The following is a 256,428-nucleotide window of genomic DNA, read 5'->3' as shown; positions in this document are numbered from 1 at the left end:
TGATAAATAAGGCTCATTATCAGCACTAGGTAAACCTAGATTTAACAGGTACTCAGTAAATCCTGTCTTTTCATACTCAAATAAAAATGGGTTGAGTCCTTATTCAAGCACTATGGGAAACCCAACATGCGCTTTCTGGGATATCTGGGAACATACATTTCCCCTGAGCAACTCTTAAACTAATTTCCTGTTTTGATTGGTTCCAGTTTTCTTCTCTCTTTTCTTGTGATTGCCTTCTTCTTTCTCCTCCTTCCTCCTTCAATTTCTTTTTCCTCCTTCCTTCTTCAACTTTTAAAAAATTATGAAATAACTCATAAATATGGAATATATGTAATTTATAGAATTTTTATAAAACATAAAAATGAAATAAAAACCTATATACTCAGCTTAAGAAATAAAATATTGTCATTATAATTAAACCCACTTTGCCCTTTCCATAACACATTACCTATCTCTCCTCCAGAGACAACCATCCTCCTGAATTTTATCATCTTTCAAATTTGCTGCTTATATACTGATATCTAAAATATGTATTATATAGTTTTGCTTGTTTTGAATTTTTTTTAATTTTAATTTTTAATGTAATTTTAAATTTTTTATTTAAATTCAATTTAGATAACATGTACTGTATTATTAGTCTCAGGGGTAGAATTTAGTGATTCATCAGCTGCATATAACACCCAGTACTCATTACATCAAGTGCCCTCCTTAACGCCCATCACCCAGTTACACCATCCCCCTACCCACACCCCCTCCAGCAACCTTCAGTTTGTTTCCTAGAGTTAAGAGTCTCTTATGGTTTGGCTCCCTCTCTGTTTTCATCTTATTTTATTTTTCCTTCCCTTCCCATATGTTCATCTGTTTTGTTTCTTAAATTCCACATGAGTGAAGTTGTGATAATTGTCTTTCTCTGACTGACTTATTCCACTTAGCATAATGCCCTCTAGTTCCATCCATGTCATTGCAAATAGCAAGATTTCATCCTTTGTGGTGGCTGAGTAATATTCCATTGTATATATATACGCTATATATATATATATATACATGACTTCTTTGTCCATTCATCTGTTGATGGACATCTGGGCTTTTTTCCTATTTTGGCTATTGTGGACATTGCTGCTATAAACATTGGGGTGCAGGTGTCCCTTTGAATCTCTGTTTGTATCCTTTGGATAAATACCTAGTAATGTGATTGCTGGGTTGTAAAGTAGCTCTATTTTTAACTTTTTGAGGAACCTCCATACTGTTTTCCAGAGTGGCTGCACCAGTTTGCATTCCCACCAACAGTGTAAGGAAGCTCCCCTTTCTCTGCATCCTTGTGAACACCTGTTGTTTCCCGACCTGTCAATTTTAGCCATTCTGACTGGTGTGAGGTGATATCTTATTGTGCTTTTGATTTGTATTTCTCTGATGTCGAGTGATGTTGAACATTTTTTCATGTGTCTCTTAGCTATTTGTATGTCTTATCTGGAGAAATGTCTGTTCATGTTTTCTGCCCATTTCTTGACTGGATTATTCATTTTTGGGGTGTTAAGTTTAGTTCTTTATAGATTTTGGATACCAGCCCTTTATCTGATATGTCATTTGCAAATATCTTCTCCCATTCTGTAGGTTGCTTTTTAGTTTTGTTGACTGTTTCCTTTGCTGTGCAAAAGCTTTTTACCTTGATGAAGTCCCAATAGTTTATTTTTGCCTTTGTTTCCCTTGCTTTTGGAGACATGTCTAATAAGAAATTGCTGCAGCCAAGGTCAAAGAGGTTACTGCCTGTGTTCTCCTCTAGGATTTTGATGGATTCCTGTCTCACACTGAGGTCTTTCATCCATTTTGAGTTTATTTTTGTATATGGTGTAAGAAAGTGGTCCAGTTTCATTCTTTTGCATGTGGCTGTCCATCTTCCCAGCACTGTTGGTTGAAGAGACTGTCTTTTTTCCATTGGATATTCTTTCCTGTTTTGTCAAAGATTAATTGACTGTAAAGTTGAGGGTGCATTTCTGGGCTCTCTGTTCTGTTCCATTTATCTATGTCTGTTTTTGTGCCAGTACCATGCTGTCTTAGTGATTAGAGCTTTGTAATATAGCTTGAAGTTAGGCATTGTGATGCCCCCAGCTTTGGTTTTCTTTTTCAACATTCCTCTGGCTATTCCAGGTCTTTTCTGGTTCCACACAACTTTTAGGATTGTTTGTTCCAGCTCTGTGAAAGAAATTGATGGTATTTTGATATGGATTGCATTGAATGTGTAGATAGCTCTGGGTAGCATAGCTATTTTAACAGCATTTGTTCTTCCAATCCATGAACATGGAATGTTTTTCCATTTCTTTGTGTTTTCCTCAATTTTTTTCATGAGCGTTCTATAGTTTTCAGAATACAGATCCTTTACCTCTTTGGTTTATTCCTAGGTATCTTATGGTTTTTTGGTGCTTGTTTTGGATGTTGTATAAATAATATCATATTGTATTATTACCCTATAATTTGATTTTAAAATTTTAACATTTTATTCATGATAGTCATCCATGTTGATGAAAGTGGTTGGAGTTGATTCATTTTACCTCAAATGAGGGGCACCTGGCTGCTTTTGGCTCAGGTCATGATCCCAGGGTCCTGGGATTGAGTCCCACATCATGCTGCTTAACCAGCAGGGAGCTTGCTTCTACCTCTTGCTCTTCTTCTCTCTGTGGCTCATGCTGTCTCTCTCACTTGCTCTCTCTCTCTCTCTCAAATAAATAAAATCTTTAATATAAGTATCTAAATGTATGAATATATCCATTTAATTTTCCACTGTCCTATCAACAGATATTTGGAATATTTCCAGTTTTTCCTTCTATAACAAACAATGTTGCTTATATACATCTCCTGATAGAAACATGTACCAAAAAATTGTAATCCTATGTGATAGGATTACTGAGTCCTAAGAATGACTCAAATTTACAAGGTAATGTCAAATTACATTCCAATGTATTTATATCAATTCATACATTTACCAATGATATGACTTCCTATTGCATCACATGACCAATACTTACTATTTTCACTCTGTGCAGTCTGAAATTTTTGGCCATTATTTCTTTTTTCTTCCCCTTTTACTCTCTCCTTTCCTTCTGGGACTCTCATTATGTGTATATTGTTGTACCAACTGTATTTGCAGTGTTCACTTTTGAAAAAATTTCACAAGTAAAAGCAAACAATACAGGCAGTATATCAATAACCTATAAAACTAGTACAAAGGTTAAAAGAGAAAAGTAGTAAAATCAATTTATCTGAAGAATTAATTAAGGGACTTACAAAATAAAAAATGTAAAATATGACATATACATAAAACATGGAAGAGGAGTAAAAATGTAGTGCTTTCATAATGTATTCAAACTGAAGGAATCATCAACTTAATATAAACTACTCTATATTTAAGATTTTATATATGAACCTCATGGCAACTGTAACCCCAAAACCTATAATAGATACACAAAAAATAAAGAGAAAGTAATCCAAGCATAACACTAAAGAAAGTCACCAATCACAAAGGAAGAGAGCAAGAGAAGAAAGGAATGGAAAGGAACTACCAGAGTAACCAGAAAACAGTGAACAAAATGGTAATAAGTACATATCTATCAATAATTACTTTAAATGTAAATGGTCTAAATGCCCCAGTCAATGAGACACCTGGGTGTCTCAGTCAGTTAAGCATCTGCCTTTGGCTCAGGTCATGATTTCAGGGTCCTGGGATCAAGTCCTGCATCAGGCTCCTTGCTCAGCAGGGAATCTGCTTTTCCCTCTGCCTGCTGTTCCCCCCTGCTTATGCTCTCTCTCTCTGACAAATAAATAAAATCTTAAAAAAAAAAAATAAATGCCCCAATCAAAAGACATACGGTGGTAGAATGGATTTAAAAAAAAACAAGACTCATCCATATCATGCCTACAAAAGACTCTCTTGAGCCCTAAGGACACATACAAATTGAAAGTGAAAGATCGGGTAAAGATGTTCCATGCACATGGAAGTTGGGGGGGAAAAAGTTGGAGTAGCAATACTTATATCAGGCAGTATAGACTTTAAAACAGACTGAACAAGAGACAAAGAAAGGCATTACATAATGATAAAAGGATAGATCCAATGAGACAATATAACAATTGTAAATATCTGAATAGATGCCAAAAAAGCATTGACAAAATTCAACATCCAGTTGTGATAGAAACTCTCAAGTAGGTTTAGAGGGAACATACCTGAACATAAAAAAGGCCATTTATGGTAAAGCCACAGCTAACATCATACTCAATGGTGAAAAACTGAGAGCCTTTCCTCTAAGATCATGTAAGATAAGGATGTCCACTCTCACCACTTTTATTCAACATAGTACTGGAAATCCTAGCCACAGCAGTTACACGAAAAAGAAATAAAAGGCATCCATATTAGAAAGGAAGAAATAAAACTACCACTATTTGTAGAAGACATACTACATATAGAAAACTGTGAAGACCCCACAAAAAAACTATTAGAACTTATAAATGAATTCAGTAAAATTGTAGGATAGAAAGCTAATATATAGAAATCTGTTGCATTCCTATACAATAATAAAGTAGCAGAAAGAGAAATTGAGAAAATAATCTCATTTACAATTGCACCAAAAAGAATAAAATATCTAGGAATAAGTTGAACCAAGAAAGTGAAAGACTTATACTTTAACAACTATAAGACATTAATGCAAAAAATTGGAGAGGACACAAAGAAATGGAAAAATATGCCATTCTCACAGATTGGAAGAATTAATATTGTTAAAATGTAGAGATTACCCAAAACAATTTACAGATTCAATGCAATCCTTATCAAAATACCAATTTTTTTTCAAATAACTAAGACAAATAATCCTAAAATTTTTATGGAATCACACACAAAACAAACAAACAAACACACAAACCAAAACAAACAAACAAACAAACAAACAAACAAAAACCCAAGTAGACAAAGCAATCTTGTGAAAGAACAAAGCTGGAGGTATCATAATCCCAGATTTCAAGATATACTACAAACTCTAGTACTCAAAATAGTATGGTACTAGCATAACAATAGACACATAGATCAATGGAACAGAATAGAGATCCCAGTGGGGTGCCTGGATGGCTCAGCTGGTTGGGTGTCTGACTCTTGATCTCATCTCAGGGTCATTAGTTCAAGCCCTACATTGAAACAAAATAAAAACAACAGCAACAATAACAGCAAAACATTCCCTCAAAGGAAACTCCAGGTCAAGATTGCTTAACAGATTAATTCTATCAAGCATATAATAAAGAAATAATACTAATTCTTTATAGACTCTTTCAGAAAAATTGAAGAGGACAACACACTTGCCATTTCTTTTATAAGGCCAGTATTATCCTGATACCAAAATCAAAAAAAAATTATAAAGAAAAAGAAGTATAGATTTAGTTTAAATATTTATTTTTGTAAATCATATCCAGCAATATATAAAAGAGATAATAAACCATCATAATTTTTTTTAAAAGCCAGATGATTATCTAATTATGTTCAAAGCCAAGAGCTAAGGAATGTGGCAACTTCCAGAATCTGGAAAAGGCAAGCAAAGAGTCCCTAGAGCTTCCAAAAGGATTGCAGACCCACCAGTCCATTTTAGATCTCTGATCTGTATGACTATGAGATATCAAATAAGTGTTGTTTTAGGCCACTAATTTGTGGTAATGTGTTACATCGTAAAACAAAAACAAAAACAAAAGCTAGTATAGATTTTGGTACCTGGAAGTTGAATGCTACCATAACAAATATCTAAAAATGTGGGAGTGACTTGAATCAGGCAGGGAGGAGAGGCTGAAAGAATTTTGAAGGGCGTGGTGGTAAAAGTCTATATAGCTTTGAGTAGACTGTTTATAGAAATATTGATGTTAAAGGTGCTACTGTTGAGAATTCAGAAGAAAATGAGGAGCATTATGGAGAGATCCTAAATTGCCTTAGAGGAAGCCTAAATCACCACTTACAGTTTTGTCCATTTCGCTTTGTATATTTTGAAATTCTTTTATTAGCACCTAGCATTCCTTAAATGGAATCTTTTGTGATAATATCATTTTCTTTTGAGGACTTATAAGAAATGTGGACATTAAGAATGTTACTGGTATGAGTTCAGAAAAGAGATGAGTATATTATTTATTTATATATATTTATTTATATATATTTCCAATATATTATTGGAAATTGGATGAAGAGAGACCCTTGTAACACAGTGGCAGGATTCAGCAAAATTGTGCCTTACAGTGATGTGAAAAGCAGAACTCATAAATAATGAACTGGGTATTTAGCTTAGGAGATTTCCAAGTTAAGCGTTGAAGGTGTTTCCTGGTTTCTTCTTTCTGCTTATAGTAAAATGTCAGAAGAAAGAGACAGAATTAGGTAAGAATCATAAGGCAAAAAGGAAATAGGACTTGGTTTAGGAAGTTCTTGTCCTATCCAGATGGCAAAGGATGCTAAAATCCAGAGATGGCTGCTGAAAGCATGGCATAGAAAACAAAATTATGGAAGTTTGGCTTTACAACCCTTTGCTGAGACCTTGGAACGATTAAAAGTTCAGAACACATGAGATTAAGAACATACCTTATGGGTCTTCTCAGTGAAACCAGAGCACCTCTAGGAAGCTAAAGACCATTGTCTCTCAGCCATCTTAATAGAAACCAACTACAGAGAAGGTGTTACCTCAAAAAGATCTGCATGTAGCTCTTGCCAGTGTTGTGAATCTACTTGAGATACACAGGGCTCTTGGGAATTTTATATCAGTAGAAACACTTCCTGCTTGTACGGAAAGGCAGATGTGTACAAAATGGAAGAAGTCTGTCAGATCCTGGAAATTCTACAGGAATCCTGAAAAGGAGGCTTATGAAACTACTGATCTGGGAAATAAACAATGACTGAAGATGGAACCAAGAGTGCAGAGGTGGGAGCTGAGAGGTCAGATGGCAGGGCTGAGGGACATGGAATGTTATTCCCAGTCCTTATAGCCTAATCAAGGTTCCTCGGGTAGAATTTGCCCACCTGGATTTCAAAACCACATTTGACATGCGACCCCCTTTTTACCTTCCAATTTCCCCTGTTTGAACTGGAAAGTGCGTAACTGTTATCCTATATTTGTCACACCATTGTATGTTGGGAGTGTCTCTGAAGTTTCATGGGTGCATAGAGAGAGAGGAGTTATATCCAAAGAGTTGTATATAACAGAGCATACCCAGAGCTTCATCAACATCTGACTTAGATGATTTAGATGATCAGATTTTGGATTTTTGAACTGTTGCTATAAATGGGATGGAATTTGGGGGACCTTGGATAGGAGTTAGTGTATTTTGCATGCGGGATTGGCATGGATTATTGGGAGCCAGACTATGGTAGGCAGACTTCTAAGAGTGACGCTCAACAACCCTCACCCTTATATATTCCCCTCCCCTTTGAATGTGGGTGGAAACTGTGATTATAAAGAAATATTACTCTCATGGTTATTTTACATTATAAGCAAAAGAGATTATCCAGGTGGGGTTAATCTAATCATATGGGGTTGTGTTTTTTGTTAGTTAGTTAGTTAGTTAGTTAGTTAGTTAGTTTGTTTGTTTTTTGAGAGGAAGAGAGAAAATCTCAAGTAGGTTCTGTGTCCAGTGTTGAGCCCAACTTGGGGCCCAATCTCACAACCTTGAGATCATGACCTGAGCCAAAATCAAGAATTGGACACTTAACCAATTGAGCCACCTGTGTGCCCCCATATGAGCCTTTTATAAGCAGGATTTTCCTTGATCATAGAAAAGGAAGTCAGAGAGGCTCAAAGCATGAGAAGGATTTGACGTGCTTGAAGATAAAGAGAGCCATATGATGAGGTATATTGGTGGCCTTCAGAAGTTGACAGTGGGGCTCAACTGACAGCCAACAAGAAAATAGGGACTTCATTCCTTCAACTACAAAGAACTGAATTCTGCCAACAACCTGAATGAATTTGGAAGTGAATTCTTTCCCAGAGGCCCCAGATAGGAGCCCAGTTGGGCCAACACTTTGATTTCAGCTTTGGGAGATCCTAAGCAGAAAACCCCGTCACGCTATGCCAGACTTCAGATGTAAAGATCTATGAGATAATAGATGGATTTTGTTTCAAGTTGCTAAATGTGTAGTAGTTTGTTATGCAGCAATAAAAATAATACACTATAATTGTTTATTTGTCTATTCATCTGTTTCTCCTTGCTGATCTATCAGGTTTCATTTCATGTCTTTTGAAGTTCTATTATTAGATGCATAATCATTTAAAGACCGTTATGTCCTCTTGATAACTTGATCCCTTTTTCATAAAATATAAAATGACCCTCTTTTGTTATATTTCTAAGTACTTCTTGAGTTGTTTTCTAAAAGTTTTATATTAGTTTTGTTACTATGCAATTATTATTATTTTTGAATTGCCATTATTTTTTCTTTTTTGACCCATGAGTTATTTAGAATTGTGTTTTTAAATTTCTAAACTTTTTTGTTTATTTTATTTTGTTTCATTGTGGCCAGAGAATATGGTCTATGTCAGGAGTTGGCAAAATTTTTCTGTAAAGAGCCAGATAGCATATAGTTTAAGCCTTGTGGGCCAATCAGTCTTTGTGCTACTATTCAACTCTGATATTGTAGTGCAAAAAGAGCTATACATAAACAAATGAGCATTACTTGTTCCAATAAAACTTTGTTTACAAAAACAGGTAGCAGGCTGGATTTGACCCACAGACTATAGTTTTCTGTGTTTTAGCCTGTATGATACCAGTTAGTTGAAATTTGTTGAGATATGCTTTTGCCTAAAAGAATGTACATTTTGCAGATGTGAGATCAACCTTCTGTATACCCAGTGGGTGAACTGTTACTTTAGTGTTACTTATCTATTATTATCTATTGATTTTTATTGATTTTCTATCAATTACTGAGAAAGATGTGTTAAAATATCCCATTATAATAATGATTTTGTGCATTTCTTCTTATAGTTTTGTCCATTTTGCTTTGTATACTTTGAAATTCTCTTATTAGCACATAGCATTCCTATAAATTGAATCTTTTGTGATAATATCATTTTCTTTTGAGGACTTATAAGACAAAAAGCATACCTAGAGTTAAAGAACATTAGTAAATTTTAAAGTAAAAAGCATTCTTAGAGTCAATTCTCTCATCAGTGTTATCTCCTTGGTGTGTTAGAATGGCTTATTCCAACTTGTGAGATCTGATTTTTAAATATTTAGGAGTTTTATGAGCTGGTTGTTAAAACACTGATAACCTGAAATCAAACATGGTAAGAGTATTTACACCATAGAACTTGGCAGATACTACAAATTATATGTGCAAGTATTTTAGCAACCACTGAATCTAATCTACTCTATAAAACTTCCATTGAATTTTCTCTCCTTTAAGTAAACTTGTTATTGGAGGAGGCAAGATGGCAGAATAGTAGGGGACCTCGTTTCATCTGATCCCTTGAATTGAGCTGGATATTGATCAAACCATTCTGAACTCCCATGAATTCAACTTGAGATGTAAGAAAAAATATATCTGTAACTCTCCAAGTAAAAAAGCAACTGCTTTTTGCAAGGTAGGAGGTGTGGAGATGTGAATCTGCAGGGAGATAGCAGAAGATAAATGGAGGGGGGAGGGAGCCTCCATAATCTGGCTGCAGGAAAGTGGTATAACCCTAGAGGACAAAATCAGAACCTTTAGAAATCTGCTCCAGTGAGAGACATCCCTAACTGAAAGGGGCTCAGGGGATAAAAAGGGCAGAATTCTAGGTGGGTCATTATGGACTCAGGATCCCAGGAGTCACATAATGAATGGGGGTGCCTGGACTGGTAGAGTGCCCAAGCAGTAGAGCGAGGAAAATGGTTACGGTCAGCGAGTCCGGTAGGGGACTCTCAGCTTGGGTCACCATAAACTGTGAGCTGGGTCAGTCAGGTGACCACTGTCTGAGTGAGCACCCTGAAAAGGACTGGAACGTGAGGGCTTTTTGCCATCCCCGGGGAGGGGCAAAATATACTATGAGCAACTATATGCCAACAAATAAGACAATCTGGATGAAACAGATGCATTCCTGGAAACTTATAAACTACCAAAACTGAAATAGGAAGAAAAAGAAAATCTAAACAGACCAATAACCAGCAAGGAAATTGAAACAGTAATAAAAAAACCTCCCCACAAACAAGAGTTCAGGACCAGATGGCTTCCCAGGGGAATTCTACCAAACATTTAAAGGAGAATTAATGCCTATTCTACTGATGCTGTTTCAAAAAATAGAAATGGAAGGAAAACTTCCAAACTCGTTCTATGAGGCCAGCATCACCTTGATCCCAAAACCAGACAAAGACCCCATCAAAAAGGAGAATTACAGACCAATATCCCTGATGAACATGGATGCCAAAATACTCACCAAGATACTAGCCAATAGGATCCAACAGTACATTAAAAGGATTATTTACCACGACCAAGTGGGATTTATTCCTGGGCTGCACGGGTGGTTCAACATCCACAAATCAATCAATAATTACATTAATAACAGAAAGGACGATACCCATATGATCCTCTCAATAGATGCAGAAAAGCATTTGACAAAGTATAGCATCCTTTCTTGATTAAAACTCTTGTAGGGATAGAGGGCACATACCTCAATATCATAAAAACCATATATGAAAAGCCCACAACGAGTATCATTCTCAATAGGGGAAAACTGAGAGCTTTTCTCCTAAGGTCAGGAACATGACAAGCATGTCCACTCTCATCCCTGTTGTTCAACATAGTACTAGAAGCCCTAGCCTCAGCAATCAGACAACAAAAAGAAATAAAACGTATCTGAATTGGCAAAGAAGTCAAATTCTCACTCTTGGCAGACATGATACTTTATGTGAAAAACCCAAAAGACTCCACCCCAAAATTGTTAGAACTCATACAGCAATTCAGCAAAGTGGCAGGATATAAAATCAATGCACAGAAATCAGTTGCGTTTGTATACACTAACAATGTGACTGAGGAAAGAGAAATTAAGGAATCGATCCCATTTACAATGCACCCAAAACCATAAGATACCTAGGAATAAACCAAAGAGGTAAAGGATCTGTATTCTGAAAACTATAGAACGCTCATGAAAAAAATTGAGGAAAACACAAAGAAATGGAAAAACATTCCATGTTCATGGATTGGAAGAACAAATGCTGTTAAAATAGCTATGCTACCCAGAGCTATCTACACATTCAATGCAATCCATATCAAAATACCATCAATTTCTTTCACAGAGCTGGAACAAACAATCCTAAAAGTTGTGTGGAACCAGAAAAGACCTGGAATAGCCAGAGGAATGTTGAAAAAGAAAACCAAAGCTGGGGGCATCACAATGCCTAACTTCAAGCTATATTACAAAGCTCTAATCACTAAGACAGCATGGTACTGGCACAAAAACAGACATAGATAAATGGAACAGAACAGAGAGCCCAGAAATGGACCCTCAACTTTACAGTCAATTAATCTTTGACAAAACAGGAAAGAATATCCAATGGAAAAAAGTCTCTTCAACCAACAGTGCTGGGAAGATGGACAGTCACATGCAAAAGAATGAAACTGGACCACTTTCTCACACCATATACAAAAATAAACTCAAAATGGATGAAAGACCTCAATTGAGACAGGAATCTATCAAAATCCTAGAGGAGAACACAGGCAGTAACCTCTTCAACCTCAGCTGCAGCAACTTCCTGCTAGACACATCTCCAAAGGCAAGGGAAACAAAGGCAAAAATAAACTATTGGGACTTCATCAAGGTAAAAAGCTTTTGCACAGCAAAGGAAACAGTCAACAAAACTAAAAGGCAACCTACAGAATGGGAGAAGATATTTGCAAATGACGTATCAGATAAAGGGCTGGTATCTAAGATCTATAAAGAACTTACCTAACTCAACACCCAAAAGACAAATAACCCAGTCAAGAAATGGGCAGATGACATGAACAGACATTTCTCCAAAGATGACATACAAATGGCCAACAGACACATGAAAAAATGCTCCACATCACTTCGCATCAGGGAAATACAAATCAAAAGCACAATGAGCTACCACCTCACACCAGTCAGAATGGCTAAAATTAACAAGACACGAAACAACATATGTTGGTGAGGATGTGGAAAGGAGAACCCTCTTACACTGTTGGTGGGAATGAAAGTTGGTGCAGCCACTCTGGAAAACAGTATGGAGGTTGCTCGAGAAGTTAAAAATAGAGCTACCCTATGACCTAGCAATTGCACTACTGGGTATGTACCCCAAAGATACAGATGTAGTGAAAAGAAGGGACACCTGCACCCCAATGTTCATAGCAGCAATGTTCACAATAGCCAAACTGTGGAAGGAGCTGAGATGTCCTTCAACTGATGAATGGATAAAGAAGATGTGGTGTATTTATACACACACACACACACACACACACACACACAATGGAATATTACTCAGCCATCAGAAAGGATGAGTACCTACCATTTACATCAATGTGGATGGAATAGGAGGTTACTATGCTAAGTGAAATAAGTCAATCGGAGAAAGGCAATTATCATATGGTTTCACTCATGCGGAATATAAGAAATAGCACAGAGGATCATAGAAACAAACTGAGGGTTGTGGAAGGGGAGGTGGGTGGGGGATGGGGTAACTGGGTGATGGGCATTAAGGAGGGCATGTGTTGTGGTGAGCACTGGGTGTTATACGGAACTAATGAATCATTGAAAACTACATCAACAGCCCATGATGTACTATATGTTGGCTAATTGAATTTAAATTTTAAAAAGTGAACTTGTTATTGAAATATAAACATACATACAGAAAAGTTCCCAATCACAATTGTTCAGCTCAATTACTTTTCAAAAATAGAATATACTCATGCAGCCAGCACGTAGATAAAGAAAGAACACTTCCAGTAACCCAGAATTCCCATTCTGTTATTACCTCTCACAAGTAACCTCTATCTTTTCTTCCAACATCACAAATACGTTTTTAAACTGTATATAAATAGAACCATATAGTATATACTACTCTTTTGTGTCTGACTCCTTTTGCCCAACATCGTGTTTGTAAAATTCATCCATGTTGTTGCACTTCACTGATTTGTTCATTCCCGTTGGTGTTTTCTGCTATTAAGATATTCCAGGGTCACCTGGGTGGCTCAGTTAGCTGAGCGTCTGCCTTTGGGTCAGGTCATAGTCTTGGAGTCCTGGGGTCAAGTTTTGCATCCAGCTCTCTGCTCAGTGGGGAGTCCGCTTCTCCCTCTCCCTCTGCCCTTCCCCCGCCCCGGTCGTGCTCATGCTCTCTCTCTTTCTCAAATAAATAAATAAAATCTTTTAAAATGTTCCACAATTTATCAGTTCTACTATTCCAATGTTTGGGTATTTAGAATAGAGCTATAGTAACCACTTGTCTACATATCTTTTGGTGAGATATATATGAATTTCTGTTAAGTATATGCCTAGAAATGGAATTTTTGAGTCATAAGCTATGTATGTATATGTTCAGTTTTAGTAGACAGGGATGAACAGTTTTCCAAAATGGTTTTACCAATTCATACTTCCCAGTACTGTATGTATTCCAGTTGCTCCACATCCCTGCCAAAACTTGGTTGTAAATAATTTTTAATTTTAGTTACACTATTCTTTCCTTATCCAATTTCTGCTTAAGTTTCAAATATGTTTATAAGTTTAAGGATGTGTACGAACTATGGGTAGAGAGTTTGTGTGTAGATTTTGTGTGAAATTCTAGGGGAAAATTCATAATTATACATGATTGTATAACACCTAACAATTTACGTTCCTGGCTTTTACATAAATTTACAGATTTGATGTTTATAACAATTCTATGAGACTGAAGGAGTTTCTTATTATCCCCATTTTATTAAAGAGGAAAGTAATGCTCAGCACATCTGTCATGTGCACAAAGACCAAGGCAAAGCTAGACTCAGATCTTCTGAGAGGTCCTCCTACGCACTTTCCACTTCCCTCTCTGACTGTCCATATCCGTGGACTAAAGTAAAATCACATGCTTCGGTAGTGCCGACAAGCTTGACTCTACCATCTGGTTTATTATAAATATACATATTTTGAGGAAAATATTGATCTGCCAAAGACTCTAGACCCTCAAAGATCACCAAGATAGATAGGAATGGTCTACCTCCTGATATTTTTTATTTAATGAAAGAGTCACAGGCACCTACACAAACATGATAGACGTATATCTGACAGAGAAGGACTTAGAATAGAGAATTTAACTTGGAATTATGCTGTTGAAAAATTCTACACAATTTACTCAACAAATATTTGAATGCTTTTTATGTGCTGGGCCCTGTTTTAGGTCTTGGGATATAGGACGAATAAGGTAAGCAAAGTCCTACTCTTTAGAGCTTAGCTTCTAGCAGGAGAAACAGAAAAGGAGCAAATAAATACAAATACATATTATAATGATTTGGGATGGCCATAATACCACTAAAAATGATAAGGAATAAATTATAATTCATAAGAATTTTTAAAGCTTGGCAAAGGAGAATTGCTACATTTTTTAAAAGGCAGGGAATTCATTTTCCAATTTAAAGAACAGTCGATATGTGCAAATGGTGAGGAGAGGAGACTCATTGAGAGGAGACTCATTGTGAGGAGAGGAGACTCAAACAGATGTGGCCTGAAACAGGCAGGACCTCTGGGCTGAGGGCTGGCAGATGGAAACAGGTAGCTAAAGGACAAGCAAATGAACAGAGTTGAGAAAGCTAAAAAGTAAGACTGTTTTTTTTTTTTTAAGATTTTATTTATTTATTTGACAGAGATAGAGACAGCCAGCAAGGGAGGGAACACAAGCAGGGGGAGTGGGAGAGGAAGAAGCAGGCTCATAGTGGAGAAGCCTGATGTGGGACTCGATCCCATAAGGCGGGGATCACGCCCTGAGCCGAAGGCAGACGCTTAACCACTGTGCCACGCAGGCGCCCCTAGACTGTTTTTTAACAAGAGAATAATCATAACCTGTTCTTGGAGAAGGATGTAAAGTATCTACCATTGTAACTACGAGTTTTCTGTTTAGCTGAATATAACCTGTAAAAACAGTGTCAGATTAGCATTCCCCGAGCTGTGTATGTCACTGAGATAGGTAGCCGAGGTATTTTCTGAGTACAAGCATGAACATTTTTCCTTTTATGGGGGGAGTTTTTTTTTTTTTTTAAGGATTTTATTTATTTATTTGAGAGAGAGGGAGAGTGAAAAGTAGAAGCAGACTCCCCACTGAGCAGAGAGCCCGATGCGGGACTTGATCCCAGGACGCCAAGATCATGACCTGAGCTGAAGGCAGCTGCCCAACCAACTGAGCCACCAAGGTGCCCCAGGAGGAGTTTTATACTGTCTTAAATCAAGTTCGTCAGAAGCATTATCCCAAGACAAGGATTTGTGTGCAGGTGATTTATTAAGGAAGTGCCTCTGGGGGAAGCTAGTACTGAGGAAGGTGGGGTAGGACTTGCAAGGGTACAGTTGAAGGCAAATTTTTGCAAAGGGTAGCTTCAACTTGATCTCCCAGGGGAATTCTGACAAATTGTCCAAATCCAAGGTAAAGAAACAGGACATTCATATTCCCATATCTCTTAGGCATTGGTTAAATGCCACCCCCAAGGACAGAAATTCCCTGGTATTGGGACTCCGCATGTGTGGGCAAAGTGGCTTTGCTCTCTCTAGGGCAATTTGTCAAAGAAAAGTAACACGTGTTGACTGTTGGAATCAAAAGCACACCGAATCCTACAGAGCACACAAAATGCTCAAAAGTGATCTGAGGGAAACACTGCCCACTACAAAAGCTGTTGGGAAAATGTAACCAGCACACCAAAGACCGAACTTAATTTTTAATTTTATTTTTTATATTATTTATTAGTATTTATTTATTTATTTATTTATTTATTTATTTATTTATTTATTTTTAAGTAGGCTCCATGCCCAACATGGAGCTGAACTCACGACCCCAAGATCAAGACCTGAGTTGAGATCAAGAGTCAGATACTTAATTGAGCACCCAGGCACCTCTGAATTTAATTTTTTAAAATGAGCTATTTAAAAGAATAATGTCAAGTAAATAGTGGCATAGATGATACATAAGTTAACAATTATTAAATTGGCATAAAGATGACTACAGTTTGGCACATGCTGGCTTGGTTATCTGTTTTCATTTATATGGTACATTCAGGTATTGAGTTTCCATCTAGTAATGGGCTTCAATCTTCTTTGACTTTTTCCATGCCCTCCTACTATTCCAAGACAGTGCTAATTCCCCCACCTCTGTAAATGCCTCAACACTATGTGTATTGCAAGATTTTGCACTTCCTATATTGCATAAAAATTGATTTAATATCCCTTCCCTAAAGACTTTGTGAGGTTCTTAGGGCAATGACTGTACCTTACTCATCTCTGCATTTCTAATGCCTGGCTTCATGCCTGGCTTACAGTAGGTATTCAGTAAATGTTTGCTGAATGGATTAATAAAGTAATCCTTCATAGTCTGTGGAAACTCTAGAAAATAAATTTTATCTTCAGTATAAAGTTTGTATCTTGTATTAATTAGACAAAAGCAATTAAAATTATAAACTACCACTAGTGTGCCAATAAAAGTTATTGAGCCTCATCAGATAACTTTTACATTTGGCACAGAAAAGTTCTTACCTGAAAAAGGAAACTTAAAACTTTAGTTGAGAAAAGCATTCTTGATTAAGAGCACTTGATTAAAAAGAGCTCATTAACGAAAAACAATACAATTTTTATAAGGACTAAGCTCCTTTTATCTTGCCTTGGTTTGGTTTCACGCTTCAACAAATAGCACCTTTTGGCAGTCACGGCTCCTTGCACTGCCAAATGCAGTATTTGTGGCTGGTCATGCCCTTCCTTGACGTCACTCTGGAAGAGGTCATCAGCTAATTAGCTGCATAAGCTGGTCGCCATTATTGCTTCCAAACTCCAAATGTAGTCTGATGGAATCACAATGACTTTCAAAAAATGAGTTGATTTTTTTTTCTTGAAAGCACAAAAATGCTTCTTAGAACATTGAAACTTAGGACAATTATAATGGAATGTATCTGATTAAAGCTGACCTGTAGATATTCAGGAGAGCAGAAAAACTTGCTTGGATAGGATGAATACTCTTGGCTTTTTCTCCAGATCGGACATGAAATAAATGTCTGTTTTTCAGATTTTAGCTTCTCCCTCTTCAATTCCCAACCCCCAGCAATAGAACTGACCCTTAAACAATGTACGGGTTAAGGACACCAACCCCTGCACAGTCAAAAATCTGTGTATAAGTTTGGACTACCCAAAAACTTAACGGCTAATAGCCTACTGTTGACTGGGAGCCTTACCAATAACATAAGCAGTCAGTTAACACATAATTTTTGGGTTATATGTATTATATACTGTATTTGTACAATAAAGTAAGCTAGAGAAAAGAGAATGTTATAAGAAAATCATAAGCAAGAGCAAATACACATACGGTACTCTACTGTATTTATATTAAAAAATCTGCATATAAGTGGACTCAAACAGTTCAAATCTCTGTTGTTTAAGGGCCAACTGTATATCTGCTGTTCTTTCGTATGCTACCTACTGCTTCTTCTCACAGACTTGGAATCTGTCATCTAGGCTCCTGTATGCACATTTCTTTAACTTTTTTCTCTAACAGTCAGCACATTCACTCTGCTCCCTGCCTGCCCCCACCTTCAGGAGTCTTGCACGTCCTGTTTTCTACTTGTGGAGACCATGCCTTTGTTTTTCAAGGAAATACCTAGTCAGTTTGGAATCTGTCATTTATATCTATGTCAATCTTTGAATGACCAACCTTTTAATCTTTTCAGATTAAAATTGCTCAAAGAAGCAATTCTGGAGGTGCCTGGGTGGCTCAGTCGGTTAAGGGACTGACTCTTGATTTCAGCTCAGGTCATGATCTCAGGTTTGTGAGATTGAGCCCCACACGGGCGTGGAGCCTGCTTAAGATTCTCTCTCTCCCTCTCCCTCTGCCCCACCCCACCCTCCCTCTCTCAAAGGAAAAAAAAAGCAATTCTGTATGGATTTTATACTCCATTACAGACTAGAAGGGGAAGCATCATAGAAAAAGGGAGATTAGTTCTGAAGGGGTCCTTGAGTTATAGCATATGTATTTTACATCTTATTTCCATGTCCATTCCTCTTTCTGGGAATGAATTTACAATGTAGAGCTTTTAATTTTAAAGATTTAAAATTTAAAAAGGGTCAACTAATTCATGATTTTAGCCAAAAGCTGTTACAAAATACAATATACTCTTTAAAGTAAGGAATAAACCACAGAATAAAGCCTTGAATTGTGGGCACAGAACTTTGTAACAGAATTCTCATATTTATTTGAAACACATACTCACCTAATCAAAATGTCACAAGGAATAAGTCACTAAAGTTGAGCTCCATATTTGGAAAAGGGACTATATTAAGTTCCCTCTGGTTTCCCTCGGGTGTCCAGAATGACACTTCAGAAATTTGTTGAAAGGAAGTCTTTTTTTTTTTTTTAAGATTTTATTAATTTGACAGAGAGAAACAGCCAGCAAGAGAGGGAACACCAGCAGGGGGAGTGGGAGAGGGAGAAGCAGGCTCTCCGCTGAGGAGGGAGCGTGATGTGGGGCTTGATTTCAGGACCCTGGGATCATGACCTGAGCCGAAGGCAGACGCTTAACGACTGAGCCACCCAGGCGCCCCTGAAATGAAGTCTTATTAATATTCTTGAGGCAGTTACTATAAATGAGAGCCTCTTCAGATCATAGACTTTCATACAAAATAGTAATATACTCTGAGGAAGTAACTCAGACTTGATGAAATTTGTTCTTGAAAGAAGTGATTTCTACTAACTAGTTTAGTGACATAGTTCAAGTTATCTCTGTTTCCATATCTGTAAAATAGGACTGCCTTGAAGTGTTATTGGAGGTTAAATGAAATAACATGTAAAATGCCTTGTTGAGGTTAATAAGATAACATACAAAACATGTCTGGCCCACAGTGAGCACCTAATATAGGTAAGTTTCCTTTTTTCTTCTTTCATATTGCATCTTGAATAGTCCCAATGCACATGTGACGGTTGCAGACACATCAGCAAAACAGAACAGAGTGAAAGATATTCCCCTTACTCAGGCGCTCCAAATATAGCCACTTACTGTACTAAAAATACCCTACCACCCTTTTTTGTTAAGATTTATGATCATCTTCTTATACCATACTCTATTAGCTAAAGACCTTTGGAGAAGTTTATGGTCCAATTTTAATATTAGAAATAGATACGTTTCTCACAAGCAACTAGTTTGTGTTTTTCATGAACTATGAATTGTGTAATTGATCACATTTCTCTCTATGCATGAGTAGAAAGCTTAGAATCAAATTTGTTGCTTAAGTTTAGCATATAGTATAAGTATATAGAAATTCATGGTATATATTCTTGCATTAATTTCTTTCCTATTTGATATCTCTATCAATTTTTTTCTATTGCAACATATTTTTACCTACATTTATTTAATGTGATCTTGGTATATTATACATTTCTTTATAAGCTGTCTTAAATCCTGGAAAGAGAATGAAAGACACAGAAAAAATATATATATATTTATAGATATATAGATATATCTCTCTCCAAAGCCTTATCAATAGCAACAAACAGCTTCATTCTCCTCTAGTTTGGGCACACCCTTGTCCCAATAGTTTGCAACCTATTTAAGTTTCACTATTAATAGCACACACTACATAAAATAATGTAGAAAAGGGAAAAACTTTCAACAACTGAAAAATATAAGCATACATGAATTTAGGGGAAAAAAAAGGAGGTGAGTATTACTCGATGTATATATTTTACAGAAAAGCTATCAAGGAAGCTGGATAAATCTTAATATAGAATCTTTGTATTCTATTAAAATTTACACACATAAAAACAGATTTCAAAACTGTTCATTTCCTGTTTAATATTCGAGTAGTAACTCAAATATGGTTATAACTTATCAACAGAAACATAATTCTGAACTACAGCTTGCTCTTGATAGAATGTTATGTTTTATTGGGATTTATGAATACATTATTCTTGCAGATGATTTAATTATATAGTCTTGCCTGTTTTGCATACAAGATTTCAATAAGCAGGACTTCCAGCATCACAGGGGTTCAAAATGAAGCATAAAAGCTGTGGTTAAATTACATAAATAATAACTTCTTGCAGTACAAAAGCCAAGTATATGATACCTATCTCCAGGGTGTCTGCCTACTTGGAATAAAATTGTCAACATTCCTTTCTAAATGTGCAAAGTAAAATTTCTTCTTAAAAATTGTCTCAAGGGGCACCTGGGTGGCTCAGTCTGTTAAGCATCTGCCTTCAGCTCAGGTCTTGATCCCGGGGTCATGGGATCGAGTCTCACGTCAGGCCCCCTGCTCAGAGGACAGCCTGATTCTCCCTCTGCCTCTCACCCTGCTTGTGCTCGCTCTCTCTCTCTCAAGTAAGTAATAAAATCTTTATTTAAAAAAAAGTATCTCAGAATTGAATAGCATAGGGTTTTGACTTCCTTTTAAAGTACTGGAATTACCAGACACATTTCTATGTCTTGTTCTAGAGAAGTATTACTGTCACGCGTATTTAATTCCCTTCTGTGAGTAAAACAATGCGCTGGAACCTTAAAGGGGAAAGCTGGAGTGAACCATGAGATACATAATCTGAACGCCCTCCTGTAACAGAGGAGAATGAGGGCCAATAAGATGAGAGTAATTTCCCAAGGCTGCACTCTAGCATCGGCATCATTACTCACAGATTTTATGAGAGTCCTATCGAAATCTTGGTCAGAGATGATAATGGTTGCCGCAGGGTTGAGGACAATGTGAGACGCATAATCCCTCTATGAAGAATTTTATCCTCTCATTGACCCTCTAGCTCCCATATCTGGCATCCTCACCCGGTGGAGAATACTGTGGTCCTTGGGTTGAAATGTTATGGGCCCACAACAAGAATAACATTAGTTGTATCTCATTCTTCTGAATACTATTGAGTATTTCATTTAGAATCATTCAATTTTTGAGTTGAATGGTGACTTAGGCAGCTAGTCTAGTGGTTCTCAATCTTGGCTACAGAGTGGAATCACGTGAGCAGCGTCAGAAATCACCGATGCAGCTGTGCCCCACAGATTCTGATTTGATTGGTTCCACGTGTGATCTGGCGTTAGGCGTTGAAAAATATCCCCAGATGATTCTAATGTAGCTCTGACGTAGCCTGACTACTCCCCCGCTCTCCCCCGAGTTCATTTTGTAGATAAAGTGAGAGTCGGAGCGTCAGAGACTTGCTCATCACCAGCTGGTAGTGATGGTGAGCTTACAACTTCAATTCAGCCCTGTGTTCCTGACTAAGAAGCAGATCCAGTGAGAGAAGGTGAGATTTTCACCAACAGCACTGCTTGCGGCTGCCAGAACACTGCATCTGTCCTTGGCGCTCCTAGAAGGACACACATGACAAGCTTCCGTTTTTGGGTCACGACATCTCTATGAGGTTAGCATGAATTACCCTCATTTTATTGATGATGAAATTGGTGCTCAGATAAATGTTCATAAGCCCACATAGTTGTATTAGGTTCTATGAGAGCTTTTGAATAAAATTCTATTATAATTACCTCTAGAGTACGTTCAAATTACCTTGTTTTATTATTAGAAACCATATCCCTGTCTCAGTACTTAAAATTTAATTGATTCCCAGCCTTACTCATGAATTAAATGAAAAAAAATTCTTAAAAAGAGAAATGTATTATTGTAAGAAGGGTAAACACTTTTACCTTCATGATCACGTATGGTTAACAAGATTGGGTTTTTTTATGCCAATAATTTATTTGTAATGACATCCATATAAGAGGATTTTTCTTATAGTAAAATCTCATAGGAAACATAAAATCTAATGGGAAATATTGGATTAGCATGACTAAAATGCGTGAGATCATGTGTGAAAAAGATCATACATAAATAACTACATTTGTAAAATCCTGTTCTGAGAGTGGGAGGTAATTATGGTTTCACTGGGAAGGCTTGTCTGAGTCAGCATTGACCTATCAGCCCATTGGCATTTGGAATCCTTTTGGCAGAATGCCCCTCTCCCCACTGGATCTGTGGCCAGGGCCCCGCACTGGAGCGGGGAGGGGGACAAAGGAACAATGCCTTTGGTTGATGCGAGGCAGTGAGTACATAAAAAAGGGCCACCGTTAACTGTGTAATTCATAGTGACTCACATTCTGACCTCAGAGGAAACTGTCACATATTTCACACTGTTGCTTCTAACATCTTTTAACATCATAAACCTAATGATTATTGAAAATGTGCCACTTGGGGCAGGCAACCACTTTCTCAGCTTTCCAGTGTCCTTCCAATTGTGGACCAAACCCCAAAACTAGTGGGCTTGTTCCTCTTTCAGCCCCTTCAGAAGCCCCTGGCTGATGGACAGCCCCCGTGCCTACTGTGGAGGGTAATTGTAATAGGTCATAGTCTTGGAGATGGGACAAGCTACCGGTAAAACCTGCTACCCCAATCCTTTGTCCTTCTATAGTAAAGGTGAGAGTAAAAGGGCATAAGAATCGCCTCTTTCACTGATATGATTGGTTTCCAGAATATAACAAAATGAATGCATTTATACATAGATATATGGATATGTAGATAGATAAACAATAGTCCTCTCTCTCAATCTGTGTGTGTGTGTGTGTGTGTGTGTGTGTGTGTGTGTGTGTGTGTTCCTCTCTCTTAGCAAAGAAAAAAGATTGTAAGTAAATACATTAAGTCGGTAAGCATTTTTTTGTCTCTGGGCAGCAAATGACTTTTTCCCACTTCTTTGTTACTGTGCTTTCTGAATGTTCTGTGATGAGCTATTTAATTTATATTTACAAAAATAAAATATAAAATATTTTCCTGTTAAGTATAAACCATCTTATCCCTTCGGTCTGTGGCAAACAGTCTAATTAGCTAAAGCACTAATTTACCTTGAAATCAAGAAAACGGGTTACTTAAGCCCCATTTCTTCACAGATAAAATGAAGAAATGAGTTAGCTAAGAAAGTATATTTTGAGAAAACCGAGAAGTGTAAAAAGATATTTCTGGCTATAAAGAGGCAACATGAGGGATCTTGGTGATGATGGAAATGTTCTGCCTTGACTGTATGGATGTCAGTATCCCGGTTGTGATATTGAACGATAGTTTTGCAAGATTGTACCACTGGGAAAAATTGAGTAAAGGATATATAGGATCTGTCCATATTAACATCTTAGAACTGCATGTGCATCTACAATTATATCAAAACAAAAAGGTTAATTTAAAGAGGTCCCTAAAAGGCATTGTTCTGCTATATCTTAGATGCGTTAAAGGCAGAAAGTCTTCATCGTTTTAGCCATCTCAGAGTCATTCTGGAGTGTATATTTAATATTCTCTCCTCACGATTTTCATGATAAAACTTTTTGTTTCATTGGCCTTTAACACTTTAGGACACAGAAATACATTTTCAAAATAACTTGAACGACTGGAAAAATATTCTGTCAAATGAGAACATGTATTCTTGAGAGCCAGTTCTCCGTGGGTCTTTTGCATTTCTGCATGTCTTGTGAGCGAGGCACTGACTGCTCTTTGTTCAGGATGATCTCTTCAAGGAAGTTTGTTTAGCGAACAGCCTTGGAAGATAGAGTATATCCTTTCAGAGCAAAGGACAAGCATGCTTATTGCCTGTCTAAAAATCTGTAGGTTCCTTACGCTCAGAGTTCCTCTCAGTACACAACCCACTGTGTGAGCAGGTGTCATCTGGACCTCTTGGTGTCACTCTGTAGGACTTGGGGCTCAGGGAGCTACTGCAAAAATACTGATACTCAGGCTGCTGCAGTTACTCTAGGTAATAAATTGCCCTTTGCGTCTGACCCAAGTGTTTCATGTCTTCTACCAGCATCTATGAAATTGTACCAGGTTAACTTGTTAACTTGCAAGTAGGGTAAATTCTTAGACCCTTAAGAGTTCTTGACAGTTTTGGTGATGAGAATGGGGTACTGAGAGATGTGACTTTCTGGATGGGGGCCTTGTAAGCTAGTTAATGGGATCTGAAGAAAGCCCATGGGAATTGGCAGGAAGCATGTTCATGCAATTTTATGGTCAACAAGATAATAAATGGGCTTCTGTTTTATTTCCTGATAATGAGGGGAAACTGGGAAGGGGGTGAGAGATGAGAACCTGAGTCGTTGTCTTAGTAATGGAGCAATGCTTGTCCCATATTAAAGTGAGGTCATCAAAAAGGTCACAGCTATGTGAGCCATGCTCAAGTCAAAAGAGGATACAAACCCCATGATCCCAGAAAACCATGTGGCTGTGGCTGCAGAGTCAAGGGTTCCCAAGGCTGTGACAAATGGTACCAGCCATGAGGGTATCACTGCCTGATAGCACTGTGAGGGCCAAAAGCAATGAAGTTCATTGGATTGAGCAATGAGATACTCCACATTGTTTGAAACTGCAAGGAAATGAAAAGCCTTGTTTAATGGACAGAGCCACTGTATTAGTCTACTCAGGCTGCCATAACAAAATGCCATAGACTGGGTAGTTTCAACAACGGAAGTTTATTTGTCACCATCCTGGAGGCTGAGAAGCCCAAGACCAAAGTGAAGGCTAATTAAGGGCTCTTTTCTTTGCTTGCAGATGATTATCTTTTTACTGTGTCTTTACATAGCCCTTGGAGAAAGAAAGAGAGCTCTGGTCTCTTTTCCTCATCTTATCAGGACACTAATCCCATAATAGGGGCTCCTCCTTCATGACCTTATCTAAACCTAAATACCTCCCAAAGGCCCCATCTCCAAATATCTTCACACTGGGAGTTAGGGCTTTAACATGTGAAGTTGGGTGAGACACAAACATTCAATCTATAATAGCCACTCTCTACCTTCATGTCCCCTGATTTCTTCCTCCTCGTCTACCTCCTTTTCAATCACTTTAAGGAGAGAAACAACTAGAGGTGGTGCTTGTATATACATATAGTGGAATATTACTAAGCCATAAAAAATGAGATCTTGCCATTTACAACAACATGGATGGACCCACAGGGTATTATGCTAAGTGAAATAAGTCAGAGAAAGAGAGAAACCATATGATTTCACTTATATGTGGAATCTAAAAAACAAAAATGAACAAACAAAAATACAGAAACAGACTCATAAATACAGAGAACAAACTCGTGGTTGTCGAAGGGGAAGTGGGGGAGATGGGCAAAATAGATGAAGGGGATTAAGAGGTACAAACTTCCAGCTATAAAAGAAATAAGTCACAGATGTGATAAATACAGCATTGGGAATATAGTCAATAATATTGTAATAACATTGTATGGCAAGAGATAGTAGCTATACTTATTGTGATGAGCACTGAATAATGTATGGAATTGTAGAATCACTACGTCATACACCCGAAACTAATACAACATTGTGTGTCAACTATATATATATTTTTTGGCATTCCACACTTTTTAATACTTAACACATCAAAATATAGGAAATCAGTGAGCAACTATATTTTAATAAAATAGAAGAGGCCATATACTCAGTCCAAGGATACTAGGGTTTGGGGGAAAGGGAAGAACTTGAAATGTTATGGCTTTGCTGGATATGGGTGTCCAAGTTAATATCCTATCTGGTCCTGAGGGAGGAGGGGGCTCACAATTCAACTGATGGAATTTGGGCAGTAGGGAAGGGAGACTAAAGGGGTCTTGAGCCCAGGTCCTTTGGGCCGATTCAGTGGACTGCCATTGTGGACCCACTGCCCAATGTATCATTGTTATTGATGTTTTACATACTTGTATTATAAATGTCCATAAAGTCCAGAGAGGATCCTCCTGAAAGAAAAGAGCCACATTTAGAGAAGCGCTAGTGGAACAAGTACATTGCTTCTCAGTCTACCTCTCTGATCCTCCTGGGTGATCCAACAGAAACAGTATAAAATTTCAGGAGAGAACAGTCTTGATTAAAGAATTTAAAGGCAGCAGTGATTATAAGAGATGTAACATCTCAATATAACAGTCCTGCCAGTGAGAAAAGCTAACAGGAGCTGGAGACTTCCAGTAGATTATTGCCAACTGAATTCAGTTGTTGATCCCATAGCACCAGCTGTTCCAGACATTGTGACTGTCATTGAATCCATGGCAGAGACCAATGGCACTTGGCATGCTGTCTTGGATGTTGCTAATGCCCTCTTTGCCATACCACTGGCACCTAAGAGTCAAGAATAGTTCCCATGCATATTGCAAGGCCTCCAATATGCATTTGCAGTATTCCTTCAGGAGTACCTAAATTTCCTGCCACTTGTCACTGGTGGGTGTGCAGAATTTAGTGCAAATGCCTCCACCTGTGTGTCCAAAGTTTTCTTTACAGGGATGACGTCCTATTGGTTGGCAAGTAAGAAGCATCAGTTGTTCTACTCTGTGGGCGGAAATCAAGGGCATTTTCATAACTTGGGCCAGTTTTCCTCTTGATGGAACTAGTTATATTTTTACCGACTCTTGGGCTGTTGTCAATAGCTGGACACCACTTTAAAAACTACAGACTATCAGATTAAAGACACCTGTCTTTGGGGCTGTGAACTGTGGAAACAAATTATATGGCTAATGATTGAACTGTCTGGGTCCTTCACATAGATGCCAACACTAAGGGCCCATTCTCTGATGAAACTAGCTGGGATCAAGCTGCCGACCAAGACTGCACATCCCAGGTTGTTGCCTGGATCGTCATATTGGACATGGCAGCACACGCACCATGTGGTACAAAGCAGAGGACTCTGCTTCTGATGCAGAGGCCACCATTACATGACAGGCCTGGGATTTCTGCCATAAGTTGATCCATTTGCCTTGTGGTGACAAAGGTCACGTTGCATTACTTCTGTAAACTCCTAGCAGATTGAATAAGCTGAATCTTTGATTGTTTTAGGGGCAAATGGTGATGCCTCAGCATTACTGACAGTTTTTCAGGTAATAGTATTGCTCTTGTAGTCTGAACAGCTGAGTCTGCCCACACCACTGTGGCCCTTGGAATTTATCTGTGGCAACTTTTTGGCTTTCTGGATAATTATAGTCTGATGACAGTGCCTTTTCTATCACAAAAACTGTTCAATAGAGGCTGATAGTCAAGATATTCAATGGACCTTCCATGCTCCCTATAACACACAGGCATCTGATATCATTGACCAAGGGGATGGCTTCCTCAACACTCAGCTCAAACATTTCTGACTCAACCTACCTCACATCCTCCAGGTTCCTCCACCTGTCTAAGGCAGTTTGCTAACTGAATTGGCTGAACTCAGAAAGTGATCCTCTCCCCTAGGCTGCTTCCTAGTGGCAAGGAGATCTTTTTTGGAAACTCAGGATTCTGCCCTGACAATTCTTGAGTATAGTGCATCTTTCTTTCCCCTAAGAGAAACCCTAAGTCATGATGGTGGAGGAGTAGGGGATCTAGTTTCTTCTGGTCCCTGGAATTCAGCTGGATAGCTATCAAATCATTCTGAACACCTGTGCACTCAACAGGCAATCTAAGAAAATAATCGTTGTCATTCTACAAATAGAGAAGTGACCACTTTCTGCAAGGTAGGAGGTGCGGAGAAGTGACTCCGAGGGCATTTATGGGAAGATAGACTGTGAGGGAAGGGAGCTGCTGTCAGCCGGCTACCCGCAATTGACGGCAGCCGAGCGCAAAATGGGAACTTTTCTAAGTCCACTCCGGTGAGGGACAACCCTGCCTGAAAGGCACTCAGTTGGCGAAGCTAGGTGTAATCCTAGGTGGTCTCAGGATCCCTGGGGTCACAGGAAGAATGGCGGTGCCTGAGTGCGGCAGAGCTCCCAGGCATCAGAACGGGGAGGCCGGCGGCAATCAGCGAGCCCAGGAGTGGGCTGCCGGCTCAGTTTGCCATGAACGGCAAACCACGGCAGGGGCAGGTGACTGCTCTCCAAGCAGGGGCCCAACAAGTGGCAGACTGGCAGGGGCCCACCCCCTTCCCCAGGAGGAGCAGCATGGGAGCGCACCACAGGACTCTGCAGGGTTTGGAGACTCTAAGCGGGGTCACGTGCCTGGGATAGAAATGCTCCGTCACAGGCTGGGTGAGCACGGAGTGCAGACAGAGACCAGGGAGACAGGAGTGATTGACTGCTTTTCTGTGAGGGCTCACTGAGGAGTGGGGGGCATGAGCTTTTGGCTCCGGGGCCAGAGATTGGGAGGCTGCCATTTTCATTCTCATCCTCTAAAGCAGCTCGGAAAGCCTTCAGGGAACAAAAGCCACAGAGAGCAAACCAGAGCTGCTTCCTTAGCCTGGCCCCTGGCAAGGGTGGTGCAGTTCCGCCTGGGGCAAAGACACCTGAGAATCAGCACCGCAGGCCCCTCCCCCAGAAGATCAGCAAGACCTGATCATAGATCATGGCGAACTGCAAAACTCCAGTGCTAGGGGAAAATACTATATAGAATTTGTGGTTTTCTTCTCAGGATTCTTTAGTCTATTGATTTTAATATTTTTCTTTTTCCTTTTCAACTAATTTCTTATTTTATCAACTCTTTTTATCAAGTTTTTAAATTTTTCATTTTACAATTACATCCTATCCTTTCATTGTATTTAATTTTATTTTTGTATATGTATAAGTTTTTCTTTCTTTACAGACTTGGGATGTAGTTTCTTCCAACAAACAGACCAAAATACACCCAGAATCTAGGGTATTGGTATGTTCTCTTCACCTGTCTGATTATATTTACTCTTTCTTTCTTTCTTTCTTTCTTTCTTTCTGGTCTTTTTTAATTTCTATTTTTACAGTTACATTCTATCCTTTCATTTTATTTAATTTTATTTTTGTATATGTGTAAGTTTCTCTTTATTTACAATTTTGGGATGTAGTTTCTTCTAAAAACAGGCCAAAATACACCCAGAATCTAGAGTATTGCTATGTTCTCTTCACCTGTCTAATTATATTCTTTCTTTCTTTTTTTCACCTTTTTTAATTTCTATTTTTACAGTGACATTCTATACTTTCATTGTAGTTAATTTTATTTTTGTATAAGTTTCTCTTTCTTTACAATGTTGAGATCTAGTTTTCTAGCAAACAGACCAAAATACACCCAGAATCTATTGTATTGGTCTGTTTTGTTCACCTGTCTGATTATATTCTTTCCTTTTTTTTTTTTTCTTGTTGGTTTCTGGTCTTGTTTGATTTGTTTAGTGTATAATTCTTTGAGGTTGTTGTTGCTATTGTAGTGTTTGGTTCTCTCATTCATCTATTCTCTGAACAAAATGACAAGATGGAAAAATTAACCTCAAAAAAGGGAACCAGAGGCAGTACTGACTGCCACGGACCTAATTAGTATAGATATGAGTAAGATGTCAGAATTGGAGTTCAGAAAAAGGATAATAAAGATATTAGCTGGGCTTGGAAAAAAGCATAGAAGACTCTACGAAATCCCTTTCTGGAGAAACAAAAGAGCTAAAATCTAATCAGATCAAAATCAAAAAGGCTATTAATGAGATGCAATCAAGAATGGAGGCTCTAACTGCTTGGATAAATGAGGCAGAAGAGAGAACCAGTGATATAGAAGACCAAATGATGGAGAATAAAGAAGCTGAGAAAAAGAGAGATAAACAACTACTGGATCACAAGGGGGAGAATTTGAGAGATAGGTGATACCATAAAGCAAAACAATATTAGAATAATTGGGATCCCAGAAGAAGAGGAAAGAGAGATGGGCAGAAGGTACATTTGAGCAAATTATAGCTGACAACTTCCCAATCTGGGGAAGGAAACAGACATTCAAGTCCAGGAGGCACAGAAATCCCCCCCTCAAAATCAATAAAAATAGGTTAACACCTCAACATATAATAGTGAAGCTTGCAAATCTTGGAGACAAAGAGAAAATTCTGAAAGCAGCTTAGGACAAGAGGTCCATAACCTACAAGGATAGAAACATTAGACTGGCAGCAGACCTATCCACAGACACCTGGTAGGCCTGAAAGGACTGACGTGATATATTCAGGCTGCTAACTGAGAAAAATATGCAGTCAAGAATACTTTATCCAGCAAGGCTGCCTTTCAAAATGGAAGGAGAGATAAAAAGCTCCCAGGAAAAACAGAAACTGAAAGAATTTGTAATCACTAAAACAGCCCTGCAAGAAATATGAAAAGGGATCTTTTAAAGGATGAGAGCCTAAGAGTAATATAGACCAGAGACAATATACAGAAACAGTGACTTTATAGGTATTACAATGGCACTAAGTTCATATCTTTCAGTAGTTACTCCAAAGGTAAATGGGCTAAATGCCCCAATCTAAAGACGCAGCATATCAGATTGGATGAAAAAGCAAGACCATCAATATGCTGTCTGCAAGAGACTCATTTTAGAACCAAAGACACCTCCAGACTGAAACTGAGAGGGTGGAAAACCATTTATCATGCTAATGGACATCAAAAGAAAGCTGGGGTAGCAATCCTTATATCAGACAAATTAGATTTTAAACTATGGAATGTAATAAGAGATGAGGAAGACATTATATCATAATTAAAAGGTCTATCCAACAAGAAGATCTAACAATGGTAAATATTTATGCCCCCAGCATGGAGCAGGCAATTATATAACCAATTAATAACAAAACTAAAGAAACACATTGATAATAACACAATAATATTAGGGGACTTTAACACCCCACTCACAGCAATGACAGATCATCTAAGCAGAAGGTCAACAAAGAAACAAGGGCTTTGGATGATACACTGGACCAGATGGACTTCTCAGATATATTCAGAGCATTTTACCCTAAAGCAACAGAATACACATTCTTCTTGAGTGCACATGGAACTTTCTACAGAATAGATCACATACTTGGTCATGAATCAGGTCTCAACAGGTACCAAAAGATTGGGATTTTCCTTGCATATTTTCATACCACAATGTTTTGAAACTTGAACTCAATCACAAGAGGAAATATAGAAAGAACTCAGATACATGGAGGTTAAAGAGCATCCTACTAAAGAATGAATGGGTCAATTAGGAAATTAAAGAATTTAAAAAATTCATGGAAACAAATGAAATGAAAACACAACTGTTCAAAACCTTTGGGATGTAACAAAGGTGGTCCTAAGAGGGAAGTAAATAGCAATACAAGCCTTTCTTAAGAAACAAGAAAGATCTGAAATACAAAACCTAATCTTACACCTAAAGGAGCTGGAGAAAGAACAGCAAATAAATGCTAAACCCAGCAGGAGAAGAGAAATAATAAAGATTAAAGCAGAAATCAGTGAAATAGAAACCAAAAGAACAGTAGAACAGATCAACGAAACTAGGAGCTGATTCTTTGAAAGAATTAATAAGATCAATAAACCCCTGGCCAGATTTATTAAAAAGAAAGGAGAAAGGACCCAAATAAATAAAATCATGAATGAATGAGGCAAGATCACAACCAATACTGAAGAAACACAAACAATTATAAGAACATATTATGAGCAACTGTATGCCAACAAATTTAGGCAAACTGGAAGAAATGGATTCAGTCCTAGAGATGTATAAACTACCAAAACTGAACCAGGAAGAAATAGAAAACCTGAACAGGTTTCAAAAATCTCCCAACAAACAAGAGCCAGGGCCAGATGGCTTCCCAGGGGAATTCTACCAAACATTTAAAGGAGAATTAATACCTATTCTACTGATGCTGTTTCAAAAAATAGAAATGGAAGGAAAACTTCCAAACTCATTCTATGAAGCCAGCATCACCTTGATCCCAAAACCAGACAAAGACCCCGCCAAAAAGGAGAATTACAGACCAATATCCCTCATGAGCACTGTTGCCAAAATACTCACCAAGATACTAGCCAATAGGATCCAATAGTACATTAAAAGGATTATTCACCATGACCAAGTGGGATTTATTCCTGGGCTGCACGGGTGGTTCAACATCCACAAATCAATCAATGTGCTACACTACATTAATAACAGAAAGGACAAGACCCACATGATCCTCTCAATAGATGTAGAAAAAGCATTTGACAAAGTATAGCATCCTTTCTTGATTAAAACTCTTCATGGTGTAGGGATAGAGGGAACATACCTCAACATCATAAAAACCATGTATGAAAAGCCCACAACGAATATCATCCTCAATAGGGAAAAACTGAGAGCTTTTCTCCTAAGGTCAGGAACATGACAAGCATGTCCACTCTCACCCCTGTTGTTCAACATAGTACTAGAAGCCCTAGCCTCAGCAATCAGACAACAAAAAGAAATAAAATGTATCTGAATTGGCAAAGAAGTCAAACTCTCACTCTTTGCGGACAACATGATAGTTTATGTGAAAAACCCAAAAGACTCCACTCCAAAATTGTTAGAACTCATACAGCAATTCAGCAAAGTGGCAGAATATAAAATCAATGCACAGAAATCAGTTGCATTTCTATACACTAACAATGTGACTGAGGAAAGAGAAATTAAGGAATCAATCCCATTTACAATTGCACCCAAAACCATAAGATACGTAGGAATAAACCTAACCAAAGAGGTAAAGGATCAGGACTCTGAAAACTATAGAACACTTATGAAAGAAATTGATCACGACACAAAGAAATGGAAAAATGTTCCATGCTCATGAATAACAAATATTGTGAAAATGTCTATGCTATCTAGAGCAATCTATACATTTAATGCAATCCCTATCAAAATACCATCAACTTTTTTCACAGAGCTGGAACAAATAATCCTAAGATTTGTATGGAGCCAGAAAAGGCCCCAAATAGCCAAAGGAATGTTGAAAAAGAAAACAAAATCTGTGGCATCACAATTCTGGACCTCAAGCTATACTACAAAGCTCTAATCATTAAGACAGTATGGTACTGGCACAAAAACAGACACATAGATCAATGGAACAGAATAGAGAACCCAGAAATGGACCCTCAGCTCTATGGTCAACTCATCTTCAACAAAGCAGGAAAGAATATCCAATGGAAAAAAAGACAGTCTCTTCAACAAATGGTGCTGGGAAAATTGGATAGCCACATGCAAAAGAATGAAACTGGACCATTTTCTTACACCACATGCAAAAATAGACTCAAAGTGGATGGAAGACCTAAATATCAGACAGAATCCATCAAAATCGTAGAGGAGTACACAGGCAGCAACCTCTTCGACCTCAGCCAGAGCAACTTCTTGCTAGACACATCTCCAAAGGCAAGGGAAACAAAGGCAAAAATGAACTATTGGGACTTCATCAAGTAAAAAGCTTTTGCACAGCAAAGGAAACAGTTGACAAAACCAAAAGACAACCAACAAAATGGGAAATGATATTTGCAAATCTCTTATAAGATAAGGAACTAGTATCCAAAATCCGTAAGGAACATATCAAACTCAACACCCAAAGAACAAATAATCCAGTCAAGAAATGGGCAGAAGATATGAACAGACGTTTCTCCAAAGACAACTACAAATGGCCAACAGACACATGAAAAAGTGCTCAACATCACTTGGCATCAGGGAAATGTAAATCAACACCACAATGAGATACCACCTCACACCAGTCAGAATGGCTAAAATCAAGTCAGGAAACAATGGATGTTGGCAAGGATGTGGAGGGAATTCCCACTGTTAGTGGGGATGCAAGCTGGTGCAGCCACTCTGGAAAACAGTATGGAGATTCCTCAAAAGTTGAAAACAGATGTCCCCTACGACCCAGCAATTACACTACTAGGTATTACCCCAAAGATGCAAATATAGTGATCCTAAGGGGCACCTGCATCCCAATGTTTATAGCAGCAATGTCCACAATAGCTGAACTGTGGAAAGAGCCCAGATGTCCATCAACAGATGAATGGATAAAGAAGTTGTGGTATACATATATACAATGGAATATTACTCAGCCATCAAAAAAAATGAAATCTTCCCATTTGTAATGACACAGCTGGAACTAGAGGGTATTATGCTAAGTGAAATAAGTCAATCAGAGAAAGACAATTATATGATTTCACTCACATGTGGAATTTAAGAAACAAAACAGGAACATAGTGGAAGGTAGAGAAAAATAAAATAAGACAAAATCAGCGAGGGAGACAAACCATGAGAGACTCTTAAATATAGGAAACAAACTGAGGGTTGCTGGAGGAGTGGAGGTGAGCAGATGGGTAACTGGGTGATGGACATTAAGGAGGGCACGGGATGTAATGAGCACTTGGTGTTATATAAGACTGATGAATCACTGACCTCTACCTCTGAAACTAACTATATGTTAATAAATTGAATTTAAATAAATTTTTTAAAAAAGAAAAAAAAGAAACATCAGGGTGTAGCAACATACTGGTCAATACTTCTGGATATCTTCACATATCATACTTGGGCATTGCTCAAGTATTCCATGGAGCAAACACATGCCACCCAAATGGGGACATGGACAAAAGGACAGGTTGAACTGACTGCTATGAGGCAGTCCCTCTGAAAACAAGGATTAGATTCAATTACTCTACTGCCAAGAAAAACCTCTCCAACCAGGAGATGATGTCTTAGGCACTGTCAACTATGGTAGTCATGAATCAACTGACGTAGATTCCATTTGAGTCACACCAAAAATTATGAACGCTTTCTAGGCCACCATGCGCATTCCAGAGACTGTAATTCTTATGTAGAACCCAGGTATTTACTTGCCCCCCTCCTGGAAATATAGTGACATGCACATTAGTAGCAGTCATAAAAGGTCTTCAAGTATTTACAGAAAACCAAAGCCCTGACGATATCAGTTCACTTCAACTCACTGGCCAGGACTGTTAAGGATCATAGAATTGCCCAAGACTTCCTCTGTTGCAATTGGTGATACATACTGCTGTACTTGAGGAGTGCCTTCAGCCAAGTGGAAAGGTCAAAACAGAAAGAGGAAGCCACCTGCATTTCCAAGGTTAAAACTTGATGGTTTACAAGACTTGTTCAACTTGGGCCTGGGATTTTGGGGGGTGTGGCTGAGGTCAACATTGTAAGTTGGGCTCATCCTGATGCTTGGAGTCCTGTTAATAGTAACTGTAATTAAATGCTATACAAGACAATTGTTCTTTTTTTTTTTAATTTTAATGATTTTTTATTATATTATGTTAGTCACCATACAGTACATCCCCGGTTTCCGATGTAAGGCTCGATGATTCATTAGTTGTGTATAACACCCAGTGCACCATGCAATACGTGCCCTCCTTACTACCCATCACCGGTCTATCCCATTCCCCCACCCCCCTCCCCTCTGAGGTCCTCAGTTTGTTTCTCATAGTCCATAGTCTCTCATGCGTCATTCCCCCTTCTGATTACCCCCCCTTTCTTTATCCCTTTCTTCCCCCACCGATCATCCTAGTTCTTATGTTTCATAGATGAGAGAAATCATATGATAGTTGTCTTTCTCTGCTTGACTTATTTCACTTAGCATTATCTCCTCCAGTGCTGTCCATGTTGTAGCAAATGTTGAGAACTCGTTCTTTCTGATAGCTGAGTAATATTCCATTGTATATATGGACCAGAACTTCTTAATCCAGTCATCTGTTGAAGGGCATCTCGGCTCCTTCCACGATTTAGCTATTGTGGACATTGCTGCTATGAACATTGGGGTGCATATGGCCCTTCTCTTCACTACGTCTGTATCTTTGGGGTAAACACCCAGTAGTGCAATGGCTGGATCATAGGGTAGCTCAATTTTTAACTTTTTAAGGGACCTCCACACTGTTTCCCAGAGTGGCTATACCAACTTGCATTCCCACCAACAATGTAGGAGGGATCTCCTTTCTCCACATCCTCTCCAACAATTGTTGTTTCTTGCCTTGTCTATTTTTGCCATTCTAACTGGCGTAAGGTGGTATCTCAGTGTGGTTTTGATTTGAATTTCCTTGATGGCTAATGATTTTGAACATTTTTTCATGTGTCTGTTAGCCATTTGTATGTCTTCATTGGAAAAGTGTCTGTTCATATCTTCTGCCCATTTTTTGATTTGTTTATTTGTTTCTCGTGTATTGAGTTTGAGAAGTTCTTTGTAGATCTTGGATACCAGTCCTTTATCTGTAGTGTCATTTGCAAATATATTCTCCCATTCCGTGGGCTGCCTCTTAGTTTTTCTGACTGTTTCCTTGGCTGTGCAGAAACTTTTAATCTTGATGAAGTCCCACAAGTTCATTTTATCTTTTGTTTCTCTTGCCTTTGGGGATGTGTCATGAAAAAGGTTGCTTTGGCCGATGTCGTAGAGGTTGTTGCCTATGTTCTCCTCTAGAATTTTGATGGATTCCTGTCTCACATCGAGGTCTTTCATCCATTTGGAGTTTATTTTTGTGTATGGTGTGAGATAGTGGTCAAGTTTCATTCTTTTGCATGTAGCTGTCCAATTTTCCCAGCACCATTTATTGAAGAGACTGTCTTTTTCCCACCGGATGTTTTTTCCTGCTTTATCAAATATTAGTTGCCCAAAGAGCCGAGGGTCCATTTCTGGGCTCTCTATTCTGTTCCATTGGTCTATGTGTCTGTTTTTGTGCCAGTACCATGCTGTCTTTGTGATCACAGCTTTGTAGTACAGCTCGAAATCCGGCAAAGACAATTGTTCTTATCCTCCGTTAGTGAGACTAATGAGCATGGCTGATGGAGTGGTTTACTCATGGGAAATTTACCAGAAGCCAAGATCATTGGGTGGAATGGTGGCCCCCCAAAAGACATGTCTCTAGAACATGTAAATGTGATTTTTTTTTTAAAGCAAAAGAGTCTTTGCAGATAATTAGGTCAAGAATCTTGAGACGAAATCATCCTGGATCATCCAGATAGTCTCTAAATCCAAAGGCAAATGTCCTTATCAGAAACTCACAGAGGAGAGCCACAAGGAAAGGGGAAGGCTGTGTGTGATGGGGGCCAACTGTGGAATGCCGCAGCCGCAGCTAAGGCACACCTGCGGCCACCAGAAGCGGGAAGAGGCTAGGAAGGTTTTGAGCCTTTGGAGGAAATACGACTGTGCTAACAGCTGAATTTCAGACTCCTGGCCTCCACGTGAGAATACATTTATGTTGTTTTAAGCCCCCCAAGCTTCTGGTAGTTTGTTAGCATACTCTCAGGAAACTAGTACAACCATGTCAAAAAGAGGTTTGGAAATTACTGGGAAATATTTTTCTGTGAGTATCTCCTTTTTCTGTGTATCTTGCAAGCAAGGCACTGACTGCCCTTTGTTTTAGATTATCTTTTGGAGGAATAGCCTTGGAAGATAGAGATAGTGTCTCCCTTCAGAGCAACGGGCAGGTATGATTACTGGCCCATAGAGAAAACGTGGGTCGCTAAGCTCAGACTTTCTCCCCTGTGATGCAATCCACCATGTGTTCCGGTGTCATCTGGCTGCTCTTCATCACCTGTGAGGATTGGGGCTTGGGGGACCGGTGCAGATGCTGATACTTCGGCTACTGCTGTTACTGTGCAGAATAAATTATCTGCTGTCCGCAGTCCCAGGAGTTTCATATCTTCTGTCAGCATCCAGGAAATTGGCAGATTAATTTGAGTTTGAATGTAGGTGAATTCTCAGTGTCTTCACAGTTATTGACAGATATTATTCTTAGATCTTCTGTAATTAGGCTGTGAGTACCTCTTCAGCTCTGTCCCCACCTCCTCTGAATGCCTCATTCAATTCTCTCCCCTCTCTTATAATTCTCTAAAATTATGTGAACATTATTCACCAAAGAAGCAGATAATCTGTAAAGAGATTGATTTATTATAATACTTTATATTTTCATCAGTTAGTAAATGGGAGTAAAGAAGAGGGAAATTCTTGCTTTTGAAAATCTGCTGAGTCAAGCAGTGGAGACATTGCCGAACATGTGAGCATGACCAAATTTTAGTATCTTTACAAAGTCATATGGAGTCAAGAATGCTTTAGTTAGAATATATCATCTGTACTTGTCACCTCAAATTAGATGAAAAGCTGATTCGTTGACAACTTTTCTCGAGGCAAGAGACATGTATTCCACTTCCGGCCTCCGCCAACAGCCCCAGAGAGTTGAGATAAGGAGCTGTATCAGTGCACGTTGAACTTTATGAAATGACTAATTGGTGCCGTTTGTGGTTAAATGTTGTCAATGCATCATATCAACAATCCTGTCATCATCCAAAACGAGGCAGAGAAAAGAATAGGAGGAACGTTTTAGTTAACAAGCCTAAGCTGGTCAGAGAAGGCTGGAGACAAAGTCAGGAGGCTGTTTAAGCTCATCCCCATGGCCACCCACTCCTCTTCTCCGTGTGGCACCTCTTACCAGGACCTTCAGCTGCCTCTGGCTGGCATCCTCGGTGCCAAAGCTCCGGGCTCCCCCAGTCCCTAGGTACGTCAAATGTACCTGTCCAGCACTTTCTGCGTTGTCCCTGTTGCAAGCAAAGAGCACCCCCATTCATCCTATCTTGCTTTCCGATTCCATCGCGCATGGAGAGCCCCAGAAGACCCAGGCAGGCAACATTATAGACTGAAAGCTGTTTGCCTAAACCTGAGAGACTGTATCTTTGATGGGCTGAGTTGAGAAATAAATCTCTTTGTTGTGTACACCCTGCCTTTCACTTTGAAGAAAGTATCATCCCTGCTCAGCAATTCTCGAGGAGAAAAGAGTGGTTTCCTTGAAGTGCTCTTATATAATCTCCGAGATAAGGACTCTTGGTTCCAGTGTAGGTCACATACCCAATTGGGGACACTTTCTGAACTGGGCAGGCCTGGGTCACAGGCCTAATCCTGTGGCCAGGGTGGCCAGTTCTTTTGGGTAGGGGGTGGGTGAAAGGGTGGGGGGTGGAGATCCTAGCTGGATTCAACCATAAAGGCCCACATCCAAAGGCTTATGTAGGCCCAGCTCTGATATGGCTGGGAGGAAGCTGGGTGCTTCCACATCTAGACACGTGAGGGCTTGGGGAGCTCACCACTCAGTCAGTCACACAGCTGGCTTGAGTTTAGTCCACCGATCTCTGAGCTGTTGGCCAATTTCTGATCACTAGTGTCTGGGGAAAGCACTTTGCAAGACAGACCCGATTCCAAATCATGCCAGGTCAGGTGGAACTGTGTCCCTTATCAGCCTCAAGGGGGCCAGGCCCTTTGAGCACTGCGGACTGTTGTTTTCTGCATCTTACATGGAGCCCATTGACAGTCATTTGGGTGGCACAGCAAATAGGACACTCATTCTGCCACGCCCACAGCCCTGCCTCCAGCAGGTGTAACTAATGATTCAAGCACTCTCTCCCACTGAGCCAGAAAGCACCTCAGAATCGTTTTCAACAAAGTCGTCCCGCCAGTCACTCCTGGTATGTGAGTTGGTATCGAGATGAGACCTACTTGTTATCCCTGCACCAGGCTGTCACAAGCCAATTAACGAATGACCTGTGTTTGCCATGTCTTGGCCATATGAGAAATTTCCAGTAGTAAAATTGCATATAGACTACACCAGAGTGAAGCTCCTGGGTGGCTCAATCAGGTAAGTGTCAGACTCTTGGTTTCAACTCAGGTCATGATCTCGGGGTTGTGGGATCGAGCCCTACGTTGGGCTCTGGGCTCAGCGGCGAGTTTGCTTGAAGATTCTCTCCCTCTGCCCCTCCCCCACTCACGGGCATGTGCGAGCTCTCTTGCGCTCTCAAATAAAGAAATAAATCTTAAAGAAAAAAAACCAGACTACATCAGATTGTGCTGAGCATTGCGAAAGAGCCTCTCTGAATAAGGCCTTGGTGAAAATGCATACTGGAATGATACATAACCTTTCAGGCACTACAGTGTTAGTCAAGCTAATAGATATCCAGTAGTTATCTCGATATTTTGTAGCAGTCAATACACACATGATCTTTCCAGATTCCCTTATTTAGGGATGAATAAACTGAAACAACAACATAAAAGTAGGAAGAACATGGCCCTGAGGATGCAAAGCAAATTCATACTTTAAAGGAGATTTACTATAGGAAAAATGGAAGTCAACTGTGGAAAGCAGCTTCTCTGTGATCTCAAACAATTACCAGAAAATACTAACTTTATTATTTTTTAACTATTTTACTTATTTATTTGAGAGAGAGAGAGAGAACAAGCAGTGGGGAGGGGCAGAGGGAGAGAGAGAAAAGCAGATTTCCCAATGAGCAGGGAGCCAGATGCGGGACTCGATCCCTGGACCTTGAGATCATGACCTGAGCTGAAGACAGACGCTTAACTGACTGAGCCACCCAGGTGCCCCATGAAAATACTAACTTTAAAAAATGATATGGGAGATACGAAAGAACAACAAATAAGGATGCAAGTTGAGACAAGGTAGAGCTGGATTAAAAGAACAAACCAAAAGTAAAACATATGAAGGCAAGACAGGGCCTCACTGACAGTGTAGAAAACTGAATTTAAAATGTAAAACACAAATTTAAGAGTCTTTCCAAAAAACATGAAGGCAGAAAGATGAAGACATGGTGATGGTTTGAACGAAACAATGAACAAACTTCAGTTAATGGATATATATACGGACCTGTACTAGGTCCAGATAGTTTTATCAATGAGCCTCAAACTTTTAAGGACTCTCTATTATGTCTACACCGTCTTGGAGAATAGAAAAAAGAGAAAGTTTCCCCAACTCATCTTATGAGACTACAAAGTTTCTTCATATCAAAACCAGACCATCACAGAAAGAGAAAACAAAGTCATAAGCCAATTTTACTAATAAACATAGATTTTTAAAATTCTCAATAAAATGTTAGTAAATCAAATCCAGCAATGTATAAAACAATAAGACATCATGACCAATACAAGGATGTAGGATGTTTTAACATTAGAAAATTAGAAAATATAATCCAACACATTGTCAGGTTGAAGATAAACCATCTCAGTAAAGCAGAAGTTGCACTAGATGAAATTCAGCATTCATTCATAATTTATGAAAAAAGAAATTTAGTCAACTAAGACTAGAAGGGAATTCGCTTAAAATAATGAAGATATTAATCAAAAATCTACATCACACATAATACTTAATGTTGAAATGATAAATCTTTCCTTTTAAAACTAAGGTACAAAAATGCCAAGTAGCAACATCTATTCAACATCGCACTGGAGGTCTTGGCTGCACAGTAAGACAAGGAAAACAATAGAAGGGCCTAGAAAGGAAGAAGCCAAAGCATCATTATTCACAAATAACATTAGTTTCTACATTGAAAATCCAAGAGAATCTATAGAAAGATTATTCAAATTTAGTAAACCCGTTTTATGTTATGCATGAGTATGCCCATGTGTGTCCAGTGGATATCAAATGCCTTCTCTCTGCCAGACATGGCGCCACATGTGGCATAGCAAGTGGAGAAGAAAAGAGATAGAGACCCTGCCTTCACAGCTTGCAACTAGTGAAGGAGACAGGCAGTTAGCAAAAGGATAATAAAGTGAAATAAGTGTTATTATGGGGGAGAATTTGTAGCAAGAGCCTCTAATCCTATGTAAAGAGAGGAAGGGGATCAAATAAATCTTTCCCAAAGAATTGATAAGTGCGCTGGAATTGAAACGAAAGCTGAAAAGCACTAAGGCAAAGAGCCTGGGAAGAGCATTCTAGCAGAGAGAGTGTTGGTCAGACATGTACCTAGCAGAGGATGGTGAAGAAGTTCCGCACAATGGACATGGGGAGACAGAGGAGAGGTGGGAGCCCTCAGTGGGTGAAGGGCCTTGGAAACCATGGGGAGAAGTGTGAGCATTATCCTAAGGGCAGTGGCTGCCATCCAGAGCTTTTGAGCAGCTTGAATTTTAGAAAAACTACTCTGGCTGTAGTGTGGTGAATGAACGGGGAGAGCGTGTGCCAGACTGAAGCTAAGGAGACTGGTTTGGAGGAAATCGCGATAATCTAGGTAAGAGACCATGGTAATCTATGCCAAGGTAGAGGCCAAGAAGAACTGCATAGGTTTGGATATATTCAGAAGACAGGGCCGTAGGACTAGGAGACCAGTCGGATGCAATGTGTGAGGGTGGAAAGACATTCAAGCATCTTGCTAGGTTGTACCAAAGACTGGAAACAAATGCACTCAAATGTTCAAATTATCTATTAGTTGTAAACTTTTGGATAATTGTTGTGTTCATCTTTATATTCTTTATTTCCTAGTTTTGTTTTACTTTTTTTTTTTTTAATGTATGCTCCAGCTCAATGCAGGGCCTGAACTCACAACTCTGAGATCAAGACCTGAGCTGAGGGGCACCTGGGTTGCTCAGTTGGTTAAGTGTCTGACTTCAGCTCAGGTCATGATCCAGGGGTCCTGGGATCAAGCCCTGTGTTGGGCTCCTTGCTCAACAGGGAGTCTGCTTCTCCCTCTGCCCTCTCCCTGCTTGTGCTCTCTCTCTTTTTCTTTCTCTTGTGTTCTCTCTCTCTCAAATAAATAAATAAAATCTTAAAAAAAAAAAAAAGACCTGAGCTGAGATCATAAATAACTATTTTCTTGTTCTTAACATCTAATCCTTAGGACTCAGCTCTCTTCTAGGAGAACTATTACAATGCATACTCACAGAACGATGGGTTGGCCGTGTGCTATTCTCCCATATAATCTATTTTGCTTTCGATTGGTAGTTACTGACGACAATTTGTAATTCTGAAGGACTACATGGTGTGAAAGCTGACAATTAATATGAAAAAGTGGGGAAAGCCCAGGTTTTGCAGAAACAGGGACCTCTACTGCTTACCAGCTTAGTAGTCTTGGGAAAGTCACCGAATGTCTCTGGAAATACCACCTCTCACACTTTCAATGTCAAGTGTACTAATGTGTGTGAAAGCACTTGTCGAACACCAGACAGATGTTAGTAGTTACGTGGCTCTGTCTACAGGTAAAGTTCAAACACCTTTTTTATTTTTTTTATTTTCAGAAAATAAGCAAAAATATATTATTGTCATCAATATGGCCAGCTTTTTAGTGAAGGAGGGATATGGATTTTTTTAAGATTTATTGATTTATTTTAGAGAGGGAGAGAGAGAGCATGAGCAGAAGGGGCAGGGGGAGAAGGAGAGAGAATCTCAAGGTGACTCCATGCTGAGCAGTGAGCCTGACACAGGGCTCGATATCACAACCCTGAGATCATGACCTAAGCTAACACCAAGAGTTCGTGGCTCATGCAACTGCATCAACCAGGTGCCCTGGGATATAGATTTATATTTAAAATAATATTTTACATATTTTTACATAATGTACAATTCTCTGTGTTCCATCTATGTAATTCTTTCATAAATTCACTAGATTAAGTGAAGTAAAGCCAACTATTAAATCAGGACAAGAAGTCTTGCAAATCTTCAGCACACACAGAGAAAGTTATCTAATGGAAAACCTCATCCTTTCACCCATTACTCCTCTCAGCCTATTTTGTGGTTCATACTAGGTATTCTGAGATGATGGCTAAAACTCAGTAAAGCTGGGGGGAAAGAACCAGAGGAAATTTTATCCGTCAAACTTCATCATTTCCTGATGTAGGATGACATACACTTTCAATTAACATGTTCCCTGGGAAAGTACAGAATAAAAAAGAAGCAAGCACTGTATAAATAAATATAAAGTGCTTTTTTAAAATTTTATTAAAGGTAGGTTTCACCTTTTCAAATATCCAGACTGTGAGCTGGGTCTCAAAATCTTCCAAAGCTATTTCCTCCCTTGCACAAGAAAATTTTAAAAGTAGCAGCTGCTGAGGCCTTCAAAGCCCAGGCCCAGGGATGCCTCTCCTTGCACCAGTCAGTCACCAAGGGAGACGAAGGACCTGGAGGTGCCAACTGACTCTTAGCAGTGGGGAAGGTCCAGGGCTGGGCTTCTGGGACAATGCAACATCTTTCAATTGGCCTTTGGGGGAAACAAACAGTTTTTTGCCCTCTTCTAAGACCAGGGAGGCAAAATTCCATTGACCATTGTTCCTAGAATTCTGGCAAGCAATGGTATCCTGCAGGTGCTCATGCAGCCTGCCTCATGGGGACATTCAACCAGGAAGCGGTCCATAAACAGGACAGAACCACACAGGCACAGCAACGTGAGGAAAACCCCAAGGAATCGGTCAACACAGACATGATCTTTCTTTCATAAGCAGAAATGTTCCTTTGGATTTCCTTTCTCAGGGATGATTTAACTTCATCTATAATTCCTGTCTCTATCTCTGCTTGGGCAGCCATGTGAAAATAAGTCAAATCAATCTATTAATATGGCCATATTAATTGTATCCTCATCGATGGCCTTCTTGCCCATAATCTACTTGGGTAATTTGAAGAAATTATTTTTCTTTTAGTTTCTTTTTCTGATGTCTTCCTCTGACATTTAAAAAAGTATTATTTATTTACAAATAGGAATCGTTTGCAGATGGCTTTTTTCCCCCAGAAGAGAAATTTCTAGGATAGGCTGTAAATTAGGATAATCAGACACACTAGTTCCCAGAGATGAATCTCGGGATTTTAAATATTTGGGGGACTTTACTTAGGGCTCTTAAGACCCTCCAAACTATGTCTTCATCTCACCTCTATTTTTAGGCTTCGAAGGGTGAAGACACTTGTCTATAAAAAGTGAAATGGGATCCGAGAGAACTAGATGTCAGTGGGTCTCCAGGAGAGTAGTCTGTAGAACATGAGAAGGCCAGTCACATGCTCAGGCAGTGAGTCCAGGCTGTTTGGCTGCAATTCAAGCAAGCGTGTCACTGGCCTGGAGCCAGAAGCATGAGCTGCAGAAACCATTTGCACTTTGGACTGATTGGAAAGTGCGGGTGGATGTTGAAGCATGCACATACAGGTCACCTCTGCAGGACTTGCATACACTCTGCTTGGAGTCTGGAATCACATGCTCTTTTTCTTCCTATTCAGTGAGCTTAGGCGTATTCCCATTTCTGTGCTTCAGTTTTTAACAGAAGATTTGGCACAATTCCTCAATTCTCATACTTCACGGCAAGAGAAGTATTTGCATAGATTTCATTAATTTATGAGCTGAAAAACCATATAAACTGTTTATAGTTCCTTTAGTGAGACTTGAAGTTGAGAGGTGACATTTTGCATGCATCAGAGGCCCAAGGAGTAAGTCCTTCAGGTTTGATTTCTCTGTTTTACCACGTCGTGACGGAAAAAAGGGGCAGGATTTTAAAAGCACAGGCTTTGGTGACAACTCTACTGCTTATCAACTGTGAGATGTCTGGTAAGCACCTCCTTTATGCTCACTGGCTTACTGGGGTTAACAACTCAGAATTTCCTTAGGTTAATAGGGAGGTTCTCCCAGTAACAATAGCAGGCCAATGATGGGCAGTCAGTAAATATTAGGTTCTTTTCCTTACCTTCAATTTTGACCCGACAGTTCTGAAAAATGTTATTCCAGCCCATTCATTAAACGAAAACCAAGTGATCCTTTTTGAACACCAGAAATGTACAAGGGTACAAACACAATCCCCATCATGTACTCGGTATTGTTCGGCACAGTGAAGAATATTTAAAACTATAAAATATATAAATAATACTTACAACTCAATAATCAAAAACAACCCAGTCATCCAGAATATGTAAAGAATGCCTACAACTTAACAACAAAAACCAAACAATCCAATTAAAAGATGGGCAAGAGGGGCGCCTGGGTGGCTCAGTCGGTTGGGCATCTGACTCTTCGTTTCAGCTCAGGTCACGTGAGATCGAGCCCCACATCAGGCTCCATGCTCAGTGTGGTCTGCTTGTCCTCCCTCTGCTCCTCCCTCTGCTCTCTCTCATAAATAAATAAAATCTTTAAAAAAATAGGCAAGTGATGTTATTAGACATTTCTCCAAAGAAGACAACTAATAAGCACAAGAAAAGATGCTCGACTTCACTGGCCATCAGGGAAATGCAAGTCACAATCACAGTGAGTTACCACTTCACATCTAGGATGATTATCATTAAAAAAACAGGCAAGAACAAGTGTTGGAAAAGATGTAGATCAGTTGGTATGCCCATACACTGCTGACGGGAATGTAAAATGGGGCATCTACCTTGGAAAACAGTTTGACATTTCCTCAAAAGTTTAAATATAGAGTTACCATAAGACTCAGCAATCCTACTCCTGGGCATATACCCAAGAAAAATGAAGTACTGTATGGTGACTAACATAACATTAAAAAAAAAAAGATAACTCAATGCAAAAGTATCTTTAAGAACCCCATTCAGGAAGTTAAGCTTGACATGTTGTTTTATCAGTTAATGATTTTAGAGCTACAGGTGTCTATTCAAGCAAAGTTCTATAAGAAGTTCCATTAATGACATTGGATTCACTCTTAAGTAAATGGTTAAAATACAAAAAAAAAAAAAAACAAAAAGGAAAAATGAGAACACGTACACACAAAAACTTGTACATGAATCTCCATAGCAGCATTATTCAAAAGACCCAGAAGTAGAAACAACCCAATGTCCATCAGCTGATGAATGGAGAAACCCAATGTGGTGTACCCATGTAACAGAATATTATTTACCAATAAAAATGAGTGAAGTACCGATGCCTGCTGTAACAGGGACAACCCTTGAAGACATTAAAATGCAAGCTATCCATAGCAAAAGATTACATATTGTGTAATTGTATTTACATAAAATGTCTGGAATAGATTAACCTATAGAAATAGAAAGTAGATTACTGGTTATCTAGGGTGGGGTTGAGGGAGGTTTGGGAGAGTATTAGTTTCCTAGACTTGCCATAACAAAGAGTCACAAATTGGGTGGCTTAGAAAAACAGAGATTTATTCTCTCACAGTCCATAGTCAAAGTTAGTCAGTGTTGTCACAGGCCATACTCCCTCCGAAGGACCTAGGGATGAAAGGTCCTAGGCACCTACAAAAGAATCCTTCCTCGCCTCATCTAGCTTCTGGTTGCCTGCAATCCTTGGCTTTCCTTGGTTCGCAGAAGCAGCCTACCAATCTCTGTCTCTGTCTTCACATGGATTCTTCCCATGTGCTTGTAGCTCTGCGTCAGAGTTTCCCTCTCCTTATAAGGTCACCAAGTCATGCTGGATTTAGGGCCCACCGCAATCCAAAGTGACCTCATCTTAACTTGACTACATCTGCAAAGACCCTGTTTCCAATTAGGTCACATTCATAGGATCTGGGGGTTAGGACTTGAACATGTCTCTTGGGGGACACAATTCAACCCACAACTTGGAGAAATAGGGAGTGACTGTTGATGGGTACAGTGTTTCTTTTGGGCATAATGAAAATGTTCTAAAATTGATTGTGATAATGGTGGCCCAACTGCAGGAAAATACTAAAAACAGTTGAATTGTACACTTGAAGTAGGTGAATTGTTTGGTATGAGAATTGTATTTCCATAATGCAGTTATTTAACAGCTAAACTCTATAACATGGTCCCTGTCCTCCTATGGTTTACAGTCGAATTAAAAAAACCAGTTCATTCAGATGAAACAAGTGAGCAACAGAAGTCACAATGCGATGAAATGTCATCATGCAGCCTGATGATCGACCCGGTAGACGCCCAGAAAAGAAGATGAAGGAGAGCAGCAGCATCTCAGAAAGCTTCACGTGGTATCTTGAAATATGAGTAGGATTTAAAATTACTTCTTGGGAATTTAGAATGGCTAAAATTCCCCCACTGCTCAGTGCTCTTTGGTCCCCAGCTATTTACACGGAGGGTCTCCTCGCTCTGAGCACCCCTCCCGCACTGTCTCTTAGGGGCCCACCTCTGGTTTTGCTCTGGGTCCCAGTCCCAGGCGGTTGTGGAGCCCCCGCCCCGTGGGATGGTCCACACCTCCCTCCCCCACCGGGCGGGGTGTGTGGGGGGAGGTGTGGACTTGGCGGAAACGGACTCGGTTGTGAGTCAGTTGAGCCTGGGAGAGTGGTTTGTTGGTCAGTTTAGATGCTCCACTGGGAAGAATCAGAGAGAAGGAAATTCTCTTTGCAAACCTGCAGTAAGGAGCAGTCGGGGCGCGTCTCCTGCCAGAAGCGGGGAGGGGGAGGGAGGGCCGAGTGGGAGGGAAACGAGCGGTGGGGAGAGGAGATTGGAGGAAGGCCAGAGCGCCGAGCGATTTCTGGAGGACCCTCTGGTTGCTTCATTGTGGACTGAAAAGGATTCATGCACCTGGGCTGAGTAAAGAAGTGTTTTTGCATCATTTTCTGAACTCCGTATGGCTACTAGATGATTTTCTTTCTGGGAACGGCCTGTGCCTTGCAGACCCGCCAGAGGCCCTAGGCACCGGAGAGCTCTCGCCCGCTTACCTGTCTGTGTTTCCCGCTAGACCAAAAGCAACCTGAGGGCAGGAGCTGAGTCTTGTTCCTTAAGTGTCTCTCGGGACAAAGCACTGCTCCAGGAGCCCTGTGGCCCTCCATACTTGACTGAATGAATGTGTTAGTTTATATCTAGCTCTTAAGCCCTGATTCTTCGTTTTACTTAATACACCCAATGAATACTATCTTAATTGCTGAACAAAAAAGTAGTGAGTACTTAGAATATTGTGAACATCAATCTTGATAGAGAGTGATCTTCATATATTGCGCAAAGGTCAAGTAAAAATTAAGGCAATACATTAATAATTCTGTTACTTATTTAATCATTTTAAGTAATGCTGTTAACATTATCTGAATGCCTTCTGCATCATAGTATATAGGATATTTTTCTTCTATCATGTTATATCAGGTGTCTAAATTCCCTTTCCTTTCAAGAAATATTTGGGGCATTTTATACCAAATAACATATGAAACTGGCCAGTAATTCTTAAACTTCACTGATCATTAGAATCCCAGGGATGTTTGTGTAAAATGTAAACTTTTAAGTCCCACTTCTAGAGAGTCTGATTAATGGGTCTGCGGAGGGGGCTGGGAATGAGCATTTTTAACAAACACCTCCAGTGATTCTCATGTAGGGGTGACTTTGAAAACCGTTGCATTAGAATCCCCCAACTGAAAATGAGGATCAAAGAGAAGAAAGCATATAAAAATGATAGCTGAAGGGGTCAGGTCAATGCAGTGTCTCTAATGCAGCTTATTTTTTTCGAGGTTGTTGGCAACTCTTGCAGAAAAAGAAGAGAAAGATGATAATTTACATGCTTCTCATTATTGGAAAGGTGAAAGTGTACTCTTCCTTGGGGGAAAAGTGTTTTCCTAATACTATATCCTGAAAAACATTTTTTAGACATGGTCTTTCCAGAAGAGATGCCCAGGCTTACTGCAAGGCTGGGCACGGAAAGGGGTGTTTGCTGGGTGGGAGGTTGTTACCAGTGGCTCCGCTCACAGGAATGCTGCAGCAGGCGCAGTGATAAAGCCAAACACAGATAAGTGCTGTTCAACAAATATTTATTTGCCATTTACCATGTGCCAGACACCGTATGAAATGCTGGTGAAACACAGTAAGATAGCCCTGCTCCTGAGAGGCTGATGGCCAGTGGCGCCAAAGGCTGTGAGCTGAGCGGGCACAGCTCACTGACAAGAGGGCAGAGTTCACGTCTAGGAAGTGAGCTCGAGACTGTCTGGAGAGTTGCCTGACCCGTGAGCAGGAAGTGCCCAGCAGCTTGGACGGAGGCCGGAAACTGTGCCTTTCAGGAGCGTAAGCTTTTCCAGTGGGTCCTCGCGGCAGCTCACAGAATCAGGGGCCTGGCCTGGCAGGAGCGCCGCCAGGTCAGAGAGGGCACCCTCAGTGATGATGTCTAGCGTGACTGGTCCTCCACACGAGTTAGGTTCTAGGTTAGGGAATAGGAAAAAATTACATTTAATCAAAATTCTCTTACAAAACCCCGTATGTTGTTCATTAAATAAAGCATACATATACACAACATATATAGACCTATATGCAGTATTTGGTAAATAGCACATGCGCAAAATAAAATTTTTACTTATTTCAAGTTATGCCGTTTAAATAATTTCCCTTTTCCTACTGTTGAAGCCTATGTTTGCTTCGCGTAACTTAAAATCATGTATGATATGAAATGGATGATATCTTCAACAAGATTTTTCCCTTTTTTGCAACAAATACAAAAAAACAGACTCCCGTCTTCGATAAAATCTGAATGCTAAAACTGAAAGTAAGGTGATTCTAGCATTGAGTTCATGGGATTTACAGTACAGTGCTCTGTGGGCTAACTGGACTTAAGGTGGAAGTTAGAGCACCTAGAGTAGCTGAATTCTAGATTCTTCATTCCTATGACATTCTCCAAATAGTGCCCCTTTGCAGGGCTCTTCGGAAGAGTTTCCGGCAAACAGTTTAACCACTCGCTGCCTGACATCTGCCGGGCTGGTCTTCTCCATTTCTGATTCAGGTCAGTTCCTTGAGGAAAACAAAAGAGGAGATGGTAGAGATGATGTTCACGTAAGAACGTTGTGGAGCCCAGCTTATGTTTTTGCCGGAGGAGAAAGCTATCCCACGTTCACAAAAAAGGTGGCCACACAAATATAGATTTTTCGCAGTAGCTCTGGGCCCACCTTAGTCCCTAAATACATTTTACCCTGAAATTCTGAGTTCGTCTCCCTCAGACAAGGAGGAAATAGTTTTGGAGTTTTGGTCTAGAAAACATTTCAAAATAGATGGTACTTGTTGCCCGCAATAGATTGAGAAGAACGTCAGGAGCAGTTTGTCTGTGATGAGCAGCGTGACCCACCTCATACGGCCGAAAGAATAAATTAGTCATAAAATGTATTCGGTTTCTGACCCTATTTTGTCTCCTGTGTGTTTGCATTCCGGGCCTGGGTTCTGGCCCCACGTGCACACCCTCCCCGCCACCTGACCCTCAGCAGTTCTTGTGTTCGGGTCCTCCCTTTCAGGGCTGACAGCTCGTGGTGACCTCACTTTGCTCAACGGCAGATAGAGGCCAGCTCCTTTGAAGGAGATCAGCTATGAATGGAATTCCGAGACGGCATTGCCCCAGAGAGCTCGAGTGACAGATTGTACGTCTCGAAGATACATTAGGCCATCATGGAACAGTTCTGTTACTTCATACTTCTTAATACAAATTTTCCATGTGCCACATTATCTTATCCTGGCAATAATAGAGTAGCTTTTAATTGTGATTTGGCTTATAGAGGGGGTTGGCTTTATTATGTAATTTGAGCAGATTATGGTCTCAGTTTGCTTTCATGCTTGCCCATTTTTACCAAGTTTAAAATGTACATTTAGGTTGGCTGCTTTTGAAGTCAGTCTGCTGGGCCAAGGCAATGGTTTGTATTTCTAGGGCACCTGCTTTGAGGTGCTCCTGGGTCTTTACTGATAAGCCTCCTGGGGCACTCTATTTATTTATGTATTTATATCAGCGCAAGGCTCGAACTCACAACCCTGAGATCAATACCTGAGCTGAGATCAAGAGTTGGACACCCAATTGACTGAGCCACCCAGGCCCCCCAAGGCTACAGGGGCAGTCTTAAGGCAGAGTCTTTCCTGGCATATAATCCAATACATACGCGAGACTAGCGCATCCCAGCAGGGGTAGGTCTTTGGCAGAAGCGATACAGGGCAGTTCTAAAGCTATAAGCATTTTTCTAGGTTGCCATCACTATCGCAAACACTTTGTAAATAGGGCATGGCTCTGGCCTTCCTACAAAATAGTGAGCCCACAATGTCCATCGATTGATTTTTGATTGGCTTGGAAATACCAAATTGTACTGGGCTCATTCTGGAGCAGACAGAGCTCCTGAAAGCTGCTAGGAGGTGGCACAGGTTCCTCAGGGGTGGGGATTGTCTGTAGACCTATGTGCTTTGCACTTCAAAGGGGAAATGTTGATGTGAATTAAATACTTGGGCACTTTTTTGTGTGTGTGCCATATCTGCCACTAGGTCTTTTACATATCAGTTCACTGAACCTGATGATTGGTCAGATCAGATGATAGAACCTCTGATAGATCAGGAAGCTGAGGCTCGAGGGGCGCCTGGGTGGCTCAGTCATTAAGCGTCTGCCTTCGGCTCAGGTCATGATCCCAGGGTCCTGAGATCGAGCCTCCCCCCCCCCCCCCGTCAGGCTCCCTGGTGAGTGGGAAGCCTGCTTCTCCCTCTCCAACTCCCCCTACTTGTGTTCCCTCTCTTGCTGTCTCTCTCTCTGTCAAATAAATAAATAAAATCTTAAAAAAAAAAATCTTGGGGCTCTGGGTGGCTCAGTCGTTAGGCGTCTGCCTTCGGCTCAGGGCGTGATCCCGGGGTCCTGGGATTGAGCCCCACATCAGGCTCCCTGCTCTGCTGGGAGCCTGCTTCTCCCTCTCCCACTCCCCCTGTTTGTGTTCCCTCTCTCGCTGTCTCTCTCTCTGTCAAATAAATAAATAAAATCTTTTTTAAAAATCTTAAACAAAAAAAAAAAGGAAACAGGCTCGAGAAGGTTGGCAACTTGCCAGAGGCCATATACCAGGAGTTGGCAGAGACAGCATTCAGGTCTGGGATTGTCTCCACATTACCACATCAGCCTGTCCATCCTGGGAATATTATGCAAAAACTATAATTACCTTAATAATTCCTATAAGAAACTAATGAATTAAAAAAATTATGTTTTTATGTGTGTGGATACATAGATGCTTAGTGCTTGTTCTCCAAATGTTTTCTGTAAGGTTTTAACTCAAATGAGGCGTTAGGCATGAAAAGGTGTTCAGGCCTGAATTCTACCCTTTGTTTCCCTCTCCCTTGAGGCTTGTCGCAAATAGAAATGGTAGATGTAAGGATCAGCGGTTGAATGTGGATCAGAGCATAACATTTATATTAATTGACGGCTTTAAAATAATAAATGGTTTTCTATGAATAAATGGCTGAGTGGGGTTTCCAGGAAACCACGTTGGAGAATAAGGCCTAGCAATGAAGCCTGTTGAGGTATTCTGCTTCCTCCCTAAATCTAGACTTTTGGGGCCCACTCCGTCCACTGCCAAGAACCTCAAGCTGGTGTCATCCTCTCAATGGACAGAAAGGAGAGGAAGGAGGGGAGAAGGAGCACTTTATAGCCTGGGAACTGGAGGTGAGAGGGAGGTTACAGGCTGCCTGATGGCCAGCAGGCCCAAGAGGGCCACAAGCTGAGCACCTGGGACCTGGGACACATAATCCTGTCTTCTAGTAAGGTAGGGCTCCGGAATGCCAGGCGCTCACTCACCATATGAGCCGTCCCCTCCCCAGCAGGGGAAGGACAGCAGGTGTCCTCCCTCCATGCTCCCCTCTCAGGCAGAGAACAGCAAATCCCGTCCTCTTTGGAAACATGAACAGGGATGATAAATGTTCTTGAGCATTTGAGCTATGTCCAAAGCATAACTGAAAACCAGAAATAAACAAGCAGCTTTGAGCCAAGATGAGGTCACAGTGACAATCTTGTTATCCAAGCAAACTTCTCAGGCTCAGAGGGTTTCAGAGCCTTGCGAGTGTCTACCCAGAAAGAGGGGACATCACAGCATTCTCTCGGGATCAAGTTTGCCGTAGTATTTGTTTGCTATAAATTTATATTCCATTTGCTCTTAAATTTCCTTAGTTTTGGCAGTGAGGTATAGTGCTCTATTGGAAAGTAGTGTCCTATTTTGTATGAAATGACTCCAAATATGTTATTTTACTGCTTACTTTCCATCGACTTGTCCAATCTTCAACGAGGTGTGTCAACATAGCAAACACCATTACAGCTACTGCTGGGTCACTGTAGCCAAAGGAATTTCTGTTTTTGCATTTTATTCATGTGGTGATACAATTTTCTTTCTTTTTTTTTTTTAAGATGTATTTATTTATTTTTAGAGAGAGACAGAGAGTGTGAGCAGGGGGAGGGGCAGAGGGAGAGAGAGAGAGAAAGAGAGAGAGAGAGAATCCTCAAGCAGATGCCATGCTGAGCGCAGAGTCCCGTGGAGGGGTTAATCCCAGGACCCTGAGATCATGACCTGAGCTGAAATCAAGAGTCAGTCACTTAATCAACTGAGCCACCCAGGCGCCCCATTGTATGGTGATATAATTTCCTATAATAATTGCAAGTTTACATCATTATTCTTGCCAATTTGGTTCTTCAGCTCACTTTTCCAATAATACAAAGCACCGATGTCATTCATTAATTGTATTAGCTGCCGTGTACGTGGTGTGTACTGTGCTCCGGGCACTGTTTTCTATACTGGATTCATTTAGTCCCCCCACGATCCTTTCAAGTACCTGCTATATTGTTAGCTTCACTTTACAAATGAGGAAATCAAGGCAAGGAAGATTTTGAAAACTATTAGTATTTATATCAAGAGATGGGGATATAGTCTATATTACACACACACACACACACACACACACAGTCTATTTTTCCTCACTAGCCAAAAGTGTGTGTGTATATTAGATTTTATTTCCCATGCACCCCCGACCCCATGTGTGCATAGACTCCCTCCCATTATCCACCTCCCCATGCACCACCAGCCTGCTATATTCTCTAAAATTGAGGAACCTACTTTAACACATTGTAACCCAGAGGTCATAGTTTACATTAGGGTTCACCTTGGTGTTGTAATTTCTATGGGTCTGGACAAATGTATAATGTCACGTATCCACTTTTACTGTATCATACAGAATGATTTCACGGCCCTAAAACTCCTCCATGCTCTGCCCGTTCACCGTTCCCTCCCCCTAACTCCTGGGAACTCTAACCCCTTTTTACTGTCTCCATAGTTTTGTCTTTTCCAGAATATCATATAGTTGGAATCATACAGTATTTAGCCTTTTTGGATGAGCTGCTTTCACCTGGTAATATTCATTTAAGGTTCTTCATGCCTTCTCATGACTTGATAACTCATTTCTTTTTCAGCGCTGAAAAATATTTTATTATCTGGCTGTACTACAGTTTATGTATCCATTTACTTACCTATCGAAGGACATTTTGGTGTCTTCCAAGTTTTGGCAATTATGAACAAAGCTGCTATAAACCACATGTGCAGGTTTTTGTGTGGACATGCATTTTCAGCACCTGTGGGTAAGTACCAAGGAGAGCAATTGCTGGATCGTGTGGCAAGAGCCGTGTTGTGCTGTCAAAACCCACCAAACGTCTTCCGAAGGGCCTGTACCGTTTTGCATTCCCACCAGCAATGATTGACAGTCCCTGTGGCTCCACAGCCTCCACAGCATTTGGTGTCGTCAGTGTTCTGGTTTTTGGCTATTCTAATAGGTGTGTAGTGCTAGCTCATTGTTGTTTTAATTTGCATTTCCTTGATGACACATGATGTGAAGCATCTTTTCAGATACTTATTTGCCATCTGTGTATCTCCTTTGGTAAAGTGTGTGCTAAAGTGTTTGGCTCACTTTTTAATTGAGTTGTTTGTTTTCTTATTGTTGAGCTTTAAGAGTTCCTTGTATAGTTTTCATAACAGTCCCTTATCAGATATGTCTTTTGCAAATATTTTCTCCCAGTCTGTAGCTTGTCTGTCATTCTCTTAACAACATCTTTCACAGAAAAGAACTGTTTCCTTTAATGAGGTCCATCTTATCAAGTCTTTCTCTCATGGATCACGTTTGGTGGTGTTGGAGCTAAAAATCGTCACCAAACCCAAGGTCATTTGAATAGTCTCCTGTGTTATCTTCTAGGACTTTTGTAGTGTTGCATTATACGTTTAAGTCTGTGATTCATTTTCAGTTAATTTTTGTGACGAGTATAAAGTCTGAGTCTAGATAAAAATTTTTATTTTTTTGTTTCAACATCATTTGTTGGAAAGACTACATTTGCTCCACTGTAATGCCTTTGCTCCTTTGTCAAAGATCAGTTTACTAGGGGCAGCTGGGTGGCTCAGTCGGTTAAGCGTCTGCCTTCGGCTCAGGTCATGATCTTGGGGTCCTGGGATCGAGTCCCCAATGGACTGCCTGCTCAGCAGGGAGCCTGCTTCTCCCTCTCCTTCTGCCCCACCCCCTGCTCGTGCTTTCTCTCTCTCTCTCAAATGAATAAATAAAAATATATTTTTAAGAAAGATCAGTTAACTATATTTAGGGAGGTCCATTTCTGGGCTCTTTATTCTGTTCCATTGATCTGTTGGAACCTGTTCTCCCACCAGTACCCCACTGTCTTAATTACTATAGCTTTATAGTAAGTCTTGAGGTCAGATAGGGTCAGTCTTCTGACTTTGTTCCTTTCCTTTATGTTATATTGACTATTCTGGGTCTTTTGCTTCTCTGTACAAATTTCAGAATCGGTTTTTCAATAGCCACAAAATAACTTGCTGGGATTTTGATTGGCATGGTGTTGAATCTATACGTAAAGTTGGGAAGAATGACACCTTGACAATATTGAGTCTCCTATCTATGAACATGGGATATCTCTTCATTTGTTTAGTTCTTCTTCAATTTCTTTCATCTTTGATTTCTTTGAAATTTTCCTCACATAGATCTGGACATATTTTGGTACTAGGCTAATGCTGACTTCATAGAATGAGTTAGAAAATATTCCCTCTGCTTCTGTGCTCAGAAGGAGATTGTAGAGAATTGATATTTCTTCCTTAAATGGTTGCCTTTTGTGTGTCTTTTTATTTTTTTCTTAGCTGGGCATGATATAATGGGAAAAAGAAACTGCTGTAAATGGGCTTTTATTAAGCGGTGGTGAGGTGTGGGAGTAGGGGATGCATTCTATTGTGCTATTATTAGCTGTCAGTCTTTCCTGAGCTTGTGACTCTAGCTGTGAACTTCAGGAGCTTCTTGGTCATCTCCATCTTACCCCTTAGGTGGAACAGGATGGCTAAGAGTGGGCTGGAGTTGAGTATTTCCCTTCTTGCAGGTCAGTTAGCCTCTGATAAAACTCAGCAGATTAGGCTGTGTTTAAATAATTTTTCCTGAGCGCAGACCTTGTAAGAAGAGCAGAAGGCTCTGGCATATTTCAAAATGCTTCATTTCCCCCTTTTTCTACCAGAAGTAGAGGGGATTTTCTCTATTTCGTGAGAACCTATTAGAGCTCCAGGAAGTGAGATGACAAATTGTGACACTTCCCCCGACCTTGTCCACACTGAGACTTCAGCAATTTGTCAATTACGGGCATACCTTGGAGATGTTGCAGGTTTGGTTCCAGACCACCACAATAAAGCAAACATCACAATAAAGCAAGTCAAATGAATTCTTTTGGTTTCCCAGTATATATAAAAGTTATGCTTACCTTATACCGTAGTCTTTAGTGTACAATAGCATTCTGTCTAACAAACAATGTAATATCTTAATTAAAAAATACTTTATTGCTAAAAAATGCTAATCATCATCTGAGCTTTAAGCAAGTCATAATCTCTTTGCTGGTGGAGGGTCTTGCCTCAATGTTTACGGCTGCAGCTGATCAGCTGGTGGTTGTTGAAGACTGGGATGGCTGTGGCAATTTCTGAAAATAGGACACTAATGAAGTTTGCTGCATTGATTGACTCTTCCTTTCACGAATGATTTTGCTGTAGCGTATGATGCTGTTTGACGTCATTTTACCCACAGAAGAACTTTCAAAGTTGGAGTCAATCCCCTTGAACCCTGCTGCTCCTTTATCAACTAAGTTTATGTAATATTCTAAATTCTTTGTTATTGTTTCAACAATCTTCACAGCATCTTTACCAGGAGTAATTTCCATCTCAAGGAAACACTTTCTTTTCTCATTCATAAGAAGCAACTCCTCATTTGTTCAAGTTTTATCATGAGATTGCAGTAATTCAATTACATTTTTAAGTTCCACTTCTAATTCTAGTGGGTTATTTGTCTTTGTTTTTGTTTTTGCTATTTCTACCACATCTGCAGTTACTTCCTCCACTGAAGTTTTGAACCCCTCAAAGTCATCCACAAGGGTTGGAATCAACTTCTTCCAAACTCCTGTGAATGTTGATATATTGACTTCTTTCCATGAGTCGTGAATGTTCTTAATGACATCTAGAATGGTGAGTTTTTCTAGAAGGCTTTCAATTGACTTTGCCAAGATCCATCAGAGCAGTTGAGTATTTCACTACCCATGGCAGCTTGTAGCCTTACAAAATGTATTTCTTAAATAATAAGACTTGAAAGTCAAAATAGCTCCTTGATCTACAAAATAGATGTTGAGTTAGTTGGTATGAAAACAACATTAATTTTGTTGTCCATCGCCATCAGAGCTCTTGGGTGACCAGGTACATTGCCAATGAGGAGTCATATTTTTAAAAGAAGGTGTTTTGTTTTTGTTTTTATTTACTTATTTATTTATTTTTTTGAGCAGTAGTTCTCTACCGTGGGTTTATAATATTCAGTAAAACATGTTTTAAACAGATGTGCTGTCATCTAGGTTTTGTTGGTCAATTTACAAAGCACAGAGTAGATTTCCCATAATTCTTAAGGGCCCTAGGATTTTCAGAATGGTAAATGAGCATTGGCTTTTACTTAAAGTCACCAGCTTCATTAGCCACCAAAAAGAGAGTTAACCCATGCTTTGAGGCTTTGAAGGCAGGCATTGACTTCTCTCTAGCTTTGAAAATGCTAGATGGCATCTTCTTCCAATAGAAGACTGTTTCATCTACACTGAAAATCTGTTGTTCAGTGTAGCCACCTTCATGAAGTATCTGAGCTGGAGCTTCTGGAAAACTTGCTTCTGCATCAGCACTTGCTGCTTCACCTTGCACTTTGCTGTTATGGAGCCAGCCTCTTTTCTTATACCTCATGAACCAACATCTGCTGGCTTCCAGCTGTTCTTCTGCAGCTTCCTTCCCTCTCCCAGTCTTCCAAGAATTGAAGAAAGTTAGGGCCTTCTCTGGATCAGGCTTTGGCTTCAGAGAATGTTGTGGCTGGTTTGATCTTCTATCCAGACCACTCAAACATTCTCCACATCAGCAATAAGAGTGTGTTCACCAGAGTAGCACATTTAATTTCCTTCAAGAACTTTTCATTTGCATTCACAATTTGGCTAACTATTTGGTGCAAAAGGCCTAGCTGTCAGCCTCTCAACTTTCCACATGCCTTCCTCGCTAAGCTTAATCATTTCTAGCTTTTGATCTAAAGTGAGAGACCTATGACTCTTCCTTTCACTTAAGCATTTGGAGACCATTGTAGGGTTATTAATTGGCCTAATTTCAATATTGGTTTGTCATGGAGAATAGGGAAGCCCAAGGAGTGGGAGAACGATGAGGGAAAGGCTGGTCAGTAGAGCAACCAGAGCACACATAAATTTATTGATTAAGTACACCATCTTATATAGGTGTGGTTCATGGAGCCCCAAATAATTACAATAGTAATGTGAGAGATCCCTGATCACAGATCACCATAACAAATACAGTAATAACGAAAAAGTTTGAAATAGTGTGAGAAATACCGAAATGTGACACAGTGACATGAAGTGAGCAAATGCTGTTGGAAAAATGGTGCTGATAGACTTGTTCGACACCGGGTTGCTACAAACATTCCATTTGTAAAAAAAAAAAAAAAAATACAGTGTCTGTGAAGCACAATAAAGTAAGGTGCGATAAAGTGAGGTCTGCCTGTACAGTTTTCGTACTGTGGTGCTGGTTTCTGTGGAAGCTTTCCCTGTGGACTGCTGCTCCAGTAAGTTGTGATTCTCTGTAGCCATCTGTCAGTCTCTCCAATTTTGGAGGCAGCAGTGTGCCCTGTTCCCTTACTTCTCTTACAGATCTAAGGAGAGTTGTTAATTTTTCAGTTTGTTCAACTTTTTACTTGTTGTTAGAATGGAGTGGCAACTTCCAAGCTCCTTTCATGCCAGATCAAAACCAAAGGAGATTTCTTAGTTTGGTTTCTGTCAGCTGAAATCAGTGGAGATGGAAAAAAAGTAGGAACTCAAGTTTTGAGATGAATTCTTTTGAAATCTCAGAGGTCTGAATTTGAGCAGAAGTTATTGCATTTCTTAGCCTCTAACATATATTCTATTTTATCTCCAGGGATTGGTGTGATTTCAGCCTGCCCCTGGGGGCATGAATCTGAATAAGACCAGCTCTCAGTAAGATCCCTGATGGGAGCAGCTCTGAATGGTCTGATCCCATTTCAAATAAAATTGACTGGAAGAAAAAAAATTGACTGGAAAGACCTAAATTGTCTGTCTTTTATCAAGTCTTTACATTCTTCCATTATCTTTTTTTTTTCTAAAGATTTTATTTATTTATTTGACAGAGAGAGAGACAGCCAGAGAGAGAGGGAACACAAGCAGGGGGAGTGGGAGAAGAAGAAGCAGGCTCCCAGCGGAAAAGCCTGATACGAGGCTCAATCCCATAATGCTGGGATCACGTCCTGAGCCAAAGGCAGACGCTCAACAACTGAGCCACCCGGGCGCCCCTCTTCCATTATCTTCCGCACAGTATTTAATGTACTATCTCCCTTCTGCAGCTCTGTCCTTCTACTCCAATTTGGCCTGATTCTTCTCCAGGCCAGCTGCCAACTAGTACTCTGGAACTTCCCTTCCCTGTACTCCTCGGTTGGACGCACCCCTTTTCAAATCCCACATCTTCTTGTTTCTTGTTTTATTCCCTTGTTTACTTGAGCACATCTTCCCATTAATTCTTTAGAAAAAAACTTGAGAGGGGCGCCTGGGTGGCTCAGTCCATTAAACATCTGCCTTTGGCTCAGGTCATGATCCTGGAGTCCCAGAATCGAGCCACATCAGGCTCCCGCTCAGTGGGGAGTCTGCTTCTCTCTCAGCGCCCACCACTGCTGCCCCCCCTCCCCCGCTCATGTTCTCTTGCTCACTCTCTCTCAAATAAATAAATAAAATCTTAAAAATAAAGAAAAAAGAAAAATACTCGAGAGATAGGCTTTCTGAGCACTTGCAGTTCTGAAAATATTTTTGCCTGTATTCCATGTAATTGATAGATTGTTTGGCTGCAGAGCTCTAGGATAAGAATTATTTCCCTCGTACATTCTATGAGAGCTGCTTAAATGTATACCTCAGCGGCATTCTCTGCTCTTGCAACTAAGCGTCACCGTGAACAACTGCTTGAGTGGAGCCCTGGAGGTGGGAAGAGATATGCAGGGCTGTGGGGATCCAGTGTGGTCGAGAGCCTGTACTGGACGCCGACCTTGACATCCTCCAGGCCAGAAAGAGTTTGAGGCCTCAGAAAGGTGCCTGAAGGCAAGGGTCAGAGCTGCAAAGTTACTGGAGAGAACTTGGCTTATGAGATCTATAGAGAAGAGCAAAGATGAAAGGGAGAACAACTCAGCTGACTAGGGTGGCTGGGTTGATCCAAAAAGAGAGACAGAGGCAGAGAGAGACTGAAAGAGACAGGGAGATACAGGACACCTAGTGACATTTGCATTTGATATAAACAATGAATAAATTTTTTCATAGAAGTATGTCCCATGTAATGTATGTTATCTGGCAACCCGACAGTGAGCACAGCTGTCCTTGGAAGGACTTGCTGGTCTTTCTGGCCCTCAAGAGTGGCCGGTGACTTAATGGGTGAGCTAAAGCCTCTGTGTCTTTGAGGCTAGAAGAACACTGACCTTTGTAGCTGAGGAAACTAGGATGCAGGAAAGCCTGGGTGAGAAACAGGGTTTTCCAGCTGATACCTTGTCTATCCACAGGGGCAGAGAGCACTGAGCCTTCAATAACCCATGGGATTGCTTAAGACTTGGCCCAGGGTGAATAATACTGCCGATAGGCAAAGTAACAACCAAGCCAGAGAGGGAAAGAATGCGCCCAGAACCCTGGATAGGCAGCTGCCAGCAAAATTGAATGGCTGGAAGAGTACGTGACAACTTGAACCAAAAAAAGAAATTAGTGCAATCAAGGGGCTCCAATTAGAGCATTAAGCTGCTATAACTGGAACTCAAGAACATGATTTTTTTAGTTTAAAAATACAGCAGATATATTGAAAAAGAGTATGGCAACTACTGAGAAGTCAACACAGGCCTGGAAGAGCAAGTGGAAAAATCTCTCCAAACAGCAAAAATCTAAAGACAGAAACCATCAGAGCAAATCTGAGAGCCAGAAGATAGACCCAGAAGTTGCAATGTATAAATAAATAGGAATTTCAGAGGGAGAAATAGCAATAGAGAGAGGAGAGGCGATATTTAAACTAATAAGTGAAGAAAAACTGGCAAAACTAAGGAAAGCATTCGGATAGAAAGGAATGTTTGAGTTCCAAGGGGAGGAGCTACAAAAAAGGGACAAATGTGACAGACCTCAGTAAAATGGGCTAATTCCAAGGATAATGACAAAGTTCCACAGTCTTCCAGATGGGAAGGACAAGTCACTAACACTGAAAAAAAACCGGACGGACTTCAGATTTCTATCTGCAACTGTGAAATCAGAAGACAGGAGGATAATATCTACCGACAACTGTCCGTGTGGCCTAAAAAACAAAACCGAACCACGTGTTCCTAAGGAAGCCCACTTTAAACAAAGAGGTAGAGGTTGAAATTTAGAGGCTGTCCAGAGATATCATCAGATAAATATAAATCAAAAGAAACCAAGTGTGGCAATAGCAATGTTAGAACAAGCAGGATGAATATTGACATCATGTAGTGATGAAAGGCAAATTTACAGATAGGCATAACAACCATAAACCACGTTCACCAATCAATATAGAAGCTAGATATATAAAGCAAAACTATTAAGAGAATCTAGTAAAAATACAGTTATAATAGGGAATTTAATATACCTTTTTCAGAATCAGCTAAATCTAGCAGCCAAAAAAAAAAAAAAAAAAAGGAAGAGGAAATAGAATAAAACCACCAACAAATTTGACCTAAAAGATGTATGGAACATTACATCTCATAACTATGGTTTTTTTTTGTTTGTTTGTTTTGTTTTTTTTTTTTTGTATTTTAATGGAACATTTACAAACGTTAGTCTTGTCTTTGGTCCAGAATAATATCTAGAATATCTAATATCTGATTCACAAAAGTAGAGATTTTATAGGCCACATTCCCTGACTGTAATCCCCAAAAGGGGGAGGGGATAAGTAATGAAAAGGGGATACCCCCAAGAAAACCCCTATAATGACTTGGAAATTGAGAACCAACATCCCAAATAACACTTCAAAATATAAATACCACTTAAAATATAAATAAATATAAATAAAATGTACTAAAATGATAATAAATATGTAAACATATAGTTTTATATAACTATAAATAAGTAATATATAAATAGAACCAAAATTACCCAAACTATCTACAAAGCAATAATGGAGAAAACTTCATACCAAAACATATATGACACAGCTTAAACGATTCCTATTGGGAATTTTTATTCTTAAATGCTTTATTATTAAAGAAAGCAGAGAAAAATAAATTTAGAACTCAGTCTAAGAAATTGGAACAAGAACAGCAAAATAAACCAAAGAAAAACTTGAAAGAGTGAATAAAGATAGAAAATAATGAATAGAAAACAGTCGGTTAAGTGTGAGACTCTTGATTTCTGCTCAGGTCATAATCTCAGTGTCCTGGGATGAGCCCTGTGTCCAGCCCGTCCAGCTGTCCAGCGGGGAGGCGGCTTTGAGGATTCTCTTCCTTTCCTTCTGCCCCTCCCTCTGCTCACGCGCACTCTCTCTCTAAAATAAATAAATAGATCTTTCAAAAAAAAAAAAAAAAGAAAACAGCTAAAGTAGAAAAGATAAGTACATCTCAAAGTGGATTCTTATGACAGACTCCCCTAACTAGATCAAGTCCCAGCCTGCAGAAGGAAAATGCAAAGAGAGCTCACGAACAATGGCGTAACAACAGGCTTAATTGAACTGGTCTGGCTGACAGCAGTGCCTCAGGAAACAGCTATTTTCTCCCACCACTGCCTCACACATTTTTTTCCCAGAAATATTTCCTTCCTCTCGGTGACATTTCCAGGAGACCCTCTGACTTTTCACCCACTTTGGAGTCTGAAAACAGTCCCACATTCAGATATTTTGTAGATGGATCCAGCCTAAATGAAAACCTCAGTATCTCTTCCCATTCAGTGATTTTCCAGTCTTCCCAGCTCAGGTCTGATTCACTGACCCAAGCCCTGCTACCTAGCGGTATTATGAAGAGAACATAAGCATGCTTTTGCTGTCAGATGGTGGAAATACCATTGTAACCTGTCCCCCTGCCTTGTTGTGGGGACTGCTGTAGGCCACCTGCCTCCTCCAGACTCTTCAAGGAGAAAGCTCCAGCGTTATATTCACAAGTGAGCCTCACACTTCAGGAGACACAAGTCAAGCTCTCCTGACACTCCTCCTGGGCTCTGCCCTGGCCCCACAGCCAGGGAGAGAAATGCCAGCTTCCTTTCTATCAAACAACCTTTCCTACAAATATATTTCTTTTTTATTTTTTTAAAGATTTTATTTATTTGTTTGACAGAGAGAGAGAGAAAGAGAGCACAAGCAGGGGGAGCGGAAGAGGGAGAAGCAGGCTCTCCATTGAGCAGAGAGCCCGACACAGGGCTCGATCCCAGGACCCTGGGATCATGACCTGAGACGAAGGCAGACGCCTAACCGACTGAGCCACCCAGGCGGCCCCCTACAAATATATTTCTTAAAGCTTGCTTCACTTGGTTTGTGGTGGGAAGTGAAGGAAACGAGAGCATTCCTTGGCATTCCCATCTAGGCTAGCAACTTCTGCCCAGCAGATTCTCTTCAATCCCACTTTTGAGTTTCTAGTCTTCTCTCTGACCAGCTGGAGGACTATGTTGAAGTCAGCGATGCCGCGCAACTAGCCATGGGAATAACTGGTTAATCTCATGCCGAAATAGGAAAGATCCAATGGGGGAAGGAGGGCTGCTGTGCAGTCCAGAAAGGGATATCAGAATCTGTAGGGTGAAGAAGGTGTCCCCATGGAGGGGTGGCCAGGTGTGAATTGTCAGAGACCAAGCAAGGTAAGGAGTGTGTCTGAATGGAAGGATTCAGAGGAGATATCCCAGTGTAGGATATCAGGGCACAAGCAAGGTGAGGAGGGCTTCTGCATAGAAGGACATCATGGTGGAGGCTCTCAGAACATTTGGGGTGAGGAGGTGGCCCTCACAGGGGGTTGGCCTGGCCCTACCAAACTTAGGCTAGGCAGGGAGGGTATCCTGTGTGGGGAGCAGGATGGCAGAGCACACAGGTGGAGTGAGAGGATTTTTTTTTTCCCAAGGAGGAAGTGCCAACATAGGGTGTGGGAGATTGATTATATACAGGAGGATTGATCAAAGAAGTAAACATACTGAGGGAAATGGGAATCAGGTGGAGGGAGTTACAAATAAGGAAAGGGAGAAAATAGAATCAGCCCTGCAGTACTGATTGAAATTGGAAGTATCTTGAGGTCATGGACTTCAATATATATAGCTATAGAAATAACTACAGATGCAAATGTGTGTGTGTATTCCTTATAGGTCCACTGAGAAGGTCTAGGGCAGGATACTCCTCAAGCAATGAGCACAGCAGAACTAGGATCTTAATTTCTGAAAACCATTCTCCACTGAAAGGAGCCAGAGCTCCTTGGAGAAGTGAGATTCTAGGACTAAGCAGAAGTTCAAAAGGAACCTGGAACATCTTATAGTGCCAAAAAGCAAAGAGAAGCTCAAGGAATTTGCGGATATAGCAAAAAGATACAGAGGCCAACTTGAAGAGATGCTCACAAATCTGGGGCAAATTAAAGACCAAAACAACTAATGACAGAAATGCAAATAATCCTTTGAATGAAACTGCAAACCGTGTATATGTATATATATGTGTGTGTGTATATATATATATTCATATACATATGAGTACATAGAAAGTTTAATAAGAGAATATTTATTTAATCTCAAAACACTCCTTAAGAAAATACTACAGAGAGAAAATGTAACTTTACAGTGCAGAAGACTGGAAGACACTATCTTAAACAAGTCATCAAATTGGACAACACTAGAAACAACTCATGTGCCACGTGAGAGGATGCCTGGAGAGGAGCACCGCATCTCTCCTATGGATTTTTTTCCCAGAGGTGCATCCCCTGACTCTAATAATAAGGAATAGTTTCAAACCCAAATTACACAAAATACTAGCCTGTAATCTTCAAAAGAATCCAGGGATGAGCGGCACCTGGGTGGCTCAGTTGGTCAGGTGTCTGCCTTTGGCTCAGGTCATGATCCCAGCATCCTGGGATTGTGCCTTGTGTCCGGCTCCCTGCTCAACAGGGAGTCTTCTTCTCCCTCTGCCTCTCCCCCTGCTCATGCTCTCTCCGTCGCTCTGCACACACACAGACACTCTCTCTCAAAGAAACAAATAAATCTTAAAAAAAAAAAAAATCCAGGGATGAGAAGTTATTTCCAAGTTGAAAGAGATTAAACAGGTATGATAGGTAAATGCAATATGGGATTCTGAACTAGATGGATTTTTACTTCAAAGGAAATTATTGGGGATTACTATTATTGTTGTTAATATTGACAAAACTTACTAGTGGTACTGTATGATTATCAATGTCCCAATTTTGGTGTTTGTGCTGTGGTTATGGGGGAAAATGTCTGTGAGGTGATGGGTCATCATGTTGGCAACTCATTCTCAGATGATTCAGGAAAATGAAAGTTCTTGATAGGTTTACTTGCAATTTTTCTGTAAATTTGAGATTGTCTCAAAATTATTTTAAAGATTTATTCATTTGTTTTTGAGAGAGAGTGAAGGGAGGAGCAGAGGGAGAGAGAATTTTCAAGCAGACTCCCTGCTGGTCATGGAGCCCGACATGGGGCTCAATTTCAGAGCCCATAAGATCATGACCTGAGCTGAAACCAAGAGTTGATGCTCAACCAACTGAGCCACCCAGGTGCCCTAAGATTATTAAAAAAAAAATTTTTTTTAATTTAAAGTTATGGAGAAAGTGAAAAAACTACCAATTGGGAAAAATACTAGCAACGCCAATGTCGGAGAAGTAGCTAATATCTTTAACATACAAGGGGCTCTTATTAAACTGATATGATAAAGACTAACAAACTCAAATAACAGAAAGTCAAAATGTGAATGATAAATAAAAGGAGGTTACCTCAGTAGTTGTGAGGGACATGCAATTTAAAATATTAATCAAATACCATAAGGCATCTATCAAAATGATAACAGTTTTAAAAAGTGGTAGCCAGAAAGGGTGATTTGAGGATGTGGAATGAGTATTTTCATATACTTATGGTAGAAATCTAAACTGTTAAGTGTTCATGGAATGAATCTGTGAATATCTATTAAAAATAGGCATGCCACTGCAACGAGTAGATAGATAAAAAAGTTCTAGAGATTTAATATACAGCATAGTGATTATAGTCAACAATACCATATTAATAAACTTCTTAAAGTTTATTCAACTTAAGTTTAATTAAACTTAAAGAGTTACTGAGAGACTAGATCTTAACTGTTCTCTACACAAAAAAAAATAATAATTATGTGACATGATAAAGGTGTTAGTTAATGCTACTGTAATAGTCATATTGCAGTAGGTAAATGTGTCAAACCAACACTTCAAACTTACATAATGTTATACAGTGATTCTATCTCAACAAAAACATTTTTTTTATAGTACATTCCCCGTGACCCAGAAATTCCATCCTAAGGAATCCATTCTCTACATAAGGACACAGAAACAAGAACGTTTATTGCTGCTTTGTTTCTAATTACAGATGACAAATTGGTGCATTAATAGGGAACTATTAATAGGAACACGATTGGGACACAGCCATTCCAAGGAAAACTATGCAATAGAAGGAATGTTAGCTCTATGCCTGCTGACTAAAAGGGATTCCTATGTTACATGTTTTAGAGACAAAAAGCAAGATGCAGAAAGATATATAAGATACAATCCTATTTTTAAACAAAGTTAACTTCCCAATGTATGTGTGTATTTATTTTATGTATGGTTACTTGAGCCTGTAGAAAGATAAGAAGCATACCTACCTATATACCATATATTGGTTTGGGAGAAGGGGTGGATACAGATAAGGAGAAGATGAATTTTGATGGTATTGCTCTGTTTTGACCAATTTCCATTGCTCTACAGGTAAGTCTTACCGTCTGGGTTGATTACCGAGACACTAGCAGTCTGGTAAATTAAATTAGAAAGACTGCTACTGTTAAAATAGTCAGAAGTCATAGTCTGTAGATCTACTCCCGGGCCCCAACTGAGAAGGCTGGAGCCTGAAAAAATCAGCAGTTGGAAGCAGGACAAGATGCTTGCTTGTCATGCTCAGAAGAAAATTTCTGAGAACTGAGGGCCAAGAGAGATTTAAGCTAAAACCCACAGGTGATGATTATTTACTAAAAGTGGTGGGGAGGTGGTAAGGAAGAGAGGAAGACTCCCAGTGTTGAGTCAAACATCAGAGCACATTGTAGGCCAAGAATGTATAAAGACTTCGATTACTTTTAATGGTTAGAATCACGTAAGGGGAAGATGAAGATGGGCTTGGAGCTTGGCAATAGCTCTGAGAAGTGACATTGCTGACAGAGGCGGTGTGTTTGGGTGGGCCAGTGGTCTTCTCCTCCTCCCACATGGCACTTCCAAACCCTCACCACTAAAAGATTTGGGCAGTTCCTAGGGGTGCCTGGGTGACTCAGTGTCGGTTAAGTGTCTGACTTCTGCTCAGGTCATGATCTTGGGGTTCTGGGATCCAGGCATGTTAGGATCCCTGCTCAGTGTGTGTGTGTCGGGGCGGGGGGGTCTCCTTGTCCCTCCCCCCCTCCCCCTGCTCGTTTTCTCTCTCTCTCTCTCTCCCTCCCCCTTCTCCTGCTCTCTCTCTCTCAAATAAATAAATAAAATCTTAAAAAAGAAAAGATTTGGGCAGCTCCTGGTGCCAATAGAAAGGGAAGAAAGATGAAAACAAACAAAAATGATAAACACAAGATTTAAAAATATAGAATTCTGCTGTTAGAAAAATGCTCTTAAATATCTCAATGTAAAATAATCCTGTCAATCCTAACACTAATATTAATACTAAGACTAGTTAAGCTTTACTGAGGTCTTACTAAGTGCCATGTAAATACACTAAGTATTTCGAATGTATTCTCTCTCTCCTTAAAAGATTTTATTAATTTATTTGTCAGAGAGAGAGAGAGCATGCATGAACAGGGGGAGCGACAGGCAGAGGGAGAAGTAGGCTCCCCGTGGAGCAAGGAGCCCAATGTGGGACTCCAACCCAGGACCCTGGGATCATGACCTGAACTGAAGGCAGATGCTTAACCAAGTGAGCCACTCAGTTGCCCCTGTATTCTCTCTTTTAAGAAAGCTTCACAACAACCAGTGAGGTAGGTACCATTATCTCCCTTCTACAGATGATGAAACTAAGGCTGACAGAAGTTAAATAACTTTCTTAAAGTCACGTAAGTAAAAATTCCCAGAGCCAGGACTCAAACCCAAGCGTATCTGACTCCACAGTTAATTATTCTGTTTGTACAAAAACCAATATTTATAATCATGGCCTGGAGTCATCCTGAAATGTTCATTTCCAGACTTTTTATTTCAAAACTCAAGGAAACTTAACCTATATTTCAAATATTTTCAGCCAAATAAAACTGGGTTTCCCAGAGTGACCCGTACTTCAAGGATTCTGGATAGCTGAAACTTTAACTGTACTTTGTAGCTTCTTACTAGATTTCAGTAATTACAGCTCTGCAAATTGATTGAAATTGAGTTGCAAATAAAATTTTTATGAAATGCTATAAAATATATTGGTTGTAAATTTTGAGTACTACATAAATTTTATCTATTGCATTTCCTTGCAAACTTCATTTTTTTAAAAAAAAGCCTTCGAAATGTTTTTGGCAGGATTTTTTTTCTAAAAAATACTTCAGTATGGACTTTTTCTTGGCAATCCATATGATTTCCTGAAGCTCCTGCTGAGTATAAACTTACTATGTAAACATAAAACTTGATTCTTCCAGTAAAAGCATCAACCATTTGCAAATGCCAATAGGCTTTATAAGCAATTTGCAGCCTGTGAGGAAGGTCATCCTCTTTTTCCATATTTTCTCTAATGCTTGTAGTATGGGCCACAGAACACTTAGTAAGGTTATTTGTGAATTCTTTGCTTCAAGGCTTCCTGACCTTTTGACTAAACATTCCTTTATTTTCCTGGGGTAAAGAATCTGATTTAAAAACTCTAGCCAGTTTACCTGATCACATTTCCTCCAGTATGTCAACTTAGCCATAACTGCTTTGAACATCTAACCTTTCCTTAACCCCCGTCACATTCATACAACTACACATAACAATATATACAGTTCCTTTTCATTTATCAAAAGAAAGAATCCTTGGGGAATAAAGATTTGACAGCTCTTGTTACAAGATAATTGTAATACTTAAAAAAGAAAGAGAGAGAGAGAGAGAGATGAGACAGATGGTGTACACTGGAGACATGTGGAAGTTTGCTTGAAAAATAGCTTCAGAAATTCAATTGAGGCTGAGCAGAAATTATGCAAATTATCATTTTTGCATAAAAGCATCATAGGAAACAAGGAAATTATCTTCATCCTTAGTCTTCCACAATCTTGTAGAACAGAAATATGTCAACTGGACTGATACGATCTTGGTTTCCTATTTTTAAAAACTCTATAACAGCTTGTTCTGAATTACAGAGAAAAGAGATTGTTTTGAGTGAGATGATTAAAAACATTATCTTCTGTATTGCTACATTTAGGTCTAATTCATTAATATCAATCGTTAATACATTTTTTGATGAGTCATTCAATACTTTTATTACATCATATGTAATTTACACGGAGAATGTTTTCTAATAAATTTATTGTATTTCATCAAAATAAGTTTAGTGGCATAAACTGATGATGGAAATTTAATTTTAAAGATTATCTTTATTACTTGAACAAATTTTTCTTTCTTTTTTTTTTTTAAGATTTATTTATTTATTTTACAGAGGTGGTGAGGGGCAGAGGGAGAGGGAGACAGTCTCCAGCAGACTCTGCATTGAGCATGGAGCCCGACGCTGGGCTCAATCTCATGACCTTGAGATCAAGACCCTGGGATCACTACCTGAGTCGGATTCTTAACTGACTGTGCCACCCAGGCACCCCACTTCAACAAATTTTCCAAATTGCCCCTTTAAACTTTGTTTGCCTGATTCACGCATGACACAAAATTTTAGAGAAAGAAAACATGTACAAGAAGGTATAAGAATAGAAATTCAAAGGAACAATGTGAAGGTTGGGGTGAACATTTTGGTGGTACAGGTTTAAGGCAATGAGGGGCCGAAAAACAGTAAGGAAACTGATGTCAGCAAAAGAAGGAGAACCACTTAACTGCATTCAGGCAAATTTTTGGAAAAATGAGTTGAAGCATAGTATGATCAGTACCTAGTGTGATGATAATTATGCTTTTAAAATCATGAATAAACACATTTTATTTGGGAGCAAGGAAGAGAGAAGGGGAGGCAGTAGCTATAGACAAAAGAAAGTGTTATGATGGGATCATTTCTACGCATTGTGAAATCATACAATATAGGCTTGTACTTGAGTATACATGTGAATTAGGGTGGATAAATTAAGAAAGATCCACATCTTCTGCTCAGTATTATAATGAAAAAAACCTGGGTCATGTGTTATGAGTCTCTAGTGAATTCAAGCACATGTCTGTGTGTGTGTGTTTAAACTGGCCTATTTAAATGCATTAGAAAAGTCAACCTTTATCTTTAAATTTGATCAGAAAAAAGTCTGAAAATTGATAAATAATCTTTAATATATAAAGATAGATTACCAGGAAAGGTTATGGAATTTCATTTCCCAAAGATGGTTAGATAAGGTGATGGATATTTATCTACTCTCTCTCTAATCGTTGGGTTAGGTAAAGTTTGCTTAGAAGCAAAAAAGACCACTTGAAGGCTTAAACTTTGAAAATGATAATGGAATTTGACAAGAGAGATCATTTTTTAATAGAAAGGAAGAAATCCAATGACGTTTTCCTCATGCAGGTTAAATTTTTCTTTGTCCCTGGTCAGAAAATATCAGGCGCATCTAGTTTTCAGGCATGTTTTCACTGAAGTTTAACAGTATTGAGCAACAGGACCTTCTGAGGCTTGATGTGGGTGACCCTGGTCATGTTTGGGGTCTTAGGGCAACTTGGACCCAGCCATGTGTGTTTCTCGGGCAGATTGATATTTTGGCTCCCCTTTAAACTTCTTTCTTTAAAAATCTGTCCAGTATGGGGCGCCTGGGTTGCTCAGTTGGTTAAGCGTCTGCCTTAGGCTCAGGTCATGATCCCAAGGTCCTGGGATTGAGCCCCACATTGGGCTCCCTGCTCAGCAGGGAGTCTGCTTCTCTTTCTGCCCCCTCCCCCGCTTGTGCTCTCTCTTTCTCTCTCTCTCTCTCAAAGAAATAAACAAAATCTTTAGAACATTTTTAAAAAATTAAAAAAAATATCTGTCCAGTATTTATTAAGAGGGGAGACAACACTGCATGGTGAAGTACTGGGGCAGTGAAGAGGGGAACAGACTGGAATGCATGGAGGTGGAAATACTCAATGGTTCTTCTGTTGTCCCCAGAAAACCAGCAGTGGTTCCAAGCTCCCATATCCTTCTCAACAACACCAACGCTCTAGAGGGCCCTGTAGAGATGAGTTTCCTTGGTTAATGCCTGGGATACCTCCCTTTTAATGTGCCTCTGGGTGACTGTAGGTTAGCATTTCTCAAATTGTCGTCCCAGCACCACATACATTAGAATCACCCGATTCTTGAACCCCTGCTAGACCTACTAAGTGAGACTCTCTAGCAACAAGGCTGGGATGTCTGTGTTTTTAATGAGCATTGTAGGAGATTCTGATTGTGCTAACCCTCAAGAACCAGTCCCTGAAGGCCCGGCTAGAGAGCGAGTCAGCTTAGAGCACTGCAGCCCTCCCCAGGTACTCCACTGTGGAACAGTTCCTCAAATATTCAGACCAGTTTCAAGAAGGCTGGAGGAAGATTCAGTTCAGTTACCTCCCACTCATCAGTCTTTCTCCCTAGCATCCATCCTGATTGAACTGAAATCTTTGGGGAGTGTCTATAAATACTCCATCTGCTCAGATTTTCTGCCAGACAGTGGAGTTTGCACCACCTTCCCACTCCTGTAGACCAAAATAACTTCTTTGGGCTTGCCTGCCTCTAACTGATAAAAGCCCCTTTTCCTGACCACTGGGGTGCTTCAGGACCACTAGACTCTTCACAAGAGGAATCCAGTGCCCTTAGATGTCCCTTATGCAGTTTGGATGGAGATACATTTTTCATGCTAGAAAGAACCTTAGAGATAATCCAGTTATGTGGAAAAAGGGGCAGATGTACATAGAAAAGGAGACTGGAAACATTTTATTGAGCCCCACTACGTGCCATAAAAGTGCTGAGTTATATTTTTCAATGAGTTTTGTCATTAATTTTTTATGATAAGCTTTCAAAGTAGATAGCATTATATGCATTTATATAGATAAGGAAGTTGAAACTCAGAAAATTAAGGAAATTTTGCAAAGTGGATCCAGGATTGAATCGATTCTAATAAAAAATATATATGTGTATATATATTGAGAGAGAGAGAGAAAGAGAGAGAGTGGGCATGTGCCGTGTGAGTGGGGGGAAGGGGGAGTGGGAGAGGGAGAGAGAATCTTAAGCAGGTTCTACACCCAGCACAGAGTCCTATGTGGGTCTCGATCTCACAACCCTGAGATCATGACCTGAGCTGAAATCAGGGACATTTAATCGACTGAGCCACCCAGGTGCCCCTCTAATAAAAATAATATTAACCATCATTTATTAAGTACTTACCATGTGTTGGACATAGTTCCAAGCATTCTATTTTTATTAACTTATGTAAAATCTCCACAAAATCGCTGAGGTGGGTAGTAGTTTTAGGCCCATTTTACAGAGCAAACTTGGGCACAAAAGACTAGAAACTTGCCTGAGGGTTAGTAGATGGAGAAGCCTTTGATTCCAAAGCTCTCTCCAGAATCAAGTACTCTGGAGAGACTGAAAGCAGGGAGAGTATTTACTGTTCAAATAGAAGATAAACAGTCCTGAAATAAGGGTTGGGAGAAGGGGCAGATTTAAAAAGCACTTCTGATGATCTCTGGATCATTTATCTGTGGGGGAGGGAGGACAGGGAAAAGGAGAGACTGGAGATAACTCTGAATTTTCCTGCTTGCTTGCAGAACGAAGTAGATGGTGACTAAGACTTAGAATGACGACAAACTGGCATTGCTTTTATGTTCTGTGTTACATAGCTGGTATTTAGCTTTTTCGTCAGCTTAACTGAGAAGAGAATCATGTGTCCTTCTTATCTTCTACATAAAAAATTATTGACTGATAGATTATAAGAAAGACTCTCAATGGAATTTGGAATATTGCCTGATTTCCTATCTGTGGGGCAGTGAAGCACTAAGTATATATGTAGCTTTAGGATGGTAACACATATAATTCTACATTAGATTAATTCTTTATTTGAGACTCATTCACTGGTACCCGCATGGGTTGGCTGTCCAGGCTACAATGGTAAAGAGGGCAGACCCAGTCCATGTCTTCAGGGAGCTTATATTCAGGTAAGGAAGATAGGCAATAAATAAGAAATCAAAAAATGAGACCCTGCACAGTATTATGAAGAAGGCAAAGTGCTGTGGTAGAGCACGATGATGCAGGGGCCAAGTGACACAGGAGCTCATAAGATGGGGAAGGTGCTTGATTTTTATTCCAGGTATGATAGAAAGAAGTTGATGAGGTTTGAGAAAGGGTATAACGTGATCTGTGATGCATTTTTTGTGTCTTGCTCTGGGTGTCACTACATTCAGGGCAAGAGTGTGGGGACAGGAGTGGAAGCAGAGAAGCTGGTTAGGAGGGCCAGAGGCAAAGAGCGATGGTGGCTTGAATAAAGGTGCAATGGAGGTATTCTTAGGATAGCTGGTGGACTTGTTGATGGAGAGGGATGGAGAGGAAAAGTGAGAAATCAAAGATGACCCCTAGGTTTCTAGTTTAAACAACTGGGTAAATAGTGCTTTCATTTCCCAATGTCGCAGCAGCTGGGGGCCGGATAAGTTTTGCAGGAAAATGATCAGACACGTATGAATATGCATGTGGAAGCGTGATCCCAAAGCTTACAGAAGAGTGCTCTGGTCTGGGAATTTAAAAGCCTGATTTGTGAGATAACATTATCACTAAAAGCAATAACTGCTTTACACCTCATTTTTTCCCATCTGCAAATGGGGATGATTATATCTATCTTCACTGCTTCAGAGGGATGCCTAGAAGATAAATGAGATAACATATATGAAAGTACTTTGAAGTCTTGGGAGGATCAGAACTGTAGTAAACGAAGCTATCATTACTGTGTACAGGGTGTATTTATATTTTTCTTGTATCTACTCAAAGTTACAGGGGCCATAAGCATATTATGCTTACTTTCTTCATGTTCAATTCCCAGAAATGATGGATGAACATGCTTCTCTTTCCCCAACTGTTCCTTCCCTTCTAGCGTTCTCTTGACAGGATTTTGCAAGTATTAGTGTTTTCTCAAACTTTTCACAGGCCGTGGGAAGGAAGGATTTTGGCCGTTATAACTCTGCCAGGGTAATTTTTGGCAGATAATGATAATGAGATCTTTCTTTAATAGAGATGTACAGATTACTAAGAACCGGCACATTATTTCATTGACTCTTCCAAGAACACTCTAAGAAAGGCATTATTTTTTTCACCATTTGACAGAAGAAGGATGGCTCAAGAGTTTAATTTGCCTAAAACTTGGTTTTACAGCTAGAGTAATTAAGGCTAATAGAAGAGCTGTGTTCTGCAAAATATAGTGAACTAGCACCAGGGACATTCAAAGAACTGCAGCCATGTGCCAGATACTATTCATGGGATGTGTGTGGGGGCTTCTTTGATCACTTCAGTCTTGGACACACTGTCTTCAGTTCTTTGGTAATGGGTGTGACTACTGATTTTCTTGCCGAGTTTCAAGAGCTGCACCATTCCACCAATGAACTTATATACTGTTCTCCGTAAAAACAAACAAAAAACCAAAATAAGAATAAATCAAAACAAAAATTGTCCCTTGCTCTCCAGAGTAATTACATGATTAACAGTGTCTACTTTCCCCTGGGAGCAGATACAGTACGCTTGGTTTTGCCTGAGGCATTTTGTAAGAAAGGGTACTTGGAATTCAGAGACCTGAGGTTGCGTCTTGGTTCAACATGACTGATTGTGCAACCTGGGGATGAAATGAACCTCTTTGAACTTCAGTTTTAAAAACCGTACACTGCATATATTCATATTTATCTGTTTACTGACTATAATCTTCCAGTCAGCCCCACTTTCATCTGCACAGGTCCAGACACAGAAGTATATAGGCTAAGTAGTCACTTCCAGAGTGCCTTATTTGTATATTATTGGATTAAAAATTCTCCATGCTGTTCCTTCCTTCCCTTGCTTTCTCATCTCAAATGCGTGTATATTTGCTCACTTCTAACAGAGGGGGGAGTGGACTGTTATTTCTGGTATTCACACATCTCAGCATTATTAATCTATTTAGAACAAAGCTAAGGAGGGATGAGGTCTGAGACTGCAGTAAGCATTGAATTAATGGATGTAGAATTTAGCACATACAGTGAATGATCGATAATTATTAACTGTTACCTTTTTTTTCTTGCTTAAGTGATCTCATTGGTCTTGAGTAGTTCAGCTGTGGCTTGGGTGGAGACTAGAGAATAATCTGGCTCCCCTTCAGAATGTCACCCTGCTTGCTCGCCTGGCAGGGATTTCTTGCGTAATATCTTTAACCCCTCTTATTTTCACATAGATTCTGCACATCTTGGAGGAAGGGTATTTGGGATAACTTTTTGTAAGTTGATGGGAAATGCAAATAAAATTATGACAACTTTGAGATAATGATAAAATTTTAATTTGTTTTCCCCTCTGAATCGAGTCTGGAATACAAACCTCAAAACCCGTGGACATGTTTTTCAAATCTACATTTCAGAGTTTACAGGTGTGCGCCTGCGGCAACCGAAACAAAGATTACAGTGATGGTTATGGCTGCCTCCCAGGCTCAGATAAAAGGCGCCTCTCAGCTAGCTCCACGGTGCCAGCTCACCTGGGGTCAGACTTTGAGTTTTCCCCATTTAGGGCAGGTATAACAGTAAATCCCCACAACTGTTTTCCTCGTCTCTCTCCCCTCCCATTTTGAGTTTCTGGGTCAGCAATCCTCCCAGCTGCCTCGGGTTTGTGCCCCGGGGAGGGAGCGTGGTGCCTGGTGCGGGCGGAGCAAGGTCGGGCGGCGGCGGCCGGAGCACGGGCTGGTGGACAGCTGCCCCGGGACTGTTTCCACGCTGATCCAACATGTCTCTCTCGGACCTAGGGGTAACAACACTTAACTCTCGCTCTACCAAGTGTCTCCGCAGGCCTGGGCGAACAGATGCAAAGGAAAGTGGGATCAGTTCCCGCCAGGGCTGCTCCCGCCCTTTCCCCGGCCCCGGCCCCTCCCGCGCCGCGGCCGGTCCCGCCCCGAGTCGTCCGTCGGGGCCGCCGGGCACCACTGGGCAGGAGCAGGACACTGCCAACCCCTGCCCCGTGGCGCCTTCCTTCTTCACTCCGCCGCCACTCCCAACGCTCTCCCCCTCCGGTTGCTTCGTTTTTCAGGCGTGCTTCCCTCAGGGGGAGGCGTGTGCCCCCCAAACCAATTCACCTCACTCGCTCCTGCGGACACCGCTTCCTGGACTCTCGGCTCTCGCAGCGCCCCCTCAGGCCGCCGCCCCCATCGCGCTCCCGGGGGCGGGTGGGGACCGCTCGCAGGTACCTCAGCGCCAGGAGGAAGGCGCGCCGGCCCCGCAGTTCCCGGAGGTGCCGCGCCCGCTCCGGGGGGAGGCGCTGTGGTGCGGGGCCGCCCCCTCGCGCCCCGGGCGCCCGCAGCGGCTCGGCCTCCTCCTCCACCTCCTCCTCCTCCTCCTCCTCCTCTTCCTCCGCCCTCCTCGGCTGGGAAAGTGGGAGGTGGCGGCGGCGGCGTGTGTGTGTGCGCGCGTGAGGGGGGCAGCAGAGAGGAGTCTCCGGGTGCCGCCGCGGCGTCAGAGACACTGCGAGCGGCGGGCGCGGCGGGGCCGCGTCTGCATCGGTCTCCGCCGCCGCTGCGGGGCCGCGAACAAAGAGGAGGAGCCGAGGCGCGAGGTAGGGCGCGGGGCCGCGCGGGGAGCCGGCGCGGGCAGACCCTCTCGGCGGAGGAGGAGGTGGTCGGGGCGCCCCCCTCCCCTCCGCGCTGGTCCGTCCCTCAGTCCCTTCACCCTCGGGTCCTCCTGGGCCCGGAGCCGGGACGGTGCCGCGGCCTCGCTGCCTTCTCCCGTCAGGAAGCTGCCCGGGCTCCGTGCCGCGGTCTCCCGGGACGCAGCCCAGCACTCCCTGCTCTCCGATGGCTCGGTCTCTCTGGGGACTCCCGCCTCATCTCTGCCGCGTCATAGATGTTTCCCGAAGGGTGGCACTTTGTGGGGCTGACTTTCGCAACTTAAGGCTGCGGATTTATTTTTAAGTCCTTGAAAACTTCCAGCAGTCGTTCGGGGGGATTTCTGTGCCCGGCCTGACCCAAAGGGTGGTGGAGAGGAGGCTGTTGAATGAGATCCCCATTCCGGCACTGGCCGGGCCGCCGCCGCAGCCTGGGACCCTCCCTTGCCCCTTGTCGCCGACACCTGGCTCCGGGGTGTGTCTGCGGCGAGCGGCCGCCGCGCCTCCCTGCGGGTCTGGGAGTACCTGTGCTTGGCAGCGTCGGAGAGGGGCGCAGCCCTGGGGCTCCCCGCTTCCCGACTCTGTCAAGAACAGCTGTTAAGGCTTCCATCAAAATCTTTTTACCCTTTTTCTCCTAGGCATTCCCGTTTACATTTATTTTGGTGGTAGGGGAGAGCGGCGCAGTCACCGGTTTAAATGCTTTTTCCTGAATGGCCCCATTTTCATATTATGCTCACAGTTTTCAGTCCAGCATTCCATTGTCAAATTCTTTTGGTGATAATTTTGCCAGATTTTCTGAATGGGATTAGGACAAGCTGTTCAGAAATCCGTTTCAGAGTTTGTCAACCACTGCCCTGAAGGGTGTTTTTATATTTCAGCTGCTTTCAAACAAATCTTTAGTTGTGTCCTTTAGAATTGTCAGCCTTCGGCTCATTTTGGTTGGGCAAGATTAAACAGTTCTATTTTTAAGGCCAGCGAAGAAACATATGTATTTAATATTGGGATCATGTACCACAAGTGATCACATGAGGCATGGTTTCTTAAACACTAAAGTAGCTTAAAGATTGGGAAGTTTGTTGGGTTTAAAAGTAATTTCAGGTAGAGGAAACTTTCAGTTGCTTCTGTTCAGCTTCTCATATGAGTTGAGGACTTTATTAAGGCAACCAATATCACTTTGAGAGCTGAAGAAATTATGTTCTTTATTGCATTTCATAAATCCCATTTTATTGCAGGAATTCTGTATAGTATGTGATAGCTATTTCTGCACAGTGAACTCCTAGGTATCTTTAGGGATTAATTTTGAATTGTTTAAAAAGCCCATTTTGTTTTTAATTGTTGACTTTGGAGTTCAGGAACCACATTCCAAAGCAAAGCTGCCCTATTCAGAGGAAGCACTTTTGTGTACTTTTTGGTTCTTGGCTCCTCTGTGAACCTTTTCCCCAAATAACTATACTAATTTTCTGTCTTCTCTCCTCCCCCTCTCCCATTACTCCAGAGCAAAGTCTGAAATGGATGTTACATGAATCACTTTAAGGGATGCTCACAACTATGAAAATTTCTGAAGCTTTTTTCTCAGTAAACTAGATAAAGATGGATGAATCTGCCTTGTTGGATCTTCTGGAGTGTCCTGTGTGTCTAGAGCGGCTTGACGCTTCGGCAAAGGTCTTGCCTTGCCAGCATACATTTTGCAAACGATGTTTGTTGGGGATTGTAGGTTCCCGAAATGAACTCAGATGTCCCGAGTGCAGGACTCTTGTTGGCTCGGGTGTTGAGGAGCTTCCAAGTAACATCCTGCTGGTCAGACTTCTGGATGGCATCAAGCAGAGGCCTTGGAAACCTGGCCCTGGTGGGGGCAGTGGGACGAACTGCACAAATGCATTAAGGGCTCAGAGCAGCACTGTGGCTAATTGTAGCTCAAAAGATTTGCAGAGCTCCCAGGGCGGACAGCAGCCACGGGTGCAAGCCTGGAGCCCCCCGGTGAGGGTGAGTAGCCTGCAGAAGCAGTTTGGTGAATAAAGGTGGTGACAACTACATTTTTTTCTTTATGCTTTAGCTTGATACTTCCTAAATCAGTTCATTGCTAAAGAAGCCAGATTTACTGAAACAGATAGGAAATTATGCCTCAGGATTTTTTTTTTTTTCCTTTTGGAATGAGAGTGCATGTAAATAACAAATTTTTGTTTTTAAAAATTCTCTCCACATGGTCTCTATTACCTTTTAAGATAAATTTTGGGAAACAGGTAGCAATTATTCACTGAAATCTAAAAGCAGTTTTTTGGTACCCATTTTAAAATGGATATTTGGTGTGATTTTCCCCTTTTTCATGGAATTGGGAGAACCATAATTATGTATATGTGTGTACATATATGATATAAATATGTATGTGGGTGAATCATAAGTAGGAAATTAAACCTTAATTTTTATGTTGCATTGAGCTATTCTAGCCATTCTCTTGGTTTTATGAATGCACAGCACAGAATTTACTGGTTGGAGGAATTCTTAACAAATCATGGCCACAGGTAGCGGAGTTTCGTTGCTGTAGCAACGAAATGTCATTTAGGACTACGGTGTAACAGAGAATCTAGCTTTATGTTGGGTTTTGCAGGGAGTGAAATGAAATGTTTTCATCAAAATCATTTTTCTTGGGTTTTGGGTTTGGGCTGAAATAATTTTAAATGAAGCTAAATATTTGGACAGTTACCATATTTTAAATTCCTAGAAGGTAAGGTATTGTGAATAAATCTATATTATGTTGTGGATGATGGCATTCCAGTAAGACACATTTTTTTCATTTTTGTAAAAATAAAAAGTAGTTATGGGCATCAGACAACTAAAACAATTTCATTTTTGTTGGAAGAAACAATTTCAATAATTGGCCAAACTGATAAAATATATTTTTAAGGAAGTTAATTTGAATAAGAATTTTTTTTTTCAAATATTCATGGTAGACAGTCATAACTGACTTCTTTCATATAGTGCTAAAACAGCCATTGGGATGGCATTAGATAGTATAAATTCACAGATGTGAATATCAGAGGCTATACCGTTCCCTCACTTCCTTCTCAAGCTCATCTTTTAAAACGATACAAAGTATTTATATCACTAGATGGAAAATAGGAAAGGCTTTTAATTACTAGGAAGCAATTTCTTTACTAGGCTATCAGGCTTCTTTTGATTTGTATTTAATTATTATTATTTTTTAAGATAGAACTTTGGGTTAGGGCGGTTTTCTTTGCATATTTGAAGCCTACGTATTGTGAGGTTGGTCTGCTTATAGCACTTTTCTTGGGTCTCCTTTATTTTATGGAGTTTACTGGTGCATCGACTAGTGTATAGAGTCATAATATTTTAACCTCACAACCAGTGATCAAGTTGGTCATTTCTGAGACACCTGACCCAGGTCTGCTTAGCTTAGTGAGGGGGTTGATTTGCTTCTCTGGAGATTTTGTTTCCTTGTTAATTAGACTAGGGGAGTTGTAGCTTCTGGCTATGAATGGAAGTATCTTAGTTGTTGACACGTTGCTTTACCTGTTGTGAGGAATGCATTGAATGTTTGATTACTGATAAAAAGGAATTTAAGAAAAGGGCTTAAGCATTTAACCTAATGTCCTTTGAATTTTAAGTTTTCTTTCTAACACAAAAATTGACTATGTAATGCTGTAATGTTCATTTATTTCAACTGCTAAGCTCTCAAAATTGAGCTTCACTTTTCTCGGGTAAATTATTTTGAGATTTTGATGATGATACTGTTATTTTTCTGGCTTATATGAATTCCTAATTTGCTTCATGTTTTTTTCTCTAGCAAGGAAAATTATTCACTGAGAAGCCCTGGTGAACTTGAGTCTTTATAACTTGGATCAAATAGTTGAGGTTAATAGAACAGAAGGTGATATCTGTTACTTCAGGGGGTGTGGAGACACACAGAGCAGAGGACAAAACAAGAAACAAAATTACTTAGTATTCTGAGTTCATGCAAATGCTGCAATACTTATAAAAAGAGCAGTTTTATTTTCTATCATAAAATAATTTCTCATTAGCAGTTACTGGTACCTTTTGCTTTCAAGTATTCAAAACAACCAGGGTTGCACAAATAGTTCAAGTACCTGAAAGATAAATACATGTCAGAAAATACTCCTTTTAAGAAAGAAATCTATAACATATAGACATGTGGAGGTTGTAATGCACTCCTTTGGACACTTTCCTGAGGTGAGTGACCATAATAAATCCCAAACATGCATTCTCCTCTCTTAGATGTTCTGACACAACCAAATGGTGCATGAGCCTGTTGCCACATGTTGCATAAAGCTGAAAGTGATAACATGTGGAATGTTGCTTCAGCGTATTAGTTATGTTCTATGTTCCATTAGATTGTGACCATGTGGCTCCCTCATGCATTTAGCCGAGGTAGATTGAGTGTTATCAGCAGATCTGAGCATTTCCAATGTGTGACACAGATCTTGTTCCCAGAATTTTAGTGTTTCCTGCCTAATATGAAGGAGAAAATGAAAAAGTGTTTGGAGTCTCCATGGGAATCCATCAGTTCTTTACCCCAAGTAAAGAATTCCTGTTGGTTTTAGGCCAAAGTTGAGCGGTGGAATGAGCTACAGGGAGAGGGGGACTGCAGATATCTGTTTAAAGGGACTAAAAATACCTGCACAAAATAGATAATATATTAAAAAAATATAATATACATGCAGAATTCCATATGGAAAACCTATTTAAGTAATTTCTATAGAATTATGACATAGAACAGTTAAATTTCTGCTCTCTATGAGTGGCTCCATTGGTTCAAGTTCTATTCATATCTGTGCACCTATCTGTCTGTCTAGGAATTATTAATGATTTCACACTGCCTCTATCTCAAAGTGAGTTTATTCAGCAAAAATAGATCCACATAACCACTGATTTACACTAATTCATCCTTTGTTTATTCTTTCCTTTAGCTAGCAAATATTTATTGAGCACCTGTTGGGTGCCAGGCACTGTTCTAGCTGCTCAGTAGATAATGATGGATAAACCAGATACAGATTCCACTTATGAATTTATGAGTATGTGTCAATCTTGTGGGAGAGACCCACATTAATAACATAATAACAATGCAAGTATGTAATTAAACTTGGTAAGTGTTATGACAGAACGCTAGGGGAGAGGATAGGAGAAGGACCTGTGTTTAGTGTGAGGGTAAATGTGTGTGTGTGTGTGTGTGTGTGTGTGTCTGTGTGTGTGTGGTGTCTTCAAAAGCTTCCTTGAGAAAGAGGCATTTGAACTGAGATCTTAAGGATAAAATGATATTAATTAGTTGAGAGAGGGCTGGGCAGGTGAAGGAGCAGGGGGAAGTGTCTTCCAATGATCTTGATCTGTAGTGGGACAGGGTATGGATCCTGTCTTGAAGAACCAGTGTGAGGTGAATGTGGACTAAGAAAGGGACAGGGGTAGTGACCTGACATGAGGCCTCAAGTGCAGTAATGTACAAGGCATCAAGAGCCACCACAGGCCACAGGGGGCTAAGGGCCAGAGGAGTGGTATAGCTAGTAAGTGCTCTTCATTTGGGATTAGAAAGATGAATCACTGGGACTGAGACAATCATCAGGGCTCAGAGCGGAAATGGGAGTTTGGTGTCAAAGGACTGAGAGAGAAGAAATGGAATTTGAGGGGGAAAAGTGAAATTTCCTTCTGCAAATGTAGAGTATGCTTTCGTTTCTCTATAGCTACACTCATCGCTTTCTCTCCCTTTCCCTATTGCTGACTATTATGGGCTGAATTGTGTCTAACCCCCCCCCCCCATTCATAAGATGAAATTGTTTCTCCTAGTACCTCAGAATGTGACTGTGTTTGGGAAAGAGCAACTTTAAAGAGGTGATTAAGGTCAAATGAGGTCATATGGGTGGGGCCCTAATCCACAATATGAGTGGTATTCTTTTTTTTTTTTTTTTGAGAGAGAGAGAGAGAAGGGGGGAGGGGCAGAGAGGGAGAGAGAATCCTAAGCAGGCTTCATGCTCAGCGCGGAGTCTAATGTGAGGCTTGAACTCATGACCCTGAGATCATGACCTGAGCCAAAACCAAGAGTTGGACAGTTAACCCAGCCACCCAGGTGCCCCATGACTGGTATTGTTATAAGAAAGGGGATTAGGACTCAGGGAGACACAGAAGGAAGACCATGTGAAGACTCACAAAGATGGGTATCTGCAAACTAAGGAGAGAGGCTTGCAGAAGAATATAAACCCTGCTGACGCCTTGCTCTTAGACTTCTAGTCTCCAGAACTAATGAAATAAGCGTCTGTTGTTAAAGCCAGTCAATCTGTATTACTTTGTTAGGGCGGCCCCAGCAAACTAATACACTCACTGTGCATGTACTCCTAAAGGTCATCCTCTGGAAAGGCCTCAGTCCACTGCCGGTCCCTTCATCCTGGTTTCCCCAAAGACCTGCAGTGGTCCAAGCCTTCTGTGCGCTTTACTCTGGATGTGCAGTAACTTCTTCTTCCTTTTTTTTTTTTTTTTTTTTAAGATTTTATTTATTTATTTGACAAAGAGACAGCCAGCGGGAGAGGGAGCACAAGCAGGGGGAGTGGGGGAGGAAGAAGCAGGCTTCCAGTGGAGGAGCCTGATGTGGGGCTCGATCCCAGAACGCTGGGATCACGCCCTGAGCCGAAGGCAGATGCTTAACGACTGTGCCACCCAGGCGCCCCTGGTGTGCAGTAACTTTGAGAAGTTCCCCCTCAACTGCCCAAGTGGCCTGGCATAGTTTCATAAAACAGGAGGTTTATGTGACAATAAACCAGAAACACAGAAAATTGTAGGTTGAGAGATGGAAGTGTCAGGAGGAGAGAATTATTACTACTTGTTTATCTCTCAGGTTCTTCTGTAAGTGGAGTTTGGAGAGGGTGCTTTACTGGACATTGTAGTATCTGAGGCATTACCCAAAGGACAGGTGGCAGAAAGAGAATTGAAGGAAGGGTAGGGAGAAAGTCAGGTCTACAGTGTGGCTCCAGGTAGGGGGTGGGAAACCAGTACTATGAATTGCCCCATTGGCCATCTTTAACCTCCAGTCAGTGAACAGGTACCTGTGGAGAATTTTTTTCTGGCTCGGTTCTGTGCTATGATCTGTCCCAGGACAGAGGTGGCTTTAATGCATGTTTTGTTGAAAAAGAGTTTACATTATGGGGAGATAAAACACAAGAAACAACAAATAAGGCAGCATAGAGTGAAGCTATGGGATAAGAAATGGAGTAAGTCTCTGTAGTGAAGTTCATTATTGTGGCCTCTGGATTAAGTGTCTGGTCAGAGAGTGGAGTGAGTGTGGATTTGGAGGGACAGGGCAGGACGTGCTTCCCTTCGGTGGAAGACTCATCCAACACCGACATAGGAATTGATGTCTTCATTTGGTGGTTTGGATGAGGGAGACGTGTGGCTGTTTCTGAATGGCTGAGTTAAAATAGAAAATTTTTTGCCAATGTCTATTGCAGAAATTATTGATGTCTTTTATTTATCATTTCATTCTTGACCTTGCTGTGCCCTTATGTGCGTCCTATCCCTGACTTGACTTTATTCCGCAGTCAGGCTCAATGGCTAGGGCTCAAGAGTGAAATTTGGAACTGGGATAGAAGGCAGGGATGGAAATCAGTCTGCAGTGCATACTGATTAGTAATTAAAACAAGAAATGCCTAATGACTCTTTTTTATATTACACAAAGTATCATGTGACCATTATCATGTAAATTTTGCAACAGCCCTGTGGGGTTAAGTACTATTATTTAAAAAGTTAAAAAGAATGTAAATTTCAAAATGAGTTCCTGTAAACATTCTGGTGGTAAAAAAAAAAAATCAACAATATAGATGTATAATGTTATGCGGTGTGTATATCATTCCACATCTCTACATATACATTTGTGTGTGTATATATGCAGTTTTTTGTTTTTTTACATATGTGGAATTTCATGCTCTGTGTATCTGATGATTTGATAGTACATTTAATATATCTGGGAAACCTTTTCATGTCTGAGCACGTATATCTGTCTCATTAAAAACACCACACCTGTTTATTAGGATATAATACACATGCAGATAAGTGCACCTATTTTAAGTGAACAACTCATTGAATTATCATGCTTCATTCTTTTTAAATGACTAGGATTTTTCTTCCTATTTTAAAAATTAAGGTAATACACGCTCATAGTAAGAAACTTAATGGTGAATGAGGATGTAAGGGAGAAAATCAAGATTTCTAATCTCTCCATTCTTAATCTCCAGGAATGACTACTGTGAAGAGGTTTTTTTTTTTTGTTTGTTTGTTTTTCTCAGAAAAAAAAATTAATAGAAATAGAATGACATTATATGTGCTTTTCTGCAATTTGAGATTTTCTGTTTAATGATATATCTTTCGTAGCTTTCCGTATCTACTCTCACTCATGTACAAGAGGGCATTCTGTACTATCATTCTCATTTTATGTATGTGGAAAGGATGGCAGAAAGGCAGAATAACTTGTTCTAGGTCTCCTAGCTAGAAAGTAATGGAGATAGGGTTCCACCCTACCCTGTCTGATCCCAAGATCAGACACACACTCTACTGAAGTGACAGACATTCTTCCTGGGTCTTCGTGCTGCTTATAACAGGGACAGCTTTTAAGTGGAGGTACTTGTGTCCTTACTGTCCTGGCTGTGCTCACTGTTGTTGTTTTAAAGGGACAGATGAAGCTCAGTGACAGTAGACCAGGAAACCAGACCTTCTTTAGCTTGGTAGATGGAGGAGTGTGGTTTGGAGGTCAGAGGTTGTGGCCTCTTGCTCCAGTGCTGTCATCAGCTGGCTGTTTGGCTTTTCTGGGCTTTATTTCTTCAGCACAGAACTGCAGAACCTTAGGTCTCCCAGCTCCATGCAGGGAGTCGCGGCGGGGGTGGGGGATGACAAGGATTGCTGAGTTAGGTTCATCTTATATTTTTCAGAACCCTTTGTGGTATCTGGCGCATAGGATGCACTCAAAAAGAGATTTGTTGAATGAATGTTTATTAGTTTCTTGGAGCTGCTATAGCGAAGTACCACAAACTGGGTGGCTTAGAACAACAGAAGCTTATTTTCTCACAATTCTGGAGGCCAGAATCTGAAATCAGGGTATTGGCAGAGCCCTGCTCTTTCCGAAACTTTCAGGGGAGAATCCTTTCTTGTGTCTTCCTAGCTTCTGGTGGTTCTGGCAGTCCCTGGTGTTCCCTGGCTTGTAAATACAGCAGTCCAGTCTCTGCCCCCATCTTCACATTCCTTCCCAGCATGTCTGTGTCCACATTTCCCTCTTCTTATGAGGACACAGTCATTGGATTAGGGCCTACCCTAAACTAATACGACCTCATTTTAACTTGATTACATCAGCTAGACTGTATTTCTAAATAAAGTCACATTCACAGGTATTGGGAGTTAGAACTTTGAACATATATTTTTAGGGGACACAATTCAACCCATAACAGATTAAATGAATGCAGGAATGAATGATTGAGTGATGTGAATTCTAATCAGCTTCTAAGGATCCTTACTGTAAATTTTCTCAACAATTTATCTGTCCTTAATCCCTTTCTTTGTGCTATTTCCTCACCATCTATAAAAATGGGTTGACACTTTCTCTACCGATTAATAGGTAGCCTTGTAGATGAATGCAAGAATTGACGTGCAGTTTGAAAATTATAAAGTCAATGCAAATGGATGTATTAGTAGTAGTATCATTACTATAAAAATGATCAGTCTTCAGAAGGAATGTAATATCATTTCTATTTGGGTGACAAGAACTAAATAATTGAGAAGAAATTTAAAAGATCACAATACAAATGTAGCGCTATGCACGATGAGGACACTTGCTCAGTTGTTTTGGTCCCTTACCTGTGAGAAATGATGAATGTTCATTCTCTGCGGCTAACCCTGGAGGGTTCTTTCCCTAATCCTGGGGGTTCTTTCTGCATTTTCCCCATTTTGATTACCATTCCCTCAGCTCTTATTTCTCCTGTGACTGACTGAAAGAGAGGAAGGGAAAAGGAGATTATTTTATTGTTGCTGGCTGGACAGAGAAAGGGAGGAAAATGAGATAAAGTTTAGCTTTGCTTTAGTCATGAGTCCTTGCTGCTGTGCTTGCTGCTCTCTGGAAAGTCCCACCTCTGCCACTGGTTCTCTGGCTTCAGCCCCCCACCCCGAGCTCCAGCCTCTGCTGGTGTGGAACCTCTGTAGTTTGTTCACTTTTCTGCCTTCTAGCCACCTTGCATTGTTCTGTCATGCAACCCTGGTCTGCGTTTTCCAAGTGGCTAAGAGGGGGGAAATGGAAGAAATGTTGGAATAGAAAGGGGGGGGGAGGAGAGCAGGACTCCTGTGCCATTCCATTTCCTTCCTTGAACTATTTTCCAGGTTGCATTCACAAATTGCTCACTTGCCCCATAATTTGACTCTAGGCTGGGGAAAAGGAAAATTAAAAATAGAAAAAAGGTAGGGGCAATCTGTTAATACCTGCCTCCACTTCACTATTCCAAAAATTCCTGGCTCCTCTTTGTGCACCTCCATTCCTGAACTCTCCTCCTCCGCTGGGAAGAATTCCTGCTTTCCCCCACCACCGTCGGGCGCTCGCTCTGCTTATTAATCCATACCCTCTCCAGTCCATTGCATTAATATGGTTTAAGTAAACCTGACACAATACATGGAAAGCCTTTTTCATTTTGGGGTCAAAAGACGAATGATTTTGTAATTCACTGTCTAGCAGGGTTCTTTATGAGGACCCACAGTAGTAGGGCAGCGTAGTATATGTAGTTAAACTAGTAGGAGGAATACTTGCGATGGAAATATTACGTATAGCAACATAGTATAGTGAGGAACTCAGGTATCCAATCCGATGTCAAGTCAGGCAAGCCTCTCTTACATAGCAACACAGGATAGTGAGGTGTGCTTGTGATTGAGACACTACACCTGGAAACAGCTTTGCTAGTAAGGCTCCCTCACTGTGGAACTTAGACCCCTCAACCTCCCGAAGCTTTTATCAGAAAGAATGTGTCTATCTCTCCACCTTTTTTTTTTTTTTTTTAAATTTCAGAGACCTTGAAAGTAGTAACCTTAAAAAGAAAAAATCTGAGCCTCAATCACCCTTCCTGTGGTCCTGCAATCCTTTGTAGTCTATGTGCCTGCCAATGCTTAGTCAAGAGGACGGTAGCAGTTGCTTCGTGAATGGTGACATATGGGTATCTGTAAACACAACCATGTTAAAGATAAATGTGTGAGTGGGCTCTTCCGGGGTAGCAGGGAAGGGAATGGAGGTGCCATTTCAAATGGTTGACAGTAGCAGTTAAGTAGTAGACTATTTGAGTTGTGAAACGTGGATAAAAGAGAGTAGGAGGATGTGCAAATGAATTAAGTTATATTAAATATAGTGTAGAAAGGCAAAGACTGTCAGGTTTGAGCATTTTTCTGTTAGTCTAAGGAAATAAAAAAATTCCTAATTTTTATAAGACAAAAATCCTTTTGAAACAGTGTATATTTATTATTTATAATGTTGCAATGAATAAACAGGAGTAGATTTTCATTATTTTAAGATGTAGTGAGTGGTCCTAAGCAATGAAGAATTCCACAGAAATAAAATTGAAGATTATAGGGTGCTCCATATCTAGTTTTAATTTATGTGAGGGATGCCCCTGCCCCCCATAAAACAATAGCAAGTAGAGTAAGAATATCAGTGTGTGATACTAATACCCGTGGCATCTGTATAAGATTCTTGGAAGTGTGTTTGAGCACTAATGTTTAAAAGTTGAACATTGATTTGTTATAAGGAAATACAGTTCCTCTAGAGCTAAAAACATATGTACACTCCTAATTACATAACTACTTAGTTTTTAACGAATTTTAAAAGTTCTTTAACACATAGATTAAATATTATATGTAAAAAAGTTAAATTTCAAGCAAATTTTTATTTGCTCAGCTTATTCAAAGTGACAGGTAGTTAGCAAATCTCAGTTTTTCCCCTGTTAAGCTTGTGTTTTAAGCACACTTTTGATGAATTATTTCTAGTATCTCATATGTTTTTACTTTTTTCCTCCACAGTTTAACGCAGCTGAAGAGCTTAAGTCTATAGGCTAAATATTTTTGCCATTTTTGGTGGGCCTAATTATTTTCATTCAGCATTAGTATTTCATAGTACATGATACTATGTGCTGGAATTAACACTTTCATTTTTCTCTGTTCATTTTTATAAAACAAATCCAGAACATTAGATGATATTAAAAACCTGAATTCTGTTGTACAAGACAGTGATGCAGCTGAAACTGGAGTGTTTAATTGAAAGGCACCATCATGTGACAGCTCGAAATGTGTATATATTCCAAGAAAGTCCCACTCCGATGTCAAAAAAGTATTGGGTGTCAATGTAGGAGTATGAAAATGTATGCTGTGTAGAAGTTGGGGATCACCTACATGGTGACGAGAATGATGGAGACCTGGTTTCTACTCCTGGCTGTATGACCTTATGCGGGTGATTTCTCTTTTATAGGCTGTGGTTTCCTTTTGCAAAATGAGGGCTTGTCTGATATCCAGGTTCCTTTGCTTCCCTGACTTTTTTGAAATAATTACACCAGCAAAGGCCACTTTGACATTGAACATGAACAAACTGAGGTTGGTGTCTGGATGTCTTCTTGGTACGATGAGGTGAAGGGTGCCTCTCAAAGTCACCGTGGACACCAGACTCTCATATCCTTTGAGAAGCTTCAGGGCTGCCACGGGAACCTTCAGAGCAACTGCCAGATAATCTGGGAGTTGAGATGTAAGGCAGAACAGAAAAGCAAGGACAGGGTAGGCAGCCTGATTTGGGATCAGGTCCAAGCAGGGCTGGTTTGCCTGATGGGCTTCTTCTCCCTGAAATAATCTACTTCTGTTACACCTGAATATTACCTTCATGTAGTCATCACACCGCCTAAAATTCTGACAATTGGAGGTTGTTCACGTATTAAAATGTTCTGCTCTTTGGAAGGGTAAGAAATCATCGAAATATGTCGCTTTTCCCATTCTTACTGATTCGAGAACACCCACTCTGATGGACAGGATCCTTTATGCTGAAAGGGGGAGATGGAAGGAACTGTGCTTCTCTGAGATCAGACAAGCCTGGATGAAGGGAATGCAGTGAGGGGCTTAAATGGGGGTGACCATGTAATTTATCCTCTACACTTTTGAGCATGAAGGGATGCTTTTGATAATTTTGCAGAGTCAACGGGGGTAAACTGGGTCTGTCTGGGGCGAACAAGGCCATATGGTCATCCTAGCTGAGGGCAGTGTGAGCAAGCCCAGGAAATAGAAGAAAGTTTCATCAAGTATGGGGAAGATGCCAAAGAATACAGAAGCTCTTTCAAACATTGTCAGGCAAAATGCAAGAGAATTGATTTCTTCCTCTGAATGCTTCTTTCTGTGGGCTCTGTGGTTTTTGCTGGAGAGAAAATGTGATGTAGTAGGAAAGGCAGGGGGTTTAGCATGAGGCAGACCTTCCTCTATTCTTTGTTATCTGTGCGGCTTTTGGGCATGTTACTTCATTAGCTTAATTTCTTCATTTGTAAAATGATGAAGATTTGCTTTCCAGGGTTGTGAGGATTGTATGAGATAAAGAATGTTAAGTGCCTAGGACCTAGTTAACGACATTCAATAAATGTTAGTACCTTCTCTTTTTTCTTTTTCCGGAAATTAGAACTTTGTACCTTGTATCAGTTATATTATAAAATAACCTGTGTGCATTTGTGTGTGTGTGTGTGTGTACGCGTTTGCACGTGCATGTGAGCATGTATAGTCTGGTCATTTAATTAATCCATATTTACAATGTTAATGCCACGGGAGATTTTGTTCTCTTTTCAACAGACAGACTTTAGGTACACAAGCTGTTCGTCAGTTAGTGCTTGCACATGATGCTAAATATCTGGTTTAAATCCTGCTTCTACCACTAACCGTGGTGTGACACTGGCTCTCGAGGCCTCATCTGTGAAAGGAGAGGGTGAGCAACATTATCTCTCATACCTCTTCCTGTTCTCATCCTATAAGAGACCCAGCCAGCGGAATTCATTGTATGTTAGACCATCTGTGACTGTTTTCATTGCCTGCCTTCCTTCCTTCCTGCCTTCATTCTTGCTGTGGGGAAAATAATAGTTCAAATAATGTAGAAAACTGATCTTTGATTTTGTTCTTTGCTATAGTATTAAAAAGACTTAGATCTCTAAAACTTCTGTAAGGGAAACTAGATATGCTTTGTAGTGCAGTCTTTGTTCAGTGCACTAATTTTTAAAAATTAGTGTTAGGAAGGATTTTTATGCCCTCACATGGGTCCTTTAATGCCACCGTTGGATATAGAACGTGTGTGTGTTTTATTCCTTTGTGGCTGATTTTTGTTTACCATTCGTACCCTTTCCTGCCCCTCCTTCCGTAGAGCATCAAGATTGTGTTCCTTAAGTAGATATTACTGGTCTGTTTAATCATGTTTTCATTATTTTTATATCTCCTATCTAGAGCAACTTATTGCTATTTTTATGTGATTAGAGCCAGCTCTGACTAAATAAATGCATTTATGTAACATAATTTTCTGATGAATTTTTAAAATGCTGCAACAGTGAAGAGCCTTGCTATGCTTCAACTTTAAGCAAACGTGTATTTTTTTTTTTTAATGGAGCTTCTATTTATAGTTAAAATATTCACTTCCTGAGTTCGAAGGGTAAAAAAGGACACTGAGTGAACATTTTATGAAGATGGTCATCTACTGCATTTAAAAAGCCTCTCGAAAAGGGCATTTCAAAAACTGGTTGGTAACTTATTCCTGTGACTTGCAAGCTTCATCGCCAGGAAGTTCCTTCTTTTGTATCAAATACAAATCCCTGTCCTTGCAATTTAATCACATTCCTCTAGTCTCATCCTTAATGGAAAAGAAGTGCTCCCTTGTATACTCTCCTTCGTAACCTTGCATGCGGTTGTGCAGCCAGACCTCCTCCCTTAGCCATCTTTTATCTGGCCTAAATAACTGCATTTCCTTTACATGTCCTCTTAGGACTCATTTCCTAACATTTTAATCATTTTTAGTCGTTCTCCTTTGGACGCTCTCCAGCTTCTGCTCATCTTGCTGGGGTTCAGGTCCAGAATAGCTCTTAGCATGGTAATAAAGTTCTGAATAGACCATCACACTGTGGAAGGCTATCACATGATCCTCCTGAGCATGTTGCTTGTTTTTACTTCCTGATGCTACATATCTTTAAAAATAACTCACTGTATTGCTGGTTCATACTTTGCCTAGACCCTCAGTTTCTTTTATATGAATTTGCTTTCCCCCATCTCTTATATGAGTTTTTACTGCCTTACTAATTGAACTGCCTCCTGTTGTTCCTGTAATCCTTATGGTAGCATCAGCAATTCGCAGCTATCGACGGGAACAGAAAAATGTCAATTCAAAATGCTATCTCTTTAATAGATATTTGTAATTATACGGATGCTTGATCTTAAACACATATATAACCTGTTTGTCATATTTGAGTATCCTCTGTCCTTATTTGGTGTTTGATTGTTCTCTAATTAATTGTGTTTTAGTTTTGCCTCCTGAACCAAGTTGTAGGTAACTTGAGAGCAGGAACTCTTATATCTCTTTTTCTGTTCTTTGCTGTTGAAAACTAGGTGTTCAGTTCAGTAAGCACATCTTGATGGGGTTGATAGATTCTTCGCATTCCAGAATCCCAAAGTTCATTTGAACACATTCACATCTTCGTAAGAGAGAGTGCCTAACCACATGTATATTTTTGGTGCACTTAATCATATTCAGTTCTCCGTTATTTAAGCCAGCAATGAAAGTATTACCCAAAGGCTGGGTAAACCCTCATGAAACTTGGTTGTAATTGGATCCTGAATAACAGTTCACTTGAGGGTGGCCCTCGAAACATTTGTGTTACACCCACCATGGTGGTCTGGAAATCATGTTTTCCTGGTTTATTAGAAAGAATTTTCTGCCGAATTGAATCAGAAGCCTTACTAAAGTTAAAATACGTGACCTGTTATCTCCTATCCCCCAAGCACCTCATTGTTCTGACATAGAGGAAAATGGAATGGATCTAATAGGAATTAGCTATCCAACAGTCATGTTGATCTTTACCAAACACCTTGTGATTTCTCTACTTGCATATCTACTTTTGGAATGCAAACGTTATATGTAATAAAGGCCTCTCTTTTGATGCAGATTATCTATATACTAAGTAATTCCTGTGGTAGGTAATCCTATGGATGGTAGGAAGCACAGGTAATGATGTGGTTTATAATAGCACTTCCACATTCTAATTCCCATAAGAGGCAACATGCACATTCAAAATAAAATTAAAATTCTTGAGAATGAAGTGGAAAGGAGGGGAGGAAAGGCAGTTAGGATAATAAATTAGCCCCAAGTGACTCTTTCCAATTCTCAAATTGTAAGTCAGCCAGCTATGATGTGAAATATGACAAGGACCCCAGGCTCTCTAGGTCAGATATCGGCAAGGCTGATATTCTGTGATTGCTGATGTATCAAATATTTAACTATAATGCATGAAAATACTGGAGTTATTATTAGTTCTCTCAGGAGACCTAAGCTATGTGATACCTACAAATAAGTAACACTAGGTCCACCCAACATTTCATGATGGATGAAAGAGAATGGCATATCTTGAGCAACAGCAGGTTAGGAAGGCTTGGTAACTTTAGAAATGTGTCACGCTGTGGTTTTTAGGTATGCAGTGAATGAAGAGCTTTGTGTGGAAGGGGTAAAAGTGCTCTGTGAATACTTATTATGTAAATTTGTGTGTGTTGCTAGGTTTATGTATGTTTCTTCTTTGTGATCCCAGCTTTCTTTATTTCCTGGACTGAGAGGCAAGTTTATTTTTCACATTAACCTGATATGTAAATTGGTCAGCCCCCGCTGGTGGCTTTTTTCTCCTTCCAATTTAGTGGTGTCAGGTCAGTATCTGGGCAGGGGGTACCCATCATTAGCAATTAGCTAGTGTCTTGTCTGTAAATGCAGCCATGCTCTAAGCCACCCAGCCCTTCTGTAACTGGGGTTTTTTGACCAGCTTGGGATTTATTTAACATGGCTTAGTTTAGTGATATATGTTGAAATTGAGAATGTATGAAAACAGAGATTGTGTTTAATGCATGCGTGTTATCAGTCGTTTGGTACACATTTCTTCTCTGTGTCTGGAGTGAAAGGTCACCATTTCTTGGCACTCTTATTAGACATACTGGGATATTAAACCAAAGAATAGAATAGGTGGGTTAGATTGAGGCCAAAGTCGATTTATAGTTTGATACTTAATTTTCCTAGTCGAGTGTCATCTGGCAAGTATGCAGAGTTGCTAATTATTGGCAGCCGTGCACTGGATAATACGGTCTGCATCGGTGGTGAGCAGTTAGATTGCAATGATGTATCTGTAGCTTTAGGATAAAAATAGTAGCAATTTTAGTTTGACCCCAAAATCACTTTCGCATGGTCATGAAATCATTTTAAGAGCTGATCTGGGACACCTGGGTGGCTCAGTCAGTTAAGCGTCTGCCTTTGGCTAGGTCATGATCCCAGGGTCCTGGGATCGAGTCCTGTATCAGGCTCCTCGCTTGCTCTGCGGGAAGCCTGCTTCTCCCTCTGCCTGTGGCTCCCCCTGCTCTTGTGCGCACACGCTCTCTGTCTCTGTCTCTCGCTGACAATAAAAATCTTAAAAAAAAAAAAAAAAGCTGATCTTATGGAACAGTGTATATTTGGATTCAAGAAAATAAATACTTGACTATCTGACCTTAAGGGAAAATATGTAACAAGATGTTTTGTGATCTTGAGTGAACTAATCAGTTGAGCAAACTAATGAACTTGAGTAAACTAATATTTTAGTAACTCTGTTCTGTTTGTTGCATCTGGGTTAGCAGTGTATGAATTCATTCTGTTCTCAAATAACTTGTTTTGCATTGATATCACTGTTTGAAAAAGTAAGCTATAATAAATCTCATAAGCTGGAAAACTCAGCATGCCTTAAAATATGAAAATGCTAGGCTTCCTTTTATATACTGAAACATGGGGTTAATTGCCTTTATTTTCCACATCTTACAAAGTTCTTGAGTCTCTGGACAGCATACCAGAGTCCTTATTTCTTCAGATATGCAATCTATCATTTACAGTCTCCAACTGATAAATACCTTTATTTGGCACGGACACATATGATCAAAGGTGATCTGAATAGTGTACAGGTTTGATTAATGAATACACTAGGCTTTTCCTTAGGGTTTGAACAAAGAATGGTATCACAGTTTTGTTAATAAAATAGAGGTTAAAGATTGGAACTGTTTCTAGTAGACTCTGCAGCCCTAAATCATTCAAAAGTAATGAAGCAGTTTTCTGAAAGAGATTGTGTTTCCCTATGAAGGAAGCCACCTTTGTTCCATGTCACTGATGCATTCTTTATAGGTGAGTTCACTCTGCATTGCTGATATCTTTTTCCTTTCATAAAAGGGAGATGTGGACCGCTCCCAGTGCATTCCATTTCTCACAGTCCATAAAATAAGGCTTAAATGTACCTGTCCATTAAAAGCTTTTGAAGGACGAAAGCCAACCTCAGAGGCTTTGTGAACCATGAATTGACAATAAAAGACAGTATGCTTCTGTTTTTCAAATAGCCTATTTAAGGACAAAAGAACTATTCACTCCTACATGACTTTCATGTAGTTATAATAAAAGATAGGAGGATGGTCATCTTGTTTTGTGCATGATTTTAAGGCTGCTTGACTGAGATTATTTGAAACAATAGTTTTCAATTATTGGAATGAATAAAGTCACTGAGAGGGATGTGTGGTGTAAAGTATATAAACATCTTTCTGTTTCTTTAGACAGAATTAAAGTTAAGAAGTTAGCTCCTCAACCCCTGCAAAATCTAAAGGGTTAAAGCATTTACAGAGTATCAGATTAAGCTTTAACTCTTGGAATAGTTTCCTGACTAATCTTCCTCTTCCACTTGTGTCTCCTAGAGTTCTTTACATCTCAGTGTGAGATGACACTCTCTTGCTCGAAACTACGTAATGACCCATTAGATTGAAACAGTATAACTGAGCCATGTCTTTTCCTCCACCTTATCTTTTAAGCTTATATATTTAGCTTCAGCCATCCAAGTTTTCTTGCTATTCATCAAAGCACCAAGACCTGGGGCCATTTGTACCTGTTCCCCGTGGAACCTGGAAGGAATGTCTGCTTTTACCCAGATTTCAGGATGGCTTGCTTCTTTACCTCAGTTTGACTTCTTCTCAGATGTCACTTCCTTGGAAGGGTCTTCTCTGACCACCATATCCAATCTTCTAGTCCGATAGATTTATTTTTCCTTATAGCACTTATGTCCATTTAAAATTACGTATTTGTTTACTTTGTCCTTCCCCATCCCCTGCCACCCCCCCCCCCCCCATAGACAGTAAGCTCTATGAGGGCCAGGACTTTGATTAAATTTATCACTGTCAGTATACCCAGGAGCTACAACACTGCCTGGTACAAAGTAGGCCCTCGGTAAGAATTTATTTAATTAACAAATTGGTGAGTGAATTTTACTTGATACATGTTGGCCTTAGTAACTCTGCAAACTTCATGTTGAAAAAATAATGGCAAATGGGAATATGATTGTCGATCATTCAGATGGTTAAGTTAGCACTGAAAATTTTTATAGAGGAGTGAATTAAAGTGTCATATTTGCTTATTTGGTAATTCATTTTGTTTTGTTTCATGAAGGTAAATATGGAGTGATTTAAAAAGTAATCTTTCTATGAGCCTTTTTTTTCCCCCCAATCCGAGAGATGAGCAACATGATTTCACACTATAGCACTCTCTCTGTTTTTAGCTTTTGGAAATGAACGCACACCCTTTATAACTGAAGTGTCGGTGTACTTTAGTACTCGTACTTTTAAAGCTACCTGGAACACCAGATAATGAGAGCATGGGAAGGAGCACTTTTTCATATATTTCTGCAAACTCCTATGCTTAACATATTCTTTAGAAGAGAAGTGACATTGTTTTCTGTACCTAAAACTGTTTAAGGAGTGGGTGGAAACACCTATTAATCTTGGCTGTGTCGTGACTTGAGAATATTTCCTCAGGATGTTGTGTAGATTCAAATTAGCCTACAGGTATCCGTTTTTTTCCTTTGCAAAATAATACTACTGAATCGTGGGTTGATTCTGTTGGGTGTCCTGAGCCTGTTGATTAATATCAGAAATGAAGTTCTTTTTCTAATCTAATCATGGCTATGTGCATTATATGTAAAATTCACTTAAGTGTCTCTGTAGACACTCACAAACATGATCATAGTCACCTGTTTCACCAATTGCTGTTTTTAAATCTGCATATGTTTTTTCTAGCTTATTGACATGGAGTCAGAGCCTGCTGAAAACTTATTTTTCCCATTGTTGCCCTATGTGCATCCGATACAGGAATGGATCTTTGTGTTTTTTTTTTCACTAACAGATAATTCTGTGTTTTACCATCTATTGATACACGGTCTGCTTTCCACTTAGAATTAGAGGTTGTCCCCACTCTCCACTAACGATTTTGGGGCAGTTCTACGAGGTCACGGTACAGGGGCCCTAGCTTGCACGTGCAGTCTTGCCTCACATGACCAGACTGTATCCTCTGTTAATCACTGTCCCCTGAATCAGGTACTCACCCCTAATGTTACTGTGGATTGTCCACCATTCATTCACTCAGTAAATATTTACTTGGGAGAAGATCCTTGAGCGAGTTTGACCACCTCTCCTGTTCACCCACTGAGGTCTTTGTCTAAACTATCAAGCTTGCTTTTTTTCTCTCTTCACTTTTTTTGTTTGCCTGTTTTTATCCCTCCCTGTTATCCACTCCCAAATCTCCAATTTGAGTATCTGAGTCTTTGTTTTATAGTCATCCCTGTTTTCCCAGTGAGCACATCATGTCTTAATGTCCTTTTTGAAATTCCTTAACTACATTTGACTTATGGTAGAAAAACCAGTGAAGAATAAAGCACATGGTAAAAAGAGGCGTTAATAGTATACGTCTCAATTTTTCTGCAAAATGGAACTTTATCTCCTTCTAACTTTCCTTGTTAGAGGAAGAGCTGTGAAACTATTCAAGTTTTTCTACAGCAGTCTTAAGAGGATTGTCATATTTACCAGGGATTATTGTATAGATGAAAGAACTTGAATTAGCTTTTAGTTTCAGAGTAAAATAATTTCTTTTTTTTTTTTTTATTTATTTATTTATTTATTTATTTATTTATTTATTTATTTTAATAATTTTTTATTATATTATGTTAGTCACCATACAGTACATCCCCGGTTTCCGATGTAAGGCTCGATGATTCATTAGTTGTGTATAACACCCAGTGCACCATGCAATACGTGCCCTCCTTACTACCCATCACCGGTCTATCCCATTCCCCCACCCCCCTCCCCTCTGAAGTCCTCAGTTTGTTTCTCATAGTCCATAGTCTCTCATGCTTCATTCCCCCTTCTGATTACCCCCCCTTTCTTTATCCCTTTCTTCCCCTACTGATCATCCTAGTTCTTATGTTCCATAGATGAGAGAAATCATATGATAGTTGTCTTTCTCTGCTTGACTTATCAGAGTAAAATAATTTCTAGTTTAAATGACTTAACATTAGTCGATCAGACCTAGTTAACATAAGTTTGTGTCTCTCTTAAAATAAAAGTTGAAAAATTAAATTTGTTCCTTGGTAATTTGATTTGTAGGAAGTGGGGAACAAAGGATTCCAAACAGGGCTTTTAAAATCAGTTCTAATTAATTGCGTGTGCAGATGCATCAGCTGAGATTGGGAGGCAATTAGTCTAATTATGTTTAAAATACAGTTGCATGCTTAAATAGATAATCACACCCTCAGGCCTGCCTATCTTTTTCTACTTTCTCCTTTAGGCACGTAGTGAATTTTTTGGCCATTAAGCATGACCTCGGCAGTGTCTGTGGAGCAGAACAGAGTGACAGAATGCAGATGAACACGATTGCACATTCTCCTAGCTTAGAGTTTGATACTTCAGGGATAATACCTGCACAACACACCTGGATAGAAAGATTAAACCATACGAGGGAAAATTTATGTTCTCTAGCTAACCACTCCCCTACACTACCGCCAAATCTTATTTTTGGAAAGCTGAGCTCTCTTTATGAAATCTTTTTTTTTTGTACTCCAATTTGGAGTAAACTATAGCTAAGTCCTATTCTGAGTGTTATGAAATAATGTGAGTTTCAGCGTAAAACTTGAATAAGTAACACCTTGCCTAACCGCATACCGTTTGCATGACTCAGTTAAAGGCGAGGTCAAGGGGCCAGGTAGAAGTGCCATCTGGGTTTCTGAAGTACTTTCATACCTTTCAGGTCTTCAGTTGCCGCTGCTTACAATGGATGTGACACCCTGACAAAACTGTTTTTCTTTTCAACTTCAGCAGTTGATATCTGTACAGGTGAATGAACAGGGATGTTTTTCCTGCCTTTCTTTACAAACTAATGTGACGATTTTTCTCTTCAGTAGATTCAGTTTGATTGGAAGAATCTTTCGAAGGTGGTCTTGTGTAAATACTCCCCTATTGCCCTTCCTTTAGTTTCTGGTAGCATTAAGCATGATTTATAGATTGCATTTTCATTTTATAGGCTGTCCTGCAGTTACAAGACTACAGTCTTTATTACCATCCTACCACAATGATTTTGCTTTTTCTTTCAGCTACATTTGCTGTATTTCTGACCATATTATTTGTAGCAGAAACTGAGGTTTACTGTCATTGCTATATTTATAACTGAATTGTGTGGTTTTTCTCCACGTAGGCAAAAACAGGATCTTGAGGATAGATAGCTAGTGATGTTAGGCCAGTTGGAGCTTTGTTTTCTGGACTGTATTTGCTAAGCCTGGTATGAGACCACAGCTTACTTCATCTGTGGCTATCAAAGTACAATGGAGTTAGGTGAATGATAGACAAACTTAGATGGAGATTTGAAACACGAACATTTGAATATGTAGATTATTGCTTTTTAAAATTTAATTAATTTTTTATTACGTTCAGTTAGCCATCATATAGTACATCATTAGTTTTTGGTGTAGTTTTCAATGATTCATTAGTTGCATATAACACCCAGCGCTCATCACATCATGTGTGCTCCTTAATACCCATCACCCGGCTACCCCATCCCCCAGCCCCCGTCCCTTCTGTAACCCTCAGTTTGTTTTTTGGAGTCCAGAGTCTCTCATGGTTTGTCTCCCTCTCTGATTTAGATTATTGGTTAATATGGCTTGTGCTCTGACTCGAGAATGCGCCATCATTAGGGCCTTGTGTTCACATTTCATGCATAGACACAGGCTTAAGCCTAAGTAGATTTGTTCAGAGGGGACCATGCCATTTTACTTCTTCTCTTGAGGTTACCCTGTGAGAGTTGGTAATTAATGTTGTGTTTGAAGAGTTTCTTCTCCCTTTAATCTTTGAAACAAACTACTCTTCTTACTATGGTAAACATAAGCCAGTTGTTTTAAAATTTAGACCAATTTAGGCATTTGGTTTATAATAGATAAATGTATTATTTTAGCAGATATTTGATGCTAATCATGCTATCGTTATGGTGGAATAGCTGCTAATAGAATATGGGTATGTTTACTGTAGTGTATTCGCCTCTGTGCTTTAAGTGATTTATATAAGTATGTAACCTGTGTTTTTGGATAACCTTTACTAAACACTGGGTGACTCACATTTTTTGGTTTTTTACAGTTTCAGTATCTCTTTTCATGCTGAGTCTTATGTACCACTCTCTTTGTTTCATATTAATAAGATGTTAAATAATAGCACAATTTAAGGATGTTAAAGGGGTTAGGAGATTATAAAACCAAAACTGAAAACCATTGACTAAGTTTAGAAAAGCTCAGTGCTGCAGGGTTGTCCTTGTGTCTTGGTTAAATTTGTGCAACTCAGAAAAAAAAAGCACTATTCTGTCCTATATATTATTTTATTAGATATCTTTCACATACATATCAGTTTTCTTAAATATTTCCAGTATTTCCAAATATTTCACTATTTGGGTAGTTAGCACACTGGATTTTGTGTTTCTTTCTCCTTCAAGTAATGCTGGTTATAGTTAGATGAATTTAAATTTATTAACTTATGGTCTCGGAAAATTTAGATTGATTGACATTCTGGCATTGGCAGTATAGTGTATTCTTGAGTCCACAAAAAAGATGTATTGTGAAACTCTAGAATTGGGTAGAAAGAGATCATCTGTGTAGTGGCTTAAAAAAAAACTGGGAAGAGCTTTTACAAAAGCAGCAGGAAGTACTTACTGAATCAGCACTGGTCCATTGTGTGGAGGGGTTTGCAGATTTCTAATTAAGCCACTGAATACTTACAGTCCTCAATTCACATGGAAAATTTTTAAAATGGTGGCGAGGCGCGTGCACGTTCATGTGTTTGTACAGGGCAGCTGCTCGTAATGACTTGATAGTAAAAATTAGAAAAAAAATAATGTATGTGGAAACAGCAAGAGAAATTGAAATAGAGTGTCTTTTTATTTTTTTTAAAGTAGAACAACAACCAAAAAGTCACTCCATGTAATTTTGAGATCAGACAAAGGGATGGCCAGAGCATAATAGGAGCATGTAGAAGCCTGTTGCTAAATCAGAAATGAACAGGAATGCAGTTCAAAACCTCATTTACTACTCTTTAGTCTGTTGCCCTAGAGACAGACTTAACATATTGACTTTGGCAACTCTAGGGTAGCCTGCCATGTCTGCAGTTATTTAAGTGAAAATCTGAATTTGTGACTTAAAAATATAAGTTTACTGTAGTCAGTGCAACCAATTACCTTTGTGGTTGGGTGGGAATTTCCAGGAGGTTCTAAGTCATCTTATGGAAAATAATGAAATAAATAGAATATAGAATAAAGAATTCTGATTCTAAAAAGTTCAAATAGGAAGAGACAGTAAATGAAAGCAAGACTTACTGAAAACCTAGTGCAAGAGCTGTTGAGACTGATTTAAATTTCAGGCACCATCTCACTTTGTAGCATGAATGAGGTAATTGGAGAACATAGATAACAAAATTAATAGTCAGGGGAGTGCTTAAAATATTGTTTAAAGATTAAAATGAGAGTTAGCCTAGAATGATCAAGACCCCATCCAGTTCTAATTTTAAACGATTCCTTAGAGCAAGTGAGCTTTTCAGCTTTCTCTTACACCAACTCTGCCTTGCCTTCTGACATTGTTATCATTCTGTAGTTGCAGTGAAAATGACATTTCAAAGATTTCCTTGAAAAACACTAATCCAACTAGGGATTGTTTAAAAAGTGTCAAATGAAAAAAAAAATCATGGAGTTGGGAGAAGGGGCTTGAAGACTGGACAGCTGTAATGGAAATGAATTCTCTTCCCTGCAGTGCTATTTTTCAGGACCACCTGCATCAGAAACACCAGGCTGCTTATTTAAAATGCAGATTCCTAGTCCCAACCCAGAACCATTGATTTTGATTTCCTGGGGCTGGGACACAGGAATCTGTATTTTGAACAAGTTCTTGTGCACACTTAGCGTTTGAGGGAAACCACTTCCAAAATGTAAATGCAAATCTTAGCTATTAAGCCACACAGATTTAATGTTTCAAATCTCTCTTTCTTCTGAGTATGAATTTAGAAGTGGTATTTCATCCTAAAAATACTGCTTAATAGAAAAAGATTACATAGATGCTAGAATTTGGGCCACTGCACAAGTGAGGTGCCTGTGTGGGGAGAAAAGTTTTCATGAAAAGCAGTTTTATGTTTGTGACTAAATCACACATCAGATTAATGATTGAAATGGTTTTAGGGAGAATGTTTTCCCTTTGAGGAGAGTGACAGAATCATTTAGCACTATAATTTTTACTCCTCTATTAAAAAAAAAAGTATTCTAATTGAAATAGAAAAACACTTGAAAGAATCAAATCCCTCCTTTAATACCAAAGGATCCTATTTATAACATTTTGGCATTTGAGCATTATTGTTCATATATATCATCTTCAGATTTTATTCTTTTTTTAAAGATTTATTTGAGAGAGAGAGAGAGAGCGAGAGCACGAGCTGGAAGGGAGGGGGAGAGGGAGAAGCAGACTCCCAGCTAGGCAGGGAGCCCGATGCGGGGCTTGATCCCAGGACTCTGGGATCATAACCTGAGCCAAAGGCAGACGCTTAACCAACTGAGCCACGCAGGCGCCCCTTCAGATTTTACTCAAAATATGAATGACTGAAACTCAAATGACCTGAAACTTTATCTCTTATTTTTTAAAAACAGTTTTTGTTATGATGTTCTCTGCTGTTTAACTACTTGGTTAGCAGACTTAGGGACTTAAGCCATTAGGGCAGAGAAACCCACATTGACCATGCCAAGGGTCAGAGGGCTTTGTAGGAGGGAATTACCTCCGATATCCCTGGAAGTGCAATATGTATTCAGTAACTACACTACCTGGTCAAGTAGCCCAAATGACGTTTCAGCAGGATCTCAGCCTGTGCCTTTGATTTGTCATTTTAGAAAGATAGCCACCTTCTTCTTTTGGTTGTTTAGATGCATTTCTGGAGCAGCTGACCTTGGGCCCTAATTGAGGACGTGCTGGTTTCCTCAGGGTCCGCCCAGGTGGAGCTCAGGTGTGCCCCTGTTGGCAATGAGCCTGTGCCAAAACACATCCCATTTGCTTAGATGCGTTCCAGCCCTTCTCTATACCTAAGGCCTTTACTGTAGTGGATAATTTAAAACACAAACAGAACCTGCACAAATCAGGTCAACATTTCTATATAGAATTGGGGGTGAGGTTCACTACTTATTTGCTGAGGGGTGAATTTGTTGTAGAAAATCTATTTAAGCTCCTTCTAAATAGTATTTAGCATGTATTTCCTGTGTTAATTTAAATGTTTAAGCTTGGTCCATTTCATAGACTTGAGCAGCAGCATTGATTTAAGTTTTTTAGCCCCTAGTAAACCTTTAAGGAGAAGACTTCACTTCAAGAAGGCCTCCCTGCAAGGAGAGGGATGTTTAGATGAAGTTCAGTTAGGTCTTGTAAGCACATGGATCATTGTAGTGAGTGAGGTGCTGGTGTACAAGTGAGTTGGGTAGTGAATAAAACGTGTTAATATCCTAAGTTGAATCGTTTTTTAAACTGCTTTTTAAAGTGGCTTAATATAAAACACCTTGAGAAGTTTTGTTTTTTTTTTAAGATTTTATTTATTCATTTGAGAGAGACACACAGAGAGAAAGAAAGACAGAATGAGCAGGAGGGTGTGAGGGAGAGGAAGAAGCAGGCTCCCCACTGAGCAGGGAGCCTGACGTGGGACTGGATCCCAGGACCCTGGGATCATGACCTGAGCCAACGGCAGACACTTCACTGACTGAGCCACCCAGGCGCCCCGCCTTGAGAAGTTTTAATTGACTTGGAAAAGTTGCTTGTCTTAGGATTCCACTCTTGTCTACTTTGGGTAGATCTTAATGATTTTTAAAGAAAAGTTGTTCATTGATAGCTTTTGTGTTATCATTTGTAGTTAATTAATGGCAGTTATTCTGAGTACTTCTCTCAAATGATGTACTCATTTCATTCATATAGGAAGGTTTGATGAGGTGGGCATTGCTAAAGCTCGAATGGTTAAAAGTTTTAAAACTTAGACTGCCTTTTAATTTTTTTGGAAGTCTCTGAGCAGTTATATAATAAAAACACATATATATGCATTGATTGAGGAACAGTGACTCGTTCCAAGGTTGATCCTTACAGATGTCTCTTTTGTTTTCTGAGCAACACTTGTGACTCAGAGCTCACTTCATTAACCTCTCATTATTTCCCTCTATGCTGTGTCTTGTGTAGTCTGGTGTAAGAATCAACCAAGGCCAGTGCTGAGCAGTTAAGCCACTTTTTTGTGAAAGTGCATGCAAGACCCCTGTGTTATCTTGAAACCGGAAAAGGACGAAGGAGGAAAAGAAAGAAAGACTAAGCTTGGAAGTTATTTACCTGTCAATTTTTATGCCTGAGATAGTTAAATAGCCTAAAAATCTAATAGGAAGAAAGGAGTGGGGGAGCTGTAAATGCTGCTTCTGAGTAATGGGGTGCAGAACTAAATGTGAGGCAGGAGGGAATAGAAGGAAGATGGTATCATGAAAGAATTCTTTGCAGCATTCCATTACCACGGCCAACATGCTTTCAGAATGGAAGTGAATATTCCCTAAACTAAGAAGCCTATAAGAATTTTTTTTTAGCAGTCAGATGATGGGAAGAGTAAGCCCTGGCAGCGTAGGTGGCTGAGTTGTGCCAGAAGATGGGAGGCAATGACTTGTTTCTGGTGAAAGGAGTGTGGAGCTGATTCTTGACCTTTGTGCTGTCAGATCTGATCTTGAGAAGGTCGTTTCACCCTGATAGACAACAGTCCGTCATTCTCCGCTTCTTCTACCTCACAGGCGTCTCTTAGGACGGAGCTGTAGGAATGTACTGTGTGTTAGGAACACAAGTGTCCCAGAGATCCATGGTTTTGGAAAATGGGAAGGCAGCAGAGAATCTATGGCAGCTTAATATTCTGTCTTTTTCTCAGTGGTGAAGATGGATTATGGGCTACTCCATTTGGCCAGGGCCAGAGTTCCCCACAACCTTCCACACACCAGGACCCGCTGTGGGCTCCCCTCCCCGTGCTGTGATGAGTTTTACCTGTGCAGGCTGGATTTGGGCTGCTGTCCCAATTCTGGACAAACTTGGAGATAACACTCCAGCCTCAACCTTTTTTTTTTTTTTTTTACTTCCAGCCTCAGTATTGTCATTTCTTACCATTCACACTGTCAAAAAAAAAAAAAAAATTACAGTGTTTGAGCATTTTTCTAGAGGCACCCTGGAACGGCGGCCAAGGGCTTATAGAGGTTGTGTCCTCCTATTGGCTTATCTCCCTGTCCTTATCTTCAGTCTCTTGTCAGACTGTGGTTTTAGCTTCCCATCTTCTAGTTTCCAGAAGAGGAAGTTTCTACTACTTCTGCATTTCTTCTCCTTGACCTTTGACATAAGTCTGGAGTATCTAGGAATCTCTGGCATTTTTCTCTTTTCTTTCTTCTGACTTCATGCGAATTCTGTGTATACATGAATTTTTTTTTTTTTTTTTTTCTGGAAAGAGGATCCATACACTTTCCTCAGACTTTCCTAGGGCTCCTTAACCCCAAAATATTAAGAACCACAGATCTCAAATAATCTTATTTTCTGATTAACACTGTAGGGTATTCTCTCTCTGCAGTCTTATTACTAATTCCTTATCAGTAATATATATCCATCTGACCCTCACTATTTTGTATCCTCCTGCAGACCTTTCTGGTCTCAGGGCACTCCTCCTTAATTTTAAATTTTATTTTATTATTTTTTAAAATTATTATTTTTTTCTTAGGGAGAGAGAGGGGTGAGGCAAAGGGAGAAGGAGAGGGAGAGAGAGAATCTTAAGCAGGCTCCATGCCCAGCCCAGAGCCCGATGAGGTGCTTGATCTCACTACCCTGAGATCATGACCTGAGCCGAAATCAAGAGTCAGACACTTAACCAACTGAACCACCTAGGTGCCCCACTCTTCCTTAACTAGCCACAACCAAGCTTCCTGGATTTCATCACTCTACCTGTGACTTAGCTGGATGTATCATTCCCTTCCATTAGCCACATTCAGGGCTTTCTAATTCATATTTGCATTAAAAAATACGTATAACTCCACATACACATTTTATTATAGCAGCCCCCTGACTAGGTTATTTTTTAGTAGAGTAGGATATTTTTTCAGCATGTAAATGCAGTTCTTTTCTACCTTTAAGAAAGTCTTCCTCTGTTTGCTTCACCAAAATTATGTCTTCAGAATCTTGTAGTTACAGCATGCTAGTTGTTGATATGGGCAACCATCTTATGGGCAGGTATGATCATTTCCCCTCTTGGAATCAGTTTTAATTATCCCCTGAGTAAATAAAAAAGTACCTGGTGAAAATTGTCTTTGAATGATTATGCTCTTTGCAATGTTTCATCATTCTAAGCATACCCCCTTCCTAATCAGATCATCTTTACTGTGTGTCTAGGAACATTCCAAGTTGGTTTTCCACATCACATCACTACTTTTCTATCTGCTTATTCTGTCACTAGCTACTTGACGTCAGGTGCTGGTTCATTAGTAGACATTACTGTGCATGTCACACAGCCAGTTGGCACCACAGTTTTGGCTCCTTCTGATGAATCTCTTTCTTGTTGGCTGGCAAATTAAATCTGTTCATTGAGATGGGTGTGTGTGTGTGTGTGTGTGTGTGTGTGTGTGTGTGTGTTTGTGTTTATATGTGTATTACTGGCAGAGGATGGGACAGAAGCAAAAGTTAGGAGGGTTAAATATAATCATCTGTCCTTTATTTTCCTTATTTTTCCTTTTATATCATTTTGTAGCAAGCGGATCATGGGCTTTATTATTCAGTTTTTATGCCTGTCAGTTATTTGTTAGCTTTTGGGTCTGTCTGTTTAGCATTTTATTATTGGAATAATAAGAAATAATATTTGTATTTACATATCCATTCCTCATATTGTAAAGACCTGTGACCATATAAGTTAGCTTGCATGAAAGTATCTAGGGTAAATAGTGGGTACTTACTATATGCTGGGCAATGTTCTGGGCCCTTTTTTAATTCTTACGACAACACTATACGATAGTTGCTATTATTATCACCATCTTACAGATGAAGTAATAGATATAGAGAGGTTAAGTAACTTGTTTAAGGTCACACATCTAAAAGTAACTGTATTATTTAGAATAGGTTAAGCTTTGGGATCGCCTGGGTGGCTGAGTCAGTTAAGCGTCTGACTCTTGGTTTTGGCTGAGGTCATGATCTCAGGGTTGTGGGATGGAGCCCTGCATCGTGCTTCGTGCTCAGCAGGGACTCTGCTTGAGAGTCTCTCTCTGCCCCTCCCCACCCTGTCCCCCCCATACTTGCTTACTCTCTCTCTCTTAAATAAATAATCTAAAAAAAAAAAAAAGAATAGATTAAGCTTTGGTACAGTAGTAGACAACCCTCAAATTTGAGAGCCTCAACACAGCAAAGACTTATTTTTCACTCATGATGCATGGGCAACGTGGGGTCCCAGGGGGCTCTCCTCATTGTTGTTACTGAGAGACCCAAGCTGACAAAGGCTCTGTCGAAACTCATACTTTTAGGAAAGGAATGGGGAGTTGAGCTTTGGCTCTTAGAGTTACCTAAAGTGACACATTTTACTTCTCACCTTTCATTGTCCAAACCCAGTCACTCGGCCATGACTCCATTTAAAAGAGGTAGGAAAGTGCAGTCCTGCCATGTGCCCAGAGGGAGAAAAGAATTGGAGTGTTTGTGAACAGCCCCAGCAATTATCACAGTGGTGGAGCCAGTCCTGGAAACCAGACAGTCAGGCTATAGACACTGTTACATTATTATAGCACAGTGACTATAACTGTAAGAAAATACATGACTGCTATCCTGAGGCATGTATTGACTAGAATAGTTTTGTCACTTAGGATGCAGAAGAAATGTCATTGAAAGAAATTAAGTAAAATTTCCCTATAATATGCTCATTATCATATGATTTATAATTATTAATATGACATGCTAGTATATGAGATGCAGTATAGCATAATAGGTGAGAACATGGATTCTGATTTAGGCTGCTTGGATTACAGTGACAGCTCTGTTAGATTTCCTATGTGACTTTGGGCAAGTTACTTAACCTCTCTGTGTAATTGCTTCAAATTTAAGTGGGAAAAGTAGTAGCACCTATCATACAGAGTTATTGTACCATCAAAAGCGATTTTTTTTTTTTAAAGATTTTATTTATTTATTTGACAGAGAGAGACAGCCAGCGAGAGAGGGAACACAAGCAGGGGGAGTGAGAGAGGAAGAAGCAGGCTCCCAGCAGAGGAGCCTGATGTGGGGCTCGATCCCAGAACGCTGGGATCACGCCCTAAGCCGAAGGCAGACGCTTAACGACTGCACCACCCAGGCGCCCCTCAAAAGGGATTTTTAAAATTGTGTGTGTGTGGTGCTATTAGAATAATAAGTATGAAATACGTAATAAATAGTGAATAGATGCTACCTACAGTTTTTTTATTATGATTTTTGTCATGTTACAGAATAAATGGCATCTCTAAAAACTTAACTATAAACAAAATAGTTTAATGACTAGGTTCGTCTGTAAGGATATCACTGTGTTATGTAAGCCAGATTATCATAGTGCTTGGGTACTGTTTAATGTTTATATGTTTTCATTTGTATTCGTTGAGAATTAGAACAGTGTTGTACTGAGTATTATTTCCACAGTAGGATTATAGGTGGAATCCTGTTTTAAGAATATCAACATAAAAGAACTTGTTGATTTGGTTATTAAAAATATCTTTGCCCAGCAAACCTAATACATTTGGCAATATGTGGAGACATTTGTCGTATTGGACTGGGGGAGATGCCAATCTAGTGTCTTAAGGCCAAAGATCCTGATAAACATCTCACAGTGCACAGGACAGCCACCCTCTCCAACCAAGAATTATCAGGCCCAAATGTCAAAAGTGGCAAGGTTGAAAAACCCTGACCTGAAAACAGAACTCGATATATCGTGGATTGCTCTAAGTAGAAAGAATCCTTAGAGTGCAGGTGGATTCCTGTTGTGGTGAATACCATTGTAATGACCTATTGGAAATAGTATGAGGCTATTTCCAAACATTGCCACGCAGCTCATTCTAGCAAAGGTGTGCTGTGAGGTATAGCAATGTCCGTTAAATGAGAAGTCTAGTCTTAGAAATGTGTTAGTTTATCCCCATGAAAGGAGCTATTAGGATATCTCTGTATGGATGTAAAAAGTGTTCTTCACCAGAAGTGATGTTTTTTAGCCACCTTGGCAGGATATTTGAAGAGTTTTGTGTTAGTTTGCTTCCTGGGAGAACTGGAAGATTGTGGTACTTGATCTGAGATCTTTCTAGATCAGGCGTCTGAGCTTTGAACCATGGACATCTTGGGCTAGATAATCCTTTTTTTGTGAGGGTTTGTTGTAGGATATTTAGCAGCATCCCTGAAATCCACCAACTAGATGCCAGTAGCACCTACTGCTCTCCTCCCTATTTCCTCCCTATCTCCTCCATCTGGCCAGTGGCAACGGTAACAAATTTGGCATTGCCAAATATTCCCTGGTGGGATGCACCTAGTGAAGAACCTCTGTTCTCAAGTAATTGGGACGAGGACACTGCTTTCTCAGGAGCGTTCAGGTCTACTAAATGCACAGGTTTAACAGAGTGAGGTAGGAATGGGGGGAAAAAACCCCAGCAATCCAGGAGTACTTTTCAGCTTTAGGAATATATAGAAAATCAGAATGATAGCTGGAGAAGATTTCAGAGTACAGGATGGGGAAGCAGATGGTAACTAGCAGGGACAGAAGATGTTTTATAGTGGCTTTGGGGCAGGGGTCAACATAGAGAAATCAAAGGGGAAGGAGGGACCCTCAGACTTACCTGAAAGCTAGGTTTTCAATTATGTCCCTTAATGAAATGTCAGCTTGTAAGGGCAGAGCTGACAAGTATGAAAGAGTAATGGTTCTGTGAAGTAATAGGGTAGAGGGAGGTGGTTTGCTGATTAAGTTGCTCATTATCTGGAGGCTGTGAAGAAAATCAGTCAGTGAATTATGGTGGTGAAATACAACTTTTTTTTTTCCCAGAAGCCAAACCACTCACCCCCCACAAAAGAACCTAAAGTAACCAGGTTTGTTTTTCATGACTTACAGTGACAGTTCTTGTTATTCAATGAGTTGATGAGGTAAAATCTAATACAGTGAGTTAATAGATTTAAAGCACTTCGAAGAGTACCTGTCCCATGGCAACCTTTCCATTCCGTTAGTTATCATCAGCTGTTCAAATGAAAACCATGAATCATCGTATTCAATATGGTCTTAATTTTAAATTATTTTATTATAATAATGCTTTGAAAATTGGTAATTCTTCTGTGATATATAGCCTATGTGTTACCGTCCAGAAAGTCAGAATAGTAAATTAACCAGAACATCCCATTTACCGACTATTCTGAGGAAACCAGAATTTTGTTACTATCATCTGCTGCCTTTTAAGACTTAATATATACAACCAGGCAGTTTCCACCTTTGATCAGAGTTATAGATTATATGATGTCTAGAGTTTATGGATTCAACTAAAGTCCTGCTTAATTGTTTGATGGGCATGAACCTTATTTGGGGGTTTGTGTTTCTCACTGAAGAAGGGTAAAAAATACCTAGTGGCAGTCAACTTTCAGGATTAAAGTGCAGTTTATAAAAATTTGCTGAATCAACTTCATTTTGTACAGCTGTGGTGTATGTGCCATGCCGTTTCATTCAGAAAGTATCTGATTAACCAAGTCCAGTTCATTTGCCCCAGCTAAACCAGGTTGACTACAACTCTGTAATATGACCAAAGTTTGCCTTTTAATTTCACGGGGTTGAGGAGAGAGGTTCGGTGGAATGAGAAGACCTGGATTCAAGGAGCGTCTTAGCTGTAATTTTGTCATCATTATGGGACCTTGGGCAAGCCTTTTGATCTTCGTGAAGCTGTTTCTAACATTAAATATGGCAGTGATAAAGCCCACTCAACACAGAGTTTTTGTAAGAGTGTTCTAATTTTGAAGGCACTGGGAAAATCATGAAGCCTGTTGACTTGGTCTACCTGTTTTTTCTAGTTTCTACTTCTATTATTTTTCTATTATTATTTACATTGCTACAGTGACCTTTTCCAAATATGGATCTGAACCCCTGTTTACCTGTTTAAATTGCTTCAGAGCCCTCTCTTGAACAGAGACTACAGTCCAGAACTGTTAGCATAGTCGAAAAGAGCCTGTTGGTTTTCACACACACTTACTCTCACCTCACAAGCCCTCACTAGTGCCCTCATTGGCTCTCCGCTGTGTAGACCACTCTAAGCAATTATTGCATTTCTGTCTTTGTGCGGCCATCCCCTCTACCTGCCTTTCTTCCCCTGACCAGCTCCCTGGCCTGGCACCTGTCTCCCCTCAGCAAGGACGTCAGGCCTTTCTTTTGCCAGTACTATGCCGTAGATATATTTCCATTCTGGAATTTTTTAAACTGTTGAAATCTTTTTGTTACTTTTCTTCTAGACTAACAACTTTTTAAAGGCAGGACCTGACACTAATATATCTTTGTATTTCTATTGTCTGAAATAGTGCTCGATATGTAGTAGATATTTGAATGTGCTTGAAAGAATCAATAATTGAAGAGAGATGGTTCAGGCAGAAGTAGAAAAAGGCATTGGTTTTTCAGGACTCTGATGGGAACAGTAATGGGTAGTTGGTGGTTACGGATAGTTGGCAGTAAGTATCCTGTCTCAGCTTTGGGCAAAAACTAATGTTGGCAATTTAGATAGAATCTTGGAAAATTTATTTTCCTTTTTATTTATGAATAACAAATTTAGGGCAACAAACATGGTCAGATAGAGTGTAATAAAAACAACAGTAATAGAGTAACAAGACACATTTGTTGAATGCCACGTGTCAGTATTGTTCTGACTGCTTTGCATATTTTGACTTAGTTAATTCTCATAACAGCCCCGTGAGGTAGGTGTCATTGCCCTCTCCCTTATATAGCTGAAGTAGGGTGGGCACTGAGAAAGTAAGCAAGCCTGGGGCACACAGCTGCTGCGAGGCAGAGCCGGATCCCACCCCAAGCCCTAGAGTGTGTGGTCTTCATGCTGTATCTTATCATGTCACAGGAGCAGGGCACTCAATGATCAAAGACATCGTTTGTCAACCCATTGAGCCTTGTGTATTGTAGATCCCATTTTAATAGAATTTTATAAAGGGGGAGTCAGTAATATTTGAATAGTTAACACTTAACTTTTTTTTTTTTTTTAAGATTTTATTTATTTATTTGACGGAGGGGGAGCAGAATAAGCAGGGGGAATGGCAAGAAGAGGGGGAGGGAGAAGCAGGGTCCTGCTGAGCAAGGAGCCGGATGGCAGGGCTCGATCTCAGGACCCTGGGATCATGACCTGGGCCGAAGGCAGTCAGTTAACCGGCTGAGCCACCCAGGCTCCCCGACACTTAACATTTTAAGATTAAAGTTGAAATTTTATTTTAGATTGAAATAATTCTAAAATTTTGTTGAAAAACTTAGGTGAAAACCATTTGAAAGAAATTTCCTATCTCTTTAAAATTAGCCTCAGCTTATTTTAATTAAATATTAGTTTTTATTAACTCAGTGAATGAAGGAAAAACACCTTTGAAGTGCCTTTTATGAATGTGTTGTGTATATTTAGTGGATGGGACATCCGTGGCTCTACTTGAGGGCCAGCATTTTGAAGGAGATACATTTCGACTATTTATAAACATGGTATGGTCTGTTTAGACTTGGATCATTTAAAGTCGTGTTGAGTTAAACATTATTTCTTTTAAATGACCCACCCATATAAATACGATTAGAGGCTGCAGTACATTTTCGTATTTGTGTTGTTTCAAGTAAATCTTAATCATAGATGCAATTTGGCATTGATTCTACCTTTGACATTTCTACATACATTTCATAAGCTCTCATGAGCTAAACTGGGGTTGGTTGTGTTCCCAGTTGTGTTGAGAATGCTCTCAGTGCTCAATAAGTAATATTCTGTGCAGATATTCTCTACATCAGTATTCTCTTCTCACTTTCCTGCCTCAGCACAGGATATTTATAGCAGTGTCAGGAAAACTTTCTGAAAGCAGGTTGAACAAAGTTAGAGGTTTCAGTGTTTTGGGACTTAAGAGTTTTAAAAAGTTAATGTGCATTGTGACCCTCCCAGAGGGAGGCCACGGCATACATCCTTTTCTAAATGTAAATGACCACAGATTAGGGTTTTTTTGTTTTGTTTTGTTTTTTAGAAGTATACTAATTTACATTACCAAGTGTTCATGTAACACAGTTTGGGGAACAAAAAAATCATCTATTTTAGAATAGACTATTACTATTTAAATTGCTGTTTTGAAGATTCAGAAATTGTTCCTTTGATTCTTATCTAAAGAAAGTGGCTATGTTTTATACCTGAAACTGATATAACATTGGATGTCAACTGTGCTTCAATAATAAAAATTTTTTAAAAAGTGGCCAACAGAAGTATTAGAAAATTGATTTGAATATGACAAAAGAACCATTCTTAATTAAATTCAAATACTTTAACCATTTTATGTAAGTCTCTTTGCTTAATAAAAAAAGAATTGTAAAGATGAGTCTATTTTCCCACAACTAAAGTTGGAATTAAAATGTCATGATTTATTTTTATTGGAAAGTACTGACAGTTGAGACGGAATTCAGATATCTTTGGTTAACTGAATGGAGACCTTGAGAATTTCTGGAAAAACTCACTCTTTTGAGATAAAGTAAAATTAACTTAAAAGAGTGTAGCCATAGGTCAACCTGCCTATAGCAGAATGAATTACAACTATGGACAGGAGCCTTAGGACCTTTTCTAGAATAAGCCTAAAATGAGATCATAGTAGATATTAAACTTTGTGAACCTAAAAGAGTTGGGGATATTGTGCTTTTGCTGTCCTATTTTTTAATCAAAGTAAGATATTTTCTGGTTTACACTCTTTGAACCATCTGTTATTTCTTTCAAGAACAGATTTTTTTTTTAAATAAAATTTTAACACTACAAAGTTATAGGAGATGTTTATGGAACTATTCAGCAGAGTTAGTCTAGAATTCATAAAGCTGAACAGAGAAATCTAAAGAATTTTGTGCGTTGTGGATATGGTGTATGTCTGTGTGTCTGTATAAAAAGATAAAATGGTATGTGTACCAATGGATGATTACAAATTGTGGCAGGCAGGATAATGCCCCTGTCCCCCAAAGATGTCCACGTCCTAATCCTTGGAACCCGTGAATATGTCGTTACCTGGCAAATGAGAATTAAGATTGTTACTCAGCTGACTTTGAGATGGGGAGAAGATCCTAGATTATCCAGGTGGGTCCAATGTAAGGCCCTCACAAGGGCCTTTAGAAGTGGGAGAGGGAAGCAGAGTTAATGCTAGGTGAGAAAGACTCAATGCTCTGCTACTGGCTTTGAAGATGGAAGAAGGACCTATGAGCCAAAGAATGTGGGCAACCTCTATAAGCTGGGAAAGGTGAGAAAATGGATTCTTCCCCAAGGCCTCCGGAAAGGAATGAAATCCTGCCGACACCTTGATTTTAGCCCAGTGAGACCCATTTTAGACTTCAGACCTCCAGAACTGTAACTTAATAAATTTGTGTTGTTTTAGTCCGTGAAGTTTGCAGTAACTTGTTACAGTAACTTGTTACATACATGCGTTACATACATGCGTATGTATACTGTAATCTGTTTTGGTGGCTCCCTGTGTTTGAAGACCACTTGATTTTATAGCCTGTATTTTCTAGAGCAGATTTTTAGAAGATACACGTTTAGAGTCTATATGTATTCAATGATTATGTGCTTACTGCTCAGGGAAACAGTTTGGAAAGTAGAATAGTGAAACAACTTATTGCAGATTAAAATTGGAATGCATTATGTTATACGTTTATAGGAAATAAAATCCTTAATAAAGTTCAGATCAGGCCTTTGGGATTTAGAATCACTTTATGACTCCAGAATTTATGGAGTTCCCTTCATTGACTCTTGTGGCATTATTTTTCAAAGTTTTTCTTAAGAATTTTCTGAGAGGAGGTATTTGGGGATGCAGTTAGATTCTGCTCAAGTATCCGGAGATGGTATGTTTCCAGTGGGAGATTGTGTTGTAGCTGTCCCATTGCCCTTTGATACACTTCTTAAAAGTGGCTGGGTTTATCTTGGTGGCATGGTTCTGCTTCCTGTGGATGTGGTCTCTACTCTCAAGTTGTTTCCAGTCCACTGGTGGAGAAAGGCACACAGAGAGAGTAATTATAGATTAATATAGGAGTATAGTAAAATAAATAATGCATGGGTGTTATGGAACACCCGGGGATCCCGGCTACCCCTGCAAATGTTGTTTCAGAATATAAAATGCTAATTCAGATTTAGAAAGAAACATTATGCTGCTTTGGGCTCCATTACAAGTTGTAGAGCCTAAATTCCAACTTGACACCTGACACCTGTTAAGAAAACCACATACTTTTGTAGCCATGGATGGTCTCCATGAATCATTTTGCCATGTACCTATCAGTGAAAGATGAAATATTTGGTGACAGATACAGTTTTTTCAGCAGGAACATTTTAAAAATATGTGAAATAGGGAGCAGTTTGTTTATCATCTGCCATGTCAGATCTTTTTAGTGTTTAATAAATTAAGAGTTCTTTGAAAATAGGTTATTGATTGATGATACAGTCTAGTGAATTTTTAATTTTTTCCTATTGTTATTTCGTAATTGTGATTAACTGAACTCTCAGTTCTGTTTTTTAAACTAGTTTGGTAATTGAGATAGTACAACTTAGGTAGGTTTAGAATTGGGGTAACTAATGCTGTTTTAACTCATTCAGGATATCACCCATTCATAGTTATTATAGGACTCTAGCTTCACTGGTAAGTTTGGCAAAATGTATAAAATATATTTACAAAGATACATTTTCATTATCTCTGGAAGTTTCCTATAAAATTGATGGTACATCATGGCCAATTACTTAAAAAGCTTCTGATCTAAAGACAGTTGCTTCTGGCTTGTGCTTTTTCTGTACTTTCCTTTTTGGGGGGAGGGGTAGTTAAATGAGATTAGCAGAGCTATGATTGATTATCTCATTAATTACTTAGCTTTGTACTCTGTTCTTTCCTGTTCCTTTTTAAATCAAGCTCCATCAGATTTTTTCTCATTATAGCACTCTTATATTTTGCTTTTCAATGCTATGGAATGGTGGTGTTACAGTGACTTGGAAAAAACTTGGTATATAGACACAACTACAGTAAAAAGCAGAATTTTTTTGATTTATGAATTTGAAACTGAATTGTAAATGTCAAGTGATTGAGAAAGACAAACCAAGTAGGAGTTTAAATGAATTTCAGAAACAAAATATCCTGTTTTATATAGAGCATGCTAAGCGTTGTCTGGAAGGTTATTCTTCATTCATTTACCGAAAATACTTAACCACCCACCTCTCTCATTCATGTCAAGTACACTAAACAAAAGAGATAAACTGTGAGTCACAACATTTGGTTGTTCTGATGTCACGACATTAACTAGAATAATGGCATTAGTCAGAATATTGATTCTTCTAGAGTGATTATTGAAAGTGTGTTGCTATCTATAGCTTTATTCCTTGTCTCATCAGTCACCTCACAGTTTCACATACTGTTGACACCAGTCTGTTACCAGCAGAGGGGCTGTCAGCAGCATGGTGGCCACGATGGGTCACGGGCCTCACCGTTTTCCCTTGTTTGTGGAGGAAGAACTGTCCCTTCTCTTCTCCAAGGATGGCTCTCTGCCCACCTCTTCTGTTACCTTGTTCCTTAGTAGATGGTGTCATCCTGTAATTTTAGTCTCTCCCTTTGCACTGGAATTCTTCTCTTTAAGCTCCTTAACTTAATTCTCACTCTGAAGACACATACACACATGTGCACTCACACAGTTCCTCTCAGCTCTGCTCAAGCTACCACCCCTCTTATGTCCTTCCTTTTATAACCAAACCTTGACAAATAGTGTACTCTCATCTGTGTTTCCTAGACTGACTCACTTCCGTTAGCACTTAGCAGTCACTTTCTCTCTCTCGGTGAAACTGCACTCTTGGCAGTTCCTGATGCTTCTTAGTCACAAAGTCCTTTGGCTTTTTCTCAGTCTTTATCCACCCTTACATCCGTGCATTTGACCTTGTTGCACACAGCTGTGTTCTTGAAACGGCATCTTCCTTTTCTCTGATCGCCACATTCTGTCCCACGGTTTTCTCTGCCGACCTCTGTGGTGGTGGTGCGGTTTCAGACTTGTGACTTTAGTGGTCACCATCTTGCTGATGACTCCCAAATAGTGATCTCTAGTCCTAACTGATGCTTGAGCTCTGGTCCCACATATTCAGCCGACTTTCCTACTTGTGAGGTTGGCCAGCACTCAAACCCAATATATCTGAAGCTGATGCTGGACATACTCCTTTTCTTCTGAAACCCTTTCTTCTTTCTCCACGATGCCCAGCTTTGTTCATGGCCCTGTCAAATCTCTGTCACCCAGAGTGGAATCTCAGGGTCCACCAGTCATTAACGGGCACTGCCTTTGTCTCTGTGATGTCTTTTGGATTCACCAGTGCAGAGCCTGTTCCCTTTACCCCTAAGGATGCTGGAACTGGCCTCATTCTCTGACTGGTCTCCCTCTTTTCAGTTTCTCCTTTTCCCATTTAGTCTGTACAGTGCTATTGGATCAGCTGCTGAAAGCATGGAGAGCTTCTTTGGCACCCTGTTGCCTACAGAATGAGACTACATATCTTGGGCTAGCTCTCTAGGTCCTCAGTGATCTTGTCTCAATTTCCCACAACCTCATCTTTGATTTCCCCTCTTCAGTATTCTGCTTCAACTGGGTGAAGCCACATAAGGCAGATTCTGATGGCTCTGTCAGTAAAATGCCCCTGATCTTGCTATTTTTTAGCATCTCCACTATAACAATCCGAGTCCAAGCTGTCATAATCTCCTGGATGACTGTAGTAGCTTTGTACCTGGTAACCATGGGGCTACTTTGGTCTCTTTTATACAGTAGACAAAGACATCTTTTCAAGATGAAATTCAGATCATAGCTCTATAAAAAGAGACAACATGCTATTTCCTATGTTCCCAACTCTCTAGTGGCTTCTCACTTACACGCAACAAAATCATATCAACTATTTATGACAACAAAGCCACACAAGATCTGGCTCTGTGATTCTCACTGGGAGATACTGCTCCCCTTTTGTCACCTATAGGAGTGTTTAGAAATAAGTGATGGTTTCTTCTGTCGTTGCAAGGATGGTGTTATTGGCATTCAGTGCCTCAAGGACCATGGTACTGAATGGAAACAACATTATTCTGCCCCAAATGACAAATTGTGCTCTTATTGAGAAATACTCATTCTCACCTCACTTACCCTTCCAGAAGTATTTCCCATCTTTTTTCTGCTTCACTTGTTCTACCCTAGACACACGGATCTTCTTGCTAGTCTTAGATAATGCCAAAGTTCTGCCTCAGGACCTTTGCACATTTTTTCGCCCCCAACTTTCCTCTGTTTGAATCATTTATTTTCTCACTTGATTCAGGTCTTTGCTCACATACCACCTCATTGATCACCCTTGTAGAAATCCCCCTAAGTCACTGTGCCCTTACCCTGCTTTATTTTTCTTCTTTGTACTTATCACTATCTGACATTAACTTTTTTATTATTTGTGGATCTGTTTGTTCATCTCCTCCACTGGAAAATAAGGTCCATGAGAGCAGTCTTATTTACAGTGCATCCTCAACACCTAGAACAGTGCCCGTGACCGTGTATTGTTCAGTAAACATTTGTTGACAGTGATTTTTAGATACGAATCACTTTTAGGATATGGAACAGAATAAGTTTGAGATACAGATTGAGAGAATGAGCAGGTGTTATACACTTGCCAGCCTCATGCTGTGGTGTCTCCTCTTTGCTCACCTATTTAGAGTGTATTTTATTTGTATCTCTGATTCTCACCGCGTCCTTGGAGGGTCTCTTTCAGCTGTCACCTCTTTCATAGTCCCTTCTCTGATCTTGCCAGCTCCTCAGAACTCTTGTAGAACTTTATAGCTCTTATTATGTATCCTGACTTCTGTTGTTTGTTTATGTTTCTGAGTCCCTTGCTTGTCCACGCTCAGTGTCCCTTTCAGCCTACACTTCCTGTGTGCTGAACACAACACCTTGCAATGGGTATCTGTTATCCATCAGTTGAATAGGTGTCCTTTTGTGTCTGCCTGGGAGAAAGGGCCCCCTTTGACATTTTATGCCTGGACAGCCCTGGAGCAATGCCATAAGGGAGTCTGCATGTTGGAGGACTGACACCACTTGGGAAGAAAAGTGGAGGCAGTATTGTGCGTGCTTCATCTTTGTGAAGAGCTGCAGCTGGGCAAACCGCGTGAGGCATGACACTGCACCTCTCAGAAACTCACGGGAGTACAGGGATGCTGTGCACACACGCTTCATAGTCTGCTCAGAGCTTCCCATTTGAGGCGAAATTTTCTCAGCTGAACTCCTGTATTAGAGGTGTGGTAGGGAGCAGGACAGAGTATGGGGAATAAACGTGTTCTATAAAAGTTAAGTGTCACAAAGTAGAGAGTTGTTAATGTAAGTTCTTTCTCACTTTTAGTTGTAAAATGCATTTTAGAAGGTGAAAGATTAATAAGGGAAGCAATAAACTGACTGAAATGTGTCCTCAGATTACGATTCCACTTTTATTGAGGCAGAGTTGTTATTATTTTGTTATGGTATTTATCTAGCAATGTGGTTAATTTGGATTTAAAGTCTATTATCTGAAATCCCTGTTAGGAAGGTGTCAAAGTGTATGGAACAGCCAATGATTTATAATTTATTAATTGCAACATTGCTGATTTTGCAGTGTAGTATGTTTTGCCTTTGGAAGAAAATAAGTCAACCTTAAAAAAGCAAGCAAATGGATTGAATATATATTATTATCACATCGTAGACATCTATCCTTGATAATATTACAAGGAAAAATTAGTAATATTTTTTCAGTGGATGAGGGGAGAAGGCTTACTTTATTTTTTTAAAGATTTATTTATTTGAGAGTGAGAATGGGGGGAGGGGCGGGGGGGAGAAGGGGAGAAGCAGACTCCCCACTGAGCGTGGAGCCCGACAAGGGGCTTGATCCCACCCTGAGATTTCATGATCTGAGCCAAAATCAAGAGTCGGATGCTCAACTGACGGCGCCACCCAGGCACCCCGGAAGGCTTACTTTCAGAAGAATGAATTATGTAGCTCCCGTTACTGAAGTCTGTTCACCCACAAAACACTAGGGTCATGCTTTAGTGTAGCAATTCACCGTCAGAGACTTAGGATCCCTCTCCAAAAGGCTATCAGAATTGTAGAATGCAGATATTATGTGAAAGAAGAATTTTAAAATTCATGGGAAATTTTAGGGAGCAACAGATGAAGTGTGTCATTTTGAATCTAACAGCTACGTCCTTTTATTATAAGCTGTAGAAGATACAGCCTTTAATTGTAGATTATAAGGCATGTTACGGGGAGTAGAGTGTTTATATGTTAAAATGAAATGGTCCCAAGGCAGAGGCTTTAGCCTCATGCATGTATCCAGTTGAACTCTGTTTTCCCAATGTTCCTGTTTTCTAAATTTTCCCAGAACAGAGTTGTTAGTATAGCTGATTATGGTAAATCTTAAGTTATACATTGTTTTTCTTTGTTGGAGATCAAAGTAGCAGTTTGGGCAGTTTTTGAGTTTTATTTTTGTGGAAACTAATTCTTAAAAGTGCTTCCAAATCTGTGTCTGCAGGATGGAGACTCAGCTGGTTCACTATCACACTTGGTAGGAAAGACCTGGTTTTTTTGTGTTCAGATGCTTTTCAGAGTTCTGTTTATAAACATTGTCAGAAGCAGAGTGTTAGGAATCATCCACTTGAAAGAAAAATGACAAAAAGAATAAAATCATTACTTGACTTGCCTGTGGTTTCATGCTCAGCCTCTCATCTTAATGCCATTGAGGATTACTCTTGCTCACTAGAGAGCACAGAATGATGTTGTGTCAGCAAATTGAAAACAGTATAAAATGCAGCATGTGCCTCTCTTTTTTGATTAACCACTTGAGACCTTTTTGTATTAAAGTTGTGTTCAACTATTTTGACACGTGATGTTCAAAGTACTTTTAACCGAACCAGAATTACTTGCCAAACTTCTGCCTTTAAGGCAAATTTTACCTGTGACTGACCTTCAGTCTCATTTATTTTAACAATGGTCAGAACCTCTGCAATGACTTTGTTCTTGAAAATTATAAATACTAACCTCATAAAATGTATGGATTTGTAGATTCTTACTCCAGATTGCATTTTCATGTAATTTCAAGTTCCCCTGTGCATTACTTACCAATAAATAATAGGAGGTTGTTAGTATGTTCAAGCTTTGTGTTGCAAGATGGTGAACTCTAGGGCGTTGTGGGTCAGGTGTTTGAGTGAGGAGACTAGTGTAGTGAAAGCTAATCCCACGGGAGCTGGGTGCCCAGGTGCCCAGACTTCTGGAAGGTGGGCAAGACCGTGGATTGCTAAAATTGCCCAAGGCCAGAAGGTGGCTGCTCTTGGAACAGAGCAAGTGTTCCCCATCCCCAACACCTGCCCCACTCCTCAACCCACCCTTGCCAAAATATGCACTCTAAAAGTACTAGAAAAAGGGAAATTTATCCTGTGGAAGAGAGGATCAAACAGAAGTTCATTGGGTTCATTTATTTTTGACTGAGGAAAGCTAGTGTAAATATTTAATCATAGAACTTGTGAAATGACATGTATTTAAAATGAAATATATTCTTCACCAGTCTTCATGTGAAGAGTCAGCTAGCTGTGGACGCAACTTGACGTTTCTCTTCTAGTTATAAGAAATTGATAGGAAAGAAGGCAAATTATGTCAGTCTTAATTTCGTTATTAAAACAGTAAAATTATGCCGTTTGTAACACAAAACTCTTTCCTTCACTAGTTACTTTTCTCTTAGTTATAAATAGGCCATGTAATATGAGGCATGCTGGTAGACAGATGATTCACTTTGGCCGATTCGAAGTAATTTTAGTATTTCTTTGAAGCATAAACCAAAAGTTTCTCCTTTCTCTTGTCTTATTTCCTCCCTTCTGTCTTTCCTCTAAGTTAGATTACATAGGCTAATTTGAATTGATTGCATGGACGTTGATTGTTAATAACAGACTGTCTGTTCAAGATCATTTTAATTTTAGTCAGCCTAGACAAAATACGAATCTGGGAATAAGAAGCAAACATATAAGTGAAGATAATGGTTTTACACGGGATGACAAGTAAATAATTGATTCTGATGCTTGCTTGATAAGGAAAAATAGTAGAGGGACACAAATGAAGAAATAGTCTCACCTTTAAAGTTTGTAGACCCCTGGTTTTACCAGTAGGAATGCATGAGCAGTGTTCTTGAGTTTGGGCTCTTTTGAGTAATCAGAGCAGCTGTCTACTGGCCCTTTGCCTGCAAATAGGCCTAAAGGAAACAGAAAACAGTAGACAAAGAAGAACAAACACAAGCTGCCCCTTATACACATCCTTCAAATATTTGGTAAGGGATTTCGGAGGAGAGTACATTAGTTTTTTAGCAGACAATCTTTGGTAGCATTGAAATAGTTTCTTTTAGGAAGAAGAACTTGAAAATAAAGCAGTGGCTCCTTTATTTGACATTGGTTAGTAAATAAGGTGTTCTCAGGGATGAATATTTGGAGTTGATTATGTGAGATACCAGAGCCCTTTTTCTTTTCTTATAATTTTTATTAAATCTTTCCTTCCATACACCAAGGGCTCTGTACATCGGCTGAACAAAGGCTACGGGTTTAGATTAACCCTTTCCTGAGGGTTTAGGATTACCCTTACACTTATTGTTGAACTGTGATTCAACACAGTCTAGAGTCTTTTTCTTTCTGTCTTTTGTAGAGGTCAGGCTGTCAGTTATCACCTCTTCCATGTTGTTATGCTTACATCTGTCAGCTGCTCCTTCTTATTTTTTCTGAGCTGAGAAATCAGATAACTAGGTTTACTGTGAAGTCTCTGTTACGTAAGGGAGGGTTATTAAGGAGTTCGAGTATAGAGGCTTTGTGGTAAGTTGTATTTGGATGGGGTAATCACGCTTCTGTGTTCAGTGGCTATATTTTAGAGGGTGTATCTGTCAAAAGTCTGACTTCCAAAGTATAAATTACAATGATTTTAAAGTACCTTGAAAGAAGTCCTAATTACCGGAAGCAGTATTTTACTTCTAGATGACTTTTACTTAACATGTTTTATTCTTAGAAGCTTCCTTCCATAAATTAATTAATTCATATAGTTTTTAGACACAACACTATCTACTTTGCAGACCTACAAATGCGTTTCAGTATTAACTTCAGCCAACTATAACTAGGCAGTGAATGTGGCTCTGATTCTTAAATTAACAATAAGTGACTGACTTTATCTGCATTTTGTGTCGTGGGTGGTGGTGTTCCCTTCAGGTCCTTGCTCTACAGCCTTTCCTCCCTGTGTTGAGAGTGGCTAATCCCCCATACCCAGGCTCCTGCTCCCAGCTCCAGGGAAATGGGTAAAAGGAGTTTAGTCCAGGCCAGAGACTTTTATGGGGTCATAAAATATATTAGTTAAATATTTTAGTTGATAAAATATTTGCCCCCCTAAATGTGTGTGTGTATATGTATATATGTACATTTATGTATTTACACAGTTAAACATGGCTGTATCAAACTTGATTCTAATGCAAATCCTGGCTGCTGCTTATTCTTCCTATGGATAAATGCATTCACATTTGAATTACAGTTGACCTTTAAACAACGTGGGTTTTAACTGCGCAGGTCCTCTTATGTGAATTTTTTAAAAATAAATACAATACTGCATTGTAAATGTATTTTCCCTTCCTTATGATTTTATTTTTTAAGTATTTATTTATTTGAGAGGGAGAGAGAGAGAAAGCGCACAGACACACACAACCAGGGGGAGCAGCAGCAGGAGAGGGAGAAGCCGACTCCTTGAGCAGGGAGCCTGATGCAGGACTTGATTCCAGGACTCTGGGATCATGACCTAAGCCGAAGGCAGACACTTAACCGACCTAGCCACCTAGGCACTCCTCTTCCTTATGATTTTAATAGCATTTTCTTCTCTAGCTTTTACTTTATTGTAAAAATACAGTATATAATATGTATAACATACAAAATATGTGTTAGTTGACCATTTACATTATTGGTAAGGAATCTGGTCAAGAGTAGGCTATTAATAGTTAAGTTTCTGGGGAGTCAAAAGGTATATGCAGATTTTCAACTGCATAGGGGTCACTGTCTTACTTCCCATGTTGTTCAAGGGCTAGCTGTAATTTGTTGTTGGAAGTTCAATCTATAGACTATTCTTTGTACAGTGGTGATTTGGGGGATCATAGGAAGTTTTTTAGGGAAATTGAAGAGACCCAATATTTTTGATCAGTGATGCTAGAAAACATTTTTCCCCACATTTTTGAAAATTTTCTTTTTATTGTAGTAAAATATGTATAACATAAAATTTTAAAGTATACAGTTTTATGGCATTAAGTACATTTACACTGTTGTATATCTGTCTACATAACTTCTCCTCCTCCCCAACTGAAACTCTGTACACATGGAACAGTAACTTCCTATACCCTGCCCTATGACCAGGCTGGTGTTTTATTCCTCACCATCAAATTGCACCCTAATGTTCATCTCACTGAAACCTTGTGGCTTTATCCTTTGTCTGGAACCCCTGGTTTAGTAAGCCCTCCAGGTTTGGGCTTTGCCTTTCTGTCTCTAGTACTTTTTCCCTTTCGACTACCACAGAGCTCTGGACCAGTATCCTGGGCCTTTTTACTTGACTGATTTTGTCTGATTTTGTTAGCCATTACCTACCATGATTTCCTGTTTCTCTGATTCACCGCCTGGTAATAAACATTCCTGATGGAGCTCCTGGGTGGCTCAGTTGTTTAAGAGACTGGCTCTTGATTTCAGCTGAGGTCATGATCTCAGAGTCTGGGATTGAGCCCCATGTCCGGTTGTAAGCTCAGTGGGGAGTCTGCTTGAGGATTCTTTCTCTCTTACCCTCCCCCACTCACACACATGTGCGCGCGCGCATGCTCTCTCTCTCTCTCTCTCAAATAAATAAACAAATAAATAAATCTTTAAAAACAAAACATTCCTGATGGCAGTAACTTTGTTGGATCATTTCTCTGTTGCCCAGTTTTTGGCTCTGGTGTTTTGCCTGCTTGCTTCTAGATTTCCTCCCAGGTTGTTCTTTTCTTTCTGCAACTGCCTTTATTTGCTTTGGTCCTATCCAGCCTGCCCAATTCATAGTGGTTAACCAAGCCTTGTCTTGACCTTGTAAGAAATAATATAGGCAGATTTTAAATTCTAAAGTAGCTTTTTTTATTGAAGATCATTGGAAGTCTACTATACAAGGTACTAAATGGTATTTTACTTTATCATAACATGTAGCATTGAAAAATGAAACACCAAATGAATTTCATTTACCAAAAATGTAAATAGCAGGAAAATACTGAAGACTGTTAGGTACTTTCTAGAAATAATTTATGGGTTAGCAATTAATGGATAATACAAAAGGGATGGAAGAATAATCCCCATTAATAAATTTGACTACATGTTTAAGAAATCTGCATTAAATCAAGTTATGAAGATATTTTCCTATGTTTTTGTGTTGCTTTTGTTGTGTAACAAACCATCACTAAATTGATGTCTTAAAACAACAATTTATTATTTCTTATAATTCTTAGATTGGTTCGGCTTAACCATGCAGTTATTCTGTTCCATGTGCTATCTGTTGGGATTACCTGACTGGGACTGGAACATCCAAGATAGCTTCACCCTCAGCAGATGCTGCTTTGGCCTTTCTTTCTCTACATAGTCTCTCAGGCTAGTCCAGCTTCCTTACATGGTGGCAGTGTGCAAACATGATTTTTATTTACTTTTTATTGTAATATTTTTTAAACTTGATTCCTAACTTGATTTAGTTTACTGTTAACTCCTTTAAATAAATAAATACACCCAAGTCATTGCTTAATTGTTATATATAATTTATGTGTGTGTATATCTAGAAAACTAGAGAATAGAATTTTTGCTTGGAATAAGTAGGCAGTTACACTGTTTTGCACGTGTAGATATAATTTTCAAATGAATTTCCTTCATGAGCTATTCCTAAATATTAGAGTGTAATGTGAGTTTGTTTCTTTTCTTTTTTCTTTTTTCTTCCTTCCTTTCTTTTCTTTTCTTTTCTTTTCTTTTCTTTTCTTTTCTTTTCTTTTCTTTCTTTTCCTTTCCTTTTTAAGATTTATCCATTTATTTTAGAGAGAGAGTGCCTGGGGGGAGGGGGGAGGGTCAGAGGGAGAGAAGCAGACTCCCCGCTGAGCACAGAGCCCAACCTTGGGCTGGATCCCTTGACCCGAAGACTATGACTGGAGCCTAAACCGAGAGTTGGATACCCAAGTAGCTGAGCCATCCAGGCACCCCAACATGAGTTTTTGATAAAAACATGAGGAGAAAGCATTTCTTGTTTCTGAATATTTTATACTTCATAGTAGTTATTGCATAGATCTTATTTACACTCACAATAACAGCAGACTATGTAAGGGCAGTTACTGGAAACTTTACCTAAAAAACGAAATATTTCCAATACTGGTAGGAAACAATGAAAAATACCTGGGTGTTTCTAATTCAGGAATCATGAAGATAAATGCTAAGTTAATTTTTTAAATGGTTAAATGTTTTAATTTTAAAACATTATAATTTCATATTGTCCTAAACCTTTTATAGAATATGAGCTTTTAAAGATTCTTTATTATTTGCCTGCCTTAGAAATAATGAATTAGATATATAGTTAATATATACCACATATACTACATTACTTGACCATTAGAAAATGAGTATGCCACATATTCATAGATAATAAATTTGTGAATTTCATGTTTCCGAGAGAAATAAAATACAACTTTCATAATAAACAAATGATGTAATTAAATAGGAAATCTAAATAAGGCTAAATCTATTAAAGAAATTGAATCAATAATTAATAACCTTCCAAAACAGAAAACACCAGGCTCAAGTGGGTTCACTGATACATTCTACCAAACATTTAGGAAAAATTATATCAATTCTCCACATTCTCTTTAAGAAGATAGAAACAGAGGAGATCCTTTCTTTTTTTTTTTTTTTAAAGATTTTATTTATTTATTTGACAGAGATAGAGACAGCCAGAGAGAGAGGGAACACAAGCAGGGGGAGTGGGAGAGGAAGAAGCAGGCTCATAGCAGAGGAGCCTGATGTGGGGCTCGATCCCGGAACACCGGGATCACGCCCTGAGCCGAAGGCAGGCGCTTAACCGCTGTGCCACCCAGGCGCCCCAGAGGAGATCCTTTCTAACTCATTCTAGGAGGCCAGAATTATCCTAATACCAAAATCAGATAAAGACATCATAAGAAAAGAAAACTATAGACTAATATCTCTCATGAACATAGATGCAAAAATCCTCAACAAAATATTAGCAAATTGAATCCAACAATGTATAAAAAGAATTATACGCCCTGACGAAGTGGGATTTTTTTCCTAGGTATGCAGGTTTGTCTGGTTCACCATTCAAAAATGAGTTAATGTAATCCGTCACATCAACAAGCTTAAGGAAAAAAGTAACGTGACTATCAGAATATGCAGAAAAAAAAAACATTTGATAAAATCCAGTGCCCATTCATTATAAAACTCTCATTATACTAGGAATAGAGGGAACTTCCTCAGCTTGTTAAATAACATCCACAAAAACCCTATGGCTAACATTATACTTACTGGTGAGAAAGTGAAGGCTTTCACAATAAGATCGGGTACAAGGCAAGGATATCTTCTCTCACAACTGCTTTTCAACATCATACTGGAAGTCCTAGCTAATGCAATAAGACAAGAAAAGGAAGTAGAATGTATGCAGATTGGGAAGGAAGTAATGAAAGTGTCTTTGTTCACTAGATGACATGATTGTCTATTTAGAAAATCCTAAAGAATTGACAAAAAACTCCTAGAACTAATAAGCAATTATAGCAAGATTGCAGGCTATAAGCTTAATATACAAAAATCAATTGCTTTCCTATATACCAGCAATGCACAAGTGGAATTCAAAATTAAAAATACAATACTATTTACATTAGGGCTCCAAATATTAAATACTTATATATAAATCTAACGAAATATTTTCAAGATCCGTGTGAAGAAAACTACAAAACTCTGATGAAATAAATCAAAGAAGAAAATAAATGGACAGATATTCCATGTTAATGGATAGGAAACCTCAAAACTGTCAGGATGCCAGTTCTTCCCAACTTGATCTCTAAATTCAGTGCAATCTCATTCAAAATCCCAGCAAGTTATTTTGTGGATATCAATAAACGGATTCCAAAGTTTATATGGGAGGCAAAAGATATAGAATAATCAACACAATATAGTAGGAGACTAATAAAGTTGGAGGAATGATGCCACCTAACTTCAAGGCTTAATGTAAAGCTAGAGTAGTCAAGACAGGGTGATACTGGCAAAAGAATAGACAAATGGGTCCATGAACAGAACAGAAGGCCAACAAATAGATCCACATAAATACAGTCAACTGATCTTTGACATGGGAACAAAGATAATGTAGTGGAGACAAGATAGTCTTTTCATCTGGACATCAACATGCAGTAAAATGGACCAAGACAGAGACCTTACACCTACCCCAAAAATTAACTCAAAATGGATCATAGACCTAAATATGAAAATACAAAAGTATCAAACTTCTAGAAGATAAATTAGAAAATCTAGGTGACCTTGGCTATGATGATGACTTTTTAGGTACAACACCAAAGGAATGATCCATGAAGGAAAAGCAAATAAACTGGACTTCATTAAAATTAAAAATTTGCTCTACAAAAGACAGTCAAGAGAATATGACAAGTCACAGACTGGGAGAAACTATTTGCAAAAGACACATCTGATTAAGGGGCTGTTACCTAAAATCTGTAAGATCCCTTAAAATTCAACAATAAGAAAGCAAACAACCCTATTAAAACTGGGCAAAAGACCTGAACTGATACCTCACCCAAGAATATACACAGATGGCAAAATAAGCATATGGAAAAATGTTCCACATCATACATTATCTAGGAAATGCAAATTAAGACCACAATGAGACACTCATTACACACCTATTGGAATGGCCAAAATTCAGAACAGTGACAACACCGAATGCTGTTAATGTGGAGCAACAGAAACTCTCATTCATTGCTGGTGAAATGCAAAATGTTATAGCTACTTTGGAAGACAGTTTGGCAGTTGCTTACAAAACTAAACATACTCTTAGCACATAATCCAGCATTTGTACTCTTTGGTATTTACTTATGTTCACACAGATGTTTATTCATAATTGCCAAAACTTGAAAGCAACCAAGATGTCTTTCAGTAGATGAGTGGATAAATGAATTGGTATATCTAGACAATGGGATATTCTTTAGCACTAAAAAGAAGTGAACTTTGGGGTGTCTGGGTGGCTTAGTTGGTTAAGCATACGACTCTTGATTTCGGCTCAGGTCATGATCTCAGGATCATGAGATCAAGCCCCGCATTAGGCTCTGTGCTGGCTGTGGAGCCTGCTTAAGATTCTCTCTCTCCTTCTCCCTCTGTCTACCCACCCCCCTCAAATTGGCTCACGTGTGCTTGTTCTCTTGCTCTCAAAAAATAGTAAAAGGAAGTGAACTATCAAGCAATGAAAAGACATAGAGGAATCTTAAATGCATGTTAGTAAGTGAAAGAAGCCAATGTGAAAAAGCTACATACTGTGTGATTCCAGCTGTATGATATTCTGGAAAAGGCAAAACTATGGAGACAGTAAAAAGCTCAGTGGTTGTCAGAAGTTATGGGGCAGGGATGGAGGAATTTTGGAGCAGTAAAACTATATTCTATATGATTCTATGATGGTAGAATTTGTCAGAACCCATAGAATGCACAGCAGCGAGAGTGAGCCCTAATGTAAACTTTGGACTTTCATAAAGATATGTTGGGGTAGGTTTATCAGTTGAACCAAATGTACCATTCTGGTGGGGGATGCTGATAGTGGGGGAAGCTGTGAATGTGTGGAGGTGGAGGGGGTTTAGGGGAATTTCCTTATACTTTCTGTTGAATTTTTTCGATGCATCTAAAAGTGCTATAAATTCCATTTAAAAGGAAAAAATAGAAGGAAATGATGAAAAAGAAAAAATATATATATTTGCTTAGATATTAAAAAGAGCCCTGAGGTTATTATATCAGTATATTGCTTCAAACTAGAAATGTTTACTTTGTCTTTGCTATTGATTAAATATTTCAGAGACTGTATTTTAGAAACTAGATATCCCACAGAAACATTTATTTCTCTTTAGCACTATTCATGAAAGACTAAGTAATGGTATAAAAGGTAGAAAGATTAATTAGCTACATTTGGGGAGAAGTATCTAAAACTAGGTTCTGCAGTTTTTCTTATATTTTTGAATTTTTTTTAAATTTTATTTTTAATGTCTACACCCAACGTGGGGCTCGAACTCACAACCCCGAGATTAAGTCACATGCTCTACCAATTGAGCCAGCCAGGTGCCCCCAATTTTTCTTATGTTTTTGTGTTAGGGTATAAAACAGATCATAAGTTAATATCACTTTGAGAAGCCCCCTTTATGAGAGTGGACTCAGGAGTGGTGGCCATCTAGATGGCAACTTAGGATGTCGGCAGCACGATTTTGTGCCAGTTTCATTGACATCTGATAATTCCCTGATATACATAGGCATAAAACTTATGCTTTCATCCACCAACACACATACATTTGTTATCTAGGCTTTGTGGAGCTTTCCCCCTTTAATTATGAAAACTACTGTACAAGTGCAGAAGGCCTTCGTTCAAATCGAAGGAACTCACTAAGAATAGTTTGACCTAGTTATTCATTCAGGGTAGACGGTGCTGATGAGATAACCTGCTTATTCTGAGTTCTCCAGTGAATGGTTGCAGCCTGGTGATCTTGGATTTAGTTCCTTAGAGAGGGGGTTGAAATACCAAAACCTGTTCACTAATGGACAATAGATTAGAGACTTTTTATGGGACTTTTGATTTAAGGGTCTAAGTGTTTTGTCTTTTGTTCTTATTTACATAGTCCTGTGAAAAGAAATAATTCTGTTTTAATGAAAGTGGGTTTTTTTGAGCACATAACTTTGAAGCAGCATCACAAGAAAAATAATATGCAAAGTTGTGCATGCTATTATGAAAAGAGATAGTTCTTATGAGCTAGGTAAATGCAATTTTATTTCCGTGGGGTTTTAAAAATTATTATTTTAAACACCCCATTAGGCTTAGACCTCTTTTGGAAATAATAAATTAAAGCATATTGTTTCATTATAATTTGTGAAATTAACATTTGCATCAATTTTTGCATCATGCTATGAATAATCATAGGTTAAAACATATCCAGAGTATGAGCCAAGTAGTCATATAAAATGTGTTGTCTTGGGTGAATTATAAGGTGAAGTTGACAGTTGTCAAATACAAATGATCCTTTGTGATTTGGAGATGGGAATAAACAGCAAGGCCAATCTGGAAAGAGGAGCAGGAGGGAAAAGCAAGAGGGAAGTAAAGGATACAATGGCAGAAAGACTCCTACAAGATGACAGTGCGAGGGAAAGGTATCCGTGAGGAAAGAAGGCAGGAAGGGACCCAACAGAATGCAGAGATCTGAGGACTAATGAAAAGACATGAAGAAAAGTAAACATTTAAGTCTGTTGAGTGCCATGAATCGTGCTAGCATTTACTGGTACAGTGCAGTATTATCTGTTATGTCCATTTTGCAGATAAGAAAACTTGAGTATCTTATGTAACAGTGTGAATTAATGGTAGAACCAGGATTCAAACTCACTATTTAATTTTTCTAGTATATTTACTGACCCTAATGATAGGCCAAGCTTGATATTAAGAATACTACAATTACAAGGTAGATACGATCCCTGTCCTCATACAGCTTAAATTCCGGTGGAACAGGCGGACAAGTAACTATACAGGTTCAGTGTAGGTGATAAATGCTGTAGATGAGGGGAATGAATGCAGTAGGAGAATTCAGGGTGAAAACACCACATACTAACTTGGCATCAGGGAACGCTTCCTGGATGAAGTGGATTCTTGTTTGAGAACTGAAGGTGTATGATGCTTGATTCGAAACTCTGTATCATCTCCTTTTGTCTTTGGGGTGCTAGGACAGGGTGAAATTGGTATAACTTAGATGGCAAGTAGTCGTTTACTGGTCTTCTAGGTTATGTGTATTTGATTTAATAGGAGTGAAAATAGTCATTTACTAAATCATTAGGAAAGAAACATTTGACTTGATAGCAATTGTTCAAATTAAAAAAAAAACTAACATAAAATAGATGTGTGTGTGTACCCACATGTATTTTTTTAGAAACTTTGGTGTCTTACTAAAAAAAAAGTATAGGTTTATGGTATTAAAACTTACTGTTCAGGGGCGCCTGGGTGGCACAGCGGTTAAGCGTCTGCCTTCGGCACAGGGCGTGATCCCAGCGTTGTGGGATCGAGCCCCACATCAGGCTCCTCTGCTATGAGCCTGCTTCTTCCTCTCCCACTTCCCCTGCTTGTGTTCCCTCTCTCGCTGGCTGTCTCTATCTCTGTCAAATAAATAAATAAAAAAAACTTAAAAAAAAAAACCAAAACTTACTGTTCATCTTTTCCTTTCCCCTATCCAGTGATAACTATTTCCTTTCTCTGTTAAGAGTTTCTGTAGGAATATAAGTAAAAGTGAGAGGGAAAATGAGAGCACAATGGGTTTCAGTGGGTAACAAAAGGATGAATGGAATTCCTAAAGAAGATAAAGTGGGTGGAAGGGCAAAGGTCATTTAAACTCTGGGCAGAAACTGCTAATACTTGGGGTCAGACAGCAGGGTTGTGGATGGGGGGTTAGTGAAGGAATGTAGTTTCCTTTTAGGAAAAAAAAAACACAAAACTGGAGGCCTTAAATAAGTAAGTCTGAACTAAATCTTTACATTTTCAAATAAAATTCTTTTGTTTTAGTATGTTTCATATTATCTGTTGCATACCAGCAGACAGGAAAACCTGGCAAAGCAGACTAGAGGCTATACTTACTTACCCAGTTTTGTTTGGGTTTCTGCCCAGACCATGCTCCTCTCTTTGTGCAGTCTGCTTACCCCCTCTGACACCCTGTGGTGTTGTCTTTAGGCCTGTGATCTGAATCCAGCCCTGCAGGGAGGGTTGCTCCTGTGAGTGCCCTTTGGAAGGTGGCACCTGTATAAACAACCCTATCTCCTGTTGTCCTCTGTTGCATCTTGGTGGTTTTTGACACAGTAGACAAGCAGTTAAGGAAAAGGGAGCTTTCTAAGCAAGTGTCCTCCACAGAGGTAGATCTGCTGGAGCTCGCCTAGCCACCACAGTCTCCTGTTACTGTTGGGTTTAGCTTCCCAGCCGAGCTCACGGCAGCCAGAAGAAGCTGGAGGGCTGAGCTTCAGGAGTGCAAAAGACCACTGTGGAGCTGACCACATATATGGACAGAGCTCTGAGCTTTTTGAAAGTTCTTTCTGGTGTAGTATTGATTCAGAGGCTAGAGTCTAATCCTAAACAACTTTAGTATATTGTGGTGAGTTATTTTAAAATGTAGGAATTTTGGTTTAGCAGATGGCATAATATCCAGAAGTTAGCAGATCTCATTTCTTTTTAGATTATTGCCCCGTTTACTTTGTCCCTAACTTGTTTATCCATTTCCCATTGGTAAAATGACAACAGTACTAAATGTAATTTTCTTGTATTTTCTGTGCATTTCTTGTATTTTGGTGCATCCTCTGCTCCGTACCCCGTAAAGATTGGACTGTTGATATTCCCAGGGTATCCCGAGAGCTTGAGCCTGAGATTCTCAGTACAGGTTGGTTTCCTTCACTATCCTAAAGTAGAGTATTCCTATGAAACTGTTTGGAGGCCAAAATGGTGCAGAGTGAAGAAGCAAATACTATTAATTAATGTGGGAAAGGTTTTGAGCATTCCCAAGCCCCAGAAATAACCTCTCTCAGGCTTTCTGATACCTTAGGACACATCTTGCTAATGGATGCACAGAATACATTGAGATGAAGCACAGATGCTCACAGACGCGTTCAAAGCTGTAGAGCTTGGTGCCGAGATGCTGAATGTAGTTCCAGGGGAAGGAGTTTGGGGACGCCCCTCTGGCTGCATGAGGTACTTGCTGCCTGTATACCTACTGGTTGCAAAACAAATGATGAATGCTGTTTTCACTTTTTGCCTTTTTTTTTTGTAAGAGCAAAAATCCTCTTGGGATTTCTTTCAGGTTCCCTGGAACAGGTACAGGTTTCCCCTGCTGTCCAAAGGTAGAGAGTTCCTATGAAACCTTTCATAAGTCCAAATGGCTTGTAGTGAAGAAGCAATTACCATTTTGTAAAAGTGAATCTTCCTCGGATTTCTTTTGGTTAGCAAAAACAGGTGGGAATGTAGGTCCTTTGTAAAAGTGAAGTGGTGTAAGATGAACTTTCAGGATGTAGGGGATACCTGTATAACTTAGCTTTCTAACAACTTTGTGGAGCTTTGCATATGACATGTTCTCTTGAAGTGTTCTAGTATACTCAAGAGTGCTCTTTAGAACCAATGTTCTTAGTTCCTTGAAATTACTCATTTGAAAGATGTAGGTGCTATGTATGCTTCTTAGGTTGCTGTGTTTGCTGCATTCCACAATTCCGTTACTGTTTATTCCTTTTAAAGACATAAATTAAGGGGCACCTGGCTGGCTCAGTCAGTGGAACATGAGACTCTTGATCTTGGGGTCATGGGTTCCAGCCCCACATTGGGTGTAGAGATTACTTAAATCAATAAACTTAAAAAAAATAAAGACATTAATTAAGAAATGTATTTATTGTACTTGTGTTGGTGGATAGGGGAAGAACCAGTTACAAAAGGCCCCAAATTCTAAGCCTAGTTAAAAATGTAGAAGTCCGTAATGAGCTGGAATGAGGCGGTTTTGCTAAAGGGGATCTGAGAACATCTTTGGACATGGTTTGCTTGTTTTCTTAAGTCAGAATATGAGTTTCTGCTCCGTGTGTGTGTGTGTGTGTGTGTGTGTGTGTGTGTGCGTGTGCGCGCGCGCGCGCCCGCCCTCGTGGGTGTGTGTTGTTAAGAAATATTTTAAATATCCTTGGTGTTCTCTTTCCTTTCCTTGAGTCAGAAAAATTTCACTCAGTGTCAGTATGGTTTGTTGGCAAATTTCAAGAAAGGGAAAGATAGAAATTTATTAGTCCAGTTAAGAAGATCATTATGTCTGGTTAAAGGCTCCTCTAGAGTTACTGCCTGTATTACTAAGTAAAAAAAATATGCTGGAAGATTTTTCTGACAGGTGAGTATTTGTCAACGCTTTAATGAGATCAAATGGCTTTAAAATAACCCAAGAAGGATATGCTCAGTACTGTACTATGCCCCTCAGTTTAGGGCATTATATTTGACATGCCTGGAAGTTGGCCTGCATTTTTAGGTGATTTGATCTTATTTTTACAAAACCATAATTATTAACATAAAAAAGATAATGCATGAGAGACTTTGCCATGCTTATTATTGCCTTATCAGTGGTATTACAAAAATAAAAATTAGTTTTAATCAAGAAATCTGACAAGACAGTTCTGTTTCTCCAAAGCCCTACATGTGGTGTTAATTTTGACCTGATTCACAGGTCCTCTGATACTTTAACACACAAATAGTGTGTGTAAAATAGCTAGACTTATTGGCATTAACTTTCTTGCAGCTCCTGCCAACAAAGAAATACTATGTACTAGATTTGAATCTGGTTTCAAAACAAATGTCAAAATTTTAAAACACTGGATTTACGGGAACATAAATAGCGTATTTAATAAAGCTATTTCTCTTGACTCCCTTGTTACTCTGTCAGTATATGAGGCAACTCCACGTTGCTAGTAAATTTCCATTTTAATATATGATTGTTATCTTTCCTTCATTCACTAATGACTGATTGAGACAGAGAATGGAAATTCAGCCTTCTTATAAAATCTTTTAATTAGCAAATCGACTTCTTAATATTATAAATTGCTTCAAATTATAGAAACAAGTTAAATATGAGCCTGGACTCTTCAAAGGGGAGAAATTGCTATCTGTGATAACTAGGCAAGATTCAGTCTTATTTGTGTCAATTAGGTATATAGTAATTACCCAACTTCATACTCTAGTTGTCTTTAGCATTGTAGAATCTTAAACTTGGTATACTTTGGGAAATTCTTATTTTTGAGGGTTGTTGGAGGATAGAGATAATATATTAACATAAAAATATGCTGTTCTGACTTTGAGGGTGATAAAGCCTTTGACAGGGAATAAGGTAATTTAATGAAATTATGTGCTGGAAGTTTTGTTGAATTAGTTTGATTAAAAGAAGCTGTACACCTCAAAATTGAAAGAAACTACAGAATTCAGGATCTTCAGGAAAACAGAATAGTATTACAGTCGTTAGAAGCTGATTCTCTATGTTATCATATTCAGTGTGGGACTTGTTTTGCCTTACTTCATCTTACTTAAATAGCTTACCGTGAAGTTTTACTTATCCCTTGAGTTTCTTTTTCCTAAGGGTTTAAATAGGGAAGAGAAGTTAGGATGAAGGAGAGAGAGAGATTACGGGTGACTTTTGAATCCCTCTGAGTACCAGGATTATGCCAGGCACTTTGTTCACAGTAGTCTTTTGGGAAAAAAACAGTTTTAATTCCTATTTTGCAGAAAGTAACTGTTCAAGAAAACATAGCTAGTTAGTGGTGCAACTAGACTTTAAACCCTGTCAGTTTAGTACCAAGCTCTGTGTTCTTGTAATGTGCTTCTAAACGTATGACTTCATAGAATCACAGATTGCTGGTACCTCTCAGGGAGTCTGAAGAACAGATCAGAAGAGTTATCTCTTGACTAGAATTCAGGGGAGGAAATGCAGATTATTCGATCATTCATTTAACATATATTTTTATTTGCCAGACACTGTTCTAGGTGTATCCTCAACCAACAAAATAGCTTATATTTTTTTTTTACATCATTTAGCTATAATTTATACATTAATAGAAGAGACCTCTTATTTCTGGTAGGAACTGTTGAGCAGTTAGAACAACTCCAGGGTATCTTTATACTGAAGGAATTACAAACAAAATGTTTTGAGTTATGAGTTAATACTCTCTGATGCACTTTATGTATATAGCAACTATGTTAATATGTGGCATAATTGGAAAGTACTAAATACAACATTTCTTTAGGTATGTTCTGTGGGGTATTTGGTTAAATCCCTTCAGAAAATGCTTGGTTAAATATAACGAGATTTCTTTACTGCAGAACTTCTTAGAGTCCTTAATATGCTAACGTGCATTGTCAGTCTTCTGCTGTGCTTCCCCAAACTTACAGACCTGTTTTTCTAAGAGCTGTCTAGCCCAAATGGTGTTCAGGGGAACTTACAGTACTGTCTAGATGTAGAATGCTATGTTTTCCTCCTTATTCTTTTTTCTTTCCTGCTCAGAAAGCACCTAATTGTGTCTTTCAAGGTTCCTTTTATTGAAGACCACCTCAGCATTTCTAATGGTAAATATATCAATCTTTAGGTGCAAAGATTAAATATCTGATGACAGCAATGTATGTAAGGAACTCATTTGTCATAAACTGCTTCTCTGCTTGTCATGAAGTTGCTAGGTAAAATTATTATGTTATTTCTTTAGAAATAGGCACTTACACAGGCCTGGAATTAACTGATACTTTGGTTTTTGAAGGTAGGTATTTACTACCATTGTGTTTTCAGAGGTTCAGACAATTGTCAGTATACTTTAAACCCAAATAATAATTATAAGCTGGCTGCAAGATGAAGACTTTTATTCATTTTTAAATTACCCTTTAAAAAGAACCACATCCCTCCTTCAGATGAGTTGGTAAATTGAAATAGTACTGCCCACTTTGGACTCCCATTTTTCATCTACACAGAGACTCACTGTTTGAGGTTGTTAAATGTGTACTCTATTTGCCTAGATGTGTGGGCATGAAGAGAAAAAAGAGGGCTGAGCTTCAAGGTTGACCTCATACCAGGAACCAGCCTCCTGGAGAGGGAGGTAAGCACTAAACTGAAGAAGGAGGGTAAAGAAACAGTTTTTGTTAGGGCCATAGTACAAACACTGTTCTTTGTGGTCCCAGCACTCAAGCACCGTGTGGCACAAAGTAGGCACTCAGTAAATATTTGCCGAATGACTGAAACCGTAACTTCCTCTTTAATCCTGTATCCTGAGGTTATGGTTCTGGGGAACTCAAGATCTTTTCTAAAGGTTAACGACATTTACTAGGTTTTATGCTTTACTGTTTTGTATACATTCTCTCATTTAATTCTTACAACAACTGAATGAGGTACTTTCCCATTTTACAGATGTGTAAAGTTTGAGAACATGAGTTACCATGCCCAAAGACCCTTATTTCGTAACCAGTGGAGCCTAGAATGAATCCAAGTAGGTAGATGCTGGTACTTGTAGTTTTAACCAGTATCCTGTGGCCACTAGGTTTCTCTACTTGTCTCTGTAGTGATGACAGATGGGACTTCAGTTCTTATTCCCAGGACTTTTAATAGTCAAGTGTGTTATTTACATTGGAAAGAAGAAAAATCAATGTATGATTCTGACTGGGAAAGAAGAGCTGTAGGGGAAGCCAGTAGTGTTTTCTGTGTGACATCACAAGAAGTTACCATGGAAATGATTATGGTATTATGAATACAAAATTATAACCTTGAGTGGGAAATAAGCTGCCTAAGGAGATGAACGCTGAGAAATAGCAAAGTTGTTGTCATGACAGTGCCTTTCAGGTTTTAGATGAACAAATTTAGCAACATGAGGTCTAAATGCTAGTCCCTCTCAGCATTCCCGAAACATCAGTGTTAAATTATTCTTTTAACTCTCCCTGGTTTTGTTACTACTTTTGGAACTTGTTGAAAGTAAAATAATTCCCATGTGTGCATATGTGTTTTTAGTTTAGCAAATACTGTTGGTTGTTTTTTTTTATTTTTTTTTCTGACTCCTCCCTGCCTTGCTTCCTCTAATTCCTTCTTCAAGATATTCCCAGTGGAGATAAACTGTTTCCTGGTTTTTGCATCAACACATTCCCTGTAGAGTATGTTAGCACTGGTATTTGTTAATTGTTAAAGCCAGCTCTGGCAGTTGGATGGAGGGGGTGTAGTAAAAAGCAGTGTTATTTTTCCAATAGCAAGTTTAATTTCAAATTTCATCATTTCTATATCTGTTCAAGAAATGCAATCCTTTCCAAAAAAATGCTTGTTTAAAAAACATTGATCATGTACTTTAAACTTGGTCAAAGAAAATTGGAAGTGGTGACAGTGCTGTAATATTGCTCATCATCTTAATTTCTTTATATTTGGAATCCTCTGGTGTTTTTATTTATTTAACTAATTTTGAGTCTGACTTGCTCAGGGCACCCTGAAGACTACTGTTCTCTTACTGCCATCATTTTGCTTTGAAAAGACTGACGATTCTAGACAGGAACTGGATAGTTGTTCTGGACCCTTAAGCTCTAGAAACTTGTCAATTTACTTATTTCATTTAGTACCACAGATGACTCTGGGGTCCAAAATCTCTTTCTTTCCAGTCTATTCTGGGATCTAAAGTATTTTCCTAGTCTGTGATTAGGAAGAGAGTAGTGAATAACAGTGGAGCTTTCTTTTCAATGAAAGGGAATTTAAAAATGGTAAAAGGAACACAGAGTTGAATTGGTCAGAGGTTATGTGCCAGTGTATCAGCTGACAGTCAAACTTGACACATATGAGAGACTGTGTAAGGTAGGCGTGTTATCAAGCTTACATGTAAACTGGTGAACCTACCACCCAATTGAAGAGTCAGAACAGTACCAATACCAGTGAGGTTATCTGTATGTTCATTCACTGTCCCATTCCTCTCCCAGTTTGTGTTTCACATTCACTTGTCTTGTAAAAAGAGAGTTGTGTAGTTTACCTCATAAGGACAAGTAGTTTTGAAGAAGTAGTAACATATCAGCTGTAGCAATTTGTTTTTTTCATTCGATATTGTGCTTCTTATTCATCCATGTTGTTGTGAGCTGTGGTACATTCTTACTGACAGTCAAGCTTGACACGTGAATTTCTTTTCCAGTCTTTACTTTGACTTATGGATTATTTAGAAATGTTTAAAAATTTCCCCAACATATGGAGATTTTAAATTTATTTTTATATTATTGATTTTTTTTTTTTTAAGATTTTATTTATTTATTTGACAGAGAGACAGCCAGCCAGATAGGGAACACAAGCAGGGGGAGTGGGAGAGGAAGAAGCAGGCTTCCAGCAGAGGAGCCTGATGTGGGGCTCAATCCCATAATGCCGGGATCACGCCCTAAGCCGAAGGCAGACGCTTAACGACTGCGCTACCCAGGTGCCCCTATATTATTGATTTCTGACTTAATTGCTTTGTGATTTGGGAACATGGCTTATATAATACCTATTCCTGGAAATCCATTGACACTTCTATTGTGGCTTAGCAAATACAAAATTTTTGAAAATGGGTATGTGAAAATAGTACATACTCTGATTATTTGGTGCACTGCATGTGTTCACTGCATTGAACATTTTTGGGAATCTCCTACGTGATAGGTTTATTAAATTTTGCTTTATACATATTTGAGGCTATTTTAATAGGTGTATAGATAGAATTGTTATACCTTCCTTTTAATTTTTTATCACTACATAGATGTTCTTTTTAATTTTTTTGTTTTGTTTTGAAGCTCATTTTAAAAATGATATTAATATATTTTAACATCATTTATATAGGTTACTATTTGCCTGGTATATTTTTTCCGTATTTTCAGTGTTTCATGTCTTTATGTTTTAGGTATGTCTCTGGTATTGCTGGATTTTATTACTATTTTAAAATGCATTGTAACAGGGGCGCCTGGATGGCTCAGTTGGTTGGGTGTCCAACTTTTGGTTTCTGTTTGGATCATGATCTCAGGGTCATGGGATTGAGCCCTGTGTGGGGCTCTGCACTTAGCATGGAGTGTGCTTGGGATTCTCTCTCTCCCTCTGCCCCCCCACCCCCCTCAAATAAATAAATCTTTTAAAAAAATAAAATGCATTATAACTATCTCTAATGTTTAACTGGCCGATTAATTTACACTTAATAGGATTATAATATATTTGATGTTACCACCGACTTACTTTATACTTTCTGTTTGTCTCACTTTTTAGTTTTTCTCTTTTCTGTTTTATTGTCCTTTTTTAATTGGCTGAATTTTGTTTTCTTATTCCACGACACTATACCTCTGGTTTGGAAGCTATAACATGACTTCCAGCTGAGCTCTTAAACTTATTTTCTTATTCTTGAGCGTACAACTCAACTGCATTTCCCACCCTCCCTTGCTATTAAATACTACCATGTGATTGAGGTCTAGCCAATGGAATTTGAACAGAAGTGATGTGTGCCATTTTGGGGCCAAGGCTTTTAAGAGTGCCTGAACCTCATCTGTATGCTTTTTCACCTCTGATTTCTGGATACAGAAGATGATGATACTCTAAGGATTGGTGGAGTCCCTAAGATGGAAAGAAGCTGAGACTTTGAGTCTCTGCGTGGAGGAAAACCACTTGCCAACCAAACATTAGACTGTTTTGAGAAGTACTGTGCTAAACCAGTGAAGTCTGGGTGGTTTGTTACGGTAGCTGGTATGTTCTTGATTAATGTGGAAGTTTTGCACTGTTTTTATTCTTTTAGTGATCCCCTTGTCCATATATAACTAGCAGAGTCTAAAGTTAAACCTGATTTTAAACACCTCCCCCATAATACAAGGATCTTAGAATACAACTCCAGTTGCCTCTCTCCTAGCCTACATGCTCTTTTTTATTTTAAACCCTAGACATTATTACTGTTTTACTTTGCCTTCATTTTACCATTTTATTTCCTTGCTTTCTTTTCTTGTCACTCAGACTTGCTTTCTAGAGTCATTTTCCTTCTTGAAGTATGTTCTTTAAAAGTTCTAGGGGATAAAACTCTACTGGTAATAAGTCCTCTTAGTTTTTACCTGTCTGAATATGTCTTTATTTTTCTCTTGTTCTTTTAAGTTTAGGTTGATGGCTCTTTTATGTAAACACTTCAAAGATATTTTCATGAACTTTTGCCTTTATTTTTTTTGAAATCTGTTTTCAGCATAATTGTCATCCTCTGTTAGATGTTCTACCTTTTTCTCTCTCTCTTTTTTTTTTTTTTTTTAAGATGTTATTTATTTATTCGACAGGATAGAGACAGCCAGCGAGGGAGGGAACACAAGCAGGGGGAGTGGGAGAGGAAGAAGCAGGCTCATAGCGGAGGAGCCTGATGTGGGGCTCGATCCCAGAACTCCGGGATCACTCCCTGAGCCGAAGGCAGACACTTAACCGCTGTGCCACCCAGGCGCCCCATCTACCTTTTTCTCTTTTAATAAAATTTTTATTTTTGTGCTTGATGATTCTGCAGTTTGATTATAATATATCTAGGTGTGATTTCTTTTTATTCTCTTTAGTATTCATTTTGCTTAATGTATTTATTTATACATTTTAAAGATTTGGACAAATTGGATATCTAAGAAAGGTCAGTCATTTGATTACTTTCCATAGAGAATGCATTATTTTTCATCTAAATTTATTTGCAGGTATACAAATCAAAATACATGTATTGGTATGTATGTATTATACTGAACATGATATAAAAGGTAGGAGCAAAAACAAACTTATGTATTTTTTTATGTATTTATTTTTGGACATTTACAAAGGTGTATAATATCAAATACACATTTATATTGACCAGTATATGGAAAATTATAGCACTTAAAAAGTTAAGAACCTGGTGACAACATTCTTTTCTATGTAGACTATATTCAATGCAGAAGGAGAACATTATTAATATAACCAGGAGTGTTAAAAATATTCATTTGCCTTTATTCTAAGAATTAGGCCTTTATTAGTGGTTTAAAGTGTTGAAAACTGCAGTAACCTGACAATTTCTGATTATAGAGACTAAATGAAAGGTGGAGACAGAGGACCTTGTTGTGGACCTTTCCATAATGTAATTTACCTTTTGCTCCAGCCCCAAAACATTGCTAGAAAGGGTGGAAAATCTTATTAGATGCAATAATTTTGGACCAATTGATTTTTCTAAAGCACTGTTATAAAACTTTTTCATTTCTCTGGTCAAAGGAGAACATTCTGATTTTGAGGGTAACTATTTAGCAGTCTGCTCATGTGTATCAATTGTATTTTTTCTTATACAGCAAAGAAAACAGTTGAAACAATTGAAACTTGTAATATTTCCTCTTGATCAGTGTCCTGTAGTCAAGTGCCAACTTTTAGTCATATTTTAAAAGGATATAATATTATTTTAACCAAAAATTGCTTGCAGAAACTTTATCATTTATTAGTTATAAAAGTACTAGGTCTGTTTAATTTCTGATTTTAATACAGAATTTCAGTAATTTTATATTGAAAGGATTATTCCCATTCCCACCATTCCAGATGTAGTTTGCTTTATAAAACACAATACAGCAAGCATAGTTATTCTAAGGTGGGGGACTTTGTATAGTTAAAAATAGAAGTGATAGAATTATAGATCTTTTTTCTTTTACCTTTTTTTTTTTTTTCTTTCCCCTTTAACAATGAAAATTTAGTTCCACACAGTCCTGGTTTCTTCTGAGGACCTCTCTTCTTGACTTATATTTGGCTGACTTTGGGCATCTTCACTTGGTCTTCCCTCTGTGTCATCTTTTACTTGAGTGTTGTTTTGTTTTACTTTGAGTGTTTCTTTCTCGGTATTTTTAAAGTAAAATAGTCAAAACTATTTAAAGGACTTAAAAAGTAGAGAACAACATATCTTGTTGGATAAAACTAAAGTAATAGTAGACAAATTCATGGGTTAATGTATGGTTAGACTTTGAGGAAATACAGTAAAGGAACAGCTTGTTAAAATAAAACACAGGGCCAGGGTGGTGGACTAGGTAATTTAGGTTAACCCTCCTGCTGAGGAAGATTGGAAAAGCAAGTTGTAATATGAAAAAAGTCTTCTTGGAACAACTGAGATGTCTTTCAGTAGGTAAATGGATAAAAATAGACTCTGGTACATCCAAGTATTAGAATATTATTCAGTGCTAAAAAGAAATAGGCTTTCAAGCCATGAAAAGACATGGAGGAATGTTAAATATATATTGCTAAGTGAAAGAACCCAATCTTAAAAGGCTACTTGCTACATGATTACAACTGTATGACATTCTAGAAAAGGCAAAACTGTAGAGACGGTAAAATGATTGTTGGTTGTCAGAGAGTGAAGGGTGGGGGAGGATGAATGGGCGGAGCATTGAGGATATTTAAGGCCTGAAAAATACTCTGTATGATACTGTAATGGGAGATACATGTCCTTATATATTTACCCAAACCTATGGAATGTACAACACCAAGAGTGAACCATAATGTACACAATGGACTCTGGGTGATTATGGTACGTAAATGTAGGTTCTCAGTTGTAATAAATGTACCACTCTGGTGGGGGATGTTCGTAATGGGGGAAGCTATGCATGTGTGGGGGTAGGAGGACTTATAGGAAATCGCTGTACCTTCCTCCCAGTTTTGTTGTGAACTTAAAACTACTCTAAAAAAATTAAGTTTTTAAAATAAAAAAAAGAAATCTGCTTGGAGGCATTGGGGAGGTTTTAAGATAGTGAAGATTATGGGGCCAGATCAGGGAGAATAGAGGCACAGCTTCTAATCATCTCATTTCCTGAAATTAGATTAAGGTGATTCCAGAGTACTAGTCCCACAAGTATCTTGCAGAAATGAGTTTAAATCCCCTCTACAACAATATAACATCCTAGTCCTCAAATTATTTTTACTAACAATTTTGCAAAAACAGTGTTTGACAATCAAAAATAAACACGTGAGGAAGAAGGACAAACATTAACAAAACCTAGAAAAAGAAGAGCAATAGAAAAATGCATAGAAGTTTCATATATTGGTGTTATTAGAATCAGACTTTAAAACTATTATGTTTACTATTTTCAAGAAAAGAAAAGAATTCAAGAGACCTGCAAAGTATAAATAAGAACCAAATGGAAATTCTAGAACTGGAAATTACAATAACCAAAATGAACAATTCAGCAGATAGATTTAACAACAGATTAGCTATAACCAAAGACAGAATTAGCAAAATAGGTTAAAGAAAGTATGCAAAATAAAACACAGAGCAAAAGGATGAAAAATAGAGAAGAGAGGTTAAGAGACATAAAGGATGTGGTGAGAAGTTTTGACACGTTGTAATTGGAATCTTAGAAGGTAAGAGAGAACTAAAACTGATATTTGATTAGAAAATGGTTCAGAACTTTCTAACTGATAAATAACCTCTATCTGCAAATTTGAGAAATCCTATGAACTGCAAGGGTAAATGAAAAGAAACTCATACCTAAACATACGGTTATAAAACTGATGAGAACAGAAATAGATCTTAAAAGCAACCAGAGAAAAAAAGACAATTTACTTCCCAAGGAGCTACACTTATCCCAACAGCTGATTTCTTAGCAGAGACAGTGGGAGTCAGGAGGCAATGGGATGGTGTATTTATTATTATTTTTTAAATTTTTAAAAAAATTCTAGTTAGTTAACATGCAATGCAATATTGGTTTCAGGAGTAGAATTCAGTGATTCTTGCCTTACATGCAACACCCAGTGCTCATCATAACAAGTCCCCCACCCCTTACCCACCACCCATCCAGCCCATCCCCCACCCACTTCCCTCAATCAACCCTCAGTTTGTTCTCTATCGTTAACAGTCTCATATGGTTTGTTTCCTTCTCTCTCTTTTTCTTTCCCTTCCCCTATGTTCATCTGTTTTGTTTCTTAAATTCTACATATGAGTGAAATCATATTTCACTTAGCATAATACACTCTAGCTCCAACCATGTCATTGCAAATAGCAAGATTTCAATCTTTTTGATGGATGAATAATATTCCATTGTGTATATATGTATACTTATCTTTATATATATATATACGACATCTTCTTTATCCATTCTTCAGTCAATGGATGCTTGAGCTCTTTCTATAGTTTGGGTATTGTTGATAATGCTGCTATCAACATCTGGGTACATGTATCCCTTTGAATCAGTATTTTTGTATCCTTTGGGTAAATACCTAGTAGTGAAATTGCTGGGTCATAGGTAGCTCTATTTTTAACTTTTTGAGGAACCTCCATATTGTTTTCCAGAGTGGCTGCACTGGTTTGCATTGGGATGATATCTTTAAGCTCTGGAAAGAAAATAACTGCCAACTTAGAGTTCTCGGCACAACAAAAATACTCCTTGAGTATGAGGGTGAAATAAAGACCTTTCAGACAAACAAAACTTGAAAGAACTTGTTACTAACAGATTTTAGCCAAAGAGAATAATAAAGGGTATTATTTAGAAAGGAGAAAATTTCTCCCAGATGGTCAGAAATTCAAGAAATTCAACTTTAAATGACTATGATTAGATTAGATTATGATTAGGTTAGAGAAATCTAATAACTTGTACTGCATAAAATAGTAATAGTGTCTTTTTGGGTTTAAAATATGCAGAGAGTTAAAACATATGACAAATAGGTTCTTGAGAAGGTGCTCAACAAAATTTGTTACAGGGAAATGGGAGATACAACTACGTTGAGATACCACTACACGCCGCAAGTGTGGCAAGGATATGGGCTCACTGGAGCTTTCAGAAACTACTGGTGGAGAACATGAATTGGTCCACCCACTTTAGGAAAGTGGGATTATGTGCAGACATTTATGATATACATGCCCTGTGATCCAGCTTAACAGAAATGCATATAAAAGATACATTAAATAATGTTCATAACAGAACCATTTGTAGTAACTAGAACCTGGAAAGAACGCCAGTGTTCACCAAGATTAGATGGACAGATTGTATATTCATGCAGTAGAATATACAGTATTGAATGAAAAGGAATGAACTAATAACTACATGTAACCACCTGGGTAAATTTCACAAACAGTATGGAGCAAAAGAAGCTGGGCATAAAAGAAAACAAGCTGCATGATTCACTTAAATAGCATCTTAAAAATACAAAATGGAAACCATAGTGTCATAGAATGCCTACTTAGGAAAAGGGTGGTGGTTGCCTTTTGGGAAAGGGAGGGGCTAGTTACATAGGATCATTAAGGAGGCTTCTGGTTCCCACAAGTTCTGTATCTTGCCCCTGGTAATGGTTACGTGAGTGTTTTTCCTTTGTGATGCATCTTTGAACTGCACATCTTGTTTTGTGCATGTTTCTGTGAATATTTCACAAAAAAAAAATGTTAAAATGCTTACTCATTCAATTTTCAAACCATACTGAAGAAATTTTAGATGAAGAACTATTTTAACTTCCTATTATCTAGGCATGTGTCTGTCACTGTCTCTCTTTAAAAAAAATATTTTGGAGGTCCTCTTGGTACAGTTTTTTAGCAGCTCTCATGCTAGCCATCACGAGCATGCTAGTCCCCTTTTACAACTCTGGCCCAAATATGAACAAAATCCCTCTCAGTGTTAGCACAGCTGAAAAAAAGATTTTACCAAATACCCAAGGAAGAACAGACAGAAAAAATATGAGTAACAACAAAGGAATATCAACCTGAAAAACAGTCTTGTTCAGATTTTGAATCTAACAACAGCTAATTTATTCCCAAAGCTCATAGACTCTGTCCTTTTCCATCACTGCGAGAGTGTCTATTAACTTCTAAATAGAGACCTCGTACTCCATTCCAGTTCCTAGGCCAACGGACCTATTCTTCAGGTGACTGGCAGGGCTATGTGGTAAGACCCTCCTTCCTTATTGTATCGATGGATTGGTTCCTTCCCTGACAAGGTTTACACTGTAATAATTACTCAGCCATGCAGTGAGCCAAGCATCCTCAATAGGGCAAAGTCTCCTTATTTGTCCCAGAGGGAACAATTTTGGAATGACAGTTTTAACTTGCAGACTTAATATCTGTATATATTGAAGTAGAACATAACAGCCCTGGAGTAGCTACAGGCATTTATTTATGTTTAAAAGAAAAAATATGCCCCAAATAACTCTCTGGGGGTGGAGTCCTTGCGCTTTGTCTGTTGGAGGCTCACACATCTGCAGTGTTCTGCTGAAACTTAAAACTTAAACCTAAACTTAGCTGGCGGAAGGGGAGAAGAGGAAAAGGGGCTGACATGACGGAGTGTAGCCAACTTCTATAGACTTGGTGCTTTGCATGCTCCCACCACCCCTTTCAGCCCCACAGGACTCAAACGAAGAAAGTGAACCTCAGGGAAGTCACACAGCTTGCCTAAGAGCAAACAGCTACTAAGCATGGTGGAGCAGGCCCTAAAGCTTGTTCTTTTCCTGTGCACCCTACTTTCTTTAACAATGAAGGGAAATACTGATTTTATTTTTAACCAGGGTATTGCCCTAAAGGCCCTGGAAACAGAAGATTTGTGAAAATCTGTAAAACAATCTCTGGAAGGAGATAGCAGTAATGTATTGCCTTTACACCCAATTCTTTCCCTGCCCTAATGCCAGCCTTATGTGGATTTTCATGTCCAGAGCTGTGATGAGGGGTAAGAAAAAAAATTCATGCTAACTCACCATGACTTCTGCTCTGTGTGGCCCCACATGGCATTGAAATGCATTACCAGATCTTTAAAAGAGAGTGTTTTAAGGGGACTAAAATAGCAGCAAAATATTAATACTAGGGGCTGATGACTTTACTGCCTTATGACTGACTTATTTGACTAATTGCAGAGAGTCCTTTCTGAATTAAAATAGTTTGGGAAGGGTACTGCTACATGTTTGCTTTGTTCTAGGGGCACCTGAATGTAGCATTAATGAAAATAGAATGGTAAAAACCACAATGTGTTCATCTTAGACATTCAGAGAAGCTTCTGCTTGAACTGGTGAGAGTCTCTTCACGGTAATTTATAAGTCAAAGCTGTCTTTACTAGAATGAGACTGTTATTTGTATCCCCAGAAATGTTCATTTTCAGTGTGTATATGGGTGTGTGTATTTTTTCTTTTCCACTGTAGCTAACTTCTTGAGAATGTCAAGGTGATTACATAATTTCATTGAAAAATTCAGTTACAACTGGTACATTGATAAACTATTTCCTTAGTGATGCAGCCACCAAAATATTGGAGAAGAAAAGAGCATGTGTTTAACAGTCCCTGCTGAAAGCTTGAAGCACATACAAAAAAATTGAGATAGGGAGTATGGAAGAAATTATTTTGCCAATTTTGTCCACTTCTGCACAAAGCTTTTCCTTTAAAATTTATTGAACTGTGGCAGGCAGGTTGAAATTATTAAATAAGCCAGAAAAGCTGTAAAGATTTTGAGTCTGTCGATGTTTTTAGATGTGGGCTTTTTTCTGTCAGATTTTTGGTGAATTATAATGATTACAACTATGTTTTCATTATTTTTTGTACCATAAATAAAGGAAGGGTTTTCAGAAATGATTAGAGAAAAAGTGTATCGTTCTTCAGTGGTCATACCGTTAGAATAACAAGTTTGTACACTGCCTTTCATTTTTGTAGTTGGGTTTTGCTCTTACCTTGCAGCAATCTGAGGGCAAAGAACTGCCTGTAGGTATGAACACAGGCATTTACAGTGAGAGTGATGAAGGAAGTGTAAAGATTGTGTTGTTAATACTAAGTAGGAATTTGCCTCAGTGTTATATATCTTTGCTGCGTTAGTATTTCACTTGAAGAATGAATGGTTGTGGGAAAGCTGCTTTTCTCTATCAAGCATGCCTCTCAGCCAGAGATATTCTATTAGTTCCTAGGGCTACTGTAACAAGTTACCACAAACTGGGTAGCTTAAAACAACAGAAATTTATTTTCTCACAATTCTGTAGGTAAGAAGTCTGAAATCAAGGTGTTGGCAGGGCCACGCTCCCTCAGAAGGCTCTGGGGGAGAATCTTTTCTTCTGTCTTCCTAACTTCTGGGGATTGCCAGCAATCTGTGGTGTTCTTTGTCCTGCACCTTCATCACTCCCAAGTCAGCCTCTGATACCACACAGCCTCCTTCCCTCTGTCTTTGTCTCTCTGTGTCTTCACACGGCCTTCATAGAAGCAGCCATTGGACTTAGAGCCCACAAGAATCCTGGATGTCCTCATTTTAACAAATGACATCTGCAAAGACCCTATTTCCAAATAAGGTCATTTCTGAGGTTCCAGGTGGACATGAAATTTTGGACTGTTTAACCCAATACAGGCATACCTCATTTTGCATTTCATTTCATTGTGCTTCACAGATACTGTATTTTTTTTTTTTTTTTATAAATGGAAGGTATGTGACAGCCCTGTGTTGAGCAGGCCTGTTGGCGTCATTTTTCCAACCGCATTTGCTCGCTTCACATCTGTGTATCGCATTTTGATAATTCTCACAATATTTCAGACTTTTTCATTATTTGAATTGCTTCAAGCTCATGGTAAAACTTTAAAGGATAAGGAGTTGCTTCTTATGGATGAGCAAAGAAAGTGGTTCCTTGAGGTGGAAACTATTCCTGATGAGGATGCTGTAAAGATTGTTGCAGTGACAATAAAGGACTTAGACTGTTACATAAACTTCCTTGGTAAAGCAGTGGCAGGGTTTGAGAGGACTGACTCCAATTTGGAAAGTTCTCTTGGGCAAAATGCTGTCAAATAGCATTGCATGGTACAGAGAAATCATTCATGAAAGGAGGAGTCAATTGTTGCAGCAAACTTCATTGTTGTCTTATTTTAAGAAGTTGCCACAGACACCCCAGCCTTCAGCAACCACCAGTCTGATCAGTCTGCAGCCATCAACATCAAGGCAACACTCTCTAGCAGCAGAAGGATTGGATTAAGACTTGGTGGAAACTCAGATGATGGTTAGGAATTGTTAGCAATAAAGTATTTTTTAAAGATTTTATTTATTAGAGAGCGAGCGAGAGAGAGCACGTGCGGAGGGTGGGGAGGGGGGAACAGAGGGAGAGGGAGAAACAGACTCCCCACTGAACAGGAAGCCTGACGACTCCGGGATCATGACTTGAGCTGAAGGCATATGCTTAGCCCACTGAGCCACCAAGATGCCCCGCAATAAAGTATTTTTTAATTAATATATGTTCATTGTTTTTTAGATATAATGCTATTACATGATCGATAGACTACAGTATAGTGTAACATAACTTTTATATGCACTAAAACCAAAAAGTTCATTTGACTGGCTTTATTACAGTACTCACTTTGTTGTGGTGGGCTGGAACCAAACCTGCAATGTCTCTAAGGTATGCTTGTATGGGTATCCTTCCTTATTTGATTTTACCGATACCTTATTTATATTTAGTATTACTGATACTTAATTTTACTGATAGCTTATTTATATTTAGTATTAACTTGCTTAAAAATTTAATTTATAGGCTATAGATGCCTGATTAGATGACTAGTATTTTTTTTAAGATTTATTTATTTATTTGAAAGAGAGAGCATGAGTGGGAGGGGCAGAGGGAGAGGAAGAGAGAGAATCCCAAGCAGACTCTGTACTCAGTGCAGAGCCCCATGCAGAGCTCAATATCACGACCCTGAGATCATGATCTGAGCTGAAACCAAGAGTTAGTTGGATGCTCAACTGACTGCACCACCCAGGTCCCCCTAGATATTATTGTTTTTAATAAGCCTTGACTACTTTATTATACCTAAAGACTGCTCTTGTGAAAAAGGAAAAAACTTAAATAAGCTACTTGTCGACTAGGAGAGAGATCGAGAGATTTGTCATAGTAGAACTATATGAAACAAGCTCATTTAAAGCTTTTAACCATAAAACTAGAGTAGTCCTAGTAGTTTCTACTAGTAGTCCTAGTAGTTTAAAAATATCAAAAAGAATCCTTTTCTGTAAAACAGAGATCTTGAGGTTTTATAGAGAATCTTAATTTACCTTGTAGTGTTCTCAAATATTCTCTAAAGAATATTTTGGAGTATGTGAAGTTAAAGGGATCCTTTTAAAACAGTAAGTGTACTAGAAACTGAATTTAAAGGACAGGTTCTTTTTTTTTTCCTTAAAAAAATTTTTTTTTAATTCCAGTATAGTTAACATACAGTGATATATTAGTTTCTGGTGTACAATATAATGATTTAACAATTCTGTACATTACTCAGTCCTCATCATGATAAGTGTACTCTTAATCCCCTTCACCTATTTCACCTGTCACCCCATGAGCCTCCCCTCTAGTAGCCACCAGTTTGTTCTCTGTAGATAAGAGTCTGGTTTTTGGTTTGTGTGTTTTTTCTTTTGTCTGTTTCTTAAATTCCACATATGAGTGAAATCATATAATATTTGTCTTTCTCTGATAGACTGATTTCATTAGCATTATACCCTCTAGACCTATCCATGTTGTTGCAAATGTCAAGATGGCTTCTTCTTTTATGGCTGAGTAATATTCCCCCCCCCCCACCGTGTACCACATGTTCTTTATCCATTCGTCTATCAATGGACATTTGGGCAGCCTCCATAATTTGCTGTTGTAAATAAAGCCACAATAAACATAGGGGTGCATATATTTTTTTGAATTAGGGTTTTCATATTCTTTGGGCAAATACCCAGTGGTGGAATTACTGGATCATATGGTAGGTCTATTTTTAATTTTTCAAGGAACCTCCACATTGTCTTCCACAGTAGCTGTACCAGTTTGCATTTGTACCAACAATGCATGAGGGTTCCTTTTTCTCCACATCCTCACCAACATTTGTTTCTTGTGTTTTTTATTTTAGCCATTGTGACAGGTATGAGGTGATACCTCATTGTGGTTTTGATTTGCATTTCCCTGATATGGGGTTGATGTTGAACATCTTTTCATGTGTCTGTTGGCCATCTGGATGTCTTTGGAGAAATGTCTGTTCATGTCTTTTGCCAATTTTTTTCTTTTTTTTTTTTTTTTTTTTGGGTGTTGAGTTATATAAGTTCTTTATATATTTTGGACACCAACCCTTTATTGGCTATGTCATTTGCAAATACCTTCTCCCATTCAGTAGGTTGTCTTTTAGTTTTGTTGGTTGTTTCCTTTCCTTTGCAGAAGTTTTTATTTTGAGGTAGTCCCAATAGTTTGTTTTTGCTTTTGTTTCCCTTGCCTGTGGAAATATATCTAGAAAAATGTTGCTACAGCTGATATCAAAGAAATTACTACCTGTGCTCTCTTCTAGGATTTTTATGTTTTGAGGTCTCACATTTAGGTCCTTAATCCATTTTGAGTTTATTTTTGTGTATGGTGTAAGAAAGTGTTCCAGTTTCATTCTTCTTTTTTTTTAAGAAAGAGAGCACACAAGCGGTTTGGGGGAAGGGGCAGAGGGAGAGAGAGAGAATCCTTAAGCAGACTCCCTACACCCAGATCATGACCTGAGCTGAAACCAAGAGCCAGTGGCCCCCCAGTTTCATTCTTTTGCATGTTATCCCAGCACCATTTGTTGAAGAGACTGTCTTTCTTCAAAGGACAGATTCTTACTGATAGGATATTTTAATGGTCAAGAAAATGTTTGTATCTGTGGGCATATTTTTAGTATTAACATTGGCATTTTCTAAAGAATATTTTGGAGTATGTGAGGTTAAAGGGATCCTTTTAAAATGGTAAGTGTCGTTTTCATCATTTCATGTACCTAAAGGAAGAGGATACTTTATAATGGAATCAGAAAAAAAAAGATTTGATATAAACAATCATTTTATAGTCAGTCTTTGGTAAGAAATAACTTCAGTTTTATAAAGTGAAATACCTGAACTGCCTAAACAAATTACTAACAATAAGTTTGGGCACCTTTCAGCCACCACTGTAAAGTTAAATACTCAGAAAATAGAACAATCATTACTCAGGTTGGAAGAGGGAATCATTACCTGGCAGTAAATTTTCTGTACAACCTGCAGTTCTCTAAATCTTTTAGCTCTGTAACATTACTCTTACTTTAATAGTTAAATAAAATGACTTGAGCCTCCATCTCATACATTTTGGGAAGTCCAGTGTCCACCTAGTGTTTCTGAGGATCTTGGGGAGATGGGCAGTGGAGAGTAACGTTGTGGAGGTGTGTGTGCAGGAAGCTTGTGATGTGCATTTTTCTGGTCCCTGTAAGCTTGGAATCCTGCTCCCATTGGGTTCTGATTACTCTGTGTACATACTTCTCAGCTGTGATTTGTTGCCCTTTCTCAGACCTTGTTGCCTTAAGCAGGGGGAAAGATCCCCCTCCCTCGTCCTCAAAGCACAATTTATCCAAACCTATTGTGTATAACAGACTCTACTGAAGGCTTGAGTGGATAGAGGAGGCTGAATGAGAACATAGTTTAAAATGGACAAGTTCCAATCACTCCTAAAACCTACGGCTTGAGGCCTGGCTGTGACATTGTCTCATCCCCATCTTCTCACCCCCCACCCCTTACCTAGACCCATCTTTCCCCTACCCTCGTGTTTTTATCCAGGCCCCCCCCCCCCAATTCCCTCCTGGGTGAGCAGATCTTGGACAGCTGTTCGATTCTTCTTACCTAATTATGTAGAATAAGTCAGCTCTTCTTTATCTCTCTTCTTTCCTGTCCACACCAGCTTTGAGGCTGGATGTTAGCCGTTGGTAATCACTTTTTCACTAAAATATTTGCTTAAAAGTATTTAACACTCCTTAATAGTAATTTTTTTCTGTGCAGCTAAAGAGATCAGCTGAGATTGCAATTCACTCTTAAAAATTCTCCCTACTATATTTAGAATATTTCGACAGTTTGGGAAGGAGTCAAAGGTTACCATTTCATCCTGCCATGCTTTCTCTCCTGGCAATTGTACCCGAATTCAGTTATGGGCTCCCAGACTGCAGAGACTATCTTTCTTGTTCACCATTTATTCTCAGTTTTAGTCCAGTGCTTGGCATGTCAGTGGGTACCTAATAAATATCTGTGGGATGAAGGAACAACCTCTGTATACACAGGGAAGGAAATCTTGACATTCCCATTAAGGCTTGTCCCTTTCAATTAAAACTTCATCCTAGGAAGCAGATAACACAAATAACGTACTTGTAAGACATTTGGAATAAGGAGGCTTTTTTCCCTGGTAGTCTTGTGACATTACTATTTGAAACCTAAGGTGAGCACAAAGAATTTGAGTCAGGAAAGTAACATGTCTTGGAGATAATCCTTCACATGTATCATCTTGTCTACCGCTGTCCGTTTTTCTACTGCTGAGTACAGTTTAGTTTTAGGTAATGCTATTCAAGTATAACTTAGATTGTACACCCTAGGGCGCAGACTTTGTCTTGACATATTCCACGCACAGCCAGTGTGCAAAAAATAACAAAACTCTCTTACCTCAGATGATTGGGAAGTTAGGAATCTTCTCCACCAGCCTTCTTCATACAGAGACAGGCTTCTTCTTTTCAGTGGCTCATAGTTAATTAGTGGTTGGCTGCAGATTGCATTTAAAGGTCATGAGGCTTAGTTCTCTTCAGAATATTATTACATTGTTAAACTTGAATGGCTCCAACGGGAAAGAATAGCTCTCCTCATGGGAGGCTCAGGAAAGTGAAGTAAGTTGTGATGAAGTGAGGGAGCATGGGTTCAAGCCCAGGTCTGGCTGACTTCACAGCTCATGTTGGTTACACGCTGCTCCATGGCCTCCCCATCTGGTTTTCTAGAATCTTCAAGCATGGGAAGTCAGATCTGTTTTTCTAAATGTGCCTGTGTGATGTGCCCTGGTATTGTGGATGGAGTTAGAAACACTTTAAAATTTAGACTTGAACAAAGTGTGTTGCTGTAAAGCATTCAGTAGATAATTTGCCCTGAAGATATAGACAATCCTGCAGGAGCTCCTCCTGCTATATGGAATGGATTTTAGAGGTATAGGTTCACAGCCTGCTGATGGGGTGCCCTTGAGGTCTGGTACCTTCTGTGAGTGAATTTCTGTTAGTCACCAAGGATTGTTAATGCTCCCCAGCCTCCTTACTACTATATCCCAGGTGACAGATTTAGGCAAAAAGAGTGACATAAGCTATTACTGCTTTTAAAAACAAACAAACCTTCCTGTTAGCCTTGCTAATGGAGGTAGTCTGTCAGCTTTATCTTTGTAGTCTCATAAACTTCATGATTTTATGGAAATAACAAGTCTCTTTCCTACATTCCTATTATCTTAGCGAAGGCTTCCAACAAGCAGGCATGCCCTAACTCATTTGTTTCTTGTTGACATTTAAAAAAAAAAACTTCAATTATTAGAAAGTCTTGGAAAAAAACCACTAACAGCCACCTTTCTTCTTTTAAGAGACAAAAAGCAATTATTTACATACTATTTCACAGTGTACTCTCTTTAAGAAAACAGAGTTAAGCATCCTAATATCTGGACAGTGTATTGTTATTCTTTACCCTTGACCACTTTGCCTCCTTGAAGTCCTATTCTAAAACAAAAATTCAGCTGAGTAAATTTAAAAATCAAATTGGCTTTATTTAATGATTCATGAGTGGAGCAGCGTCCCAACTAGTAAATAGAAGGTCCACCAAGGAATAGAAAAGGAAAAGTTTGTAAAGGCAAAAAGAGGGTGGAAAAAGGAAATCATTAGCAAAGAATGCATTGTTTTAGGCAGAGTCACCCACCCTCCTAAGGGGAATTGAAAAGGTCTTTTGGCCAGATGACCTCACTGATGTTGACCAGGTAATCTCAATTTGGCTGGTTAAAGGTTACATTCCTGGGAGAAGTTGAAGCTGCAATTAGGCTAGGTATTAAATCTTGGTTTGCTGACGTGGTGCTTAGCACAGATGACTCCATTTTGGGCCTGTTGTCTCTTTGTAAAAAAATGGCTCCCTTTTGTTCAGACTCAGCTAAACTGAGAGATGTGATCAAAATTTAAAGCATTAGCACCACTCTCAGCTACTGCTCTGTAGTTCTTATAACTTTTGTTGATCTTTTGTGTTGTATTCACAGGCCATGACATTTTTGCTTAATCTCTGTGATAGGCCATGACTTTAGGTTCACAATTTTTAAGTTGGTCATTTTCTTCATTCCTTTTCTGACATTCCAGTTTTAGGGAGATCATTTGCTTGACGGTTAGCAGCTGTGAACATGCATTGAAAGGTTTTGAGAGAATACAATGCACTGGGGAGATTACTGTGATTATTATAAGCAGGGTAATTCCTTGTGTTTGGAGTGTACTTTGGATCCATGGTCCCCAAGACCCAAACCAATCAAAATCAAGTCATAGAAAGACTCCATTGAAGGAGTCCTCCTCTAAGCCAAGTGGCTTGCTTAGTGATCTTATGTGGCTGAGTTTCAATTTCTCTAGAAGTTTTAATCCAGGTGCAGTAGGTGGTGTTGACTACAACACAGACACCTTTTGCTCAGGTAAAGGGTAGTTAGGGGCTATTCTATTATCAAGAATAACTTTGACCAGAGAGTCTAATGATTTTGATCAGGCAGCTTTTGTCTTAGCAGTGGATTCTGTAGTATTTTCAATAGTTAAGCAGAGGTTTCTAATCATAGCCTCATTTGCATTTACTTCTAACCAGGGATATAGGGCTTTACCAAAGGAACTGAATCCTGAATCATAAAAGCTTTCTAGTAAATTCTTTCTGCCTTGACAATGTAAATTCAGGGGAGTTGACCAATGACCTGTAATAGTTAGGGGCACAATTAGATAGCCTAGGAGGCACTGCTCAGTTACATGCCAGCCATCTAGGCATTCATAGGCCCAAGGAGAATGACAACTGCCACAAAGGTAAATCCTGTCAGGGCAAAAACCACTCCCATTAAGGTGGTACTTTTAATGGACATACTGGAGTTTTTGATGACAAATCCAGCAGTCTGAAAGGCAAAGTTTCCCCATTTTAGCAGTGGCCTAAGAAATATGTATGATGGTATTATCTTTCCAGGTAATGTCAGAGTAAAGGCAAGAAAGAAAAGAAAGAGTTTTATGTTTAAAGTATGAAGTTTTGGGGCGCCTGGGTGGCCCAGTTGGTTAAGCGTCTGCCTTCAGCTCAGGTCATGATCCCAAGGTCCTGGGATTGAGCCCCGCATCGGGCTCCCTGCTCAGTGGGGAGCGTGCTTCTCCCTCTCTCTCAGCTGCTCCCCATGCTTGTGCGTGCTCTCTCTCTGTCAAATAAAGAAATAAAATCTTAAAAAAAATAAGTAGGAAGTTTTGATCTGATGTCTTAGGAGGAAGCAGTCTACCTCACTGTCAGCTACTTCTCTTCCTAGTCGATTTGATTTGGAGGTCTCCAGCTCTTGGCATGACCAGATGATAAATGGAGCCTTCTTATCTGTGAAATGTATACCCAAGGTTCAAGCCCCTGAGGTTTGGCTGTCTGGGTAGTAAGGAGGCTCTGGTATAGTCCCAAGGAGATTAAAGGGCGGTCTTAGTTCTTATGGATTCCAAATCAGAAAGCTGAGAGGGGATTGGAAACATTAGTTTGGTGAGTTGTAGCCAGGTATTTGAGGAAACTAGAAGAATTTAGGATCTAGTCCAGTTTATAGGTATATAACAAAACCTCAAAGATAACAGGATTAGAATCTAATATGGACAAAGATACAAACAAATTTTTGTTTCTTTAAAGTAATCCTCATTTTTTCCCCCAAGGATAATCACAGTAAGACTAATTTGCTTGCATTAGACTTGGCCTGGTTATTTACACAAGTGCAGCCAGAGTAGTAATTGACCATGTAAGATCCTTTTATGATTGCTTTGTAAGCAAGAACCTTGTAAGCAAGGTACCAGGCTGATTTTTTTAAAGGGCTTTATTAGTTCTGTGAAGTCAGTCTTATTTCCTTAAAACTGTCTGGTTGTATCTGAGTCTACACATATCTCTCTCAAATACGTTATGCTAGTCAAAGCCTTAGTGTTATAAGCAATGTTTCCAGTTGGGTCTTGTTACAAGGAGAACAGGTTCTTATTGAACTTATGGAAATAACTAGCTATATTTCTATGGAAAGAATACTCAAGAGTTTCTGAATTCTGGAGGGATCAGGTAGAGAGAAAAAGTAAATGTTTCATCTTTGTTAGCAAAGGCATCTTTTACCAAATTGTTGATAGCTTATGGAAAAAGAGGAAAAGGTTTCCTAAGATCTGGAATAACAAAATATTAGAGAATCAGAAATGTTTCAAACAATAAGTCCTAAAAATGATTATCTTCCTCCTCAATTTATTTAGTACCATGGAATTAACACTTATTTGGCTTGCATCCAGTTTTTTCATTCGTTCTGGAAATTCTTATCCAGTTCAGATTTATGATCGTAAAGTTATCAGAAACCATTTTCCATGAGTGTCCTTGAGGATGAAACACTTTTGTAAAAGCATTAGGGTGAAACAGTAACTGTCAGTAAATGACAAAAGACTTAAAAATGGGTATGATTAAAGATCTGATGGAAAGTTCATTACAATGCAGCTGACAAAGCAATTTGGTTATTTCAGTGATAACACTGAATGGTAACATTTCAAGATATGAAGTAGAATTACAAGTGATAACATACCAGGACATAGCAGTTTCATACAATTTCTGAAACACATATTAATAACATATCTACGGAAATATAATCTAAAAAGTTTTAGTATCACTTATTTGACAATGCTTCGCATGTAATTTAATAAACTAAATAAACCTAATTTGTGTAACATCTTTTTATAGGAGGGAAGAAATCTTTTTAAACGTAACAGGGACCCTCTAGAAAATCCTGAAGTTAATTGGAGGTCAAAAAGATGAGTTTGATTTTGGGGAAGTTTGTAGAAAATAAAAGGTTTTAAAACACCTGGTCAAATAGGATCATAGGTCACTGTGAAACGATATTTAGTTATCCATTTACCCATAGTGACAATTAAAGCCTTTGAAGGCAAATATAGAAAGTAATCAGTTTTTAAAAACCTTAGCTCTTTTAATAAAGAAGACTCAGTCTTCTTAAGTAATCAAAGACCTGAGAAAGACAAAAAATTAGGGATGCCTGGGTGGCTCAGTTGGTTAAGCATCTGCCTTCAGCTCAGGTCATGAACCCAGGGTCCTGGGATGGGTGCTGCATCAGGCTTCTTCCTCAGCAGGGAGCCTGTGTCTCCCTCTACCTGCTGCTCCCCCTGCTTGTGCTCTCTCTCTCTCTCTCTCTCTGACAAATAAAAAAATAAAACCTTAAAAAAAAAAAGACAAAATTGTTTTGACAAGACACAAAATCTTTGTTTTCTAGGCAGATGACTTAAAAGGTGAAGAAAAACCTTTTACAGTCTCTTATCAAGAGTAAACCAAGTTCTAATTTTGCAGTCACTTACCTTCGATATTAAAATTCATTTAACTTAATTAATTTTATTCTAATCTTAGCCAGCTTGACTACACGTTAAAATTTCTTTACCATAAACCTACAACTTTTTTTACATTTCAATTTTGTCCTATTTTCCTCTTTACCATTTTGAAATAATTACCTCTCTTTAGAACAAGATTGTTTTCTTTTCCCTCCAACAAAAATTCATTCCTCATACCTTCTTTTACTGAAAACACACATTCTACTTCCCTTGGATTTGGAGATATTTTCCTTATTTCTAGTGGCTTTAATGACATTTATTTGAATTTTTAACCCTTAAAAATCTTAATTGTTGGTGAAAATAAGTAAACAATTATGAACTGTCTTTTATATTAGCTTTCTTTGGCTTGACAAATTATAAATACCTTTTATAATTTCTAGATATACATGTTTTCTAATAGTAAATTTTTCAGCATGGCACAAAACATGTATACTAATAGACCCAAATATCTTTAGTTCCTCTGTAAAAGGAAACAAAAAGTAGATAAGCCTGTGTTTAATAATTGATGTTTCAGTATTTCATCTGATTTGAAAATGATCTGGATATTTAATTCATTTAACTTAATTTATCATTTAACTAAATTTAGCAAAACTTTAAGGTTTTAGGTTACAAAAAAAAACTGGGGGAAAGTATTTGAAAGTTTGCTAAAAACCATTTTTATTCCACTTAACATCTATTTAATTTACCTTTTTTAAACAATTATATTTGGACTACCCACAAAAACTTCATGAGACATTAGACAAAATCAGCCACATGCCAAGCAGTTTTTCTTGCTGACAAATTCTGTAAGAGATAAAATGAGCTTACTTGATTAGTAAACCCAGGAGGGATATAAATTATATGTCTGTATTATATTTTATGCTGGTAACTCAGAAGACATGCCTATTTTAATTAAACCAAACTCAAACTAGTTTTTATTTGTCAAAGATGAACCCGGATCAGTGAAACTGAGAAGTGGTTGGGTTTGTTTCTATTGTATTTTTGAGAATTTTTATGAATACCTAATTTATATAAGCATTTAATTTTCTTTAAGACACTTAAATACAGTTCTTTTACAAATTAATTTTGGCAGTACCATGTGGAGGTAAAAAATATTACACATCTATAACACATATATCTAAATAGACATAAACAGATGCAAACAGAGACATTATAGTTTCAGAATTCAGAACACTTAAGATTTCCCATTAGCCCAAGTTCCAAATGACTTTTCCCCCTTTTGTTTTTCTTTTCATAAGAATTACTTCTCTGAAGTGTGTACTTTAACATTTACATCTCAAAGGCACCGGGAAGAGTGCAGGTTACAAGAATTTTAAGATAAATAGGGAAGGTTTGGGGATTGGTAAAAAGGAATAGGTGGAATTTGAGTTGCTTCTAGAGTTGCATTTGTAGTTTTGCAAAGATTTGTAAGATAAAGACAGTTGCTTTCAATTCCTCAAGGGGTTGCAACTTAAATGACCTGATAGGTTGATCCACCCATAAATCATTTTACAAGGGCTTTGGGAGGTTTTTCTTCCACTCTGGGTACAAAGTTTTATTTTTAGCTTAGGGATGAAGGCTTTTCTGTCAGGTTCTGCAGTATGCCAGTTTTTCACCACAGAACTACTTTAGTTTTTAGCTGGGACAAATAGTAAATATTTTTGGCTGTATTGAATAACCCCTTGGACACATCCCCAAAGAGGATGCAAGAGAGATTTTATTTTCCTCTTTCTACTGGGTACTGTGGCAGAGATGCAGGAAAGCTGAGGCTGGTAGGAATTCTCACCTTTAGCCAGCTTCTGCCAGGTTTCCGAGGATTCCACCTACTGGGTCTGAGTGATGTTTAAAGGGGGTGTAGCTCCAGTATCCAGAATTTGGCAAGGTTTTTCATTAATTTTTAGTTTCCCTTGGCTGGTTAAGAGAATAATGTAGCAGTTTCCCAGAAAATCCCTCAGAGTCTCATCAACTCTGAGAGGGGTCCATATGGGCTCCTTTGAGGGTAGATATTAGGACATTTGAGTTGATGTTGAAAAATTTGCATAGGCCCTTTGATGACAATCTCTTTTCCAGTGTCCCAGCTGATTACAACTGAGACAGCAATCCCTGGATCATTGTGTTCATGATGGACTCCTAGGAGAATGCTACACAGGTGTTTTAGGTGGCTGGCCTTGGAACTGTTGTGGCTATAAAGCTAATGGTTTGGCAAGCCTTTGTTTAGTCTTATGTCTTTAGATTTTCATTAGCTTTCTGCAGTGAATTTTGAAATGAAGCTATTTCAGAATCTTGAAGCTTTTTGGGAGTTTTACATACCAGTGAAAATAGATATCCCATTCTGTTTGTTTGATATGGGAACCCTTAATTTCAGGTACCCTTCTTAAGTCAATCTTGTCTAATTGGAATGTTTCCCATAATGGCCATTTAATTCTATGTTGACTTTAGTAAGATTTTGTCATTTTTGTAGATATTTACAGCTTGTAGGACTGCAGTTCGTAGACATAAAATAAGCAGGTGTGCCAGAAGGTGGCAAGCTTAACTGGATTTTGAGGATCTCATTTTCATTACTATTACTACTACTACTACTACTACTGCTGCTGCTACTACTACTACTACTACTATTTTAGCTAGGCCTGTTTTAGCTGAGCCAAATTAATACCTAAAAGGGATATGTCATGGGGTTTGGAATGGTGTGATGTTCTACAGTATACCTTGTTGCATGGAAATTTTTTTGAGCCTGGTGGGTGACCTAGTGTCAATCTAACTTGTTCCATGACCAACTTATCCTAACATGGGAGTTTTTGAATTAGGTGGCAGGGACTCTATCATCTGTTAAGTGCTTGACCTGTGCTCACCAACATTATGGCTTTTTGAGTTCCAAGATTCTCATTGGCAGTTAGCCTTTGTCTACACAAAACAAGACAAACATGTGCATCTTAACACACCAGCAATAACCAAGACTTATTACTGCATACTGGCCAAGAGAAGGCTGTGCACCCCTCCAGCAGTTGTCACTGGATTAAATCAGCTACTCCAGTAAGTGGGGACAGTGAACTGGAACTGGGGAAAGAGATCACAAACAAATGGTAAATTGCTGACTGAACTGTTACAGGTGGAAAGTCTGCATTGTGTGAGTGGGGGTCTTGGTCCTTGGATTCTGCATGAGAAGATTTACGTGGGGATCCACTTTAATAAAGCAGCCAGAAGGAAAGTAGCAAGCACAAAGCAGTTTATTAAAGGGAAAGTACACTCTCCAGGTGGGAGAGTGGGCAGAGTCCTTGAGGTGGAACCAGCCGCAGGGCTGTTTTGGGATTGGATATTTGTTGTGAGCTGGGAGGAGCTGTGCCGTTCAGTGGGGGTGGTCTCTAAGGAAGGCTGTTTCCAATCATTGGGGGACCCCTCCCACGTGTTGGGTTGGGGAGTTTTTGACCCTACTAAGCTTGGCAGCCTATGTTCATCAAGGGGGCTGTACCTACAATGTAAATGTATTATAATGGGACTAGGGGTTACCCTAGGACAGAGGTGGAAGAAGACAGCACATGCTCCACACCTGTGGCTCTTGATCTCTTAGCAAGACTCAAAGTCTTAGAAGCCACAATGTTAGGATGTTTGCTCCCAGGCTTTTAATGTGTAGCTTATTTATCACCATTCTTGCCTCCAGCTCATGTCTCTGTCATTCCCCTTTAAGGACCTGGGGCTCTGCCTCAGAGCATTCCTTCCACTGCTCAGGTCTAGCTTCTACCTAACAGAACCAAGAACAAGGACTTGGGTTCTGTATGGAATTGTCTGCCAGCTCAGACTGGCCTACTATGCTCTGGATTGGAAAGCTAATTAGATTGGGAGTTCAAAGCAAAGAGAGCAGAGCTCAGAACTTAGAACTCGGCCATGGCCCTCAGAAGTGGCGAGAAAGATAGTGAATTCAGAAGGGTTTGTGGGGTATCATTACTATGTTTTTCTTTGTCTCTGAATACTGTCAGAAGTTCACTTCAGATCCCACCACTGCCACCAAATCTGTTAAAAAAAATTAAGCTGAGTAAATTTAAAGATCAAATTGGCTTTATTCAGTGGTTCATGAATCAAGCAGCAGCCCACCCAGCAAATAGAAAGGAACTCTGCTGAGGCACAGAAAAGGAAAGAGTTTTAAGGGTGTAAAGGGAACAGAAAAGGAAATTAATAGCAAAGTGCATCGTTTCAGGCAAGGTCGCCCTCCTAACTAGGGGAATAGCAGGGGTTTATTGGACGGATTATTTTATGGCGCTAATCAGGTAATTCCAGGTTGACTGGTTAAAAGGTACATTCCTGGGAGAGGTTGAAGTTTCAGTTAAGTTAGGTATTAAGCCTTGGTTTGCTCACATGAGGCTTAACACAAATGACTCCATTTTGGGCATTGTCTCTTTTTTAACAGTCTTTTTTCAATAGAACCAACTATGAAGAGAGGCAGGAAGGGAATGATGGTCATTAACAGGGTGCTGAACTAATCATTCATGTTCAGAAAAAAACATTTTCCATAGTCCTTTGTAAGTCACATCAGAGCAAGATTGGATTTAAAAGTCCCAAAATTACTCTATGATAGAAACTAATAAATTGTCTCTTTTATTTTAAACTGTATGGGTTAGTTATTATATTATGTTAGTTTCCATACTCTCAAAGCCTCCATAATAATATTTTTGAGGAGTTTAGAATTTTCTTGGTAGTGTTAGGATATTAAGAATACTTTGAAGAGAGAAAATATTTTGGCATTCTTGGCTATATGTGTTTATATAGAATGTATACATTCTATACTATATCCTTGTGTACAACCCATTGCTCAGTAAATGATCTTTTTTGGTCATATTCTTCTGGAAATGGTGGTATTTTATACAATCATTGGTGATTTGGTTATAAAAATCACCTATTTCTAACAGATCAGTTCCAATATTTTTTCATTTATAGAGTTGGCGTAAGATACAAATAACTTGAAAGTTATAAAATCACGTATTTGAATTTTCCAGAATAATCTCTATTTCAGATAGTCTATTCCATTCTCCCACATAAGCAACAAAAACTTCATTTATTCATTCAACAAAAATTATATAAGTACTTACCTCATGCCAAGTACATTTTCAGGCACTGAGGATACAGCTGTTAATAAAACAAATATAGTCCTTTACCTCACTTTAATAGAAGAGACACAGTATACAGCAAAAAGAATAGATACCTAGTCGATCATATATATATATATATATATATATATATATATATGGATGGATAGATATGAATTGGACTGTAAACATCGTAAAGAAAAATGTAGCAGAGTAAGGGGATTTAGAGAGTGTTAGGAACAGAAATGTCAGATCATTTTTTTTTTCAGGCCATGCATCTTAATTTTTAGTTTAAAAAATTTCATCAGCAGTGGCTTTTTGCAGTAGGGTTGGTAAAACCCTGAAGGAGAGGTGAACTCACTCAGGCCCCTGAGACCACTTGCAGGAATGGCCAGTTCGGAGACAACCTCGTTTTTATTAGCTCCAAGGGCTGAAGAAGTTGGAAGTCTCAACTGTTGTGGCCTCGTGCTCGTCTCCATCCCACTCTTCTCTACCACCACAGTCTTAGAAAAATGAGAATGAAAGGGTAAGAGTAGCAGCTTCAAATGATCAGAGTGGGCAAGATACTGCATTTTGAGGGTAGAAAGTTTCAGTTATGCAAGATGAATAAGAGATCTGCTGCAAGATTGTGCCTACAATTAACAATACTGTAATGTACCCTGTAAAATTTAAGAGGGTAGATCACGTTAAGAGTTCTTACCACAATAAAATACTACAGAAATTAAAATAAAAATTGGACAAGACAAGAATTTAGATTTATATGAATGTAGTAGATTGTTACCCACATGATACAGATAAAAGAGTGTTGGGGGGACTTTTATACATAGAAATCATCAGAATGTCTCAGATTTCACCATTATTTTCATTTCTTTGATACCTAAATGATCTTATTAATCTTCAGGAGACTTCTCTTAAAAGGGTTTTCCAAAGTGAATGTTTACTAAAAGAATTTTGGATATGAGACATAGGGAGAGAGGGATGGCATGAAGATTAGGTACCAACCAAATAAGGGAGGAAAGAACATGATTTATTACACGGAAAGGTCATTATTTTCAGTATGGCTCCCTGGTTGAAACGCAAGCCCCAATCCTCTCTTTTTGCCCTTACTCTGGAACAGCGGTGGAAGGAACAGACCCACTCACTGTGGAATGCTCGGCCAGCAAGGTTTTGTGATTTCATTGCAACAGGGGAGAAAAGATGCTGCAATCATCTTCCTGTAAAACAAAAGGAGTGGAATAGATGATTTCTAAACTTCCTTCCGGATTTAATAGTTCCTGGGACAGTGGTCTTAAATAATTGTAAGGAAATACTTAGCGTTTCAATGGTGGGATTGGGCATTTCTGTACAGTATGTGTAAGAACGCTCAGAATACTGTATGTGATTTTCCTGAGTACCTGGGTTGGGCTACATTTCAGATTTAATTTACTTTACCAAGAAAGAATACAGCAGCCGTCATTCCCTAGCGTGAATGCGTGATTAAAGAGAAAAGAAAGGGTCACTGGCAGGTGAAACTCTTCCTCTGGCTAGTGAGGGGAATGCTAATAGGTACCCAAGACATCTGAGATTTTTTTTAAAGTATTTGTTTAGGTTAGAGTTTTAAAAGTTGAAGAATAAAACTGAAAGTATTGGGTTTAAGTTGCAGGGTTTTTTGGCGGGGGGGTTATGTTAAAATTTATAAAGTCAAAGAGTAAAAGTGTCTTGAGTTTGATTTGTGTATACACTAAAATATGTAAGTTAGATTTGTTTCCTATATCACAGTATATATGTGGTGCTTTTACTGAATCTGACTTAAGTAGGCAACAAGTAAAGGCTGAACCAATTAAATACAAACAAAAACAAATGGGGTGGGGGGGACCAGATCCTGGATGGACTAGATTTCCCTTGTTTACTCTGTGTTAGTCTGCATACTAAACGTTCATCTCTTTTCTTTTTCCGTTTTTGCTTTGAAGCTTAGCACAAATGTAGCTGGTGACGGGCAATTCACCAGACTAGTTAAAATTCCTCTGGTTGTGGCAGTGTGTTAAGCTGTAGTGTTATTGTTGTAACTGGCTAATTATGTAATGTCAACAATTCAATGAGGTGGAGGATCAGTATTTATACAAGCAGGACTTGGAACATGAGCCTTTAGCCTCTCTGGTTTGGGCACATTTTTCTCATCTGCAGGTTTTCGGTTTAACTCCTTTTTTTTCTTTCCCACACTACTTTATTCTTCATGGATAATCCCTTCCCAAATCGAGACACATTCCAACATTAAGTTGGAAATTGGAAAGGAAAGAATCAGTTAAGGCTTGGGTCTCATTTTGCTGCATTGCTTCTTTCGCCTTTGCTGTTATGCAGCTGGTCTGGCATTGGTTGGTTGTTCAGCACTGAACTACACGTTTTCCTTTTAATTCTGCTTGCCCCTCCCTGAAATGGATGTGGCCAAGATTTATTCAGGTTTCCTTCGCATTAAATTTAAGGTATTTTATGTATTCACACCTTCCTGTAAGAAGCTTATTGCGGAATGGAAATCTAAGGGATTTGCATTCACACTGTAATCTACCATGATTACCAAGGCTGCTGGTATGACTTAGTGGGTGGAATATGTCTTAGGAAAAAAATACATAATTCTGACAAGATGCTTTTTGAAAAGTCCCAACCAGCTGTTTCAAGTAGAACACTGTAAAATTTATTCAAAGTCAATTTTATTTCACTTGGAAGCAAATGTAGTTCAAAGAATGAGCTAAAGTAAACTGAAACTTAACTTACTCAAAGTTCGTGCAGTGTTGTCTTCGTATAGGGCTTTCAGCGGTTTTCTTTTCTGTTGTCAAGCAGTGTACCATTCTACTCAACTTATCCTTGTATAACCTGAGTGTGGGAAGTTCCTCAAAGAGAGATGTGAGGTCTGTCCCGTGTGGCCTTGGACGTTGGACTGGCCAAGGGATGGAAATGTTGAATATAGAGTCACATAGTGAATTAGTTTATCTTGGCTGTAACAAATTACCATAAATTTAGTGACTTAAAGAAACAAAACTTTATTATCTTAACAGTTTTGTAGGTCAAAAGTCTAACACAGGTCTCACTGAGCTGAAATCAAGGCAAAGGCAAGACTGTTTTGCTTTCTGGATGCTCTAGGAGAGGATCTGTTTCCTTGCCTTTTCCACTGTCCAGAGGCTACACGATGTCCCTTGGCTTGTGGGCTTCCTCGGTCTGCATAGCCAGCGATGACAAGCATCTCTGCTTCAGTGTTCACAGCCAGCGGTGTTCTTCCACAGTCACGTCTGCCTCTGACTGAACTCAGCTGGCAATGTTTGCTGATTTTAAAGACCTTGTGACTACTTCTATCCCAACTAGATAATCGAGGATAACCTGCCCATCTCAAGGTTCTTAACTTCATCACATTTGCAAAGTTTCTTCTGCCATTAAAGTAATATCGTCTCAGGTTTTAGGGTCTTAGCTTTCTACTTACTAGCTGTGTGACTTTTGGGTATTCAGTTCACCTTTCTGTCCTGATGTGTGGGGGTTGGACTAAATAATCTTTAAGGTCCCTTTCAGCTCCAACGTCCTTTGAGTCGGTGCCTCAAAATAGAGTTAGGTTAATAATTTCTAATTTTAGAGATCTCAAGGATGTCGTCTGTGAAAATCAAGGCCTTAGCACCTTTATCTATCAGCCTTGTAAGTGAATATCTATTTGTATGTGTGTTCACATTATATGTGTGTTCACATATGTGATGTTTTCCATTCAAATATATAGGGAACTGCATATATGAACTAAATATAGGATCTTTTCTCTTTTAAGTCCTTAATTCCATGAAAACCTGTTTACATATATGTAAGCCACTTTAAAATATAGAGAGATTTTAGGGGCGCCTGTGTGGCTCACTTGGTTAATATATATATATATAGAGAGAGAGAGAGAGAGATTTTAAAACATTTGAGTATTTATTTTTAAAATGGTAGATACATCATTAACATGTAGTTAAAATGCATCTCATTGTAAAATTATTAACATGAAAGATAGCTTTTACTAGACTAATCCTTTCAGTGATATAGACAAATACAATGGAGTATGAATGTTCTTTCTTGTTTATTTAATAAACTTTCATTGCATATACAGATTGTGTGTTCATTAAAATCAGTATGGTGATCTTTCGGTGCTTAATTTTATAACTTTTTGGTGTTTCTGTTCTTGCAAATGTTGTCCTTTACTTAGTTGAATGTCTTATTAATTAGAGGATGAAGAATGTCTCCTTTGGTACAAGTGGGTATTTATAAAGTAAAGGTCTTTAGGGTACAAGCTGAGGAAATCTTTAGGAAAAGATTTATGTTTTCTGAAAGAATTTAAAATTGGAGGACAAAGAGATAAGCAAAACCCTACTTGTGAGTACACTTGCCTCTACCTTGTGTTCAGGGTTGACAAAGGATGACCTAACATCCCTTACTTGTTTTATAATAATTGAATTACACGCAAGTGCTGTACTTAAAGATGGCTTATCGTTCTTTCAAATGTAAGTAGCTAACACTGCTTTGAAGAGTTGTAAACAATACCACTCAGTGTTCTTTGCTGTATTTAGATAGAAAAGGAAACATGTATTGTTGAAGATTGGTGCTGAGAAGAAAAAGGGGCCTCTAGCCCCCACCCAAATTGGCTGTTCTCTGGGCAGCATACTGATAGCGGGTTAGCCAGCCTCCACATGAATACTTGTTACTGACCAGGAAGGAGCTCATTATTAGGAAAAATACTTCTTTACATTGAAAATGAGTTTGCCCCATTGTAACTTCCCTTCGTTGTTCTAGTTTTAGGCTCTAGAACTATAAAGAGTAAGTATAATATTGCTCCATATGTCAACCCTTTGAGTGTTTAAAGACTACGTCCTGATGGTGAGTATGTGCTCTAGAATGAAACCCCACCACCTACTAAAATGTGTGACATCGAGTAGGTTACACAACTTTGCTGGGCCTCGGTTTCTGCAGCTATTAATGGGAATAATAACGGTAACCTACCCCATAGACGTATTGTGTGTGTGAATGTATGATGGCACATTGAAGATCTCAGCAACTACCAACTACTACTGTCTTCACTTTCTAGGGTTTTTTCCAAGTCTTCTAAGTCCTTTAGACAAATGTTCTCTAACATGATTTCTAGACCATTCACCTTTTTAAAGATCATTTTACTAATATTCCTCTTAAATTGGGATACGCAGAACTGAACAAGGTTCCATAGATGTTGTTGATCAGTCAGGACGTGGAAGGGTCTGTTCCTTTCTCTGCATCTCATTTATGCAGGCTAATGTTCTAGTGAATTTTGACAGTAGCCATGTAGCCATGTTACTTGTGGCTTATATTGAACTTGTAGATAGCACAAATCTTTGAATCTTGTTCATGCAGTCTGCTGTTAGGGCAGGTCTTTTGTAGTTTCCTATACCTGTGCTAGTGGGTTTAAACAATGAAATATACTAGTGAATGTTCATCCCAGGAAATACTTGCTCTATTTGGTCCGTATTTCTCATTGATGAAAATCTTTAAAAAATCATATTTCTGTCATCCATCATATTAGCTGGCTAGTTCTCCCTTCTAGTTTTGTGTCACTGGCAAATAATTGTGCCCTAAATACCTTCATTCAAATTATTAGTAAAAATACTGCATCCCAAAGAATGGACAGTTAGAAAGCTTTGGGGCACATCACAGAGCCCTCCATCCAGGTTACTTTCTGTTGACTCATTTATTCATTTTACTAGTGTCAGGTTACTTTAACAAAATATTACAGACTGTGGGGCTTGAACAACAGACATTTATTTCTCATAATTTGGGGGGCTGGGAAGTCCAAGGTCAAGGTTCTGATATATTTGTTTCTTGGTAAGGGCCTGCTTCCTGGCTTGTAAATGGCCACCTTCTTGCTGTGTGCTCACATGGCTTTTCCTTGGTGCACATATGTGGAGAGAGGAAGAGAAAGGAAGCTCTGGTGTGCTTTTGAGAGCACTAATCCTACCAGGAGAGCTCTACCCTCATAACCTCATCTAAACCTAATTGCCTCCCAAGGGCCCCACCTCCAAATGCCATCACATTGGAGATTACAGCTTCCACATAGGAATTTTGGAGAGGACATAAACTTTCTGTTCATAACAACCAACAGGCATTAGAGTGCCTATAATTTGCTAGGGATGGACATAGGCCTATGATCCTACCTTGAACAAGATAAGCTATGTCTTAAGGCTTATGTTCTAATGTTTTTGGGTGGGGAGGAGGAGACAATAAACAAAACAACAAAGGAATGACTAGTATAACTTCAGAAACACCACGAAGAAGATGAGCATGGTAGAAAGAGTAGGGCGAGGACATTATGATGGGTGCTGTTTGTGTGAGGCCATTTGGGGATAGTCAGGGAAGGCTTTTCTGAGGTCACATTGGAGTAGAGACCTGAGCTATGTGCAGAAATAAGCCTGTAAAGAATATTGTAGGCATAAGGAAAAACAAGAGAAGATCCCGAGGCAGAAAAGAACTTGTAGTGGTCGTGAGCAGCAACAAGGTTAAGAGTTGGACGTTAGCAGGAGCTGGAAGTTAGAGTGAAAGAAGTTGGTTAAAGATAAGTAGGGGCTAGATGATGCAAAGCTCTGGAGGCCATGGGAAGGAGTTTGTATTTTATTGTAAGTAGGCGAGAAAGCCATTGGGAACTTAACAGACAAGAGAGTATAGACATCATTTAGAGGTTCAAGAGTGGCAATGTGGAGGTAGTGTTATTTTGGCTAAGGTTGGTTGTAGTAATAGATGTTGTAAGAAATGCACCAGTTTAGGATATATTTTGAAGGGAGCCAGCAGGATTACTGATGAATTGGATGTAGAATATGAAAGAATGGAACAGAGGCATCATGGTGAAGCTTAATCTTTGGGCCAGAGCAGCTACGTGAATGGTGGGGCCATTTACCAAGATGGGAAAAAGTGGCAGAGGATCAGGTTTCGGTGGGGGCAGGTGGAAATCAAGAGGTCTATTTTAGACAAGTCCACTTGGAGATATTATTAGACATTCAACAGGAAATGTGGAGTAGGCGCTTGGAGCTCAGGGGAGAAGTTGTAGCTGAGATCAGGTCTGGGAGACATCAGTGTGTAGGTAACAGGTCTTAGCCCTTTATATGAGAACCATAAAGGAGCTTTTAAAAAACCTGTATTTCTGACCCAGCCCTGGAAATTTTTGTTTTATTGGTTTGGGGTGGGGCTTTACATAACTTTGAAAGAAAAAGAAAACTCCCTAGTTGATCCTAATATGTAGCCAGGATTGGTCATGGCTGGCATAAAAGGTGAAGGGAATAGATGAGATCAGCTTGGGAATGAACTTAGAAGAGAGAAACTGTCAGAAGATTGAATCCTGGGGCACCTGGAGAAGAAGAATCAGCAACCAGATGGGGAAGGTGACTGATCCCTGATTCCCATGCTGCTCAAAGTATAGTTCCTGGATCAGCAGCATCACCATTGCTATCTCCTAGGAGCTGTTAGAAATGCAGACTCTAGCCCTACCCAGACCTACTGAATCAGAACTGCATGTAGCAGGAACACCAAATGACTTACAAGCTTGAAAATAAAGTTTGAAAAGCACCTGTTTTGGTTTGTAATCAGGATGGGGCTTGCATCAAATATGAAACCATTCACTAGTTCATCATTTCTCTCACTCAGGGAAAATTAAAATGGAAATATAATGCTATATCCTTAAAGTCGGAGTGGTGGTGGTGGGAGCTGCCCTTATATTTCCAAAACACTTGGTGAGAAAGAGAGAAATGGCTTTATTTTAAACATTTCAGAATCTTTTCTCTGATTAATCAAGTTTATTTGACTGTGATTCTAAGAATTCATACTCTATCAACTCCTATTTCCTCCCTCCCCCCACTTAAAAGCAGCTTGTAAATGATGAGATAACTAGTAGTTAGGATTATATGCTGACTTAAGTTTGCATGAGAAATAAGTATTTTTGAAGGCGACATGTCAAGTGTCTTCCATGTATTTCACAAGTTTAGGAAATTAACCCCTTTGGAGCTAAGGGAAGGTATTATGCTTTTATTTTCTCCAAAGTTAACATGCTTAACTCTCCAGGCCCCATGATCTACAGCATGTCAGGAGCACAGCTCCTAGACATAAACTCTCAAGGTGAAATCACATTGATTAGTTGAATCACCAGGTCTTATAGAAGTGGTAAATATGATTGTGGAGATAATTTATGTCTTTTTAAAAAACTAAATAAAACATTTTGTCTTATTTTATACATTTGCTCTTTTTTTTATAGCCATAAAGAAAATTAGCACAGCAAACTAAAAAGTCTGTATTTTTATAAGAGATAGAATTTGAATAACAAAGGAGGTAGTGGGGATTTTACTGATGTTCTATTGATATTGCTAGGATGGGAGATACCTCCTTGAACTTTTTTTAAAGATTTATTTATTTAGAGAGAAAGTGGGGTTGGGAAAGAGGGGGCAGAGGGAGAGGGAGAGAGTCGCAAGCAGACTCCCTGCTAATCGCAGACGCCAATGGGGGGCTTGATCCCATGACCCTGAGATCATGACCTGAACTGAAACCAAGTGTTGGACGCCTAACCGACTGTGCCACCCAGGTGCCTCTGAACTTTGTTTTTTTTAATTGCACAGGGGATAAACTTTCTGAGATTTTGTATCTTCAAGAATATCCTTCTTTTGTCCACACACATATTTAACAGCTTAGCTGGCTAAATTTTTCTAAATCATGTTCCCTTAGAAATTCAAAGGCATTGCTCTTTCATTTTCTTTTATCCAGTATTGCTGCCAAGAAGTCAGATTCTAGTTCCAAAATGATAAACTATTTTGCCCTAAATCTTTTAGAATTTTTTCCTTGTCTTTGGAATTTCGCAGTGTCATGAGATGTGTCAAAATATGAAATTTTTTTTTATTATTAACTCTGCTTAGTATTTGATGAGATTGTTATAACTCAGATCTTGGGTGTCTTTAGCATATGAAACTTTTCTTCCATTCCTGTTATTTCTTTCGTTATTCTCCTCCCCCTTATTGTGTTTTTTCTTTATGATTCTCACTTTAGATTGGTATTAGACTTTTTTAGAGCTGTCTTTCATATCTCTTAAATTTTTGGTTATTTTTCACCTCTGTCTTTTCTCTATATATTTCAGGATATGTACCTGACATCATGAGAATGGTTACCACCTTGGTCTTTAGCCCTGCCCCATATACTTTTTAATCCAGATATAGAAATTTTTCTTATTCTACTTGCTTTCATTCTTCTAGAAATTCCTGAAATTTTCTGGTATGCTAACAATTGTTGTCCCTATTTTCTAGAACTGCTGTGATTTTATTTAAAAAAAAAAACAACAACACTTTTTGTTATTTAAATATGACCTTAGGAAGGGTCACTCAAGCAATTAAAAGCATGGGTTTAGCCCACCATTGCAAAATATTGCCTTGATGTAAGTCTCTTTCTTTGATTTCTTTGCTTAGGTCAGATAAAATAACAAAAATACAAGTATACATGCACGTCAGTGCCCTGACCTTCTGCTTGGCTGGTGTATACAGGCAGTTACCGTGTGGGCCACTCTACTAATTTTCTAAGCAGAATTCCTTAGAGTAGACCACCAGACATGGACTGCCAACTTGAATGGAGGGTGCAGATAGGAGTGGAGAAGCTTCCTCCTCTTTCTTAGAATTATGTAGTTGATGAGAAGAAGAACTGCATAGAGGAAGGGACTGATCTAATTTATTTCAGTAAATATGTTTGCTATATATAAGATACAATATTAGGCTCTGCAGGTGATCCAACAAGGGATGAGAGACTATCCCTGCCCTCAAAATGTTTTGAGTCTGGTACCATCGTTAGTAAAGTACTTAAATATATGTAATAAAAAGTACAATAAAGCCAACAGAGAACAAACAAGCGTTTTTGTAAACAAAACTTTCTGAGGCTGAAAATGATAATATACATCTATATTGAGACAATAAGAAAGGATCTTGAGAAATTTGATGTTTGAATTGTGTCTTGAAGGCTGGATGGACTTCTTAAAAGTGGTTACGCAGTCTGGGGAAGCGGGCTCTTTGGGTGGAGGAAATGGCAGAGAAAAGTCCCAGAGATTGGGGGGGGAAGGGACCATATTCGGGGAACTAGAGGCAATCTAGTTTGGTTAGAATATTGGATACTTTTTGGAGAGGCATGTGAGGTATTTGAGAAGGTAGTTTGGGGTCAGATTGTGGGCATCTTAAGTGCCAGAGAGAAGGGTTTGAACTAAATCTGCTAGAAATGGAATTAGAAAAAGGTTGATCAGATATGATTTGGTAAAAGCTATATTTTAAGATGAATCTGGCAGATTTCTGTAGGATGAAATGAAGTAAGAGGCAGCAAGAAAGCAGTCACCCAACAAGTTGATTCTGTGCTGTGTGTTGGGCTGTCAGGATACAAAGATGTATGATATCCAGACCCTGCCCTCAAGTCGCTCGCATCCTAGTGCACATGAAAAACTAGTTGCTTTACCCAAAGAAACATTGAGCTAAACAATTTTTTTAAAACATACAGATGTAGCATTTTATATTAGTAGATATATATTTTTAAAAATATTTATTTGATAGCAAACACAAGCAAGGGGATTGGCAGGTAGAGGGAGAGGGAGAAGCAAGCTCCCTGCTAAGCAGGGAGCCTGATATGGGGCTCGATCCCAGGACCCTGGGATCATGACCTGAGCCGAAAGCAGACACTTAACCAACTGAGCCACCCAGGTGCCCCTATTTTAGTAGATATTTTAAAACTGTAATTGAATTTGTGCTAGTGGCTATCTCGGATGAACAATTTCTCATTATCTCTCTATTATTTTATCTTCTTTGTGCAGTGTGTATTAAAGGCTTATTGAAAGTAGTCTCAGATGCACACATATGGACTGCACTTAATTTTTATATTCTTTTAATCACCTAGAAATGTATAAAAACAATATATCATTTTTATATAATGGTTCATTGTGGTTAAAAATACCTATAATTCATATCCTACTGTTTAATTATTTAGCTGAAAATAGAAGAGTTGGATTTGGGCTTCTCAGTGTTGGATTAGTTAGTAAATCTTTTCCCCTTAACGTTTTTCTTATTTCCTATTTTTAGTGATCAATATGCTTAAATTGGAAAACTCTTTTTTAGAGGGGAGCTTCAGAATCAAAGGTAAAAGAGCTTTGTTGACAGAACTATAAGATTGTCTCTACATTCAGTTAATACTTTAAATTTTTTGAAAGCCCAAATTCTGAAGCGTATGCACATAGATAGGATTTTTTTTTCTTTTAATGAAGACTTAATTATGTTTTAAAGATCTTGATTCTACCCTATGGGTTTCACAGGATTGGTTTTATATCCTTGTAATAGATTTATTTCAAAGTAAGAGGATATTATCTTGCAGTAATTACTCAGTCTTCATTATGTAAACTTATATTAATTAACTGGCAGAGCACTCCTATGGAGAGTTGTAACAGTAATACACAGTAATATTATGTCTTACTTTTTGACATAAACAAAAATAATGAGATAAAAGATGACCTGGTGTGCCTGACCATAGCTGAGCTTGCCTCTACTTTTGTTAATAATATTGCAACAGGTTGTGGTAGATTTTGCAGTATTGAGGCTGGCTTGATTTGATTTCTACAAGCTTATTCATAGTCTCATTTTGTTTTTCCAGATGTCCCCTCCCAGCTTACCCTCCCATACCTTAGTACCTTCTTTATTGAGATTCCACTCCTAAAAAAGAAACAAATGACAAAATCATCAAAAATAAAATTATTCTTTCAAATGGTCTGATTGCCAAAGAAATCATAACATTACTAGAGATCATAAGTCATAATCTTTGTTCCTTTGCCTTTGGGCAGATCCAAACTTGTGAGACTGTCCTATTTTTTTAAAGTCTCCAGTGAAAGAGGTATCATAATCCATTGCAATATTTAACAACCCTCACTGTCAGGAAATTCTTTTATCCAACTTAAATAATGCATGCATCAATTTAAGCTTTTATCTTTTCTTCAGTGAATAGGAAGCCGTCTTACTTTCCTTGTGTAACACTGTTTCATTGTATTTGAATACTTACTTTAATACTGACCCACTGATACATCTCACTTTCTGCAGCTTTTCCATCATATTTTCCAACACTTTCATCATCTAAACCACCCCCCTCCCCACAGAACACGATGCAGCTCTCTGTTCACTTTGCTTATGGGATTCAGAATGTAACCTGGACATCTAGTGAGCAGCTGACTGGTGCTAAGTGCCAGGTCAGATTATAGCAGACACCCTACATTATATACACATACTGTGTACATTGATGATGGATTTCCTTTTCAGAAAGTAGCCATCTTTCTAGGCACCAATCTCCCTACCTCTGGACTTCAGATTTCTTGTTTTGCCATTTTCTTGATTGCCATAAGTTGTTATTCACTGTGATACTTTTGTATCTTTTCCTCCATGTGCATACACATGGATGTGGTTATTTCTCAATTTTTTTCTCAGTGCTGCCACTGGTTTATTTTTTATATATTTTAATATTGAGATAAAATTTACATATGTGAATTGCAGTTCTTAAGTGTACAGTTTAATATGTTTTGACTCATTTGTATACCTAGATAATCAACATCCCATTCAAAATATGAAATCTATCTCTAATCTCAGAAATTTTCATCATGCACCCTTCCATTCATTTCCCAACTCCCATAGACAACTACTGTTCTGATTTTTAATACACTAGATGGATTTTACCTATTCTTGAAGTCATATAAAGTGTAATTGTATAGTATTTTTATTTTTTCACTTGTGTATCAGTAATTTTTTTTTTTATAACTAAGGATTTCATTATTCTCTTGTTGATGGACATTTGGTTTTCTCTTTTTGGTATTATGAATAGTGCTGCAGTGAGAGTTTCTGTTACCAGTCTTTGTGTGGACATATGTCTTCATTTCTTGGTTAAAACCTAGGATTAGAATTGTTAGGTCATAGAGTATGTGTATGACTAACTTGATAAGAAATTGTCAAACAGTTTTCCAAAGTGGTTGTACCATTTAGATTCCCACTTCCAGTGTATCCGAGTTCTATTTGCTCTGTATCTTTGAGAACATTTCCTGTTGTCAGTTTTTTTGTTTTGTTTTGTTTTTTGTGGATTTTTTGTAAGATTTATTTATTTGAGAGAGAGAGTGGGAGGAGGGGCAAGGGGAGAGACGAGAGAGAATCCCAAGCAGACTCAGTGCAGAGCCCAGAGCCTGACACGGGGTTCGATCCCACAACCCATGAGATCATGACCTCAGCCAAAACCAAGAGTCTGATGCTCAACCAACTGAGCCACCTATGTGTCCTGTTGTCAGTCTTTTTAATTTTAATCATTTTAATGGTTGTGAAAGAATATCTCATTGCGGTTTTATTTTGCATTTCCCTGATGACTAATGGCGTTGAATACCTTTACATGGATATGTAATAACTTCCTTTTTGAATTATATCTTCAAATCTTGTCTGTTTTTAAATTGCGTTGTTTGTTGTTGATTTATAGAAGTTCTTTATATTTCCAGATTAAAATCCTTTGTCAGTTTTATGTATTGCAGATATTTTTCCCTTTGTGTGGCTTGCATTTTTATTTTTTAAATTGTCTTTTGATGGACAGAATTTTTCGATTTTGATGAAGTCCAATTTATAAATTTTTATGGTTAATTTTTTTTTTTTGACCTACCTAATCATTAAGATAATCTGTGCTTTCTTCTGGAAAACTTAGTTTTAACTTTTACGTTTGGTTTTGGGGTTCATCACAAATTGATTTTTGTGTATGATGTGAGGTAGGAGTCAAGACTCATTTTTCCCCATATGGGCTTCTAATTATCCAAGAACCATCTGTTGAAAAGACTTTCTTTTCTTAAACTGAATTGCCTTGGCACTTTTGTCTAATTGCCCATCTATGTGTGGGTTTATTCCAATGTTATTTTAACTCTGAAACTATGAACTATCTTTCATATATAATGTCATGTCTAAATAGATGAACATCTCTCTCTGGGATATTAATAAGAATGCTGGACAAAAGAAAAATCTAAAACCAGGCCATTGAATTGGATTGAGGCCTTACCTGACCTTTCTATTTAATGTTAAAAACCTGCTCCCGCACACCCCTCTGCCTCTGTATTTCTGACTCTCCCTACCTTTCTGGGTTTTTGTAAGGATTAGGCAAGGGCCATGCAGAGTTCTGATACATGGTCATTCTTCTCCATCTAGTCCCACGCCCCCACAGGCAAGTGGGAGGTTTAGGAAAGGGCAGGGGCAGATTCTTGCCAGGAATCAAACTGTTTTTCAAATAGACAGAAACTTGACCTTTTACCAGGAAACATCCCTCATCCTGCCATGAGTCCCCAAGATGATAGCTCAAGTTACTGAAGAGAATTTTCCCAATAACTTTTCCTCCTCTTAGCAAAAATACTATTGTAATTATTAAACATGTGATGAAACAGAAAACTAATATTCAGGGCAATGAGTGACATAAATTTCCTGCATTTTATTTCCGTGACTGCACTCTCAATAGCTGTCTTCCCTTAGAGAAATTCAGTAAGATTTGTTTTCTTTAATGATTTGTCTGTCAGTTGGATACTCCCTTTTTAAGGCCAGCCAAGAAAAAAGCTATGTATCAACTACGTGACTATTTCCTCATAACCACCAGATGAGTTTGAAAGGAAAATATTTGTTTGCTATGGTTTGCTATGTAATTTGTTTCACATTTTTCAAATGCCAGCATTTTGCTTAGTACAAACTCAGCTGCCCATTTCCAGAAGGGATCATGTTTTTAGTCATGTTTCCAGAGCACATTGAAGTGGACACCAGTTAGCAGACTGGCTCCCATTTCCCCAGGTTTTTCTGTGGCACCTTCGTGTGCTCCAGGTTTCCCAGCAGCCTTCATGAATGGGGAATGAAATTCTTTCCTCAGTATTCCTGCTCCTCCCGTCTCAGTGTCAAGCGCCTGGCATATAGTGTGTTCCATAGGAGACACTGACGACAGTTTCACAAGGATGGGCTCACGGTTTGCCGTTCGTGAGGAGTACCAGAGGCACAGAAATATGTGAGAGCATATATTGTGCGATACGTTTAAGCTGGTGAGCCTCACTATCCACAGAAGTGTCAAAGTTTAAGTTGCTTTTCCTTTAGATGTGATATTTTTACATTTAGCCATCCGTCCGGTAGATCTCAGCCACCTAGAGGTAAATTCATTTTTTTAATTTATTTATCCAGCAAGAATGTATTCACGGACATGGACGTGGTAGGTGCTCATGATATAAAGATGGATAACTCATCGTCCCAGATCTCCAGGAGGTTACAGTCTGGTAGGAGAAATAGGTCGTAAACTGAGTAAGATGAAAGCCATAGTAACAGGATGCATAAGACATGCTGGATGGGCACAGTAGCAGCACTTTCTCCAGATTTGAGGGAGGGAAGGTTAGGAGAATCTTCCCGAAGGAGGTAGTGCCTACACTGGGTCCTTAAGAATGAGGGTCCCCTTCATCTGGGAAACAGAATCTATCCTGTTGACCTGCACCAGAATGTAGCTCTGTTCCTGGCCTTATTTACATCTGATTCCAAACAACAGAAGCAGTTATGCTAGATAAAATAAAAATAGAGGTGGAATAAATGCAGTGTAATTATCAACTGCAGCTATGTCAAGATATGTGTATGTAAGTGCCTCTCCACAAGGTGGAGAGAGAGATGGGCTACTTTTGAAGAATTTTGGTGAAGGAGTATCTTAGTCCATTCGGGCTGCTATAATAAAATGCCACAGACTGGGAAGGTTGTAAACAACAGGAATTACTTCTCACAGTTCAGGAGGCTGGAAGTCCAAGATCAAGGAGCCAGCATGGTTGCATTCTGGTGAAGGCCCTTTTCCTGGTTGTTCATGGCTGGTGCCTGCTCATGGTAGCCTCACAGGACAAAAGCAGTTAGGGAGCTCTGGGATGTCTCTTTTATAAATGCAGTAATCCCATTCATGAGGACTCCACCCATAAAACCTAAGTACCTCTCAGAGGCCCCACCTTCTAACACCATCATCACCTTTGATAGTTAGGATTTCAATAGTGAAATTTGGGGGGGACACAAATGTTCAGACAGTAGCAGGGGGTATGGCATGTTTGAGGTTGAAGGTGACAACTACAGACTGGTTTGCTTGCTGATAGTGGAAAATATGAATTGGAACAGTCAGTGCAAATGGAGGGCCATAAAACCCATGGTTTAGGACATTAATTTGTTTGAAGAGGTAATTGGGAATTGTTTCCAGATTATAAAGACATAGGTGATGTGGATAAGACCATGTCTCAGGAGTTATTTATAATAATAATAACTCAGGAGTTATTGCTACCATGGTTATATTTTGCTTGTTCTCTTCCTACCTCTCAGATTCTTAGTGTTTTCTTTTTAATTCCCTAAATCTACGTATTTCCTAAACAATGTGCCTTAGTCCACTTCTCTCTCTGTAACAGTGCTTTTCAAATCTGGCACTCCTGGACAAGTAGGAGAGGGGAGCCATGGTTGGGCCTGATTCCGCCCCACAGAGATGTATTTATCTATTCTCTATACTATAGTTCTTAGAAAAAAATTTAAGAGTCTCATATTTTTTTCTTAAGTTTGGAAAACTCTGCTCTTTATTCTGCCTCTGGATGTTTGAATGTAATCTTTTGACCTCAGCTTATTTCATTCTGTATTTACATTTGGTTAAGTATTTGATTAAGTATTGATTAAATAAATGATTATGTATTATTGTTTAAGTAGCCGTGAGAATACTGCCTAGAGAGATTGGTGAGAAAGCTGGTACTTTGTCTCCTGTCCTTTTAACCTTGGGTGTTTTTTTTTCCCCTCCCTCCACCCTTTCCCTAAACCATTAATATCACTAAAACAACAAGGCTGAAAGCTATAACTGGCTGATTGCTATTTAGTATGAGTTGGGATAGAAACTCCATAAGGGCTTGTGGGTTGGGTTGTAGGAGCTGAGGGAGAGGAGAAGGAGCAGATAGAGTGTATGGAGTGAGAGCAGGAGCTGGTGTATGTACAGGGCACTAAAGCAGCACAAAGTGGCTTCAGTCAGCCCCGTCTCTTGAGGCGGAGTGGAACCGGAACCATGTCTGGAGTAGAGGAGAAAGGCAGCCTGCAAACAGTCTACTTAGGGAGAAAGCTGAAGAAAATGAACGTGAAAGAAGACAGTGAAATAGTAAAATAAGGACAAAAAGAGAAAAAATGAAGAAAACATTTCTTCATTTTTGTTTATTCACAACTGCCATCCTCAAAGTGCTGGTAGCTATGATTAAAGTTAGTCTGATGAGAAGATTTTATGTGACAGACTTGGGTGGATAACAGATGGTAGCTTAAGAAAGTGATCGCCAGATAAAACACCCCAGTACAGTGCTCTCCACAAGTACATGTTAAAGGAAAGAACAAATTAAAAAGATGGACGATCATGGGATTGTGGGATTCTTAGTCCTTTCTGATACTGCTTTGGAAAAATAACTTGCAGTACTCATCTTGGATGTTTATATTGAAGTTGAAATATTTCAAGTGATGGTCCAATAGTATTTCAGTAATAATCCAATTTAGACATCTTGAGATTAATACTTAAGACTTATTAACTATTACAGAATCAGTATTTTTATGAAATACTGTTGGTATATTCTGATAGATTTTCACTTTGTAGGGAAAAGCCAACATGTATTTTGTTGTACAGAGGACATTTTATTTGTTTATTTAAAAAAGATTTTATTCATTTGAGAAAGAGAGCGAAAGATAGCAAGAGAGATCATGAAGTGGGGGGAAGGGTAGAGGGAGAAGCAGACTTCCCACTGAGCAGGAAGCCAGATGCAGAACTTGATCCCAGGACCCTGGGATCATGACCTGAGCCGAAGGCAGATGTTTAGCCAACTGAGCCACCTAGGTGCCCCTACAAAGAACCTTTTGAAAAATCCTTTTCTGAACCCATTTTGCTATTTATTACTCTGTGTGTAATAGTTGTATTATTGTAATTTCTTTGTGCTTCAGTTCTTTCTGGAAAGTTTTAGAAAGTCAAGTAGAAATCAGCCATAGTTTGTGCCCATTTAGATATAACTAAATTATTAAATTATACACACTGTGGTGCTGTTCCTACAGCAAGAGTATCTTCCAGATATTCTTTTTAGTAGGTCATTGAATCTTTTTTACTTTATGGAGCAGTAAGAAATGCATGAAGGGATTTGAATTTAAAGAGGCTGTCTTGCATGTATATCTGGGCATTGGCATTTAGAGTCTATAAAATAAATTGGCAGTGAATGTTTTATTTACCCGTCAGAATCTCAGCTACATCATCAAGTAGTACTTTGCCAAATATATTCGAATACACTTGATGATACCAAAATGGAGTGTAGAGTGTTTAATCAAAAATATTTGTGTGCAGGTCTCATAAGGATTTTAATGTCATATTAAATATCTGTACACATAATATAGAAGCAAAATTACTTGAAGAGTAAAACTGGCCCACTGTCCTATTTATTCCTTTTTATATGAGCAAAGTAGTCACTATTTATTGAAATGTATTTCAGGTTAAGAATTGTTACAATAGCTCACCTGTCTAAATTGCCAAGGTTTTTGATAAAGCTGGCAGCATGAATGACAGCTGCAAACCCAAGGTTAGACTGCAGAGTCAGTTTCTCTCTGGCTTTCTCTCCTTTTAAGCCTCCCTTTCATGTGTAGCCAAGTGAAATGTAAGCTCTGCAGATCCTTGGGGGCCTTGGCCTGATGAGAGGATACAGAAGAAAGGCAGTAGTTTGGAAAGCCTGCCGAAGGCACGGAGGGCAAAGGGCCCAGGCGATGACATGACTCCCGGACCTTTCTAAGGAGATGAATGAGAAGGCAGTGCCTCTGTGGGCCCCGGACATATTTTACCCACAAGAGTAGTCCGAGGCTATCAAACCAATTGTTTTGGCTTTATCCTTCAGATGTTGCAAAAGGAAAATGCATTCTTTTATTGCTCTTCCAAGTCGGTTGACCATTTATCCTTAATCATCTGCAGTCTGTGTGGGAATAAGTCTTTAAAAGATCACTGAACTTTGCTTGATTTGAAATCAGAGTAGAATTCATTTTATTTAATGTGGGAAACCTTCTTTTGAGGAACTTGACACAAACTGCCTTTTTAGCCTCTTAGAATTTAATTGAAAAAGAACACCATAGAAAAACACAGCCAGATGCACAAATGTCTGCTCGTGGATTAGACTGTCATAAGCTTTATGATTCTTTCTCTGTAGTTATTGATCATTGAAATAGCCTTATTAGCAGTCAAGATTTAGCAAATCAGCATGAGTTAATAATTTTAAGTTTCAGTCTCAAGGATGTAACTAGGCTAACTATAATGTATATCACTGTTACCATAAGCTTTATCCTTGCCATTCATTGTATTAAGAATGTGTGATGATTTTAGGAATACTTAATAAATTTGCTTTGATGAAAAAGTTAATAAGTCCATTGGGCCATGGGTGTGTGGAAGTGATCTGTGAAGAAACAAATTCCTTCAGTTCCCACATGAGCATGTCACAAAAGAACCATACTGTGTTTTTTGGGGCATTTTACAGATCTCTTCAAGGAGCAGTTCAGAGTGGTTTCTAAGAGTGCTAAGTCTGTATCTTGGTGCATGGATTTGGACAGAGTGGGCCAAACAGAGCTAATTGAGGTGGGGAAAAAAAAATCGAGAGAACAGGCCGTAGTGGTGAATAGAGTTATTTGTCACCGAGTTTGTAATAGGATTTTCAATTAATTCATGCAGGCTTCCAGTGCCTTACGTTAGCCCTGTCAAGATGAACTACAGCCACATCTAAAATGCCATCCCCTATTAAACCGTGCATGTCAGTGAATTTGTAATTTCTTCTGTTCAACCAGAAGATGAATGGATCCCACTTAGAAAACAAATGTGTGCTTCAGAAATGCACATTTCAAAATCCCAACACTTCCTAGGAGGAACATTCTTTGCATTGCTGTACAGTGAATATGTATTAAAAATGTAATTGCTATGTGAATTCATCCAAAAGGAAAAGCATCCAGCTGCATAAAGACAAATCCGTTTTCAGGTGCTGTGTTTCACTGGTGAACAAGGCTTTTCAAACTGGGTGGTGCGTGTGGCACTTCCTAACTGCTGGGCCTATTGTAGTGGTTTACGTACATTAACTCACAAAATCCTCACAACGACCCAGACAAAGAAATTGAGGCACAGAGAGGTTAACCTTCGCAGGGTCACACAGCTAGTTACGTGGCTGAGCTAGGTTTCAGACCCAGGCATTCTGGCTTCTGGAGTCTGTGTTTCCAATCCCTACCTGAAACTATCAAATCATGGTCCCATGAGCTATGTTCCAAAAGTTGGTTTATTACAGTACTTGTCAGTTCTCTGTCTCTGGCTCGATTGCTCTTGCCATCTTTCATAGTGATATTCGTTTCTGTGTTTATTTACTGTTATTTCCTCAATCCTATCTTGGGAAATATTGTTATATTATGATAACCAGACTTCAAGAAATATGTAATAAAGTAGAGAATGCAGTAAGGCATCTCTGTGAGAGCAGACAAAAATTAGAATCCTTCCACAGAGTTGGACACTGAAGGGAATATGACTAAAGTTCACAGGATTGTGAGGCACCAGAGTTCCTGATGGGCATTTCCCTTCTGCAGAAACCAAAGGGCACAGCAGAATTGTTTATAAGATTAGGTCACAGCCAGATAACTGGAGTCATGCTTTCATAGGCAAGATCTTAAGGCAGGGTCCAAAAGTCAGAGGGCACATGAGGGTTTCAGAACTTCTGGAAGGCTCAGCTCCTGCCTCCTCGGGATATTGACCTCCAAAGCAGCTCTCATTAACCAAACGCAACATCACATGGATCAAGCCAACACAAGATGACTGCCAATAGCATTTTGAGAGCCAAGAATTGGCTATTCCACTTAAGCCAAACAAAAACATTTAACAAAAAAAAGTTTGGCTTAGGAGTAGGCCAGACTCTAAATCTCTGACTAAAAACCAAAGTAATTTTTTAAAACTATATTATGAAGTTCTGTTGCCTCAAGGTATAAAACTTCAATCCATTTTTTGGGGGGAGTGGGGAGATAGAGGAGCCCAGGGAGAGGGCAGTACTATGAGTAATGCTTCCTATTACTCTACTTCATTAGAAAGATTAGGCTGTAAAAAAAATTTTCAAGTAGTTTAGACCTGTGCTTTGCACATAGCTGTATGCCTGTCCCCTTCTATTTCCCACTGTAATGCCTGACACATGCTTCTTACCATGGCCATCTGTATCTCACACCTCTAAGGGCTTGTCATTGCCTGATGGACACAGCAGTTGAACCTCTTTTAACACGTTATTCAAGACCCTCCATGAGTTAGCTTCTGCCTACTTCTCTTACACTCTAGATTCCATAATTCCTTGCCAGGAACATTGCATTCTTTATAAAACTCCAGTCCCTCTGCATAACAGGTTCCATGTCTTTGCTGGTACTGTCCCCTCTGCTTCGAATGCCTCACTCTTTTCCACCTCAGCTTTGCCTGGCTAACTCCTGTGTATCCTTGAAGAGTTGGCTCATGTGTCACTTGCTCCGGGAAGTGTTTCATCCCCCCCCAACTAAACTCCAGAGACCTGCACGCTATGTTGAGTTGACCTTGACTAACAATAATAATACAGTTAAATTTTCAGACATTTTTGGACCATCCTTTAATTAAAACTCCTCTCTTTCCTTCAGGGTATACCTCAGTTACCTTGTGCCAAAGCGTTATACAACTACGAAGGGAAAGAGCCTGGAGACCTTAAATTCAGCAAAGGTGACATCATCATTTTGCGGCGACAAGTGGATGAGAATTGGTACCATGGGGAAGTCAACGGGATCCATGGCTTTTTCCCCACCAATTTTGTGCAGATTATCAAACCGTTACCTCAGCCCCCACCTCAGTGCAAAGCACTTTATGACTTTGAAGTGAAAGACAAGGAAGCAGACAAAGATTGCCTTCCATTTGCAAAGGTAAATTTAGAATGAGATTTTCTGTTTGCCAGCTCTTCCTTTGGACCGGGATACACAGGAATATAGCTTGTATTTCCTTTTGTAAAAAGATAAAATAGTTTTAGTATTTCACTGTGCTTTAAAAAATACTTGGTAGCAGTTTTCTTAAAGTCACAAAAAAGTAATTTTGTGCATAGGCTGTTCTTATATGAAAGATAATTTTGGTTGATGCTCTAGGTGGTATCATTTTCATATTTAGAGCCTAAATTTAATTTTAAGCCACTTTACAGGGTGTGTGTGCCACTCAGGGATTTTAATTTACTGAATTATGAATAACAAAATGAAACATCATTATTTCCTTATCTTGTACATAAATTTCTTTGCTGAAAACACACGGGAGTATATATACTGAATTGATAAAACATTTTAGAATTTTAAGTAGATAAACAGAATAGTGTTTTTTAATAAAGGAAAGCAGTAGGATATGCATTTAAATGGGCATTTGCTATATTATCAGAGAGAACATAAGAGCCTGAGAATCAATCTAAAACAGAAGTTCAAGAGCCTGGGATGGGTAGCATTTGAAGTTGTAATAAGTAGCCAACCCCTGTGTAGAAGGAGTTCATAGTTTTACAACTCTCTGAAAGGACCAACAGTTTGATAGTGACGGCTTTGGATTCATGTACTAAAGATATGTCATAGCATTTTAATTCATGTACTCTTAAAACTTGAGCCCCTTCATTGAAAAGGAAAATTAAATGATGGGCTTAATGGGATCAAGTAGACTAATAGTTTGCTGTTTCTCTAGGATGATGTTCTGACTGTGATCCGTAGAGTGGATGAAAACTGGGCCGAAGGAATGCTGGCAGACAAAATAGGAATATTTCCGATTTCATATGTTGAGGTAAGTAAATCTGTAGAAAATTTAATCATGTTAGTACTCAGCTTAGTAAACAAATCTCTTATGCATTGTGGGTGTTAAGAAGTCCTCCCAGGGGGGCGCCTGGGTGGCATAGCAGTTAAGCGTCTGCCTTCGGCTCAGGGCGTGATCCCGGCATTATGGGATCAAGCCCCACATCAGGCCTCTGCTAGGAGCCTGCTTCTTCCTCTCCCACTCCCCCTGCTTGTGTTCCCTCTCTCGCTGGCTGTCTCCCTCTGTCACATAAATAAATAAAATCTTTAAAAAAAAGAAAAGAAGTCCTCCCAGGGGCACCTGACTGGCTCGGTCGGTAGAGCGTGCAACTCTTAATCTCAGGGTCATTGGGCGTGGAGCCTACTTAAAAAAATATTTTTTTTAATTAAACAAATTTTTTAAAAATTAAAAAAGAAGTCCTCACAATCATTTTTGCAATATATACACACAGCAAATCATTAGGTTGTACACCTTAAACGAATACAATGTTATATGTCAATTACATCACAATAAAACTGGGGTAAAAAAAAGAAAGACAAAAACCTAGCCTGCAGAAGGAGGAGAAGGAGGGGAAGAAGAAATCATCTTCACAACACAAAGCATCAGGAATGCCCTCTTCCAGATCCCTGGATGGATTAGGAGAAATTGCTCCATCCTGCCGACAATTACTGAAGACTCTGAAATGTTTGAAACTCTTTACTGTGTCCCCTTGCTAAAAGCATTCCTGTGTCTTGTTAAATGTTACTGTATGCTTCCTATCAGTACCTATATTGTTTCCAGGTGTTCTATTCCATTTGCCAGCTTTGGAATCAGAAGGTTGATAAAATTTTTAGTAAGGGGGGAGTTGAGTGTATGATTGTTTGCTTATTTCTTTCATTATCTGCCACATCATCAGAACTAGAATGGTGATTTGCAGAGTAGGCCTCTAATAAACATGACATGAATGAATGAATATTCCCCCAAGTTATTCCAGCAACACCTTAGTCCCCCCTCCCCATCCCTTTTTAATCAGCTTTACTCAGAAAGGTTATGGCCAGCCTGACTCAGTGAAGTCTTTAGAGAGTATGTATAACATGGTTCTATTATTTTAAAGAATAACATAAATTAAAAATGAAATAAGATGTTACAACTTATAATAGGCCTGCGTTACATCATATGTCATAAACATTCATGTCCTTTGGTCATAAGAATTTCTTGCTGAAAACAAATTGAAGCCATTTTTAAGGAATGAAACACAGTGCAAACAACCATAGAAAGTTAGCTGAGGTCACAGAAGGATTCTGGAAGAAGTGAGTTCTTAGTGGATATCTGTGTGATGGATAAATAAACGTTAACCAAGAGAAATGGAAGAGGGGCATTTTTATGGCAAGAAGGACATCCATGCAGGAAGACTGGCATGTGCAAGAGCCAAAAAGTAAGAGAGAACAGATTGTTTGGGGGAGCTGAACGTAATTCTGTCATTTAAGATATCAAAGCATGTATCTTAAGCATGTAAAAAAAAGAAAAACCACCATTACTTATTTTTCCATCTTTTTATCTGAGGCATTTGTTTTGGCATGATTTTGAAAACTAAAATGACAAATCGTGTCATTATAGTTAGCACTCAATTTTTCCCGTAGATGGTAAGGTTGCCAAAGTTTTCATTAAAAATCAGTTTGACTACCTTATACCCATGGAAAAATAATTCAGACCATGTATGAGCCTTGAATTTTATTCATACCCTTCATATGTTCCTGTTTATTGAAACATTTTTTCTCCTTTGAAAGTAAACAACAGAAAAAAACCTCTTAATTCTCGGGCAATCCTTTCTGTACATTATTTATATATTCTAGCTGTGGGTCATGGAAAATTACAAGCATTTCCAAGTATTTGAATAGTTACACTGAAAAGCATGGGTAAGCACAAGATTAGTAATGAAAGCTTGTCTTTACTTGTTAGGTATTATCAATATTACATGCCAATGCTTGGTTTGTGATACATGAAAAAGGATTGCTATACTTTTGTTATTGAGCAGGTGTCGAATTGTGCAGATAGGCGTAAAAGACCCACCCCTGGCAAATCCAGAGTCATTTTGAGTCACTCAGGTTGTTAGGATTATTTGTTCTAACTTAAGTTGGAAAGATAAACTGCCCAAGTGGAAGGTATTTTCATTCTTCTGCCTCCTTTCTTTCAAATGAGTATTTTTCTCATTTGAACCAGAATTTTGCCAGTTGAGATGAGATATACAAATCATCTATCTCTGAGAGACTATGAACATTTCTTTGATGTCAGGCCATCAGATTGAAGTTTCTGGTAGGAGCAGACTGTCTGGGGATTAGTAACACCTGGTTTAGCCTTCAGGGGAATTGAGGGGAGGTGGATTTCAATAGCAACCTACCAACATTCAACTATTTAAGTAAAGTATAGACTGTCTTACAAGGCAATTTTAGAGGGGGTAAAGCCAACTGTAAGGAATCAAAAACTGAGTGTTTTTCCTGAAATGGTCCTCTTGCTCTGTAAACCACATCAGGGTCCAGACTATCATATATATATATATATATATATATATATATATATATATATATATAAAAACTGTGTGACAAAAATCCAATTGTAAAACATTTTCTTGTATCTTATAAATATACATTTAGGTCTCCGTGATTGTTAGGTGCTTTTGCTTTTTTCACAGTGCTCCAAAAACTGTTACCTTCCCCCCTCCCCCAAATGTTCTGAGAGGATCAAATGTATAACATATTTTGAAGGGTCTGGCACTGCTATGTTTTATGCATAGTGGTTTGGAGCTCAGATTAGACTATAATCCAGAATATGGCAGAGTATAGTAATGATCAAATAAAAGAATCTCACCACTACATATAATGAAAGAAATGAGTTCGGAATTGAATTCTGACTCTCAGAGTGACATCTTTGATCTCCACAGGGCTGTCAGCAGAAGTTGGAACTCCCCCTCAACTCCTGCTGGTTGGCTTTGCTAATGGAAATGCTGAAGGAACTTGGTTGTGGCAGAAACTCTACACAGGATGGGCTTAGGGATAGGATTGTGGACCTGGAGTAGAATCATGGGTCAGAGGTTCAGCTGTGGAATTAGGGGGTGGGGTAAATTCAAAGGAGCTGAGCATTAGAGGTAGGTAAAGAGAATTGAGCGGGAGGATTGAGATAGAAATAGAAATGCTGCTGGAATAGTTTGCCCTCCCTTCTTGTCTTCAGAAATTTCTCTTCTCCCTCAACATCCCATAACTGTGTAGTACAACCTGCACCTGTATTAGAGTAAGATAATAAAATGGTGTTGTGCTATAGCCACGAACAAATGACCCTTTATAAAAGTACAAAATTCCTCACGGTTTGAACAGAGTGGGAGCCTCTGGTTGAGGAGAGTGAGTAGGGCAAAGAATGGCTGTATAAATGGCCTTGAATTCTTCCCTTGGAGCCTTTGTTTAAGCTCCTAAGATTGGGGTTGAGCCATAGAGGTTGTGGATTCTATTCTGCTTAGACAGGATCTGCCTAGACTTGAGCAAGCTGGAAAGTTGGAAGGGGTAGGGGTCTCTTAAGGAAATCTGGGGAATTCTTGAAGATACCATGCCAGGATATGTATAAAAGGGTATATTTGTTAAGGTCTGAATGCAGTATAAAAAAGAAATCAGTAGCTTTCTTCTTATTTGTTCAAAAATACCACTCTTCTGCAAAATAGGATGGAAGGCTTTAACAATGTCATTAATTCAGAGCTGACTCATTCAAGTTTAGCAGTCGTTTGAACAAGTATGACATGATTCTTAGCAAACAAAAAAGTTTGAATGAAGTAAATGCTAAATATGGGATTTGGGATGTTTTTCAACCATTGTGCATTGTAGGTTCTGGTGAACTATAAATTTTTAGTAAGTTTATCATTTTATTTTGATTCTTAGTCATTCATTTGAAATATCACTTACCCAGTTTTTTTTTTTTTAACAGCAACAAAAAATTATTTAGCAACCTTCTCCTCTGCTATAGATGTAATGTAAAAATAAGCATTCCTTATGTGCGGATGGCATGAGGTAGGTATGGCCCAATAGACAACTATGCATACTCTTTAGTTAGTGCCAGAAAGAAGGGCTATGTTTCTCATTTTTTAGATCTCTGATCAAATGTCACTTCTTCTGACAAACTTTTCCTCACCACCTTAAGTAGTTCTTCCTCTTCCAGTTGCTTTAATTTACACATCTGGTAGTGTGATTGTGAGGAAAAACTTGGACTCTGAACCCAGATGGCTGGCATTCAAGTCTTTGCTCTGCCACTAAGTGTCTAAGTGATTTGAATCCTTGTCTCTTCATTTGTACAATAGAACCACTTCATAGGGTGCGTTAATTCCAATGATACTTATAAGCAGTGCTGTAGTGCCTAGTCAGAGCTGTATAAGTGATAGCTATGATTGTTATCCCCATTGTTATTATTCCTTTATAGCATTTTATATTCTCTTCAACTATTTTAAGTTACTTGTTGTTGTGGTTACTGTCTCCCTGCCACATTAGGAAGTGAGCTCCTGAGGGTAGCACCTTATCTTCTTTCTGGTTTACCTTGGTCCCTTGATGTCCTTGTATAGCACCTGCCCATTGTAGGCTCTCAATAAATATTGGTTCTATGAATGAATGAGCAGCCTAACAACCTTTAGAGTGAAAAGTTCTAAACCAAAACCAAATTGGTTTTTAGATATTGACAACTTTTACATTTTTCACCTAATAACTCCCATCATTCACTACCTGGGCATCTGGTTCATCATTGATTTAGTGTTATTTCACAAAGTTCCATTTCTCAAAGCCTAAAAGGTCTGTTGTGTGACCTTAGTGAGATCTTTTTTTTTTTTTTTTTTTTTAATTAACGAGGTTGGGTGAGTATTTGGTTGTGCCTACTTTAGAATTTTTTCAGACTAAATAATGGTAACCATATCCTGTGGATTAGATCTTGAAGCCTCTAATGATTATATATTTCTAATATAGAGATGACTCCCTAATACTTTCTGAGATGAATTTTTACCTGCTTAGGATTATTCCTTTGGCTCCTTTGAGCAGAGCTGGGTAATCTTATTGTCAAGGATCGTCGTTTTTTAAAATAACATTATTGAGTTATAAGTGATATACAGTAAACTGCACATATTTAAAGTATACAGTTTGATGAGGTGTTATTTGCTGTTTTCAACTTCTAGGAGCAACCCACAGGCAAATTCTGGGAGATGTTTCCGTGGCTAAGGAAGAGAATTAAGTGTTATCAGCCTTAACAGGGGGAAATCACATGTGCAGGTCTCAGAGAGCACAAGTGGCCTTAAGGATAGGAGTGTTCGCTTTCTCCTCTACAGAGTCAGAGAATTGGGAGTTATCATCTGTGCTCCAGGAAATAAGAAGTAGAGGTTTAGGTACGTAGTTGGAAGTTGCCAAGGTGACTGACCCTTTAAGGAGCTCAGAATAGCAATAACTTTCTTTCTTAACCTAAAGCCTTTGCTCTAGAGAGTAATAGGAGCAGAAGACCAAAATAATAGTCTTTTTTATTAGAAAGCGATAGAGAAAGGAGAGAGGGTGTTGGGGAGAGGGGCAGAGGGAAAAGGAAAGAGAGAATCCTAAGTAGTCTCCACACCCAGTGCCTGAGCCCAACCTGGGGCTTGATCTCACAACCCTAAGATCATGACCTGAACCAAAAGAGTCAGACGCTTAACAGACTCCACCACCTGGGTGCCCCCAAAATAGTAGTTTTTGATTATTAATCTTAATAATGAGAGTTGATTGAGCAGTATAAGAAGATATTCTGTCATCTGTATTTTTCAGTGTATTCTTTTCCTTTAAAATTACAAAGTAAAATGTTCAGTAATTGAAATTTTTTTTTTTTAAGATTTTATTTATTTATCTCGCAGAGAGAGAGGGAGAGAACAAGCAGGGGGAACTGCAGGCAGAGGGAGAGGGAGAAGTAGGGAAGGCTCAGCAGGGAGCCCAATGCGGGGCTCAGTCCCAGGACCTTGAGATCATGACCTGAGCTGAAGGCAGATGCTTAACTGACTGAGCTACTCAGGCACTCCTGAAATCATTTTTAATAAAACAAATGTAGGAAAATTGGGGGGAAGTTGGAGAGAACTATATTGCTTCACATCCAAATTTCCCCTTTAATTCTGAGGTAAATTAATTTTTATAAAAGAAACTTAGAGAAATTGTTGGAAAGTCAGAGAGGAAGAATTACTGTGTTGCTTACCACACTTCTTCCTTCAATTCTGAAGTAAATTTTTACAAATGAAATTTAGAGATATTGTTGAGAAATCAATAAGGTAGAATTATTCCGTTGCTTAGCATCATACTTTTGTCAATTGAAAAATACAGCAAGACTGAAGGGCAAACCAGAGGCTTTTATTTGGGGTCTGAGAACTGCAATTCAAGAGACACAGATTCGAGCAGGAATTGAAAATGTGTTCCAAAGTGGGGAGAAAAGAGGAGGGCTTTTAAACGCAAGAGGGGATTTCCAGTAAAGCCACATAAATTGTTTATCAAGAATTATGATTGGTGCTGACAGGTTGAAGCTATTCTTATGTGTACATGATTGGTTGCTAAGGGCTATCACTAAGCAAAAAGTCCATTTGTAAGTAAAAGAAAAAAGTTCATTTCTCTTGAAATGGAAGAGTTGCAGCTGGTGCCCCAGGATGCTTGTGGTTTGGCAGTGCCGTATATTTTAAAGCTTACCTTTTCTTTCAGGTGGGGACATGCGTAAGCCTTGCTTCCTAAATGGCCTCCCAGCTCCATTTGAAATAGCTCTCCTAGCAAGCCTGACTCCATTTTGATGCTTCTTTCACATTTCTCCCCTTTGATTGAAATCTTTCCTTGGAAAGATTTGATGATCAACCAGTAGGTCATCCAACATTACTATAGGCATCCTCAGCTCTAGGAAGGCTCATTCTTAGAAAGTTATGTCCCACAGAGGAACGAAAGTAAAGGTAGGGTGATTGGTATGTTTGAGGAGAGCTTATGACCACATTTGTGCAACAGGGAGGTTGTCAGGAGACAAGGCTTAGGCATTGTCCTCACTTGAGCAGTTTATCAAATTTATGATAAGAGTATCAAGAAGTCCAAGTGAGTAGGTTTGGCCCATCGTTTGAAGCTTTTGAGCAATAATTTTGGTTTCCTCAATCATGGTACAACATTGAGAAAGGCAAGGAGTTAATAGTTGCACTAAAACAAAGAATGAACAGATTAATAAAACAATGAGTAGTAGTATTTGTAGTCCCTTTCTTAGAATGGTCCCCATCCCGTTTGGAAGTCAGCTGAATAAATATGTCAGTCTAAGGTTAAACCAGCTTGTTATTCCAGGGGAATGAGTTCCTTTTAGGGATTTGGTGAGTTTGAAAAGCTTAGTTTTCTCTAATTCCACCTGGTGGGTTGTATAAATCCAGGTGCAACAGGAAGTGTTTGCGATAGCACAGACCCCTCCTTGGGCATCCAGTAGGTAGTCTAAAGATATGTGGTTTTCAAGGACCACACAGGAAGGAAAATCTAAAGATTTCTTTTGAGCTCTAATGGCTTTAGCACTTGATCTGGCCATTCTTTCTATAGTTTGGGATAGGTGTCATATCATGTATTTGTTCCATGCAGTTCCTATCCCAGCCAGGAGCAAAAAATTCCACCAAACTGGGCTGTTTCTGAAGGGTTGACCCCTCCAGGGAGGTCACAGTCTTGGGAGTGGCCACACCTGTTGTCATATACAGAGGGATCTTCATCAGGGTAATCCTCAATTATATTAAGGACTTTCTTTGTCTTCCTGGTTTCTGGGAACCTTGAGTTATTAATTTAAGAATTGTGAGTGGAGTTGTTAAGTAACCCAGGAGACATTGTCCAGGGAGTCTCCAACTATCTAAACAATCAAATGTCTATGGTTTATTTTTATATGCACAGACAAATATGAGTCCTGAGGGTACACAAAGTACACCTGCCAGTGTCTGGTTATTTATAGATTCGTTTACCAGTTTGGAAGAGGGCATATGATCAAACCAGGGATCTGTGTGTAGGTTAGTGCAATTATTTTTTTAGGCATTGAGTGGCTTGTTTGCCTAGCCTGCAGATCTCATTTCTAGTTGGGAGAAGGTGTTAAATAGAGGGCCACAGCAAGATATACTAGGAGGATATTTATTTTTGAGTGAAACCATTGATAAAGGAGAGCCGATGGATATTGTAGGTACTTCTTCAGATAGGAGGAACCTCAAAGCATGGGGGATTTGTTTTGCCTGGCAGCAAAATTATTTTGACATGGTAAGTGGAGCTTGAAGGGGTTGTTTGATTTATGGTGCACTTCAGAAGGGATGAAAAATTATTGACAGGTATAACAAAGGGATCAGCTGTTTTACTATGGTTGGTAAGGGGCTGATGATGACATATCCAGCAATCAGATAAGTTTCCTGCTTTGGCCATAGTCTGGGATAACCAAATAAAGGTACTTTTATGCCAAGTTTCCCTGTGGGCTGAGGACAAAATAAGTAGGTTTAGGGGAATCATCTTTGGGTATAGTAAAATCAGGACTCTTTAAACAGTTAAACAATTGAAACTAGGAGGAATAAGAAGAAATCAAGCAGAGTGCAGTTGTGACTGTAAAAAAGAGTAGGATACCAAATATTTCATGAATGTTCATTGGCTAAAGAGTTTAATATACAGGCCTGGTCCGGATTCTTGGAAAGCAGTCTACATCAGGTGTCATTTGATTCTAATCCTGGCTGGGTGGTCTTCAAGGTAGTCTTGGGCTCGCTGAAGACTTTTAATTTGAGGTCCCCAAAGGCTGGGGATGATCCTTCAGGAGTTGATGCCCTTTTAAAATGAATCCATGAGTCAATACCCTTGAGTTTACCAGCACAAGGATTGGTTAATAATTTGGTATGGTCCTTTCTATTGGAGCTGTAAGGTATTTTTGTGGAGATGATGTTTCCAATAAACATAATCACCAAGTTGGAGGTCATGGTAATGTATGTCTTTGTCTCCCAGGAGTATGCTATGAAATGATTGCTCTATGAGCTAGCTATACATTAATTTTGAGGGCTTTTATGGGTTCCTTGCAGTAGATTAAAGGTCTTCTTTTAACAAAAGTGGTTCATGTATTACATCATCTTAGGTCTGCCAGTGATCATTTCAAAGGCTGACAACCTTCTTTTCTGTAGGTGTGGACCTAAAGTTAAGCAGTACTAAGGGCAGAGCTCTGGGCCTACGCACTTTAAAGGATTCTGTGGGTTTTGCCAAATGATTTTTTCTAATCCTGTTGGTACATTCCACCAGTCCTGAGGACTGTGGTGGGCCACATTTTACAGATGGAGTTGCATGATCAGTGAAATGGAAACCTCTGTCATTATGGAGCTCTGAGGGAATTCCCCAAGCAAAAATACTTGTTTTCTAATAGTATTTTGCCTAGGGGCGCCTGGGTGGCACAGTGGTTAAGCGTCTGCCTTCGGCTCAGGGCGTGATCCCGGTGTTATGGGATCGAGCCCCACATAAGGCTCCTCCGCTATGAGCCTGCTTCTTCCTCCCCCACTCCCCTTGCTTGTGTTCCCTCTCTCGCTGGCTGTCTCTATCTCTGTCAAATAAATAAATAAAATCTTTAAAAAAAAATAGTATTTTGCCTACTGGTGAGGCTGTGGCTCTGTGGCATGGAAATGCTTCTACCCAATGAGAAAACATACAGATGATTACCAGTACAAATTTGTATCCCTAAGAAGGCAGCAACTAGATGAAGTCTATTTGCCATAAAACAAAGGGACCTTTGGTATGAATGGGTTTTCTAGGGTTATGTTTTGGACAAATTCGACATTTCTTGTATAGTTGAGAAGCGGCTTTGAGATATGGCTTCCAGTAGTACTGTTTTCCCCATAAGAGCATTTTGTCAGTGTTTCAATCAAGTTAAGTCATGGATATATTTATTGTTAATAGAGGGAAGGATTGGCCATCCATTTGGACCTACCCATAAATTGTTTTTGGTTTATTTTTTTTTTTTAGAAGATTTTATTTATTTATTAGAGAGAGAATGAGAGAGCGAGAGCACGAGCAGCGGGGAGAGGGAGAAGCGGGCTCCTTGCTTCCCAGGACCCTGGAATCATAACCTGAGCCGAAGGCAGACACTTAACCAACTGAACCACCAAGGCAGCCTGCTTTTGGGTTTAAATTTGCATCCTTGTTCAACAAATTTTTTTTTTAAATTTTGTTGGGCAGACACATGTGCTGTTAGAAGGTGACCCATCATATTGATAAAGGACTCAGCTAAGGTTAAGGACGTCCTGATTATATTAGGGGGTGAATTGAGGCCTGCTCTCTTGGCAGCGGTATCAGCCAAATGCTCTCCCTTACTTTCTTCTGTATTTGCCATAGAGTGTGTAGGAGTTTTTATAGGCTAAAGATTTAGGTAATTGAATGGCTTCTAAGAGGTTTAAAACGTAAGTGCTATTTTTTTTTAATCTTTTGTCCAGAGGAGGTCAGAAAACCTCTTTGTTTCCATAGTATTACAAAGTCATGGGTAACACCAAAGGCATATTGACTGTCAGTATAAATATTGGCAGTTTTATTTTTGACTAAGACACAAGCTCAAGTTAATGCATGAAGTTCTGCCTGTTGGATGGAAGTGGTTGGGGCATTGAGTCAGCTTCAGTTGTTCCATTTAGGGAAACAGTTCTGTAACCAGCCTGATACTGACATGTTTCATCTTTTAGGCAGGATCCATCAGCAAAACAAATTAATTCAGTATTTTCAAGAGGGGTTTCCTGTAAATCAATTCAAGGAGTCAGCAGCTGGTCTGTCAATGTCAATCATGAGGAAGTTCATTTGTAGGCAAAGGAAGAAGAATAGCAGTGTTTCACGTATTGTAGCGAGCAATAGTAACATTCGAGGGGATAGTAAAAGAATTTCATAGGAGGTTAGTCGGCTTGTGGATAGATGTTGAGTGTGATGGGATTTAAGCAGGGCTTCCACCCAGTGAGGTGTACATCGTCAGTGGTGAAATAGTTTCTTCTACATGGGGTGAAAGGTTAGTGGTGGCAGCAATTGCCTGTATGCATGGAAGGAAGCCTTTGGCCACTGGGTCTGGTTGTTGACTATAGTGCCCAGTGGGTCAGGGTTGGGCTCCATGTCATTGTATTAAAATGCACACCGCATTTTTCTTTTATGAACAGAAAGGAAGAAGAGTAATCAATAGTTAGGATGCCCCAGGGCTGGAAGGTTGTGTAGGCTGCTCTTTATCTTACTAAAGGCTTTCTGTGATCCTGCTGCCCATGTAAAGGTCTTTGCTTTGTCAGCTTATGAAGGAAATATAAAGGCTGAGCCATAGCAGAGAAATTTAGTATACAATTTCTGCAATATCCTGCCAACCCTAAAAATCCTCTGAGTTGTCTTTGGGTTTTAGGGGCAGGAAAGGTCAAGATAGCTTGAATTCTGTTGGGATCCAGAGAAGGCTGTGGTTAGTGATCAAACGTTCCAGATACTTTGAGATTTACAGAATTGAAGTTTTTCTTTAGATACGTGGTGTCCCCTTTTTGCTAGTTCTTGAAGGAGGTGGAGACTGTTCTTGAGAGATGCCTCTCCAGAAGTTGAACACAGGAGGAGTCATGTACATAATGTAGAAGGGAGGACTGATATGAAAATCCTTGTTGGTGATATCTGCCTTTAAGATTTGAGAAAAGTAGGTTAGACTTTCAGTGGAACCCTGAGACATTACTGTGCAAGTGTACTGTTGTCCTCCCAAATGAAAGCAAATAGCAACTGGCTTCTGGAATTGATAGGGATACTGAAAAGGGCAGTACAGAAATATATAACTGTAAAGAATTTACTTTCTGGCGGTATGGCTTAGAGCAAGATGGGAGGATTAGACACACGGTGCGGAGATATAACTGTTGCTTATTGCTCTCAGATTTTGGACAAACCTCCATCCCCTTGCATGAGGTTTTTAGACAAGATAGGAGTGTTTCAAGGACTTGTATGACAAACAGTGAGACTTTGCTTAATATATTCCTCAATAATGGGCTTAATTCCTTGAGTAGCCTCTGCATTTAATTAGTGAATATTAGGCAGGGGCTTATTTTCATCAATTTGTAATTTTATTGTTAGTACACAATGAATGCAGCCAATATCAGTTGCATTTTTAGACCATAATTCAGGTAGAATAGAATCTAAGAAGGGATTTGGTTCAGTTACAATGACTGAGAAGACTGGGATAGCTATGGACAAGTCCGCTTGAGGATTGTCAGTTGGGGGTTGAAGAAGTTCAAAACCCTCTTTTGAGAAAAAGAAGTGTGAGCTTTTTACGCCTCAAGGAAATCTTATCCTAGTAGGTGAATAGGGGCAAAGGGAACCAAGAGAAATTGATGAGTTCCTTGAATGGACCCATGCTGAAAGGGAATAGGAAGGAATTTGGAAAGAGTCATGGATTGACTAGAAACACCAAGCATTTGTATAGTTTCAGTACTCCAAGAAAGGGGACAGATGAGGCTGGTGGGGTTGAGGACTGAGTGTAGCTCCAGTGTTTATTAGAGCCTTAGTTACCTCATTCCCAATAGGTAAGTTTATTTTCCCCAGTCAGTTAGTCAAAAGCATGGGAAAAATCCCCTTTTGATACTTGGAGCATCCCTGTTGGTGGTGGTATTTAGGTTGGAATCCCTGGGAGGGATTAGGGTTTCAGAGGCTATTAGTATTCTAGGAGCCTCTTAGTGGTAAACAAAATTTTTCCCAGTGTCTGGGCTTTTTACAGTAGTGGCAGACCCCTTTAAGGGATGGCTTGCCTGGTAGATTTTGGAAGGCAAGTTTGGTTGTTAAGTGTTGTGTTTGTAAGCTCATTATTGGGTGGCTTGAATTTGGGTACTTAAAACTTGGGTGGCTTTTTTCTTATTTTTTCTTGGGATCATTCGGCTAACTGTTTAGGCAGGTTGACTGGCCTGTGAGGATCCATACTGGCTTAGTTAAGCTGCTTAGGTTAAACAAGTGTGCTTAGTTCTTCATTGAACCTGTTCAGAAAGGTTGAGTTAAAAAGGGTGGACATTTCATAATTAATTGAATCTAGACAAGAATATTCTTTTTAGATTCTTTCAGGGAGATTAATCATAAACATCTTCATCAGGTTTTGAGTACATTGTTGGATCTTTTTCCAATCAATAGTTTTAGGAAAAGTTTAGGAATCTCATTATAAAGGTTTTTTTTTTTGTTTTTTTTGTTTTTTTTTTTTTTGCTAGTTTGAGAACAGTCGATTGGTCAGTTGCTCTCCACTTACTGAAATTCTCAAAAGGATATTTCTAATTTACTATGTCCATCCATTCTTTAGCTCTTCCTTCACCAATGAGCATATGGTATCAGTTGGTAAAGATTGGAGTAACCTAGTTGGTAAATTTGGATCACTAGGTTAAATTCCTTTGCAAAGCTTACAGGATTATATTTGGGATCTGGGAACTCTTTAGTAATAGCCCAGAGTTCTGTTTTTCCAAAGAGTAGAGGTCACAGAGGGGGCTCCTTGAACCACTTTATTAGGTTTAACCTTAAAGGGAGTGGCAAAGGCTGGTGGCTCTGGATCTGAGTCATTATTGCAAGAAAGTCCAGCTAGTGAAGGATAGAGAGGTGGTGGGCAAGCAGGATGAGGAACAGAGGGAATATAAGCAGAGACAACAGAGGAGCCTTTGGAAGACTCCTTCAGTTTAGTAAGTCTCTGAGACAGCTCAGAATTAGCCTTGGTTAATTTCAAGTTAGCGTTCTGCAGGGAAGCAATTTTGGAAGTACTTATGCATTTAGAGGCCTTGAAATGTCAATGAAAATAAGCTTCCCACTTAGGCTGTTTTGTCTTACAACCTCTTTCAACTGGCTGCACAGACAAACCAATTTAGGAATTTCAAAAGAGCCCCAGGGGGCCAGTTCAATTATAAGTTATCCTGAGTAATAACTGGTCAGCATGACAAACATTTGCAGGACAAAGGTCCATAGTTTTTACACACAAAGCCAGCAAGAGTTCCAGAAAGAGACTGATGAGTAGCCTTCTCTTTAGAGAATGAACTACCCATTTTAACAAAGAGTATGTACTCACCAGAGACAAAACAGGAAATTTTACAAAGGGTGGCAACCCAGGACACCCAAATAGAGTCTGAACCTCAACTGAGTTTGGGAGATCCTGGACCAAAAGGACTACTACTGCAACCTGAAAACGCTGAGGAAGTGACAGAGCACAGTGAACTCTTGTAGGCACCTTACTTGAATCCAGAGCTCCACAGTAGCAGCAGGCACTTTGGATCCCACTTCTGACACCATGTCGTGTCAAATGGGAAATGCAGCAAGACTGAAGGGCAAACCAAAGGCTTTTATTTGGTGTTTGAGAATTGCAATTTGAGAGAGACAGATTTGAGCAGGAACTGAAAATGTATTTTGAAGTGGGGAGAAAAGAGGAGAGCTTTTAAAGGCAAAATGAGGATTTCCAGTAGAGCCACCAGAATTGTCAAGAATTATGATTGATGCCGAAAAGCTGAAGCTGTTCTTATCTCTACATGATTAGTTGCTAAAGGCTATCACTAAGCAAAAAGTCCAATTGTAAGTAAAAGAAAAAAGTTTATTTCTCTTGAAATGGAAGAGTTGCAGCTGATGCCCCAGGATGCTTGTGGTTTGGCAGTGACCTATATTTTAAAGTTCATCTTTTCTTTCAGGTGGGGACATGCATAAGCCTTGCTTCCTTAATGGCCTCCTGGCTCCATTTTAAATAGCTCTCCTAGAATATCCACTTTGTTTTGATGTTTCTTTCACACTTTCAATTTTTAATTCTGATAAAGGAACACATTGGAGTAGTTTGTTTTTCGCACTGTGGGCTCTGTCTCATAGTGCATGTTTTCTTATTTTCTGAATGTTATCAATTTGATACAAATAATTGTTGCCTAGGGAAAAAAAACAATTGTTGTCGTTCTGCCACAATAATAGAGGGGAAAATGAGCATGGGTTTCTGAATTTCTAAGGGCAAAAGAGGGTCTCCTCTGGACTCCAGCAAGACCTGCTTAATATAGATAGCTAGAGGCAACTTGACTAGACTCAGTCTGACAAGGAGACCGTTAAATTAGGTAAGGAACTTTATTTAAGATGGTTTATGCTCCATCTATTATTCAGTAGCCTCTTTCTAATTTAAGAGTTTCCTTTTTGTTTTTTATCAGGAAAACACTCAGGGAGCTGAGATTCTAAAGATCAGTTAATGTTTATTGAATTCTCACTGCATAAATGCATGGTTTCCAGTACTCTGAGTAGCTTTAAAGAACAGAAAAACACAGGTCTCCTATAGTGCCTTCATCAGAGGCTGAGGCTAATGACCAACTGGTGTCTCACATCCACAGTGCTTTCCCGTGGAACCCTCAGATTACTTAGTGTAGCCATATCCCCCTAGACATAGCCAGGGCCCTCGCTAAGTTGATCTACTGATTGTTCCTGGAAAACATACCTTGAATTGCTGCCTTTACAGCTCATCTGGGATATTTCTTTGTCAAGCTATCTGTAGAAAGTTCACTTTTTTCAAGGTCCAGATGAATACTGTCGTTTCTCTTGAAGTCCTCCTTTTCTAATTCTCCTATGCAGAAATAAAACAGAACAAAACAGCCTCCTCCTTGTTTCGAACTTCTGTGATACTCAGTTTGTACCATTATAGATCTAAAATCATAATTTAGTTAATTTTTCCCCCCTCTTTTAAACAAGTGTCTTGTTTAGGGACATACCCAACCAGTAATTGAGAAGTGAATTGTAGTCTTTATTCTGCTGTCCATTGCTGCCCCACACTTCTGCCCTGCGTTAGCCTTACAGCACCTGTAATACTAGTGCTCCTAATACTGGCACAGAATCACTGTTATTAGCCAGTTTTGCTTAAAAAGTATTTAGGACATTTTGATTTTTCATCAAGAATAATGACAGCTTTTCAAATTCTGACACCTAAAAGGTTAATTTTCAGAAATGACTCATTATTCAACAATTTCAAATATGTGAGCTTGCTTTTTTTAAAAGAGAAACCACAAGTTAATTAAAACCATAGTTTGTTAAGGCCTTTAAATTTTTATTATTATTTATTAAAGTGTTATTGTATTACTTACACATCCTAAATTTGGTAGTAACTAAGGTGTTAAGAAGGAAAAGAGATTAATTTTCATTAACCAAGAGTTAAGTCCTTTCTTCTATCCTGAAGAAGATTGAATGAATCTTCTATATTATTTTGCACATTTGTGCATGTATGGAGTATAAGGGACATGAACAGAAGCATCCTGATTATTAAACCACTGGGGAACAAGCTTCTCTTAAATGAAATCAAATATATTTCTGGAAAAATTTTTAAGTGTTGTAAAACAGTATTTCTTTTAAAATAGTGTTTAGTGGCAGTGTACCTATTAGGCTTCACACGCGTGTGGAGCAAAAATTTCTCTATATGCTGAGAAGAAGGAAGATCTTAAACAAAAGTGCAAAGTCATGATGGTCAGTATTCTCAGTATTTGTGTAAGATTCCTTTTTGGTGATTAGCCTTCCTCCCTACCCCTTATAACCTCTCACTGCTTCACATGTTCATACACACACACACACACACACACACACACACCCCTTCAGGTACCACGGCAGGAGAAATATTTGTTCACTGTTCATTAACTGATTACGTGTCACTGTGGAATTTCTGTCAGTGTGTAGTTTCACACTGACAAATTTTTACTTAGAATTTAATGACAATTGCATATTCTTAACCTCCTGATACATATTCCAGATGTGGTATTACTGCATCTGGTAATGAGGTCCTTGATAATGAAATGTGTCATTGGAATGTATCCTTTTGGTTTATAGACATTTCTTTTTTTTTTTTTTTTAAAGATTTTATTTATTTATTCGACAGAGATAGAGACAGCCAGCGAGAGAGGGAACACAAGCAGGGGGAGTGGGAGAGGAAGAAGCAGGCAGGCTCCTAGCGGAGGGGGCTCGATCCCATAACGCCGGGATCACGCCCTGAGCCGAAGGCAGACGCTTAACCACTTTGCCACCCAGGCGCCCCTATAGACATTTCTTATTTGTGGTGTGCTTTTGGTGAACAAATACCAAATAGAGACGCACACAAACCTAGTGTATTGTTAGAGTCATAAGCACAGAGAACTGAACTGAGCCTGCTTTTAAATTATCCGTTGGTCTGTCTCTCTCCTCAGCATCATGATAAGATTATAGATCTGTTGCTTCAGAAATAACAGGTATGACTGCCTCTTTAGCGTTAACCTTCAGGGTAGAGTTTTCCTCTTTCTCTAAATCCTTCTGCATGTGTGCTGCTCACAGTCTCCCCCTCATCTTGGTGGATGAAGTGTTTCTCTTCCTTTGAAGTTTCTGTCTCCTCCCAGGCCTTTCATTCTCTAGGAACTTGGTCACATCATGTGTATTTTTTCTGTTCTGCATTTTAGTTATTTGCTTCTGCCCCGCCCCCGTCTCCTCCTTAATGTAGCAAAATGAGCAGCTTTTTGCTCACCTCAAAATTATTTTGCTTGACTGCACTCCCTTTAAGTTATGGTTCTCCCTCGTTTCTTCCTTTCCTCACCAAAATTCTCACAGGAATCACTTACACCTGCTCAGTGCCTCTCTTTTCCGATTACCTTCGGTTAGCCTTTGGCTACTTCAGTCCCTGACACTGCCCTCCTGCCTGCTGATTAACTGCCTTTTCTTAGCTCTGATTTTGTTGTTTCATCCTTCCAGTGACATCTACCACTATTTTTTCTCCCCCCCCCCCCATGGTATTAACCATCACAACCACCATTTTTAATCTTCCTGAAACTACTTGCCTTTTTCATTTCTGGGATATTGGTTGGTTGGTCTGGGAAACTTTGCAAGGTCCTTCTATAGCCTGAAATGCTGAGTGCCTTTTGCTTTTCCTCCAACCTCTGCTATCTTCCATACTTTTTCTTCCGTAGGTCAGAGAACGCCAACTAGTGTGACCGCCCCCTGCCCCATCACGACTTTCGTGCTTGGCTTGCAGAGTGGGTTTGTTTTAATTCACTCTTAAGATAGAAAAATCAGGAGATTTTACATAGGCCTAAATTTCTACTTTCCTAAAAAAAAAAAAAATCAGCTGACACCAGCAAGTGGCTGCCACTTGAGAGAGGACCCACACTCCCCAGTGCACTGTAGAGTTCACTGTTCCATGTTGGTCTCTGTCTGGCCTTCACTCATTGACCTTACCTGCCCGAGGTCCACTGCCATGTGAATTTTGCACCTCCTACCCTTAATGTTAGAAATCTATCTGCTATTTTCGAGGTCTCTTTTCTAACAAGTCAGAGGGGATGTGTCTTTGTGTCCCCCTTTCCCCTAAACAGTCTGTGCTGGGCTTATAAAAAAAAAAAAAAAAAGAATGAATGAAAGGCTCCATTAGGTTTGATTGTGGTCACCATGGATCTGAGGGCTCTAGCTTGACAAAGAGGTGTCTGCCTCTGAGTATTTTGAATGGGATATTTTTGTTCAGGTTGAGAAAAGATATCAGTACTTTATATAAGTAAAGTAAAATAAAAAGTTTCAGGAATAAAACTTTACAGATCATTAAGTCCAACTTCCTGTTACCTATGGCACATAGGAGACACACCTAAGATAAAGTGACTTGCCCAGAGCAACAGAGAGAGAGAAGGATCAGCTGGGATCCCTCTGTGAATTGTGAGAGTAACTCAACATTCCTATAGAGCTTTAAAGGTTACAGAGCACTTTAACCTGTATTCATTTTTACCTGGGGTATGCAGAGTGATATTACCTTCCCCATTTTATACAGCTAAGGAAACTGAAGTCATGGGGGAATTTAAATGGTCTACCCAAGATTACTCGGCCAGTGAGGAGAGACCTGACTCCAACCCAGAGCTTGCAACTTTACATTCCCAGCTTTTCCTATGGTTTTCTTGAATGATCCTTTATTTAGCTCACTAAGCTAAAATTCATTTTAGGCTTTCAGTGAAGTGAACACTCCCTTTGTCCTTTATATTTCAGAATCAGAAACCTGAAAAAGAAAATTCTAGTTTATTTATTATTTAACGGTTCAGGCCAGCAGAGGTGAAGATAATGAAAACAAGCAAGGAGCTAAGGAGCTGATGTCTCACCTTCCTAACCTAGTGCAGTGGGGCAGTTACTATGAAAATCCTTTTCCCTTGGTAAGACATCATGAAGGTTGTATCAAGTCTGTGTTTCTCACTGCCCTGCTGCATAAAGGAGTAATGCGTGTTACTAGCGAACTGCTTCAGGGCTCAGGAGGCTTCAGGACTGTGGGCCAAGGGAGGTCAGGCGAGAAGTTTCAGTCATCCTTTCTCAGTTCGGCAAATTTGTTATGCTTAAGGAGCCTCCAGAGACAGCCACCTTGGGTGCAGTTCCTCTCCCCTCAGAACCCCCTGAGAGTCTACAGCTGTGCTATGTATGTGTAACTACTGAGCACTTGAGATGTGCCCATCCAGATTGGGATAAGTCTACAATACACACTGGATTTAAAAAAAAAAAAAAAAAAAAAGAATGTAACTATTTCAATAATTTTTTATTTTTTTAATTTTTTAAAATTTCTAAAGATTTTATATATTTTAGAGAGCATGCTCATGCAAGAGAGCAAGGAGGAGCAGGGGGAAAGGAACAAGCAGACTCCATGCTAAGTGCAGAGCCGGGCATGGCGCTCTATCCCATGACCGAGATCGCAACCTGAGCCGAAATCAAGAGTCAGAGGCTCAACTGACTGAGCCCCACAAGCGTCCCTATTTCAGTAGTTTTTTTATGTTGATTACATGTTGAGTGATAATATCTTGGATAAATTGGATTAAGTAAGATATATTATTAAAATTAATTTTACCTGTTTCTTTTTAAATGTGGCTATTAAACTTTTAAAATTACACGTGTGGCTCATATTATACTTCAGTTGGACAGTGCTGGTTTAGAGAGAGCCCCTTCTTCCCTTGATAGTTGTAAGAGACTGACATTTTTATTCTTTCAACAAGTATTTACAGAGCCCTAAAAGGAGCTGTTGGCTGAGGGAGGCTTTCAGATCAATTTTAAAAGACTCCTGAATAATCCCTTCAGTCTTTCTAATTATTCCTTTTCTGTGGGGGAGTCTTCTATTATAAATGAAGACTGAGCTTGCTTTTGTATTTGGATCATCCAAAAACAAAAATCTTGTTACCTAAATGGCAGGGAAGAATAGAAGACTAATGGCAATACAAATTCCTCATTGCCGTTACATAAAAACATTTTGCAAAAGAGTATGATGTGAGGCAAAATATTTTTGTTTCTGCTAAGAGGAGGTAAATGGCTTGAATTTAGATCCTATAGCATTCGTTCACTGGTATTATTTAAAGTGTCTAACTCTCTGGGGAAGGAACACTGGACTGAACAATGGAGCAGAACACCAAAGCATCTTTTTAAAACATGGCTTTATGAAGGTGCATTTCAAAGCAGTGAGGAAAAGGTGGACTGTTAGATAAACAGTGATGGGCCAGCTCCTGAACCAAGTGGTTAAAACTCGTGCTATCCTCACCTTATTCTTTACACAAATGTGCACATGGTTTGAAGATAGAGATGTAAAAAGAAAGAAAAAAAAGGAAGGAAGGAAGGAAAGAAGGAGCCATAAAAATACTAGGAAAAAAGTGATTTTCTTTTTATAAATAATGGAATACAATTTTTAAAGCATAGTAAATTGAGAGACACCTGGCTGGCTCAGGCAGTGGAACATCCGACTCAATCTCAGGGTTGTGAGTCTGAGCGCCGTATTGGGTGCAGAGATTACTTAAAAATAAAATCTTCAGGGGCACCTGGGTGGCTCATTTGGTTAAGCATCTTACTCTTGATTTCGGCTCAGGTCATGATCTTGGGGTTATAAGATCAAACCCTACATTGGGCTCCATGCTGGTTGTGGAGCCTGCTTGGGATTCTCTCTCTCCCTCTGCCCCTCAACCCCCCACTCACATGTGCACCCACACTCTCTCTTTCTCAAAAAAATATATAAATAAAATGTTTTTTAAAAAATCTTTTAAAAATTAAATAAAGCATGGTAAATTGAGATGACATAATGGAAAAGATTGATAAATCTGGCACATAAAATAAAAAGGTATGTATAACAAACATACCAAGTTAACAAATTGGAACAATATTTCTAATTTGATGGAGATATATATATATAATATATATATACACACACACACATATTAAAGAATGGTTTATATAATATATGAAGAACAGTTATAGATCTATAAGAAAAATACTAACAACCCAATAGAAAAGTGGCTAAAGTGTGGTAATAAGCAAGTCCTAGGAAAAAAATAGATGTTTAATCTCATTGACAAATAGAGAAATACAAATTAAAACAGTATAATATAGTTCGTTACCTCTCCAACTAACATTTTTTAAATGATTGATAATACGTAATACTGTTAACAATGTAGGGAAACAGAGACTGTTTACTATTGGAGGTACACCTTCAGTTTACACAATGTTATATGTCAAATATGTTATAATAAAAAGTACACCATTGGAGGTGAGGAAGATTGACACCTTTTTGGAGCACAATTTGGCAATATCTTTCAAAAGTGTTTTAAGCCTATACTTTGATCTAATAAGTTCACTTTTAGGAGTTCACCCTGCGGATATGCCTGCACAAGCATGCCGAGATATATTAAATGAAGACATCTCTATATAGTGAAATACCATGCTATCAGCCTGTCTCTGTTGATACAGAAAGATGTTCATGAGATATTGTTAGAGAGTAGCATATACTGCTTGGTTTCATTTGTGTTAGCAATTAATAAAATAGATGCACATTTAACGATGTCTACATAGAAAATATATGGAAGGATATGTTCTAAACTGTGAAGCTTAGATATATCTGGGAAATGAGGGGAGAGGGATGGGGGAAACTGGCTGAGGCTTTTCACTTTTTTACTTCATATTATTCTGTACTATTTCCTTTGTAAAAATAACGAACATACATTACTTTTATAATATGTTTTTAAAAGTTTATTTGCCTTTCTTAAAAAACCTGTTATGCTCAAGGGACACCTTAGTGGGTTGTGAATTAGAATAGGCTCCTTCCTCAGACCTACTGTTTATAATTCTCTGGTGCTCAAAAACTAGACTGATTCATCTGTAAAGCTTCATATCAAATAGTGACTATTCAACTTAGTTTTCACTAAAACTTTTTTTCTCTTCTTAAAAAATGTAAGTTCCTTCTTTTAAAAAGGTCATATTCTCTTTATCAAAGAACACAGCTATGTGCGTACACAGATTATTTTGATATTTCTTCAACTGCCTTGTTATCATTTTTATTATCAATATTTTGTCAGTATTTCCTTTCTCATACTTATTTACACTTCTGATAATACTCCATCTAAATTTTAGAGTTTCCTAAAAGCAGACATTATGGTTTTTAAGAGATTAACAAATCCCATTTGTCCCTGCTTTAGCTCCAGTATACTGAATTTTACCTTATAGGCAACATAGGCCTCATCAGATATTCCTTACCGGGTGCTTGGAAGAAGGTCTATTAGGATACAAATTTATTTTGCAGGTGATGAGTACACTCCTAAACTTAAAGGTCATGGTTAGATAAATGTCACAGAAAGCCTAGACTAGTGAGCTCAAACAAACATTCATAAATGAATGTTATCAAAATTCCATTAAAAGCCATCAGATCCTTGCTTTCCTGTTGATACTGAGGGTTAAGTTACACTTGCAATAAAAGTCTCTTTAAGTTTCTGCCCAATTTACTTAATGCCTCTACCAAATAGTCTTGACTTTGTGATTTTCTCCGGGACTTATAAAGGCAGCAGATAGCATTTTTTTTTTTTAAGATTTTATTTATTTATTTGACAGAGACAGCCAGCGAGAGAGGGAACACAGGCAGGGGGAGTGGGAGAGGAAGAAGCAGGCTCCCAGAGGAAGAGCCGATGTGGGACTCGATCCCGGAACGCCGGGATCACGCCCTGAGCCGAAGGCAGATGCTTAACGACTGCGCTACCCAGGCGCCCCGAGCAGATAGCATTTTTTAGTACTAACCTCTGCTGCTTCAGAAGTCCAAAGTAATTTTATTTTATTTTTTTTTTAAAGATTTTATTTTATTTTATTCGACAGAGATAGAGACAGCCAGTGAGAGAGGGAACACAAGCAGGGGGAGTGGGAGAGGAAGAAGCAGGCTCTTAGTGAAGGAGCCTGATGTGGGGCCTGATCCCATAACGCCGGGATCACGCCCTGAGCCGAAGGCAGACGCTTAACCGCTGTGCCACCCAGGCGCCCCCCAAAGTAATTTTAAATCATGGCAGCATTCTGCTAACAAATATGACTGCCCATGTGTAAAAATGAAATGCGGGGAAAATATAGTAGGTGATTTAGAGGAATAGAAATGAAAGATGTGAAATAGAAAAGTGAATTATATCTGTTTAAAGTGAGATAATGCATTATACATGTGGAGAGCTAAAAGAGACAAAAAGATCACTGGCTCCAGCTTCCTCATTTTATGGATGAGGACCAGAACTGTGGTCTTTGGTCTGCAGTTCACTGGTTCCCACCATACCACGATGTGTCTACCTACATGCACATACTTTTATTTTTCTGAACATGCCAACTGTGTTGCCCAGCAGTTCACTCCTAGGCATATATCCAGTATCCAGATGAGTGTTTATGTCCACCAAAACATACACACAAGATTATTCATGGCAGCATTGTTCTTTTTTTTTTTTTTTTTAAGATTTTATTTATTTTTTGAGAGAGAGTGAGAGGGATCACAGAAGGAGAGGGAGAGCCAGACTCGCTGCTGAGTGGAGAGCCCGACCTGGGGCTCGATCCCAGGACCACAAGATCATGACCTGAAGTGAAGGCAGACACTTAACTGACTGAGCCACTCAAGTGCCCCGACAGCATTGCTCTTAATAGCCAAATTCTATAGGAAGAAAGGAAGGAGAAAGGGAAGGAGAGGAGAGAGAAAAAGAAGGGGACCCCAAATATAAATCAACAATAGAATGCATGAATAAATTGTAATGTATTCGCACAATGGAATATTACATAGCACTTAAAAAAAAAGATGAATCATAGAGCCATATGGGTAAATCTCAAAAAGTATATTGTTGAATGAAAGAAGCAAGACATAGGAAAATCCAGAGTGCATGTTATTTATATGTCTGTTTTTAAGCTCCTTGAGGACTGGGACCATTTCTCTGCATGTGTAGATCTCTAGACCCTGGCACATTATCCAGCACATAATATATGATACAGAAAAAGATGCAGAGGAAGCACCCAGTATTTTTATAATGAAAAAAAAACAGCAGGAAATATAGGGAACAATACTTTATTTCTTATGTTTATTTCAGGGCACAGAAACCTAAAATTTTAATACAATATTAACTATAACTGACACTTGGCTACATATGAACAGGACTAGACTACAGTAATATTTCAGGCTATTTCAAAGCAGACATTACTAATGGAACCTATGATTTGATACGAGGATTAATTTAACTAAGATATCAGGTAGATGTGATAGTTTTTTTTCAATTCCTATTTTTGGCCTTAATGAGAAGGAAGCCTTCTCAGCTCCTTCCCTTATTTCTTACTCAGTGCAACATGGATTGAGTTAATTGGTCAGATTCTTGCATATAGATTAAGTCATGCTTTGAGGATTTGTGACTTGGGATCTAAATGAGCTTATATTAGAAGGCATTTTCTGAGTCCTTTTCTTCTGGCATTTCTGAGGTTTGGGCCACTGTCATAATAAAACAACATTACATTTCTTCCTTTGCGCATCTGGATTTTCTTAGGGACCACCAGAAGGTGAGATGGTTAGACCAAGGTAGGATTTGTAAATTCTGGATCTCTTGGTTAAAGGCCATTATAATGTTATAATAAGGCCACCCTTTAACAGTACCTCATTTCTTCATTCCTCAACGTATAACACAGAGTCCCTACGATCCTCTTTCTCCTGCCGTTGGTACTCCAGGCATTGATAGGTGTTAATGGTGGCATTACTGCCTATTATCCTTGAAAGTTTATCATGTGGAAAAAATCCTTGAAGTCTGAAGGAGATGCATGCTCATGTTTGAAAAAGATGTACCCTACTAATTGTAGATCAGACAGGCCAGATGAATTCAAGTCCCTGGGGAGCCACAGGAACAAATTGTTAATCCATTTGCAATCATCTATAGAAGCCCTGGCTACTGAGCTGCAATTAGTACAGCTTTGTGAGCGGCTGGTTGTGCTGGAGCAAGTTCACTTTGTTAAATATTGACTGACAGGATTTCCGTTCTTCCAGTAGGACATTCTCATCAACAGGGTAAGGAGACATGGTCCTAACCATTTAGGTGGGTGGAAAATAGCGTTTGATGATGGTATTTTATCTAAAGGCATTTGTGAAATGCTGACCATGCAAAGCTGAGATGAGAAAATCCCTATTATCCTTAATATTTACCTAAATTACCTTTTTAAGAAGTCTGTTATTTTTTATCTTAATTTTTTTTTATGAGAGGTTAAACTAAGTGCGTAATGATTTCCTATTTTACTATAATATCTAAGTAAGTTCTGTACAGCTTGTCATTATTGCACTTTCTGGAAACATTTTATTACACTCAGGGAAAACAAATTTTGTATTCCTTCCTTTCTTGCTGGTGTTACCAGCCTGGTGTGCAGCTTTTGACACCTTGGACCCTTTATAGTCAGAAAACTTTTCAAATAGACAAGTTAGCTTGCCAATAGGACTTGGATTTCATGTTTTACCCCCTTGTGATTTTAAACTGTATGCATGTATGAAAAGAACTGATGCAATGACATGACAAACAGATATCAAGAATGTCTACCAACTTTTTTGTGAACGCCTCCCAAAATTCATAGAAGCAGGAGGTTAATTTATGTGGCAGTGCATGAGTTAACATGTAATGGTTTTATTCTTTGTCATCTTGCCATTTTTACCAAACCCAAAAGTTGCCCCTTCGATGTTCACTTGTGCTCTGCGCGAATATCCGGCCATTATCGGGCAACAGAGTATTCAGTCAGACAAATGTACCCTTTTAATTGCTCCTCTTTAGATTTCATCAGTGAGCTGAAATGAATCTTCATTTGTTAATGGCAAATTTTAAAATTAGATATTCTGCAAATTCTCGGGGAAATTTTTTTACCTTGTTGGTCTCTAATTAGAATGGTTTGTTCTTGATTTAACATCTATTGGTGACAAATGTAATAAAATCCCAGTATTGAGAGAAAAGACACCTCACGTGGGGAAAAAAGGTATACTTGCGTGTGCAAACTGTAAAGTGGTGATGTTCAATTCTAGATAAAAGCTGGTTGAAAATAAATCTCAGTGAGTCCTTGAGAATTGTGTAACTGTCTTGTGTCGATTCCTTGGTTTGCAGTTTAACTCGGCTGCGAAGCAGCTGATAGAATGGGATAAGCCTTCTGTGCCAGGAGTTGATGCTGGAGAATGTACTTCGGCAGCAGCCCAGAACAGCAATGCCCCAAAGCACTCTGACACCAAGAAGAACACCAAAAAGCGGCACTCCTTTACGTCTCTCACCATGGCCAGCAAATCCTCCCAGGCATCCCAGAATCGCCACTCCATGGAGATCAGCCCTCCTGTCCTCATCAGCTCCAGTAACCCCACAGCTGCTGCGCGCATCAGCGAGCTGTCTGGCCTTTCCTGCAGTGCCCCTTCTCAGGTAAATCATATAAAGGTGTGAAAGGAGCTCAGGCACAAAGTGATCTACCCACAAACGTGTGTTTTCACTAGCTGAAAAATACGGTTTATTTTTGCATTCAGGAGAGAATAGCTTTCCTAAAAAAAAAAAAAAGAAAGAAAGAAAATAGTAGCTTTCCTGGGAAGTAAAGCCTTTCTTCATTCTGTAGGTAGAAAAATAGAGACGAGAAAACTAACCTGAAACTACCCAGTCATTTTCAAAGGAAGGGTTGGAAATGACAAAATGGTTTAAATAATGCTTAGTTTCAAGCAACTGCTCAGTGTTACAGAACCTTGTCACAAGGCTGCTTTGGGAGATCTTGCCAACGAAAATTTTATCTTCATCCCAACTGAAGATGCTACAGTTGAAACTCATAGTTGATAGTTGCCTGCATCTGTGTGACTTACCCTGCTATTTAAGCTTCCCAGTAAGCGTTATAGAGAGGGGAAAAAAAAAAAAAAGAGGACGTGAAGAAACATTTAATTTAAAATAGAAATTAGCCTGGCTTTTTAAAAAATCTCATTAGTTCATCAAGGCTTTGGACTGTCTTAAGAAATAGCTGCACATTATTCTTGTGTTAATGAGAATACACAAGATGATTGGAAACATGCATTCAGTCAGCAGGCATTTCTTGGGTGCCTTATTATTAGACCCTTCTAGGCACCACGTATACTGTGATAATGAGCTATAGGACTTCCCTGTGTTAGGCCTTAATTCTGGACTGCAAAATGAGCCCACTAAAGTGGCTCTGCCTAAGTCACAGGGCTGCTGTAATTATCCAATTAGATGATGGCTGTATTTTTCCTCAACCCAAAGGTCAGAGAGCCGGTCCCAAAGCAGCCTGTCGCAGTGGGAGAAATTTCTTTCAAGTCTCATATTTACTTTTTAAAATTCATGCAGATTTTACCTTCTACTTTATAATATAGCTGTAGTTAAAAAACACACACACACACATACAAAAATCAGTTATTTTCCTTTAAAGAAACAAACACACAGCCCTGGTCCTCAGAAAGTTTACAGTTAATTAAAGTGCCTGTTTTGGACCACAAAATAAAAATTTACAACACGGTTTTTGGTATTCCCTTGCCAATTTTACTAAAAATTGTTTTCTCTCAGCCTCATTTATTTGACCCCGCTCCCTTAGATTCATCCAGCATGTTGTGAGGTAAATGCATTCATTTTCTGAATGGGATTGTGGTTTGTTGGTGTTTTTTAGGTGGTGGGGAAATGATGCTTTTGATCTTATGAGGAAACTAGGGAACACAGACATACCCCACTAGAACATAAGTAAGTGTGATGAGGGGAGAGGTTTTTGTTTTGTTCACCAATATATCCCAGATGTCAGATATACAATAAGTATTTATTGAATGAATGAGTCTCTTGAAAAATGGGTAGAGAGGAGAACTGTGTTACTGTACATGTAACTAATTATACCTGTGTGAAAGGTAGACATGGATTATAGATTGGAGTAAGAAGTACCAAGTGAGTTTACTCTGGAAAGGTTCAAAAGGTTTTTTTGAATAAGGTTTTGACGGAGGTGGTTAGTAATGATGGCCATTTACTACAAGAAAATTGAATATTTGAGTTTTTATTTTGCCACCTAGCAACATTTACACAATGATGTTTTGTTAAAATAAATGGTAAGTTTCTGGTAAGAACAGTGTGGCAACTCAGAATAGGAGTAGCTTTAAAAGAATAGACGGTAATCTTTTGGCATTAGAGAAAATTAAAAGAGAAAGGAGGATAAACCTAGCATTTATATCTTTTGTAGAGAACTCAGCCGTCAGGTGTGAGCATGTCTGACGCTGCCACACCAGAGCTGGGAATGAAGACTATAAAAGTGGAGCTATTTTTGTTTTGGTTGAAGTAGCTTAGGAAACAAGGCTCTTTCTGTGTTCCTTTAAAACAGTTTCCCCTTCAACCATTCCACCCCTCCTCGCATATTCTAATTCATTCTGTTTTAGGTGGTAATGTGTTGCCTCAGGGAGAAGTTATTTCAAGAAGCCGATGGGAGATGTTTCAAGTGCTGCCTGGCTTCTTCAGCCCAGGTTTACAGAAAACACTACTTGTCTAGTGTACTGGGTACATTGGAGGGAAGCACAGTTCATAATAAAGCAGTGAGTGTGTGTAGCATAGGTGACAAGGCAAACATTCTCTCAACCATGGAGATCAGTGTATATGGAAAGATGGCTCATGTGAGACTGTTTAAAGTAGGGCTGCCCTTTCCTTTGCCCCGAAAAGGACCAAGCAGAAGATTTGATTCCTCCTCCTGTGGCCCATTTTCTCTTTTCTTTTTTCTTTTCTTTTTTTTTTTTTTCTCTTTTTTTCAGTGCTGAGAAAAAGGATGTTTTATTATCTTGACTTGGCCCGTTTTCTCTCTTGCTTTTCCTTAATTAGGTTTGGTTGCACTTAGAAAATCTGCAGTAAGGAGCCCAGAGAATTGAGTGTTCATTTCTCTCACCTGACTGGAATCCACATATAGGCAGCCAGTGCTGGTGTGATGGCGCTTTTTAGCTCACCTTTCCATCATATGGGTAGAACCTTACCTTATGTTTCTATTATGGAATTTAGAGATCTCGCCATGACATCCAAATTCTAGGCAACAGGATGGGGAAATGGACAGAAGAAAGGAGCAAAGGGCTAGCTTGCTATTATATTTGGTGACTATTGAGTAAAGGCTGAACTTTCAAATACATAAATCGGAAGATTATTTATAGACTGTGCTGTCCAGGTGGGTCGCCAAAACAAATATGCACAGATGTCTGTGACTGACATCTATAAAAGCATATGATGCTGTAGGTGATGAAGACATTTTGTTTCCTCCTCTGGCCACACTCAGATTTTTTGGCCTCTGCCAGCTGGAGGAATGCTTCATAATATTAAGAGTTTTTGTGGCATTTTCTATTGCCAGTGGCTTCAGGGGAGCCAAAGGTGCACCCACTCATTTCCATTTGCTTTCCCCACCTCTTTCCCTCTCCACAGAGCTCTTTCTTGTGGGGGAGCCCAAGCTAATTTGCCATTCTAGGAAGAAAAGAACAGTAAAAAGTCGATTTTTCCCAGTTCAAGGCATTTATTCGGGACATGCTGACCCTCAGCTGGTTTGCGTCTGCTGCTGCTTCTGCTTTAGTCATTCTTTGGTGACTTTTATCTCTTCCTTGACTGCAGGGTTAGGAGTGGCCCTGTGTTGGCTGGTGCCTGCAGGAGTCTCTGTTCACTGCTTCACTCCCGTGTCTATGATGGCAAACACCTTAGAGGGCCTCTGCTCCAGCTCCTCACAGGGTATTGAGGGGTTTTGTCCAAAACCATGAGTTCATTAGCATTTAACTATCTTGATTCCCACCTTGTGGCTTCTAGAGAAGCATCAGTCAATCACGAGATCTTTCTTAGACATTTGTAGGGTCAGGCCCAGGAAGCAGTATTTTGGTGTTTTTTCTACCCCAGAGGTTCCATGATAATGGCGTGCACTTTGAAGTGAGCTTCATTGTATGTTCTCAGAAAGACTCCATCTTTTATGTGGTACCAACTTACAAATGTCTTTGGGGTATGTATATAAACAGATTTATTGGTTAAAACAGCTATAGGCCATTGGATTTTATCCTAGGATGAAAAATTAGCGTGCTTCCCATTAGAAATTGATTGGAAATAGACTTTGGTTCACAGGAGAGACAAAAAATGAGGGTTTGGGGAGAAACTCTTGTTAGGGCATCCCTTAGATCTGTGTAGTTTAAGCCTTTGGTTCAGTCATTGTATGAGCTAACAGATGTGGACTCCGGGGCGCCTGGGTGGCACAGCGGTTAAGCGTCTGCCTTCGGCTCAGGGCGTGATCCCGGCGTTATGGGATCAAGCCCCACATCAGGTTCCTCTGCTATGGGCCTGCTTCTTCCTCTCCCACTCCCCCTGCTTGTGTTCCCTCTCTCGCTGGCTGTCTCTATCTCTGTTGAATAAATAAATAAAATCTTAAAAAAAAAAAAAGATGTGGATTCCATGTTAACAAAGATTTATCTGTGGAAATAACTTGTATGCTGTGATGCTGATTATTCCTGGCCTTGGTAAGACCTAACCCAGCTGCGAAACTCAGTTTCCTTCAGGCTTCTGGGAACTAATCTCTGGGAGCTTTTCTTTGTCCTGATAATCTTTTTCTTAACATACGGGAATTGAGGGAGCTATGTTTGGGATTAAGTTTTATTACCAAAGGCCTGGCGTTGTTGGTGCATCATTGTTTCCTTGGGGAGACAAGGTACCAGACAACCATATTCCTTTAATAGTAGAGGAAAAGCATCCCATTTGTGCAGGAACCCACACACCTACTTCTGCAGCATCAAGTAACGACGGACTTCTGCAATTGGACCTGATATGCAATGTGAGTGAAACTGATCGAGTAACTGAACACAGGCAATAAAATGACCTGAATAACTCAATTTCTTTCTAGTAAATTAATCTTGGATAGTATCAAGGATAAGACACCTTTGAAAACAGCTAATTTGGCTTGACATTGTTCCTTTAAAGGTTTTATAAATAATTACCTGCTCTAGGCATGTCTAGGCAGCTGCATTTTAATTATGCATCCCAACTGAAAAGTAGAAGTCATGAAAAATGATCCTGAGAATAACAAAATACCTTAAGCACTTCACATAGATTTACATATTGATAGACAGGTGAGTATTCAGCTACGACCTACCTTAACAGGATCTTCAGGGAAATTGCTAGTGGGCCAGTCAAGCACCAGACTAACCATCTGAAAGGTCAGTTTGGTTCACAGTGGCTTCCCAAGTGAGGCAGTGTGTTATTGAGAAAGCCAACAGCAGTTGAATTCTGTATGTAAAACGTCACAGGAGCCAGCATTTATCACGCGACCGCCCAGTGTCGAATACAGATTAGGTAATCAGTAAATGTGGATTGAAGCGACTGAAAGAGCTTCTGCCTTCCCCAAATAATAGAAACTACAGATATATTTTTAAAGTGTGACTTTTCTCCCCAAGGTTTAGCCAGTACAGTTTGTTGTATTAAATGTAGTTGTCTTTTAATTCACTTTGTTTTTCTCTTGGCAGGTTCATATCAGTACCACCGGGTTAATTGTGACCCCACCCCCCAGCAGCCCAGTGACAACTGGCCCCTCGTTCACTTTCCCATCGGATGTTCCCTACCCAGCTGCCCTTGGAGTGAGTACAGCTTCTCCATCTCTGTTTCTCTCTTAGGTATTTAGTCCCATGAATCTGGCACACCCCACCTCCTAACACCTGCAGTTCACGTTGACACTTGCTAGGTGGGGGCAGATCTCTTTCATCTGTTATCTCTGTTCATCTCACAGAAAAAATGAGAAAGTCTCTTGCTTGCAGCCTGCATAATTTTTAACGGTGAGGATCAGTGGCCTGAAGCCATTAGAAGACTTCTTTAAAATACTTTTAATTTTCATTAACGTTTAGCCTGATTTCCCGAAGGCTTAACCAAAAATTTCTTTTTCATTTCTTTTGAGTTTCTAGACTTCACTTATTTCTTTTCTTTTTTTTTTTTTATGTTCCGTTATCCACTGTAAACTTTACTTATTTCTTACAAAGACACCTTTATAGAAATACTGAGGAAACCGGGATCCCAAAAGCTAAACTGTTTTGAGTCACATGATGAGCCGATTGCAAATCTCTCCATTTATGATTCACCTTTGGTTTCTCGTCTTCCACTACGGTAGCTGTAGCTATGCTGCCTTGGAAGCCTCCCTCAGATTGTGTTGATTTTCCTTCTGAAGACATAGCATCCTACAGAGTCTAAACACCACTTGCTTTACAACATCCTCACGGGAGAAATTAATAAGAGAAGTGAGGGCAGCCAAGGGAGATACAGAGAAGAACACTATGGAGAGCAAATTAAAAGGGAAGAAGAAACAAGCAAATTCAACCTTACATAGCAGAAACACAATAGTTTAAATCCCCGTTTCCTGAAATTGCACATGAACTACAAGGAACCAGCAATTGTGAGACATTTCTCATCCAGGCCAGTGCTTTCAGACTGTTTCTTTCAGTGCTAAGTCACATGAGAATAGAAAAGATAGATGCCTGCATCAGATCTCCCCAGTGGGCCCCAATCCTGTAAATTGCTTTACAGAGTCTCACCTGGCTGTGATGCTCTCAGAGAAACAGCGTGGCCCAGTGATGGGGACACAGACCTGGGCTGAAAGCCCAGCTCAGCCACTTATTTGTTTACATGACCATGAAAAGTTACTCAGCCTCTTTAAGCTTCAGTGTCCCTACCTATAAAATGAAACTAACACTATCTACTTTGGAGAGTTCACACCATGCCTAGAATGTAGTGGGGATGACTATTCCGGATCTCATTATTGGTCTCGATTGAGGACTGTTGCAAGGTGGGCCTGTGACACGTGCCACTAGTTGGCTCTCAGAATGCCTCAGAGGGCCTGGGTCATTGTGTTATGGTTTCTCTGCTCTCTGTACCAGAAATAGTGAGTCTTCTAGGCAGCTGGTTTGTTTTTAGGTTGTGGATTTTATATATGTTGTAAAGATTATGTTTCCTTCTGCTAGAATGCTTAGAGCCAAATCTGTACCCCCTTCCAGCTAGGACCTCATGACATATTAGCACATTAGTCAAGATGTTGGCTCCATCTAGTTTTATTGTCATTTTCCTTTTGCCTTATTTTACTTTGAAACAAGGTGGGATATAAATAAATGTGGAGTTATTACCTAGCTTGACTTAGACTTTGAAAACTTTATAGAGTTAAGCATGTTCTTGTATTTAAATGGAAGTTAATAATGTTCTGGTTAGAGGTTAAAGTTGTATTTTTTTTTTTTTTAATGTTCCCAGAACGATTACAGCTTCCTTGATAGTACCACTATTTGGTGCAGGAAAATTGTGTTGATTCTTCTGGGGAGAAGATGAAATTCAGTTAACTTATTGAAATGTGGTTTCCATGAGATTCTGTTAGCCCCAGGTGTTTTGACCAGAGCCAAATTCCATAATCATCCTGCCCTCTCATCTCCAGAGAAGACTCTCTCCTTTCCTTCCTTCCCTTCCCACCCCAATACATACACAACCAGTTGATATTTCCATTTCCAGGTGATTACTTCTCGTGGAAAAATTCTAGCATAATTTCTTAAGGGAAAAAGGCTGCTTTTTCTGATCTTAGAAAAATTAATTAGTGGAAAAGACAGGGCTGGCTGAATTTCAGCCCTTGTGGGCTGAAAATTTTACAGTGTAGTAAATGGCCAGTTGCTCTTAGCTGGAGGCACACTCTAGGGCAAATCAATGAGACAGGTCACAAGAGAGCATGAATATATAAAAATTAATTTACATTCAACCATTTCATCCTAGGATTATATAAGAAAGCCTGCATGTTAAGCAAGAGGAAGGTTTATTAAACAGTATGTCTACTGTGCCAATTCCATTTAATGAAAAACTAATTACAAACAGACCTGTCTGTCATCCCAGGAGATGTCTAGATCTCAAAGTCCCTGGTAGGTTGGCAGCAATGTTTTGGATTTAATATGTTAAGTTGAAGTGGGGGAAAAATCTCAGTAGCATGTCCCCTCTGTATCTTACATTAATCATGACAAGTATCCTATTTAAAATTTGAAATATTTTCAAAGAATTTGAGCACTATCACAGCAATAGTATGCAGCTTGGTAGAGAGGAAACCATGCTTTTCATGGTGTGGATTTATTAGATAATAAATGCCAACAGTAGAATAGGAAAAAATTATTTCTAGTATTTTTATCATGAATTGAGACTTTCTAATCTTTTATGCAGAATGAAGTTAGGAGCATGTTGTCCTATACATTTCACATGTAACAGTTAAAATGTTAGATACCTAATATTAGGAGCAAAACTGACATTATATCTATCTAATTCAGACATAAGGCTATTAATAGTAGTGAGGGGTTTTTTTCCCAACTAATTTTGTGAAGGGAGGAGGGTGAGGATCTATATTAGTCTTGTATTTTCTGCACAGGGGCAGAGCTCTTAAGTAAGTGATTCATAATCCCCAATCCCCTGTACCAGCTGAGAGGTATTTAGCTGTAAGATGTCACGAGTTAGGCAGGTCAGTAAAGGCCAAATACAGCCCGTGGCTAACTTACAGACAGATTGCATTCCAAAAATGTGTAACCCTAACTAAAAAATTTTACACATACACACATAGTGTATGTGCGTGTATTTAGAGAAGCAAATTAAATGATGTCGGGTTCTCAGAATAGCCAATATGTAATTAGTCCATTGAAGCCCCATGGTGGAAGGCTCAGCAGGACTTTCTGCAATCGACAGGATCAGGGAAGGGCTCTGGAAGTGGAGTGCAACTGCCAACATTGATAGTTCGAGAGGTACAAGTTGAGCCTTTGGAATTGGTGGGAGTTCTGAAAATCAGGATTAGGGGTAGAAGATGGCCAGAACGTTCCCAGCAATGACAGAAAAGGACTCTAGCATCTCAGGAACCAAAGCCTGTGGATCCATATCATATTGTCCTAAGAGAGGGAGAAGCACAGAACGTTTTCTCATTTGTGAAAAGCTCACTGGGGATCTGTTAACTTCTGTCTGCGAAGCTGGGTGACAGCAATACAAAGATGAGTAAGACAGTTTTCTGACTTCATAGTCTCATGAATCATAACAACCGCTTCTCTTTATTGGGCTTCTGCTGTGCTTCAGGGCACTGGGAAAGGCAGCTTTACCTAAACTATTTCTAATTATAACTCCATCTCACAGACTGGTATATTAAGGCAAAGAGATCTTAGGTAATTTATACAAAATCAATTAATATCATAGATAGCTCTTCTTACATACCAAATGTAGAACAAGCTATAATTTGTGAGGGAAATTCCATTCCTGGAGAGATTTTTAAAAAGTGCCAAATTCTTAATTACATCTTCCCCTTTAGACATAATCATCTAAGCATCTATTTCTAGTAATTTTTAAAATATGTTCTTTAATTTTATTTCTTTTCCTTCATAGCTGTACCCACAGCTGACTGGCTTAATTCCAGTGAGCATCCAGTTGAGCCTTAAGACTTGACCTTCCATCGTGATCTTAATTGTATTGAATTCTGACACCTAAGTTTGTTTTTTTTTTTAATCACTAGTGTCAGTGTTTCTACTTTTCTACTTCCTACTTGTCGTCATAAGATAAAGCAAACTGTTCACATAATTGCACAAACACTGCTCTACACAGGCTGAAGTGGCTGACACTCCTGACTTGAGGGAGCGTGAGCACGAAGCCCCTTGAACTGTTTCTCCATCAGCCTGTATACGTGCATTTGGGTTCAGTACCCAGAGAGGCTGTTTAGAGATGTTGATGTGTAGAGTTGAAAGTGGTTGATTGGAAATCAGTTGTTTAGGAAAAACATAAAAATAAAGGATGCTGGCATTGGGGAATGTTATGTGGTATTTGCCCAAGGGACCCAGAAATGCCCAAAGTCTATCCTGCCAGTCTCTTTTCTACCCTGGGAGGTAGAAATCAACCTGAGGGAAATGCACACCTAAAGGACAATTGGAAAGAAAATGAATCCTTTATTGTCTGTTGAACTTGTGCCCCAAACTCCAGAGCACTTTACTGGTAGGGTGGCCTGCAGCCCGTGGCCTGGGCTTAAAACCTAATGGATCTTGTCACCTGTCTTTAGCCAAATCCAGACCTAACCACTCTTTGGTTGCATGAAAGGGCAAAAAGAGGAGAGAGCACTGGAGCAGAGTGGTATCACATTCACACACTACAACTTTTCACTCACAATGTGCACTAGCAAATGTGGCTTCTCTGGCTTAGAATCCAGTCCTTTCAGAGAGGATACTTCTTTTCTGGTGTTCATTCTAACATAGGAGGGACATTAAGGACTGCCCTAAGACACTGAGCTAAGATTGGAATCTATGTTTTCCTGACTCCAAAGCCCACCTCCTTCTACAGTGTTAAAGCTGATGCTGCTTTCAAGGTCAGTGGGTCAGGGGAACAGAACCTGGACGTGGCAAAGTATGGTCATTTCACATTCGCCTGTTTTTAAGCCAAATGTTATTCAGAAATAGCAATTCTTGCCTCAGACCATTGCCACAGACTGTGAACAGAAGATCCGAATCTATAGAAACACAAGGAGGAATCTCATTTTTAATGAATAACAGAATAACATCCAGTTTTCGACATGAGTATTTCTGTGGCCTGGCCCATAGCTCTAGACAACTTTACTTTGATACTATAGACCTGCTGCATTTCCATAAAATAAAACTACAAGTGAGGAGTGCTTTTTAAGCTCTTATTAATTTAGTATGCAATGTCTTGTGAAAATGGCATTGAAGTGTAGTATTTGGTTCTGAACAATTTTAACACAATATGATGAGCAAAATGTGATTGATACCTTTTGCAGGTCCATAGATGTTTTTTGCTGCTGGTGGAGAGTGTGTCTTGGCCTCTGGGGCCTGCTCTGGCCTGGACTATGAAATAATAAGCAGGTCTCCAGGTCAGCTCTGGGTGAATGAAAGGCTGTGGTTTGTTCTGTAGAAATTTCAGGTCTTGCAGGATAGCAAACTGCCTGAAGCACAGCACACAGTGGATTACCTTTTGAACTTCCACATCACCAGATTATTTCAGTTTAAGTTGTTTATAAAGCAACCCACAGTACTTCCTAGTCTGTCACAGCCCTGGACTCACCAGAGCCCTATCATTTTACCCGCCCCACAGAGCTGAACAACATCGAGGAATCTGATTTTAATCAGACTTTCTCTCTCGGTCTTTGTGTGCTTATATACAGAGTACACGTGCACACACATACGCACATTTCCCCCAAAGATATATAACCCAACACTGGGGGGAAATCTGCCCAGTTTTATAACTGTTTCAGCTACAAAAAAAGGGAGAGAACTGCATTTTCTCTCAAGCACAACCTTTGGGGTCTTTCAGAATATCCTCCTCTAAGCCGTATCTCCAATGACTTCTAACTTAACTCTTTGTGAAAGCAATGTGCGTGAAACATTAGTCTACTGTATTTTTTAACTGTAAGAGTTGACCTTTTTTTATATTCTGTTAACAGAATGTGACTTTTTTTTTTATCAGGTCCGTAGTTTTTTTTTACTTTTTCTTCATAGGGCTAATTTAGTGCAGCCTCTGTTTTAATAAAGTTAAGATATAACAGACAATTTTAATTTCCTTTCCTCTTGAAAATACAATTCTACTCAGAGTGTGAAATGGAGCTTGTTGGTTCTGTGGCTTAGGTACTATTTTAAGTAATTTCCAGGAGCAGTTCTCATTGGGCTCCTTGTGGAGCGCGTGCACTGGCCTTCCTCCTTCCCACAGCCATGCTGTTTGGAGGTTGGGCTTTAGAAGATTTCAGTGGAAATCAGTTGAGTTGTAATTTTACAGTCTCCATATATTACCCCGAGTACAGTCTAGACATGTTATCTGTCTTACCCTGTTGTTATTGCCAATGAACTGCCCTGGTCACGTGTGCTGAGTGTTTTACCAGGATTATCTTTGTTTCTCTCTACTTTGTCACTGGGGGGAGACTGAATGGAGTGAGTGCTTGACCTTCTCGTGGTCAAAGGTTTTGAAGACTCTAAGTCCCCCAGTGCTTGCAATTCCAGAGTTGTAGCAACTCTTAAGGCTGCCATGTTTTGTATGGAAAATGTGAGTAATGTTCATGTGGTTCTAACTCTGAGCTGCCCTCTGCCTTGTCCAGGTCAGCACTCTGTACACAGCTCTGCGCCTCATTTATTTCTGCACTGCATGTTCCACAATGCCTTCAGCTTCGCTATGGGAAAAATCCTTCTCCAAAGTCACTGCAGCAAAAAAATTAAATATAATGTGTGAAACAGTTGCAACATTTGTCTAGAATTCTGAATTTTTTTTCTACTCAGTTTATTGTGTTTCTGGAACTATGTACATTAACAGTCAGATGAAGCAAATGTTGATGAGATGTGCATTTTTATTTCACAATGTGGAAACAAAGTGCTATAAACTATGTTAGAGATCATTGGATTTTTCGTATTTATACACTGATGTGTAGAAGCCATTTATGCTTTCCTAGGTGCATTCTTTAGTCTCCTTATTTCTCTTTTGATTCAGTTTTTACATCTAGTGGTTCAAAGATTTCGGGAAGGCGAGGTGGGGGTTCAGGCAAGTCTTTGTGTGCCTGTTTTCCCAGGAGTTTCAGTATACAGACCCTTAAGAATCATCTGGGGTTTATAGATCAGAAAGTAACAATTGCTCCATTGATTTTCAAAAGGCATGGAATCCTGTAGGCAGAACCCCATTAGGCTGTGCCCATAAAGGAACCAGCAGCTTTTCACTGGTGCACTTGTTAAAGATTACCAGCCTTGATAGTACTAAATTTCAAAAGCTGGCAAAGTTAAGAAAAGAATAAGCAAAAGTAGCAACAATAGCCCAGTGATTGTGGCTTGCTATTGTTTGGGCTTTTTGGAAACCAGGCATCAAAGGAAATTTTCTTCTGAAGGAATGGTTTGAGATATAGTGCAGCTGAATTGTTTTGTGTTGTGTTTAAGTTTCAAGTTACAGAAACAATCACAAATTAATTCCTGGCAAGCAGTGTGACATTATAGCTGCCCCCTTGAAAAGCGTTGGGGTTCTACCCAAGTCTATACTGAAAAATGCTATTAATCTTAAAATTACATGCTGTTGTTCCATTTTTTTCTTTCCCTCTTCCCAAGTGTCATTACTTACCTGTTTGCTGAAAAAGTTGCTATGGCTCTAAGATCTTAAAGGAGAACAAGGGATGAGTTTTTTTTTTTAAAAGGAGGCTTTCATACAAGGTAGCCTGCTGGTTCTGCTCCCTGTGGATTCCATTAAAGTCTTTTCCTATGGATTCCTGATTCCTCTTCCCTCCTGCGTTCCATAAATGATGTAAATAAATAAATCATTCATTATTATTCTCTCTCTCTCCCCTCATACCAGACGATGAATCCTCCTCTTCCGCCACCCCCTTTATTGGCCTCCACACCTCCGGGCGCTGCTGCTGCTGCTGCTGCTGCTGCTGCTGCTGCTGCCGGAATGGGACCGAGGCCCACAGCGGGACCCGCTGACCAGATTGCACATTTACGGCCTCAGACTCGCCCCAGTGTGTAAGTGAGGGTGTCATTTATTACGGCTTTAAAGTTCATGTCAGACTAAGCCCAAACAGCGGAGGTAGAGAAACACCTTTCAGATAGGAGCTGGTGACAGGCTTATGGCTCACCAAAGTGGTTTGTGTTCTGCAGACTTATACCCAGTCATGCATATAATTAGGAAACTGCTGAAACAAAATGGGTCCAACACATGAGATCCCTAGGCAGCCATCCTGCTGAGTGAAGGCCTTTTACAGTTTAGGGAAACAGTGTTTGCTTCTTCATGCTCTTATATGTACATGGAGCCATCTTTTTGTATAAATTCTGTTTGAGCGTTTTGCCTCCATTTTCATTCCTTGCATTAGGATACTAAGGAATAGGAAGGTATTCCACACAAATCAGATATAGAGGGAGGGTGCATGTGAAAAGTTCTTTAAGTCCCCAGCAATAAGTATCCAGAAAAGTCTTGTTAGTTGTTTACCAGTGGCAAACTACAGCTAGATTTTTGTGGCTCTTACACTGTGTGATTTTATACATGGACACTTTAGAGCCCTGGTTTAAAAAAAAAAAACAAACTGTCGCCTGCCTGGTTTCCATATGTTGGTGGCACAGTCACCTTACATTGTAGGGTGGTTTTGCACTCTCTATGATCTGGGCTTTTTTTCCTTTTGACTTTTTCAAATTCATTATTTTTCCTGGCTGAGCATACAAAAGCAGGTGCAACCCAAGCCTCTAGGTTCAGCTTGTGTGTGGAAGGCAGTGTGTTGTGCCTCCCAGTGGGATTTCATGCCATATGTCCTCATTTGGGGCTACTTCCCACGTCTAACAAGTGCCATTTGAAGAGCTCAAGTTTCCCATTGGGTCCCTAATCCCCGGCAGCAGGTTAGGCACTTTGGGAAGCTGCATAATTCTTTCACACCCCACGAATACCATTTGGTGGGATAGTCACCTTCACACTGGGGGGTCCAGGTTGGCAGTTCTTAGGAAGGCCTCCGTCTTTTCAGTGTAGGCCGCAAAACCTCTTTGAATGGAAAATTACCAATGCTACTTACAGGTTAAAGGATGATATTTTCTGTTTACATCTGTATTCAAGACTTTGTACCAAGGAAGAGTTTTTGTGCATCCTGGGGTTTATCTGTTACTCAGCCTGAAATCACATACTCTTTTCTATTCTAGGTATGTTGCTATATATCCATACACTCCCCGGAAAGAGGATGAGCTGGAGCTGAGGAAAGGGGAGATGTTTTTAGTGTTTGAGCGTTGCCAGGATGGCTGGTTCAAAGGGACATCGATGCATACCAGCAAGATAGGGGTTTTCCCTGGCAATTATGTAGCACCAGTCACAAGGTATGGTTTTGAATAAATGGTTTACTAAGTTCTAAACAGAGAAGCTTTGTTCTTTTCCATGGTTTTCAGCCTATCCAAGATTCCTTCTCACACTATAATTGCCTGTTACATAGCCAACATTTTAAAAATTCATATCTATACTTGCTGAAATCCCTTCTAACTCTAAAATTCTTAGCTTACTTTTCATATGAGTAATGTGAAATTGTACGTTTCTACCAATATATGTACTGGGTTTTAAGTTATTTGCTTGAACTTATATGTGAGAAGATCCAACTATACCATTTTCAGTATTTTTCTGCTCAAAAATAAAAAATACCATGTTTAGTATAAACAAAAGCTTTATTATTAACATGTTTACATAACACTTAACTATATGCCAGGCAGGCAGATTTCAAAATGCGTATTACACATAATAACTGAGTCCTGAAGCAACTTGTCGATGTAGTTGCTATGATTATCCCCACTTAATAGATGAGTAAACGGAGGCACAGAGAGATTAAATAGCTTGTTTGAGATTGCACAGTGAAGAAGTGCTTAAACCTAGGTGTCTGGCTCTATATTTATTCCAACAGCTTTGTGATTGCCTTGGAATTCTGGCAATTAATTTCTATAATATAGTCAGAAATAAAATTCCTTAAATACGACATTGATCCTTCATCCTTCTTAATTAAGGGTGATTTTGCTCCTCAAGGGAATCTGGCACTGTCTGAACACAGTTTTGGTTGTTACTCTGGAGCATGTGGGAGGACGTTGCTATTGGCATGTGGTGCACAGAAGCCAAGGATGCTGCTAAGTGTCCTACAGTACACAGCACAGCCTCCTACCAAAAAGGAACTGTCTGACCCAAAATGTCCCTGAGGTTGGAAAACCCTGTTACAGGATAATAAGAAGTAAGAGCTTTAAGTATACAAGATTTTCTTTCCTTTTTTTTCCCCCCCAAAATTTATTTAAAGATAGTCTACCTTCTTGTCACTTAGGAAAGTAGCCTAGGAAACTGAATGGGAAGACCTATAATGGCATTGAGGGAGCCCCAGTTTTTAGCTACTGGGCTTTTAATAAATGGTCCAGGTCTAGCTGTGTTAAATCATTCCTCAAACACCCTGATTTTAAATAAATGGCTTAATGAACTGACATGTTTGTCAGCTGTTGGCCTTGATTTATAGGTTGGCCAGCAGCCTAATCAAATGAAAATCACTATTGTTGCAGATGGTGACAGAATGTTAGCTTTAATTTGACTTGCAGATTTTTAATCAATATAAACCTTCTTTTCTGTATATGTTAAAATCTACATTCAGGATCCAGAAGATGGCAGATAGACCTTCCCTGGTGAGAAAAAAACAAACAAAAAACCACCACAACAACTGAGGGAAATAAAACAAACCAAACCACAACAAAGACTAAGTTAATGAAGGGAAGCATTTTCATAACTTTCAAAAACAAATTACTAAAAGTCTCTGGAGAAATGCTTACTTACAATAAATTCTCTGTTATTTATCATAGTAAATAATAAGGATGCTTGAGTTAATGAAGTATTCTACTTAGTAGAAAGTTACTGTATATAGAATTGTTTAAATGAATTTAGAATATAAAAAAAATACATGAGACAAAACTATTTAATAAAGAATTTACGTGATAAAAATAACACATAATGTCATCAAGGACCATAGAAGGAAGAAATTCACATGAAACAATAGAATCATAAGGTCTTAAGCCGAAGCCTTAGGCAAGGCTTCTTGAAAAGAAGAGATTTGTGCTGGACCTTGAAACACATGATATTAAGACAGAGAGAAAAGCCAGAGAGGGGCACCTGGGTGGCTCAGTCGTTAAGCGTCTGCCTTTGGCTCAGGTCGTGATCCCAGGGTCCTGGGATCGAGCCCTGCATTGGGCTCCCTGTTCCACTGGGAGCCTGCTTCTTCCTCTCCCACTCCCCTTGCTTGTGTTCCCTCTCTCGCTGGCTGTCTCTCTCTGTCAAATAAATAAATAAAATCTTAAAAAAAAAAAAAAAAAAAGAAGCCAGAGAGAATATTCCAAGAGTGTGTGCATATGTGTATGTGCACTCGCATGCAGGCCTTTGTGTGATGCAGAACTGGGGGCAAGCAGGGAGAAGGGCAAAAAACATGAGCAAAGCTATGAAAAAGGAGCAAAACTGCTAATGTTATTAGCAGCAATGACAAACAAATCAACTTCTTTGATGGCTGAGGCAGGAGAATCCAGGGCCTTAAAGGCAGTGGAGGTGTTGAGCCTTGATATGGAAAACTGAACCCAGTAACCGCGTATTCTTGAGCAGAATACGACGTGTAATTTTCTGTGACTCACAGTATATTTCCAGACCTTTCTCTCCCTCAGGGCCATCTTTACTTTGAATTTGTGATTCTTATATTTTGTAAAAATAATTCCATTCATTCTTTAAAATGTTCTATCTTAAAGCCCTGAGTCATTTTTCTTGCCTTTAATTCTTCTCTCCCCCATTTTGCTGATGGATTTGGGCTTTCTGTCTCTGTTTCTGTCTTGGCAGGACCGTGACAAATGCTTCCCAAGCTAAAGTCCCTATGTCTACTGCTGGTCAGACAAGTCGAGGGGTGACTATGGTCAGTCCTTCCACTGCAGGAGGGCCTGCCCAGAAGCTCCAGGGAAATGGCATGGCCGGGAGTCCCAGTGTTGTCCCCACAGCCGTGGTGTCAGCAGCTCACATCCAGACAAGTCCTCAGGCTAAGGTCTTGTTGCACATGACCGGGCAGATGACAGTCAACCAGGCCCGCAATGCTGTGAGGACAGGTATGGAGGAGACCAGACTGGAAAGTACCAGAAAGGGGCTGCTTGCCTGATACCAGTTCTTCTGTAACAGATGTTGAGAAAAGCAGATGTCGTGTTACAGTAATGAAGAACATTAGGAAATAAAACAGGCAGTCTAGTCAGTGGTACTCCACATCTGCTTATTTTGGCTAAGCCAAATATGCAGGCATATTAATTCAAGCCTGATCTACAGATTGAAAGTCTGAAAGAAATTAGGCTGATACTAAGAATGTCGATAGGACTTGAAAATATGACTTCTGCAGTCAAGACTGTAGGAGCTCAAATCTCACTGCCATCAGCCACATGACCATGACATTGTACTCCACTAACCGGTGTGCTCTTTCTGATGAACTTAATCTCAAGTCAGTTTTAGACCCAATGGGATCTTAAATAACTTTCTTCTTTCTATAGCATTAAAAACCTACCCAGGAGTCTTGGGTAATAGTGGTGGGGTAAACGTAAATTCTATCATAAAAACCAAAAGAAGGAAAATCGTTAATAAGAAAAGGGAGATTTATTTATTTACTTATTTACTTAGTTATTTATTTAAAAAAGAGAATCATTTTGAAAAGGCCTGGAGGCCCTAATCTGACACTCTAGAGTACCATCAAAGACAGGCTGTGTCCATAAATCTGTGGAAAGACCTTCTCTCTAACTGAACAGCGTGGGGTTATAGCTAAGTTTCCAAGCTCTCAACAGACTAAAGAGCTGATCTGGAAGGAAAACAGCGTCTAGGGACGCAGCTAACATTAAGTGCTTTTAAACTAGCATACATCCATTATTTATTGTAAAAATGCAATAGCAACCTTTCATTATGGTCTGATGTAGTGAAATGAGTCATGTTTTGGTGAGTAGCATTTATTAGAAAGTCAATTTTGCTGTTTTCTCTCCTGTCGTCTACTAGTTGCGGCACATAACCAAGAACGCCCTACAGCCGCGGTGACACCCATCCAGGTACAGAACACCGCCTGCCTGGGCCCTGCATCTGCGGGCCTGCCCCATCATCCTTTGGCCTCCCCACAACTTCCACCTCCAATGGCAGGCCCTGCCACCCACATGGCTGCCGTTAATATGGGTCGAGTCAGTGCCCCCCTGGCTTGTGCTGCGGCTGCTTCACTGACCTGTCCGAGCATCACCACCGCCTCTCTGGAGACCGAGCCCAGTGGCCGGGCGGTGACCATTCTTGCTGGACTCCCCACCTCTCCTGACAGTGCTTCACTGGCTTGTGGGAACAGTTCAGCAACCAAGCCAGACAAGGATAATAAAGTAAGATCAACGTCCTGTTCTTCTGCTTTATGTTGTGTCCCATTCTTTCTAACTAATGAAAGGACTCGTTGTTCAACAATCCTTCAAGTGCTTACCATGTGTGAGTCACCATGCCAGGTGCTCGATTCTTGATTCTTTGCACTGAAACACCCACTAGTTGCCAGGCCTTGTGTTGTATGTTTAGGGAGACCACAGTGAATAAGACTTAGTCACTTCTCGTGCAGCTTACATCTCATGGAAGAATTTCCTTTCCCCTTTAGTTACTCATTTTTTCATCATTGTGCTGTCCTTAATTCTTCCTATTCAGTCAGTTCTACAAAAAAATATTTAATATACAAAAGGATTGAAATTGATCAAAAGTGTTAATTGTGGATTCATTTTTTTCTACAGTGTATTTGATTACAATCAGCATGGACAGTTTTCCTCTTGAAATATGGGTGAAAAATTATTTTCTAAATTCATAGATCTTTAAAAAAAAATCTCTCATTGGGGCTGAATTTCAAAGAAAAAAATAAATGGAAAGCTGTGTTTGAAAGACTAACCTGTGGTTGGGTTTGGAGACAGGTGGTTGGAGGCCAGGGAAATTGATGGTGAGTAATTGTGAACAGAAATCGAAGAGTGATAATAAGGTCTGGATAATTGTATTACAATCAAATGAAGTAGCAACCTGAGGAAAATCCTGTATTTTCCTCAGTATTTTGTGCATTTTCTCCTAAAGTTCTAGCCCAGTTCTGGGAAGCTCTAGGGTAGTCATAAACCCTTAGCCACCTGGTTCAGTGGTAATGTATGTCGCTCTATTTAAATGGTTAGGTAAGCCTATAAATAGGGGTTTATAAGGAAATAAACTTTACAGCCTACTAAAAAGTTAATATTTAATTGTTGGGTTAACCTTAGCGTTTTTGAAAAAGATTGGTATCTGTTCAGTGTTTATAATTAACTACATTAAACTTGTACTCAAGCTGACATGTTCAACTTTGTCAGTATCTTTAAAGAGTTGTCTTGTAGTTTAGAATTTAAGGTTTCGGGACAGTGAGTCACTGAGAACAGAGACTCCAGCTCCTGCCCTCCCAGGAAAGAATTCATTGAATCACAGGCTTGAAAGGGACCTGTGCCAGAGAGAATAATGGCTCCCCAATGACTAAGTCCAAAGCCCTGAAAGGAGAATATGTTTCCTTACGTGGCAAAAGGGATTTTATAAAGGTCTTGAGATGAGGGGATAAATCTACATTATCTGGATGGGCCCCATATAATCACATGGATCTTCCTGAAAGGGAGGCAGGAGGATCGGGTCCAGAGGAGATGTGACATCAGAAGCAGAGATCAGAGTGGTTCAAGGAGGGAACCACAAGCCAAGAAATGCAAGCAGCTTCTTCTAGAATCTGGAAAAGGCAAGGAAACAAATTCTTCCCTAGGGCTTCTGTAAGGGATGAAGCCCTGCTGACACCTTAATTTTAGGACCTGATGTTTACCACGAAGTTTGTGATAATTTGTTACAGCATCAACTACTAGAGGACCTAATGGGTTATCCTTGTTGAGTCCCCATCCTTGACAGATGGCCACTGGCTTCTGTTTGGACACCCTCATTGACTATGAGTGCTCTGGGTCCAGAGAGTCTCATGCCATTTTATTTGAGGGGCAGCAGAAATTGTTCATCTTCTTTCTATATGATGCCTTGACTTATTTCAGAGTTTTCTTCTTTTTTAAGGCTATTCTCCTGAAGTTTTTGTCACTACTCCCTATGTCACAGATTACAAATTTTCCTTCCTAAATCTCCTACCTCATTGAATGTTCCAGAATCACCAGGGAGACTTCTGGTTAATATAAAATCAATAATTCCATGATTAACATGACTGCAGTGTCATTTAGTCTACATTCCTCCATCAGGTCTACAAGGATATCATGGGAGAACTTATCAGATGCCTGTCAAAATCCAGATGTTTTTTACATTCTCCCGTCCTAACTATTCCCCAGTCCCCCATCATTTTAGCTGTTACTTATGTTAGCAAGTGTCTCCTAGAAGAGTCTCCTCCTCAGAGTCTCATTTCCTTTCATTTAATACACTGTTGTAGAATTTTCCAGACAGTCTGCAAAGTGCATTGTTGTCTTCTTTTTTAAATTTGTATTACACATGCCCTTCTTGTCCTGTTGAGTTGACCTGATCTCAGGTTCACCAGGATCTGTCAAAGATTATTTGGTTGCGTTTTAGCTGTTAATTCCCTGTGTATGCTGGGGTGAATTCATCCTGGCAAGTAATTATTGGATCTCTAAATCCGAATCTCTTCACCCATTTCCCTCTTATCAAGGTTTGTTCTTTCTTTCTAGTCTGAAGATTATCCTTCCCTTTCTTCATATCTTCTGAGAACTACCATCCATCTCAAACAGCAGGTCTGTATCTTTCCTGTTCTTCTCGTTTCAAACAATTTTAAGGCTATCCCCCCCCCTTTTTTTTTTCAGGTTTAAGCTGTTATGGGCCATGATATGTTCTTTCTTATGGTTCCTTCTCTTGATCTTTTTGTACCGAGTCCTTTAAAAATTTGAGCCCATTAGGCCACTCTCTGGGGGATCACATTAGTGCCTTTCGATGCCTCCACATTTTCATCTGCTCAGATAATTTGCAGTTGTATGGTTAGAATTTCATTCTGGAGAGCCCTCCCATTCCTCTTGAAGTATCTTTCCTTTTGAGTTTCAGGTCATGCATATATTTGCTTTGAACTTTTAAAATCAGTTCTTTTAAACTTCAGAGTTCAAATCTGACTATAGCTAACGTCTCTTTGGGTGCTTATTTCGAAGTTTTCAATATTTCTGCTTCACCAACTGAAGCTTTCCACCCCCTACTGGTCTCTACCATTCCCCCAGTTGATCAGAATTAGATTCAAAGTGAGATTAAATTATCAACAATTCAAGGAAAAAGTACATTAGAGATTCTAAGTGTATAGGGACCCTAGTTTTAGTTGAGACTTCCAGCAGATATATAGGTATTTGACAATCCTCTTGTTCTCTCTATCTGCTTTCATCATTTTGTGATCAGCATCATCCATTTACTTAAATTCTTTAGAAAGTGTGTGGTGTGTCCCCCAAATGATAGCTTGTTGATTGCCCTGTCCTTTCCTCTATGCATAAATCGTCTGCAGTGAGCTGCCACTGGTGTTCCATAGAGACGTATAACTTTCTGGTGTGCACGCAGGACTACTGCAGCTCCTCGCCTAACTAAGCTATTCCTTTTGAACAATATTTTATTTGGAAGTCTTATCTCAAATGTGTTTTTGTCCTTGACTTAAAAAAAAAAAAAAAAGTTTTTGTCCCTCTAGCTAATTTTGTCCGGTAACTGCGTTCTGTAGTTTAGTAAATAAGCATCTGAAACTCTGCAATATATTTCCAAACATTATCTCAGTTATTTCTTGTTTGAAATCCTGGGCCTGTCTGCCATTGTTATTCTTCTTTTTATGGGATCCCTCATGTCTTCTACAGTTATCAGTTTAACAGCTTTATCTGGACATTTTTCTACCTGCATGTTCAGTTTAAAGGCTTCATTATTTGATCAGCTAGTCTCCAGGCAAATGAGTTTCCCAATCCTTAGGAGATACTCCTGCATGTGTGCATGCGTGTGTGTGTTTTATTGTGTTTTCTTATTATAAAATTTTTTTAAATATACAATATACATACTTATTTAGAAATGAGAGAAAAATTTAAATATCCAAATAGAAAACATAAATATGATCCAAGATTTCAAAGACAGCCATTAATACTATGGTGTATATATACTTTTTTCCCCTCAGTAAATATTATTTTGTTATGTTACGCTTTTATCCAGAAAATAAAATCTTTTTTTTCCAGCGCCAATTATGTAATTGACTGTCCTTATATTTTCTAAGTTTTAGTAGAAGACAAACTGATACATAATAAAAATTCTAAGAGTTTATTTGAGTAAAAACGTATTCAAATCAGGCAGTGCCAAACTGGAAGCGCTTAGGAGCACTCTGCCAATGGGAGCCAGGGGCAGGAATTATGTAGAGGACACATCAAAGCAGAGCAGGGAGGTTTTTTGATTGGCAGTAGTTTAAGTGGTTGCCTTATCTGGGAAAGCCCAGTTGGCTGTTAGTGATTGGTTATCCTTAGGTTTTGATTTCTTAACCTGGGGGTGTTTACAGGTTTAGGTCTTGGTTTGCTAACGGAGGCTGCTAGGACATTAGAAGAGCCTCTAATCCAATCTCTAATAGTTTAACAGTTTTAACCCTCACATAGAGAAAGAAAAGAAACCATCTCTGAGGCTCCACTTTCCTTATGCTTCCATTTCCTTTCCCTACCTTCATAGTGTAAGTTTTGTCTAACATTGTCATTTATTCCCATACCAATCAGCAGCAGGTGTTGGTTCTCGTGCCCTCTGCCATATCCTGGATTTGTTCCTAAAAGATAACATTTCTACAATTAGCCCACAAAAGATCAACATTTAGTGCCTCAAATATCCCACTCCCTAAGTCCTAGTGACTCCCTCCCTTAAGGTGCCATAGGTCTTCAAGCAGTCTGCTGTTTGAGGACCTTTGCTCTTATTCTTGGTTTTCTGAAGCAGAAGGTTCATCTAGTTTTTAAATACCCATTTTCAGGGTGCCTGGTTGGTTCAGTCAGAGCATATGACTCTTGATCTTGGGGTTGTTGGTGTAGAGATTACTTAAAAATAAAACCTTTAAAAAATAAATACCCATTTTCTTCTGTTCTGAACACTTGTCCCAGAGTTCCTACTGATCACTTTCTTTGCTTATATGATTTTCCTTCCTCCCAGTTCTTATTTCGCTGTCAAAAACAAATTGGTCTGTGAATTTCGCCACTTCATTTTCTCAAGGAGAAGCCACTGTCCATGTTAAGTGATCAGAGTCCCATTCCTGCCCCTGCTCTTGGCTGAGATGGATCTGGGCAGTGCCGATATGTGCACAGTTCCATATAGAGTGATCCTCATGATGTGCAGCCCTCAGGCAAACATACCTGCTCTTATCACTCCATCGAGTAGATGTGCTTCTACAGATGTTGTCAATGCTCAACTCTCAGAAGAGAAGAGCAGAGGCTAGGTCAAGTCCCACTTCCACCCCTTACTAGCAATGTGATTTTAGGCAGCCTTAGAGAGGTATACGCAATGAGAATAATGCTGGTTCTTGTCGCATCAGCTGGGTGTTAGGGATAAATGTGGAAATCCTTATAATAGCATTTAACAAGATTCTTGAACCTAGTGGTGTTGATTTCATCTCTAGAATTTCACATGGCCTTTCCCTCTCTCCCTGCACTTTAAAAAAAAACTTTCCTGAGCCTCCCATCTCAGACAGCACCCCTTGTTCAGTCACTCTCCCCTTACCCTGCTTTATTTTTCTGCAGAGCGCCTGTTTTACAGCAGTGTTTATGTCTGTGCTAGAGAATGTGAACTCTTTGTTGTCTTGTTCACTATTATATCCCCAGAGCCTAGCACATTGTTGGTTCATATTCAACACTCAGTAAATATTGAAGGAATGAGTGATTATTAGACAATCACATGAATTAAGCTTTTGAGATCCCTTATATGAATGATTTTTGGGAATATGACAGTGTAGATTTTTTATCACAATGGCCCGGAAGACTGTTCATCTCTTGGTACTTTTTTTGTACATCTGAGGACAAGGAGAGGAATAAAGAAGACTCACTGGGTAGAATGTGGTTAACTTTATGAGTTGCTCAAATGAAATTTATTTTTGCTTGGGAAGGAGAACTTGAGGTTTCCCATATTGTACTCATCCTCCGTGATGTGACTAATAGAAAGTTATTTAGGTGATGTTCAGAAATTATTTTTATATGTAAAAATCACTCTCTCTCATCATCTGGTAATTATTTTCTGACCCAAATAGTTCTTTTTATGTATGAGGTGTGGTTTTAAATCATCAGATCTTCTGAAGAGAAAATTATGAGTATAAAAACATTATTCCGTCTAGGAATAATTTCATGGAAAACCCATAGGAGAATTCTTAAGGTTCATGTTAAAAGATAATGTCCCTTTTTCATGCATGCTAACACTACATTTAAAAAATTGCTTTCCTAAAGTGTAGTCTTTATTAATTCATCTATAATTTTCATTTCTGCTGTTGGATTTTGAAAAAACAAAGGTGCCCTTAGATGATGTGTCTGTATTTGCAAAATTCTCTCTCCAGTGGCACACTGTTCTGCTAATGTAGAAAACATCAGAATGTGATATCAAAAGCACAGTTCGGTGGAATTAGGGCAGCATCCTTTCCATCTTAGCACCGCCACCCCGTACCCCCACACCCTGCCACAACACCTAATCCTCTGCCTTCTGCTCCGTGGGTAGTCAGCATCAGCTGATGATGATAACACATCCCTTAGAAGTCATTAAAGCAAGCTGTATTTAATGTGCTTAATCATTTTAGATGAACCAAGTCATCTTTCTTCTTAATCACTTTAGAGGCTGTTCCCTGAGCACCATTCAGTTAACTGAATTTTTCTGAGTGCCCAGAACTGAGCTTTTAAGAAACATCTGTAGCCGCGGCTTGCTGAGATTGTAATTTATCACTGGACTTGATGTTCTCAGTGGATCTGTCGGAGTCCAGGGATTAGAGCATGCTTTCTTACATCATGGCAGGAATAGCTGGAAGTTGTGGCCGACTGCCTCCTTAGAAGTGTAGACGTTATTCTTTCTCAGCTCATTTGTCGGCCCTCCAGACCTCAGGTGCCCTTAAAGAAGTGTGGCAGCAGCTTTGGCAGGCGTTTGGTCAGCCCACTTCACTGGCCACTGTATAAAGGGAAATCTTTATCTCCATGGAATTTAGGAATTGCAAAATGTCCTCTCTTGGTCCCTTAGCCCTGGAACTAGCTCAGTCTTTTCCCTTTCTCCCACCTGTCTCATCCTCTTTCAGTCTTGGCCTCTTGCCTCAGTAGGTGCAGCTCTGCACTAGGCACTGGGTGGATGAGATACAGGCACTCAAGAGGTAGTCCAAGGGTATAGGGTCATTTAGTGGAATGTATTAATAGCCCCTTGGAAAATGAGAAGTTAAGGAATGAAGCAAAAGCCTGAAAGGTGAGTTAAGGCCAGGCCTTGAAGAAAAATGCAGAAGAGTCTTCCTCAGGCTGGAACGAGGAGAAGGGGGTTGGGGATCAGTTGATTGGTTTTGCTCATCTGCAACCTGAGTTGAGCTGTACAGAAATGAATCCAGTGCTCCCCACCATCCTTCTCTGTCCTCTGTTTCTAACCCATGGATTAGTTCGTACTGTGAACAGTATTTGGTAAATGAGGCCTGCAGTTTCCTGGGATGCTTTTTCCCTGGAATGCTTTTTCATCATCTGGTTAAATCATTACTTTTGTCTCTTCTTTTTTCTGCCATTCTGTCTCTAATGGAACTATGTTATTATGGATTCAGACCCTTTTCCCCCAAGGGATTTTTACTGAGTATGAACTAACTCATATTCTCAAGAAAAACTCCTCAGTATTCTGTCTTTCTGTGGGCCCCTCATAATTCTATTCCCTTTTAGTGGGCCTTGATGATTCCAGTTTGAGTTTGCCTATAGAGTTTTCTAAAGAATTATTTCTCTATGAAACGTTTTATTTTCAAGCAATGTTTCCATTCAGAGGACTTTATAATGTCATTGACATCTTAGTAAAACGATGTAAAATGATGATTGTTATCTATGTTGGGTCATCAGGACATTGACACAGGTTTTAGAAATGAAGAAAAGTTACCTCTAGATCTGGTTTTCCTAGCAGAGCAAAGAACAAGTGTCAAAAGAGAAAGATTCCAGAGATGGTTTTTGTGGAGTAAGATTTCTGGGAAGAAAATTCTTTTCTACATTTGCTTGCAAAGAGACATAAAAATGGTTTTGATTATACTGAAGCTTTGTATAAAATTTTGTGGAGTTTTGGCTTTCTAATCCAAGAGATTCTTGCACAATAAAAATGGTTTGACTTCTGTCATTATTGGCTTATTAAATTTCCTCAAGGTGGTGACATGTGAGACATGTTTTAGTCCTTAACTCTGATCAAGACATCACTACCTGTAAATGATAAAAATCAAGTCTGTGGGGACACCAGGGTGGCTCAGTCAGTTAAGCATCTGCGTTCAGCTCAGGTTATGATCCCAGGGTCCTGGGATAGAGCCCTTCATGGGGCTCTCTGCTGAGCAGGGAGCCTGCTTCTCCCTCTGCCTGCAGCTCCCCCTGCTTGCGCTCTCTCTGACAAATGAATAAATAAAATCTTAAAAAAAAAAAAGAGAGAGAGAGAGAGAGTCAAGTCTGTGGATGCATAGTAAAATGCTATAATGTTTAATTCAGCATGTAAGAATTAGAGGTAAGATAGTCATAATTTCAAGAAATTAAATCCATAATCAGAAATTTCCATTTTGTCGTAAAATGTCTGCTTCTGCCTTCACCAAGCCTGAGATGTGACTTGGTGAGTTTTTTGTTTTACTTCTTTTTATCTACTTATTCTACCTCAGTAGAAGATAGTGATGAACACTGGAGTGTCCAAAACAAGCAAAAATATGCAGGCAGAAAGGGTGAAGAAAGAGAGGCAAAAGGTTAGGTTAACATTATACAAGATTTGGGAGCTAGATCACAACCAAATACCCGCAGAAATAAATATTAATTATTTAATTAATATTTGGCTGCCTCAGTGCGTAGAGCATGCAATTGTTGATCTCGGGTTTCTAAATTAGAGCCCTATGTTGGGTGTAGAGATACTTAAAAATCTTTTTTTTAAAAAATCAAACCAAAAATCAAAACTTTAACACCCAACTGCGATTATAATAACAGTACCGTCCATCTCCAATTAATGTACTTTTTTTTTTCTAGAAAGAAAAAAAGGGTTTGTTGAAGTTGCTTTCTGGCGCCTCCACCAAACGTAAGCCGCGAGCCTCCCCTCCAGCCTCACCCACCCTGGAAGTGGAGCTTGGTGGCGGCGAGTTGCCCCTGCAGGGAGCAGTGGGTCCTGAGCTGCCGCTAGGGGGCGCGCACGGCAGGGCCGGCTCCTGCCCCACAGATGGGGATGGCGCGGCCGCTGCTGTGACCCAGGACGCTCTTCATCGGAAGACCAGCTCTCTGGACTCGGCTGTTCCCATCGCTCCACCGCCTCGTCAGCCATGTTCGTCCCTGGGCCCTGTCATGAATGAGTCTAGACCTGTGGTTTGTGAGAGGTGAGTTCACTGTTCTTCCCAGAAAAACGAAGAAATGCCTAGCAAACTTTAAGCTGGAGTATTTATTCTGACATCAGGATACTTTTCCACAACCCCCGAAATTTTTTTGACTGAATTTGTAGTAACAGTCAAGCTCTGGCTTTCTTTTACCGTTTGCTGTGTTTCTTTCATGGGTTAGGCCTCCAGCCCTCTTTGTGTTTATTTTCTCCAGACAACCACTCCAGCGCTGTATCCAGATGAAACTTGTTAATCCCTGGAACTTGGTTCACATCTCCTTCCTTCTTCTTGCTGCTCTTCCATCGCCAGCAGCTGCTCCTTCGGTTTATCCCTTGCCGTTTTTATTAAACGTTGACATCATTACCTGCTAGTTGTCCAGCAGCTGGAGATTCTGCCAACTAAGAGAATTCTCTTTTTATTCTTCCTGAGCTGGGAGAGTGTGGCTCGGTTCTCAGAGACCTGACTCCCCTCCTGACACAGTGACGTGGTTCGGTTCTGCTTGGAGCTAGGAGCCTTGTTTTAGTGACTCTGGCCTTGAGTAATGATTACAGATGGGAGCAGATCTGTTTGATACAACCAGTGGGGCTCTAGGAGTTACACTGGGGAACACGATATTTGTAGTAAGACAAATACCTGCTAGGATTACATGAATTTAAAAAGCACTGTTGGTAGGCCAGGAAAACATCATGAAGTACACTAAAAATAGTGGACAGTTTTCATATAATGCATAAATAGGTTAACATTTTTTTTAAAGTGCCATTGTTTTATTGTTTCTGTAAGCTTTATTCCCTTTGTACCTGCATTTTATAAGTAAAGCAAATTTCTAATTTGTGGAGGTGTTGCATTTTGGGTAGCATTGTCAGTTACTGATTTGAAGTCTGACTATAAAATGTTATACTTTAAAAAGACTTAAATTCACCTCAAGTCTCTATTTAAGATGAACATTTGTGCCCACAAAATTTGAGGTCTTCATTCCTATAATTTGGGGGGCATGCATACCTTTTTACCAAAAAATAAACTGGGAAAGAATAAACTTCAAACAACCTACATGCACTAAGTACAAAGTACACAGTTTATTACATATTTTCATAGTGAGGTGAAATAATTTTCCGTAGTTCTAATCCGTATAGAACCAGTTTTGAAATGAACCATTGCCTTAAAAAGTGTTCCCCCCCACAAATAAAATCATTCTGTCTTTCCCCTCATTTATTGTGTTCCTGTTAAAGCTCTGAAATTTCGTCCTGCATTCACTTAATCCTTTATTCTGAGAGTCAACCTTTTTTCCTGCAGTGTTACACCGCTTTCCAGGGATAGGGCCTTCTGTCCCTGGAGTTAGTCCAGGGACTTGTTTACTTTCTTTTGGTCACAAAGGCTCCTTTTTTCCTTCCCACCCCCAGGCATTGATCTGCAGTTTTTCCTTCGTGCCTGAGTCTCTCTCTTTTCCCTGTCATTTGTGGTGTTTGTGTGACTGTTCTGAGTGATAGTTCATTTTGCCCAGCCTCTCCCTAGGCACTGGCTCTGGCACTGCTGCCTCCCTCCCCCATTATGCATTCCTTTTCAGTTGCCAGATGTCCTCAATCTCTGTGGCTTCTGCATTCCGGCCCTTTCCTCTTAGAGGAGCTCATTTCTAACAGCAGGTTCCCGCTGTTCAATGCATCTGAAAAGGAGAAATCTCTAATGCAGACAGGTGATGGTGGTTCAGGGAGCAGGGAACGCACATCAGATAGGGAACATGGAGAATTTAATGACAGAACAGATGGGCACGGGCACGCTGGAATTCTCTGGCAGGTTTTTCATATAACCATTTCAATTTTTACAAGTGGAAAAAGGGGGTCTTTGGAGAAGATTTCTGCTCGAGTTTATATTTTTATAATCCATATGTTCAATGGAATATTAAATATAATAGCCAGCCTGACCAACTTTTCACAGCCCCTTTGCCTTCATACAATGATGGTGATCATATTTATTTAACGTGTATTCTTAGGTCTGCCTGATCATAAAAACAATAGGGGAAATGTGTGGAAACAAGTTGTACAGGAAAACAACTTATCCACTGGGAATGAAATTTTTTGGTTAGTAGAAAGCTACCAAGTATATCATTTAGGGATTATCTGTTTTGATATTTCAAAATTTTTAACATAATAAAAAGTACTTATTGCTAAAAATGAAGGGAAGAATAACGTTCACATCAGTATGATTTGGAAAGTATTTCAGGATCTTAAGAGTCCTTGATTCACAATGTAAATATCAACAGCTCCTGCTCAGGCCAAGTGCAGAAGCCTGGGGTTCTTCTGGTAGAATTTTTACTAATAGAATTTCATAGAAGTAGTTCTCATTGTATAGTATTGGTACAGTATAAGATAGGATTCCCCCACAGATTATAATGAGAGCAAGCATAAAATTTCCCCTCAAACCATGACTCTGCCCCATAAATCTAAAGTAAAAGAATGTGAGTAGGGCAGCCAGTGCCTTCAATGGAAAGGAGGATTCATGTGACACAAAGACTTAAAGCAGTCTCACAGTAAGAAAGGCTGAACCTTGAGGTGTGTTGACAGGTCTTGGTGTCAGCTGAGACAATTCTCTGAGGAACAAAAGGATCCTTTTGTGTTTGTTAGAGAGGCTGAGGAAAACAAGCAAGCAATGCTCTATCCTGGAGGCAGAAGATGTATAATTGATGACAGCAGAAATAACAGAACAAATATCTTAGGCTCTATTTTAGGTAATGGAGAAAAAATAATTAGGAAATTGCAAAGAGAGAATAGAAATAAAATATTTCAGAAGGGATGGCAATAAAAGAAAGTATATGTGACAGGCTTTTCTTTTTTCCTCTACTGAAAAAGAATAGATAGGGGCTTAAGGAGACACAGCACATCATCTCTGTGTATTTTGAAGCTTAGGAATTAAACTGATAATCACATACCTATAAACCCATCTCCTAAATTGGAAAAGAACCTATGATCTTTGATCAGGGATTAAACTAGAACACTTGGAAACACACAAATTGGATAGAGATAGATTTACAGAAAGTTAGTTGGATTTAACCAGCATGATTAATTTGAGTTAGTGACAATGAACCCACTGGGTGAAGCAATGGATATAATTTACTTGGACTTCAAGCAAAGCTACAAAGCGAGCTAGTGTGGTTTTGCCAGTGAAATACTTAATTGGATATTAGATTGCTGTAGCAACTGGCAGAAAGCAGTGCGGGTTACTTACCCAGACCAGGGTGATGGCAGAGTGCCTCCCAGAGCCACAAGGGGTCCAATTTGGGCTGTACCAGGAGAGATTAGAAACAACAACAAAAATGTGTGAATTACTGAGAATGCAAGAGAGGCCAGAAAATTAAGGAAATAGAAAATTTATACAAATAAAAGATTGCAAATGTTCATTTAGGTGGAAGACTGAACATCATAGCACAAGCCAGGAAGACTGGCAGTGGGTATCAGTGGAGCTTCTTTGTACAGCAAGCCTCTGTTTCTTGAATTCCCCCTTTGGTAATTGTCACAAAAACTGAGGGTTACAAAGCCACCAAGAGGCAGAAGCCCGTTCAGGACCAAGTGTGTGAGCCATGCTGTATACCTCACACTGCCTCCCAGGTGCTCTGTTTAAAGGCATACTTTATAACAGCGAAGGAACCACTCAGCTTTTGACATTTTTTTCATTTTTCTTTTTTTCCCCTAATCTTTCCATTATTTTTTATTTGCTTGCTTATTCATTTATCTTGTTTTAAATTGTAGTAAAATATACATAAAGTTTACCATTTTTTAAGGTAAAATTCAGTGACATTAAGTACATTCATATTGTTGAATAAGCATCACCACTATCCATTTGTAAAACTTGTTATTCCAAATTGAAACTCTGTACCCATTAAACAGTAAGTCCCCATTCCCTCTTCTGGCAACTCTTGACAACCACCATTCTGCTTTGCTGTCTCTATGAGTTTGTCTCTATAACTGTTGTTATAGAGACAGTCTCTATAACTGTTCTGGGTACCTCATATGTGGAATCGTATGATTTTTGTCCTATTGTGTGTGGCTTATTTCTCTTAGCATAATGTTCTCAAGGTCCTTCCATGTTTTAGCATTTGTCAAATTACATTCCTTTTTAGGGAGCTTTCACCTTTTTAAAAATAGTTTTACTATACCTTGTGTCTTTTCTTTTGTCATTTAACATGCTTGTTAAGTAAGAATTATCACAAGGGGCACCTGGGTGGCTTGGTAGATTAAGTGTCTGAATCTTGATTTCGGCTCAGGTCACGATCTCTGAGTCATGAGATGAAGCCTCACATTGGGCTCCGCTCTGAGCGTGGAGTCTGCTTAAGATTCTCTCTTCCTCTCCTTCTGTCCCCTCCCCCATTTACATTCTCTCTCTTAAAAAAAAAATTATCATGAACTATGCTAAGTGGTATGAGCCATATAAAGTGAATTTACCATCATCTCACCCCTCAAGCAGCTTATGGTCTGGGAAAATAAATGAGACAGGGATACAGATGGTAACAATGCAATGTACACTGCGCTAAGTGCCATAAGAAACGTACACGAGGCCTCTGGGATCTGAGCAAGCATGCAGTTACTTCCAGCCATGGGACTAGAGAAGATTTTGCAAATTGAAACAAGGCTGTGGGAAGCTGATCAGGTGTGGATGGGCAGGGGCATCGTCACAGGGAGTTCCCAATGGAAGGAACCACATGAGCCAAGGAGCGGAGAGGTAAAAGCCATATATTCAGGTTTAGAGGCATGTTTGACACCTTCATGGAGATCATTGTAGGTATAGATAGAAAGATGAAGGTCAGGTCTTTGAGGACTTTACACACCAGGCTGAGGTTTAACCTTATTCACAGTTATTAGAAGCCAGTAATGATTTTTGAACAATAGATAACTACAAGTAGAGTTGTGGGGCGCCTGGGTGGCTCAGTCAGTTAAGCGTCTGCCTTTGGCTCAGGTCATGATCCCAGAGTCCTGGGATCAGGCCCCCACATCAGGCGCCCTGCTCAGCGGGGAGTGGGCTTCTCTCTCCGCCCCTACCCCTGCTCCTTCTCTCTCACGCGCACTCTCTCTCTCTCTCTCTCAAGTAAACAAGTTAAATCTAAAACAAAACAAAACAAAAACTACAAGTGGAGTTGCCAGTTAAGAAAGAGTCTGTCAGTTCTGTGCAGAATGGAATGGGGGCAGAAGAGATGGAGGCAGGGAGGACAGGTAGATTATTTGACCATGTGGAAGATCATGAGTTTGTCCACCAGGATGGTGGCAGCAACAATGAAGAGAAGTAGTTGGGGTGCAGATTTTGAAAGTGGGATTAGCGGGTCCCATGGAGGTTATGGGAGAGGGGTCTTTGACTCCTGAGGTTCAGAACTTCCCCAAAGCCCCACTCAAATAAAGACAGGCATAATCCAAGTGAGGCAGAGGGTAGAGGAACAGATGTGAAGGGCCTCTGCAGCTGCGCCTTTACATCTGTTTGTTGGTCTGTAAACATTCTACTTTCCATGCCTGAGATAGTTGGCCAGTTGTGCCCAGAATTTGGCCTAAGAGTCCATGTTCGAAATCTGTGTGCAAACTACCTCACAGGGCTCGAGGCCAGGATCAGAGCTGGAAGATTTCTAAGTGGAGTCTGTTACCGCTGCACCTGGTAGTCTTCATACAATCAGGACTGTGTCACAGTTTCCATTATGCACATGGTTTCTTGTTCCACCCCCAGAGGTTTATAACTTAGCAATGAAAATTTGCTCCCACTGGGAACTTGGCAGGAAGATTATGTTCTTAGCCTAGCAGCAGTTCTAGTTCAAAAAATTTTTTGACAAAATTGTTTTAGTGCATTTTATAAAATGCAAATATTAATCTAATTCACTTCAAGTTTTTCAAGAACTATTTTTGTTCCATTTTACCTTTAAGGCAGCTCACAGAGAACCGATGGGGAATACATTTCATGAGAGATCTACTCTGAATGTGATTTGAGTCACTTGTAGGCTTCTTTCCAGACTTACAAAGCTTTACTCAAATTTTAACTTGCCCCAAATGGCAACTTGTTACATTGCTTTTTACATGAATTTTTAGCATGTTGGCATCAGACTTGAGAAATCTTTTCATCTGGATCCCTTCCTTCAGATAAGTCTATGATGAAATTATTTGTCCTGCTTTTAAAGATAGCAGAGAAGGAATTCCAAAACCTAACTTTATCATGCTCAAGTGTCAAGTCTCATTATTAGGCAGTTCTTCCTTAGGCTGTGGCCTGAGCCTTCTCCTGGGTAGAGGTGGCCATTGACTTCCTGGCCCATCCTTCACCCCCTCCAAGCACCAGACAGACCCTTGCCTGCTTCTGCCTAAGCCGTGTCATCCCAATGGGAGCTAGAATTTGGGAGTATAAACTCTATAACAAACACCATGCTAAGAGCATCACACTTATAATCTTACTCCATTACATGACAATACCTGTTTAAGTTACAGCAATCTCTTTCTACAGATAAGGAAGCTGAGACAGAGAGCAGAGATAACTGGCCCAAAGTTCAGCTACTCCAAATGACCTTTAAGGCTACAGCAACCCCTATCCCAGAGCTTCACACACAGTGCCGTGCCTCCTCCCTCAGTTCATGCTTGATTGAACCCCGAGCCTTATGGGTTCAATGCGTTAATTCATCTTTGAATTAACTGAACCTTTCTTAGAAATAAGTCAGCCTCCATGCTATACTTTTGCTTCAGACCTTGGAGGATAATTTAGTTCATGTGCCCAAAGTAGCTCAGGAACTATTTGGGCAATCACTTGACTTTTGTAGAGATGCCTTTTTTTTTTTTTTAAGAGAGCAATAGTCTGGGGCTCTTGCTGTGGTCCTTTTTAATGAGAGTTGGTTCTAGTTTTTATGAGATGAAGATTGGTGAAGCTGGCAATCTTCTGGAAGGACTGGGCTCTAATGGGCTTCATATCTTAGGGGCAGTTCTATAGAATTTGTTATGATTAAGCTATACCATTCTTTACTTAATAGTCAAGAGTGGGTCCTCTGAGGCTATAAACTTATTTTCTGACTTTAAGAACCAAACGAAAATAAAAATCACCTTTATGACTGAATACTGCATAATAGCAAATGGAGAAAGATGTATGTTCACATTTTTTAGTTATCTATTGCCGTGTGACAAATTATGCCTAAAATTGAGTGGCTTAAAACAACAATAAACATTTGTTACCCCACAGCTTCTGTGGGTTGGCATCTTGGGAGTGGCTTAGCTGGATGGTTCCAGCTTGGGATATTTCCTGAGGTTGCAGTCCAGATATCAGCCTCAGCTGTAGTCATCTAAAGGCTTGACTAGGGCTGGGGGACTGTCTTCCAAGGTGGCTCCTTCACATCACTATTGTCGAGTTAGTTGGCTTTTAGAAAGAGACCTCAGTTAGGGGCTCCTGGGTGGCTCAGTCTATTGAGCATCCGACTTGGTTTTGGCTCAGGTCGTGATCGCCCAGTTGTGGGATCAAGGCTTGTGTCAGGCTCCGTGCTCAGCGAGAGACTTTGGAGGAGACTAAGGAGAAAGGAAGAAGGGAGGTAGATAGTATTAAACCAGCAAGGCTTCTGGGGTTCTTAAGTGATAATTATACCTTTTCCCACTAATATCAGAGTTGAGAACCAATAGAGAAAGAGACACAGTTATCAGACTAATGGAGATCAGAATGTCAACCTCATTAGTGGTGGTGCTGGATTGTGTTTGTGGCTATGGTCCTCCCCTCCCTGTCTAGACCTTAGGACAGCCTGCCAGAGAGAGAATTTGGGTATATAAAGCAAATAAACTTCCTTAGGATTGCTGCCTCATCCATGTTAAGCCCCAGTGTAAGGGACACAGACAGACTTCCAGACCTACTTCTAGAAGGCTAGCCTGACCCCTGACCATTCCGTGCTTCCAGTGTGGAAGCAGAGGCAGAAAAGAGACACAGGTAGTTCAGAGAGGACTGAACCCACCTACTCAACTGCTTCTCTTGGTCTCACCAATCAAATAAATTCACTCCTTTCTTCTTGAGGAAGAGGGAAGGACAGGGCATTTCCTCCTAGGAGATGGAATAAACTTTTCTCTATAGGAGGGGGACAAGAATAGCTTTCCCTGTAAAGGTCACTCAAACCAGTTTAGGTCATCAATAGTGGGCTGTTAAACACATCCAAACTCTATTAAAACCTAGTCTCTACAATACAGAGAATAGTTCTATTTTGAGAGTTGTTTTACAAATGTTAGAAACAAACTTGTGTTACTTCCTATTCTGTTTATGTTTAAAGCTGTGTTAGACCAGTAGTACACCTTTTTTTTTCTTTTGCTATTTTGAGTGGCTTTAACTAAAATATATCTCTTTTTTCTAGGCACAGGGTGGTAGTTTCCTATCCTCCTCAGAGTGAAGCAGAACTTGAACTTAAAGAAGGAGATATTGTGTTTGTTCATAAAAAGCGAGAAGATGGCTGGTTCAAAGGCACGTTGCAACGTAATGGGAAAACTGGCCTTTTCCCAGGAAGCTTTGTGGAAAACATCTGAGGAGACTAACATTGAGAAGCTGAAAGTCACTTCACACAACAAAATAGCACAAAGTAATTTAATGGAAAGAGCACATTTGTGGACTTCCAGATGGTCAGGAGATGAGCAAAGGATTGGTGTGTGACCCCAGTGCCCCCAGCATGGTTAGGCCAGCCAACAGTGTGAATGAAGAAGCTGTGTGTGTGTGTGTGTGTGTGTGTGTGTGTGTGTGTGTGTGTGTCCGTGTCCTGTCACTCTGGATTCTGATGTGTAAGGTGTGCCTTGTACTGTCTGATTTACTATACAGAAAAACCTTTTTTAAAAAGATATATAGCTAAAATGGACAATTGTTTACAAGGCTTAACTAATTTATTTGCTTTTTTAAACTTGAATTTTTCTTGTAATAGATAAATTCTTTGGATTATGATTTTAAGAAATTATTAATTTATGAAATGATAGCTAAGGAGAAGCTGGATTATCTCCTGTTGAGAGCAAGAGATTCTTTTTGACATAGAGTGAACCCTTCTTTTCTCCCCTTACTGATGTTACTTTTTGCTTCTTTAAGACAAATGCCAGTTCTCTAATTTGGTTTCCCTCTTCAGGAAACCAAAACATATAACTGAATCAGTATCAATAAAGGCCTGGGGTAGGGAGACAGAAACTTGAGAGAAAAGAAGTTAGTGATTCCCTGACTTTCTGGTTTGGTCAGGAATCACCCTTAACACACCTAGTCCTTGATATAATTTTGTGGGTTTTTAATTTCCCTAGGATGAAGTCAATGAAGTGATAAGGAAAAATAAAGCACCACCCTTGAACAAAAATGTATTCAGAAATATATTTAGTTTGATAATAGAAGGAGCTCAATTCATTGGTTGGAAATTGGGAAAATTGAAGTTATACTCCTGAGAATGGCTATGAAATGTAATTGCCCATTTTTACCCCAAGTGATCTGCATGCCCAGGACACAATAAAACGTTTGTGAGATTGTGGTGGTAAGTGATGCCCTTGTGCTGAAGTCAAAGGCTATAAGAAACACTGTGAAAAGTTTACATTCATCCATTGTGATTCTTTTCCCACCGTCTTGCATGTGTTACTGGATTCCCACAGTAATATAGACTGTGCATGGTGTGTATATTTCATTGCAATTTCCTGTTGAGGTTAGTTTGGCTCAGAAGTGACCAATGCAGGAGGTGTAAAATAAACAGTGTTCTTTTCGCTCCTGACCAAGGTCTCTGGGTATACTCCCTCCCTCCCTGGCTAAGGCATCCATCAGCCATTATACAAGTCGTTAGTGAAAATGTTCCTTTCTGTCCTCCCAGCTGACTGATGTAAAGGATGAGCCAGGAGACTGCTCCTGTGACAGTTCCCTTGCGGCTCTGGGAGGCCTTGCTCCAGTGAAAGTGCCCACACCTTACAGTTGCAGCAGGATCCAGCTGAGCCCGTCTTTTTATATCCATTCTTTGATGTCATTGGCCTCTTCTCCCCATTACATTCCGGTGCCACGTAGTTGTGGGTCTGGGTAGTCCTAAAAACAAAAGGAGGGAAGAAAGCCTGGTAGTGAATGAAATTGTTGCTATAGTTTTCTTGTGGGGAAAAAACAAAAACAAAACAAAAAAAAAAACTTTTCATTTTTTACTCTTAAGAATTACAACTGGGAAATAGGAACATGAACTGAAAAGTCCTCTTGCAATAGCAAGAGGTTTCATGGTCTTAAAAAGATATTATGTGGTTGAAAATGAAATCATTCCTAAATTAACCTTTTTTTTTTTTATAAAACACTGTACATTATGTTCCTGTGTGATGAATTTTTAAAAAAAATACTTTACTTGGATATTCATGTAATATATAAAGGTTTGGTGAAATGAACTTTAGTTAGGAAAAAGCTGACATCAGCTTTCATCTGTGTAAGTTGACACCAATGTGTCATAATATTCTTTATTTTGGGAAATTAGTGTATTTTATAAAAATTTTAAAAAAAGTAAAAAGACTACTACAGCTTAAGATAATTTTTTACCTGTCTTTTCTCCATATTTTAAGCTATGTGATTGAAGTACCTCTGTTAATAGTTTCCTGGTATGAAGTTGGTTAAAATTTCATCTGTTAATAGATCACTTAGATAATATAATGTATGGGTTTTCTATTGGTTTTTTGGAGACCGTAGATGGAGATTTTGTAACAAGGGCTTGTTACACAGCGATATGGCAATGATAAAATTGCAATTTATCATTCCTTTTCGTGTTAATAATTTGAAGACTGGAGAAAAGGTTCAAGATTAAAATTTGATGTTCAATCATTATGTGTCCCTTGCGTTAATTCTTAACATTTTTTTCTTTTTTTTTTTTTTACCTGAGACACATTTGATGTAATTTCTACTTCATAAAAATTCTTTGCATATATCTCAAACAGGAGATGTCTACAATAATTAATTTAGTGGTTATGATACATTTTACCTCTTCAACTAACAAAACTTCTTTGGTTAGTTCCCCAAGAAGTTTAAAGTCTTCTTAAAAGAGCTTGTGAGTTTTACCACTTCTGCTCCCCTCTCCCTCTTAATGGCAACTAAAATGTCTGGTGGCCACTAGAAGTTGTTTCTTAGCCATAGAAAGAAGTACTAGACCTATAATCCAACTGTGTGATAACCAGTAGGTCTCAGCAAAGCATGGGAACATCATCTTTAGACTATGATTTTACTCTTCCATGGAATGCCAACAAGTTGTAAGTTTAAAGAGACCATGTATGTCCATGTATGTTAGAAAATATTTTCCAAACCTAACTTTTAGTTACTATCAAATTAGTTACCAGAATTAAAAATCAGGAATTCCAGTTTATAAATCATAGCTTTGCCAAAAACTACCTTTGTGACAACCTGGCCAAGTCAATTATTACTTAGTTTCCCCTCTCCTTCCCTGTCTGCCACACTGAGTGAAGGTAAGGAGCTAAGGAGGCAAAATCACTGGTTTGAAAAGTGCTATTGTCGTATGTGGCTTTATTTTCATCTCTTGTTTCGAATATTTCCACTCATTCTCTTGGAGTACATGCGTATAATGCCATTATTGGGTCTAATTAGACTTAGAAGGGGCAAATTATGGTGGTGTTTCCAACTGCTATGCATTTAACTTTGTGTTCCTGATGAGAATAGGACATTTTTCACAGCTCCAGAAGTTCAGGTGAATATTTCAATCCAGAGCTCTAAGCAACATTAGAATTGAAGTTTGGAAAATGCTTTTAATAGATATTAGGCTAAGTTGTGTGTATCCATGTGAAATTTTTAAAAAATTTGTTTGAACCAATTAAGCTATGTCCTTATCAAGGTAGCATCCTACTGAAATTATTCCTTTCCAAGAGAAAGAATTTGCCAAGCTACCACAGTAAGAGAGAGGATATTTACAAAAGAGATTAGCCAACGTCCAGGCTTAGCAAGGCCTTGCCCTTCACTAATTCCTGTGAACTGCAGACTATAATGCGATATGCTCTGGTATATATGGATATATCCAATGGGACTTCACTCTGTTCCTGGGAGTAATTATTATCAGAGACATAAGCTATTGGAGTGGTAACCAGCCAATGTGAACTGTGACAGTTTTAAAATACTCTCTCTGATTTACAAATGAATGTTTCTTTTAGTTCTTTTGTGTTTTTTATTAATAACTTTCTGGCTTGGCTTGTTTCAATTTCCAATTTGAAAATTCTACCTTGGTCTCACTCAGGGCAAACTCATCGCACTGTGATGATCCAGACATCCAATATTGTCCTGCAATTCACATTAATCTTTGAGCCACCATTCAATACTATTATTATATAGTAAGACTAATTTAGTGATACTGTTAAGTCTCCAAAGACAACAGAACTATCCCTATTGGTAATCAGTGAGCCGGATGTCACTGCTATTGCTTCCAACTTAAATAAGAAATTTCATTCCAGA

The 256,428-nt window shown here is 39.2% G+C and overlaps 1 protein-coding gene across 2 annotated transcripts; it reads left to right on the top strand.

Annotated features, from left to right (window-relative positions):
- Positions 1–77,725: 77,725 nt before the first annotated feature.
- On the top strand, positions 77,726–254,800 carry SH3RF1 (SH3 domain containing ring finger 1). Of its 2 annotated transcripts, XM_087866578.1 has the most exons (13): positions 77,726–77,857; positions 79,401–79,888; positions 188,644–188,919; positions 189,707–189,802; positions 216,129–216,431; positions 221,498–221,608; positions 229,329–229,495; positions 230,654–230,824; positions 233,340–233,599; positions 234,522–234,883; positions 237,206–237,268; positions 243,698–244,038; positions 252,359–254,800. In XM_087866578.1, the coding sequence occupies exons 2-13, from the start codon at positions 79,496–79,498 to the stop codon at positions 252,525–252,527; spliced, it is 2,712 nt and encodes a 903-aa protein (XP_087722704.1). In that variant the 5' UTR covers positions 77,726–77,857; positions 79,401–79,495; the 3' UTR covers positions 252,528–254,800. The 2 variants fall into 2 exon arrangements, with proteins under 2 accessions (XP_087722704.1, XP_045654634.2); XM_045798678.2 differs by lacking the exon at positions 237,206–237,268.
- The last annotated feature ends 1,628 nt before the right edge of the window (positions 254,801–256,428 follow it).

This window comes from Ursus americanus, chromosome 13 (genome assembly GCF_024610735.1).
Source record: "Ursus americanus isolate L20-20 chromosome 13, mUrsAme1.1.p, whole genome shotgun sequence".
Classification (NCBI taxonomy): domain Eukaryota; kingdom Metazoa; phylum Chordata; class Mammalia; order Carnivora; family Ursidae; genus Ursus; species Ursus americanus.
Note: the sequence above shows the minus strand (reverse complement) of the source record. Positions and strands in the feature narration are given on the sequence as shown.

What these genes read in the sequence shown, in the direction of transcription:
- SH3RF1 (XM_087866578.1), top strand. Translation starts at nt 79,496, where the DNA reads ATGGATGAATCTGCCTTGTTGGATCTTCTGGAGTGTCCTGTGTGTCTA. An exon ending in CCTGCAGTGCCCCTTCTCAG is followed by an intron (nt 216,432 to 221,497) that starts GTAAATCATATA and finishes TTCTCTTGGCAG; the next exon opens with GTTCATATCAGTACCACCGG. An exon ending in CCTACCCAGCTGCCCTTGGA is followed by an intron (nt 221,609 to 229,328) that starts GTGAGTACAGCT and finishes CCCTCATACCAG; the next exon opens with ACGATGAATCCTCCTCTTCC.